Source organism: Hypanus sabinus, chromosome 8 (genome assembly GCF_030144855.1).
Source record: "Hypanus sabinus isolate sHypSab1 chromosome 8, sHypSab1.hap1, whole genome shotgun sequence".
Classification (NCBI taxonomy): domain Eukaryota; kingdom Metazoa; phylum Chordata; class Chondrichthyes; order Myliobatiformes; family Dasyatidae; genus Hypanus; species Hypanus sabinus.
Genome location: NC_082713.1, coordinates 134,766,873 through 135,055,230, shown reverse-complemented (window position 1 = coordinate 135,055,230; position 288,358 = coordinate 134,766,873). Strand labels below are relative to the sequence as shown.

The following is a 288,358-nucleotide window of genomic DNA, read 5'->3' as shown; positions in this document are numbered from 1 at the left end:
TTGAAAGTGAGTCTATAGGTTGTGAAATCAGTTCACAGTTGAGGTGAGTGAATTTATCAGTACGGTTTCAGAAGCTTGATGGTTTCGGGGTAATAAGTACAAATATTATAAATCATCAAGCTTGAAGTGTTATATAACATTCAGACTATGCTTTCAGACATGTAGAAACATTCATTTCTGAGGAGAATCTTCACATGAAAGTCAAGTTATAACTCAAAATTTTTGAACTGTTGCTTAGTAGTTCAAAGAAAAATGCAATTCCTATAATTAGTTTATCTTTTACGCAAGTTATTTTATTTCTATAATAATATCCAATAAATCACTCAGTTTAATAGGACTTCAATTGACATCCAGCTAAAAATTGGCTTTGGTTTCTGATCTAACTGGAAGTGGGTTGTTTCAAATATTAAATCATTCTATATTAGCCACAGAGTAAACAAAAATAATGGACCTGCAATCTTTATGTTTATAATGTCCAAAGTGGAGTCAAAAGTGAAGATAAAAGGGTTTGATTTAGCTCCATTCAATAAAGACATAATCAGCGGTTGTTTTTACTACTCTCAACAGAACCTGTGATGTTATGTTTAATTAAGGGAACTAATTCTAGAGATGCAGATGTCCAGTAATTGTTCATGTTTATTTAAATATTCAAGTTTCAATTATAGATGGTTTTAAAAAGTTATATAAAGCTATTCAGTGTAGCAGACAACTCTTGTCTATATTCAGGACAGTTTTCTACAAAAGTAAAATTCCTGAACAAACAGGTGGAAAAGCTATAGTAGATTTCAAAAAAAGATAATGGAATTCATTATAACTAACCATGTAAATTATATGAACACTTTTTAACAGTGATCTCAGTAGGATTAAATGCAAGATAACATTTGAAATGGAGAAGCATAATTAAGATTCTAGATTTGGATGAGCCCGTACTGCCAGTATCATTGCACAGAAGCAATCATTGATAACCACTGTAACACCCTTTAGCTGTGCTAGGATTTATGGGCAAATGACAGTCCATGCGATTTCCTGATAAGTGCAAAATTTTATCATGCTAACAATGTCTATCCTTACCATATACATTAATGATGTACTTTTAGATTTAGGTAACCTTGTACCTGTCTGTACAGATGCAATATAGACACAAACTCTAATTCTTGAAAGTGGCCAAAATTTTGAAACACGCTATTTTAGATTTTTTTTTTGATATTTTAGTATTCTTTATCAATTGTGTGTCTTTCTTCCCTTCATCAACATAAGCAAATTATTTCAGAAGATTAACGCCAATAACAAGACTGGACTTCTGTTGTTTAATATTGCATGTGAAATTTTGTGTATTTTTCTGTGTATTTTTAAAAGAATTAAAACTGTAGCTATGCTGCTAATAAACTTTATGATTTGTTAGAAAGGGGAGGTAAGTAATAACAGTTGTATAGTGACTTACTCTAAATTGTTGCAATTATTATTTTACAAGCAATATAAATTCATGGATTCTGCTATTTGCAAAAGAATCCCCTTTTAATTTCATAAACAAGGGAGATTCTGCAGATGTTGGAAATCCAGAGCAACACATACAAAATGCTGGAGGGAAGCAGCAGGTCAGGCAGCATCTATGGAAATTAATACAGTTGACGCTTTGGGCTGAGAACTTTCAACAGGACTGGAAAGGGAGGGGGAACAAGCCAGAATAAGAAGGTGGGGAGAGGTGAAGACGTGCAAGCCAGAAGGTGATTGGTGAAGCCAGGTGTGTGGTGGAGGAAGTGAGAAGCAGGAAGGTGATAGGTGGAAAAGGTAAAGGGCTGAAGATGAAGGGATTTGATAGGAGAGGTGAGTGGGCCACGGGAGATAGAGAAAGAGGAGGGGTACTAAGGAGATGATCAGCAGGTGAAGAGAAGAGGAGAGGGGAGTCAGAATGCAAATTGAAGATGAGGGAAGAGGATATAGGAAAATTATCAGAAATTATAGAAATTGATGTTCAGGCCATCAGGTTGGAGGCTACCTAGATGGAATGTGAGGTGTTTCTCCTCCAACCTGAGAGTGGCCTCATCGTGGCAGAAGAGGAGACCATAGATCAAATTGCTGGAAAGGGAATGGGGATTGGAATTAAAATGGCTAACCACTAGGAAATCTTGCTTTTTTATGGATGGAATGAAGGTGCTTGACAAATGGTCCCCCAATCTACATTAGATCCCAGGAGGGGGCCACAGCGGGAGCACCGGATACAATACACAACACCAACAGATTCACAGATGAAGTTTTGCCTCACCTGGATGGATGGTTTGAGACCGTGAATGGAGGTGTTGAAAGAGGTGAATGAGCAGGTGCAGCACTTCTTCCGCTTGCAGGGATAAGTGCCAGGAGGGATGAATAGACAAGGGATTCACTGAGGGAGTGACCCTTGCAAAAAGTGGAGAGTGGGGCAGGGAAGGTGAAGATGTGTTTGATGATAGGATACCACTGAAGATGGCAGAAGTTGCAGAAATGATGTGCTGAATCTGAGACTCATGGAATGGTAGGTGAGGACAAGAGAGACTCTGTCTCTGTTAAGATGGTGGGAAAACGTGCTGAGGGTGGATGTTTGGGAAATGGAGGAGATGTGAATGAGGCCTGCTTCAATGGTGGAGGAAGGGAAAATCTGTTCTAATATTCTGGAACGGAAAGCCTCATCCTGGGAACTGATGTGGCAGAGATGAAGGATCTGAGAAAAGGGAAAGGCATTTTCACAGGGATGGGAAGAGGTAAGATCAAGGTAACTGTGGGAGACGGTAGGTTTATAAAAGATATTGGTTTGTCCCAGAGGTGGAGACAGAGAGATTGAGAAAGGTGTCAGAAATGGACCAAGTGAATTTTACACTCTCCATCCAATCCTTTACATTCTGTCCTCCCTGAATTCCTTTAAATCTATCTCTTTGTCTAAGCTTTGATAATGTGCTAATAATTCTTCACATGATTCCATTTCAGTTTTTATTTGAAGTACATTGAAAATTCTTTTTTCTCTCTCTACACAATTCATAGACATAGCTAAACTGTTGATAATTGTTAGTTGCTACTGAACTTTCCAAAACACAATGGCATCAAGTCTACCAGTTTTCCTTTTTTTTCCATTCCTTGCTTCCAGGAGACAAAATTATAGACAATATGGTTAGAATTTCCTTTTATTGGCAAGGGGCCCATCAGCAGCACGCACATGGTATTTGGCAATCAAATTTAAAGTTAATGCCTGTCTTAAGGTTGGCAGGAAATTAACATGTGAGTCATGTTCTAGAAAATCTGCCCACACAGAGAAAAGATGAATTTTTGGAAAATCCACTGGATAATTTGACAGATGTTCAACAGGATGCATACTGTAAATCGTGCCTGTGATATTTATTTTGTCACATGTACCAAGATGCAGTAAAAAACTTGTCCTGCATACTGTTCATGTCAGATCATTATTGAGGTGCAACATGGAAAAACAATAGCAATGCAGAACAAAGTGTAACAGCTTCAGAGAAAGTGCAGTACAGGTAGACTATTAAATGCAAGATCATAATGAGGTATATTGTGAGGCCAAGAGTTCAAATGACAGAACATTCAATAGTCCTATAAGAGCAGAGTTGAAGCTATCCTTGAGCCTGCTGGAACATGCTTCAGGCTTTTGTATCTTCTGTCTTATGAGAGAAGGCTAAAGACAGAATGTCCAGAGTCAGTAGGGTCCACAATAATGCTGACTGTTTAACCAAGAAAGTGAGAAGTGTAGACAGAGTCCATTGAGGGGAGGCTGTTTTCTGTGATGTGCTGAATTCTGTCCACAACTTCATGCATTTTTTTCCAGGTCACATGCAGAGCAGTTGCCATACCAAGCCATTATGCAAATTGTATGCCTTCTATAATGCTTTGACTAAAATTGGTAAAGGTTAATGGGGACATGCCAAATTTCTTTAGTTTCCTGAGGAAGTAGTTGAACCAGGATGGACTATTGGACTCTTAGGAGCTTGAAACTCTCAACATGTTCAAGCTTAATATTGATGTAGATGGCAGCATTTGCACTGCCCCTCCTTCCCGGAGTCAATGACCAGCTCTTTAGTTTTGCTGACATTGAAGAAAAAGTTTTCTATTCTTTTGCCATGATTTTAAACAAAATCTAAAATAGAAAGACAACCCAAAACTTACAACCAGTTGGCTGGAGCACTCATTTTGTCGGCCAATGTTTGTAGAATCCCTTCCAGTAACTTTCCAATCACTGGTGTTAGGGATACTAGCCTGTTGTTTTCTGGCTTCTTCAGAATCAGAAGGCAAGAGCTTTAAAGTGTTGATGAGCAGAGGGAGATGGGGTCCAAGTCAGGAAGTAGTGTTGCTGTTTTATTAAACTCTAGTTAGACCTCATCTAGAGTACTGCAAACATTTCTGGTTGTCCTATTACAGGAAGGATGTCAAAACTTTGGAGAGTTTAACCAGGATACTAGATTAGAGGGGCTATAACGAAAGGTTGGACAAATTGGGGCTGTTTTCTCTGGAGTGGTGGAGGCTGAGAGAGATATGATTGAGATTTATAAGATTATGAGAGGTATAGATAGAGTAAGCAGACGGCATATTTTTGCCAGGGTTGAAGTATCTAATACCAGAGGAAATGCATTTAAGGTTGAGAGAGGATAATTTCAAAGGAGATAAGAGGGGCAAAATTTCTTACTCAGAGAGTGGTGGGCGCCTGGAATGCTTTGTAAGAGGTGGTGGTAAAGACAGATACATTAGAGACTTTTAAGGATGTTTAGACAGGCACATGGATGTAAGAAAAATGGAAGGATATAGGCATTGTGACATGGAGATTCATTTAGTTGACTGTCAGATTATTAATTTAATTGGCTCAGTGAAACATTGTTTGCTGTCTTGAGACAAATCAGGGTGGACAAATACCCGGGGGCTTGACAAGGTGTTCCCTCTGACCCTATGGGAGACAACTGCAAAAATTGCAGGGGCCCTAGCAGGGCAGTTAAATAATCCTTAGCAACAGGTGAAGTATTGGAGGATAGCTAATATATTTCCACAGTTTAAGGAAGACTCTAATAACGCACCAAGACATTACAGGTCACTGAGCCTGATGTCAGTCATGGGGTAGTTATTGGAAGGTATTCTAAGGGACCTGATATATGAATTTTTGATAGATGTAGACCTATTAAGGCTAGTCAGCATGGCTCTGTGCATGGTATGAGAGGCATTGATCATGTAGGTAGAGGCTTTTTCCCAGGGCTGAAACGGTTGCCACAAGAGGACACAGGTTTAAGGTGCTGGGGAGTAGGTACAGAGGAGATGTCAGGTTAGTTCTTTACTCAGAGAGTGGTGAGTGCATGAAATGGGCTGCCGGCAATGGTGGTGGAGGCGGATACGATAGGGTCTTTTAAGAGACTTTTGTATGGGTACATGGAGCTTAGAAACATAGAGGGCTATGCGTAAGCCTAGTAATTTCTGAGGTAGGGACATGTTCAGTACAACTTTGTGGGCTGAAGGGCCTGTATTGTGCTGTAGGTTTTCTCTGCTTCTATGGTAGCTCAGTTTTTTTTTGAGAAAATTAGCAGGAAATTGATTTCTTACAGAGGCTTTAGAGGAAATTAGCAGGAAGGTTGATGACAGCAAGGCAGTGGACTACATGGACTTTGACAAGGTCCTTCATAGGTGCTTGGTCAAGAAGGTTCAGTCACTTGGCATTCAAGATGAGATAATAAATTGAATTAACATTAGCTTTGCAGGAGAAGCCAGAGAGTGGTAGTAGATGGTTGCATCTCTGACTGGAGTCCTGTGACTGCAGTGCCACAGGGATTAGTGTTGGGTCCATTGTTGTTTGTCATCTCTATCAACAATCTGGGTGATAATATGGTTAACTGGATCAGCAAATTTGCAAATGACACCAAGGTTAGGGGTGCAGTGGGTAGCAAGGAAGGCTATCAGTGCTTGCAGTGGGTTCTTGACCAGCTGGATAAATGGGCTGAAAAATGGCATATGGAATTGGATGCTGACAAATGTAAGGTGGTGCACTTTGGGAGGATCATCCAGAGTAGGTCTTACACAGAGGGCATTAGGGCACTGAGGAGTGCAGTAGAACAAAGGGAACTCGGAGTACAGGACCATAATTCATTGAAAGTAGTGGTACAGTTAGGTAGCATCATAAACAAAGCTTTGGACACTTTGGACTTCATTGATCAAAATATTGAGTACGGGAGTGGGTATGTTATATTGAAGCATATTAAGAAATTTGTGGGGTCTAATTTGGAGTATTGTGTGCAGATTTTGTCACCTGCTTAAAGGAAATGTGTAAATAAAATTGAAAGAGTACAGAGAAAATTTACAAAAATGGTACAAGGAGCTGAGTTAGAAGGAAAGATTGAGTAGATTAGAAACTTATTCCCTAGAATGTAGAAAATTGAGAATTGAGGGGAGATTTGATAGAGTTATACAAAATTATGAGAAGTATACTTAGGGCAAACGTAAGCAGGCATTTAACATCGAGGCTGGGTGAGACTACAACTAGAGGTCATAGGTTAAGAGTGAACGGTGAAATGTTTAAGGGGAACATGAGGGGAAACTTCTTCACTCAGAGGATGATGAGAGTGGAGTGAGCTGGCAGAGCAAATAGAGGATGTGATTATGAATTCAACGTTTCTGACAAGTTTGGATAATACATGGATGGGAGTGCTATGGTCCAGGTGGAACTCGGCAGATTAAATGAAGGTCCTGTTTCTGTGCAGTAGCTTTCAATGACTCTTGTGGGACGAAGAGCCTTCTCCTGTTCTGTACTGTTCTATGTTCTATGAAAAAGGTTTAAAATCAGTAACATATGTCATGGAATTTGTTGTTTTTGTGGTGGCAGTACAGTGCAATACATAAAAAACTATAAATTACAAAGAGAAATATACAGAGTAGATTCTGAAAATAGCCAGAACTCCCTTCATTTATTTCAGACACTAAGCTACTTAATTGTGTTAGGAAACTGTTGCCTAACAGTTTCTAACTAGTATCAGTCATATGAACTTGTGTGGCCTTTAGACACCACACCATGCTTAAAGTGAACAGTTTTAACTAGCATCAGTTGCATTTGTTTGTGTTCAAAAAGCAGTGATTTTTGTCTCTGATAGTTGATGAGATACAAGCAGTAAGACAACTTAGAACTGCTTTGCTCACAGCAGATTCAAGCATTCGGGCTTGAAGATGCCAGAAACAGCTGGGAGCAAAAATGAAACGATTTCACTATTTCAACAAGTTAAGAAGTGGAACTGGAGCTGCAAAAGTGGAACTGGAACTGCAGAAGTGGAACTGGAGCTGCAGCTCGATGACCTTCGCCTGGTCAGGGAGAGTGAGGAGGTGATAGAGAGGAGTTACAGGCAGGTGGGTCACGGTCAGGAAGGGGAAGAGGCAGGTACTAGAGAGTACCCCAGTGGCTGTACCCCTTGACAATAAGTACTCATGTTTGAGTACTTTTGGCGGGGACAGCCTACCTGGAGGAAGTGACAGTGGCCGGGCCTCCGGCACAGAGGACGGCCCTGTAGCTCAGAAGGGTAGGGATAGAAGAAAGAGGACCATAGTAATAGGGGATTCGATAGTCAGGGGTTCAGACAGGCAGTTCTGTGGAGGTGATCAGGAGTCCCGGATGGTAGTTTGCCTCCCTGGTGCCAGGGTTTGGGACGTTTCTGATCACGTCCAAGATATCCTGAAGTGGGAGGGTGAGGAGCCAGAGGTTGTGGTACATGTAGGTACCAATGACATAGGTAGGAAAGGGGAAGAGGTCCTGAAACAAGAGTACAGGGAGTTAGGAAGGCAGTTAAGAAGAAGGACTGCAAAGGAAGTAATCTCGGGATTACTGCCTGTGCTACGCGACAGTGAGAGTAGGAATGGAATTAGGTGGAGGATGAATGTGTGGCTGAGGGATTGCAGCAGGGGGCAAGGATTCAAGTTTCAGGATCATTGGGACCTCTTCTGAAGCAGGCGTGACCTGTTCAAGAAGGACGGGTTACACTTGAATCCTGGGGGGACAAATATCCTAGCGGGGAGGTTTGCTAGGGCTACAGGGCAGACTTTAAACTAGTAAGATGGGGGGGGGGCGGGAATTAATTTGAGGAAACTATGGGAGAGGAGGTTAGTTCACCAGTAGAGCAAATAAGTAGACTGTGTGTGAGGGAGGAAAGGCAGGTGATGGAGAAGGGATGTGCTCAGCCCGAAGATGTAGGGGAGAAGAAAGAAAAGGATAATAAATTTGAATGCATTGTTAGGGATGAAAAGAGAGGAGGAGGTGGAGAGTATCTTAAATGTATCTATTTTAATGCTAGGAGCATTGCAAGAAAGCTGGATGAGCTTAAAGCGTGGATTGCTACCTGACGGAGATCTTTCAGATGTCATGAGAAATGGGGATCGTGCCGGAGGATTGGCGTATTGCTCATGTGGTTCCATTGTTTAAAAAGGGTTCTAGAAGTAAGCCTAGCAATTATAGACCTGTCAGTTTGACATCAGTGGTGGGTAAATTAATGGAAAGTATTCTTAGAGATAGTATTTATAATTATCTGGATAGACAGGATCTGATTAGGAGTAGCCAGCATGGATCTGTGTGTGGAAGGTCATGTTTGACAAACCTTATTGAATTTTTTGAAGAAGTGACGAGGAATGTTGACGAGGGTAAGGCAGTGGATGTAGTCTATATGGACTTCAGCAAGGCCTTTGACAAAGTTCTACATGGAAGGTTAGTTAAGGAGGTTCAGTCGTTAGGTATTAATGCTGGAGTAATAAAATGGATTCAACAGTGGCTAGATGGGAGATGCCGGAGAGTAGTGGTGGATAATTGTTTATCGGGATGGAGGCCAGTGACTAGTGGGGTGCCTCAGGGATCTGTTTTGGGCCCAATGTTGTTTGTAATATACATAAATGATCTGGACGATGGGGTGGTAAATTGGATTAGTAAGTATGCCGATGATACTAAGGTAGGAGGTGTTGTGGATAATGAGGTGGGTTTTCAAAGCTTGCAGGGAGATTTATGCCAGTTAGAAGAATGGGCTGAATGTTGGCAGATGGAGTTTAATGCTGAGAAGTGTGAGGTTCTACATTTTGGCAGGAATAATCCAAATAGAACATACAGGGTAAATGGTAGGGCATTGAGGAATGCAGTGGAACAGAGAGATCTAGGAATAACAGTGCATAGTTCCCTGAAGGTGGAGTCTCATGTAGATAGGGTGGTGAAGAAGGCTTTTGGAATGCTGGCCTTTATAAATCAGAGCATTGAGTACAGAAGTTGGGATGTAATGTTAAAATTGTACAAGGCATTGGTAAGGCCAAATTTGGAATATTGTGTACAGTTCTGGTCACCGAATTATAGGAAAGATATCAATAAATTAGGGAGAGTGCAGAGATGATTTACTAGGATGTTACCTGGGTTTCAGTTACAGAGAAAGGTTGAACAAGTTAGGTCTCTATTCATTGAAGCGTAGAAGGTTGAGGGGGGATTTGATCGAGGTATTTAAAATTTTGAGAGGGATAGATAGAGTTGACGTGAATAGGCTGTTTCCATTGAGAGGAGGGGAGATTCAAACGAGAGGACATGATTTGAGAGTTAGGGGGCAGAAGTTTAAGGGAAACACGAGGGGGTATTTCTTTACTCAGAGAGTGATAGCTGTGTGGAATGAGCTTCCTGTAGAAGTAGTAGAGGCCAGTTCAGTTGTGTCATTTAAGGTAAAATTGGATAGGTATATGGACAGGAAAGGAGTGGAGGGTTATGGGCTGAGTGCGGGTAGGTGGGACTAGGTGAGATTAAGAGTTCGGCACGGACTAGGAGGGCCGAGATGGCCTGTTTCCGTGCTGTGATTTTTATATGGTTATATGGTTAAGTATTTGAAGGTATCCACAGTCATCTTGATTGTTACAACAAAAATGAAGGTTTGGAGGATGCAATCATTGAAAGCATAACATGAAGGCAGTCTATTATCTGCACTGTGCTGGCTGTGTTCACTTACACAGAATCAAAAGAACACAGCAGCATACAGTGGATGAATTCCTCCATTGGTACCTGTAAGGAACTAATACACAGTTTTATAGTACTGTAGTAGTATTGGTAATGATTTAATTTGTTCTCTATTTTTCAAATACATAATTTGTTCGTTAAAAAGTAGTTTAACTAACAATCTCTTTTATACCTCAAAATATTTCCATGGAATTTCAGCTAATTGGGACAGACTCTTAATTGGGCCAAAATATACTGGTCCCAATGTGTTCCTAATGAAGTAGAATCCACTGTATATAAATATGAAAATTAAATTAAATAAGTAGTGCAAAAAGAGAGCAAAAAAAGTGAGATAGTGTTCATGGGTTGTTTCATTGTCCATTCAGAAATCTGATGGTGGAGGGGAAGAAGTTGTTTCTAAAATGTCGAGTGTTTCTCTTCAGGCTTCTTTACCTCCTCACTGATAGTAGCAATGAGAAGAGGGCCCGTGTTGCATGATGAGAATCCTTAATAATGGATGCCACCTTTTGAAGGCATTATCTCCATGCTAGAGAAGCCAGTGCCTACGATGGAGCTGGCTGAGTTTGCAACCCTCTGCAGCCTTTTCTGATTCTATGCAGTGGCCCCTTCATACCAGATGCTGATGCAACCAGTTAGAGTGCTCACCACAGTACATCTGAGGGAAGTTGCTAGAGTTTTTAGTGACATACCAAATCTCCTCAATCTTCTAATGCAGGGGTAGGCAACCTATGGCTCACAGGCCAGATCCGGCCCATGAGCAAATATTGGAATACTATGTTTATCCAGCCCACGAGTGATTTTTCCTTATTCTGAGTGTTTCATGCGACCACACTGACGGACATGCATGGTGTCTTGTGACACTGACCCAGGTTCCGTTTTGATTCAAACCTAACACTGGTATATACAAATGACAGGAAGACAGACTACTTGATTTATATGTATTAGATACTCTCCGTGCATAGGCAGGTTTTCAGATGGGATCGTTCAAATTTGTTAACAGAAACATCATCACTGTGTTTTAACAAGTAATCCACGCTAAATATCCAGATATTTATATGTGCTACGATACTTGTTGAATAACGCACGTTTTGCAATAAAATCGAAGAAAAAAATTCCAATGACAATGAATGCAAAACGCAGGAAGGTAGACACTGAGTGCCGAAATTTCCAAAACACTTGGACACTAGATTACTTCTTCATCGAGCAAGCTGGGAAATCAGTTTGTCTCATTTACCTAGATTTTGCTGAGTTTTGCTTGCATGCAAATGAGTTCAAGCTGTTTGCTATTCCATTTGATGTGGAAGTGGAAACTGCATCAGAAATTTTTCTAATGGAATTGATTGAGATGCAGTGTGACAACATATTAAGATTGAAATTTCATTCTGAAGATGCGTCAGTGCTTGACTTTTATAGAAAATATATTCATCCAAGTGGGAAGTATCCTAACTTAGTGGACCTTGCAAAAAAGATGGCATCATTGTTTGGCGGCACAAATCTGTGTGAGCAATTATCTTCAAAAATGAAGCACACCAAGAACCATTTGAGAACAAGATTGACTGATACCCATCTGGATAATGTCTTGCTCTTGGCATCAACAAGTCTGACACCCAATATTGAGAAGCTTTCAAGCAACAAACAGCATCAAGTTTCACATTGATTTATCGACTGCATTAAAAAATTTTTTATTATACTTAATTTACCACCATTCAATGCATCATGCTTATACGTTTTATGTTTAAAGATTCTTTGTGTCCTTTTAATAGATTCAAAAGAGGTTTGATTGAAATAAATTGCAACTAAACTGAGTTCTTTGATTACTAATTGGCATCCTTGGTTAAGCACAAATGATTTTCTAGCATGCGTTATTCATTAATTTGAGGCAAAACATAATGAGATGTATTTAAATGGATAATTTCCATATTTCAAGTTTTTTATGGCATTTATCTGGCCTGCCGTCGGCTCATTAATACACGATCCGGCCCACAGAGGCAAAAAGGTTGCCGACCCCGGGTCTAATGAAATGTGGTGCCCGCAACCCTTTTTAAATACAGCACAATGTTTGTCATCCTGCAGTCTTCTGGAACCTCACCCATGGCAAAAGAAGATATAAAAATATTTGCCAGGGTCCTATCAGTTTCTTTCCTCACCTCCCATACTGCCTTACAATATACTTGGAACCTCCTCAGTTCCTCCAAACATTTTCAAGATTCAGGACACTGTTTCTCTAGATTTCATGACCACCTTCACAGTAAATACTGATGAGAAGTCTTTGTTTAATATTTCACTTATCGCCATGGCTCCACACATAGATTAGTGGTGATAATTCTGAAGTCCCAAGTTCTCATCATTCTTAGTAACCTGATTTGTAATTACGTTGTAATAATAGATGTTGTTCTGCTATCACTGATTTTGATTTTGCAGAAGTCCATCAGACAATAACTATCCAAGAAATACATAACAAAGTCATTAACTGAAGTTTGAAGACATAAGCACATATGCAAACTATAAATCAATTTATACCATAAGAAATATTTTTGTGCCAAATACGATGGAGCATAGAAGTGAAACTGTGTCTAAAAAGCTAATGCACCTCCCCAGTGGAAAATACTCAGTTCCCAAGCATGATGCCAAAACAAAAAAAGTTCTGTTTTCCAACATGAGCAGATAATCTAATTTGAATCATAAGTCGATCAATAATGAAAAGCCTAATTTTATTTTTCGCTTTGGATATATTAGGGAGAGATGGATCATGTCTCTTCATACATCTTTCCTCTTGGGATTAAGGAGTAAAGATTAACTCAACTTCATTGATGTTGGTTTTTTGTACAAGGGTGTTAATGTCACCATGCATCCAAAAGTGAAAAATGCGTACCTCAATTTACCATCTGAGTCTTCAACAGGCTCTCTGATGAACAAACTGTAATAATTGTCCCGGCTCCATAGTTAATGAAAAACAAATAACATCTGCTTTAGTTTCAAAGGAGAGCCCACACTGTCCTTCTTAAGCAAAAATCCTAGTCAGAGATTTATTTCCCTGCTGAAAAATAGATCTAATCATCTATGCTTAATGACAACTAGAAAAATTTTGGTGTACACTGTTTGCAAGTAGATTTAAGGGAGCCACAGGGCTAAGTATTAACAACCCAGCTACAGAATCTGGGTTGTGAAGCTAAAGCCTGAGGGATCTTCATCTTTGGCATATTATTTTCTTTGTTCTTGTTTAGGTGCATTGGCTCTGTATCACTAGAAATTATACTGAAACTATTTTCCCACAGCAATTTTTATCGTTTCTTAGTGACATGCCTAGTCTTCAGTGAATCCTTTTGTTCTTATATGGTAATGTTTCATTTTCATGGATTCTTCAAAAAATCATTATTTGGACTGAAAGGCATGATTCCATACTGTGTTACTCTATATTGATGAAGAACAGCATGTAATTTTACACCCAATGAAATTAATGAAATAAAACTCTGTTCTGTGCATTTTTTATTGTGATAGTGTCATTGAATTATTTCTTCAAAGTTCAGTGCAGTGCCGATCTGCTCATCAGAGTAATGTCAAGGCCAAGTTTAGTTCTGAAGATGGAGACTTAATACAGCTATGACTGAAAATCAAAAAAAAATGCTAATGCTGGGACTCTGTGTTTGTTTAAAGAAAATGCTTGAAATGCTGCAGATCGGGCAGCACCTGTGGAGATAGAAATGGAGTTACCATTTCAGGTTAAGGTCATTTTGCCAGAGCACCAAAAAAGCATCTTTTAGATGAAACATTAACTTTACTCCTCTTTCTACAGATACTGCCTGACTTGTTGAGTATTTCCAGAATATTCTATTTTTCCAACTATTATTGATTTGCTCCATATACATATTGATCATCCTAACTCATTTGTTCATTGATTAGTTTGTAGTATCATGATCATGTGTAAAAGTGACAAATAAAATAGTGAATTTATAATTATAATGTTTCGCAGCTTCAAAACATTAAATTAATTAAAAGGAAGACACAGAGTCTGAAATGCAGGTGTAACAGACTTTATTTTCAGCAGTGAAGTGCGCATGTATCACGTGGTTGTATACAATTAAACTTATTTTTACATATAACCCAAAATTAATTATTTAAATAAGCAAGAATGCTTCATCAAAACACACACACACACGCGCGCGCTCACACACACACACACACACACACACACACACACACACACACACACACACACACACACACACACTCTTAGACACCAAAATGGAAGTGTAAAATTAAATAAAAGTAAAATGCAGGCTAAGTTCAACATTGAAAAATAGAAAACCTACAGCCCAATACAGGCCCTTTGGCCCACAAAGCTGTGCCAAACATGTCCTTATCTGAGAACTACTAGGCTTACCCCCAGCCCTCTATGTTTCTAACCTCCATGTACCTATTCAGGAATCTCTTATAAGACCCTATCGTATTCACCTCCACTGCCGCTGCTGGCAGCCCATTCCACAGACTCACCACCTTCTGTGTAAAAAAAAAAATTACCCCTGACATCTCCTCTGTACCTACTCCCCAGCACCTTAAAACTATGCCCTCTTGTGCTAGCATTTGAGCCCTGGGAAAAAGCCTCTGACTATCCACACAATCAATGCCTCTCATCATCTTATACACCTCTATAAGGTCACCTCTCATCCTCTGTCGCTCCAAGGAGAAAGGGCCGAGCTCACTCAACCTATTCTCATAAGCCATGCTCCCCAATCCAGGCAATATCCTTGTAAATCTCCTTTGCACCCTTTCTATGGCTTCCACATCCTTCTTGAAGTGAGACGACCAGAATTGAGCACAGTACTCCAAGTGGGAGCTGACCAGGGTCCTATATAGCTGCAACATTACTTCTCGGCTCTTAAACTCAATGCCACGATTGATAAAGGCCAATGCACCATATGCCTTCTTAACCACACAGTCAACATGCATAGCAGCTTCGAGTGTCCTATGGACTCGGACCCCAAGATCCCTCTGATCCTTCACACTGCCAAGAGTCTTACCATTAATACTATATTCTGCCATCGTATTTGACTTACCAAAATGAATCACCTCACCCTTATCTGTGTTGAACTCCATCTGCCACTTCTCAGTCCAGTTTTGCATCCTATCAATGTCCCACTGTAACCTCTGACAGCCCTCCACGCTATCCACAACACCCCCAACCTTTGTATCATCAGCAAATTTGCTAACCCATCCCTCCATTTCCCCATCCAGGTCATTTATAAAAATCACAAAGAATAGGGGCCCAGAACAGATCCCTGAGGAACCCCACTGGTCACCGACCCCCATACAGAATATGACCTATCTACAACCATTCTTTGCGTCTGTGGGCAAGCCAGTTCTGGATCCACAAAGCAATGGCCCCTTGGATCCCATGCCTCTTTGCTTTCTCAATAAGCCTTGCATGGGGTACCTTATCAAATGCCTTGCTGAAATCCATATACACTACATCTACTGCTCTACCTTCATCAATTTGTTTAGTCACATCCTCAAAAAATCCAGTCAGTCTCATAAGGCACGACCTGCTTTGACAAAGCCATGCTGACTATTCCTAATCATATTATGCCTCTCCAAATGTTCATAAATCCTGCCTCTCATAATCTTCTCCATCAACTTACCAACTCCTGAAGTAAGATTCACTGGTCTATAACTTCCTGGACTATCTCACTCCCTTCCTTGAATAAGGGAACAATATCCTCAACCCTCCAATCCTCCAGAACCTCTCCCGTCCCCATTGATGATGCAAAGATCATCACTAGAGGTTCAGCAATCTCCTCCCTTGCTTTCCACAGTAGCCTGGGGTACATCCTGTCTGGTCCCGGTGACTTATCCAAATTGATGCTTTTCAAAAGCTCTAGCATATCCTCTTCCTTAATATCTTTTTGCTCAAGCTTTTCAGTCCACTGCAAGTCATCCCTACAATTGCCAAGATCCTTTTCTGTAGTAAATACTGAAGCAAAGTATTCATTAAATACCTCAGCTATCTCCTCCGGTTCCATACACTCTTTTCCAATGTCGCACTTGATTGGTCCTATTCTCTCATGTCTTATCCTCTCGCTGTTCACATATTTGTAGCATGCCTTGGGGTTTTCCTTAATTCTGTCCACCAAGGGCTTCTCATGGCCCCTTCTGGCTCTCCTAATTTCATTCGTAAGCTCCTTCCTGCTAGCCTTATAATCATCTAGATCTCTATCATTACCTAGTTTTTTGAACCTCTCATAAGCTATTCTTTTCTTCTTGACTAGATTTACAACAGCCTAAATACACCACGGTTCCTGTACCCTTTTATCCTTTCCCTGTCTTATTGGAATGTACCTATGTAGAACCCCATGCAAATATCCCCTGAATGTTTGCCACATTTCTTCCGTACATTTCCCTGAGAACATCTGTTTCCAATTTATGCTTCCAAGTTCCTGACTGATAGCCTCATATTTCCCCTTATTCCAATTAAACATTCCCCTAATTTGTCTGTTCCTATCTCTCTCCAATGCTATGGTAAAGGAGATAGAATTGTGATCACTATCTCCCAAATGCTCTCCCACTGAGAGACCTGACACCTGACCAGGTTCATTTCCCATTTTTGCTTCCTTCCAAAAAGTATTGTCCATGAAATGTGCTTCCTTGGCTCCCTTTTTGCTAATGTCACTATTATTTTTTGCTTTCTAAAACTTCAGCAATGATGTACCTGCATATGTTGTGAAATGTTAATTTGAAACTTCTCCTACTAGTTTGTGGCACAGTAGCATAGTAGTTAATATCATCGCTTTACAGTACCGATTACTGACCAGGATTCAAATCCTTTTGCTGCCTGTACGGAGTTTGTATGTTCTCCTGTGACTGTTGGGTATCCTCTGGGTTCTTTAGCTTCCTTCCACTTTCCAAAGATCTATTGTTAGGTTTAGGGCATGCTATATTGGCACCAGACACATGGCAACACTTGCGGGCTGCCCCCAGAAAATCCTCAGTCTGTGTTGGTTATTGATACAAAAAGACACATTTCACTATATGTTTCAATGTTTTTATGTACATGTGACAAAATAAAACTAATCTTGTTTCAGGCTGAACAGCACAATTAACCTACCTAACTGTCCCAATACCTCATCTTTCTCCACATTCTAACACTACTTAAAGAACCACAAATAAGCTGCCAGGTGATTGTCTTCTGAGTTTTTCCAATGATTCTGCTGTTATGGTTGGTTTGACAACCTCAAGGAGCAACATATATGCCAAGTAGTGAAAGACATGTTGCTATCATCAAAGGACCAGCCAATTGTCTGCCTAAATGTGTGCATTTGAAGTTATTGCAATTGCAAAACAGCACCTCTTGGAGAATTAACGGAGGCACAGAAAAGCAAGATAAGTATGGAGAAATACCCAGAATGGAAAATGGTGGAAAAGCACTCAGTGAGAAGATTAGGATTGACTCCATTAGGCATGCCAACTTCAGGACATTGCTGCAGGAATTCTTTTGGACTATGTTCTAGACCCAAACATCTTTAACTGCCTCATTAATGACCTCCTTCCATCATTAGTTCAGAAAGTGGGGTTGCACACATCCAAACCTGCTTACAATTCCTTTCCTCTCCAAATTATGAAGTATATGAGTGCAAGCAAAGTAACCTTCATATGTGGAGGATGATTGGCAAGTAACATTCAGGCCAGAAACCACATCCAACTAGAACAGAGGTTCCCAAGCCTTTTTCTGCTATGGAGCCTTACCATTAACCAAAGGGTCAGTTGACCACAGGCTGGGAAACTCTGAACTAGAGAGATTAACCATCTATCCATGACATTCAATGGATTTATCATTTCCCATTCCCTTACCATCAACTTCCTAGGATTGCAATTCACCTGATGCCCGATTGGTAAAGTCACATAAAAGTTGTGACCACAAGAACAGCTCAGTGGATGGGTCTCTTCTGATAAGTTATGCTTCTTAGAAGTTGGAAAGGCTTTGTGGTGTTACCTTTTGGGCAAGTACAGTTCCAATATTCATCAGGAGCGTAATATCACAGAGGACAAAGCTGCTTCCTTGATTGCCACCCCATCAACCACCCTAAAGATTCAGCACATGGTGGTACGGGACTGTATCACCTTTACAATGCATTGCAGTTACTTACCTGGGCCATTCCAACAACACCTCCCAAAGCACCTACAACCAAGAAGATAACAATGGCAGTTGCATAAAAATACCACCACCATCTATTTTCCCTTCTGAGTTGCACACCTTCCAGAGTTGGAAATATATAATTGGCCCCTCATCATTGCTTAGTCTAAATTCTGGAACAGCTAATCCAATAACATCGTGGAAGTACTTTCACCAGGATGACTGCTAGAATTCAAGAAGGCATTCACTGATATTTCTGATAAAAGGTAGAAATAATCACTATCCTTAACTTGTTGAATTCAGTATTAGGTCATAAGAGCTGCAAGGTCATAAGAGTTTGAAGGTAACAGTGTAAGAGACCAGAGACTGAGTGGTACTGTGGATCATGACTCTACCTCCTATATTGAGCTATTACTGTCCAGTCTCTGAGTCTCATTTTCTCCCAGCATCTTTCCTCATTATGGAACAAGCAGTGGGTTAGCTGCATTCTAATACAAATGTCTCATTGAAATTCACTGTAATGCTAGTGCTGCATTTCCCATAGCTGCTGTTGTGATTAGGCTGGAACGGAAGGTATCTCTTATTTTCACAGTCATTAGTGTAAGGACCTTCAGATGGAGGTTCATGGTTGAAAGACCATAAGACCATATAATAAGACAATCAATTACATAATGCTTACCACTTACAAAGAGTACTGCACACTTTCTTGTGGAGGAGTGTGTCAATTGACATTCCAAGTATTAGTCTGAAGATTTCCAAATCGCCAAGTTCCATTTCCTCAGCACAAACCAATAGGCCATGAATCATCTAGAGGAAGGGCTGCTCTAATGAGTTTAATTATAAATGGTTTGATGTGCAAGCTGTACTTGAGGTTCAGATGTATATAACTGGGTGGGGTAGGATCACTCACTGTTGATGTGTCGGCTAATTGTGGTATGCTACCCAAAGACACAATTTGCACATAATAGAACATAATCTTCATCAAAACTATCTGGTAGAATAGCCCAATGGCATATCCAAAATGATCTTGCTCAGTTTCAGCCAGTCTGGGTGAGCCTCACACTACTCAACAGAAGAGGTGGCAAGATGCTGGTGGTCAGCTGAATGCTGAACATTGTCGCCACCAGCTGCAAATATGAGCAACCCGAAAACAAGAAGAGAGGTGACAAGCAAGGTAACTCCCTTCTGGTTAGGATGTCTGTGAAGATTCACCCTGGACATTGATTATCACAATTGAGATTGGGTTTAAGTGAAGTGAAGCATGTAAGATGTCAACCATCTACTGCATATACATCGGAAGAATTTCTGGGTTGAGAAATTGTGTTACAGGGGAATAAGGATGAGGCACAAAGGACACCATCATCATCCCCTGTTTTAACTTCACCACCGACCAAGGACCCCGTGAGTGTTTGCATTAACTATCTGCTTGCCTGCATTCTGTTCACACAGCATGTGAAAAGCAAGCCTCGAATGAGGGACTGGTTGGCAGAATTCAGAAATATTTGCAGGTTTGTGTATGTGTTTACTAAACACGATTATCCCCATCATGGGGTGCAGCGACGAGGTACACTTTCTCATTGCATTGCTTGTACGAGTGGGTCTTCCATTTGTAGTGCTGTTGGAGCATTTTTGCTGATGACAGCACCATGGAAGCCACGAGAAAAATAACCCAGTTTGGCTGGTGTATTACTTACCCATATCAACTGATATCCCAAAGGTATCTTAGCCGGAGCTCAGTTGTGGGAATGGATGAAATTCACCAGAACAGAATGTATGTTCTTGCTGCCAGCAGTGAGCTGCAATAGTTTGTGCACAGTGGGGGTTGAGGAATTCTGTTTATGCAAAACAAGCTGAACTGTATACAACTGTATCTACTGAGTTTATGCATTTGACTCTGATTATTTGTCGCTTCTCTACAAGTTAAAAGAAAAATGACAAAATGAAATCAAGTTTGAAGATTGCATAAAGGTTTGCATGTTATTATCTGCTAAGAATAATCAATATTTTGTAGCAATTACTCTGGAATTTGTTCTACCTGAAACTTGTGAATGCTCAACATCCTGCTTTGTGTAAGTAGTATTATACTTGAATTGTGCAAGCGTTTTGTTGTACGTTTATGGGATTACTTGAAAATTGCTTTAACTAGACGTCAGCAGGCAGTGCGGCATACAAACGCGTTGAAGGAGCTCAGTGGCTCAAGTAGGATCCATAGTGGGACTGCAGAATTTTTGTCAAGACCCTTTGTTACAAGGATCTCCCCTTGCACTAATAATCAGGGAGACACAGAACAGACACAAACTCTAACAGTCACAGACCAGCCTGTTATACCTATAACACTTACCCAAAAGGAAGGTATATGTCTAGGGGAAACGGAGATCCAGCCACTCACCAACCCACCTCCCGTTACGCGCAGGTGCTGTGAGAATCGAGTTTATGCCTCGCGCCTGCCAACAGTATCAAACCCACAACAAATACCGTTATGAAATACACTTTAAAGAGTTTACTAAAATTAAAAGAGTATTAGGCAATACTATATATATATAAGGAATAAAACAAAAGGCGCCAACTTATCAAAGTTCAGTCTGTTTAGTGCACTCGTTGGAGCTCAATCAACGAACCAACGACCCATCCGACCGCCATGCCGTCGCACCTGGGACCACCCCGGTGGTCTTACGAGCAGTCCAGCGCACGTCCACCTTCCTCGGCGTCTTCCTCCCGACTCCCCTCACTCCAAAAACCCGCGAAAACCCCTCTCCCAAGTTCCCAGCCTCACAAGACACAATAACATTCCCCATTGATTAACAAATGAATACAATTACCATATCATCCATTCTAAAGCGAAACAACGGCGAGAGAAACACTTATCTGACAAAGAAGCATTCCTACTCGTAACAAACCAAAGAAGCCATTTTGAGTAACATACACAGGACATTGTACATACCCAATCAAAGAACACCTCACAAATAGCTTCTAATCTGGACCTGATCCTTAGTTCAGCAGATTTTCAGAGACATCATTGTGTCTGCTTTAAAACCACTGATGAAACCAAGCGACTTTAACTCACAAAATGTTCCAATTTTCCCAAAATGTTAAAGTCAAATTCCAAATTTAACTGTTCACCAATGAGCAATTACCCTGAGTGCCCATTTCCCTCAAATATCTGGCTCATATGGGGTGACTGGCCAAGTGCTGATCACCTCGTTGGAGTGTTCACTGAGATCTTTAACCTCTCATTTCAGCAGTGTGTGGTTTCCACCTACTTCAAGCAGGATTGAATTATACAGGTGCCCAAAGAAAGATTACTGACCTGCCTCAGTTACTATGGCCCAGCTTGCATCTGCATTGGTGAAGTGCCGATTTATCAATTTCTACCTGAGGAAAGACTTAGATCCGCTCCAATTTATCTACCAGAGCAACAAGTCCACAGCATTCTCATTTGCTCTTCACTCAACCCTGGAACATGTGGGTGGCAAAGATGTATACATCATGATGCTCTTTATTGACTGCAACTCAGCATTCAATACCAGCATTCCCTCAAAACTAATTAGTAAGCTCCGAGACATTGGCCTCAATAACTTCTTGTGCAATTGGATCCTGGATTTCCTGACTTGCAGACCCTAGTTGGTTCAGATTGACAACAACACCTCCTCCTTCAGCACAGGTGCACCAAAAGGCTGTGTGTTTAGCCCCCTGTTCCACTCACTTTTCACTTACTGTACATTGGAATTATGACAGACAAATAACATGGACCTAAGTGAGCGATTGCTGAGGCTGCATATAGAATTCATGTATGCAATGTTAGTCAGTTTAGTTATCAGGAATGCTAATATACTACTAATATGTTGGCATGTTACGGTGAAAGAGCATTATTGATGGATAGCGTTCCAGAGTAGATACAATAGCAGCCAACTGACAACAGGTTTTAACAGCCAGAGAAAGCATCACACATCCCTAACATGCAAATCTTAAACCAAAGCAGTTAAGCAGTCACACACAGAAAATGCTGGAGGAACTCAGCAGGCTAGGCAGCATCTATGGAAAAGAGTATAGGTCCTGATGAAGTGTCTCGGCCCAAAACGTCGACTGTACTCTTTTCCATAGATGCTGCCTGGCCTGTTGAGTTCCTCCAGTATTTTGTGTGTGGAGATTGGATTTTTAGCATCCGCAGATTTTCTCTTGTTTGTGATTCAGTTAAGCAGTACTGTGACTTCCTCACAGAGGGAAGTTTTCATGGAAGTAGTAACAGTAATACAGGCAGTGAAAATAATGGAGAATTGGGCTTGAGTCGCATTTATATTTTTTTTACAAAAACGGTATGCCAAATGTTGTCTTCCATGGTTAGTGCATTATGCATCAACACTGATGCTAGTTACCCAATTCTGGACATCAGCTTAGTAGCACTAATGACATGAACTGGAAAATGTATGCAATTATCGAAGACTTTAGGCAAAATGAAGTATTTGATGTGTCACAATGGTCAGCAAATAGAATAATCAATATTGATTATAAGCAATAATTATATTGATCAACCAATATTTATGGGAAATTATTATTTTTGGATGAAGCTAAAATGCATAAACATGTTCTGTAAGAATGCCTCAACATGACTCCGTTGGAATATTTTAAGGAACCTTTACAGGAAGGCACGTCATAATGTCAATATTTGGATCAGGCTAGAATCCAAAACCACTCTAATGTAAGCTTTGATTTGTTTTGTTTTCAAACATATGTATAATGACTACAGCGTGATTTTTTTCTGAGCAGTTTTCTGTGAACAGCATCTAGTTCCTTCTGCTCAGGACTTATATGCAGAACTGACAGAGGCAGCATTTTCTCCAGTAAGGATATGTCACTGGCATATGTTTAGCTGCGTATGGATAAGTCAGTGGGGGAGGAGGGTGGTCAGCAATGTTTAATGATTAATATTGAAAAGTGTCTGTTTTGATCACAGAATTTTCCAGTGGTGTGAAATCATCACTGTAAATCTTATGCTATCATGAGCAAGACTATACAAGGTACAGAATATTGTTCTTATAGTCCAGTTGACATACTCAGACACAAAGAAGAAAGAAAGAAAATCTTTCAGTATCAGAATGAATGTTGAGGGGGCTACACCAATGAGAGGTAAAGCTCAAAACATGTACGTGTGTGTTCATATGGAAAGATGGTGTTTATTTTGGTCCAGGAGTAAGCATACACTTGGTTAGCTACACCTGTACACCTGCTCTTTAATGCAAATATCTAATCAGCCAATCATGTGGCAGCAACTCAGTGCATAAAAGCATGCAGGCCTGGTCAGGAGGTTCAGTTGTTGTTCAGACCAAACATCAAATGGAGAAGAAATGTGATCTAAGTGGCTTTGACTGTGGAATAATTGTTGGTGCCAAACAGGATGGCTTGAGTATCTCAGAAACTGCTGATCTCTTGGGATCTCCAATTACAACCGTAACTGGAGTTTACAGAGAACGGTGTGAAAAACAAGAAACATACAGTGAGTGGTAGCTCTCTGGGCAAAAACACCCTGTTAATGAGAGAGGTCAGAGGAGAATGGCCAGATTGGTTCAAGCTGACAGGAAGGTGATAGTAACTCAAGTAATAATGTGCTACAGAGTAATATGCAGAGGAGCATCTCTGAATGCACAACACATCAAATCTTGAAGCAGCTGCAGAAGACCTTGAACATACACTCGCTGGCCATTTTATTAAGTACAGGAGGTACCTAATAAAGAGGCCACTGAGTGTAAATAGCTTGCAGACAAAATGTGGAAGAAATCGTAAAGGCTGAGGAACACAAAGATCTTCGTTATTGCAGGGCCTGGCCAGTATTGACATCTTTTCAGAGTTGGATGTGGTCTATGGGATCTTTCTGAAGACTTAACATTTTCAGTGTTTTCAGAAAGGGATTGAGAACTTTTTGGTACCCATTGAGTGAATCCTAAAATGAATCAAAGTGAAACACATTGGATCATGTACTTCAACAGATTGCACTGTGATCCATTTACTTTGTTATGGCTTATCAGAGGAGTTTGTTGGAGATAATAGTTCTCATTTTCATTCTTTTTTGAATACTGTGTAGATTGTGATATTTAGCATATGATGATTTTATGTAACACTGGCTTCAAGTAGAACAGTCTAAAGAGATCATTTCTCCAAGAAGCAATAAAGATCAAGTATTACAGGATATGATTAGCAAATGCTTAGCTAAATTTCAGAATAACATATCTTTGGTTGGACTGTACTTAGGTGAAGAGATAAGCACAATTAGAAGTTTAAAAGACATTTGAACAGGTATAGGAATAAGAAGCTTTGGAGGGTATGGGTCAAATGCAGGTAAATAAGATTAGCATAGATAGACATACTGGTTGTCATGGATGAGTTGGACTGAAGAACTTGTTTCTATGAATCTATGACTGAAAATACATTCCAGAGTATGAGTTACCTTTGATGACTCAGAACATGATTGAGATTGGTTTAGTCAAATCATGAGGAAGGTGTGGAAATTAAGCAGTCGGAACAAAAGTACGTTTGATTTAGCCAAGGAGAACCACATTTAAAACAACACAATGGGAAGCAGGGTGAGCTTGGGGGTTAATGCCAACCAGTAAATACTACATTCAAAAGCGGAATATTGGAGTTATGTACTCTCTCTTTGTACTGCATACTGGAATCATACAGTACAGAGCATACAGCATAGAGTAAGAAACACACATTTGACATAATTAATTCCCGTGAGACATTGAAAAAGGATGCATTTCCAGATTGATCTACTGATACAGTAAAGATTGTGAAAGAAATATATTGTATTACATCGCAGGGTAGTTGAAAGTAGTTGAATATAAGCTGTGTTTTAGCAGTTTCTCATATCTCTGAGTGTTTTCTAACATTCCTAGTCAATACATAGGGTTAAAATTAAAATCCATGCATGCATGATAGGAACTGTAAAATCTGTTAAGGATATGTGCATGTGCAGGTATGCTTATGATATACATCTGCTTAATGATGTAACTCAAATGGAGTCAAATTTATGTTCCTATCCATCCTCCTGTGAAGATAAGCCTCACTTTTAAATCCAAACTTAAACTGTTTTCATTTCCTTACAGTTTTTCTCCAGAATCCATAACTATAAACCTTGGGTCTCTGAGATTTATGGTTGAGAAAATCCTTTAATAAGACCATTTTTCTGAATAATAGACTTCATTAACTTCTCTGCAGAGAAGTTTGTGTGATGAAGGGCATTGAGGATTATGCTGCATTAATAATAATGGTACACGTTCATTGGATTTTCTCATATTGACAGACAACCGGTAGTTTTACAAATTGCATCAGTTTTTATTCAGTATTCTGCCAAAGTTCTATTAATATTATTGCATTATGTTGTTTCTTTAGAATTTCTAGTTATATTCAAATAAAAGTTGTCTTCCAATTGCATGCTTATAGGAATCCTGTTTTTAAATACTTTTCTTATTTGTTTTGCAACTCTGTTTCTTTCAGCCTCACTCAATGAAACCTCATATTATTGTATTTGTTGCTGATCCTTTTTTATTTGTTCTTTTTATTTTATATAGCTAGAGGGGGGGGACAGAAAAGGTCTTTCCAGAATATTTTATTTTCCCCTTTGGCCTCGAATGTTGTTCTCGTTTTCCATTGCATTTCCCTGAGGAGTAATGTGTATCAATGCCATCTTGACTGGGGGCATGTCTTCTTTTTGCTTGCATGTTTCACATGTTCATATATTCAGTAAATAGAAGTGAATACCTTTTTAAAAAATTTTTTGAAGTGTCTGATAACCCTTTTCCTTCAAGTAGACAGTTTAGTTATTACATGATTACACATGCGGAAAAAATATATTTGCAATAGCCTTGATAATTTAACTTGAGCATTGAATATCTATCATTGTTCCTTGCATCAGAGTGGATTGCTCTTAAAATGTTAAACCTAAAATGATGAAAAGAAATAACTAACATTGTAATCCTCTATGGTTTATTTTAATGGTGTTTAACAGGAAATAATGCAGTGGGTGTAAATAGAGAAGGCTGGAAATTCCTTTTTTTAGCCATGCAATGATTTTTCTAGAACATCGCTAATCCTTAAGCTACAGAACTACTATATATTCATTTACACCTGTTCTCCTCACAAAATAAACATATTGTAAGCTTTATCTTTTGGTTTCAGAAATTGAACTGGAAGCTGAATATCATGAGTGTGGCAATCATTTCCAAGAACATATTTGGAAGATTGCTAGTTACTGCAATCATAATGCAGCTCTCAAGTGGCCAATACTTTAAGCAAGCAAAGTCACCAGTTCTTCCAGACAACCCATTTATTGTTGTTTGGAATGCACCAACTGAATCGTGCAAGCTTCGATATGATGTAGATCTGGACCTCAGTGTTTTTGATATATCTTCGAACGCTAATGATACGCTCAGTGGGTCTGTCATCACCATATTTTACCACAATTATCTGGGCAAATACCCTTATTACAAACAAGAAAATGTTCCAGTGAATGGAGGGATCCCCCAGAATAGTGACCTTCAAGAACACTTGAACAAAACCAAGTCGGACATTGAGAAATCTATTCCGTTTAATGACTTCAGTGGTCTTGGGGTGATTGATTGGGAAGAATGGAGACCTTTATGGATCCGAAACTGGGGAAACAAAAATGTCTATCGGCAAAAATCCATGGAACTTGTGAAAAAGCTTCATCCCAGCTGGACGGACAATGAAGTCAAATTAGAAGCTCAGAAAGAATATGAAACAGCTGCATTAGACATAATGAATGACACACTGGAATTGGTAGAGAAACTGAGACCTCATGGACTCTGGGGGTTTTACCTCTTCCCAGATTGCTATAACCATCACTATAAGGACAAGACAAAGAAGTATGATGGGAAATGCCCTCCAATTGAATACAAACGCAATGATAAATTACTCTGGTTATGGAAAGAAAGTGGAGCTCTCTACCCTTCTATTTATCTTGGACTTGATTTGAAATCAAGCCCAAAAGCACAGTTATTTGTCCATTACAGATTGAAAGAAGCAATCAGGTTAGCCTCCATAGCCCATAAAGACTATGCTCTCCCAGTCTTTGCATATGGACGACCATATTATACTTACGAATTTATACCTCTCACTGAGGTAAGTCAAAAAGAAAGATGATGAACTTTAAGAATTAGATGGTTACTTTGTGCTGCAAATGTAACTCAGTTGCACTCACACATAAGTTTCAATACTGATTTTGTTAGACTCGGGGTTTTTTTACTTTTAAATCCAGCCAAGAATATACTTCAAGCATAACCAAAAGCTTTCTCCAAACTTCTAAACAGAATTGTCTTTTGGATGTTCAAGGTGTGAGAAGAGAGGAAAGCACTGATTAAATATATGCCTCACTTTCTTCTTCCTGCCCTGGTCTCTCTTCCCTGCACATCATTCTCTCTGTGTCTCTTTTTTTCTTGCATGCCTGACAGACACAATTTTGATATAAAGAAAATGACTTGCACATTGCATTCTGTTTCCTGACACCGATGGATCCACCGCTTCTCCAATGCAGCATATGGCATAGGTTCAAAGGTTTAACAGACTGCACTCATGACTCCCATTGCTCTTGTATAGTGTGTTCATTACTATATGAGCAATATGAATATATTTCTTGAAGAAATAACAGAACGCAGAGATGAGGCCTCTGTAATTTGTCTACATGGCCTTGTAAGGCTTTTAACGGATTCCACATAGGAGACTGGTGCAAATGGTTAGAGCTTATGAAATTCAGGGTGAGGTGGGAAATTAGATCCAAAATTGGCTTGGTGAAAGGAGGCAAATAGTAATGGTCCAATGATTGTTTTTTGTAATTGGATGCCTGTAAACAAAGTTAAACTGAATTTATTTAAATCTTATATCCGTCCTGCAACATGAGGGAGTAGAAATCTTTATGCTCTGATTCCATTGCAATGTACAGACTTGTGAATTTATGAAGTTAATGGCTTGTAGAAAGAAGCTGTTCCATAGCCTTTTGATGCTGGCTTTAATGCTGCAGTACAGTTTGCCAGACTGAAGTGGCTGAAACAGTTTATGGTTGGGGTGACTGGTTCCCCAATGATCTTCCAGGCCTTCTTTATGCATCTGTCATTGTAAGTGTCCTCAATGGAGGGAAGTTCACATCCATAGATGTGCTGGGCTGTCCATACCACTTTTTGCAGTGCCCAGCATTCAAAGTTGGTGCAATTCCTGTATCAGGTGGTGATACAGCCAGTCAGTAGGCTCTCAATGGTGCCCCTCTCAAATGTGTAGAGGATTTGGGGGCTCATGCTGAGCTTCTTCAGTCACCTAAGGTGACAGAGACACTGTTATGCTTTTCTTGCCACACAGCTGGTGTGTACAGTCCAGGTGAGATCTTCAATGATGTGTATATCGAGGAACTTGAAACTACTCACCCTCTCAACTGCAGTCCCATTGAAGCTGACTTGGGGAGGATTTATAAAGGTAGAACTTACACAAAGGACTGGGAGCTAGGGAATATTAAGTGACAGATTGATTTTTGATGTACAAATCTGGTCCAGCTATCTTTGTGATGGCAGCACAGGTAGCTAAACTGGTAAAGAACAATTCTTGCCTTCATTTGCCAGAGCAGGGAGAATATGTTTCAAATTAATGAAACATTGGTTAGGCTATAGTGTATAGTTCTGGTCTTCACACTATTAGAAGTTGGTGATTGTACTGGAGGTGGTATAGAGGTGTTTCATTGGGATACTGCCTGGAATGGAGCATTTCAGTTAGGAAGAGTGAATGGGTAGGGTGTTTTTCTCCTTGAAGTGGAGGAGACAGAAGTTATAGAAAATTATGGTGGAGCTGGAGATGATAGGTAGCAGGAAACATTTTCCCATAGTTAAGGTGTCAGAAACTAAAAGATGTCGATTTAGGGTAAAAAGTAAGAGATCTGGAGGGGATCCAAGGAAGAACTTTTTTACATGCAGAAGGATTTGAATTTGGAAACATGGTCTAAGCGCACTAAGCGCTGTACAATGGGATCAGTTTAGGTAGGTACTTCATGGCTAGCATGAGTGTATTGGGCTGACAGGCCTGTTTCTGCAGAAACCAAAGACTAAAGCTACTGGAATCTGTTTCTGTGCTGTATCACTCCATGGCTCTTTGGAAATTTTATTGGGCATGGATTCGTTCATCTGTTTTCAATAAAACCAGTACCAAAGTACAGCCATATACTCTAGCTGGGTATTCCTTTCCTGAGTATAGGAAACACATTGAATAATGGAAGAAGATACAATTACAGCACATAAGGAGACTATTAATCCTATCCTGCTATAAACTGCTATATATTCTATAAAGATTGGATATGCTTCTAATCCAATATCCAATAAGTATCTTTATTCTATTCTTTTCTTAATTTATGTTGCAATTCTAATCAAATGCTTATTGGCTTTTGTCTTTACTACCTAGTGATAACTGAGCAGTTATCACATTTTTTACTTTTTCCCTATGTTAAGCACAAAAATAGACACTCTATCAAGAGCACATTGATTAAGACAAATTTTCCACCTAAAACCAGAGTCATTATTTCAAGATCATGCTGCTGATGGAAAAGCCACTGGAAATACATAATGAACAATGGTGGGTCTATCTGGTGGGTTTGCATCTAGTAGACAAAGAAAATTGTGATAGTTGTGCGTACAAGTTGTCAATAAGCATTTCCACTAATCAAGACGCTGTGCCTGTTGGGTATAGTCAGAAAACATCCTGTAATATTTTAGTTTTCTTAATGGTTTAATACTTACACCACACAACACGGTTTGGCATTGAGCCATGTAACAGGTGCAAACATAATTTCATACTCAAGCAGATGATCACAATTGCTTTAGGATACTGCACTGCAATTAACAATGATGCCCTTGTGTTAGACAAGGGTAAAATATTACTCTAAGTATAGATAGACTTTCTTGGTGGACCCATTGTGGAAAATGGATAACTGTTGAGTTTCAACATTGTGGACAAGTGGACATCATAGATCACTGAAGTTCCCGTGTGAAGAATGGTTTATTCTGAAGGAATGTGCAAAGTGCCATCTCCAAACATCATTAAGTTTTGCCAATTCTCTTCTTTGTAACATCTGGATTGGCACACTACATAGTAATAAGTTATTGAATTAGTATCTAGGTACCTAGATGATTAATTTTACAATACCGTAGGAATTTCAATATTTAAAGTCGAGTAATATCACAATCTGCTATAAAAGCCCAGTGTTAGTATTGGTGACCATGAAGCTACTGGATAGTAAAGGTCCATCCAATTTCTAATAGCCTTCTGTAAATAAATTTATTGACCACACCCAGTCAAGCCAATACATGATTCACTTCAATTTGTTTCACTCTTACCTATCCCGAGACATTCATATTCCATAAATGAATAAATAACAACAATATAAATATTCAATAGAAAATTATTGACAATCCTTGAGTATTTCCTAGAAGAACCATTCACATCTCAAGTACAATTTTTACCCTCAAACAAACTGAAGTTGTTTTTTATGTCTTGCCCTTCAGATAAACACAAAGTATGAACTTGGCTTGGTATTACTGCATTCATTGAATATATAACAATTTTTATGGTGTTTCTCACTTTACAGATTGACCTGGTCCATACAATTGGTGAAAGTGCTGCAATGGGGACCTCTGGGGTTATTCTTTGGGGAGGCATTGATTATGCAAGATCAAAGGTATAAAAACATTATATTCCTTCACCATTCAACAGCAACATTCTGGTTCCATGTAATGTCCTCTAGCTGAATTATATGATAGCCATGACTCCTGATTTGAATACACCTTCACTCTGTGCTAAAATGAAGAATGCTGGAAATACTTAGCATGTCAGGTAGCATTTGTACAGATAGAAACTGAGTTAATATTTCAGGTCATTGAACTTTGATCAGACTGGAAGTTAATTATTTTCCCTCTCTCTTTCAGATGTTTTCTGACCTGTGGAGTATATTAAGCATTTTGTTTCTATTTCCAATTTCCAGCATCTGCATGTTTTGCTTTTGTTTTTAATTTTATAATCCCAAGAAATTTTCTCATCATTTCTTTCTTCAATCCTTCCAGTTTACCACTAATCCTTTGATCATTGAACACTCAGTAAAGTTAGAAACAGAACCAGATTTAATATCACTGGCATATGTCATGAAATTTATTGTTATGCTGCAACAGTACATTGCATAATAAAAATTGAATTTACATGATAAAAACTGTCAATTACAGTAAAAAGTAGTAAAAAGAAGTTAAATAATTAGTGCAAAAAGAAGGGAAAAAAGTAGTGAGGTAGTGTTGATGGGATCAATATCCATTCAGAAATCTGATGGCAGAGGGGAAGAAGCTGTTCCTGAATTATTGGGTGTATGCATTCAGGCTCCTGTACCTCCTTCCTGATGGTAGCAATAAAAAGAGGGCATGTTCTGGGTGGTGGATAGATGCCATCTTTTTGAGGCATCGATCCTTGAACATGCCCTGAATGCTGGGGATGCTAGTGCCCATGATGGAGCAGACTGAGTTTACAACTTCCTGCAGCTTATTTTAAAAGAAGTCTGTCAGAATTTCAAACACTGGCTGACTCAATGAGAGCATGCATTTCCTGACCACAAGAAAGAATTTCCGTCTCCCTACCATAATCACAACATACTGTTCAGAAGTACATAACTTCTTTTCTGATAGCTGCAGGTGGGAAATATCTGGCTGTGCTAAATATGTAGGTAAAATTGTCCTAGGCATATGATGATAATAATAGTCATGCAAATAATTCTTAAGTTTTCACTGCCCTTCTAATTGTCAGGTAGATGATCTGCTTCTAACAGCTTCTACAAAGACAAAATCCTATTAGTTTATGCTCCCCAGCTTACGCCTTTTCTCAGTCATCTAAAACTTCAAAGGACTCACAAATAACAGCTGAAGTTATCTTGACATGGCATTTTGTAAAATCTGTTGGTACCTTAATTATAAATTATAACATAGGCTTGTATATATTCCCTCAAGTTTATAGCATCATATTTACTCCCCTCCTGCAGCTGGTTAAAAGCATAAGCAATAGAAGGACACTACTGTGGCTAACAAGTGAAGTCTGAGCCAAAGTAAAAGCAAAAGAGGGGCCATACAAGGAAGCCAAAGCTAGAGAAAAGATAGAGGATTGGAAAGCTCTTAAAAACTTGCAGAAGGAAACTAAGAACATCATTAGGAAGGAAAAGATCAATTATGAGAGGAAGCTGGCTACTAATATCAAAAAAGATACTAAAAGCTTTTTTAAGTATATGAAGGGTAAAAGAGAGTTGAGGGTAGATATAGGACCAATAGAAAATGACGTTGGACATTTTGTAATGAGAGACGCAGAGATGGCAGAAGAACCAAATGCGTGTTTTGCATCAGTCTTCACAGAGAAAGATATATTCAATATATTGGACGTTCAAGAATGTCAGGAAAATGAAATGTGCAGTGAAAATTACGACTGAGAAGGTGCTCAGGAAGCTTAATGGTCTGGGGGTGGATAAAGCTCCTGGACCTGATGTAATTCACCCTTGGGTTCTGAAGGAGAGATTGCAGAAGCATTAACAATGATCTTTCATGAATCAATAGATTCTGGCATTGTACTGGATGACTGGAAAACTGCAAATGTTACCCCGCTATTTAAGAAGCGTGGGAGGTGGCAGAAAGGAAACTCCAGACCTGTTAGCCTGACAGCAGTGGCTGGGAAGTTGTTGGAATCGATTGTTAGGGATGAGATTACGGGGTACCTGGAGGCACATGACAAGACAGGCAAAAGCCAGTATGGCTTCTTGAAAGGAAAATCCTGCCTGACTAATCTACTGCAATTTTTTGAGGAAATTACATGCAGGGTAGACAAAGGTGATGTAGTAGATGTGGTGTACTTGGATTTTCAGAAGGCCTTTGACAAGGTGCCACACTTGAGGCTGCTGAGCAAGATAAGAGCCCATGGAATTACAGGGGAGTTACTAGCATGGGTGGAGCAATGGCTGATTGGCATTGAGGTTGATACCTATTCAATATGTCATCTAACTGGTCAGACACATGAAAAAAAAACCTAAATCTGCTCCATCAAATTCCGCAAAATAATTTGGGTCTCTCACCCACTGGTGAGTCATTGTAAAACATCACACCATTTCCAAATGCATATGATTTTGGAATGCATCTTAATGGGTCTCTGACACATATTGACTACTTTATGTTTGATATCCTTAGAATTAAAGTGTCTTTACTTTTCCTTACAGAATCACTGTCTAGCAGTGAAGGAGTACATTAATGGCCTTTTGGGGCACTATATTGTTAATGTGACATCTGCCACAAAGTTGTGCAGCAAACATCTATGCAAGACACATGGAAGGTGCGTGAGAAAGAACATAGACTCCAAAACCTATCTACACCTGGACCCCCGGAGCTTCAGCATCAGAGCCAATTCAAAAGGAGTCCATCCACCATTTTCTGTGAAAGGAAAGATGAATCGAAGAGTCCTCAAGAACATGAATGAAATGTTCATGTGCCAATGTTATGAAGGTTGGGTTGGCATCGCCTGTGAAATACCAGTTGTTGACATTTCTCCAGTGAAAAAGAATGTCCCAGAGGCAAAGGCTGAAAGAGGTTCGGCTGCACAGTTACCATTTTCATTTGCCTGTGCTGTTGTTCTCCAACTGGTCATTAAACTCATTAATTTCCAAAGCTAGAAAATTTTCACTCTGGTAAATTAATAAGATGATATTGGTAAGGTTTTATAAGGTGCGTGGTAAAGAACCTGGACAATGATCTGACTGGTTTTCAAAAGAAGCTTTTTCCAGAACACACAGCAATAACTATATCTGCTGCATCACCCTTTGCATTCAGCCATTATAACAGCCCATAGGGAAGCTCTTTTTGATTAATGTTCATAGTGAAGTTCTTTCTGATAAATGTTGGAACTGAAACTGCCTTCAAGCTCTCCACAGAGAAAAAGAAAATAAAAAAATTAAAATTGAATATTAGATTTCTGCAGATACAAGAGATTGCAGATGCTGAAATCTGAAAACTGCCAGATGAACTCAGTGAGTCAGACAGAATCTGTGGGGGAAATGGACAGAGTGTGTTTTGGGTTGAGACCCTTCCTCTGCATTCCAGGTAAAATGCAAGATGAAGGGTTCTCAAGCTGAAAGTTCATTTTCCTTCTCAGAGGCTATCTGACCTGCTGAGTCCTGACATCAGTTTTCATGTTTGTTTATCAGCTGCACCAACCACGTTCTCCACCCCATCCTGTCACTACTTTACACCATGCTTAGAACATGTCTACTTTACAACATGTCTGACTGCCGTTTTCCTTAGAAAATGAGCTAACTCACAAAGTGAACCTCTTCATACAGTGAACTCACACAGTATGTGCTTTAGCCGTATGGCTGCAGAAGGGTTGAAAGTTCAATCCAGAATTCCTGGCAAGTGATAATTGGCTAGTGTCCTAATTGGGGTGCAGGACATAATAAAGCTTGTAGCATCTGATTGATCCCATAACTTAGGATACATAATGAAGTGATAAGTGACTGTGCTAAGCTTACTAATGATGCGAACATGCATTATTAGGTCTTCCAATGAATAATGTTTCAACAAGGAGCTGGAGAGCAATTAACGCATATTTGTAGATCTGTATCCAGCATGAAGTCAAAAGTTTTAGATGGAGGGATGAAAATGAGGGAAAAGTTTGAAAATAAAATGCACTTAGTTCACAGCTTACTTCTGGCGGTGCAAATGCCAGAATGATGAATAAGGCTGTAAATGTGTTTAGGCTATAGGTAGTGACTGAGTTATAGAGAATGAGCTGATAGAGTAATTCCTGTCAAATCAAGGCTACGCTGTATTAAGCTATTATGATTGATTTTATTTGTACACTTTATGTGTCATTACATTCCAGGCACAGTAATTTTCTAGAAAAATAACCTACTGTTTTAGGAAATTGCTGGAATTTCCTATTTCTTTTGCTTTATAAACTGAATTAGTTTTTAAAAAGTAAATTTACATATTTACTGTAGATCATGCTCTACTCTGTCTCTAGCTGATAGGGTGATGGGATACTGTCAGTAAGTACTCTGATATCTTTTACTTCAAACTACTTGGAATAATTTTTGGCGTGATTTAATAGCAATATGCTTTATAGTTTATTTCTACTTTTTGCAACTTGTAACTTAAACATTATTGGTGCATAAATCATTAATATTTAAATTCTTATTGTTCACAAATATAGACTTCCAAAATAAAAATGTACTAATTAAATAATAGTATTTTTGTCTTATTTATATTGTCTCACATAGGCTCTATCTATTACTTATGACACATTTGCAACTTAAGTATGTAACTGAGGCAAAAAGTGGATTCAAGTATGTTTTTATATTCATAGCTTAACAATCGGAAAATATTCAGTATCAAGATGTACCTTGAGGTGATCAAGGAGTATTTTTGTCTTTTCGGATTGTATTGTACCAATTCTTGCTCTGTGGGGGAAGGGCAGAACTAGTATTGAGCATGTGTTCAACCCATGTTCAAAACCAAGCCAAGCCTTACCCAGGCCATGAGATAAGAGCTGATGGAGCATCAGAAAGCAATAGTTCCATTTCCTTTAGAGGAGACCAAGACTCCAGCCTCCACCAACAACTGCATAACTAGACCTACATTGCAGAGGAGAATATAGGGCAACAAAATGAGATGGCACACCTCAGGGGTGTGTGCTTAGCCCACTGCTCTACTCTCTCTATACCCATGACTGTGAGGCTAGGCATAGCTCAAATACCATCTATAAATTTGCTTATGATACAACCATTGTTGGTAGAATCTCAGGTGCTGATGAGAGGGCGTACAGGAGTGAGATATGCCAACTAGTGGAGTGGTGCCGCAGTAACAAGCTGGCACTCAATATCAGTAAAATGAAAGAGATGATTGTGGACTTCAGGAAGGGTAAGATGAAGGAACACATACCAATCCTCATAGGGGGACCAGAAATGGAGAGAGTGAGCAGCTTCAAGTTCCTGGGTGTCAATATCTCTGAGGATCTAACCTGGTCCCAACATATCGACGTAGTGTAGTTATAAAGAAGGCAAGACAGTGGCTATACTTTATTAGGAGTTTGAAGTGATTTGGCATGTCAACAAATACACTCAAAAACTTCATTAGTTGTACCATGGCGAACATTCCGACAGGCTGCATCACTGTCTAGAATGAAGGGGCTACTGCACAGGACCAAAAGAAGCTGCAAAAGGTTGTAAATCTAGTCAGCTCCAACTTAGGCAGTAGCCTACAAAGTATGCAGGACACCTTCAGGGAGCGGTGTCTCAGAAAGGCAGCGTCCATTATTAAGGACCTCCAGCACCCAGGACATGCACTTTTCTCACTGTTACCATCAGGTACGAGGTACAGAAGCTTGAAGGCACACGTTGAAACAGCTGCTTCCCCTCTGCCGTCCGACTCCTGAATGGATATTAGGTCTTTAGAAACTACCTCACTTTTTTTTAGTATGCAGAATTTTGCACTTTTTAAATCCATTCAATATACATAATTGATTTACTTGTTTATTTTTTTAATTTTATCTTATTTTAAATTTTATTTATTATTTTTTCCTCTCTCTGCTAGATTTTGTATTGCATTGATCTGCTGCTGTTAAGTTAACAAATTTTATGTCACATCTCGATGACAATAAACCTGATTCTGATTCTGATCCTGATTCTGGAGAAGTGATTTAATTAACCCTAACAGCCATTAGAGACTCCAAGGGAGTTCAATAGGTTAATTTAACATCAGAGAAATGTATACAATATACACCCTGAAACTTTTTTCTGTTGGAAGGTGATCAATCACAGAGAAGAAGAAGTTGCATATCTGGAGTTACTGTTGTTCGAGGGGTTAGGGGTATTTAGAGACAACTGGATCCACTTCCATTGGTTCACATTGGTAAGCAGTGGCCTTTCCTCTGCTGAATGCCAATGAAATCACAACTGAAAGAGCGTAGCATGGGGAAATGAAATCCAAAATACACCAAACAGTGAAATGCAGAGGCAGGATCCAGAAGCCAGGTTCTGATGAAGCGTCTTGGTCCAAAATGTTGACTGTTTACTCTTTTCCATTGGTGCTGCCTGGTCTGCTGAGTTTCTCCAGCGTTTTGTGTGTGTTGCCAGGTACAGCATAGCATCCAGTGAACCCTTGCTCTGGGAATTCTGTTTCACTAGCACATAAAGGCATGCTCTAAGGGATATAATCTGAAATTCCAATCAGAAACAAAGCAATGCTGCTGGCTCCACCACAAACTGAACCCTATATAAAATCACAACCACTATCTCAGCCCTGGATAGGTATAGTAGTTCATGCTTGCTTTGGGTTTGTTGAGATGAGCTAACCAATTCAATTGATGACACTTTGAACCATGTATTTACAACATGACAGGTTGAGGACTGCATACATTAATAAGTGTAGTGCAAGAACATTATGCAAAGTGTTGTGACCTTGGGATACCTTGACAAGTTCAAGGTTGACTTGTTGCTTATCCAGACATGCACAGGTGACAACTGGAAATCTATACAATCAAATCTGCAGTTAAACAATGCTGCCTCCCTCTCCTTTGTCTTGCTCATGTATTGAAACAAACATTACTGAGTTCAAGGGATGTAGACCCCAAGCAGGAGAAGCACCCATGCTAAAAATCTCCCTGTAAATGAACGTTGTCATAACCTCCTGCTTGAATCCAGATCTGATTGATGACCATTGATGACCAACTTTGGCTTCCGAGGCCAAAGTTAATGGCTCCAAAGGTGAGGCCAGTGGCAACTGATACATGTCATCTTCTGTTCCCTTCATTGTCAGTTCAGATAGAACATGTAAGTAAAGTGAAGCAGAAACTGGGATCGCAGAAGCAGCATTTACTCTTGCCAGGGCTGTCTGGCGTTCATATATGATGTTTTGGTCTGACCTATCATTAGCAACTGACAGCAAAGCTATTTTTTGTTATATCTGGTGGGTGAAAATAAATTAGAAGCATTGGGGCATAATGCGCAGATCTCAAGAGGAGGGGTAAAAATCATACCCATTGTGGCCTCTTTTCATGCGTGTCATGTGGCCTCTTTTCATGTGGCTACAACGAGTTGTATAAGTATCATGGGGACATAAACACAAAATGCCACCATTTATTGTGAAGCCTACTGTTTCAGGTAGATGGAGCTCACCAGCCTGGGAAGGCAGTCCATCTAAGAGAGGGAAAACTCTGATTTCAAACCTCCGCTGCCTTGCGGCCATACCCACTCATGGGAAAGGCTGTGGGAATAAACACTGAGGACACATCCGGAGCTGGAGTCCCTAAGGCAGTCCGACGTTGCCTTCAACCTCATTCTGGCAACTCCTGCGACGACACTGGTGCCAAGCTGTGTTGGCCCTTGCCCTTCCCTTGGGCAACATCAGTGGCATAGAGAGGGGAGACTCGCTGCATGGGCAACAGCCAATCTTCCATACAACCCTGCCCAGGCCTGCGCCCTGAAGAAGACTTTCCAGGCACAGATCCATGGTCTCGCAAGACTAACGGATGCCATACGTACATACATACTGTTTTAAAGGGTGGCTCTGGTCATGTGCCATGGCAAGGAACATCCCTTTCAGCCGCTCTGTGCATTACCACCTGTCCCTCATTGAAATGTTTGTGCAGAAGAATACCTGTGATCAATCTTCCTGATCCTCAGCAAGATCCAGGACTAGGTGCTGAGGGAGGCTTAGTGCCAACATCACAAGGGACACTTGCGGAAAGGTGATAGTTTATGGTTCTGCCACCGTTGCTGACTGAGAAATTCAAAGTTTGAAGTTCAAAAGTAAATTTATTATCAAAGTACACACTGTATATGAATTGAATTGATTTTAATTGACTTTATTTCTAACATCCTTCACATACATGAGGAGTAAAACTCTTTACGTTATGTCTCTGCCTCAATGTGCAATGTGCAATCATAGTAATTTATAATAATTTGTAATAAATAGAACAGTCAAGGTACACTGCAATCAGCATGAGTTAATCGGTCTGATGGCCTGGTGGAAGAAGCTGTACCAGAGCCTGCTGGTCCTGGGTTTTATGCTGATGTACCGAATCCTGGATGGTAGCAACTGGAACAGTTTATGGTTGTGGTGACTTGGGTCGCCAATGATCTTTTGCGCTCTTTATTCACACCTGTCTTTATAAATGTCCTGAATCATGGGAAGTTCACAACTACAGATGTGCAGGGCTTGGGCTGTCTGCACCACTCTTTGCAGAATCCTGTGATTAAGGGAGGTACAGTTCCCATACCAGGCAGTGATGCAGCCAGTCAGGGTGCTCTCAATTGTGTTCCTGTAGAAAGTTCTTAGGATTTGGGGGTCCATACCAAACTTCTTCAACCATCTGAGCTGAAAGAGGTGCTGTTGTGCTTTTTTCACCACACAGCTGGTGTGTACAAACCACGTGAAGTCCTCGGTGATGTGGATGCCGAGGAACTTAAAGCTGTTTCCCTCTCAACCCCAGATCCATTGATGTCAATAGGGGTTAGCCCATCTCCATTTTTCTTGTAAGCCACAACCAGCTCCTTTGTTTTTATGACATTGAGGGAGAGGTTGTTTTCTTGACACCACTGTGTCAGAGAGATGACTTCTTCCCTGTAGACCACCTCGTTATTGTTTAAGATAAGGCAAATTGTCGGCAAATTTAATTAGCAGATGAGAACTGCGGTGGTGACACAGTCATGGGTACACAGGGAGTAAAGAAAGGGACTTAGTACACAGGCCTGAGGGGTTCCTGTGTTGAGAGTCACAGGGGTGGAAGTGAGGGAGCCCACTCTTACCACCTGCCGGCGATCTGACAGGAAGTTCAGGATCCAGCTGTACAAGACAGGGTGAAGGCCGAGGTCTCTGAGCATCCTGTTGAGCCTGGAAGGAATTATGGTGTTGAATGTTGAACTGTAGTCCAAGAACAGCATTCTCACATAAACATCCTTCTTCTCCAGATGTGTAAGGACGGTATGTAGAGCAGTGGCTATTGCATCAGCATATACAACCCTGAAATTCATTTTCTTGTGGGCATACTCAATAAATCCATAATAAAATAATAACCATAATAGAATTAATTAAATTTGGGCATTCAACCAATGTGCAAAAAACAACAAACTATACAAACACAGAAATAAATTAATTATTAATAATAATAAAGTAGGCAATAAATATCAAGAACATGTATGAAGAGTCCTTGAAAGTTATGGGAATATTTCAATGATGGGGCAAGTGAGGTTGAGTGAAGTTATCCCCTTTGATGATTCACTTTGATGATTGAGAGGTAGCAAGTGCTCCTGAACTTGGTGATGTATTCCTGTGGCTCCGGTACCTCCTTCCTGATGACAACAGTGAGAAAAGAGCATGTCCTGGTTGGTGGGGTCCCTGATGAAGGAAGCTGCTTTCCTCTGATAGCGTTTCATGTATGTGTGCTTAATGGTAGGGAGGGTTTTATCTGTGATGGACTTGGCCATACCCAGTGCTGTTTGAAGGATTTTCTGTTCAAGGCTATGGTGCTTTCATACTAGGCTGTGATCCAGCCGGTCAATACACTCTCCACCACTTATCTGTAGAAGTTTGCCAAAAGTTTTAGATGTCATGCTGAGTCTTTGAAACTCCTAAGGAAGTTGAGGCGCTGTCGTGCTTTCTTCATAATTGTACTTCTGTGCTGGATCCAAGACACGTCCTCCGAAATAATAACACCGAGGAATTTGAAGTTTCTGTCTCTCTCCAGCTCAGATGAGGACTGGCTCATGGGTCTCTGGTTTCCCTCTGCTGAAGTCAATCATCAGCTCCTTGTTCTTGCTGACATTGAGTAAGAGGTTGTTGCTATGGCACCACCAGATTTTCAATCTCCCTCCTATATGATGATTCATCACCGCCTTTGTTTCACCCTACAAAAGTGGAGACTTCAGCAAACTTGAACATGGCATTGGAGCTGTGCTTAGCCATACAGTCATAAGTGTAAAGCGAGTAGCACAGGGGACCAAGCTCACAGTCTTGTGGTGCACCTGTGCTGATAGAGATCATGAAGAAGATGTTGTTGACAATCTGAAATGACCAGGGTCTTCAAGTGAGCAAATCCAGGAATCAATTGCACAAGGAGATATTGAGGCCAAGGTCCAGGAGCTTATTGATTAGTTTTGAGGGGATGATGGTATTGAAAGTTGAGTTGTAGTCGATAAAGAGCATCAAGATGATTATGCATCTTTGCTGTCCAGATGTTCCAGGGTTGTATGAAGAGCCAATGGGATAGACCACTTGCTCTGGTAGGCCAATTGGAATAGATCTAAGTTGCTTCTCATGCAGGAGTTGATATGTTTCATCATCAACCTGTCAAAACATTTCATTACAGTGGCTGTAAGTGCTACAGGTCATTAGTCATTGTGCAGTTCACCACGTTCTTCTTGGGCACTGGTATAATTAAAGCCTGTTTGAATCAGGTGGCCACTTCAGACTGCCAAAGCAAGAGGTTGAAGATCTCTGTGAACTCTGCAACACAGGTCTTTAGTACTTGGCCAGGTACCCCGTCTGGGCTGGATGCATTTCGTGGGTTCACCCCCCCTGAAGGCTGCTTGCATGTCAGCCTCAGAGACTAAAATCATAGGATCACTGGGGGCACCTCTTCAATTGTTTGCACAAGAAATATATGTAAAGGAAAACTCCGTAGTAATGGAATGCAAATAAAATGACTGTTCTGTGAATGGTAAGATTGGAATGGATTGTTTTATACTTTTGTCACTGATACGTGAAATATACTCCTGAAAGCAAAAATTAACAGTGCCTGCTGTCAGTTATAATTTCCAATATTGGTTTTATTAATAGGAGATACTGATTGTTGTATTTTAATTTCTTAATTAGTAAAAGAAATTCCATCACAAACCTTTGAGGGTGAAATTGGTAGGCAATGGGAAATGGCTGTTGTGATCATGAAATACAATTAACATGCATCACTGTGATCCATGTATGTAATTTGAGGAGTAATCTCATTACCATGATTAACCCATGCTGTGTGCAGCTTTAAGAGAATAACAATAGGTCTAATTTTTTTAAGTGATTGCCACTGGTCCAAGCTATGACTGATTAAAGCCAGCCTGTTCTTACTAATGAGGAAGCGCTTTGTACCCAGATTTCTTGTTTGATGCCAATCGATAGACCTTTCTTTGATAGTTTTAATGCGTCATGGTTTATATCAGGTAAAAATGGTTAGCTTCTCTAATGTGTCAGATAGCTCTGTAGATAACACATCTGCCACTAGATGGCAGGAGGACCTCCTCCACACAAATGCTAAAACAGGTAAAAGAGATGACAATGCAGATAAAGAAAGGCAAGCAGACAACTCCCAAGGACATAGGTGCAATACAAGAGCAAAGTTTAATGACCTTACTCACCCAGTTGCGTTTAGGGAAGAAATCTTCAAATGTCATCACCCAGCAAACACCCTAAAAGCCAAATTTTCTCCATCACTCAGTTATCAATATATTGAATTGTTCCAGCATAGAAGATGGCCATTTGGCCCTGCTTGCTTGTTTTGGCTCTCTGCCAAATCATCTCAGCAATTCCATATTCTCTAATCCCTGCTCCTTAACCTTGTGAATTTGCTTACAATCTCCACCAACCAGAATTCAGACTGAACACTTATGCATCCTATTATACTGTCACTTTCACAGTATTAGTCCAAACTTCATGCCGAACCTCACTACATATTGTACCTGCCTACTGTTACGAACCCCGTAACTGGGTTACTTACCAGCAAAGAAAGAAACGTCCGTTGAAGTCTGATGATACTATTTTTAACAGTATTTATTAGTAAAAAAAATACACAAAAATAATATCAATGCAAATATACAGATAATATACATCATTACTACTAAATCTAAAAGTGCGGGTATAATAATAAGAAATAAGCTCTATCGTTGTCTAAGGGATAATGTATTGTCCGATGGAAATATATAGTTCGTTCAGTTCATGCAGGCTGCAGCCGTTGGGGACCGCTATGTTTCAATTGTTGGAGAGAGAGAGAGATTTGGAGAAAAACTTGCCGGCTTTCCTTTATGATTTCGATCCGTCAGGAGTCTCGTTGTCGTGGCCGTTCAAGTGTGACCTCTCCTTTAGCTAAACCGTTCTTCTGTGGTGAGCCCGCCACCCAGGCAAGGGAGGACGCACACGAGCCCCCACCGGCTTTCGCTATAAAACGCTGTCATGGGATTTCTAGCATTTCTCCTGGTGCGTCTAAAGGGGTTGTTCCCCAGACCCCTCTTTTATCCTTACTCACAGGGTCTCAGATGTCAATCAGGTTGGGATGATGCAATCCCTCAACCAGACCACTCTGGTCGTCCCCTGAGGGGTTTTAATGAATAGTATGGTACTCAATGCACAATTCCGTCACCAAGAGTCAATGGCCGTTATCAGTGGTTCCGTTCCGCTGAGGCCAGGACACATTCCAAACCTTGTGTATTCTGAGTGTCTCTCTCTCTCTCATTTCCTGGGTCCCAGACCCGAATTAATAGCAATCTTGCGATTCTCAAAAAGGAGGGGATGACTTTGTACCCTTCAGCCCCTCAGAGTTGCTTCACATTCGTAACACCCCCTTCCTTCTAGGATTTTGCCGCAGGTAAAAATTAATTAATACAGAGTCTTATAGGATTTCAGAACCTAACACAATACAAAAGAGTTTTTTTTCACTACAGAGTAATACAGTTATACATTCAATTCAGCATCTAACAGTTAGCGATTACATTGTCACTTCCTTTAATATCTTAATATCTTGTACCTTAATAAATTCCTGTAGCATCAGACTCCAATTTAATAACCACCTATTTTTTTATTCCTTTTCTTCAGCAAACAAAAACTAAAGAGTTGTGATCTTAGCTTACGTGTATATTACAAAAGTTCATGCAAATACTAATCTTTATTTTTCATTCAAACTTAACAGTCAATCTTCCATGAGGTTGTCTTTATTAGTTACATGCTTTGTCGAAATTCCTTAAAACTGGATCCTGTTATTTAAAGTGGCATCCCGTCAACCCTCGCCCCTTTTCCAGTTAACTCCCATGTGGTTAGCTTGCGCACCAGTGTGGAATAGGCTTTTGCATGCTCCTTTCATAGGAGTTATTTTATCAATAGTGTTTTCCAAACGTAGCCTATTTACTGAATTTACACACAATTCTTTATTTTTAAGCAAGTCCTTAGATTTATCTTCAGGACCCTTCATTCTATTGGTTTTCAGTTTAAAATCTGCAAACAATCCCTCTTTGTCCAAGCAGCATTTCAAATTCTGCCTCTTCACAGCACACTCTTGAAAAACAATAGCGGGTGGGGCACCTTTACATTCCAAATCAACCTGTAATTGATTCGCAGGCACTGTGTTAACAAGCCACTGTTTCTGTAGCCTGGTTGCTGCTTCTGACACCAATCCAGACTTTAAATTTTCTTCATTCAATTTAGGAATTACACTTTTCCCTTTTCCTTCAATAATAATATTCACCTCACCACCTTTAATCTCCTCACTAACTTTTAACACACCTTTAAACACAAACAACTGGGAATTCTCACTTCCCATTAGTACCAAGGTTAACCCTTTCTTCACTGAAACAAGTCCATCTGACCCAAAAGGACTGCATTCCTTTTCAACTGAATCAAATACCTCAGACTTTTTCTGAGTTCCATTACTAGATTCAGTACCACGTGCATCCACATCTTGATCACACTCAAATGGGACATCTGCCTCTTCCAGGCTTTCAATACCCGTACCCTTTTCAAATTCTAAGTTCCCCTGATCCTCCCAGCTACTCTCTGGGCAACTCCCTTCCGGAGTAAACTCAACCCCGTGGACTGAAACAACCTCATCTGCCAACCCAGCAGACTTCTTCAAGGTAAAGTCATCCTTTTCATCTAGGACTGCCCTCATTTCATTATCGGGAACACATTTAAAATGTTCAACTTCTTCAAACAGTTCTGTCAAGCCAGACAGATCATCCATGTCCGACCCTGGATCTTCTAACAGCCTTATCTGTTTCTCATTTTTACTCCGTGCCTCTATAAATTTCCTCCAGGCTAAGGGTAGGTCTGCCTCCTCTCCCTTACTCTCTTTCACCTCCCTATTCTCCGTTTTACCACCCTCTAACCCCTCTTGGTACAGGGTCGGTAAAAACGTCTCAGCCAAATCGATACTGGCCTGCATTAAACTGGTCTCATTCTCAGCTGCCTTTCTCGACTTGCTGCGAGTGGTTGCGCATGCGGGATAGATCTTGGAATCTAGGGGCGGGTTCTCAACACTTACAGGCTGGCTCGTCAGCTCCATGGCCGACCAAACTTCACCACCAGCTAAATCGTTACCCAGAACGATGTCTACGTCAGTTCTCGGAAATTCTGATCGCACCCTTATTTCAACTGGTCCAGATACCAGCTCACAATTTATAATGATCCTATGCAAAGGCACAGCTTCTGTCCCTTTTCCTATGCCTCTCAAAGCTACCTCTCCAGTCTCGGGACCAAAATCTAGTACCTTACTGCGAATCAATGACAGCTCAGTTCCAGTGTCCCTCCAGATCCGCACTGGAACTGGTGTGTCTCCCTCTTTCACAGACACGGTTCCTTCTGAAATAAATTTCTGCTGCTTTCCCTTTTCCTGTCTCCTTCCTCGGAGCAAAGCACTTAGATGCAATATGACCCACCTTTCCACAACTAAAACAGGTCAAGCCAGGACCCCTCCTGCTATCTTGCCTTTCCTCCTCCTTATTTTTACCACGAGCTCCCGGCTGGATCTCTGCCTCAGCCGGTGGGCTTTCTCTACCATTCCCACGGTCTTTCTGGTAACTCTTATTCAAGGAAAACTTTGTCTTGTGGGTTAGGGCATATTCATCTGCGAACCTAGCAAATTCGGATATGGACTTATTCGGCTTCTCGTTCAAATACATCCGGATATCATCCGAAACACAACCTTTAAATTCCTCAATCAGAATTAACTCCCTTAAACGCCGAAAATCTTCTTCCACCATTTCTGCCGCACACCAATGATCCAAGAGCACACCCTTCTCATAGGCAAAATCTGCAAATGTCTGATTCCACCCTTTCTTTAAATTTCTGAACTTTTGTCTATAGGCTTCAGGTACCAATTCGTAGGCCCGAAGAATGGCCTCTTTTACTTCCTCATAATTCTCAGACTCCTCCTCCTCCATGGACAACGCCGCATATGCCCATTGTGCCTTCCCTTTTAACACACTTTGTAACAACGCCACCCACTGATCTCTGGGCCACTTCTGACTCACTGCCACATTTTCAAAATGTAAGAAATAACTATCAACATCCATCTCCTCGAACGGAGGTACTAACCTAAACTCCCTACTAACATTAAATCTCTCCTCTCGGTCTGACCCTTGAGCTCTTCGTTCTTGCCTTAACTTCTCCATGTCCATCTCATGTTTCCTCTGTTTCTCCGTCTCCCTCTCCTTTTCAACTCTCTCCTTCTCCCTTTCAACTCTCTCCTTCTCCTTTTCAGGTGCTTCCAGCTGTTTTAACTTAATTTCATGTTCCAACCTTAATTTCTCCAACTCTAACTGAGCCGTCTCACTAGCTGGTACCTTTTCAGGGATATTTTCCAATACCTCAGCTGAAAATACATTCTTCACAATATAATACTGAGTTATGGCCCTCCGCACCTCCCGCTTTTTCATCAACAACCTCACCTCTGTGAGATTTAGTCCTTTCGCAATATTTATCAAGTCCGACTTTGTGGCAGCCTCAAGCGCCTCCAGAGTCGGTTTTTTTATAAATTCGTCTATGTCCATCTTTGCTGGTTTCCCGTCTGGTTACCCACACAACCAGATGCAACTTCTGACTTAAAAGCCCGATTTCCTGGCCCTCCAATTTGGTATCAAATCTTGAGACGAGGCCCAAAGTTGTTACGAACCCCGTAACTGGGTTACTTACCAGCAAAGATAGAGACGTCTGTTGAAGTCTGATAATACTATTTTAACAGTATTTATTAGTAAAAAAATACACAAAAATAATATCAATGCAAATATACAGATAATATATGTCGTTACTACTAAATCTAAAAGTGCAGATATAATAATAAGAAATAAGCTCTATCGTTGTCTAGGGGATAATGTAATGTCCGATGGAAATATATAGTTCACTCAGTTCATGCAGGCTGCAGCTTCTGGGGACCGCTGTGTTTCAATTGTTGGAGAGAGAGAGAGATTTGGAGAAAAACTTGCCGGCTTTCCTTTATGATTTCGATCCGTCAGGAGTCTCGTTGTCGTGGCCGTTCAAGTGTGTCCTCTCCTTTAGCTAAACCGTTCTTCCGTGATGAGCCCACCACCCAGGAAAGGGAGGACGCACACGAGCCCCCACCGACTTTGCTATAAAATGCTGTCACGTGATTTCTAGCGTTTCTCCTGGTGCGTCTGAAGGGGTTGTTCCCCAGACCCCTCTTTTATCCTTACTCACGGGGTCTCAGATGTCAATCAGGTTGGGATGATGCAATCCCTCAACCAGACCACTCTGGTCGTCCCCTGAGGGGTTTTAATGAATAGTATGGTACTCAATGCACAATTCTGTCACCAAGAGTCAATGGCCGTTATCAGTGGTTCCGTTCCGCTGAGGCCAGGACACATTCCAAACCTTGTGTATTCTGAGTGTCTCTCTCTCTCTCATTTCCTGGGTCCCAGACCCGAATTAATAGCAATCTTGCGATTCTCAAAAAGGAGGGGACGACTTTGTACCCTTCAGCCCCTCAGAGTTGCTTCACATTCGTAACACTACATAGCCAACAATGGCTGGAGCATCAGTCAAGCATTTGAATGAGTCTAAGACATACATTCCTCTTCTCTGCTGGAAGAGGTGGCACACAAACCACATTGGTAGCAGTAATCCTGCAGGGAACACACACATCCAATGGTCTGCTGGACGTTACTGGAGCAATCTGTGGGAAATGAAGGAGCAGAGGTGATTGCGAATGACGAAATCTCACAGCCTTCCACTTGCTCATTATCCCAGCCCCTTTTGATGATATGTTGCACATAGTGTAAGCAGACTCTCCCACCCACCTCTCCACATAATTACTTCACTTTGTGTTGCTTCCTTTCAAGTGTGCTCCAGTCAGTGGAAATAATGATTAAGGACTACTTCAGCGATCTATAGGATGCATTTGTGGTTGGCACGATTTCACTGGGTGCAGGTATGTTCCCTTGAAGAAGGCCTTTTTACTTGAGTTAAAAACAGAATAGAGAAAAGGAGAGAATTGATCTGGGAGTGACCACTCCTTGATCAGGCATACTTGTGATGACAAGATCAAGTCAAGTCACTTTTTATTGTCATTTCAACCATAGCTGCTGGTACAGTACACAGTAAAAACGAGACAACTTTTTTCAGGACCATGGTGCTACATGAAACAATACAAAAACTATACTGAACTACGTACAAACAACACAGAAAAAAAAAACTACATTAGGCTACAGACCTACCCAGGACCGCATAAAGTTCACAAAACAGTGCAGGCATTACAATAAATAATAAAAAAGACAGGTTAGATTCTCCACCAGGTGAACACCAAGCAATTTGGTGTTCTTAAAGATCTCTACTGAGGAGCCATCGATGTTCAGCGGGGAGTGGTCGCTCTGTGCCCTCCTGAAGTCAACAACCATCTCTTTTGTTTTGTTCCAATTCAGAGACAGGTTTTTGGCTCTGCACCAGTCCGTTAGCTGTTGCACCGCCTCTCTGTGAGCTGACTCGTCGTTCTTGCTGATGAGACCCACCACAGTCGTGTCATCGGCGAACTTGATGACGTGGTTCGAGCTGTGTGTTGCAACAAGTGGTGGGTCAGCAGAGTGAACAGCAGTGGACTGAGCACACAGCCCTGGGGGGCCCCCGTGCTCAGTGTGATGGTGTTGGAGATGCTGCTCCCAATCCGGTCTGACTGAGGTCTCCCAGTCAGGAAGTCTAGGATCTAGTTGCAGAGGGAGGTGTTCAGGCCCAGTAGGCTCAGCTTTCCAACCAGTTTCTATGAGATGACTATGTAGAATGCTGAACTGGTCTATGAACAGCATTTGAATGTATGTGAATAAGAGTTCTGTGGGTGATTCCTGTATATCAGGCAGTGGCCAACACTACCCCTTGGGGGTGGTCATAGACTAGCTGTACATTCAAAGAGTGAAATCCCTCCAGCAATATTTTGGAATTTGAATGATGCTCCATGATGGTGATATGGATGCATTTAATGGAACCCTGGACCACCGGAAATCATGCAGTCCTCAACGGTCCATGTACGTTTGTTCCTTGAAGCTTTGTTTTCAAGGAATGTTTTGAAGGAGCAGATGATGAATTTTTCTCTCCTAAAGTGATTATTTGTGACTTGTGCAACAGTTAATGTAAATCAAAAGTGCTATCTCTGTGGATCTTTCAGTAGATATCATTGCCGGCATCCCCTTTGAGAAGTAGATACTTTAGTCTGCCCCTTGCTAAACTGTGTAGGAGAACTATTTCCAAACAACTCATTAAAAATACGGTTTCTGGCTGAGAAACCTTTGCCTATTCTTCATTCCCTTTGGCTTGGCGGAAGCCAAGAAGGAAGAGCCAATCATCCTTCAGATTTCAGAAAAACTGTCAGAACTTCTCCACAGCACTGTACAGACAAATCAATCATCAGCAAACCAGCAAGAAATCGATGATCATTTTAAATATTGCACGGTTTTCTGGATAATTTGAAGACATGAAATTTGCTGCACTGGCAGTACTGGACTGAATAAAGCGGTGCAGGAGAATTTGTATTCCATTACCACATCTCCACGTACCGAATGGGGTATACAATTAATCATGTGGATCTATACCCTTCCCAGTGGAGCATACAACATATGTCCAGAACAAACTCATGCATTGCCCAGTAGACCTAAAACAAATTAGCATCCATTATGTTCAAAAGTTGACTACCACTAAGCTGGATTTCATCGCTGTAACATTTGACAGAGGGCATCACAGAATTCTAGGAAAGCTGTTATCATACATTGGTCTCATGTGGATTAGTATCAGTGTTATGTCCTATATAGTACAAATTCTATTTGTTTTTAGTCTTTACTGTATTCCTTACACAACAACTTACTGTTATTTATTTATTTATTCATTTATTTCTACACAATTTCTTTCTAACATGCTCTTTTTATTAAAGAGTTGATTTTGCAGTATATTAACTGGCAGCTTACTTACTAGCAACTTATAGACCAGCCACTAAATGTTTGACTTTCGTACTGGGTTCGATAGGCTGAATGGTCTACTAATGTTTTCATTTCCTGTAAGAGATAAAAATTAGTTTGTGATGGAACACTAAGTGAGTGAAAATCCAATCTTTTTTTAATAAATGCAAGAAAGTTCTGTTCTGGATTTATTTGATTGATAGCAGTCAATAGGGCTGGGTACATTACATTTAAAAATACGCCAGATTGGCGATATACAGGATAAGTTCTTTTTGAAATATTTATCTTGATCCTGAGCTAGGAAGAAAGTGTTTGTGTAAAAGTCACTGCTCTGAACTCAAGTTTGCAAGTGATTTATAATCTTTAGTCTATATTTTTTAATCCCTTCTTTACTATTGAGTTATTTCATTCAGTTACTGCTATGTTTAATTCAGATATTTAAGTTATGGGTGTTATTTTCAAAATAATTTTCATTAAGTATTGTGTGACATTCATGGGTTATAGCTTGTGTATCTCTGTATTTTGTAAATAAACTGCATAATCTTTGTTGGCTCCCTATCTGCATTTAGAAACCTTGCTTCAGGTAATCTATTGCTGACTCACTCACATGGTTTAAAAGAAAAGAAGTATTGTTTATGTAGGGAAGGAGAACATTGTGTTGACTGCTTGAGAGTTACTCTGCCATATGTATCATTATGGATGTTATAGGAATCTTTTGAGGACTCAGAACAATGTAACAGGGGTCCTTAATCTATGGAAACAAAAGAAACCTGCCACCTGCACACTGACCTCATAAGTCCCCATCAAAGAACGATCTCTTAACCTGGGCTCTTTTATTTTATTTAAAATACCAATTAGGTTAATTTTAAAACCCCAAAGTTAAAAGGGACCAGGGAAGAAATGTTGCAAAGTTACTTGTTTGTAATTCAATTCAAAGATTCAAAGATCAATGTACATTTATTATCAAAGTATGTATGCAGAATACAACGTTAAAATTTGTCTTCCCCACAGACAGCCATGAAACAAACAACCTCGGCACCAACACAGATTCAAAGAAAAAATATCAAACTTCAACCCCCCTCGTCCCCCCCACACATGAAAAAAATCGTGCAAATGGTAACAAAAAAAAGTAAAAACACAGTATATAAAACAAAAAAATCAGAAGGCATATTTCAGTTCAGTTCAGCTCACTATTTGGCACCTACAGGCTGCCCCGATTTAAAAATCACCCAAACATATTAACAAAGAGAGCTATCATAACTAGAAGAACTTGAACACATCATAAATCTGATTTCAAGTCCAGACCTACTATCCTTGCTCCAGCACCATCCATCAACAGCGCTGAGGAAGAGAGAGATCACTCAAACACGAGGGAGCAGCGAGTGAAATCGAGTGAGAAACTGCCACATGCGGATCTTCTCCAGCAGCCGCGTGCCTGAGGCCGTTAGATTCTCAGGGAGTGAAGGTTATAAAAGGAAAAAAGGCAACTTTTATACTCTGCTTACTTGAAGAGGGAAATTTACAAGACAAGGTTAATTACAGTCCAGTTGATAACAGAATTTACAGAATATAGAGTTTGACATCTTAAAGGGGAAGAAAGTGTTAAATAGGGCTTATGAAATCAATTTTTTAAAGATTACTGTATATTTGCAGTAATACTTCATGATGTAGATCTTGATATCTATATTATATTCTACTATATAGCATTTAACTTATAAGAAGAAAAGAAAAGCATATTGGACTGTTACCACCCTATTCAGGCACATTATGCAGTCCATTTACATATACTTAACTATGGCATCTCAGAATCAGGATCAAAATAAAACTTGCAATATTTCAAGTAAATATCTGGGAGAATTCTTTTATGACTGCCCATTGTGGTTGAGTAAATCTCAAAGAACATGCTGCTCCCAAAGCTGTACACAAGCATTATCAAATTATAAATAGCCCTGCAAAAAATTGGAAATGTCAGAACACACAAGCATTTGAAAACCATATATCACAGTGCTCTTTCAGGCAAAATGTTAGTTTTTTTTCTCATTGATACCAATTCAAAATAGATTATTGGCACGGTATCTAATTGAGCATCACTTTTGATTGAGTTAGCTTTCTGCAGGCAAGAAATACTCTCTTCCTCAACAATGAAGTTTTCATAAACTTGCAAAAGCAATTATAAAATGTGCTAAAAATCAGCCCGAGTTGCAGCAGAAATAGTTGGCCACAGGAGGGAGAAAAAGTTTGCCTGAAACTAGGAGAGTTGGTAGTAAACATATTATCAACTGTAAGACCAGCAAGTCATAAATGGCCAAAGCCTATGATTAAGGTAAGCTATTTACAAAGATGGCATTTCTTTATTTAAAGAGACTGTTTAAATTTTTTAAGATATCTTTGAAACACAAGAGATACAGATGCTGGAAATGGGAGCATAAAAGCTGCTGGAGGAACTGAATGGATCAGTCAGCATTGTTGGAGGCATAAAAAGTTGACATTTCAGTTTGAAATATTGCATCAGGACATGAAAGTATAGAGAGGTGATAGGCAATAAAAAGGGCTGGGGTGGGGAGGGGTGAGGGTGAGGCTTGCAAACGGTAGGTGGAATCAGGTGAGGAGGGTGATGATGGACAGATGGAGCCAAGCGGCTGGTGGAGAGCATGGAGACAGAGATAGTAGAAAGCGGAGACAGCTAAGGACTATGCATTCTAGAATCTAGAATGGACAGATGGAATGATGGGGGAGAGGAAAGCACCAGCCCCTACCACTAACACCACACCACCCCCCAACTCAGCCAGTTCCTTTCCCTTCCTCCTTCTCTGGAAGCCACTTCTGGAAACACTGCATTCTGTAGTGAAATGCTCACACGATGGTGTTAAGCAGTGAGTTAAGCCCAGCATTTATGTTTGTATTTATGCTGATATAATAGCCCTAGATGGCAGCAATCATAATTTTGGAAATGCTGTTAAGTAAACAGTGACAAGTTACTGCAATGTGCATTGTAGCTGGAACACAATTATATCATGGTACACTGACAAAAGGATAACTACAGCATGTAGTAACTTTGGGTTGCGGGTAGTCTGTGGTGAGTGACACTCTTTCTGACTCACAAAACACTTTGAGCATCTAACAGGCAACTCGTAAGTGTGTGGGAATTAGAGGTGAGTGCAACTCCAGCCATCCTTGCTGTGGTTCTGTAAAACTTCGGTTAGACTGCTCTTGGAGGATTGCATGCTCCACTTGCATATACTTGTGGTCGTCCCAGCCCAGGAAGGATGTATAGAAACACAAACATGAGAGAATCTGCAGATGCTGGAAGTACAAGCAACACACACACAAAATGCTGAAGGAACTCAGTGGGCCAAACAGCACCAATGGAAAAGACTCCGGAAACTTTGGAGAGGTTTACCCAGAATGCTGCCTGGATGAGAGAGGTTGGGCACATTTGGATTGGTTCCTCTGGAGTATCAGAGACTAAGGGAAGACTTGAGAGAAATTTATGAAATTATGACAGGCATAGATAGGGTAGAGAGACAGAATCATTTCCCTTTTTGCTGGCTAACTCTTCTCTACACACTCATGTCCTGATACAAGAACTCAATCTGAAATGTCAATGATCTTTCTGCCTCCAAAGATATTGACTTATCTGCTCAGCTCCACCAAGAGCTGTTCTTAGCTCCCAATTCCAGCATGTATGACTAATACAATGGGACATAGCTTTAAGGTAAGAGGGGATAGGTTTAAAGATGTGTAGGGCAGACATGACAGTGGTATTCAAGAAGTGTTTAGATAGACCCATGAGTATGCAGGGAACTGAGGGACATGAATCATGTGCAGGGAGAAGGGATTTGTTTAATTTGGCACTGTGCTCAGCATATACATTGCAGTCTGAAGGGCCTGTTCACGTGCTGTACTGTTCCATGTTCCATATTCTGCTTCTGAAGATCAATATGATCTGTGACACACCATCCAGCTTAATGGACATTCCAGATGTGAAGCAGAACTTTTACTGCTCTGTTGCAGCCGAATTGTGATGGCAATGTATATACTTTCCGTGATTGCACCAACCACGCTAATGACCCTTATCAACCGGTCAAAGGTTTGAGCATTTGGAACAAGGACAATTGCTGCGTTTCCCTTCAAGTCATCCCTCCTTGCAAATATACCATTCTTTTTTCATCATCACCAGTTAAAATCCTGAACTCCTGACTTGGTAGAACTCTTGGAGCATTTCAGACATGCAGCCTGAAATAAAACGGGAAATGCTGAAAACACTCAGCAGATCAGGTTGCAGCTGGGGAAAGAGAAAAACAGTTAAATATTCAATAATAGGTGGCACGATAGCATAGCAGTTAGCGGAATCACTTTACTGTGTCAGCAATCAATGATTGGAGTTTGAATCCCACCACTGTCTGTAAGGAGTTTGTATGTTCACCCCATGACCGTGTGTGTTTCTTCCAGGTGCTCCGGTTTCCTCCCACATTCCAAGGATGTCTGGGTTAGGACTAGTGAGTTTTGGCCTTCTATATATTGGTGATACCCAACGCAGACTGGGAGACTGTTTCGCTGAACACCTACGCTCTGTCCGCCAGAGAAAGCAGGATCTCCCAGTGGCCACACATTTTAATTCCACATCCCATTCCCATTCTGATATGTCTATCCATGGCCTCCTCTACTGTCAAGATGAAGCCACACTCAGTTTGGAGGAACAACACCTTATATACCAGCTGGGTAGCCTCCAACCTGATGTCATGAACATTGACTTTTCTAACTTCCGTTAATGCCCCTTCTTCCCTTCTTACCCCATCCCTGATATATTTAGTTTTCTCCCCCCCCTCCCTTTTTTTCTCTCTTTCTGCCCATCACTGCCTGTTCTCTATCTCCCTCTGGTGCTCCCCTCCCCCTTTCTTTCTCCCTAGGCCTCCCGTCCCATGATCCTTTCCATTCTCCAGCCCTGCATCCCCTTTGCCAATCACCTTTCTGGCTCTCAGCTTCAACCCACCCCCTCTGAACTTCTCCTATCATTTCACATTTTCCCCTCTCCCTCCTACTTTCAAATCTCTTACTATCTTTCCTGTCAGTTAGTCCTGACGAAGGGTCCAGGTCCAAAACATCGACAGTGCTTCTCCCTATAGATGCTGCCTGGCCTGCTGTGCTCCACCAGCATTTTGTGTGTGTTGTTTGAATTTCCAGCATCTGCGGATTTCCTCGTGTTTGAGTTTTGGGCATGCTATATTTTGGGGACACTTGTGGGCTGCCCCCAGTCCAATCCTCGGTTGTGTTATTTATTGACACAAAGCACGCATTTCATGGAATGTTCTGTGATTCAATGCACACGTGACAAATAAAGCTAATCTTAAATCTAAATCTTCCATATTAATTTGAGAACCTTTCATTGAACCTGTCTCTCCTGTATTACTTGTTTTTATTTTAGATTTAATCATCAGTTCTGGTTTGAGAAGGCTCAAATTCAACCATTTTGGATAAATTACTGGAGTACAACTCTCAGATAGTCCAGTATTATTTTTATTAGGAGACATTGAAGGGACAATACGGAAACTTAAATTGAATAAGTATCAGAAAAAATTTATAAAAATTGCATTGGCAGTAGCCAAAAAAGTTATCGCAGTTGCTTGGAAATCAGATTTATATTTAACTATGGATTGTTAGAATAATGAAATACATAGTTGTATTCCATTTGAAAAATTACATACAACTTAAGAAATGAATATGATACATTTTTGAAAATTTGGCTCCCATACTTACAAAAGATAGGATTAAATACATAGGTCCTTTGAAGATAAAATTATAAAGTAATTGGGGAAAGTAAAAACAAATATTAAAATTATTTTGAACTCCATGGAGCATGTGGGGATCCTCCGATATCCAGGCAATCTTTCTCTCTTTTTTTCTTTCTTTAGATAAGGGTTGGGGGGGAGGGTTAAGGGGAGGGGGGAGGGTTAATATTATTTTTCTCACTATTTTATCATCACATTTATTCTTAGTAATTTTCTAAAATTCAATAAATAAATAAATAAATAAATTTATATGTACATATATATAAGAGAAGATTGCTCACCTTCGCACTCTCAAGGATAATTATAAATGGGAGTTAAATATTGATCTAACCAGCCAGACTTACATCACCTGTTGTTCCTCTTCATCCCTCTGGTGCACTGCTGACAACCTTGCCGCTTCTTTAGTATTTGTCAGTTCTTTTTAAGTATGAGGCTGAGCTGCTAGCTCAATAGTTAACCCATCATGGGTGGAAAGCGTGCAAGGAGCCGGCTGGATTCGAACCCGGGGACCGCGTGCCTCAAAGGCCAGTGTGGACCAGCCAACTTTTACATCACTTGAGAGCAGTAAAAATACATTCACACACTGAGAAAGCACATAGTGATCAGACTAATTAATTCAGAAGTTGTACAGTCCAAGAGAAAACACTGTGCATTCACTCTATCTAGACCCCTCATCATATTATACACCTCATTCTCCTATACTCGAATGAATAAAGTCCTAGTCTGCTCAATCTCTCATTATCATAGTTCAAGTTTAATTGTCATTCAACCATATATGAATAAAGTCAAATGAAACAGTGTTATTCCAGGGTCAAGTTGCAACTGCCACACAGAACATAAGGCACATATAGAACACATAAGATAGCAAACACATATAACGTATCAGTAAAATGCATTCATATGAGAAAAGTTTAGTCCAAAAGCCTGAATCCATGAATGTGCAGCAGTCTGTTGTCGAACACAACACAGCTTGCCTTCTGCCAAGTGAACACGGTGTGGTGCGAGTTGGGCAGCACTGGCCTTATCTTGGGCACTGTGTCACACCGCTTCTGCCCCTCCAGTGGAGAACACCATCTCAAACGCTTTGCTTTTAGGCAGCGGTAAACAGGCCACACGCTGGCTTCAGACCTAGTCCTGGCTATAGCAGTGGCTACACAGATTCCCCACTGTCCACCCTTGCCGTCTGTCAAAAGAACAGTGACTTGGACTTGCAGCATTCCATATTAATAATATCCAACAGGTCCTGTCATCACAAGAAAGGCGACAAAGGTGGTTACTGGTGGTTAGACTGAGTCCAAATCTCTATAACTTAATCCTTTGAATCCTGGCAAAATCCTCATAAATCTTTCCTGCACTCTTTCCAGTTTAATTGCATCTTTCTATAGTAGGAAGACCAAAGTTGAACACAATATTCCACACGTGGCATCACTAATGTCTGGCACAACTTAATGTGGCCACATTGATATCTCGTATAACTGAGAGAGGAGATGGCTTAACACAGGCAAGTTCAGAGTACTCATTGCTCTTGCCCTGCAGAGTTTAGATAAGCTACAGAACTCACGCTTTCAAATTCACACAATGCATTGTGCAAACATTTCTCAGTCCGGAGATTGCAGAACATTAGAGCATCGAGTTAAGGGAATACATTGTGCTCCCACTGCTGAACTCAGAACATAGTAGTCTTTGTCAGTTTAAGCAATGTGCCTGTCAGGACCTAACTCACCAACAATTGAAATCATAAAACTGTCAAACTGCAAATATCTAGAAGGGATGAGTGGAAGTGGAGATCCATTTCAGATTGTTTACTCACATTTTTCTCTCTGATGTCTTTTCACAGCCTGAATTAGCCCAAGCTAGTAAATCTAATTCGTGACTCTGCATCATTCTCCCTTTGATTTAGTCAGTCCATAAAAAGGGACCATCATCCAGTGTCACATTCTGTTGACAGATCTTTACTAAAATATAATGCCATTTCTTTTTCTTATTAAACATTGGGAGATCTAATGTATGTTCTCATGATTCATTTTAAAAAACCTGTACTAATTTACAGAAATACATTGTAATTGAGAAATGGACAACATACTGTTTACTTTAAGGAAAATGAAAAGAAAGATTTTAAACAGATGGGAAGTTGAGAGGTGAGGTGATGTAGAGTTTGTTAAAGTATCAAGGAGATTTGAGTCAACAATGTGGGAAAAAGAACAATTTTACACTTTGTTAAAATGAATATAGACACAGCATATTTTTAAATGCTGGTCGCTAACTAATAAAACAGGTGTTTTAATGGGTCTAGTAGGAGATATTGGTTTGCGGGGGTAGCAAGCCTGAAGGAAAGGGAATGTTAGCCTTCACTGCAAAAAGGTTTGGAATGTAAACATAATACTGAGATTGTAAAGTGCTTTAGTGAGACCACACCTGGAATACTGGGTGGAGCTTTTGTCTCTGTATTTGGAAAAGGATATGCTTATCTTGGATTCAATATATTGCAGACTTGTAGTACTGCCTGTTGAATGATAGATTATCCAATGAGGAGAGGTCAAGACAGGTAAGTCTACATTCACAAGAGTTTTGTGGAGAGACAGATAACCTCACTGAAACCTACACATTTCTGTTTTATGGGTAAGATGCTGAATGGCAGGTTCCTCCTGTTGAACAGTTAGGATGTGATTTCAGGATACGGTAATGGCTGTTTAGGACCATGATGAGGACAAATTTCTATCCTCAGACTCATAAGTCCCTGAAATTCTCTACTTCAGAGGGTTATAATTTTGAATATATCTAAGGCTGATTTCAAAATATTTTTGTATTAGGAAATGGAGGCTGAGATGTGAATGGTCTCGATCCATATAATCAGCCATGATGTTAAAACTAGAACAGTCTTGGGAGGACGTACAGTATTAGTCCACTCCTGCTTCAATTTCTAATGCTCTGCTAACAAGTCTGATTCAAGGGCTGGAAGTGCTGGAAATCACAAAGGAGTCACCGAATATCTGAAAATTGGAGAATTTAACATGTCAATGCCACTTTGTTAACTCGCTCTTGGTCTTTTCACATGTTGTAGCATCTGTTTTGTTTCTTGTATTTTTTATTATTTCAGCATTGCAGTGACTGCAGTTCTTACCTCTTACTGTTTTCTGTTGCCTTTATGTTTATCATGATGTGGTAATCAATACTGCAGAGAAAGAACAGCTTTTACACAGACTCTTTTCTGGGCTTTACCTCTGTTAATACTGAGCCGAGGTCTCTCTAGATAGCTAACTTCAGTCATTTTGAAACATTAATTAGCCTCCAATGTACGAATGACATCACATGAATCATCTTAAGTGACAAAGCTTTCCACACTCCTTTGGCTGTTAGCACGAAGTGCTCTTTGGGATTCTTCTCCTTTTATATTCAAGCCATTAGAAGTTTTATCTTGCTGCTTGTTATGCCTGATGAAAGGTTTTGACCTGAAACATCGACTGCTTATTTCCCTCTATAGATGCTGCCTGACTAGCTGAGTTCCTCCAGCATTTTGTGTGTGTTTATGAATGGGAATGACAGTAGGCCACCTGGTCCCTTAGGAATATCCCTGAGATGCTTCACAATTTCTTCTCACAAAAGGTGTTGAATCACTGCAACTCTCTGCACAGAAAACTTATAATATTTTAATCATTGGAGGCATTTAAAGAGGAAGTAGATATATATTTTTAAATGAACAGAATATTGAGGTCTATGGGGAACTGGCATAGAAGAGGAGCTGAGCCAGATCCAGTCATAATTGTATTGAATGACTGAGCAAACTTAAGGGGCAAGATAGTCTACTGCTGTTCCTCGTGCATTTTCTTTGAGTTCTTGTGAATGCATTGCCCATGATCAAAAATTATGTCTGTTTTGTTTTGAGTTCTGAAGGGAATGAGGAGGTAATGGAATGGCATAGCAGATTTGGAGTCCATATGGCCTGATTCCACTCTTATGGTCTTATGGACAGGGAAGGAACCGAGGAAGATGCAAGTCTGGGACTAGGGTGGGAGAGTAGCAGACTGCTTGGTGACAATGGAGTCAATGCACTCCTCATGGATTGAGAGTTCAGTGAGATAGAAGATGATATTCCAATGACCCTGGAAAGGTCAACAACTTTGCCAAGGAGGATGTTTTGTTAATGCATCTTGGGGCCAGCTAGATTGTTGGGTGATTGCCTAAACTAATGGACTCTCCCATTTATTCCTGACTGTCCTTCTCTGACACATGGGAGGGAATATGACTGAGCCAGCGATGTGCAAAGAATGACATTGAACCTTCTTAGGAGGTTCCACAAGGTCATGGCTGACTTGCTTCCACTCCTATTCTGTGGGTTCTGAGGTGACTGATGAAAGCTGTGCTGGATCTGCTGTCTCCTCTGCAGGGCAGGCCAGAGATGATTGATGGGACCTAATGTAATCTGTGCCTTGCATCTAGTAATGCCAGTACAAATATCCATAAACATTCCTTACAATTGTATTACAGCATTTCCAAGCCTGATTTTGCAATATTTGCACTGTCACCAATCATATCACCCTAATTGATTGTTAGTTTCTGTAGCCAATCCTTGACTAGTAATATCAATGCTTCTGTGTAATTAACCAATGCAAATGACAATTCCAATTACTGATTGTTATGTCAATGCATTTCTTTTAACCTAGTGCATCCAGTACTTCAGCATTGTATTACTAATGGTTCTTTTCATCAAATGTGACTGCCACATTTCCTTCCATTATTTTCTCTACCTGTAACAGAACAATTTGCTTCTGTACACATTTCTCTTGAAGTGTCTTCATTATGAATGCTTGCTGCTTCTTGCCTTTTCCATGCCAGGTGTAATTGTGATACAAACCCTATTATATTTCATGTGAGTTATCTTCAGCGCACTCTCCCATGTTATGCCTCCTTGTAAGACAAATTTCCTCTCTGTGAAAGTACGGCATTGCTAGAATTATTATGAGACATAAGACCATAAGACATAGGAGCAGAATTAGGCTATTCGGCCTATCAAGTCTGCTCTGACTTCTCTTTTCTTTCTTTCTAAATCTTTTTATTAATATTAGTAATATGGACAGAATACAGATGATATATTGATAAAGAAATTACCAACATACACATTCCATTACATATGAAAAAAAACATACATAATAGTTACAATATAAAATAAAATGACTTCTCATCATGACTGATTTATTATCCCTCTCAAACCCATTCTCCTGCTTTCTCCCCATAATGTTTGACACCCTGATTAATTAATAATCTATCAACCTCCACTTTAAACATATCCAGTGACTTGGCCTGCACAGCTATCTGTGACGATGAATTCCACAGATTCAGGACCCTTTTGGCTAAAGAAGATTTTCCTCACCTCTGTTCAAAATGGACCTCTCTCTATTTTTGAGGATGTGCTCTCTGGTCCTAACCAATAATGTGCCCTCTGGTCTACCTGTGCCCTACTATAGGAAATGTCCTCTCCACGTTACCTCAATCGAGCAAACCTACTATTTATAACCTATTATATACACTGAAACCTACTATTCAGTAGGTTTCAATGGGATCCCTCCTCATTCTCAGCTCCAATGAGTACAGGCCCAGAGTCATCAAACGCTGCTTACATGTCAACCCTTTCATTCCTGGGATCATTCTCATAAACCTCCTTTGGACCGTCTCCAAAGCCAACACATCTTTTCTTGATGAGGAGACTAAAACTGCTCACAACACTCTAGTGCGGTCCGACCAATGCCTTATAAAGACTCCTCATGGCATCCTTGCTTTTGTATTTTAGTCCTCTTGAAAGGAATGCAAACATTGCATTTGCCTTCCTTACCACCAACACAATCTGCAAGGTAACCTTCAAAGAAACCTGCACGAGGACACCCAAGTCCCTTTGAATTTTTGAGTTCCTGATTTTTGAATTTTCTCCCTGTTTAGAAAGTAGTCTGTGCCTTTATTCCTTCTACCAAATTGCCTGACCATGCACTTCCCTACACTATTTTCCATCTACCACTGATTTGCCCATTCTCCCCACTGCAGACACCTTGCTTCCTTAACACTACCTGCCCCTCCTCTTTCTATCATCTGCAAAGATGGCCACAAAGTCAATTTCTTCATCCAAATCATTGAAATACATTATGTGAAAAAAAGCATTCCCAATACCAACCCCAGCAGCACACCACTAGTCACTGGCAGCCTACTAGAAAAGGCCGCGTTACTCCCTGTCTTTGATTCCTGCCATTCTACTATCCTTGCTGGTATCTTTCCTGTAATAGCCCTGGCTCTTATCTTGCTTAGCAGACTCAGGTGTGGCACCTTATCAAAGGCCTTCTGAAAACCCAAATAAACAATATCCACTGTGTATTCAGCCTGCCATTTCCTCAAAAAAATTCCACAAATTTGTCAGGCAGTATTTCCCCATAAGGAAACCGTGCTGACTTTGGCCTATTTTATCATGTACCTCCAAGTATTCTGAAACCTCATCCTCCAATATCTTTCCAACCACTAAAGTCAAGCTAACTGGCCTTTCCTCTGCCTGCCTACTTTCTTAAAGTGTGGAATGACATTTTTTTTCAGCTTTCCAGTCCTGCAGAGCCTAGTGATTCTTGAAAGACCTTTACTAATGCCTCCACAATCTCCTCAGATACCTCTTTCTGAACCCTGGGGTATTGTCCATCTGGTCCAGGTGACTTGTCTACTTCCAGATGTTTCATCTTCCCAAGCACCTTCTCCTTAGGCATAGCAACATCACTCACATACACCCCTGACACTCGCGTTTCTGGCATTCTGCTAGTGTCTTCCATAGTGAAGACTGATGCAAAATCCTTATTCAGTTCATCTGCCATTTCTTTGTCCCTCATTACTACCTCTCTAACATAGTTTTCCAATAGTCTGATATCCACTCTCACCTCTTGTTTGCTATTTATATATCTGAGAAAACTTTTTGCATCTTCTTTGATATTATTAGCTGGATTACCTTCATATTTCATCCTTTCTTTCTTTATGGCTTTTTAATTGCCTTCTGTGTGTTTTTCAAAGTTTCCCAATCCACTACCTCCTCTCTAATTTTTATAATGTTATTTGACCCCTCTTTTGCTTTCCTGTTGTCTTTGACCTCCCTGGTCAGCTACTGTTGCCTCATTCACCTTTAAGAATACCTCTTCATCTTTGGGATGTACTTTTCCTGTGCCTTCCGAATGATTCCCAGAAACACCAGCCATTGCTGTTCTACAGTCATCTGTACTAGTTTCCCCTTCCAATCAACTTTGGCCAGCTCCTCTCTCAAGCCCCTGTCACTCCCTTTACTCCACTGTAATACTGACACATTCAATTTTAACTATTTTAACTGCAGGGTGAATTCTATCATATTATGATCACTGACTCCTAAGGGCTCCTTTCCCTTAAGCTCCCTAGTCAAATCTGGCTCGTTACATAACATCCAACCCAGGATTGACATTTCTCTGGTGGGATCAACCACAAGCTGCTCTAAAACAGCCACCTTGTAGGCATTCCACAAACTCCTTTTCTCATGACCCAGCACAAACCTGATTTTCTCAATCAACCTGCATAGTGAAATCCCCCAGGACTACCTCAATACTGCCCTTTTCACATGCCTTTTCTGACTCCCATTGTAATTTGTAGTCCACATCCTGGCTACTGTCAGAGGCCTGTATCAGGGTATTTTATTGTTGCAATTCCTTAACTTTGCTACAAGGATTCTACATCTTCTGGTCCAAATGATTTTATTTCATTCTTTACCATCAGGGCCACTCCACCCCCTCTGTCTAACTGCATATCAAGAGACAGTAGGTGCAGGAGTAGGCCATTCGGCCCTTCTAGCCAGCACCGCCATTCACTGTGATCATGGCTGATCATACACAATCAGTACCCCGTTCCTGCCCTCAACCCATATTCCTTGATCCCGCTATCTATAAGAGCTCTATCCAACTCTCTCTTGAATGCATCCAGAGGCTTGGCCTCCACTGCCTTCTGGGGCAGAGCATTCCACATATTCACCACTCTCTCGGTGAAAAAGTTTTTCCGCATCTCTGTTCTAAATGGCCTACCCCTTACTCTTAAACTGTGGTCTCTAGTTCTGGACTCACCCAACAGCGGGAACACGCTTCCTGCCTCCAGTGTGTCCAATCCGTTAATAATCTTATATGTTTCAATCAGATCCCTTCTCAGCCTTCTAAATTCCAGTGTATACAAGCCCAGTCGCTCCAATCTTTCAACATATGACAGTCCCGCCATTCCGGGAATTAACCTTGTGAACCTACACTGCACTCCGTCAATAGCTGAATGTCCTTCCTCAAATTTGGAGACCAAAACTGAACACAATACTCAGATGGGATCTCACCAGGGCCCGTACAGCTTCAGAAGGACCTCTTTACTCCTATACTCAATTCGTCTTGTTATAAAAGCCAGCATGCCATTAGCTTTCTTCACTGCCTGCTGTACCTGCATGCTTGCTTTCATTGACTGATGTACAAGAACGCCTAGATCTCATTGTACTTCCCCTTTTCCTAACTTGACTCCATTTAGATAGTAATAACCTCACATTTATCCACATTAAACTGCATCCACCATACATTTGCCAACTCACCCAACCTGTCCAAGTCACCCTGCATTCTCATAACATCCTCCTGACATTTCACACTGCCACCCAGCTTTGTGTCATCAGCAAATTTGCTAATGTTATTTTTAATCCCTTCATCTAAATCATTAATGTATATTGTAAACAGCTGCGGTCCCAGCACCGAACCTTGTGGTACCCCATTGGTCACAGCCTGCCATTCTGAAAGGGACCCGTTAATCACTACTGTTTGTTTCCTGTCAGCCAGCCAATTTTCAATCCATATCAGTACTCTGCCCCCAATACCATGTGCCCTAATTTTGCCCACTAATCTCCTATGTGGGACTTTATCAAAAGCTTTCTGGAAGTCCAGGTACACTACATCCACTAGCTCTCCCTTGTCCATTTTCATAGTTACATTCTCAAAAAACTCCAGAAGATTAGTCAAGCATGATTTTCCCTTCATAAATCCATGCTGATTCTGACTGATCCTTCTACTGCTATCCAAATGTGTCGTAATTTCCTCTCTTATAATTGACTCCAGCATCTTTCCCACCACTGACATCAGGCCAACCAGTCTATAATTCCCTGTTTTCTCTCTCCCTCCTTTCTTGAAAAGTGGGACAACATTAGCCACCCTCCAATCAGCAAGAACTGTTCCTGAATCTATAGGACATTGGAAAATGATTACTAATGTGTCCACGATTTCTAGAGCCACCTCTTTAAGTACCCTGGGATGCAGACCATCAGGTCCCAGGGACTTATCAGCCTTCAGACTCAACAGTCTATCCAACACTGTTTCTTGCCTATAATAATTTCCTTCATTTCATCCTTTACCCTAGTTCCTTTGGCCACTATTACATCTGGGAGATTGTTTGTGTCTTCCCTAGTGAAGACAGATCCAAAGTACCTGTTCAACTCATCTGCCATTTCCTTGTTCCCCATAATAAATTCACCCATTTCTGTCTTCAACGGCCCAATTGTGGTCTTAACTATTTTTTTGCTATTCACATACCTAAAGAAGCTTTTACTATCCTCCTTTATATTCCTGGCTAATTTACCTTCGTACCTCATTTTTTCTTGGCATATTGCCTTTTTTGTTATCTTCTGTTGCTCTTTAAAAGCTTCCCAGTCCTCCGGTTTCCTGCTCATCTTTGCTATGTTATACTTCTTCTCTTTTATTTTTATATTGCCTTTTACTTCCCACGTCAGCCACGGCCGCCCCTTACTCCCCTCGATATCCTCTCGATACCATGTGTATTCTTGGATGTTAAGCTCCCAACTATGATCTTTTTTCAGCCATAATTCAACTATGCCCACAACATCATACCTACCAGTCTCTAACTGTGCTACATCATCTACTTTTTTCTGTATACAGTGTGCATTCAAATATAGCACTTTCAGTCCTGTGTTCATCATCCTTTTCAACTTCGGACCCTTGTTACACTTTAAGTCATCCCACTGACTGCAAATTTGCCCTACCTTCCTCACAATCTCATCACACACTGCCCCTAGTTATATATCAACTGCCTCTTCCTCAGCCCTATCATTCTGGTTCCATGCCCCTGCCAAATTATTTTAAAACCACCCCAGCAGCTCTAGCAAACTTCAACCATAATAATATTGCCCCCCCCCACCTTGAATTCAGGAGTAACCCACCCTTCTCCAGAAGAGATCCCAGTGATCTCTGAAACCCTGACCCCAGCACCAATTCTTCAGCCACACATTCATCTGCCAATTCATGATAGTCTTACCTTCACTGGTGCCAGGTACAGGCAGAAATCCAGAGATTACTAACCTGGAAGTCCTGCTTCTCAGCTTTCTGCCCAACTCACGTCTCAGAGAGTTATTGATGGTGCATCAATGGTCATGTACTTTTGTAGAAGGAAGTATAGACTATTTTCTAAATGGGTTGAAAATTCCAACATCGGAGGTGCAAAGGGACTTGGGAGTCCTAATGCAGATTTCCTGAAGGTTAATTTGCAGGTTGAGTTGGTGGTGAGGAAGGCAAATGAAATGTTAGCATTCATTTCAAGAGGACTAGAATATAAAAACAAAGATGCAAGGCTGAGGGCTCTATAAGGCAGAAGTAAGCCCTCACTGAGTATTTTGAACATTTTTGGGGCCCCTTATTTAAAAGATGTGCTAAATTTGCAGTGGTTTCAGAAGAGGCTAATGAGAATGATTCCAGGACTGAAGGAGTGATTGATGGCTCTGGGCCTTTACTTGGTGGAGTTTTGAAGATTGAGGGGGATCTTTCCAAGATAGAATGTATGTGGAGAGGATGTTTCCTATGCTGGAGGAGTCGAGGACCCGAAGACACAGCCTCAGTATTGAAAGGCATATATGGTGAATGGAGGTGAGGAGGAATTTCTTTAGCCAGAGGGTGGTGAATCTGTGGAATTCATTGCCATATGTGGCAGTGGAGGTCAGCTCATTGGGTGTATTTAAGGTGGAGATTTATATGTTCTTGAACAGTCAGGGCGTGAAAGGTTACGGGGAGAAGACAGGAGATTGGGGTTGAGAGGAAAATCGATCAACCGTGATGAAATGGTGTAGCAGAGTGGATGGGCCAAATGGCATAATTCTGCTCCTATGCCTTATGATCTAATAGCTAGTTGAAGATGTGTGGCTTTTAGTGAATACTGGTTATAATAATAGACTATTATCTTAAAATGCTTTAGTTCATTCTGGTCTGAAATGCTGATCAGCAATTTCGGAGAGCATGAGGTGGTAGATCTGATGAATGCCCGAAGTCAGAGAAGATAACATGAACCCATGAACATTACCTCATTACTTTACTCTGCTTATGTTCTTTTTTTAAAAATATATTTCTTATTGTAACTTGAAGTATTTTATGAATAACAACAAATTGCGTGACAAATGTCAATGATAATAAACCAGATTCTAATATTATGATTATGATGAATTAAAAGCTAAGACAGTGGAAACAACAATGGTTAATGTTTAAAATGGTATATGCAGTAGTATACAAGTAATATATACTCCCTTTTAAGGCAAAAACAAGCACATGAAGAGTGTTTCACCTATGGCTGCCAAGAGGAATTAAAATTGGATTAAAAGAAAAGGCTTAAAATGTTGACAAAAAGAGTAAGGCTGAGAAAAAGGAACACTTCAGAAATCAAGGAAGAAAACTAAAATGATAGCAGGTTAATGAGAAACCTAAGACACATTATAGGAGCTCCTATAGATTGTTAAAAATTACAGCTTAAATTAATGCAAGTCTCTAACCAATTAAAACAGCAGAAATTATATTAAGGCATGAGTAAGCAACAGAGGAAGTACACTCTGGTTTATCTTCAGCTTGTATAAATCTTTTGCCTCTTCCGAAAGAAATAAGCATTTTTTGTCTGTTTTAGGGAAGAAAGCACTGAAAACTTTGTGAATGGTAGAGCTGAATAGGTCCAGAGTAAATGAGGAATTAAAAGAATTAGCATTTGTAAGAAACTAGTTTTGGAAACTGATGGACTTTGAAAACAATTACTCCCCAGGATCAATTGATCTGCTCTAGTAAAGGTACCTGCTAGTGCATTCACTATCTCCACAGGAACCCCCTTTAAAAGTGACCTGTAGAGATAATGAAGGTTCTGGCATTCACGTTAAAATTCCATAGATACTTGAATAGTTTCCACAAACCAATGTGAGAGGGAGTGAGAGAAAAAGGACCAGTGTTCCTGATATCAAAAATAGGGAAATTGTCAGAATCTCTTCAGGATGTAGTAATAGAGCATCTAGAAAATAATGATGTGGGAGATAATGAAATTTGTCCAATATTGAGAGTTAACCATAATGACACCTGGGATAGCAAGCTTGTCCTATTAATTACACTGAAGTTGTACTAGTTCAGATTTCTTGCTTTGCAGTTTTTTTTGATATTCCATACAGAGTAGCACAGTGGCCCAGGTTCAATCCTGATCTCCTTGGGGGGGGTGGGGGGGAAAAGAGGGGTGTCTATGTGGACTTTGTGTTCTGTGAAAGCGTGCATTTCTTCCAGGTGCTCCATTTGCTCCCCTAAAGATGTGGGCTGGTAGAATAAAACACCCCCTGTGTGTAGGTATTAAATGGAATCTAGGGTGGGGTGGGGGGGGAGGGGAAGTGGATGGTCACGAGAAGATTGGGAAAACAAAAAGTGGAATTGCAGGATTTGTGCAAATGGGTGGCAGGTGCAGAGTTGATAGGCCGAAGGGCTTGTTTCATGCTGTAACTTTCTGTGACATTTACCTTATGATGAACAGAGTCTAGCACAGCAGACAATGTGCTCTGTCTTCTCTTTTCAAAGGTCACTTACTAATGTATGGAAACCTGTCTTCATGTCCATTTTCACCAGTGCTATAAGAGATTAGAATCTCATGGATTCTCAAGTTAGAATGCTGAAATGGAATTGTATCATGTTACAACACATACTCAAATGGTTAAATTTTATTTTAACTGTTGTAGAAACAAATTCTGTGGCCTATAATTCAAACATTAATTGACAGTTTTTGCCACAGACAGGCCATATTATTTTTGATTCGTCCACAATTACTTCTGTATACCACATGAACACGAGCAAACTCTACCTGACAGAAACAAACAAACATCAGTAACAGAGTCTATTCAAAATCAAGCATTCAGAGACAGAGTCAAGCACTGAAATATTTAAATAAGTGGCTGATCAATCATTGGAGGATTCAGTATACTGTTCAATCCAAGCACTGAAACATTCACAGTGGTAAGTTAACTGAAACGCAACAGGCAACGCTTCAAGTAAAATCCCTGTCGTGCTGCAGTTACTAAACAAATGAAAGATGTTTTAGAGAGTTATAGAGTACAGGTATTTTCATCAAAATAGCATTTGATGCACTACATAGGATGCAATAATAGCTGTACAAACTAGTGAGCCAACATTGCCATTGATAGAAAAAACAGAATTTGGGGAAGACATAGTCGACATTAGGTTTGTAATTTGTGACTTGGTGGGCATTTCTATGTAGGTATTCAGATTGATGCAATATTCTGGATTAACACAGGTGTCCAATTCAGTGATATAGTTCTCTATGTCACCAACAGATTCACAATTCTGCCCTGCATAGCACTGGCAAATAAAATTTTCAGTGAAGAAGATTATATCTTCAAAGGAAGCTTGTCCGATAACTATATATCCTTTGTTGGTTCTCCTTATTCTGAAGCTTGCCGGGTTCAAATGCAGGTAATGAGCAGAGTCCCACGCCTTCCGCACACACCGCCCTTTGTTGTGGCACAGTATTTTACTGCAGAGCTTGGCTGCAGATGTCACATTAACAATGTAAGGATTCAGGACTTCTTTAACGTAGTTATCAACGGTCAAACACACCAGCTGTAAGATACAATTACAAAAGATTTCTTCCATGTTTAATCATGACAGACTATTCGCATATGGGTAACAAAATAAGCAGAAGCATCTATTTATTCATCATTATTCAGAGAAAAGTTGTCTCCTTGTTATACAATAATTTAATCAGACTGAACAAACTATCTACTTGAGGCCTGCCAAAGGGTCTTGGCCTGAAACGTCAGCTGAACTTTTTTTCCATAGATGCTGCCTGGCCTGCTGAGTTCCTCCAGCATTGTGTGTGTGTGTGTGTGTTATTTAAGTTAGCTATTAATTTTGTTGTTATATTGGTTAAGTTTCCTCATGTGCTAAAATGCGTGACTTCATTTTTTTCCACAATAATATTCAAATCACGTTACTTCTGGGAACTTGTACTGATGGTATGAATGATACAGAGCACTCATATAGAAACAGCATATTGTAATGAACACAAGACATTTTACAATGGGACTGAGCAGACATCTGTTTGGCCTAGTTCAAGGCAATGGAGTCTGGAACATGGAGCTACCTACAAGCAGGTCTCCGTCAAGATCTCTACTCAGCTTTGCTACAAGTTTAGGCTTTCCACTACCAAACCTCAGCCTAATCACCTGTCCACTACCCTTTCACAATCCAGTCCCTTATCAGAAACTGGCAGTGATTCTTTTAACACAAACCAACCCTCAAGGCCTTGTTACTCCATGGTCAAGGTCTATGCCATCACAACTGAATATCTGGTCTGGTCCCTTCCATCAGGATCCCACTTGCATTTCTTCTTTTCCCTTCACAAGGGAAGAACGGGTTGAAAGGGGCAAGACCTTTGTGGGCAAGAGGCTGATTCTGTTCTATATGAAACCTATAACTCCTGAACAACTGAAGATTGCGTAGGATACCCAGCTCTTAAAACATATTGGCCTTGGTTTAGCACTTGGTTCTTGCTTTGGAGCATTTAAGCCAAATGCAATATATCTTCTGCTGGTCTAGCAGAGGTCAGCTTGATACAAGTCCTGTGTAAGCATATTACCACATTAACCCACTGCCGAAATTGGGAAGAGGCCTAATCTCAAATAACTGCAGTACAAATAACGCACCGTCATCTCAAAAATGATCAGACTTCAAATATATTTACCCTTGTTTCTGTCATATTCAAACTGCCCCATACAACAAACCCAGCTGTTCCCAGAGCAGCACTTTCCCCAATAGTGTGGAGAAGATCAATCTGTAAAGAGAAAGTTCAAAAAGAAAAAGTTATGCTTTAAATTCTATCAAAAAATAATTCCATATACATCACCCAGAACATTTCTTTGTTTTAATCTTTCTGCATTTTGTAACTCAGGGCAAATTCTTCCATTTACAAAGCAACTCAAGGCAATTTACAAGGTACATTAACAAATGTAACACCCTGGAAAAGGTTCCACTGCTAACATTGTAGGTATTTCAGGTAATGGTCTTTCTGTAGAAGCAGTGTGTGGGTTATGGTTAGAGATAACGAGTGCTTTGGAATGTGAGCCGTCCAATCAGGGCAGTGGGGTTTTTTTGTGCACCTGATAGTGGTGTGACTTTTGGTCTTTGTTCAGTGGGGAATGAAGAGTGAAAACGCTGGAGAGAACCGGCTCTGGGTTTGTTGGCTCCTCAGTAGACTCCCACACCTTGCCCTATCCGGAAGGATGGAAGATGGAGCAAGGTTCGGGAGTTTATTGAGGATTACTGTGCACATTTGACTGTTTAATTATAATGGGCCCCTTCTGTTTCTTCCCTTTCTTTACTTACTTTTTAGTTAATATTCATATTTCCTTTAATCGTATGCAGTGTGCTGTCTGTTATTTGCTGGCAACAACTTGTAACAGGGTAGCAAATCACATATCCCTCACACAAACCAGGGAGAGACATCCCGATCTCGTGGATTTGGCAGGACTGAGTGTGTATTCCCCAGATTTACGCAGCCCAAGAAAACAGGGGTTTCACAAAGAAAACAAGCAGACAGATGACCAAACATTTGATCAAATGGATTTCCAAAAGTTGTTCGAGAGGAAGGAAAGGTAGAGGTTAGGATTCCATAGTATTCCAGAGTTTAGGGATTCAGCAGCTAAAGGTACCAACACCAGTGACTAATTCTGGGGATGAATAAGAACAGGTGGCTGTTTTGAAAGGTTTGAAAGGATTTTATAGAAACATGTGAGTCATCTTTGAGAGGTGAAAACAAGGAAGGCAATTTTAAAATCAGGAGCTAGTGTAGGCGATGAGGGATGACTGAAATGCTGTGGGCAGGATAGCACAGAAAATACCAGATGATCTCATTTACAGAGAATCGAACAAATTGCAGTGGAATAACTTCTTCCACAGGTAACACGGGTGTGGCAGAATGTTTCAGCAGCAGGTGATCTGAGACAGGCTGGACTGTTAGGGAGGAGGAAGTAACCAGGAAGGAAAGGAAGTTAATTTGTTATTGGTATGGGTGCATCACCAACATCGATGTTTAACCTGTATGTACTGACTACATCAGCCACTTTCTTACTGACATGCCACACACGTTCAGCACAGACTAGATGGGCCAAAGGGCCCATTTCTGTGCTATACTTTTCTATGATTCTATGACTAACCCACATGATAGTCATACAATGGATGCAAAGTTTAAACTCAACCAGGGTCACATGTGACATCAAGTTGTGAGAGGTCTTTTTCCATTATTGGACAGTGGGCAGCAAGAGGGAAGGAATCACTCACTTACGACTGAAGGACTATATTTTTATCTTCCCAATGTCTGTTCACTCAGTACATAATGTATTTTAGCAGTTAATGCTTTCAAATTGGGAATCTTGGATTTACTTTGGTAGGTAACTAAAGATTTGTCTCTTCTCAAAAGCCTGTTTCATCTTACCTCAGATAGATATTCCATGGGTGAATCAGTGAACACAGGCCGGGTGTAAACATACACAGGAGGAGAGTAGTCCTGGGCAGAAAGTTCTGCCACACGCTTTGCTTCCTCGATACGGTGACGTACAAACTTAGCAGCAGCCACTGAATCTCGTAGAGTTGTCTGCAGATAGATGGATGGAAAAAGTGCTGTGCTTTCATTCCAAAGCCAGAGAAGTTCATTATTTCTTGCTATTTCAATATCAGGGCATCTCCCTGTGTAGTTAACAAATGAATCCTTGTAGTTGTAATTATAACACTCTGGGTACAAATAATATCCCCATAGGTGATTTGGTCTTAATGATTTACCCAACTTTAAAGTTGCTAACATTAATTTTCTTGCATGTTCTTCAAATTCATTCTTGGCAATCTCAGTTGCATCTTTCATGTTCATTAACTGATTTTGTTCCATAACCAGCTCGATAGATTTTATTCTGTAAATATCTTTCTGGTCCCAATTTCTTATCCACTGTGGTCTCCAGTTTTCCCAGTTTATCACTGCTAGTCCAGGATTTGCATCTGAAGGGATATAATGCTGAAAATCTTCCTTTGTCTTTAATAGGTGATGGTGTAAAGACACCAGCTGAGGTAAGCCACCATTAAATGCTTCGTTAGTCAACTCATCATAATATGGATAATAACCAAGTCTGTTGTGGTAGAATATTGAGATTGGTTGTCCTTTAGCAGATTCTAAGGGGCTGCCAACAACTTCAAACAGGCTCAAATCTATTGTTATACCAAATCTACTGTCACATAGTTCAGTGGGTGCATTCCACAAAGCAGTGAAGGGGGATCTCTTGTTCAAGGGATGCACAGTTTGAGGTAACGGTTGGCTGAGGTAGCTGGAAGCCAGTAGAGTAAACTGTATAATTGCTATAGAGAGACGATTGTTGTGGCTGCATTTAAAGTTATGGCACCTCATTATTGCACCAAGGTACTGTATCAAAGAAAACAAAAAAAAAGATTTTCATTGTTAAGTAATTCTAGCAGCAAACTGTTCTTCCTTAGATATCAACTCTAAAAGCACATTGAAATCCTGTTATTCTAAGGGGAGGACATATAAAATAAAATAGATAGCCTTTGATGGAACTCTAGATTCGTGATGACTTGAACCATTAACTACTTCTCCCCCCACAGATGCTGCCTGACCTGCTGAGCATTTCCAGAATGATCTATTTTCATTCTAGATTCACCATACCTTTTTGCAAGTCCATGCATCAGCTGATTGATTTATCTTACCTTTGCCATTTCAATCTACTTTGTAAAAGGTAAGATGTGAGTATCTTAATACCAGTGTACTGACCACTATTGAAAATGATGAAGCCAGTTAAAGAGACCATCGCTGTATGGCATAATGAGGTAAATTCTATATTTCAGGACTGTTTTGAATAGACTAACTGGCTAACTAACTTCAAAGAGGCTGCCACAAACAGAAGACAAAGAGCTGGAAGGTTCTGAGGAGTCTGTATAGAGTGAATATTGCCAGGAAACTTATTCTTACTGAAAAAGCTTGAACTAAAAAGCTAAGAGGTTGCTCATTTAAGACTGAAGTAATTTCTTCCTCTGTTAAGAAGTCCTGTATCTTTAGAGCTTCTGATTAATGGAAGCACATGTTTACGGGGAGGTAGAGTCTTTAAAAAACAACTGGGAGTGGAAATATTTCAGGAGTACCAAAATACAAAATTGAGATTATAATCAGGTCTATTGAAAGAAAGGTATCTTAGATGGGCCGAGAGGCATCCCCTCCTCCAAATTCATTTATTAGCATCTAGTGGAGATATTGTGGAGACAGATGTTGTTAAGACTTCAAGGTCAGCAGTCAAAAAGTTGAGTATGGTGCAACTTAAGTCCTGAGCAAGAAGTATTGCAGCAAAGGCAGATAAGCTCAGAACATGGATCAACACCCAGAATTATGATATTGTAGCTATTAGTGAGACATAGTTGAAGAAGGGGCTGGACTGACAGCTCAGTATTCCAGGGTTCTGTTGTTTTAGACACAACAGAGTGGGAAGGATTGAAAGAGGAGGGGTGGCATTACTGGTCAAGGAAAATGTCATGGCAGTGGTCAATCAGGACAGACTGGAGAACTTGTCTAGTGAGGCATTATGAGTGGCCCTGAATATAAGAAAGGTATGATGATGTTAATGGGGCTACAGTGTATTCAGACCACCTAACAGTCCGAAGGAATTAGAGAAACAGATTTGTAGAGATTGCACACTGTTGCAAGAAACACAACGTTGTTATAGTAGGTGATTTTAACTTTCCACATTTTGAACAGACTCCCATACTGTAAAATTACTAGATAGGATAAAATTTGTCAAATGTGTTCAGAAAAGTTTACTTAATCAGTGCATGGAAGTCCCAACAAGAGAGTGAGTGATAATTTAACTGCTATTAGGGAATGAGACAGGGCAAGTGTCAGAAGTTTGTGTAGGTGAACACTTCACCTCCAGCGATCTCAATGCCATTAGTTTCCAAGTAAATATGCAAAAAGGTAGGTCTGGTCCTCGGGTTAAAATTCTAAATTGAAGAAAGGCCAATGTTTGATAGTATCACAAAGGATCTGGCAAGTGTGGATTAGGACAGGCTGTTTTTCTGGCAAAGGTGTACTTGGTGAGTGAAAGGTCTTCTAAGTGAAATAATTGAGAGAACGAAGCCTGTATGTACCTGCCAGAATAAAAGGTAAATGTAACAGCTGTAGGGCAACTTGGTTTTCAAAAGATATTGAGGCCATGGTTAAAGAAAAAAAACAGGTGCATAGCAGGTACAGGCAGGTAAGAACAAATGAGATGCTTGTGGAGTATAAGAAATGCAAGAGAACACTTAAGAAAGAAATCAGGAGGCTAAAAGAAGGCACGAGGTTGCTCTAGCAGACAAGGCAAAGGAGAATCCCAAGGGATTCTACAGATACATTAAGAGCAAAATGATCGCATGGACAAAATTCATCCTCTGGCAGTTCAGAATGGTAACCATGCGTTGAGTGAAAAGAGATGGGAAAGATCTTAAATGCATTTTTTGCATCTGTATTTACTCAGGAAATAGACAGAGTCTATAGAAGGGAGGCAAAATGGCATCAACTCCATGGACTATACAGATTACAGAGGAGGGAGAGTTTGCTGTCTAGAAGCAAGTTAAGGTGGATGTACCCCCAGTGCCTGACCATGTATTCCCTCAGACCCTGTGAGAGGCAAGTGCAGAAATTGCTGGGGCCTTAGCAAAGATATTTAAAACATTCTTTGTGACAAGTGAGGTACCAGAAGATTGGAGGATAGCGAATGCTGTTCTGCTATTTAAGAAGGGCTGTAAAATAATGGCTGGTAAGTCTGACATCAGTAGTGGGACTGGATATACATGTGTTTAGATTGGCATCAAGGAAAGTCCACAAGGCTTCATGCATGGTAGATGGTGTCCAACCAATCTTAGAGAGTTTTTCGAGGACCAGGAAAGTGGATGAAGGCAAGGCAGTGGGTATTGTCAACATGGGCTCTAGTAAGGCACTTGACAAGGTCCCACAGGGGAGGTTGGTCAAGAAGTTTCATTCACTCAGCATTGAAGATAGCAAACTGTATTAGACATCGGCTTTGTGGGGAAAGCCAGAGAGTGGTAGTAGATGATTGCCTCTCTGAATGGAGTCCTGTAGGAATCAGTACTGGGTCTGGTGTTGTTTGTCATCTGTATCAATGATCTGGATGTTAATGTGGCAAATCTGTGGATGACATCTGTCGTGTCTGTGCAAAACAACATTATCGATTAAATAAAAGCATGCACGCAGGAGGTGGCTTTAACTAGTATGAGAGAGTGTGCGAGAGAGAAAAACAATGCAGGTGCAGACAACAGAAGAAAACACAGTGCTAAAGGGAGGAACATTACTTTAACAGAAATAGATCCATACATTACAACACCAAGTTTGGGGGTGTAGTCAACAGCAAGGAAGACTATCGTGGCATGCAGCAGGTTCTGGACCAACTGGAAAAAAAAGGGCTGACGGAATTTATTGCAGAGAAGTGCAAGGTGTTGCACTTTGGCAGGACCAGCCAGGGTATATATTACACAGTGATACCCTAAAGAGTGCAGTAGAACAAAGGGATTTAGGAACACAGGTCCATAATCCATTGAAAGCCATTTCACAGGTGGATAGGATCGTAAAGAAAGCTTTTGGCACATTGGCCTTTATAAATCAAAGTATTGAGTCCAGGAGATGGGATGTTATGTTGAAATTGTTAAGACATTGGTGAGGCCTAATCTGGAGCACTGTGTGCAGTTTTAGTCACCTACTTACAGGAAAGATGTAAATACATTGAAAGAGTACAGATAAAATTTACAAGGATGTTGACAGGTCTGGAAGATGCAAGTAATATGGAAAGATTGAAAAGGTTAGGGCTTTATTCCTTGGAACATGGAAGACTTAGGGGAGATTTGACAGAGGTATTCAAAATTACGATGGGTATAGATAGGGTAAATACCAGCAAGCTTTTTCCACTGGGGTTGAGTGGGACTACAGCTAGAGATCATGTGTTAAGGGTGAAAGGTTAAAGTTTAGGGAAACATGAGGGGAAACTTCTTCACTCAGAGTTGTGAGAGTATAGAACAAGCTGACAGTGCAAGTGGTGCATTGGAGTTCAATATCAAAGCTATGGTATGGAGCCCTATAGTCCCGGTGTAGGTCGATGGGAGTATGCAACTTAAATTGTTCGGCACAGACTAGATGGGCCGAAGGGCCTGTTTCCGTGCTGTGCTTCTCTATGATATATGCAAACATAATATTTAAAATATGCTCTTCTCTGCATTTTGTTGGATCTCCCATACTTGTGAAGTAAGTAGAAGCCCGAAACAAAACATTTGCAGCGGTTCTCAAACCAGCGTGATTTAAAACTGCAACCACCAAACAATATTGAAATTCCCTCACTGAATATGTTAAATTCATTCAGACTACTTACTGGATTTTAATCGATGCCAGTTTTAATACTTACAGGTTACTGACATGGTTGTATCATTTTTAACATATTGGAACCGTCAGGAAATATAAATGCTAGGCTGGTGAAACTGATACAAGCGATTTAAGCTGTGGTTCAAAAACCTTGCACACATGGGAACCCACACCTCATCCCTCCTCCGTGCTAAGCTGTTGTTTGCATCGGGGGTACACCAGCTACTGTCATTGCCTTGGCAAAAGAAGTGGGATCACAAGACCATAAACACATAGGAGCAAAATTAGGCCATTTGGCCCTTCGAGTCTGCTCCGCTATTCCATCATGGATGATTCATTTACCCCTTTCAAGTCCATTCTCCTGCCTTCTTCCCGTAACCTTGACACCCTGACCAATCAAGAACCTATCAACTGCTGCATTAAATGTGCCCAGTGACTTGCCTCCACAGCCAACCACAGCAATGAATTCCAGATTCACCACCCACTAGCCAAAGAAATTTCTTATCTCCGTTCTAGATGGACGCCCCTCTATTCTGAGGTTATGCCCCTCTACCACTAGACAAAAATCCTCTCCAACTCTACTGTATCCAGGGCCTTCACTATTCGAAAGGTTTCAATGAGATCCACCATCATTCTTCTAAACTCCAGCGAGTACAGACCCCGAGCCATCATCGCACCCCATACGTTAACCCTTTCTTCCCAGAATTATTCTCGTAAACCTCCTCTGGATCCTTTTCAATGGCAGCTCATCTTTTCTTAGATAATAGGCCTAACACTGCTCACGATACTGTAGCGCAGTCTGACCAGTGTCCTAGAAAGCCTCGGCATTACATCCTTGCTCTTGTATTCCAGTCCTCTGGAAACAAATGCTAACATTGTATTTACATTACCAACAACTGATCTTGCAAGATAACCGTTAGGGAATCGTGCATAAGGACTGCCAAATCCCTTTGCACCTCTGATCTTTGGATTTTCTCCCTATTTAGAGAATCGTCTGTGCCAGCATTCCTTTGACCATACACTTTCCAGCACTATATTCCACCTGCCACTTATTTACCCATTCTCCTAATCTGTCTAAGATCTTCTGCACTCCCTGCTTCCTCAGCACTACCTGCTCTTCCACCTATCTTTGTATCATCTGCACAAAACCATCAATTCCACCATCCGAAATGTTGACATATAATGTGAAGCAGTTCGAATATCAGCCCATGAGAGGCGAAGGCACAATAGGTCAAAACCATTCGACAACAAAATCAAGTAAGGACCACGAATGATAATCTCTACAAACACGTTTGGAAGTTAATCATTTAGCTCAGCGAGGTCTTTCAGAATCTCACCTACACAAAATTGAAGCTCACGTTAAATGTCGCTTCATTGCTGGATTTAGGTCAGAAAAGGAATCATCCGTCCATCAGAATTGTTACAGACTTTTAAAAGCTTTTATTTCTGATACAAATGCCGCGCCTTTCAATTTGTTTGCAAACTCGGCACTTACCTTCAGTCGGCAATAGCCACTTGGATGAAAATCTCTCAGAGTGCTTCCTGTTTTCTTTTACGATCTCGTGCTTTGAATTCACTCTGCTCACTTGGCGAGGTTTAATTGATCACCAGAAGTTAACTAGTAGGTAGACAGTGATTGCCGTTGTGGCACAGCCGTAGAAACGCTGTTGTAAAGTTAAAGAAAGGTGTGCGCTGCAAACGTAATTCGACGTACTTTACAAGCTTCGGTAAACCGGAACTATCCTGAAGATTATTTAAAGTATCAAATTGTGACCCTTTAATGGCGCTTCTCCCCGTAGCCGTAAAATCATTCCAAGTTAGGAAACATCTCCCAAATGAATCTAAAAATCAGTGTTTTTTTTAAAACTTCAAATGACCGATCTTAACTTGGAAAGGATTCCTTGTCCTGTGCCTTCATGTCGTTCTGGCCGGCAGGAGACGAATCGATAGCATTAAACAAGCCTTGTTACATCTTATACACAACGATGCGGAAGAGGGTGGCGAGGTGAGAGTGGGAAAGAGTCCTGAAGGGAAAAAACAGGTGATTATAGAGCCTGACTGTTTCCCCTCCATTCGGGAAAGGACCCTTTGTTTCCCTGCAATAAAAAGTGGTCTATTAACAAGCCAAAAGATTATGAATGAGGGTATTTAATTTCCACTCTTCTCAAGATAAGGGCAGTATTAAAGAATACAATATGTTCAAAACTAATTCACAATAGAAGCATTTAAAATAGGCGAAATTGGTTTTTAGAGTGCTTTCTTAATGTTTAATTAATGGAAACAGGGAATGCAGTCTGTTTAAAATATATTATTAATGTTTTTATTATTGCTTGAGTTTCCACAAGATTTAGGCAACCAACAGATCCAACATATTCTTGATAATTTTACGTCTAAAACAAGCAAAAGCATTCTGCATGTTTGGCAGAAAGGGTGAGATTTTATAATCTGAACAAATGCTCTGAGCTCTTCTGACTTTAAAAATGGGTTGGGTGCTATGGTAGTAGAAATCCTTACTCACAATTTGCACTGTCTATAGACACTCCAGAGGCAGATTATTTGGAGTCTGCAGCTGGTAACATGGTATTCTGAAGAGAATGCCACTAACATTTACCTGAGCATTTTTTTCAGTTTTCGTTCATATCTTCAATAAAATATAAGAAAATATATAAAAATATTTGCAGATATAAACAAAACCTGAAAAAAAATACCCAGTACAGGTTTTGATAGAGAGCCTGTCTGGGTTCATTTTTTGAGATTTCATTCATAATTGCAATTTATTTATCTTGCTCCCTTGCATCGTTCATGTAGTTAGCTCGCCAAATCTCTCCTGCCTGTCTCCCAGGATTCCTCTGGGTGCACTACTTTCCTGTCAAATACCAAAACTGCAGGTTGATGGGTTAATTGGCCTCTGTAGGAGTATTAGCCAGGACACTGTTTCGCGACTGTGGAAGTAGTTTAGCTAGCACTTAAGACTAACAGACTTTAATTTATTTCATAGCTTTTACAAAGTTTTTAGTATGTTCCAAAGGAATCTGCAGCACCATGAGGTACTTCATTGTAGCAAATATAGTGGTCAATTTATGCACAGCAATATTCCGCAATTTGTTCACAATATATCTGTTTTAGAAATCTTGTGTGAGAGATTCAAGTCAACCAGAACACATGGGATAATCCTTTTCCTTTCTTTCAATGTACTGCCAAAGGATGCTGTATATCCTCTGAAATGGAAGACAAATTTCCACCTCATTCTGGCTTCTTTCTAGACCTGTTGAAGGGTCTCGGCCTGAAATGTTGGCCCTTTATTCCTTTCCATAGATACTGCCTGACCTGCTGAGTTCCTCCAGCATTTTATGTATGTTACAAGTTTTTAGGCTAGGGTCTCACCTGGAAGACGGTAACTCTGACATTGCAGTACAGGAAGAGTACAAGACTATATGGCAATACCTATGTGGAGACTGGCAGCTGGATTATGTCATATAATGAGTGAGAGACTCCAGGATGGCTACATCATCAAGTCATAAGCACCATGACAGCTACTGACAGCTGTTGGACCAGCCACTTCCCACTTTTCTCTATAAAGATCAGCTTTATTTGTCACATGTACATCAAAACGTTAAAACATACAATGAAATGCATAGCATTAGCCTCAAATCGGCAAGGATTATGAATGTGTTACGCCTGTGGCCCCCCTCCTTTTTGAGAATCGCAAGATCACTATTAAGTCAGGGCAGGAGACCCAGGAAATGAGAGAGAGACGTTTGGAATGTCCTGGCCCTCAGCGATACAAAGCCATGGAAAAGGCCATTGTCTCTTGGAGACGGAATTGTGTATTGAGCACTGTACTTTATGGAAGCCCTCAGGCAACGTGGGCTGGTTGGGGGATGGCATCATTCCACCCTGAGTGACATCTGAGACCCTGTGAGTGGGGATAAAAGAGGGTCTGGGGGACAGCCCCTTTAGACGCACCAGAAGAAACGCTAGAAATCCTGTAACAGCGTAATAGCGAAAGCCAGTGGAAAGCCACATGCGTCCTTTTCCATTTGCCTCGGAATTGGTGGGCCTTGCCACAGAAGAACGGCTTTAGCTAACAACAAAGGGGAAATCAGCCCCAACGACTCTCGAAGGATCGACATCATAAAAGGAATGGGCAAGTTTTAATCTGTCTCTCTCTCCAACCAAAAGCTGCAGCTTGAATGAACTTGAGTGATTTTTATATTTCCATTGGACAATACATTATCCCCTAGACAACGATATTTCTTATTGATTATTATCATACCCGCGTTTTTAGATTTAGTATTGACGACGTATATTATCTATATGTTTGCATTGATATTATTTTTGTGTATTTTTATTAATAAATACTGTTAAAAATAGTACCATCAGACTTCAACGGACCTCTCTATCTTTGCTGGTAAGTGACCCAGTTACGGGGTACGTAACAAATGGTGGAGCAGACTTGATGGGCCAGATGGCCTAATGCTGCTCTTACATCTTATGGTCTTATGAATTGTGCTGGGGCAGCCACAACTGTTGCTAACCTTTTGGTGCCAACATAGCGTGCCCACAACTTACTAACCCTAACTTAACTATTTGTTTTTGGACTGTGGGAGGAAACTGGAGAACTGAGGGGAATGAATAGGGAGATTGTGCAAACTCCTTCTGGACAGCATTGGGGACCGAATCTCAGTCAGTGACCTCTGGTGCTGATCACAATGCCACCGCGACTGATGTTTATCATTCTGGTCCCAATGCAATGGCAAGACTGACATACAGCCATAATTGAATCATCACTCCAAGTTTCAGGATGTAACAAAGAAAACCTTTCTCAGCCCTTCCCTCACAGCTAGTGAGATGACTCCCAGGTAGCCGGAGTCACATTGTCCCTGGACTATCCTGAGCTTTGCATTATTACCACCTGTAGAGAATCTCTTGACTTCTCCAAAGACACCAGTGGGACTTGTTTAATGACAATGACCAGGAGATGCAGGAATAATTAACCACGAAAGCCCGTGTTCATGGATTGGAATCTCTATTGTACCTGAAGAGAACAGAAGCAGCTTTACAGGCACATCAAGCTAATCACGAACTAAAGTCTATGAGCAAAGTAGTGAGTGGAAAGACCATAGGTGACCCAGCAATTTATCTTATCTGCAATACTTCTCATCAGAATGATCTATGGCCCAAATGTTAAGTGATACATACCACTGACAGCTAAGAATGGAAGAGAGCTTTTCAAAAATAAACTTTGTTGGAAGGAACATTTTTTAAAAACTCCTCAAATGTAACTCTATCCTTGAAGTGAGTGTCCTTAATTTCACTATCCTACCAATAATCCCATATGTCAACAGAGAAACAACAAAGCCTCAAGAATGAATGATTGAAGTTCTAACATTTGGTGGAGGAACTTCACTAACAAACTTTTAACCTTGTCTCCCACATGTGGGAAGATGTGAACAAAAGTTTAGGGAGGAACTTCAGAAACATCAAAATTGTAAACATTTTCAAGAAAGTATACAAATCCTCTTCAGGAAACTATGAAGTGGTCTCATTACTCTAGGCCACAGACAAAGTTATCACCAGTTGCCTCCTCTTTGTGCTTGAAGCCTTGGTCCTGTCCATTTGGAGGCACAATGTATGTGATCTTCACTGTACGTGATTTGCTTGATCTCAAAATAGTCTTCAATGATTTAAGGAGATACTGGAGAATACTCCTGAATTTTGGATGGCAGAACTTCAGCTGCATGATCACCTGCTGGATGGAGAAAGGCAAAGCCAAGATTTTAACCAATTTCAGTGTAGACCAGTATCAAGACTAATGTTATTACTCTTTAACACTAAACACAATCTTTCTCACTACAATATGTTTGCTTTAAATATTGTGGATCCTATATTGTCCTCATCTGGCACCTCAGACTGATGAGAACAGAAGTTATCCTTGTCCCAGAAGGACCGCCTAGGAAGAAGGAACGTTTCCTCAATACTGGACTAGAATATCAGCTCATACGTTTTTACGAATAAGTTTTTGGAGTGGAATGGTAAGCCACAACATTTCTTCTCTGGTATCTTTGTTTCTGCAGATAATTCAACATGAACATTGTATGGACCAATCAAAAGCTAAATATTATTGAAAAGTCAAGCTGTGATGATGCTCCAATTATATTCCATGGAATTGTTAGAGAAGATCTCTCTCACCAAAAATAACTTACTTGCTCTCAAAATTACTATCCAGTGAATTCCGGTTAATTGATCCTTATCAGGGCAGCTGCTTATTTGGGACAACTCTTAATGAACAAAAACTAATTGAGAAAAATTTTGGGATTCTATTCATTTGTTTGGGTCACTGTCCAACTTAATTTGGGCAGGAGATTGTTGCCAAGCAGGTTCTAACTAGCATCAGTCGCACACATTTGTCTGGCTATTAAATTGTACACTGTGTTTCAAGTGAACAATTTCTAAATTGCATCATTTACATGTGTTTGTGTTCAAAAAGCAGTGATTTTTTTGTCACTAATAGCTGGCAAGGAATAAGCAGTAAGCCAATTCCGAATTGCTTTGCCCACTGTGGTTTCAAGCATTCAGGCTTGGAGATACCAGGAATGGCTGGGTTCCTGGTACCAGAAAATGAAACCATTTCACTACTTCAACAGGTTAGGAATTATGAAAAAATTGAAGGTAATAACAATTATCTTGAATGTTAGAATGAAAATGAAGATTTGGAGGATGCTATCATCGATAGCATTGTATGAAGGCAGTTCACTACACTAGATGGCTGCGCTGATTTTGTCCATTGCGTATACTTGACGAATTCCTACATTGATAACAATTAGAAACCAATACACAGTTTTATAGTACATTAGTAATGTTGATATACTCTAATTTGTTCCGTATTTCACTTAAATACATAATTTGTACTCAGTTGGACTTTTTTATACCTTTTTAGCTATTTTCATGAAACTTCAGTTAATTGGGACAGTTGCTTAATTGGATGAAAATGTACTGACCTCTGATGTGTCCTAATTAACTGGAAACCGCTGAATTTATTTTTTATTTCAATTAACTTAGTTGAAAGTAACACCAGGATTACTAATGGTCAGGGTTGCACTGAGTGGCTGATCCGTCTTATTCCCAAAAATGAAGTCAGAATGCCTGCTGAATCCTGAAAGAGTTTGTAGTTGTTCTTGAAGCTATTGAAGTGAGGAACTGCACAGAAGCATGCAGCTTATTGAAAGCTGGGCATTCTTTTCATAGCATTGTAAAAGACATTCCATACTCAAGAGATATTGTTGACTGGAACAGAACATTCACTAATATTTTACAAAGTATATCATTTAATTGAATTCCATAATAGAAAATATCTTCTACAATTTGCCAAGGTACACTACAGGTGTTTTTATTTTTTAATGTTTATTCAGTCAATGGCAGGGTCATAAAGAGGGTAATATTAGTGGCACCTTTTCATGACTTTTCACTGGAACTTGTCGCGTGCCTCCTGGTACGCCGTAATCTCATCCCTAACAATTGATTCCGACAACTTCCCAACCACTGATGTCAGGCTAACAGGTCTATAGTTTCCTTTCTGCTGCCTCCCACCCTTCTTAAATAGTGGAGTAACATTTGCAATTTTCCAGTCATCCGGTACAATGCCAGAATCTATCAATTCTTGAAAGATCATCATTCACAATCCTCCACAATCTCTCCCGCTACTTCCTTCAGAATGCAAGGATGCATTCCATCAGGTCCAGGAGATTTATCCACCCTCAGACCATTAAGCTTCCTGAGCACCTTCTCAGGCATAATTTTCACTGCACAAACCTCACTTCCCTGACACTCTTGAAAATCTGGTATTACAGACTTCATCCAATGTGACGACTGATGCAAAATATGCATTCAGTTCCCCTGCCATCTCTGCATCTCTCATTACAATATCTCCAGCATCATTTTGTATTGGTCTTATATCTACGCTCAACTCTCTTTTATCCTTTATATGCTTAAAAAAGTTTTTAGTATTTTCTTTTATATTAGTCGCCAGCTTCCTCTCATAATTCATCTTTTCCTTCCTAATGATATTCTTAGTTTCCTTTGACAAGTTTTTAAAAGCTCCCCAATCATCTATCTTCCCACTAGCCCTGGCTCCCTTGTATGTCCTCTCTTTTGTTTTTACTTTGGCTCTGACTTCACTTGTCAGCCACAGTAGTGTCCTTCTTCCCTTTGAAAATTACTGCTTATTTGGAATATATCTGTCTTGTACTTCCCTCATTTTTTCACAGAAACTCCAGCCATTGCTGCTCTTCTGTCCTTCCTACAAATATCCCTTTCCAGTCGACTTCAGCCAGTTCCCCTCTCATGCCATTGTAATTTCCTTTCTTCCACTGAAATACCATCACATTAGATTTTATTTTTTCCCTCTCAAAGTGAACTCGATCATATTGTGGTCACTGTACCCTAAGGGTTCCTTAACCTTAAGCTCTCTTATCACTAGATCATTGCACAACAACCAATCCAGCACAGCTGATTCCCTCTACACATTTTCTCGCCTGAGGTCCAGTACTGGTCTGGTTTTCTCAATCCACTTTCATGTTAAAATCCACAACGATTATCGTGACATTGCCTTTCAAACACGCCTTTTCTATCTGCTGCTGTAATTTGTAGTCCACATCCCAGCTGCTGTTTGGAGGCCTGTATACAACTGCCATTAGGGTCCTTTTACCCTTGCCATTTCTTAACTCAACCCGTAGAGACTCTACACCTTCTAATCCTATGTCACCTCTTTCTAATGGTTTAATATTATTTCTTATACACAGAGCCACATCACCCCCTCTGCCAACTAACATATCTTTCCGATACAATGTATATCCTTGGACATACAGCTCTCAATGACAGCCATCTTTTAGCCAAGCTTCAGAGATGGCCACAATGTCATACTTTCCAACTTGTAACTGAATTTCAAGATCATCCATTTTATTTCCTATGCTACGTGCATTCAAATACAACACTCTCGGCCCAGTATTTCTTGCTATCTGTTTTAACTGCACCATGTCTCTATTGCCCTGTAACACATGCCACTGGCTTTGATTAAGCCTCATCTCCTGCCTGTTCTTACTATAACCTCTGCTGCACGCTATCTTGGATTTAATTCTTTTTTCCCCCTTCCTTAATCCTACCCCCCTGCCAAATTAGTTTAAACCCTCCCTAACAGCTCTATTTAATGTGCCTGCTAGGATATTGGACCCCTTTGGGTTCAGGTGTAACCCATCCTTTTAGTACAGGTTGTACCTACCCCAGGAGAAGCCCCAAATGATCCGGGAAGAGACCCCAGTGATCCAGGATTATTAGTTAAATTGGTAGATTTCCTTTTCTGGAAGACTCCAAGGAAACAAGTACTGTATGTTTTTGTAACAGTCCATTTTAAACCCTCACAACCAATAATGCAATAAATGACCAGATGGTGCACCATTGGTATTGATTCTGGGTTAAATGCTGCCCAGAACATTAAGCAATATCCAGCCTTTTGAATGGTATAGGGGAACTTAATTGTCACCTCAGTGAAAATTCAAAATCTGAACCCACGACCAGCTGATTTAAAATACAGGCCAAGGAAGCCCCTTGTTGTAGTTGAAATCAAGGTGGCATTAGGTTGATCACAATAGAATGGTTGAAATTGTTGACGCCAATTCACTCATTAAAACCCTCATCTTGTGGGGCCCAGAAATAGGGACCCCTTTTTTCCCAGTCTTGATGAAGGATCTTGGCCCAATAGGTTGACTGTTCAATTTTCTCCATAGATGCTGCTGATTATCAATGAGCTAAATTGCAAAATTTTATCGGGCTCGTTCAGATTTCTGTTAGGTCTGGTGAACAATGGGATTATTAAATGTTGGTGAATCTGGCTTCTGTGGGGTCAGACTCAAATGAAAATGATGTCAGTCTTAGTCACTTATTGGACACCTATGATCCTATACACAATAAACCATATGGTAGAAAATAAAGAATATTTTGAAAAAATCATTCACTGCTCATTTTTATAGGTCTTTATTTTACAAAACAGTACTTCCTTTTTCTGGACAATTTAGTGACAATAATTCACTAAAAGTCTTCCACTCTGTTGCAAGGAGCTAGGAAATAAAAGGTTTGTGGTTAAATATGTCATCGGAAAAAAAATTATTCTGGTGTGATTCATACTATTTTCCATCCTTCTATCTTAATTGTTCCGTTTTTATAGTATTTCTCTTAAACCTAACACCTGCAAATAACCTCAATCCTCCCCTAAAGTCATGTGTTGGATCTACAGGTCTTATATAATTTGGCTTGTCAGTTTGGCACCACAGACCTGAATATAATTAACATTTGTTCAGACATGTAATTTCTGAAACAAGTTCAGTATGTCATCTGGGTCTACACTCTGAATGATGACTCTTTAAGAAGTATAAATAACATTGTACACCTAAAATAAAAGTAATAAAAAAAGTTCTGGTAATACTAAATAATGTACAAAAGCCACAAGGTAAACACGATCATTCCTCATCAGAGATGTAAAGTGTTGGAGCTTGTGAGGAAGTGCAGAAACTTGGATCCTGATGTATTTGATATTTCAATTTTGTAGATACAAAAGAATTTTATTGTCACTGTTTCATGTCCCTTGATGTACCTAATACGACATAAGAATGTAAGAAAAAGGAGTGGTCTGCCATTTAGTAAGTTTACAACAGTTTGTATACCTTGACTGCTCTTTGTTGTTTGACCCCTGAATGCTGAAATTTCCATCAGTCTCAGCCAGAATATCCCTTGTAAAGAAGCCAAGTATTTACAGCCCTCTAAGAAATCTCCTCTCACCTAAATCTTAAATGCCCCTTTATCTTGAGACAATTGCCTCCAGCCAAAGAAAACAACCTCTTGGGCATCTAACTGGGAGTTCCTTAGATTTTTAAATTCCCAGTGTGATTTTAATTCTGAATTCAGTAGATATTTGGCAATTTGACAGGACTAATCAATCAATTTTGAAGTTGATTTAATGGGTCAATGCCAACTCCAAGGTAAGTTTATCTTACCTTATATGCAGACATCAAAATTACAAAAAAAATTCCATATGAGCCATCATCAAAAACCTCATCAAGCATCGCATACTCCAATTTCTTACAGTGAAGGCCAACATGCCAATTGTTTTCCCTAATAGATCTATACATCTGTATATCTGCTTATTGCGTACTGTAAATGTGTAGTTTCAAGGATTACAATTAGCAAACCAATTCTGTCTTAAGGTCTGTCACAAGTGGGTGTGAGTCTGTAACAAAATTTTTAAAAGAATTCCTCAATTGTTCTTTTATGATTCAGCAGCAAGTAGTGTCTGAAAACAAAGGTGGCATTGTGCATGTATTCAAGGTTATTAAAAATACTTTGAGTATTATAAAAATACAGAAAGTGGTTAATAATGTAGTGAAAGAGACAAAATAATACTTGACAACCAATAGACAATAGACAGTATGTGCAGGAGTAGGCCATTCGGCCCTTCTAGCCAGCACCACTGTGATCATGGCTGTTCATACACAATCAGTACCCCGTTCCTGCCCTCTCCCCATATCCCTTGACCCCGCTATCTATAAGAGCTCTATCTAACTCTCTCTTGAATGCATCTAGAGACTTGGCCTCCACTGCCTTCTGGGACAGAGCATTCCACATATCCACCACTCTCTGGGTGAAAAAGTTTTTCTGCATCTCTGTTCTAAATGGCCTACCCCTTATTCTTAAACTGTGGCCTCTAGTTCTGGACTCACCCATCAGCAGGAACATGCTTCCTGCCTCCAGTGTGTCCAATCCCTTAATAATCTTATATGTTTTAATCAGATCCCCTCTCATCTTTCTACTGCTATCCAAATGTGTCATAATTTCCTCTTTTATAATTTTATATTTGACATCTTTCCCACCACTGATGTCAGGCTAACTGGTCTATAATTCCCTGTTTTCTCTCTCCCTCCTTTCTTGAAAAGTGGGACAACATTAGCCACCCTCCAATCAGCAGGAACTGTTCCTGAATCTATAGAACATTGGAAAATAATTACCAATGCATCCATGATTTCTAGAGCCACCTCCTTAAGTACCCTGGGATGCAGACCATCAGGTCCCGGGGACTTATCAGCCTTCAGACTCAACAGTCTATCCAACACTGTTTCTTGCCTAATATAAATTTCCTTCAGTTCATTCTTTACCCTAGATCCTTTGGCCACTATTACATCTGGGAGGTTGTTTGTGTCTTCCCTAGTGAAGACTGATCCAAAGTAGCTGTTCAACTCATCTGCCATTTCCTTGTTCCCCATAATAAATTCACCCGTTTCTGTCTTCAACGGCCCAATTTTGGTCTTAACTATTTTTTTGCTATTCACATACCGAAAGAAGCTTTTACTGTCCTCCTTTATATTCTTGGCTAGTTTACCTTCGTACCTCATTTTTTCTTGGCGTATTACCTTTTTTGTTATCTTCTGTTGCTCTTTAAAAGCTTCCCAGTCCTTTTGTTTCCCGCTCATTTTTGCTATGTTATACTTCTCTTTTATTTTTATACTGCCCTTTACTTCCCTCGTCAGCCACGGCCGCCCCTTACTCCCCTTAGGATCTTTCTTCCTCTTTGGAATGAACCGATCCTGCACCTTCTGCATTATTCCCAGAAATACCTGCCATTTTTGATCCACTGTCTTCCCTGCTGGGTTATTGTTCCATTGAACTTTGGCCAGCTCCTCCCTCATAGCTCCATAGTTCCCTTTGTTCAACTGTAATACTAACACATCCGATTTTCCCTTCTCCTTCTCAAATTATAGGTTAAAACATATCATATTATGGTCACTACCTCCTAATGGTTCCTTTACCTCGAGGTCCCTGATCAAATCCGGTTCATTGCACAACACTAAATCTAGAATTGCCTTCTTCCTGGTAGGCTCCAGTACGAGCTGTTCTAAGTATCCATCTCGGAGGCACTCCACAAACTCCCTTTCTTGGGGTCCAGTACCATTCTGATTCTCCCAGTCTACCTGCATGTTGAAATCCCCCATGACAACTGTATCATTACCTTTGCGACATGCCAATTTTAACTCTTCATTCAACTTACACCCTGCATCCAGACTGCTGTTTGGGGGCCTGTAGATAACTCCCATTAGGGTCTTTCTACCCTTAGAATTTCTCAGTTCTATCCATACTGTCTCTACATCCCCAGATTCTATGTCCCCTCTTGCAAGGGACTGAATATCATTCCTCACCAACAGAGCCACCCCACCCCCTCTGCCAGTCAGTCTGTCCTTTCGATAAGATGTATATCCTTGAATATTCATTTCCCAGGCCCTGTCTGCTTGAAGCCATGTCTCAGTTATTCCCAGAACACCATACTTGCCAATTTCCAACTGAGCCTCAAGTTCATTTACTTTATTCCTTATACTTGGTGCATTCATATGTAATACTTTTAATTTGGTACTCCCCTCTCCTTTCATATCAATTCCTATTTCACTTGATTCTGTTGTCCTTTTTAACTTTTCTTATTTTCACTTTCCCTTTAACTCCATCCTTATATTTCCAGTTCATCCCTCCCCCCACTACTTAGTTTAAACACATCCATGTTGCAGTGGCAAACCTGTCTGCCAGAATGCTGGTCCCCCGTCTATTAAGGTGCAACCCGTCCCTTTTGTACAATTCATTGCTACCCCAAAACAGATCCCAGTGGTCCAAGAATGTAAATCCTTGCTTCCTGCACCAGTTCCTCAGCCGCACATTCAGATCCATTATCTCCCTGTTCCTGTCCTCTCCAGCGCGAGGAACTGGAAGCAAACCAGAGATAACCACCCTGGAAGTCCTGCTTTTCAGCCTTCTTCCAAGTTCTCTGAAGTCCCGTTGCAGAATGTCCTTCCTCTTCTTCCCGATGTCATTTGTGCCGACATGCACTACCACTTCCAGCTGTTCACCTTCACCCTTGAGGATTCCCTGCAATCGGTCCGTGATGTCCTGGATCCTAGCACCAGGGAGGCAACACACCATCCTTAAATCTCACCTGTTGCAGCAGAAACCCCTTTCCGTACCTCTTACTATGGAGTCCCCTACTACCATGGCTCTTCCTGATGTCTGACTCCTCAGCTCTGTTTCTGCACCAATTTTCGGCTTGCAAACCTGTCTGCCTCTCAGACTGGCAACATCTTCTGTCCTGACAGCTTCCAAGAAGGTGAACCTGTTTACGAGAGGTACATCCCCTGGGGTCTCCTGTACTTCAAGCATCCTTTCCTTCCTCATCGTCACCCCCTTTCTCTCTTCCGGTATCCTCGGTGTAATGACCTCACTGTAGGTCCTGTCCAGAAAACACTAATTTTCGCAGATAAATCTGAGGTCATCCAGTTCTTTCTTCAGTGCTGCAACATGCTCCTTCAGAAGCTGAATCTGGACACACTTTCCACAGCTGTAGCAGCCGGGGGCACCATCAGTGTCCCTGACCTCCCACATCATGCACGTAGCACACTATCACTAGATGCAACCCATCATAAGATAAGACCCCGCCTTACACAAAAAATTGTCCCTTTTATACCCTTCAATAGTTTGCCATGAGACAGTATCAGGCAGTACCTGCACCTTGCAGAATGGTTTTCCACCGTTATCTGGTCTCAGAGCTATAGACTAGCACTCGCACTAAGTTAACAAAACATTGCTGTGAACTGGTTCCCTTATACCAAAGGCTGATAGTTCTGTGTTCCCTGTGGAACTGCTGGCTGCCAATCAGCAAGATCCAGCTTAAATAGTGCAACCAGTTCATGCGGTCATCTGGTCTGCTGCAGTTCTTAATATTTATTTTCATGCTCAACTCCCAACATATGGCAGTTTATGAAAGTCACACAAAAGAGGGGAACTCCATGTTGTCAAAGTGCATGTTATCTGATGGCATTTGTTTTGTCTCCGAAAGCAGAGGTATCCACCGGAGATGCATCTGTCTGCTCCTGGTGGCAGCCAGCAGAACATGATTGGGATGTTCTGTGGCTGAACATGACAACTCCCTCCCTCTGTGTTTCCATGGCAATAGAAGCTTCCTTCAGCTGTTGAACAAAGGGAGAGTCAACTCAAGGGAAGGCAGGTACTAAAGCGTCCATTCTTTCCTGATCAGAAATGACATTTTTCCAGCTCCACATAGTCCTGTGAGATGTTGGAGATGGACTCCACCTCCAACCCCCCCCCCCCCCCCGCCACACCACCACCCATTAACATTTCCCACAGCCAATCATGTAGTTGGATTAGTGTATCAAACATATTGATTGCAGACAGAGCAACTCTCCTTCTATAGTCCCCTGGAAAACTCTTTATCTGAGTCCACCAGAGCAGTAATGATGTACAACTTTGCCTTCAGGGGAACCTCCGTCTCCTGCTGGCGTAACATATTCTAACTTCTTCAACCCTTGCGGTACCAGTATTTGCAGTGATGCTTGGTGATGTTGGAAACAAATGCATTGCTTCAGTGTTGCTGGGATTGGACGGGGGTGGGGGGGGGGGTCTCTGCAATGACCTAATCCTCAGTCTGACAGGCCACTGAGTTGAGAGTCAGAATCAGCCTCATTATCACTGACATATGTCATGAACTTTGTTGTTTTACATTGGCAGTGCAGTGCAACACATAAAATTGCTATAAATTACAATAAAATGCAGTATTTTAAATTAAATAAGCAGGGCAAAAAGAGGGCAAGAATAGTGAGGTAATGTTCATGGATTCAGTGTCCATTCAGAAGTTGTTCCTAAAATATTGAGCATGTGTCTTTAGGCACATGTACCTCCTCTCTGATGGTAGAAATGAGAAGCGAGCAGGTTCTGTGTGGTACGGGCCCTTAACGATGGGGGCCCTCACCAGCCCTCTTATTCTCTTGGAAAAAGGGCCTGCTCTGGTGAGCCTCTGGGGCAGGAAAAGCCTCTCTTCTCTCTTCTAGGAGAAGAGGCCAGTTTCAACCTGCACCATACAGGTGAAAGAAAGTTCATGTGCAGGAGTTGTTATTGCATGATAAAAATTTATGAGCATATGTGTGTGGGCACTTTGGGAGTGTCCATGTGTGTGCACACTATAAACAGTAATCTGCATGATTTTTGCTTTTAAAGTCCAAGTTAAGTTTATTGTCATATCCATAGGTACACGTATGCACAGGTGCAATGAAAAGCTTACTTGGAACAGCATCGCTGGCACACAGAGCACATGGTTGCTTTCAGCCCTCAAGTTAGAAATGTCTCTCCCTCTGTAGATTCTTTGTAACTTAAAACTAACTTTTCTCTCTTTAACAATTAGATTAAACTTGAAACTTGATCTGTGCAGGAAGAAACCATAATTTTGCTGCTCTTTCCACACATGCTTCCTGACCCGTTGTGTGTTTCGGGTATTATCTGCGTCTAGTTCAGGTTTTGGCCATCTGCAGTATTTTTGCCAGGCCCAGCGATTTTATAATGTATAGTTTCGCGCACTCCTTCGAAGGTCTGCAGAGCTGTCCCCAGCTCTGATTTCCAGCTGGTGAACCTTTGTTCCTGGTGCTGCTTGGAGTGTCCCTGATGCAGAGCACATTCCACACCCCCCTTGCTATTTGCATCTTCAGATTGGTCTGTCTCAATGAGAAAAGGGCAAGGTGACCTCCATCGCCCCAGCAAATCATCCTGTACAACCATTTGCTCTCAGTGCTAGTACTCCAGAGCCACTTCCAGCAGCACTCCAGTTTAGCGGCCAGGAACTCCTTCAAGGATGTAGGCCGGACATCAAATTTTAAATGAATGAATTCATTCAGGCGCGTAGTATTGTAGTACCAATAGATGCTAAGTCCGCGGGAAGAAAATAAATGTAAATTTGTGCAATTGTACTTTTCATTATTTATGAAATATACTTTATTCATAAAAGTAGATTAAAAAAAACAAATACAATCTGTTCACATCTTTTTCTAGATTTATCGTGCTGTTAAAATAATATGTATAACCCAATGCCACTTGGGTTTTTCTTTCAGAAACACACTAGTGGAGTATTTGAGAAGCTATTACTCAGAATTCAACCCTTCAGTGTTGAGCAGCAGCAGAGCCCTAGTGATGCACCATCAATAACTCTCAGAGACGTGAGGTGAGATATAGGCTTTAATTGGCAGGAAGAAAGAACAAGCAGCAATTGACCACCACACTGCATCCTGGAGACTGAGACCGGGTCTGTGTCTCCAATCGCCTTTATAACGGGGTCTGTGGGAGGAGCCACAGTCAATGGGAGGAGCCACAGGAGCAGTCAGCAGGTGGTGGGGGGGGGCATGTCCAGACAGGTATGTGTAGTTCACCACACCTAGAAAGTGATTCTTCTACAAAATTCTCTGACTGAGCTTCAGCACAGATTTCTGCAGCTTGGAATATGTTAATCAGCTGTTTTGGCTTATGGATCTTGTACGCATTTATACTTGGATTATGAATATCAAAAAAATTGCAAGTGATGGAAATTTAAAATAAAAACATAAATTGCAGCTCAGGACACATCTGTGGGAAGGACAGTTACTGTTTCAGTTTAGGAAACCTGACAAAAGGTTTCAACCTGAACGTTAACTGTTTCTATTCCCACAGATGCAACCTAACGTACTGAGTATTTCCAACAATTTCTGTTTTTATGTACCATACTTGAATTCAGTACCTTACTTGTTCTAGATGAATAAGTGTCAATTCCCTTTGCAGAGCCAGTTTACAAGGACTATTTATGTGACGGTGAATTCCTATGAAATGCCCTCTCACCTGAACAAACACGTCTTTTGCGGAAGCTGGAGACTATGCACCAATGAACAAAACTCTGGTAGTTATATGAAGAAATGTGAGAGGAAGATGAGAGAAGAGCAAGCATAGATTTGTTGAGATGAGTGGCCTGCTTGTGTGTTAGAAATGCCACATAATACTACATTTTAATTTCCCAAAAGAGAGACAGAAAGGATCAAAATTTATTGATTCGTAGGTTAGCACTGAAGTAATGCTTGACTGAAAATCTAGCAGAGTTTAAGACTATGACGTTTCCTAAATTGTAATTTCAATCCTTTTGCGTTTAATTTGGGGTGTGGTGACAGGAAGACAGCAGGTGGCCTGCAGGAGTTCTGGCTCCTCTAGCTACAAAATTGCTTGGGGACATTGCAAAGAACATTGAGATCCTGTCAGATTAATGGTGCGCAGCAATGTTCAATAAGGCACCTCACAGTGATTTTGTTTAAAATTTAATAACTTTGTGTATGTAGGTTAAAAACAACAACAGGTTACACTTGGGTAGAACATTATTTGAAGTTGGTTGGCGATAAAAATCTTAATAATGTGTTTAATAGCACATTTGATAGTGATAGACTTCAGGAGAACTAGGGCTCATACAGGTCATGGGTAATTTAGGGTGCACCTGTGAGGAGGAATGTATTTTGGAAGAAATAAAAAGAGGATCCTAAATGTTTCTGTTTTTCAGGTGGGTGAATATAAGTGGACGTTGTTCTAAGTAAGGTCAGAGTCTTCCAATGCACATACTGCAATCATTGAATACAAAAGTGAAAGTTGAAAAACTTTGTAAAGGAAGTGTATGGGGTACAGTGCAAACAAATTTGTGCCAAACGTGTACAAGAATCTGATAAGACCGTGGCTGAGGCACTGAGCACAATTCTGCCCACTGCTCTTTAGGAAGAATATCAGGAAGGTACCAGAGATGAGGGAGCTCGGTAGGATGAGATTATGGAGAAATTGACACAGTTTTACTTAGAACATAAAAGATTAAGCAGAGGGCTAATGAAGTTTTAATAGGGCAAATAGTGAAAATTACATCTATCAGCACATCAAAGAAGTTCAATTTAAAATGATAGGCAGAAAGATTGTTGGTGAAATGAAGATTGTGCTTCATTCAGAGGATGACTGAGATCCAATGAAAAGATGGAATTGGAGAAAATTAGAATTTTTGAAACAAAATGGAACAGGCACTTGAAAAGTTATAATTTACAGTTATTTGCAAGCTCCCATTCCTCAGCTGGAGGTGAATGAAATGGAATAAACAGCCTTTGACTTTGGTTTTATATTTGATCTTTGTCTTGCAATGATGTGGCTGATGTCCTTTTCCATTCACTGCTCTTGGGATTGGGAAAATTATTTTCAAAGCTGATCTATGTATGTGTGTGTGTACATGCAATAGCTTTCTGGCTTTACATGTTCATTCTCCACGCAGCGGAAGACCAACGTTTTGTGTGTATGCTCTGAGTAATACTGTACTTTTGAAGCATGGCTCCTGCTGACACAGATGTGTGGTGATGGCCCAAGTGCAGAGGGAAAGACTCTGAATGAACAGCTCGCTGAATTTCAAATAGAATTGTGCAGAGCAAAAGGAAAATAATAAATGCTAGGGCAACAGGGGCACTAACTAAAACTCTCAAACTGAAAGATAATGCTGACACTGCAGCTCGGAAGCCATAACTTTACACTAAATAAATACCGCTCCCCTACAGTGTCAATCTGAACAGTAGACTTCTTTCCTAGAACAAGGTCAAAGGTGCATTGCCATCGCTGTGCTTTTGGTCAAGATCTGACAAGATTGAAACACGAGGAAGGGAGTTAAATACAATCATAATGAAATACTAATTGACCACAACATGCATTCTCACGAACCTGATTGTTGGTCTTATTTCGCAGCCCACCTGCGAGGGCACTCAGACTCCATGGCAGAGTGCGTTGATTACACAGAACACCTCTCCATGGACTCCTGAGGTGCCAGAGACCTGTACCTGCTGGATGTTCCAGATGAGAGATTTGTCAAGGGTGTTCCTCAGGTCCATACCCTTCCCAGTCCATGAGATACTGGACCCTGCCCCATCTCTGGCAATATGCCCAGAGACACCACACAGAACAGTCCAGGAACCCATTCACCAAGCAGGGAAGAGGAGGGGAGGATGAGGAGAATAGAGCAATGGGCGAGGAGATCAAGGGCTTGAGCTGGGAAAGACAGAACCCTGGGTAAATCTTCATCGATCATGGTCAGCACGGTCTATATGAGACCCTGTTGATAGCCTTCTCCACTACGAATGGTCCCACATAGCATGGGGCCAACTTGCAGCTCTCAACTTCCAAAGATCTCTAGACGAAACTTTCTCCCCTGGCTTGAGAGGCCTCAGCTGTCAGCAGTCTGCCAGGCATATTGTTTCCGGGTACGCAGCTCAGAAGGCCTGGCCGTGTTTGACCAACTGTTTGGCACAGGAACTGCCTTGTTAATCTCTTGGTCAGTGAAGAGTGGTGACCGGAATAGCCTTCTGGGAGACATGCCAGTGGAGGACAATTGGGGGTTATGTTGGCAATCTCTGCCCAAACCAGTTGGGAGCTCTAGGTCGTGGGGTTGGAAGAGATAAGGCAACAGAGGGTTGTCACACCTGAAAGCACACACTCAGCGATTCAGAAACAGCTTCTTCCCCTCTGCCATCCGATTCCTAAATGGACAATGAAACCTTGAACACTCTCACTTTTTTAATACATCTTATTTCTGTTTTTGCACAATTTTTAATCTATTCAATCTACATATACATTAATTATGGTTTTCTTTCTATATTATGTATTGCATGAACTGCTGCTGCTAAGTTCACAAAGTTCACCACACATGCTGGAGATAATAAACCTGATTCTGAATCTGATTCTTCAGCTCCTGAATCACTCTCTTGATTTGGCTGTTGGATTGGGGGTGAAAACTTGATGAGGTTCCCAAACAAGAACAGAAAGCCTTCCAAAAATAGGACATAAACTGTGGTCCTTGAACAGACACTATGTCCCGAGAGAAGCTGTGCAGCCTAAACTCATGCTGGACCCTGTGGTAGGCAGTTTGACGAGCTGACAGGAGCTTGGGGAGAGCAATGAAAAGCGAAGCATTACAGAATCAGTCCACAACTCCCAGAATGGCAGTGTTTCCCTCTGATAGGGGCAGTCTAGTGATGAAATCCACTGAGAGGTTGGAGCAGGGCAGTGGGCACAGGCAGCAGAGTAGACCTGCAAGACACTGATGTGATGTCTTGTTCTGAGCATAAGTGGGAAAGGCAGGTACAAAGTAGTGGACATTTTGGGACATAGATGGCTACCAAAGTCCATTGTCCAGAGTCTGTTGAATTCTCAGATGGCTCAAGAGATGGGAAGACGGACCATACTCCAACATTCTGGAGTACACAGTGGTAGCGACCAGTAGTCAGTTGGCAGGACCCCCCACCTCGTCCTGGATCCGACTGTGGTGCAGTCCTCATCTCTGCTTCTATTCCCCAAATCACTGGGGCAGCTCTGCACAAGTGAGGAATAATGGACCCTGGAGTGGCATTGCCTGAGCAATGTCAAATTGGCAGGAGAGAGCATTGGCCCTGGTCTTCTTACAGCCAGGATAGTAGGTGAAGATGAAATTGAACCGGGCTTGCCCAATGTAGGAGAGGATCTTATGACCTGTCCACACCAGAAAGGGGTGCTCTGTCCCCTCCAGCTGGTGTCACCATGCCAGATATTCTCGGTTCCCAAAATACTAGTTACACTCTACAGGAGTCAAGCGACTGGATCGAAAAGTACAAGGGTGCAGCCAATTATCTACAGAGGAGTTTTGGGAGAGTGCAGTTCCATTGCTGACATCTGATGAATCAACCCCGATAATGAATGGACAGGATAAGTCTGGATGTCGCAGCACTGGGGCAGTGGTGAAGCTTTGCTTTAGTTTCGAGAAAGTTTCATCTGTTTCTCTTGTCCAAAGGATTCCCACAGAGATCTTGGTGAGGGGGCCAGGATGGAACGGAAGCTTCTGATAAAGCAGCAATAAAAGTTTGCAAACCCCATGAGGCATCTCACCTGTTTTGACCGTAAATGACTCGAGACACTCTGTGACTACCTGAACTTTATATGGGCCTATTTGAACAGTGGAAGGGGCGAGGATACAGCTCAAGAACAACACTAGCTATTTGTGTGACTCACACTTCTCTGGCTTGGCATAAAGGTTGTTTTCAAAGAGCTGTGTGAGAACCCTCCAGAAATGATGGACATGCTCCTGGCAAGAGCAGGAATAAATAAGAATTACATCCAAATACACAAAGATGAACTGATTTAATGTCCTGGAGCAGATCATTGATCAGTACCTGGAAAACAGCAGGGGCATTGGCCAGACCAAATGGCATCATGAGGTACTCCATAGTGGCCAGTGAAGGTGTTGAATGCTGTCTTCCATTCGTCCCCTTCTCAGAAGTGAACCAGCTTGTAAGCATTGCACAGATCTACCTTGGAAAATACAGTTGCTCCCAAGAGCTGTTCAAACGTACAGGCAAGTGAAGATGGTTGCAGTCCTTCACTGTGATGTTGTTTGCAGGCCCAATAATCAACGCAGGAATGGAGCTTCCCATCCTTTTTGCTCACAAACATGAAGCCTGTCCCTGCTGGCGGGGTGGACAGGCAGGTAAATCCGAAGGCCAATGCTTCCTTGACGTATTCTTCCATGGCCAGTGTTTCAGGACAAGAGAGGGAAAAGAGTCAGCCTTTGGGAGGGCTGGCACCAGGTCAGAGGTCAATAGCACAGCGGTATGGCCACCGTGGAGCCATGGAGGTGACCTCCTCTTGCTGAGGACAGCACATTCAACTGGAGCCCCAGACAGGTCCACCCCAGGAGGGGATACGCTGATAGGGTCTTGAGTGAGACCCAGACAGGTACACAGGCATTCTGGTCTCCACTCTTGGAGCAATCAATCTGTGGGTTGTGTTGAGATCGCCAGGAAAGGCCAAGCTCAAGCGGCAGTTCGGGCGAATCAACAAGATAAGTAGAGAGCTTTTCCCTATAGTTACCTTCTAGCACAAGCTGGAGGTGTACTGTGGAGAGGTGGATCTTTCCAGTGCCCAGGCACCAACCATCCAGAGCCTTGATATCAATATTCTCTCACAATCGTTGAGTTGGAACTCCCTATCTTTGAGCCAGAGAGATATCCATGAGGTTCCTGGCTGCCTTCCATGACAAGGAAGATGGGAGCATTATGCAAGCATCTTCCCCTAATTGCAGGGAGAATTGACCAGTCAGAATTCCCCTTCTTGCTAACCAGTATCCTCTTTTTCTGAATGCTTGGGACATGATGCCTGGAAGTGTTCCGGAATGTCACAGTAGAGGTAGCAACTTGTTCTCCGGCACCTATCTCGTTCTTTCGGAGAGGGGTGCATGCCCCACCCTCCAGCTGCATGGGCTCCTCTGTGAACGGCGTACTAGCTGAGGAGAGAGGTTAAAGACAGATGGTTATCTGAGGTGTAGGAGGCTCAGGGCACTCTCTCTCTGCGCCACTCAGCTGCCCGACTGCTGATTCGAATGGCCAGATCTATTGGGTCATCCAGGCTGTCCTGTTTGTCACAAACTGCAAACTTATGCCAAATCCCTGCGCTCAGCCCAAGTTAGACAGCAGTGATGAGGGATATCTCATTCCACCCCATCTCAACTGCAAGCGTGGAACTTTCCTGCGGAGTCCCTCACTGTCCCTTTCTTTTGACACAGATTCCAGGAGTCAGTGCGCTTCCTCCTGACCCCATACTGGAAGATCAAACACCCTCTTGAACTCAGCCATGAATTATTGGAAGGACTGGGCTGCAGGGGAACCTTGTTCTCGCAGAGCGTTGAACAGGCTGGTGGTGGGGGTGTCCATCTAGTGGCTCAGCATGTAAAGCAGCTTACGTGCATCATCACTGAACTACCCTGGCTGGACTTGAAAACTGAGCTCACACTGGGTAATAAAATTCCTGGAACCATCCAGTTCACCAGAGTATCTGCCTGGTGGAGGAATACTCGTTTCTGATCTGGAAACTGCTGAGGGAATCAAGGCTGAGTCTGATGAGTCTGTCAAAGAGGAGGATGCAGCTGATCAACTCAGACAAAATGTCGGAGGAAGGACCTCAGCAGGCCAAGCAACATCTATGGTAGACAAAACAGTCGATGTTTCGGGCTGAGACACTTCAGTAGGTTCTGATGAAGGGTCTTGGCCAGAAACGTCAACTGTTTACTTGTTTCCGTAGATGCTGCCTGGTCTGCTGAGTTCCTCCAGCAACTTGTGTGGGTTGCTTGGAATTCCAGCAACGGGAGATTTTCTCTTGTTTGAGGATGTAGCTGATGCTGGGAGTGTGTCTCTCCTGGCTGAACTGTGGCAATGAAAGCAGTAATGGCTGCCACCTGATTCTGGCTGTCTGTGGAGAATTTCTGAACTGTTGCTGTGAGTGTTGACAGCTTTACTTCAAGCTTGGACCGGGCTTGCCGCTCTGAATGTAGTTGCTGCACCTCTCTACTGACTCTAATTTCCTCCATAAACTTCAGTTTGGACTGGACTTGATGTAGCTGTCACACTGTGTGAGCTACCTCCATCCTCTACCTGACCAACAAATGTCAGGGCCACAGTCAGCTGTGCACTGCACTGGGTCCATTTTGGAGGTCAAGCCTCCCTGACACGGATGTGCGATGGTGGCCCGAATGCAGAGGGAGAGACACTGAAGTGGATTGAGCAGTTCATTGGATTTTAATACAAACTTTGCAGAGCAAAAGGAAAAATAATAAATGCTAGGCGAATTGGGCTATTATCCAAAATGCTCAGACTAAAAGATAGTGCTGACACTGCTGCTTGGAAGCAGTAACTAACTTCTGAGCAAACCCTGCACCTTTACAGTGTCAATCTAAATTCTAATCTTCTTTCCTGGAACTAGGACTTTGCTGTCTTTTGGACAAGAATCAACATGACTAAAATGAAAGGAAGAGCGTTAAGGACAATCACAATGAAAGGCCAATTGGCTGAAACGTGCATACTCACAATCACGATTGTCGACCCCGTTCAGCTTCCCACCTGTGAAGGTGCCCAGACTACACGGCAGAGTTAAAGGTTGTGACACTTATTGTGTCAAGGCCACAGACAGCAGAAGATCTTGTACTTTGCTGGTCCTCTGGACTGACACCATACTGTGAGAGTTGGCCAGGCAGAATAATAAAGCAGCTGTTGAGTCTGCTGTATTCAGCAGAGAAAGATAGAGACTTGGAACTTCTCGAGCTTGACCGGAAATGACCCGGTCCCTTGTCCAGTTGGCATTTCCATCTCAGGTCCCTCATTGCAAACTGGCACCTGCCTTTAACAGTCTTGTGCAAGTTTGTTACAGATTTCACGGTTGATATCAGCTAAGACTATCTAGCTCTAATGCAGTTTAAGTATCTTAAACTACACTACAAAACAGAATTGATAGGGAAGGCAGGAATAAAAGTTGGCTAGACAATATTAAATATTAAAATCTGAGCTCACTGGCACCATCTTGTGTGTATTGTGCAAAGTGCAGCTGAATTTTTTCAGATTTATTTCCCAGACAAAAATGAAAATCTATTTCTCAATTTTTAACAGAGTACAGTTTTCACTCTACATGACTCATAACTGTATGTAAAGTATAAGTAATGGTTGGGGTACAGGTAGGGAGATAGATACTGTTTTGTGCAAGTGTGAGCAAAAGTAACAGGAGATATGAGTGGTTAAACTAAAAAGTAGAGCTGCAAGGATAATAACCCTAGATTATTTGTGACCATTGTGAAAATTGGTGGAAATTCCCTCATAATCAGAGTTAAATGTTTGGCTCAAATATTGTTGTGGGGGAAAAGGGTTCAATTCATAGGCACAAGAAATTCTGCAGATTCTGGAAATCCAGAGCAACACACATAAAATGATGGAGGAAATCAACTGGTCAGGCAGCATCTATGGAGGGGGATAAGGAGTCAACATTTTAGGCCAAGCCCCTTCAACAGCTCTGGAAAAGAAGGCAGAATAAGAAGGTGGGGGAAGGCGAAGGAGTACAAGCTGTAGAGATGGAGAGTGGCAGAGAACACGGAGGAAGAGCAGTGGGAGAGGGTCTCACTGAACCTCTGTTGAAGCGAAGATTTAATGTTCTACATTGAAGAGATTTCTCAGAGGAGCAGCAACTCATACAAACAGTCATTCAGAGATTCTGCAGATGCTGGAAACCCAGAGCAAACACACACACACACACACACACACACACACACACACACACACACACACACACACACACACACACACACACACAACCCTGATTCCCTCTACAGATCCTGCCTGAACTGCTGAGTTCCTCCAGCACTGTGTGTGTGTTGTTTTCAATTCACAGACAATTTTCATCAGTCTGGGGAAAGGAGGAACTATTCAAATGGAACAAGCTTTACTTGAATTGAGCAGGGACCTGTGCCTTATCAATCATTCAACAAAGGTTATAGATAAGCAATTAAAATATGCACTGTAGTTGGGTGGAATGTTCTGGTGAGCGGATACTTATAAAGTTAAATGACAATACAACAGTATTTGGTTTACTATTGTCACATGTACTGAGATACAGTTAAAAGCTTCGTTTTTGCATGCCGTCCAAATTGATCATTCCAAACATAAGATTCAGATTCAGATTGTTTATTGTCATTTATAAACCACAAATACAATGCAGTTAAAAATGAGACAACGTTCTCCGGAATGATATCACGAAAAAGCACAAAACAGACCACACAAGAAAAACCACATAACGTTTGGTAATCCCCAATCCAGAGTCCGGAGAGGCTGCTGCTTATCGATATCATGCTACCGTCTTGGAAAGGTACGTTCCTCGGAAAGGAACTACAAACCCATCAGACAAACCTAAAGCTAAAGCTACAAGACCTACACACAACCACGTAATTACATATAGTTATAGTTAACATATAGTTTCAACAGTGCAGACAATACCATAATTGATAAAAGACTAATTGACAAAGACCACATAATTATAACTCATAGTTTCAACAGTGCAAAGCAATACTGTAATCTGATAAAGAACAGTCCATGGCACAGTTTAAAAGAAAGTCTCAAAGTCCCGACAGCCCATCATCTCACGCAGACAGTAAAAGCAAGAAAAACTCTTCCTGCCATGAACCTCCAGCGCTGCAGCTTGCCGATATGGCACTTTGGGGGCTCCGACCACAGCCAACTCCGAGTCCATCCGAAAACTTCGAGCCTCCGACCAGCCCTCCGACACCAAGCACCGAGCACCATCTCTGCCGAGCGCTTCGACCCCGGCAGCAGCCGCCAAGCTGCTGAGGATTCAGGGCCTCACAGTACAAAAGGAAAATCAATGACAGAATGTGAATATTGTCTTACTTTTACAGGAAGACAATGGTGTGTAAGTTCAAATTCAAGTTCAAGTTCTGTCACAGCTGCGGACACTGCCACAGATTCTGGGCGCTCTTGCAGGTGGGAACCTGAAATTCAACTGCAATCATGCCGTGAGAACGCACGCATTCCAGCCAATTAGGGTTTCTTTGTAATTGTATTTAACTCTCTTCCTATTGTTTTAGTCCTGTAAATTCTTGATTGAAGCACAGTGACGACAAAAGCTTGGCAAACTTCTGAAGATGTATGGTGGAAAGTGTGCTGACTGGCTGCATTATGGCCTGGTATGGGAACAACAATGTCTTTGAATAGAAAATCCTACAAAAGGAAGTGGATTTGGCCTAGTACATCATGGGTAGAACCCTCCCCTCCCCCCACTCACACCTACATGAAACACTGCCGTAGAAAAGCAGCACCCATTATCAAAGGTCCTCACCACCCAGACCATGCTGCCATCAGGTAGAAGATGTAGGAGCCTCAGGACTTGCACCACCATGTTCAAGAACAGTTACTATCCCTCTTGAATTCACACAACTGATGGTCTCAGTTTAAGAACTCTTTATCTTGTTATTTCAGGCTTCTTATTTATTGCTGTTTTATATATTTGCATTTGCACAGTTTGCTGTTCATTGATCCTGTTTACAGTTACTGTTCTATAGATTTGCAAAGTATGCCCTCAAAAAAAAAGAATCTCAGGGTTGTATGTGGTGATATGTATGTACTCTGATAGTACATTTTACTTTGAACTTTGAACTTCAAACCTTTTCTCCCTGCTTGCCTTATCCACATTCCTGGAGAGATTAGTGATTTAGATAGCTGCTGATAAAGGAGTGGGTATTAATTTAGTTACAATTTACTGCTTTTGAATCACAGTGATGGCATTAGTTTTTAGTTAGTTTGAACATTTTAGTTTGTGGCCCTGTTGGCCTAGCGTTCACTACATGCCTTTGCTCTGTACAGTTCTTATTACAGCTCAGTGAACCGTTTATTCCTTGTCTGTGTCTCTCCCTCTGCATGTGGCTCATCGCTGAACTCCCATTATTTATTGTCATTCAAAATTCAAAGTAAATTTATTCCCAAAGTACATACAAACAACCATAGACAACCCTGAGATGAATTATCTTGCTGGCATCCGCACAGTAAATCCAAGAAACACAATAGAATCAATGCAAGACCACATCCAACAGGACGGACAAATAAACGCACAAAAGACAACAAACAATGCAAATACATAAAATTATAAATAAATAAGCAATATAGATATTGAGAACATAAGATGAACAGTCCTTGAGTCCATAATTTGTGGAAAAAGTTCAATGATGGGGCATGAAGTTGAGTTAAGTTATGCCATTTGGTTCGTGAGCCTGGTGGCTGAGGGGTAATAACTGTTCCTGAACTTGGTGGCAGCAGTGAGAAGAGAGCATGACCTGGAAGGTGTGGGTCCTTGATGATGGGTGCTGCTTTCCAGCGATAGTGCTCTGTTTAGATATGTGGGGAGTGTAGTGTGCTTAATATATCAATAATATGAATAATATATTGATTCCTTAAGCATTCTTTGTTGTTTACATAATTCATAATTTATATAAAAATGTGAGTAGCATATGTCATTATGCCACCATGTCATATGTGCTTACCTTGACAAAAGTAAAACGAAGAACAGATATGAGTTATCCCCAGCTCCCCATGTTTCTCTTTCAATTAAATTTATGTTTCAGAGTTAAGAAGCATAACAGTGGTGACAAGCAAGTTTTAAAACTAATCCGAGATGTTTACCTGCCTGTTGAAGTGCAGCGTGATGTTTAAAAAATTGCACATCAAGTGCTTCTTCGGGAAGGGACAGAGATGGCCAAGTTAAAAAAAAAATGGTAGAAGACAAAAAAAGTTCATGGGCTCATAAGCAATGAGTAAGGGGTGACATTACTAATATTTAAAAAAAGCAGAAATGGGTGGCTACATCGGAAAGATAGATGCATTTGATTGCAACTGAGTGATGTATACTTAACAAATTGAGCAGTTTTAGAAACATAGAAAACCATATAACAATTACAGCATGGAAACAGGCCATTTCGGCCCTTCTAGTCCGTGCCGAACACTTACTCTCACCTAGTCCCACCGACCTGCACTCAGCCCATAAACCTCCATTCCTTTCCTGTCCATATACCTATCCAAATTTTTTTAAATGACAAAATCGAACCTGCCTCTACCACTTCTACTGGAAGCTCGTTCCACACAGCCACCACTCTCCGAATAAAGAAGTTCCCTCTCGTGTTACCCCTAAACTTCTGCCCCTTAACTCTCAACTCATGTCCTCTTGTTTGAACCTCCCCTACTCTCAATGGAAAAAGCCTATCCATGTCAACTCTATCAATCCCCCTCATAATTTTAAATACCTCTATCAAGTCCCCCCTCAACCTTCTACGCTCCAAAGGATAAAGACGTAACTTGCTCAAACTTTCTCTGTAACTTAGGAGCTGAAACCCAGGTAACATTCTAGTAAATCTCCTCTGTGCTCTCTCTATTTTGTTGACACCTTTCCTATAATTCGTGACCACAACCGTACACAAAACCTACAGCACAATACAGGCCCTTCGGCCCACAAAGTTGTGCGGAACATGTCCCTACCTTAGAAATTACTAGGGCTACCCATAGCCCTCTATTTTTCTAAGCTCCATGTACTTATCCAAAAGTCTCTTAAAATACCCAATCGTATCTGCTTCCACCACCGTTGCCGTGAGCCCATTCCACGCGCTCACCACTCTCTGCATAAAAAGCTTACCCCTGACATTTCCTCTGTACCTACTCCCAAGCACCTTAAACCTGTGCCCTCTTGTGGCAGCCATTTCAGCCCTGGGAAAAAACCTCTGACTGCTTACACGATCAATGCCTCTCATCATCTTGTACACCTCTATCAGGTCACCTCTCATCCTCCATCGCTCCAAGGAGAAAACACTGAGTTCACTCAACCTGTTTTCATAAGGCATGCTCCTCAATCCAGGCAACATCCTTGTAAATCTCCTCTGCACCCTTTCTATGGTTTCCACATCCTTCCTGTAGTGAGGCGACCAGAACTGAGCACAGTACTCCAAGTGGGGTCTGACCAGGGTCCTATATAGCTGCAGCATTAACTCTTGGCTCCTAAATTCAATTTCATGATTGATGAAGGCCAATACACCGTATGCTTTCTTAACTACAGAGTCAACCTGCGCAGCTGCTTTGTGCGTCCTATGAACTCGGCCCCCAAGATCCCTCTGATCCTCCACACTGCCAAGAGTCTTACCATTAATATTATATGCTGCCATCATACTAGACCTACCAAAATGAACCACTTCACACTTATTTGGATTGAACTCCATCTGCCACTTCTCAGCCCAGTTTTGCATCCTATCAATGTCCTGCTGTAACCTCTGACAGCCCTCCACACTATCCACAACACTCCCAACTTTTGAGTCATCAGCAAACTTACTAACCCTTTCCTCCATTTGCTTATCCAGGTCATTCATAAATATCATGAAGAGTAAGGGTCCCAGAACAGATCCCTGAGGCACTCCACTGGTGACCAACCTCCATGCAGAATATGACCCATCTCAGCCACTCTTTGCCTCTGTGGGCAAGCCAGTTCTGGATCCACAAAGCAATGTCCCCTTGGATTCCATGCCTCCTTACTTTCTCAATAAGCCTTGCATGGGGCACAGTTTTAAAGCAAATGGAATAGCCAATGAGAAAGAGTGCTAATTTTGCTGCGTGCAGTTGGTGGAAGAGCGTACAGATTGCTTAGAAGCTTAACTGTTTCAACTAACCCAGCTAAAATGAGTTTTGATGATGTGAAAGTAATGCAGGAACATTTAGAACTGAAACTAATGTTGATTGCAGAATGCTTTAGGTGTCATAAATAGAATCAAAAGGAAGCAGAGTCAATTTCAGCTTATGTGGTTAAAGTGAAGAAATGGTCTGAGTAATGGTTCGGTAATGAGTTAAAAAGAAAGAGGAGTGATCTCATTGACATATACAAAGCGATGTGCGTGCTCAATGCAATCAAAATAGAAATTGATAGATTATTGGATATTAAACAAAACAAGCTATCTGAGAATAGAGCAGGAAAGTGATGCAAAGGACATGGAGCATAAGAGTACAGCTTAGGAACAGGTATCGCAATGTTGTACCAAACTAAGAGGTGACTTGATAGAGGTGTAGAAGATGATATGAAGGACAGCCATAGAAGGACAGCCATTGCCCTTTTACCAGGGTGGCATTGGCTATGAAGAGAGGGCATACTTTTAAGGATATTGAAGAAAAATTTAAGAATGATGTCAGATGTAGGTTTTAACAGTGGTATTTGAACACACTACTGAGGGTGGTGATAGAGAAGGTGCTTAAGGGACATTTAAGAGAATCTTAGATAGGCACACTGATGAAAGAAAAAGAATGGAGAGCTATGTGGGAGGGAAGGGTTTGATTGATCTTGGAGTAGGTTAATAGGCAGGCACTACATCATAGGCCTAAAGGCCTGTATTGCATTGTATTGTTCAATGTTCTAATTAAACTACCAATGAAATATGTAACAAAAGTATTACCTTTACCTAGACAATGTCTATATCGCTTTATTTTGGTCAGCTGGTGGCGCAGTGACATCAGCATCAGACTCAGGAATGGAGGTTCCCGGGTTCAAATCCAGTCGGGCCATTCCCGAGTACGCTTTCTATCTGTGCCGGTTGAGTGTCGAGCTTGCAACTCGCCCTCGCAACATAATGAAAAATACTACGAAATATCTGTGTGAAGAGTGGCGCGCCACACAGTCTTTAATTCCGCGCCTTGTAAGGCATGAAAATACCCGATGCTGGCCTCTCAGGCCTGAGTCAACGTCATCATCATCATCGATGCATAGCCCTTAAATGTCTTTAATTGTATTTGATTGAGGGAGAGCAGCTAGTCATGGAATCAGAGCCAGAGGACAAGCACCAGGTCAATAAATATTGTTGATTGTACAACTTAGATACTGAAATTGTGATTGCTTTGTGTTCATCCTGCATCAGGTCACGAACTACAGATCTATCATAAAAACACAAAATGCTGGCAGAACTCAGCAGACCAGACAGCATCTATGGAAGGAGGTAGTGACAAAGTTTCGGGCCGAAACCCTTCATCAGGAGTGAAGTAACATGGGATGGTCGAGGGGGAATAAGAAGTAGGGGGAGGGATAAAGTATAGAGCTGGGAAGTGATAGGCTGAAGGGAAATGGGCTAGGGGGAAGGTGGAGAATTATGGGAAATAAAGGTAGGGGGAGATTATAGTGAGGAGGGAAAAAGAGAGAGAAAGAGAACCAGACTAAAATTATAGATAGGGATTGGGTAAGGGGGGGCAGGGGTATCAACGGAGGTCTGTGAGCTGAACGTTCATGCCGGCAGGTAGGAGGCTACCTAGGCAGGAGATCAGGTATTGCTCCATCAACCTGCATGTGGCCTCATCTTGACAGTAGAGGAGGCCATGGACAGACATGTCAGAGTGGGAGTGGTCTGTGGAATTGAAGTGAGTGACCACAGGGAGATCCCACCACTGCTGGAGGACTGAGACAGGTACAAGATATGACCTGTACAAGAAACAAGGGATCCAATATACTTGAGGGGCAGGTTTGTTAGAGCTTTATGGGAGGGTTTAAACTAATTTGGCAAGGGGATGGAAACCAGAGTGAAGGGACTCAGGATAGGATGGAAGGTAAAAAAGTAAAGGTAGCGTGCAGTCAGACTGTCAGGAAGGGCAGGCAGGTGATGGGACATAGTTGCAGCCAACAGGGTGAGTATCAGTACATTAGGGATGCAAAATCAGAAAGGATAGCAAATACAGTACTCAAGGTGATGTATCTAAATGTGCATAATAGAAGAACTAAGGTGGATGATTTTGTTGCAATATTACAGTTTGCCAGGTATGACGTTGTGGCCGTCACTGAATCGTGGCTGAAGGATGGTTGTCGTTGGGAGCTGAATGTCCAAGGTTACACATTGTATCCGAGAGATGGGAAAGTAGACAGAGTGGGTGGTGTGGCGCTACTGGTAAAGAATGGCATTAAATCATTAGAAACATGTGACATTGGGTCGGAAGATGTTGAATCCTTGTGGGTAGAGTTAAGAAACTGCAAGGGTAAAAGGATGTTGATGGCAGTTATATACAGGCCTCCCAACAGTGGCTAGGAGGTGGAAATAGAAAAGGCATGTCAAAAAGGCAATGTTATGGCAGTCATGGGAGATCTTAACATGCAGGTCAATTGGGAAATCACATTGGTAATGGATCTCAAGAGAGTGAGTTTGTTGAATGCCTAAGAGATAGCTTTTTAGAGCAGTTTGTCATTGAACTAATAAGATTGTAGCAACACACACAAAATATTGATGGAATGCAGCAACTGAGTTAGTCCTGATGAAGGGTCTCGGCCTGAAACGTCGACTGTACTTCTTCCTATAGATGCTGCGTTCCACCAGCATTTAGTGTGTGTTGCTTGAACTTCCAGCACCTGGAGATTTCCTTGTGTTTGTATAATAAGATTGTGTTTAACTTGAAATTTGATGGAGAGAAAGTAAAGTCTGATGTAGCAGTGTTTCAGTGCAGTAAGGGTAAGTAGAGTGGTGTGAGAGAGGAGTTGGCCGAAGTAAGTTGGAAGGAGCTGCTGCCAGGCATGTCAGCAGAGTAGCAGTGGCGTGTGTTTCTGGGAAAAATGAGGAAGGTGCTGGACATGTGATTTCCAAAAATGAAGAGATACTCAAATGGTAAAATAGTACAACCATGGCTGACAAGGGAAGTCAAAGCTATTGTAAATGCAAAAGGAAGGGCATACGACAAAACAAAAAACAGTGGGAAGATAGAGGATTGGGAAGTTCTTAAAAACCTACAGAGAGCAATGAAAAAAACCATTAGAAGAGAAAAGATGGAATATGAAAGCAAGCTAGCATATAATATCGAAGTGGATAGTAAAAGTATTTTCAAGTATATTAAAAATAAAAGAAATGAGAGTGGATCTAAGACCGCTAGAAAATGAGGCAGGAGAAATAATAATGGAGGACAACGAGATGGCTGATGAACTAAATGAGTATTTTGTGTCAATCTTCACGGTGGAAGACACTAGCCTGATGTTGTAGTGTGTGAAGGAAGAGAAGTGGGTGCAGTGGGTGCAAGAGAGAAGGTGCTCAAAAAGCTGAAAGACCGAGAAGTACATAAGTCACCCAGTCCAGAGGAACTGCACCCTACGATTCTGAAAGAGGTAGCGTTAGAGATTGTAGCAGCATTGGAAATGATCTTTCAAAAAAAATCATTGGACTCTGGCATGGTGCCAGAGGACTGGAAAATTGAAAATGTTACTCCACTCTTAAGAAAGGAGAAAGGCAGCAGAAAGGAAATTATAGACCAGTTAGCCTGACCTCAGTAGTTGGGAAGATGTTGAGGTCAATTGTTAAGAATAAGATGATGGAGTACTTGGTGACACAGGACAAGATAGTACAAAGTCAGCATGGTTTCCTTCAGGGAAAATTCTGCCTGACAAACCTGTTGGAATTCTTTGAGGAGATTACGATAGGATAGATACAGGGGATGCAGTAGATGTTTCATATTTGGACTTTCAGAAGGCCTTTGACAAGGTGCCACACATGAGGCTGCTTAACAAGTTAAGAGCCCATGTATTAATTATAGGATAGTTACTAACATGGTTAGAGCATTGGCTGATTGATAGGAGGTGGTGAGTAGGAATTAAAGTATCGTTTTTTGGTTGGCTGCTAGTGACTAGTGGTGTTCCGCAGTGATTTGTGTTGGTATCCCTTCTTTTTATGCTGTGTATAAATGATTTAGATAATGGAATAGATGGCTTTGTTGCCATGTTTGCAGATGATATGAAGATTGTTGGAGGGGCAGATAACATTGAGGAAACAGGTAGGATGCAGAAGGAATTCATTGCCATAGACAGCTATGGAGGCCAAGTCATTGGATATTTTTAAAGCAGAGATTGCAAGGGTCTTGAATAGTCAGGGATTATAAGGTTACAGGGAGTGGGCAGGAGAGAGGGGCTGAGAGTGATAATAAATCAGCCAAGATCGAATATCAGAGCAAAGTTGATGGGCCGAAAGGTGCAATTCTCCACCTAGATTTTATGATCTTTTGGACTTATCGTCATCTCTTCTATCATTTCCAACAGCTTTCTTCTCTTTTGCTACTTCAGATCAAAGATAGAGGAGTCAGTTTACTATTTATTTTAGAAGCTGTAGTTCTGACAGATCAGAATTCCCTTATTATGCCTTTTACATGGTGGAATCTCAAGGGTAGGGCTTCAACTCATAATGTTGCGGTTTAGGTGAGAGTGTTATCTGCTAAATGAGAACCAGCACTGAAAGAGCAGTGGATTATAAGGGCAGTGAATTATAAAAATATAGTAGCAAAACTATAAATAAAAAATAGGATATTATGGAGTTAAAACTGTATTTTCAATTAATTATGATAGAGAAAGCATACTTGCAAGTCCCTTGTGTTAAGTTTATGATTAAAAATCACAAATAATGATTTAAAATGTGTTTCAAATACCTCTGTGCTAATGTTGTCAGCCAGACTGCCCATTAACTGTCAAGTGAGCCTTTTTGTTCTCATTTCAATCATTGCCTGTATCTTCAGGGTTTGCTTTCTGTCTTCCTTGAGGACTTAAGACCATAAGATCAGAAGTATGCCATTCAGCCCATTGAGTCTGCTCCATCATTCAATCACGGGCTGATCCGATTCTTCCAGTCATCTCCACTTCCCTGCCTTCACCCCATACCTACCAAGCTTGCCTTACTATGAGACTTACCCCGCCCCTTAGTGAGAAAATCAACAGTTTCAGTCTTGAGGCTAATGCATTATCTTTCAAGCCAGGATATTTTTTCTCTGCTAAAATGTTAATTTCATTCAGAACTGCTATCCTGATTAAAGCCATTGTTTAGAGCTCCTCCACTTGTTCATACCATTTCCCTAATGTACTATCATTAATATTTCTCCCCTTACATCCCAAAATGTTTGGGGCAGCTATGCCCTCTTTCTTAGAACCATTAGCTTAAGATAAAGACAAAATTCTTAATCTGACTTGGAACTTGATACCAGGAGATAGAGGGTAGGGTTAGTAGGTAAAATTGACTGGTGATGCCCCAAAGATCTGCATTGGAGTTGGAGTATTCACCATATTTGTAAGGAGCATTAAAAAAAAATTAAAATAGAAGACCAACACCTGATGCACAAGAGAAAGAAAAGAAACAGGAATCATACAAACAATTGAAGCAAACACTAACATTCCAAGCCAAAAAATGTTTCCCCAGACCCGAACACAAAGCAGCCAGGAGAAGGCCCAAAGCCTCACTTCTGAGTTCGTCATATTAGCGGGCATGGAGCACAGCAGCCAGGGCAGTCTTCATGCCTCAGCACCATGAAAACAACCATTGTGAAGACCAAGCGAATCCGTCTCTCGTCCTGACTGACACATTGTCTTTTTCAGTCTGTCTGGGCTGGAATTTAAATCAGGCCAATGACAAATCAGTGAAAGGCTATGGTGCCCTGGAGAGAGGAGTGAAGATTGCAAAGAGTGAGTGAAATTGGCTCTCGACTCTAATCTGGGCCAGCGTTTAAATTGTCTAAACAGCATATCGTACCTCACAATATGACCCAGGCACCACTGCTGAGAAAGGCTCCAGGCCTAGACCAAGCCAGCCAGTGAATCGCTCTGGGCCCAGATTCCATTGCCCAGCCTGAAGCCACTCTCAAGCTCTTCAGACCAGTTCAGCGCCCAGAGCAATCCAACCTCATATCCAGGCCAGTTGAATGAGCATTGGAACTTCTCTGCCCGGCTCCTCCACAGTTGTGTGGGGTAGGGTTGTTTCTTTTATATATCGTGGGTCAATATTATTGTTCCCTTTTTTGCGGATGGCTGACTTTTGGGGGTTGATGATTGGGAAGCTGTTCTTTTTTATGCGGGGGGGGGGTGGGGTGGGATTTGATATTTTTCTCTCTGAACGAAATTCATGCTCTTTGCTCTCTGCCCGGGTTCCAACTTCTTTCGGTGCCCAGAACGATTCAACTTCACTTCTGGGACAGCTTTATGGGCATTGGAACTCCATCTGCAGCGATTCTACAACACACAACTTCAAACAATTTACCTCAGAAAAGTCATTTTTAGTGATGTTGTTAGTCAGTTTTCTTAACTTTTTGAATGCCAGAAGCTGTTGCACACATTCAGTAGCACCACCCTAACTGGAAGTCAAGAACAGAGCTGACAGTATGTCTCAGTTAGATCACATTTGGATTTCTGTTAGAGATTTTGATTAACGCATCATTGGATTTTGATTAACACATCCTTAGAAAATGCACTGGCAACGGATGGGGTATAACATAGGTTTATCAGGTTGATCTCTGGACAAAGCATTAAATAACAAGGAGTGTATTTCATGGAATTGCAAATTAAAGGAACATTTGAATGTTTTCCGATATTATGATAAACTGTTGTGAATTATCATGCATGCTTTGTTAAATGAGTTGATGATGACTTGAATTGTGTACACTGTACATGCACTTAAACATGCACCTATTGCATATAACATCTTAGCTATGGAGGCTGGGGTGATCTTGATTTTAGACTGTACTTGCTGAAGAGTGAGTAGTTTCCCATTGCTTCCATTCCTCTAGGAAGATTGTTAGAGGTGAGGGACTGTGGCAATAAAGATTGAATAAATTATCAGGCAATAGTGCAGCATTATTTGACATCAGCCTTCACTGAGATTAGCGTTGTTGGTTAGGGTGATGCCAACATTAAGCCAGAACAAAATGGAGACAAATTTCTGTGGGCCATTGCATTTGTGGAAGTGCCCTACAGTCCCTACTAGCTGCTGGAGTCAATGGCTTTGGTGAGGTTGAGAAAGGTCCTGAATGTGCTACTCCCTTCACTTCCCATGAAGATCATATCAGAGATGGATGGAATCCAAACTGAAGTAGCCCTTCAGCCACTCCCCGGTGGCTGATAACTTAGACTGGATATACTTTTCCATTAGTCCATATACAAACTTATTTCTCAGCACTCAATCCAGAAAAATACTAAATGTGTAAAGCCAGGACAGATCTTTCAGAGCAGCAGTCATCTCTCTGGATCTCTGGCTGTAGATTCCAAACTTCAACTCTCCACAATCTCCGGTTCTGTTAAAATTACCTTGTAATTTCTCTGTCATTTGTTAAATAGGATATTGATCACTGTATGGGTATATTTGAAATTGTTGCGTAAGTATCTGGTCCAATTTCTGCTGTGAAAGTGACCTTCTTGTATTTGCGTACGTCCTAATTTCAAGCATCTTTCCCTTTGCTCCTTTTCATAGTAGTTATTTAACCGAAGAAACATTTCTATGTACAAATTAAAGGACTTAAGTTTCTGCTTAACTATCAAGGTTTTGGATGTAATAGACCAGTGATTGGCTTTAAAATTTCCATTGTCTACCACTTCAACAAAAACTACTTCCATTTTTTAAAAATTTCACTCTCATTTTGAATGTTATGCCCTTTTCTTTTGGGCTTGAATCTGTATCTCTGCAACTTATTATGAGCTTCACAGACTCACCTTGCCAGGTTAAGCTTTAATGGCAATGATGCTTCATTATCCTTATTGCCAGTGTCAACTACGTGAACTCAGTTGGTACTTAACTTCCAACAAAGTCTTTTGAATTCACCTGGAATATGAAGAGCTGTAAACAAAATCTGGAGCTGGAAACAATGTAGTTTATTCATGGGTTTTCCTCAGACTGTGTCTGGAAACTTTTGTAATACATTGCTATCACCCAACACAATCCTTACCATTTAAAGTAAAATTTATTATCAAAATACATATATGTCACCAGAAAAAAACCCTGAGATTCATTTTCCTGTGGACACACTCAGCAAATCTATAGAATAGTAACTATAACAGGATCATTGGAAGATCAGCCAGAGTGCAAAAGGCAAAAAACTGTGCAAATGCAAATCTAAAGAAAGAGCAATAAATAATGAAAACATGAGATAAAGAGTCTTTAAAGTTAGATCATTGATTAGGGGAACATCTCAATGATGGAGCAAATGAATGTAGTTATCCCCTTTATTCAAAATCTTTATGGTTGAAGGATAGTAACTGTTCTTGAAACCGGTGGTACAAGTCCTGAGGCTCAAGTACTTTCTATCATAACATTCTCATTGAGTGAGAGGCTGTTATTATGTTACCACTCAACCAAATTTTCAATCTCCCCCTTGTATGCTGATTCATCACTTCAGGCCACAATAATATTGTCGTCAACAAACTTGCATATGGTATTTGGAGTTGTGCTTAGCCACACAGTTATAGGTCTAAAATGAGTTGAGCAGGGAGCTAAACCCACAGCCCTGTGGTTCACCTGTGCTGATGAAGATCATTCTGGAGATGTTGTTACCAACCTGAACTGACTGGGATCTACAAGTGAGGAAATCCAGGATTCAATTGCACATGGAGGTAATGAGGCCAAGGTCTTGGAGCTTATTGATTAGTTTTGAGGGGGTGATGGTATTGAATGCTGAGCTGTAGTCGATAAGGAGCATCCTGATGTATACACCTTTGCTGTCTAGATGTTCCAGGATTGAGTGAAGAGCGAATGAAATGGTACCTGCTATGGACCCGCTACTCCAGTAGGCAAATTAGAGTGGATTCAATTCGCTTCTTAGGCAGGAGATGATATGTTTCAACACCAGTCTCTCAAAACACTTCATCACTATGGATGTAAGTGCAACTAGGCAATAGTCATTGAGGCAGATCACCACTTCCTTCTTTGGCATCAGTATAATTGAAGCCTCCTTGAAGCAGGTGGGTACCACACACTGCCGAAGCAACAGGTTAAAGATTTTATTAAGTGTGCCAGCCAGTTGATCAACAGAGGTCTTTACTATTTGGCCAGGTACTCTGGCTGGTCCGGATGCTTTCTGTGGATTCGCTCTCCTGGAGGGACATTAACTTTGGATACTGAGATCCAAGGATCATCGGGAGATGTGAGGGTTCGCAATGGTCCTCCATGTTCTTATGGTCACAGAGAGCATGGAAGTCATTGAGCTCATTTGGTAGCTAAGCTCTGTTCATTCCTATGTCACTTGATGTAAATTTGTAGGAGGTGATATCATTCAAGCCCTGCCACAACTGGTGAGCATCTCTCATTGATTCAAGTTTGGCCCAGAGTCTTCACTTAATCCGTAAGGTAGCTATCCTGAGATCATACCCGAAAAGGGGTCACATCCTGAAAGTATTAATCATTCATGGCTAATACAGTACTGCATATACAACATTGCAAATAGCATATGAAGCTCCAAAACCAATTTGATGAAGTGACATAAAGACACTTGAAGATAAAAATAAAATTTGTGGGAACTGAAGGCAAATAATCTAACTGGCTGAGATATTAGTTGAGCAATTGGTGTCAGAGAGTCGAGACTATTGGCAATATCTGAAAAGCAACATCTCACTGTGATCTGTGTTGAAACCTGATCTATTCACCACATTTATAAACCAGTTAGTTAATTAAGCAGAAAACTAAAAAACATGCTTGTGGAAAGTGTAAAGTAGGTAGCACTGTACAGCAGTCGAGATGGAAACATTCATTTACAAAAAGATGAATAATTGGGCAAATGGGAAAATCTGTGCCAAATGAATTTCAATGGACTCAAATGTACTCTGGACCTAAATAGGTCAGAAAAGAGTGAAGATCATGTCAAGCAAAATGGAAAACAGAGAATATCAATTCACCTTAACCATGAAGCTGACACAGCTAGATAATGAAAATATGTTAAAAGGTCAGATGGACTACTGATATACAGTAGAATTTAAAAGGGGAATGGAACATAGATTGTAAGTCCTGGCTAAATTACACTGTGATACCATGAGCAGTCCTAGGATACATTGGCATTGAAGTGTGTGGGACAAGGATTATTGGAATACTAACTAACAGAGAGGAATGATTTCTGGCTGATTCTGGGTCTAGCGCCTTGGAGAAGTATTTAAAAATTGGAGTCACTTTTCAAGAGAAAAATCTATAGGTACGTCTGGGTGCAAATGATAGCAGATGTTTACATACTTGTAGTTGATGTTAGGTCAATTGGTTGATAAATCTGTGTCCTAGAAAATGTTGTTAACTGGAGATATTAAGAGAAACAGAGAAAAGTTAATATATTCAGTTGGATCTCCTTGATTGTGGAAACTGTCTCGGGGGCTCACTGACCTACTTCTCATCCAATTTACTTAAGCCCCTTTTAATACTGGCATGATGTTAGCCAACTTTGTGTTGTTTTATTCACTCAGGAGTAGAAATGGACTTCAAGCACGTTGAGTATTCTCAATTGAAAATTAAGAATTAATATGTTGCTCTATGGAGCCTGAATTTTGTGTGGGAGTATATTTTTACTTTCTGATTACTTTTCAAGGTTTTATTACGCAAGAATAGGTGTCTCACTATATTTGTAGGTTTATGTGCCCTTATTCTTGCTAAATACTGTCTCAGGAGTTTTGCAGTTTAAAATTCATGCAGCAGTTCTATAAATAGTTGCTGTGCTTTGCACATAGTTTATTAACTTTGTGTCCTTTGGGGCTTTCTGAGAACATTGATAAAGTCATGATTCAGCTGTGGATACGTTAAGTATAGCTGCTAATTTTCCCAGTGCATGGCCCTACAAGCAAAAGAATTAGTTTTAATTGAGAAGTACTTTATAAATGACCCCCTTTCTTTCTCTGAATGCCCAGTTCCAAACTACATCCCAAATCTTTAACATTTTTCAGTTTTTATGATGAGTTAACCATTTATGGAATTTATAGATCCATGAAGCTTTAGTACCACTTCCCAACAAAAGAAGGGGATTCTTGAAACAGGCTACTTAAATTTAATGAGTTTTGTTCTGTTGTGACTTCAAGTTTCAAGGATTTGAATACAAGATAAATAGAACTTAGTTGAAAAGGATGTAAGGAAAATTTGCATTATCTGTCTTCCATTTTTTGCTTTAGATTGTGAAATGGTACATGAGATTACTGTCTGATTTTTCATTTTTTCCTTTCCAGATGGTTATGTTTGGGTCTACAGTAACCAGCTGTCTTTTGAAGCTGGTACATACTGAATGGATTTCATAACATGGGCTCAGATATTGAACATCAGTAAGTTTTATGTTCATGTGAACTTGTTGTACTCAGATTACTGGTATATAGAGGATTTTCTCCAACAACTTTAAAAGTATCATTTCGTGTCAGTTTAACTTCCATGGTGGGAAAAATACTGGAATGAGTTCTGTGGGACAGTATAACTTAATATTTGGGAAAATAGAGTTTGATGGAGAACAGACAATAAGGATTTGTTACTGAAAATTTCTGGATGGCCAACATGATTGCAATGCTGTGGAGGGTTAATGAGCAAAGCACATTCATAGATTTCTTTCCACAAAATCTGGATGGTAGGCTGGATAAGACTGTGAAGGGCCTGGAGTTCAAGGGAAGATGGCAAATTGGATTTGGATCTGACTCAAATTCAGGTTCAAGTTCAAGTTTAATGTTAATATCTTAGACATACATACACAAAGTATAGGCGCAATGAAAATTAGTTTTTTTTCCACAGTGGACAGTGCATTGCAAATGTGAGAAACGCAAGTCAACATAAACTTAAATGAACAGAAATAATACATAACTTACAACAGGTAACAGGTAACAATAATACAACAGGTGAATAAAATAAACATTACACATTTAATTCACGTTGAGAGAGAAAGGGAGGAAGATATGTAGTCTGAGGTAGTGTTGGTGTTTTTCAGGTTGGCAGAAAAACCTGATGGCAGTGGGAAAGAAGCTGTTATTGAATCCTGAGGTGTGGGTCTTCAGGCTCTTGTACTTCCTGCTGAATGGCAGCTTCGGGATGAGTACATGAGTTGCCTGTTGGGAGGAGTGGGATGTCCCAACTGGTGGATGATATTGCCTCTTGTAGATGTCCTTGTTGATGAGGAGAGCTATACCTGTGACGGAACAGGTTGAGCATACTACTCTCTGCAGACTCTTGAGTTTATATGCATTGGAGTTTCCATACCTGGTTTTGATGCAAACAGTTGGCATCCTTTCCACAGTACATCTATAGAAATTTGTTATAAATATTCATAAACATCTAATAAAGTAGAGACACTGAGCACTTTATGATTGTATCCATATCGTAGACACAAGATAAATTCTGTAAGGTGTTGACAGCCAAGAATTTGAAGTTGCTCACCCTTTCCAACGCCGACTACTCAACGAAGACTGGTTTATGTTCACCTGACTTCCCCTTTCTAAAGTCCACAATCAGTCCTTGGTCTTGCTGATGTTAAGTGCAAGGTTGTTGTTACTGCACCACTCAACTAGCTGAGCAATCTTGCACCTTTACACCTTTTAGGCACCATCTGTGACTTTGCTAGCAGCAGTGGGGTCATTACTGAATTAGAATTCAGTGGAGGTGTGGTTTGCCAGATAGTGTAAGTATAGAGAGGGTAAAGCAGGGGTCTAATCACATGGGTCCCATTGCAGATGTCTACAACTAATGCTATCACAATCAGAATCAGAATCAGGTTTATTATCACTGACATATATCATGAAGTCACTACCTCCTCCCATAGATGCTGTCTGGGGTGCTGAGTTCTGCCAGCATTTTGTGTTTTTATATATCATGAAATTTGTTGCTTTGCAGCAGCAGTACAGGCTATACTTAAAATATACTATAAATTACAATAAGAAATACATAAGCAAGATGTTGAAGCCATCTGTGAACACTCCAGCCAGTTGATCAGTGCCGGTTTTTAGCACTCGACCAGTGATACAATCAGTCCGATGCTTTGCAAGGTTTCACCCACTTGACGGATGTTATGGTGCCAGGCCCCAAAGCTGAGATCACAGTTCGTCATGTATTCAGTAATCTTCCTCTCAAAGTGAGTATAGAAGGCATTAAGCTCATCAGGGTGACGTATCAATGCCACTTATGCTAGAATACAAGAGCAAGGTGAAGCCTCACCTTGAGTATTGTGAATAGTTTTGAACCCCTCATCTTAGAAAAGATGCGCTGACATTGGAGAGGGTCCAGAGGAGGTTCGCAACGATGATTCCAGGGATGAAAGGGTTATCATACAGGGAACGTTTGATGGCTCTGGGTCTGTACTTACTGGAATTCAGAAGGATGAGGGGGGATCTCATTGAAACCTTTCGAATATTGAGAGGTCTAGACAGAGTAGATGTGGAAAGGATGTTTCCCCTGGTGGGAGAGTCTAGGACAAGAGGGCACAGCCTCAGAATAGAAGGACACCTTTCCAAAACAGAGATGCTGAGAAATTTATTTAGCCAAAGGGTGGTGAATTTGTGGCCACATGCAGCTGTGGAGGCCAGTTCATTGGGTGTATTTAAGGCAGAGATTGATAGGTTCTTGACTGGACATGGCATCAAAGGTTACGGGGAGAAGGCTGGGAACTGGGGTTAAGAAGATAAAAAAAAAGATCAGCAATGATTGAATGTTGGAGCAGACTCAATGGGCCAGATTGCCTAATACTGCTCCTATGTCTTATGGTCTTATGTTTTATGCTCTGCCACCAGGTTTTTGAATGGACATTGAACCCATGAACACTACTTCACTACTTTGTTAATTTTATTTTTGCACTACTTATTAAATATAACTATTATATATATACATTTAATGTAATTCATATTTTTCTCTATAATTATGTATTGCATTGTACTGCTGCCACAGAGACAAAAGACAAAAGACAAATTACAGGATATGTTCCAGTGATATTAAACATAATTCTGATTCATCTTCACACTGTAGAAGGTGAAGGCATGCAAACCCTGCCACAGGTGTCGAGCATCTGTTTGTGTCTCCAGCTTTGACCAGAACTGCCTCTTCATTTTCACGTTTGACTGGTGTATTTACAGTTGGACGGGTATTTACAGAATCCCATTTTTGCCAATGGGATTCTAAGAGGCTCAGTCTCTTTTAATAGTCTATTCCATTACTTTTTGTGTGTATGCATATTAATGATTAACTCATTAAATGAAGGGGGCATAATTAGGATTTTGCAGATTATATACAAATTAACCAAAGAGGAAAGCTTTCGGGGGAATGTGGATGGTACGGTTAGTAGGGCAGAAAAGTGACAAATGGATTTCGGTTCAGAGAAGAGCGAGCCAATACATCTGGGGAGGTGCAAGAGGTTAAGGTAATAGGTTGCATGATATTGAGTAGTGTGGACATCAGTCTCAGTCTTGCCCTGGCATAGGACATCCCATTGGTACACATCACACCTTCCCTACAGCTGTTCTCTGGGATCAAACTCTTTCTCTGCAACATCTCTTCAGCCATAAATTCATCTGGTCTATTCTCTCGCTTCCCTACTCACTGACAGGTGGCAATAAAATCAATTCTTCCATTACTACTTTTGAGAACCTGTTTTCCAATTTTTCTTCTCATCACTCAAATTCATCCTATAGAACCTTTTCTCTTTTTATAGCCTCACAGAGACCCAAGGCACTTAGAACTGGTGAGATAATTTTGAAGTCTAGTTGGGAATCTACGGTAGGGTGCAGAGCATTCATTCTGTATACAGATCCCATAAAGTACATTGTGATAACTGACTGAGATAGTCTGCTTTTGTGATTTTAGTTGAGAGATAAATACAGTATTAGCCAGGACACACTGGGAACTCCCTTGCAATTCCTCAGCTACTAGACAGCAAAGAGATAAAAGTATCTAAACTCTATTGTTGATTTTTCCTATCTTTTGATTTGATTGTATCAGTCGCTTTTTTATTGGTGCTTACCGTTATATTTTCATTTTTGTCTTTGCCATCTATCTGAAAGGCAGTTAAATGTCTTAGCCAAACCATGGTGCCTATGAAAATGCAGCACCCCCTTCAGCACCGCTCTGGCCCTGAATCAGATCGCCGGAGTAAAACTTGAGTCCACAATAATGTTAAGGCAGGGGTGAGATTGTGTAATTCTTTGTATGTTTGCCAAGGTGTATTTACTGTGCTTTGCATCTGCTTTCTTCCATTGTGGGGTTTAATGCTGCGTTAAATCATGCATTTATTAGTCATCTCCTTATTGCTGACTCTGGGAATTGACCAATGCAGCTGACACTTGGGCACAGTGTCCCCGCCCACGGCGTTGTTGGACAGCTGATGCGACGCTGCGCTCTCGCTTGACTGTCATATGATCGGTGGTTGCGGAGCTGAAGGGGAGTTAGAGCGCAGCCCGAGAGTCGGCATTGCACGGGGAACGGGAGCAGCAGCGCTAGCGGGATCGCAAGCCGGAGCGGGGCGCGCAGACACACACACGGCGATGAGCATGTTGGTGTTGATCAATAAGCTGCTGGACTGGTTCAAGTCTCTGTTCTGGAAGGAGGAGATGGAGCTGACGCTGGTTGGCCTGCAGTACTCGGGCAAGACGACGTTTGTCAACGTGATAGCGGTACAGTCAGTCAGCATCTTGTAATTAACCCGCGTCTTTATTTATTATTCATCGCCCCGACAGCCAGAAAGCGAGTAGCGCGACCTCCCCCCTCAACCCTTCCTCACCCACCCGGATTTCAGGGCACAGTCACTTCTCTTTGGCCTTTTGATATCCTCCCTCCACCCCGCTCCCTGTCGTTTAGACCCATTCACTTTGCCTTGTAGCGTTCTGCCTATTTCTGGTTGCCCCCTAATTTGTGTGGGAATCACTCGGGTCTGGCGCTCCCACCGTGGTCTGAAGGGCTGGGTACCTGCTGAGTGTTTGGGAGGAGCCCAGTTCTACTGAATCATGTCTCAGCCAGGCGAACCTCTCTCTCCTGCAAAGGCAGGGTTATCATCATCTCCTGTGCTGTTTCTAGCCTGGCTTTTTTATTCCCTTTAAAAAATAACGTGTTTTATTTTTACTAACTTCATCACTGCGAAAAACATTATAGACGATTGTGTGTGATTTTTTTTGTACACACACCTGCCATGTGCATTATGGCTGCACCAGGTCTCCTTGTGTTACCAAAGCCCATCCTCGGCAAATTACAACCCCGATTCAGTCGCATTATGTATAAATCACTAGTACTGTAACTGATTTTAGCCTCCAAATTCTGCAGTTAAAACCATGCAATGAGGATAGATATTTGTATCCATCCTTCCTTTCATCATTTTAAATTAGGTGCCCTTTGATTTGATTCTACATTCATTTACATTTAATTGTCATATGTTGGTTTGTCTTTTGATTTCCTTTAATGGTGATACTGCCTTCCTGTTTGATTCTTAAATTCTCATAATTAAGTTGGATGTGAGGAATAGGAGTCCCCCTTTCACTGATAAAAGTTTATCTTGCTGCAACATTGAACTTGTTCTACTGTAAGAAGACATTCATTACCATTCAACAAACATGCTATTCTGGGGAAAAAATTACCCCCTTCCCTTCGTCCACCCTCTAGTGCAGGGGCTCCTCTAATGCTAAGTTTACAGTATAATTGAATAAAGTAATATATAAAGTTTTGAAAATGTACTGAATCAATTTTTTAAAAGTTTATTTTGAGAGTGTTAGTATTGTTGACAGGGCTTGCGATTTTTGGCTGTCTCTAGGTGCTGCCACATTGCTTAGTGGCTTGTTACATTCCACTGTTCTTCCCATGAAGGCACCCCTGCATTGCTGCTGGGAGATCCAGCAATAACAGAACAGCAAGATACTTACTAAGTCAGGATGGTGTTTGATTTGGAGGGGAATTAGCAGGTGGTGAAGCTTGCATGCACCAGCTGCCCTTGACCTTCCTGCTAGGACAGGTCTAGGAGGAACTGTTATAGAAATCGAGATGGGGTAAGCATATTTTATGAATGCTGTCATTGTGACGGAGGGAATAATTGTTTAAGGTAGTGGATAGGGTACAAATCTAGTGACTAATTTCTTCAGGATCATGTCAAGCTTCAAGTGTTACTAGAGCTGAAGTCATCCAGGTAAGTGGAGAATATTCCATCGCATGTTTTGTGATGTCTTGTGACACAAGACATCACAAGATGTATCTTGTTGATGTCAGGAGATGAATCAGGTTAGCTAGCCTCTGACCTGATCTTGTTGTGATGGTATTTATTTTTCTGATCCAATTGAGTTTCTAGTTATTGGTGGCACCACGAGTTTGATTTCCTGAAGTGTGATGAGAGTGGCTCTCCTTAACAATACGGCAAGGACCAGTATTTAGACAGCCTTTAGCTGGTGATGTTAATTGGCTGGCATTTTATAGTGAAAACGTAGCTTGATAATTTTCAGCCTGTGCCTGAATGTTATCCAAGTCATAGAGTAACACAGCACAGAAACAGGCCCCTATATCCATGCTGACCATCATGTAACCAGCTATACTAACCCCAGCTACCAGCACTTGATCTGTAGCCCTCTATAGCTGGTTATTCAAATACTCAACTTTTGTGAGAAGACACCTCCATCGCCCTTTCAGGTCTTGGTGCATGCGGGCATGGGCTGCTTCATGTGCTGATGAGATATGAATTCCAGAATTATTGGTGATAATCCACATCTATGATGTTGTGGAGGGCTGCAGATGGTTGGGCCTTGGATACTGCCTTGAGGATCTGCTTGAACCATCTCCTCAGGATGGGAAGACAGACTACTGATATCCAGAAGTATCTTTGTGAGGTGTGACTCCAGCTGTTGGAGTGATTTTTCCATGATACTGATTCCCTCCAATTTTACCAAGATTTCTTGATGCAGTGGCTGGTCAGATGCTGGTTTATTGTCAGGGGCTCACACTGATATTACCTCTGGAATTCAACCATTTGATTCAAAGTTGGAACAATCCTGTGAAGTGTTCTAGAGAATCAGAATCAAGTTTATTATCACTGGCATGTGACGTGAAATTTGTTAACTTAGCAGCAATTTGTTAACTGCAATACATAATGTAGCAGAGAAAATTAATAATAATAATAATAAATAAACAAGTAAATCAATTACGTATATTGAATAGATTAAAAAAGAAAGTGCAAAACAGAAATACTGTATATTTAAAAAAAGAGAGGTAGTGTCTAAATGTCCATTTAGGAATTGGATGGTAGAGGGGAAGAAGAAGAAGAAGTAGAAAGCCCTTAACTCAGAGTGGAGTCATCGGGATGCCATCGTGACAGCGTTTCTTTAGCAGGCTTTCTTGTTTTTACGAAGCCGAGTTGCTAGTCCGACACTCAACCCAGCGCAGGTAGAAAATGTGCAAGGGAGTCAGCTGGATTCGAACAGGAGCCTTCACTCTGAAGTCTGGCACTGATGCCACTGTGCCACCAGCCAGCTAAGAGGGGAAGAAGCTGTTCCTGAATCGCTGAGTGTGTGCCTTCAGGCTTCTGTACCTCCTACCTGATGGTAACAGTGAGAAAAGGGCATGCCCTGTGTGCTGGAGGTCCGTAATAATGGACCTGGTAAAACCCATAGAAATACTTCTTGAGCATGTTATTGGTAAATGTGTGCTGCTTGGCCGCACTGTTCATCACATCTTCATTACTTTGGTGTTTGTCAGGGCAACGTTAAGATGCCACTTATCCAGCCTCGATTTGCTCTGACTTTTGTGACTTTTGTGATATGACTTGCGTAAACTACTACAACAGCCCCGCTAGAGGTGTAGTTAGTTCTAGAATGTATGACTGCAGTAACAGAGTCAGGTTTGCTGACAAAGATTTAATATCTTAGAATGCATTTTGTATTGCATTTCTGTATTAGAGCTTTGCCAACATAGTTTTACACAAACGAGATTAAATTTTAAATTGTTATTGCCAAATCTAAATGAGGTATAAATTCAATTAGACAATAGACAATAGGTGCAGAAGTAGACCATTCAGTCCTTTGAGCCTGCACAGCCATTTTGAGATCATGGCTGATCAACTACTATCAATACCCGGTCCCTGCCTTGTCCCCATATCCCTTGATTCCCCTATCCATAAGATACCTATCTAGCTCCTTCTTGAAAGCATCCAGAGAATTGGCCTCCACTACCTTCCGAGGCAGTGCATTCCAGACCCCCACAACTCTCTGGGAGAAGAAGTTTTTCCTTAACTCTGTCCTAAATGACCTACCCCTTATTCTCAAACCATGCCCTCTGGTACTGGACTCTCCCAGCATCTGGAATATATTTCCTGCCTCTATCTTGTCCAATCCCTTAATAATCTTATATGTTTCAATCAGATCCCCTCTCAATCTCCTTAATTCCAGCGTGTACAAGCCCAGTCTCTCTAACCTCTCTGCGTAAGACAGTCCAGACATCCCAGGAATTAACCTCGTGAATCTACGCTGCACTTCCTCTACAGCCAGGATGTCCTTCCTTAACCCTGGAGACCAAAACTGTACACAATACTCCAGGTGTGGTCTCACCAGGGCTCTGTACAAATGCAAGAGGATTTCTGACAAAGAAAAATAAAATCCTTGATGTTAATCATCCTGTGCTTTGTCCTTGTGACTTCTCCAATGTTTTCTGTTTTTTTTTGTGGGAATAATTATTATTTTGTATTAATCTAGCAATAACTTCAGTTTTGCATCTTCTTGAGAATTTTGCTCAACAGAGTGGAAGAAAAAGAAAAAATGAAATTGTCTATCTGGACCTTTTCATTCTGAATTGGCCGTGTCTGTAATGATCTGTAGATTCTGGTACATCTCAAATTGACTGCAAACTTTCACACTGTTAACTATACTATTGCCTTAGTTCTGGCGTCAGTTGACCAAGACTGTCCTCACCTGATTCCATTCCTCATTGTTTTCATGCAGCTGAAGTGAAATCCAGAATCTTCTGAGGGTGTTTAGTTCTGTTTCTGTGTGATGCCTCTACGCACTCACAACCAAGGAAGTTTGGAAAAGCTCTTCTGAAACTTAACTTTTCACATGTATTGTGAGAATGACTTGATGGGTTTCCAGCTTCACCAGTCACACAGTTCAAGTCATTCGATTGGTGAGGCCAGTTTGACTGACGTATTAGCCCTTCGCTCCCGGATACCTTCCCTGAGGTCAGCACTATGTAAGCTGCCGTCTTGTGACAATGAGAAAAAAATCAAAGGAAAGAAGGTAGGGAAGTAACAAAAAAACTGCTTTTGCACAGTTGATTGGCAAATGTAGTTTGGTCACCATCATAGCAAATGATGCTCTCCAACAATGCTGCTTTGTCGATACAGTACAATTGTTTTGTGTAGATCAGATTTTTCCCTTTCTCTGCTCCCATGTATATGGCAGTAATGCTAATAGAAGGTAACTATTTAGTGTCTCACTTTTTAAATTCCTTGTTTGAATTTGATAAGTGGTTCGATTTTTGTTTTTCTGAGTTATATCAGAATCTGAATCAGGTTTAATATCACTGGCATATGTCATGAAATTTGTTAACTTTACAGCAGCAGTACCATGAGATACCTGATAAATATGGATATATATATATATATAGCGAAAAAACAAATTAAGTAAAGTAGTGAGGGAGTGTTCATGGGTTCAATGTCCATTTAGGAATCGGATGGCAGAGGGGAAGAAGCTGTTCCTGAATCACTGAGTGCGTGCTTTTGTGCTTCTGTTCCTCCTACCCGATGGTAACAGTGAGAAAAGGGCATGTCCTGGGTAGTGGGGATCCTTAATGCTGGACACTACCTTCCTAAGGCACCATTCCTTGAAGATGTCTTTGACACTCCTTGCATGTGAGAGATTCTTACAAAAGATGCCATTGAAATATGAACTGCCTTCACAGTATAACATTTCTAGATTAACATAATGAGAAAATCATGATTCTAATTCTCTTGCAAACTAAACTACTTGTCCAAAACAACTTGTATTGATAATGGCAAGTGCTTGTTGGTTTTTCTTCTTTACTCATGTACTCATCATCATCAAATTTTCCCTTTTTAACAGGCAATATTGATTTTGAATTCTACCCCAAAAATATCATTGTGTTTACTCAAACCAAATTACAAGCAGACCCTGGGTTATCAATGTATTCCATTACCTAGAAATGTCCATTAGTGATTTCCTTGTAAATCAGAAACATCTGTTTTTATAGTAGCCTGTACAGTATCACTGCATGCACTTGCAAAACGTTTCATTTCATGATCATCCAACATTCCCCTTAATTAAACTACTACAATATATGCGGCATCCTGTCATTAATGAATACCATTAAACATTTTATTGTTATTATTACTAGCTTAAAAATGTGTGGAAGAATTTGCATTTGTAACCCAGGGAGCCTCAGAGTTCAGTTCTTAAATTGGACCAGACTTGTTTTATTTGTATCAAAATATCAATCCTTCAGTTTCTGTTAGTTTTCTATTTTGTTTGTTGATTTCCATTTTAATCATTACCAACACTGCAGTTTTTTTTTCAAAAATTGTTTGTTGGAATATAAGCAAAGCAGCATCTATTGTGCTCTTGCTGTCTGCCTTGTAAATTTCCAATATTGATAGTGTCACAAATAAGACAATGTATCTACAAAAGAAGGGGCTGGCCATTTAAAATCTAAGTACATAAACATTTCTGAGTGGAGAAATTCCTGAAATTCTCTGCCCCTGAAAGTCATGGAGACTAGATAATTTTAGTTTGAGATAGATAACTATTTGGAAGATGGAAAAGTTGAGGGTGTTGGGTAACTCACGCAGAAGGTGAGTTGAGCCCAGCATAGGTCAGCCATGATCTTATTAAATGTAGGCCAGGCTCAAGGAACCAGCGGCTTGTGCTTAGAGTTGATGCATCTTCATTGTAGTTCATGCTGGAGGATTATTTTAGTCTGTACTTGCTTGTGTGTTACCTTTTGTGGTTCAGGTTTGACTCGGGACTTTAATATGTAGCGTGTTGTGTGAGAGTTGTATTGATGGCAGTATTGTTCTCAGATGAGATTTCAAACAGATGCTCAGTCTATTTTCTTAGAATCCCATGACTCTGTTTTACATGAGTATCTTGGTGTTTGTTCCTGTCTGTGCTACCAAATATAAATTTGTTTGCATTTTGTAGTACTTTGGCATGTGTGATCTGGTTGCTTTTTAAGTGCAAAACTGCTTTCCTGCTTCCTGTGTGAACAATTAGTTGTGTATTTATTCACTTTGCCAAGATTAGCAGACCTGTATATAATTCCCTTGATGTATGATTTAAAACCTTCAAGTAAGTATATTATTAGAGTATGAATATGTCACCATATACCACCCTGAGATTAATTTTGTATTGGGTGTTTGCATTAGGTACAAAGTACAATAGAATCAAAAACTATATAGAAAGACAGACAACCACTGTGCAAAAGAAGACAAACTATGCAAATACTAACAAAAACTACTAATAAATAATACTGAGAACGCAAGTTGTAGAGCCAGTGATCAACTCCATTTCCCACTGCTCTTGCGATTAAAGTGTCGAGGAAGATTGAGGTCATCAAGGGCCAGACAGGAAGCCGAGTGAGTGTTCAGCACCATCAAGCTGAGGGTGTCCGGTCTCTTTCACTTTCTCCCTCTCACTCACTGCTGTCTGCATGTGATCCTCTTCCTCTGTCTTGTTTACTGCTCTTGCAGGAAGGTCCTGCGTTCGGATGGTCTCTACTTCTGCCTCTTCCTCAGCTCTTTCCCCCACCCACCCCCACCAGAGTACTTGGTCTTGGGCAAGGTTCAATCGATGTGGTTTGTGGGTTGCACTCTGTAGTTCACTTTGTGACCTGTTTCTGGCTCCTCGTTTGTTGCTATTTTGTGTGATTTTGATCTGGGCAGGCTGGCTCTGCAGCCTGAAGTTAGTGAACGACACAGCACTAGATTGAACTGAACTGCCTGGACTGGTTCAATGATTTGTGGTTTGGTGTTTTAATTTCTGTATTTTTCAGTTTTTTTTGCCATTTGCACTTTGGGGGAGTTGGTGTTTTTCTTTGAATGGGTTGTATGGCTTTCTGTCTTTGTTTTCAAGTCAAGTCACTTGTTATTGCCAATTTGACCATAAACTGCTGATACAGTACACAGTAAAAATGAAACAACGTTCCTCCAGAACCATGGTGAAACAACACAAAACTACATTAGACTCTGTGAGACAACTCAAGGCTACACTAGACTACATAAAACAACACAAAAACTACACTAGACTACATAAAACAACACAGAAACTACACTAGACTACAGACCTACACAGGACTACATAAAGTGCACAAAACAGTGCAGGCAGTACAATAATTAATAAATGAAATAATTAATAAACAAGACAATAGGCACAGTAGAGGGCAAATTTCAATATAATAATAAATGATGTAGATATCAGTCTAGACTCTGGGTACTGAGGAGTCTGATGGCATGGGGGAAGGAACTGTTGCACAGTCTGGTCATGAGAGCCCAAATGCTTTGGTACCTTTTGCCAGACGGCAGGAAGGAGAAGAGTTTGTATGAGGGGTGAGTGGGGTCCTTCACAATGCTGTTAGCTTTGCAGGTGCAGCGTGTGGTGTAAATGTAATAGCGGGAAGAGAAACCCCGGTGCAGGGTCTTGTGATCTGAGATGGTGCAATTCCCGAACCAGGCAGTGATGCAGCTGCTCAGGATGCTCTCAATACAACCCCTGTAGAATGTGGAATGTGGTGAGGATGGGGGGGGGGGGGGGGGGAGGTGCTGGAGATGGACTTTTCTCAGCCTTCATAGAAAGTAGAGACGCTGCTGGGCTTTCTTGGCTATGGAGCTGGTGTTGAGGGACCAGGTGAGATTTTCCACCAGGTGAACACCAAGAAATTTGGTGCTCTTAACAATCTCAACAGAGGAGCTGTCAATGTTTAGCGGGGAGTGGTCGCTCCGTGCCCTCCTGAAGTCAACAACCATCTCTTTTGTTTTGTTCACATTCAGAGACAGGTATTTGGCTATAACCTAGTCCGTTAGCCGTTGCACCTCCTCTCTGTATGCTGACTCATCGTTCTTGCTGATGAGACCCACCACAGGTGCTGCACAGTCGTGGGTCAGCAGAGTGAACATCAGTGGACTGATCACACAGCCCTGTGGGGACTTTCATGCTGAGTGTGATGGTATTGGAGATGCTGCTCCTGTTCCGGACTGACTGAGGTTTCCCAGTCAGGAAGTCTAGGATCCAGTTGCAGAGGGAGGTGTTCAGGCCCAGCAGTTTCAGCTTTCTAATCAGTTTCTGAGGGATGATTGTGTTAATTGCTGAATTGAAGTCTACTCCAGCATTTGAATGTACCTGTCTTTTTTGTCCAGGTGGGTGAGGGCCAGGTGGAGGGTGATGGCGATGGCGTTGTCTGTTGAGTGGTTGGGACGATAGTGGCTGGCTGTGGGAAGATGAATCTCAGGGTTGTATACTGCACACATACTTTGATAATAAATGTACATTGAATATTTGAGTCATTGAAAGAGAGTCCATTGGTTGTGAAATCAGCTCAGTGTTAAGGAGAGTGAAGTTATCCATGTTGGTTCCGGAACCTGGTGGTTGTAGGGTAATAACTGTTCCTGAACCTGGTGGAGTGGGACCTAAGGCTCTTGTACCACCACCTCCAATGGCAGCAGTGAGAAGAAAGCATGGCCTGGATGGTAGGGGTCTTTGATGACTGATGCTGCTTTCTTGTAGCACTCCTTGTAGATGAGCTTAATAGGGGAGGGGACGTTTCCTGAATGTACTGGGTGGTATCCACTACTTATTGTAGGCTTTTCCATTCATTGGCATTGCTGTTTCCACACCAGGCCTTGATGTATGTAACCAGTCAGGATACTCTCCACTACATATCTATAGAAGTTAGGAAAGTAGAGGCACTACCGAGCTGCCTTTATATTGGCAGTTGCGTGCTGACCCCAGGGCAGATCCTCTGAAATGATAACATCAAGGTATTTAAAGTTACTGATCTTCTCCACCTTTGATCTCCCATGAGGACTGGCTTATGGAACTCCCGACTCTTCCTCCTGTAGTCAATAGTCAGTTCTTTGGTTTGCCTAATGTTGAGTGAGAAGTTGTCATTGTAGTATCATTCAGCAGATTTTCAATCTCCATCCTATATGCTGATTCATCACCACCTTTGATTCAGCCAGTAACAGTGGTGTCATCATGAAAATGATATTGGGGTTGTGCTTGGCCTCACATTCATAAGTAAAAAGCAAGTAGATCAGGGGACGAAGCACACGGCCTTGTGCTGCACTTGTGCTAATGGTGATTGTGGAGAAGATGTTGTTACCGGTCTGGTCTAACTGAGAGAGAAAATCAAAGATTCAGTCGCACAAGGAATTGTTGAGGCCGAGGTCTGGGAGCTTATCGATTAGTTTTAAAAGGATGTTAGTGTTGAATGCAGAGCTGTATGAATGCAACTTCACTGTTCATGGCATGAGTGAAGAGCCAATGAAATCGCACCTACTGTTGACCTGTTGTCACAGTAGTGAAATTGGAGTGGATCTGAGTCCACTCATCTTAAAACATACTGAAATATAGTTGGTCTGGGTTATTACATGGCCTTCTCCTGATTACAACCATTTAAAAGGTGTCATAAGTTGGATGGCTCCTGTTTTTTAGTCAATATTTTATAACAGTAAGATCTGTGTCATCCACGGCTGTGGTATTGGAAATGGAGTTAAATTCCAGTCAATATACCGAGATTGTTAGGAAAAAGTGGCAAATTGTAGATTTATTTTTATTAATGCACTCAAAGTAAAACGTGCCTTGTATGTTATTAGTAAGAGCTCCAATTATCAACCAGTTTTCTTTTAATTGTGTTTTTCTATTAATGGCTTTCCTTTCATGTTTTTTGATGTTGTAATCAACTTTCCAATCCTGAATGTCAAGCTCTTGAAATATAATTTGACTCATCACAGATTCTGACAGCTTATTTATTTTTTTCTGCATTATCAAAGCCTAACCTTGTGAAGTATTAATGTGAATCTCTCAAATGCCTCTCGCATGTCAAACAGGATTTGCTTCACTTTTGTAGGTTTTCTTCTGCTTTATTACTTTGTCATTTCAGTTTTTTTATACCCACATTTCTTACTGAACTTTGCAGTATGATTTCAGGTTTTTTTTCTCTCTACCATCTGATATAAATAAACTTTGGCACAATTTTAATTTTGGCTTGTTTCCGTTTTATTTCAATCCATGTTTAATTAATGGAATTACAATTGTGTAAATAATATGGTATAAGTTATTTGTTGCAAATCTGAGAATAAGGGAGTAAGAGAACTGGATGATCTCTTGCTAGAATGCTGTTCTAAACTAATTTAGCAGACAGTTGGAATTTCATCATCTGCATTTCTAGATCCTCCAGGATTCTTGTGCTTTTTTCCCATTTGAGTAAAGTGCAGACTCAAATCAAAATCTGTCGTCCCCTGTGGGAAATACCTTGCTGCATAAATGCACCCCGGATTCCGGTGGGATAGGGATAACATTTAGACAGATTGGAAAAAGCAATTAGATTAATTCCTGCAAATCCAACAGATAGAAGATAGATGGATTACGTTGATCATATTCCATCCATGTAGGATGTTTTGTGAATGGCTTCCTGAGTTCTGGTTATTAAACCTGATTCTGATTCAATATCACTGGCATATGTCATGAAATTTGTTAACTTTGAGGCAGAAGGTACAATGCTATACATGATAAATATAGAAAAAAATGAATTATAGTAAGTATATATGTATGTGTGTGTGTGTGTGTATATATATATATACATTATTACATGAATAATAGAGTATGTTTCTCATATGCCTAACTAGTTTTATATGTGAAGGGAGAAACTAAAACCGCTGCTCACAACTCTAATTCACTATTTCTGATTTTTGTTGGGCAATCCCACTGAACCATTACAATTGTATTGGAAACAAAAAGCTGTCAGTGATTGCCTGAATACAAAAGGGATAAGTAGCCTCCCTCGGTCGTGGTCGACCATGTGTACTATGCCTCTGGTAGTCACCGGGAGTGGCTTCTCCAGGGTGCAAGCCAGGGCAGAGTTGATGTGGAGATCCTTCTGTTGCCCATACAGTGGGACCCCCCTCTCCATGCTGACGACAGATCCAAAGGAACGACGAAAGTTGGTACAGTTTGGTGCCAGCAACATCTCAGGAGTTGCCGTGCCGGCGCTGGGTACAGCAGTCAGCCACCTTCGGGACTCCGACTCCAGATTTTTCCTTGGGGTTTACTCCCAAAGCCTTTCATGTGAGCGGGTATAGCCGCAAGGCAGCAGAGTTTTCCCTCTCCTAAATGAGCTACCATCCGCAGTTAACGAGCCCCATCTGCCCGAAGCAACTGGTTTTAAGGCGTCAGTGGTCTGCCTTTGCCCCTTCTCTTGTCAGTGAGAACAGCTCCTCCGGGCATAAGGACTATGCCACACATGAAGGCCAGAAGTTGGACTTGGTTGTCAGAGGCTGTTTAAGACATACGCAATGAAGAGCATTTGTTTAGCAGTGGGAGCTACCACCCTTCGGCTATGACTACCGGAAAAGGGATTATTATTTAAGGAATTCAGCCTTGGTGAATTTTAGCATGGGTGAGATGGAGGAAAAGCATGATTTTTTTTAAAACAGTGAAATTGATTCTTGTATTTGAGTTTTGGGGTGGATCTGGAACATTGACTTTACCTGTAATTGCAGGTCTCTCATCCTTAGATTAAGATATTGAGTGATATAATGTCTACATGTAAAGATTGTTCAACAATTCTGGATGATATTGACAATGGATAGTATTGAAAAGTAGAGAGAGAGCCAATGATGGGGCGTGGGTCATGGTGGAAGTGAGTTTCTCAAGAAATGTTTTTCCGCTAACCTCAACTGACAAGTAATACACCTGTGTGGGTTAAAAACAAACTGCTGGAGGAGTCTAGTGAGTCAGGTAACATCCATGTTGGAGGCAGAGGGATGGTTGATGTTTTGAGTGCTGTTTCTTGGGCATCACTGGAATAGTGTGGGAGTGGGATGGAAAATTAATGTATCAGCCGACTAGAAATTCAGCCTTGCAGACTGAATAGAGGTCACCTAATCTGTTAGGTTCTTACACTATAGGGGAGACTGTATTGTGAGCATTGAATGTCATACACTACATTAAATAATGTGTAGGTGAATTGCTTAGCTCCCCGGATAGTGGGATGGAAAAACGTGAAGTGGGAGGAGCGGAATCCTTTGCAACAGTCTGGCACTTGATTGAATATTGTGAATTCTTTGTACCTTATTTCAAAGAAGAGAATGTTGCTATTAGGATAGTTCTCAAGGAAGGTGAAGGAAGACAAACAAGGATGTTTATGAAATGCATTTGACTTGTCTTCTGTGATGTTTGTGTGTCCATTCTCTGAAGCTATGGACAAGCGTGGCTTACTGATAACTCACTGGAGTTCACCGATTCAACCTTTCCTGCTTGCGTCAGGTGTTCAGGCTTCATACTATCCAGATAAACACTAGATTCTTCTAGGTTCTTTCTGTCATTTGATTGATGATGTGAAAAAATATAGAACACATTTTGCTGCAGGCAGCAGTCCAGATGGCAGAAGTTATCCATTTTGCGGCAGATAGCCTGCTCGTACTTCACTAAATTTGAAGAGTTGGTGAAACTAGTTGAACAGCATACACGATGGTTCACCTGCGTTCCTATTTTTAAAAAATAAGAGCTAGACTTAGCTTCCATTTGCAAGTAAAATTCAGCTTTTGCTGCTGATTTGTGAAAATTGTTGAATGCTGGTATATATCTGGAGTGGATATAGTATGATCTCATAGTTTATGCATAAATAGAAGAGGCAGCTTATTGAGAAGAAAAATGAACTCCAAGCAGGCACTTGATCTTGGTCAGGCAATGTATATACAGTGCTCAATAAAGTACAGGGTTTGTATCATCACCGAGTAAAGGTTCAGAGGAATTGACACCTTGGGGCTGGACTATTCAGCATCTTCAGGAAGAGGAAAGAACTGCAGGACATACGAGGGGTGATTGATATGTTTGTGGCCTAAGGTAGAAGCAGTCAATTTTAGAAAACCTAGCACATTTATTTTTCAACATAGTCCCCTCCTACATTTACACACTTAGTCCAGTGGTTGTGGAGCATATGGATTTTGGACCTCCAGAAAGTGTCCATGTATGGGTGATTGATAAGTTCATGGCCTAATGTAGAAGGAGATGAGTTATACAGCTCTCGTTACAGGCACGTGCAGTTCAACTCTTTGACTGATTATGCAGAAAGTTTGAAGCTAATAGCTCATCTCCTTCTACCTTGGGCCACTAACCTATCAATCACCCCTGATGAGTTATTAACTTCAAAATTTCTGCCCTAATCACTCATAGAATCACTCAATGAGAGCTGTATAACCCATCTCCTTCTACCTGAGGCCACAAACTTATCAATCACCCCTGCTGTGGACACTTTCTGGAGGTCCAAGATTCAGATGCTCCACGACCGCTGGACTAAGTGTGCAAAAGTAGGAGGGGACTATGTTGAAAAATGAATGTGCTAGGTTTTCTAAAATTGACTCCTTCTACCTTAGGCCATGAACTTATCAATCACCCCTCGTAACATTGGGTTGACGGATATTGACACAGTGTCTGCCATAATTGTAAGTTCAATGGACATCTGCTAACAGTTCACTCGAAAGGAAAACAAGACCATGGTAAACTCAAGCAATCAAGCAGTTTACTTTGAGAAGTAGAGCTTGTACATTTGAGCTGGGTGGAGATGCTGATTGGGATGGTTGGAATGAGAGTTCGTACCTTTCTAATATTACTGTACTTCTCTGATATTGGTATATATTGAAGTAAAGGTAGTGTTGGTAGAAGCTATGTGTTTTGAGATAGAGGCAAGCTGTGGTGGGTTGGTGGACAATGAGATGGGAGGCGGTGGATGGCAGATCAAAATTAGATCGTTGTTGTAAGTTGACACAGCTGCTGTAGTTTTGGTGATGTGTGAGCAGGATTTTAAACACCATTGATGCAAAGATCTAATGATGCTCTGGTTGTGACTTGCTTTCCTTTGTATCTGGACTGAAGAATGAATCAAGTGTGAGGACAGAATGATAAGAGAGTTATGAAGCAAAGCTCTCTAGTTGATTCAAGTGAGGGATGCAATTTGCCAGGCCAAAACCAACTGTCATAGATAAGAGGAGATTAGGAGTGTTTTAAAACAGGTATAAATTTTGTTTAAATGAGCTGTACTTGTACTCCAAAGTAGTTCTTGTTGAATAAAGAAGCAAAGTATGGAAGTTAAAATTCATCTGAAGGCGTTTAGTGTAGCCTGCTTCTTCCGCATATGACCTGCAAATTATAGTTTGGCTGGGTAGAAGCTGAAGTGACAACACAAAGCAGGTATCATTGAACCAGGACAAGAGAATGTGCAGATGCTGGAAATGAAAGCAACACACACAAAATGCTGGAGGAACTCAACCGGTCAGGCAGCATTCATGAAAAAGTATATGGAACCAGTATAGATTTCTGATGAGGCTACTCCGATTTTCCTGCAGTGTAGACAGGTGGCACCATTAAGATCTGAGGTGATAGAAGGAAATAGAGACAAAAATAAGCAGATGCCCTGAGCATTTGATTAATTTGTCTGCTTTGTTAGGAGGAGGAAAGTTGCATCAAGGCATATTCACAATGAAGCTGGAGGGAACGGAGAAAAGCAGGAAGGGCAGATTAGGTCCACCGATACCGAGAGCGAGGTTTGATCAATCCAAGTGCTAGGCCGATTTGGAAAGGTCAAGAATGGGCTGAAACATGGCATTAGGATCCAGACCCAGGTTTTAGAGCAAGGAATGACCCAATGTATCGACGATTTAAATGCCGGGCGAGACAGATTGAAAAGGCAGAGTGTCAGGACCAGTTGCGAGGTTCGGTCCATTTCAGCACTCTGTTCCGTGACGTTTACTCCTCTCTTCACTGCACTGAGGCTGAGCTTGTGAGGCTGTTCCAGGGCTTTTGTCTGCAGGCTTGGCGACATTTACTCCACTCTTTGCTGCACTGAGCCTGTGGGCGTGTTCCAGCTGCTTCAGGCTTCGTGTCTGAGGAGACAACTTTTGTTCTAAGCACTATTTGCTTACTCTTATTGTTCACACAATTTGTGTTTTTTTCTTTCTCTCTACTTATTGGGTGTTTATTTTAATGGGTTCTTTTGGGTGTCTTGCAAGGAGATGATTCCTGAGGTTGTATAATGTGTACATACTTTGATAGTAAATGTACTTTTGAAGTTCGAACTTTTTGAAACTTTGCATTTCACAGACTTAACCACATCTAAAATTAAACAACAATTCTAATGATTTCTTGGTGATAAGTACACAACATAGACTCTTGTAATGCGGCAGATATTTGTGATGTTACAATATGTACAACGTTGGGGATAGAAATATAAGAGATTCTGGATACTGGGATTAGGCACGAACAAAGATCTAAATCCAGATGAAGAGTTGCAAATGTGAAACATTGATTGTCTATTTCCCCCTGCAGATCCTGCCTGACCTGCTGAGTTTCTCAACTCAAGACACTTTTCTCAGGAAAAATAAACTCTCTTTTTGTTTAATTTGGGATGGGTCAGCTTTGAGCATTTTTTTTTAGACGTGGGTGGTTTGATCCAAGGATTACCTTGCACCTCGCGTTAGCACGACCAAAAAGCTGATTGTGGACTTCAGGAAGGGTAAGACCAGGGAACACAAACCAATCCTCATGGAAGGATCAGAAGTAGAGAGTGTGAGCAATTTCAAGTTCCTGGATGCCAATATCTCTGAAGTCCTAACCTGGATGCAACATATTGATGCACCTATAAAGAAGGCAAGACAGCAGTTATAATTCATTAGGAATTTGAGATTTGGTTTGTCAACTAAAACACTCAGACCTCTACACACTGAGGAGAGTGTTCTGACAAGCTGGATCACCGTCTGGTGTTGTGGGGGAGCGGTGGGCATACTGCACAAGATCAAAGTAAGTTGTGGAAACTTGTAAAATTAGTTGGCTCCATCATGGTACTAACCTCTGTAGTATCCAAGATATCTTCGAGGAGTGTGCCTTAGAAAGGATGTGCCCATCACTAAGGATCTGTCACCACTAGGGCATGCCCTTTTCTCGCTGTTACCATCAGGAGCAGGTACATACAGAAGCCGGAAGGCACACACTCAGCGATTCAGGAACAGCTTATTCCCCTCTGTCATCCAATTTCTAAAAGGACATTGAACCCATGAACACTCCTCACTACTTTTTTAATTTCTCTGTTTTTGCACTACATATTTTAACTTAACTATTTAATAGACTTATATGTGCACTTCCTATAATTCAGTGTTTTTCCTCTGTATTTATCAAGTATTGTATTGTACTATTCCCATAAATTTAGCAAATTTCGAGGCATATCGGTGATAGTAAAACTGATACTGATATCATAGGCCATCTTAATGAAATGTTGCTGTCTGGAAGAACATCAGGAATACAAGGAGAATCTAGAAGCAATACTTTGATTACAAGATCCAAGAAAATGTTTGAAGAATAAAAAAGCACATATTTGCTGCCTATTGAAGGACTGATTTATCAGAAGATTTTATTATTGCAGTTTTATATACACCCTGTCCTGCAAACTTTGTCGGAGACCAATTAGGACTTCTGGACTTTAAAGGACGCTTCTTCCCACAAGTTCCACAATAAGAAAACAAAGCAAAAGTGGGCAGAGACATATAAAGGTCCATTGTGAAAATCAAAGCAGTTAACTGCTAACTCAAAAGTTCTTCAGTGGATCGTTACCTTATGGCTTTGTAAGGTTCTACCATTGCCATATCGAAAGTAAGGATGCATGTTTATGTGCTTACTTTCGAAAGGGATTTTAATGCAGAACTGAATAAATGTTATTCACAACTGTCATCAATAGAGTTTGACAAAACTTCATAAATTTTATGGTCCACAATATTTATAGACTTATCGAAGACACTTTAAATGTGTGCAAGGGGAGAGCTGGAGTGCAGAGATGACTGTTAACATTGCCTGCATGTGATTCTATTCTGCAGTCCAAGAGCAGATGGTACAACCAAAATGTGGGGGTGCAGGAGTGCATTTCATGTGAAACAAAAATACTGCAAACTGCACCACTGGATTTCTTTTATTGCATTGTTTTTTTTTCCCCCTGATATTTGTCAATTTGCAGCAAGACTTTCTTCAGGCATGCAGCACATGCCTGTACAGCTCAGTATAGCGGAGTACCATCTCAACGTGTGAAGAAACCCCAACAAATTGGATCTTTCTTTCCATCCACTTTGACAGTAGACCAGTCAGACTAATCATTCTGCTCTTGTTATAAGATGTGACCTCGGCCTCTCCTGAGAACGGAACCAGCTTGCAATGGAAGGAGAATGTGAAAATTGCAACCTGTTAACTTTTCACAGTTTTAAATGAATCAAGCATTCAGAATGGTGTGACTTAAACCAGGGATCTAGAGTTGTTTCTATTCTTCCGAAGCAAGAATACTCAGGAATATCTTGTTGCCAGAGATTTTGACTGGTGTGCTGGATATATAAGCATTTGGCAGATGCTATGGAGGAATTTAAATATGTAACCATTTTACCCCGAATTATATCTGCGGACCAAACTGGTTTTATTAAAAACTGTTACTCTTCTTTCAACATTAGGAGATTAATGAATTTTGTTTCACTCCTTCACGTAGTATTCCAGAATGTGTCATTTCATTAGATGATGAGAAAGCATTTGCAGAGTTGAATGGCCATATTTATGTACTGTACTTGAGAAATTTAATTTTAGTTCGACATTTATAACTTGGATTAAATTGATATATAATACCCCAGTAGATTCGGTTAACACTGATTATCAAAGATCTCCCTTTATTCGCTTATTTCGGGGTACCAGGCAAGGTTGTCCGCTTAGTCCATTACTATTTGATATTGTTCTGGAACCTTTAGCAATTGCTATTTGAGAATCACCTAATATTTTTGGTATTACCTGTGGGAATGAGATACATAAACTATCATTATATGCAGATGATTTATTATTGTATATTTCTAATCCTGAGGAATCCATTCCCGCAGTTTTATCTTTGTTGGCTCAGTTTAGTAATTTTTCAGGTTACAAAATGAACCTTAATAAGAGCAAACTGTTTTCTCTAAATATGCAGATTCCAATTTATGGATGTTTACCCTTTAAATTGGTTATCGACTATTTTATATATTTAGGGGTTAAAATTACAAAAAAATAAGGATTTATTTAAGGCTAACTTTTTACCCTTAATTGATCAGATTAAACATTTATTTACCAATTGGTCATCAATGTCTTTGTCATTTATAGGTCGGATCAATGCTATCAAGATGATTATATTACCTAAATTTTTATATTTATTCCAAGCGGTACCAATTTTTATTCCAAAATCTTTTTTTGATAGTGTTGATTCTAAAATTTCTTCTTATATTTGGTAGAATAAAAATCTGAGACTAGGCAAAAGATATTTACAGAAGTCTAAAAAGGAGGGTGGTCTGGGCAATTAAAATCCGCTATTTGAAATTTTGGCTATGGGACTTCAAGCCCTTATAGGGTAAATCTCGAATGTAAATCGGTACAAGGGTTTTCACTGGGTTCTATTATAGGGACTTCACTTCCCTTTGCTCTTAACAAAATTGTATAAACAATTAGATAATCCAATAGTTAAATACACTTTATGAATATGGTTTCAATTTCAGAAATTTTTTGGGTTGAATCAATTTATTTTAGCAAGTCCTATTATATCTAACTTTTTTTTCTATCCCTCCATTATGGACCAAGCCTATTTGACTTGGAAAACTAAAGGTATATTTCGATTTTGTGATTTATTTTTGGATAATTGTTTCATGTCATTTGAACAATTATCTAACAAATATAATTTACCTAGATCCCATTTCTATAGATATTTACGGGTTAGAAACTTCTTAAATACCGTCCTTCCTACTTTCTTGAATCTATACTCTATGGATAGTTTGGAAAAATTTTTAGATTTAAATCCTTTTCAGAAAGGTGCAATAGGAACTATCTACAATATAATTATGAAATTTCGTTTAGATGCATCTAATAAAATTAAAAATGATTGGGAAAGGGAACTTAAGCTTACTTACCGATCAAAAAATGGGGAAAAAATTCTTCAATTAGTTAACTCATCCTCTATATGTGCTAAACATTCATTGATACAGTTCAAGGTAGTGCACAGGGCCCATATGTCTAAGGATAAATTAGCTCGTTATTATTCTCGTGTAAGTCCAGTGTGTGATAGATGTCACTCTGAGACAGCCTCTTTAACCCATATGTTTTGGTCATGTTCCTCTTTGAAAAAATATTGGGAAGTTATCTTTGACATTATTTCAACAGTTTTAAATATTGATTTACAACCTCATCCTATTACTGCAATTTTTGGTTTAACAATGATAGCACCACACCATTTAATCTCTTCAGCGCGTCGGATGATTGCATTTCTTACAGTAACGGTTAAAAGATCTATTTCGCTGAATTAGGAAGAGATTAATCCTCCCACCACATTTCATTGGTTCTCTCAAACCATGTTATGTTTAAACTTAGAAAAAATCTTAGGAAGTGTTATGTATGATCCATCCATTACATTCGAAAAGACTTGGAGGTCTTTTATTCAACACTTTCATATGATGTGATTTGAACTCTTTCCAAACCTATTCTCTTGTGTTAATGCAGGGAGGTTCGGAGTTGATGACACTAATGGTCCTTCCTTTTTTTTGATGTTATAAATAGCCCATGTTCTTTTCTTTCTTAGTTTTTTGGTTAGTATTGTTTAGATTTTTTTTTGGGGGGTATATTTTCTTTTTTTTCTTTTTGGATATGTTAATCCTATTTTATGTATTCTACATTTGTACTTGAACATTTTTGGGAGGTTTATTACCTTTGTGTTAACTGAATATATAATTATATATGTTATCCATTAACAATGTAATTGTTTGGAATTCCTCCCAATAATTGTGTAGCAATATTATGTTATATCTACTATCTTGATATCAATAAAAAGATTGGAGAAAAAATTGTAACCAGTATCAGAAGTGTTGCAAGAGTCCTCTGGTAGCTCCTCCAAAATTTTCTTCTGGCCAAACCAATCTTGCTCAAGGATACATTTGGATATTGCATGATAGTTTATGAAAGTAGGATTGTGGCCATTGTAGCTGAGTATTGTATGTGATTACTTCAGGTACTTTACTGCTTAAGTAATTCTTGCTGAGTTGGAAGACCATGCATAGCAAAGTTCTTTCTCCGAGTTGCTTGTGATGGATCCAACCTTCTGGCCGTGAATTTGCAAAATCAAACGTGTGCAGATCCAAATCTTAAAGCCTCACTCAGCTGGTAGCAAAGACACCTCAGTCAGAGAAATATGGAATGAAAAAAAGTGATGAGAGGTGAAATTAAGACCAAAGTTACATTTTCGTACTTCACCTTTTGGAGTACAGCACATACCTGCAGAACAAACATAGGTAGAGCTGCTGATGGGCAGGCTTGTCTGGAGACACTTGAACTTGTTGAAACTAGACCTTAGCACTGGCATCCTAAACCAGTGAAATAGAAAGGACAACATGATGCTAAAGCTGATGATCAGTTTTTCATAGGTTAGTTAATGCTCTGTTATCCAAGTTGCAGAAGGGAGTGTCTCCAAGGAAAATGTGAAAAAAGCATAGATAAAGCAATACATGGTAATTTATTGTTAATTAAAATCAGGTTTCTTTCATTGGACTGCCTTTTTTTCTGATATTTGCCAATTTGCAGAAGGACTTTCTGCAGGTATGCAGCACCTTGTTCCTCAGTATAACAGAGTATCGTCTCAACACATTAAGAAACTCTAAGAAATTGGATTTTCCTTCCTATCTGCTTTCACCAAACAATGTCTGTTCCAGTCCATGTGATTAAAAAAAAAGTTACTCTCAAAACCAACAACCTTGCTAAGTATTATTGTGAATCTCTTAAATTCCTCTTGTGTTCAGACAAGATTATCCAGATTTAATGTCTAATTTTTTTTGGCAACATTTTCACCTCCATCTGTTTGCTGCATGGTCTGATCTACATGATGGGATTTACACTGGGCTCTATTCTTTGGTCACTTTATGAATCACACCAAAGATGTTCAAATACTTCCAAAAGGAGTTTGCACAGTTTTCCTCACTAACAGCTCAGATCAATAATTTTGTTTAATGCATGCAGCCAATTCCTGGTTCTTGGGTTGGATTATACAAATACATTCGGTAGTAATATTTTGATGATGTTAATGTTTTTATAACAGCAAAGTTTGATAAGCACATTGTTCACTGGTGTGCTTGGATGTGCAGATCAAAACATTTGTCAAACTAGTCTTCAGAAATGTCGAACCATGCTGTTTCCGGTGGAAATGACCCATTCAGATATGAGGACTTTCAATTCTACGAGGAATGTTTGATTGTTCTGGTCTGTATCACTGGTATTTAGTAGGATGAAGTGGGGTGGGATCTTATTAAAATCTTTCAAATGTTGAAAGGCCTAGACATGGTAGATATGGAAAGGATGTTTCCCAAGGTGCGGGAGTCTAGGCCTCAGCCTCAGGATAGAGGGTGTCCATTTAAAGCAGAGGTGTGGAGTAATTTCTTTAGGCAGAGGGTGTTGAACTTGTGAAAGTTATTACCACAGGCAGCTGTGGAGGCCCAGTTGTTGGGTGTATTTAAGGCAGAGCTTGATGTGATAGGTTCTCGATTGGATAGGCATCAAAGGTTATGGGGAAAATGCTGGGGAGTAGGGCTGAGGAGGGGAGGGGAAAAAAGAGGATCAGCCATGATTTAATGGCAGAGCACACTTGATGGGCCAAATGGTCTAATTAAAAATAAAGAAGAATAATCCTTTATGTGAATGTGTAACTTCCAACTTGCCAATTACATGCAGGATGAGTTAATGTGAGCCAGTTGCACTTACACAGCACCTGGGAATTAACTTATTTTTATTACTCTTAAGACACATAGTTCCATCTTGAATTGGAGGTGTTTTTGTCGGTAAACACTTTAAGTTTTATCTGCATTATAAGTCTGGTTGGCACCCTTTTTCAATGAGATCTAAGAGTTTTTCGTGGAAGGTTTCAAAGGTACATTTAATGTCAGAGAAATGTATACAATATATATCCTGAAAAGCTTTTTCTTTGCATCCATCTATGAAATCAGATGAGTGCCCCAAAGAATGAATGACAGTTAATTGTTAGAACCCAAGTCCCCCCCCAGCTCTCCTCCCTCCCGCACGTAAACAGCAGCAAGCAACAATCTGCTCTCCCCCCACCAGAAAAGAAAGCATCAGCACCCGCCACTGAGCACTCAAGCGTGAGCAAGGCAACAGCAAAGACACAGACTTGCAGTTACCCCAAAGACTACATGTTCACCCAGTATTCGACATACCACAGGCTTTCTCTCTCCCAAATAAGGGAGAAAGAGGTGTCTCCATTTCACAGTGAGAGGGGAGACATAACAAACAACTCACTGGTTTACGATGTTAAAAGTCCATTGCATCACTTTTTCTGAGCTCTGCCCAAAGATCTCGGGTCTCTGGGCACTCAGCCGTAGAACTTCCATGTCCCACGAGCTGTTTATTGAGCTATTTCAGAGCCACTTTTTCTAAATCCTCGAATGTTACTTCCTTTTATTATTTTATTTGACACACCATCTCAAAAAGGGCTTAATTGAGTAAGAAATTGATCATGGGCACACAGACAGAAATGAATCCTTCAGCCCAGCTGGTCCGTAATTGCCAAAATGCTTATCCAAGCTATCCCCATTTGCCAGAGTTTGGCCAACAACTTCCCAATCCACGTGCCTCTCCAGCTATCCTTTAAAAGTTATTATTGTACCTGCATCAACCACTTCCTCTGGCAGTTCATTGCCCACACATACTGCCCTCTGTGTAAAAGAAAATTTGTCCTTCTGGTTCCTATTACATTTTTCTCCTTTTAATTTAAACCCATGTCTTCCAGTTCTTGATTTCACCAGCCTTGTGGGGAAAAGACTGAGAGGTTTCACCCAATCTGTGCCCCACATGATTTTGTACATATTTATTAGATCACCTCTCAAAATCCTATGCTCCAAGGATTAAAGTCCTAGCCTGCCTAACCTCACCCTATAACTCAGCTGCTCAAAACCTGCTAACATTCTTATAATTTTTTCTGCACTCCTTCCAGTTAAATACCACTTTTCCTAGAGTGTGGTGACCGACAATAAACACAATACTCCAATGGAGCCTCACCAGTATGCTGACATCCCAAACTTCATACTGCGTGCGCTGACTGATGAAGGCCAGTTTGCCAGAAACCTTTTACACCACCCAGCCTAACTGTCACTCAACTTTCAGGGAACTAGTACTTAAACTCCAAGGTCCCTCTGTTCTAAAACATTCCGCAGAGCACTGTTGTTTACTGTGAAATTCTTAACTGTGATTTGTACTCTAATACAGCACTTTTTAGCAGTACCTGCATTACCCTTAATGTAATTGTTATGTTTGTTTATTTGTTGAGATGCAGGATGTACCCTTGGAGCCACCAGTCCCCCAATTTAATCCCAGGACAATTTACAATGACCAATTAACCTACCAACTGGTATGTCTTTGGACTGTGGGAGGAAACCAGAGCACCCAAAGGAAACCCCCACAGTTACAGGGTGAATGTACAAAGTCCTGGCAGTTAGAAGCAGGAATTGAACCCAGGATGCCTGTATTTTAAAGTGTTGTGCTAACCACTGTGCACTAACCACTAACCAGTAACCACTAACCACTAACGTGCTGCCTCTTCTCTTATTACATCCTGCAGGGTACATCTTAAGCCTTTGAAGTGTGTATATTTTTTTAGCAAGAGAATATAGATTCTCATTCACAGCATAACTCTTCCAGTGGATTTACAGAACAGAACTGCACAAGGATGAGATTAATATATTGGAATGGAGAGAGGGTGATCCTGTTAGGAAAAATAACTCAGGATTAATAAACTTTTTCAGATTGGCAGTCAGTTACTAGGGTGCCACACAGAATTAATTACAAGTGAGATCAGTGTTGCGACCTGAACCACTTCTAATTGAAACTAATGATTTGAATGAATGGACCTTGGGTACTGCAGCCACACTTGTCAGAGACATAAAGATAGATGGATTAGCAAGTGCTGATGAGCATGATAAAAATAGGTTCAGTGAGTGTGCAAGAAATTGGCAGATGGAGTATAATTTGGGAAAATGTGAGTTTATCCTTTTTGAAAGAGAGAATGAAAAGCTAATTATTATTTAAATAGAGTGAGATTACTGCATGTGGTACAACAAGAGAATAAATTGAGATGTCATTGGCAAAATGTAAAGAAAGCATCAGAGAGATTGAACTTGTATGAATGGGAAGGTTAGTTTGTATGGTTTTGGTGGGGCTTTTACTGATGGTAAATGTATGTTTTCCTCCACATCAGTGGTTCCCAACCTTTTCTATGCCCTACACCCCTAGGAAATGTTTGGTCAAAGTTCGCACCCCATACAAATATCACATTTGAAGATGAACAAGTCTAATTTCTAATTTTTGAACCACAAATTGAACCACATACAATGACACGGGTGAACAAGTTGAACTTAAAAAATAATAAGCTTTTAACAGTGCATAAAATGCAAATATAAGTTGAGCAATTAGGTTCTAATTTATTCAGAAAAAATTGTAAACAGTAATATCAATCCCAATTGTGAACATAAAATTCAATGACTTCTTTGCTCCTGCTTCTCATTCATGATTTGGTCAAAATGTGGAACTTTCTTGCTGACTGCGATCCACGGGCCTGCCTGTGGATTCAGGCGATTCCTAGATTTTGTCTTGATTGACAAAGGAGAACTGAATCCAGATTCACACAAGTATGTTGTTGTAAATGGAATGAGGACTTGGAGTGCTTTTCCACCACATCTTGGGAATATATCCAGTGCTGCACACCAAAACTCCTCCAAAGTCTTGCTTTCAAATTGCATTTCAAGAACTCGATTTGTCTGCAAATCAGTAAGATCTTCCTTCAGCTCTTCATCATCTGACATCTTCTCTAAATTGTAGGAATATGGATTCATGATCCATTCTTCTGAAATCTTCAGGTCTCCAGCAGCAAAATATCCATCAAACAATTCTGACAGCATTTCCAAATGAGCCACAATTTCTTCACGCACAGTAGGAGATATGGATCCAGCATCATCAACCATCTCTTCTAGTGAAGGAAAATTTGAGAGACTGCCTCTTTCCATCCTTCGACGCCAAAGACGTAATCTTTCTTTGAAGGCAGTCAACTTTTTACAAGCCTTCAATATGTTTATCCCTTTTCCTTGAAGAGAAACACTCAGGTCATTTATACGAGTGAAAATATCAGCTAAGTAAGCCAGCATTTGGGCGAATTCCTGTGATTCCGTTGCCCCAACCAGATCACATTCATGTTCCTCCAGAAAAACTTGATTTCTTCCCGCAGCTCAAAGAAGCGGGTTAAAGCTTGTCCTTGTGACAACCAATGGACTTCTGTGTGGAAAGGCAAAACTGAATGCTCACTTCCCAGATCCTCACAAAATGATCTGAAGATGCGATGGTTCAAACCACGCCCCCTGATCCAGTTGATGATCTTCACACAAGTATCAAGGACTTTCTTCAAATTTGGAGGCAATGTTTTTGATGGCAAAGCATGCCGATGAAGAAAACAATGGGTAACTTGCAAGTCTGGAATCTCCTTGTTCATCAGTGCAGAAAAGCCGGATTTATTTCCGAATATAACAGGTGCCTAGTCAGTACACACAGAACCAATGACTTTGAAATCTAAATCATGTTTAGCAAAGAAGTCTTTCACCAGCTGCATCACATCCTTTGCAGTTGTGTTTGTTTTCAGATCTTTACAAAACAGGAAATCTTCCTTCACAGCACCATCATTGACATACCTCACTAATGTGATGAGTTGACTACAACTGGAGACAATAGTTGACTCATCCAACTGAATAGAGATTTTAAGAGGACTAGCTCTGACATCTGAGATGACTTGGTCCAAGATATCTTCACTCAAATCACTGATTCGGTTATGAATGACATTATTTGATAGGGGCAACTGTTCAAATTTTTTTTCTTGCTTCTTTGCCCAGGATAATTGTTACCATTTCCAGTGCATATGGCTTGATTAGATCTTCCGCAATTGTATGGGGCTTCTTGGATTTGGCCACTTCATATGCCACTTGGTATGAAGCAAGAAGTAGTGGTTTTTCAACAGAAACTAAACCTAATTTTGAAAGAGTTCCTTTTGAATCAAAACAAGCTCTTTTGACTTTCAATGACCCAACATAATGTCCTTCAACATCAGCTCCGCCATGCTTGTTCTTGAAGTGCTCTTGAAGCTTGGATGGCTTCAGATTTGAGTTGGAAAACACAATGCTACAAAGAATGCACTGGGGTTTTTGCAAACCATCATTTCTTGTTGTGCAAGTGAAACCAAAGCACACATAGTCATCATTCCATTTCCTTCTTTTTGACATGATGAAGGGTTAACGAAAGATTAAGGGTAAAGAGAAAAATATGAGCTAATATGAGAAAAATTTTCTGACTGTCAGGGATGACCGCTTTACTCAACCAGACACGCCTTTAGCAAATTATCGCGAGAAATACGCTTTTGAATATTATATTACGATATTATCTGTGGTTACGCCAAGATAAATCATCAGGTGGAAATGCTACAGGGATGCGACTCGATTTATTAGGCTACTCTCTACTGAATTTACACACTTATTTCTGATGATTATCGGAGATATGAACTCCCATCACATGATTCAAAGTCCTCGGTACTAACCATGATACCTCCTCAACTAACATAATTCAAAATTATCAACGATTCAAGAAAAAAACCTTTCAAGAGAAAAAAGACACCTTTGAAATTCAAAAACTTCTTTAATGCATTGAGATAAATATAAATGAATGACTTCAGCTGGTTTTTAAAATTTTATAATTGAATAGTTTACCTACCCTCTGCGGGTTAGGTTTTAATGCGGTCATTACCTGGTGGTTGATTCGGAATGTATAAAGATTTTGACATTATGAGATGATTTTTAACTCTGAAATGTAACCTTCTAGCTAACATTGATGAGACTCCTCAACTCTGAGGTGTAACTCCCAGGTAACACTGATGAGAATCCTCAACGCTGACTCAGGCAGTGGGAGACTGGAGTGTGCTTGGGGCAAACGTTATTACCACTTCTCAAGGCATACTGGCAGCTGGCTGAGTGATGACTCATGACTCGTCACTCAAGGACACAAGCCACTCTTTGTCGCACCCCCTGAAATTCCATCTCGCACCCCAGGTTGGGAACCCCTGCTCTGCATCAAGGGAAAATCCTTTTGGAGATGAGGCTTCTTCAAACACTCTTGTAATTTGTATTAACTCCTTTAGGTGGATGACACATTGTTAATAAATTGGTTGTGGACACAGCAGCACATGTTAAGTCCACTTAACTTTTGAGTCTTGATAGCACCATTCTGGTTATATCACGTTGGCTACACCGTCACATTAGGTGAAACCTAAAGCTCCATCTGCTCTTCAGATTATAAAATCCCTTCAACACTTAATAAAATTAATGGGGAACTTTGCCTAGTGTGCTGAATGAAGATCAGCTGTATATGTTCTTGTGGGGGTGGGGGGTGGACAGGCAATGGATGGAAGGAAAGGAGGTTGGAGAGAAGTCCAAAGAATTACTCCAGATAGAGACCTGTCATGCTGAGGTTGAGGCAAAATGAAGTAAGAGCCTGTCCCGAACTCATGACTGAGGAAAGCGGCTTTCTGAGAGAGTTGTGGAATGGAGAAAATGGGGATCGGGCATTTAAACCTAGACGATTTTGAATGGCTGAGGCAATTGGTTAGGAATGGAATTCAAGCTTAAACAAAAGTAAAACAAGAACAATTTGAGAGAAGATGGTTAGTATGTAGATCTCATTATGAAATATATTTATTTAAATAAATTCTATATTCATGATTTTCAAATCTCCCATGATAACCATTTAACTGTCTCCATGCCATATGAACTACTTGCATTTTTAAGTTGAAATGGAAAAAGTTGTGTCAACATCGAGAACAGTCTTTCTGACCCTCCTAATTACAAAGAGCTTATCTAATATACTTATTAGATTTTAAATCATTAGAGTATTGTTGCTGACCATGCACAGTGGTTTCTGTTTTGTAAATCTGACTGCTTCTCATCATTTGTTCATTGCTCACTTTATCGCTCTAGTGATACTCTCTTCTCCCCGAGGGTAGTTCGAGGTCTTCTTTCTATCTGTGGGCCGAGTGGAATTTTCCGTGCTGGAGTCTGCTCTTTGATTTTGTTGTGCTTTACAATATTGTGTTACATTTCACTTCTGGAGCCCTCTTCTTGTTATTTGTCTGTTTAAACAAATATCTCTGCCTCCTTGAAACTGTAGGCTTGGCTTCAGAAGGTTCATCCATCTTAATTTCATTTTATGGATTATATAATTGATTTTTGTATCTCTCGTTTCTGTATCTCATGTCTGTGAAAATTAATGGCTGTGGTGCAGCAGCTGTTAGTGGGTGTACAACACTTGGCGCCATGTATTTGCAGAATAGAGTGAACTGCTCCCGTATGCAGTGGGCTGGAACAGACAAAGCTGCTTCCAAAGCCTAGCTGGCTGTGCTTCATGTAGTCTGTACAGTCATGTAGTCTTCTACGTGCACTTTCATGGTTGTTGGGCTGGATTCCATGCAAGTGAAGGCTGTGATGCTGAATTTCGTTGATCAGCACTTCCATGGCCGAAAGATATTGTGATCCTGACCTTCTGCTTAATTTCCATTGGGATATCAGTTTCATCATGACAAAAGCAAATCAAAAAACACCAGGGACTGCTGGCTACATCCACCAAGTGAATTTGACATTACTCTCTTTCCTCACACTAAACTTGGCCTTTACCACCCAGTAGGCTGTTAGCATCTCAAGCTCCAATATAGACAGATAGATAGATTCAACTTTATTGTCATTGTGCCGAGTACAGATACAATGAAATGCAGATAGCATCTAACCAGAAATGCAAAGAATAGTGTTATTTACAAAATAACTGCGAATAAGAAGTAAGAGCTGCAGCACACAAATATAAAAGTACTGAGACAGTACAATATGGGTGCAATACTGATTTGCGCTGTGATGTGAGGTTCAGCAGGGTCACAGCCTCAAGGAAGAAGCTCTTCCTGTGCCTGCTGGTGTGGGAGCGGAGGCTCTTGTAGCGCCTACTGGATGGGCGGAGAGTAAAAAGTCCAAGGTTAGGGTGAGATGCATCCTTGATAATGCTTTTCCCCCTGCCCAGGCAGCGTCTATGGTAGATGTTCTCAACGGTGGGCAATTGGGTGCCGATAATCCATTGGACAGTTTTCACCACATGCTGGAGTGCTTTGGTCTGATATGGGACAATTACCGTACCACACTGAGTTTCAGTTGGTGAGTATGCTCTCAATGGTACCGCAGTAAAAGTCCGTCAATATCCTGGGACAAAGGTGAGCATTTTTGATGCCTTGCAGGAAATAAAGGCACTGTTGCACCTTTTTGATCAGGATGGAGGAGTTCAGGGACCAGGTGAGATCCTCGGAAATGTGGACACCAAGGAATTTGAAGCTTGATACACGCTCCACTACAGCTCTGTTGATGTAGGTGGGGACGTGAGTGTGACTCCTAGCATGCCTGAAGTCCACAATGATCTCCTTGGTCTTCTGGGTGTTAAGGGCCAGGTTGTTGTTGGCACAACAATATCTTTGTTGAGCCAAGTTGGAATGGCTGCTTTGGGGGTCACAATGGCATATGGGTAAGCGTTAGAGCCAGTAACTTGAGGGCATGCTATTTTGCTGCGGGAAACATAGAAACAGTGCAGGCTATCCCCAGCACATCCTCTGACGATTTTGGCTGTTGACACAAATAACGTATTTCACTGTATGCTTTGATGTCTTGATATACATGTGACACATAAAGCTAATCTTTATACAATCTAAATAGTGCGGCTCTTCGGCTAGAAATTCTCCAGGGTGTGCAATGGCATGATAAATGTGCCACAAGAAATATACACTGCTTGTATATTGTGAGGGCACACTGCCACTCACGAGGGTGAAGGAGCTGTGTGCAATAGTACAGGCAGTGTATATTTAACACCCTCAAAGTCCTCTTCTCTGTATGCTGTGGGGGGGGGGCAAGTTCGGACAGGGTGTTATTGATGGGCAGAATCAGAGTACTGGAGCAATGGATCAGTGACTGAGGGGTTTGCATTTGGCCAGTGAACTGACATTGTGGTGGTCACAATCGGATGGGTGAGTTGGTAAGTGTCAAGGTGTGGCTGGGGCTGGATTATTGAGATCAAAATCAAGTGGGGTACTTCAAAACGAGCAGCATCTAAAGGTGAATTTTTATCTTGAAGGACATGTTCCTGGAGCTGGTTCCAAGCAATGAACTCCATGGGCTGGGACCAGCTTGGGTGAAACCCCTCTGTTACACTAAAACAGTGTTGTCATTCATGTGAATTATGTGGGCTCCACATGCAGGAATTGTACTTCTGGAAGTGATGTCCACAAACAGCAATTCTCAGTCATGAATGTATCTTGTAGGAAGTCACGAGGCTTCTTGTTGTTTTATATCACAAAATAAAAGGGTAATTTTGCACTTAGTATACAGTACTAATACATCTTGTCAAATGGACAAGCACAAACCTGACAGGGTGGAGTGAGTGATGGTTTGTGCCAAGATCTGTTCTCCAAATCCATTTACTTATGACCATTTTAATGGTTGTGCAGAAACTCAATTTGAACGGGTTAGGGTAAATTAATGTTTCATTTACTCTGTGGTTCATCAACCACAGCTTTACTACTTAATAGTTTTCTCACAGTCAAAGATAAATTTATCTTTTATGCTTGCGTTAAGGTGAAAAGAGGGAACTTGAGCTTTTTACATTATATTTAATTTATCTAAGTGATTTGGTCTCACCTATCAATAGTCATTGTGTGTCACATCTAATTGTGTTAGTCCCCATCAACAGATGTCCAGGGTTAAGACGCAGCAGAATATGAACCAGTCACCATATCCTGGGAGCAATAACTCAGCAAGGATAATATTCCCCCTTGTTCCTAGGGCACTGACAGAACCTTTGCTGCCTGAAGAGTCCTTTAAGGTCAAGACTTCAGAGCTTTGTTGTACAATAATGATACCCACACTCTCTTTTATGCTTCATAGACATATCTACCTACGGCAGGTGCTCAGAGTACTGTGGGCTTCCAGTCCATGTTGCTTATCCATTGCCAGGATAAGTGAACATTAACATTGTCTCCAGGAAAACATTGTCAGCGTCAAGATGCTGACTGGACCCAGTGGACAGGCCATATTATTTACCTGCCCAACACCATGCTCTGGTAGTAGGAATTGTGTTCTAAGCTCCATCCAGGCAGGAGATTACTAGGACAGAAAATCAGTCAAGAACATTGTCAAAGTCTCCCTGGAGAAAAGTACAACAACCCTATTGACATTTGGGAGCATTTCAAGTTCAAGTTTAACTGTCATTCAACCATACCTGATTGCCAGTGAATACAGCCAAGCAGAACAGTGTTCCTCCAGGGCTAAGGTACAAAAAAAAGTACCAACAGTCATACACAGCACAATTCACATAAAGAACATGGATGGTAGCAGCTTAGCAGTAAACATACATTGACACACAAAAAAAAATTTCCAAGTTCCTGCGTGTCATATCTTGTAGATTGATGGTGCGTGGATGCTATCAACAAGAAGCCCGCAGAAATCCATTTATCAGCTCGTGCAGCTGCAGACAAATGCAATCCAGCTTGTCTTCTACTGAATGAACACTGGAGGGGCCAGACCCCCACCCAGCATGGACTTCAGTGCCCCAGCCATGCCTTCGCTATCTCCCACACCACCTGCAACATTTCTCCCTTGAGTGAAACAGGCGACCCTGCAGCCTGAGGCCTTGTCCAGACTACAAGAAGAGGCCATGCAGCTCCCATGCAGTCGGTCTTGCCAATGAACTAGTGAACGGGGCTTGCAGTACCAATGTCATCAGGGTCTTGCAATCACAAAAAAAATGCCCATTTATTACACTGCACACCACCTCTGTGCACAGACTCCGACCCTTCACAAATGAGCAGCTAGTTAGTGGGGTTTTTGATAACTAGCAGTGGCTTGTGATTGTAGGAAAGACCTAAAGGACATAAGGTTACACTAGTTGGACCCGGAGTGGCAGCAGTGACCACATATGCTGCCATGTTACCTGCTTGGATTCAACAGTGGCTAGATGGGAGATGCCAGAGGGTAGTGGTGGATAACTGTTTGTCAGGTTGGAGTCTGGTGTTTAGTGGTGTGCCTCAGGGATCTGTATTGGGTCCAGTGTTGTTTGTCATATACATTAATGATCTGGATGATGGGGTGGTAAATTGGATTAGTAAGTATGCAGATGATACTAAGGTAGGTGGCATTGTGGATAATGAAGTAGGTTTTCAAAGTTTGCAGAGAGATTTAGGCCAGTTAGAAGAGTGGGCTGAACGATGGCGGTTGGAGTTTAATGTTGATAAATGTGCTGTGCTACATTTTGGTAAGAATAATCCAAATAGGACATACATTGTAAATGGTAGGCCGTTGAAGAATGCAATAGAACAGATGGATCTAGGAATTATGGTGCATAGTTCCCTGAAGGTGGAATCTCATGAGGATAGGGTGGTGAAGAAAGCTTTTGGTATGCTGGCCTTCATAAATCAGAGCATTGAATATAGGAGTTGGGATGTAATGTTAAAAATGTACAAGGCATTGGTAAGGCCAAATTTGGAGTATTCTGTACAGTTCTGGTCTCCGAATTATAGGAAAGATGTCAACAAAATAGAGAGAGTACAGAGAAGATTTACCAGAATGTTGCCTGGGTTTCAGCACCTAAGTAACAGGGAAAGGCTGAACAAGTTAGGTCTTTATTCTTTGGAGCGTAGAAGGTTGAGGAGGGACTTGAAAGAGGTATTTAAAATAACGAGGGGGATAGATCGAGTTGATGTGGATAGGCTTTTTCCATTGAGAATAGGGGAGATTCAAACAAGAGGACATGATTTGAGAGTTAGGGGGCAAAAGTTTAAGGGTAACATAAGGGGGAATTTCTTTACTCAGAGAGTGGTAGCTGTGTGGAATGAGCTTCCAGTAGAAGTGGTAGAGGCAGGTTTGGTATTGTCATTTAAAGTAAAATTGGATAGGTATATGGACAGGAAAGGAATGGAGGGTTATGGGCTGAGTGCGGGCCAGTGGGACTAGGTGAGTGTAAGCGTCGGCACGGACTAGAAGGGCCGAGATGGCCTGTTTCCGTGATGTAATTGTTATATGGTTATATAACCATTTTGATAAAATGAACAATGGAAAATGGAACTAGAGTATCCTAGAAGATGTTTTGAGCTCTCTTTCCTTGGGAGCACATGGAAACCCAGTGAAAACTATGGAAGGAGAGCACTGCCACCCGTATAGGGAGAAGCACTGTCGACGTTTCGGGCTGAGACCCTACGTCAGCTCTATAGTCCCTATAGATGCTGCCTGGCCTGCTGCATTCCACCAGCATTTTGTGTGTGTTGCAAGGATAAAGCTCTGTCGGTTTTCTTGCCTCATTCTCTCGAGGGATGCATGTTTTCCGATGGAGGAAGCGACTGGGATTCTGGGATGGTGCTGGATGCAAAACAGTGAAGCTATCCTGTGTCCGATTGGTGTCTCAGCAATGCATTTTTCAAGTGTGTATAGTTGACTCGGTGAAGTAGAGTGCAGAAAGTCATTTGGCTTCTAGGTGAGTTTTCTTAGACATTGGTGCTCACTTGTGGAGCATTTCAAGGAACTTCACAAGAACATTACCAAACAAATAATTGTGCATCACAAAAGGAGATAGAGGGGCGGTAACCAATTGTTTTAAGGTAATCTCCCCAAAAAATGTTCTAGTTTGGGAATGGTCAAGAGGTCGGCTATTTTGGAGAGATCCCTTTTATAAAATCCACCCATCGTAGTCAAGACACCAATCATTTGCATAGCACAATCCCACTAAGGTTAACTAAATTAAAGCAGTTTTAGATTGATACACTTTGGGTCTGTGTATTGGGAAAACCAAATATTTGCGGCTACAGTTTGTGTTTATTTATGACAGATTCTTCATTGGATCTAAGATCAACCTGAACGTCATGATTTATTTTGCTAGAGTCCATGGAATTTTGGCAAAGGAACGGACAACAGGGTGTGTGCTCGTCTGTTGTGGTGGATCTATTGATGTACAACCATTTCCCCTGCCCTCTCCTCGTATTCTTTGATCCCCTTGTCTTTACACGATTTTGATTTATTCTTGAACTTGGAAAGCAGCTCAACTTCCTGCCTTCTGTATTTTAATAATCCTCTTGTGAAAGGAATTCTGCTGGACACTTACATGGTGCTGATTTTAATATACATGGCTACATTTATTTCACTGATTGCCTACCTGGGATTAGTTTTATTTAGTGATCAGTGAAACAGCCCTTCTCACTTGTCTGTGCTCAGCTGATACAGTTCCTCATCATGCTGGAACTAGATGTCTGAATTGTGATATCTTTTATTTAGTATCACTGAGATAAAATTGTAAGAACACAAGGAATAATTAGCCAGTCAGCCTACCAGCATGCGATGCCATTCAGTCAGGTAATGGGTAATTTAATCTTTGGTTTCAGCTCAGTTTTCCTCCAATTTTGTCCTATAACTGATTTCTCTGCAGTTGAAGAATGCTTTAAATATAGTTAGTGACTCAGCATCCACAATCGTCTGGGATAAACTGTTCTAAAGATCAATAACCCTATAAAATGAAAGATTTCAATAAGAAAATTATACATTTTCTTTACAAAAATGAAAGTTTGTGTAAAAAATTATTTTAAAGAGCAAAAGATGTTTAAACATTGTTGATAGTTTTCTTTTTTTAAAATATGAATTATTTTCTTTCTCTGAACAGTCTGGCCAGTTCACTGAAGATATGATTCCGACAGTGGGTTTCAACATGAGGAAGTTGACTAAGGGAAATGTCACCATAAAGGTAGGTTTATGGAGTACTTTGCCACATGCTCTTTATTTTGCTCTGCAGCAAAACAAAATTTTAGTAAGCTCTTGGGTGTATGCTGTTCCTGTGTCGCTGAACAATACACCTTTTTAATCTTGGTTCAGTAACAGATCACCCTTTGTGTGGAACATGCTTGCTTTTGTCAGGCAAACTTGGGTTAGAATATTTTTTGCTTAAAAGAATGTATTTCTGTGCTACTTGCTTATCTGAAATGTGCAAGAGTCTTAACAGAAATGTGAATGGAACATTGAGCAATACAGCGCAGGAGCAGGCCATTCGGCCCATAATGTCTGAGTGAGTACTATCCCAAATTATACTAAACCATTTTCATTTCCATACAATCCCTCCATTCTCTGTATAGTCATGAGTCTACCTAAGAGCCTCTTTTAGTCAGATTCTGGTGTTAGTTAAAAAGGTCTGTAGCAGGCAAGACCAGGCAGCGCCTCTTCTTGCAAGTAGGTGTGCCTTGAGTTACACGATGTTCACTGCCACCCATTCATCTGCCTTTTTACTATATCCCAGGCCCCATCCATATATCTGAATCACAACCATTTCTCTTTCAAGCCATCACTCTAGCTTGATAAGGTGTCCTCTCCATCTCATCACCACGCAATAATGTGTCTAGCACACTGATGCCTCTTTACTTTCTGGGGTCATTTCTTCTATGGCCGCCACTTCTCTTTTACCTCTGACCCTCCATGCTCACCACTGACTCCTGCCTCACCTTCTCCAGTAATTGTGAAATTGTAGAAGAAAAGGAGGCAGGCTGCATTCCTGACTTTTATGAGTTAAAGACAATTACTCTCGTTAGTCACTTTATAGGTATCTCCTGTACCTAATAAAGAGGCCGCTGTATGTTCATGGTATCTGCTGCTATAACCAATGTACCTCAAGATTTGATACATTGTGCATTCAGAGATACTGTTCTGCACACAAAAAAGATTGTACATTTATAGTAAAACTATATTTTTAAATCTCCTTTTGTGGTTGTGATCAATATGTGTTGCTGGATGACATTGTTCCAATGTCCTCCGTGCCATCACTTGGCATTTCTATTGCTCTCCAAGAGCAATGCTGGTTAGTAGTACTTCACTTATATCAATTTAGTACTACACATTCCACTTCAGTTGTTAACCTTACAGCAAAAGGTACTCTTGTCCAGGGTTCAACCCCACCCCCACCTCGCTCTCCCTTCTCTTATTTCCTGAAGGCATAACTAGAATGTGATGCCACAGAAATAATTTATCTGATGGGACCTTGTCTAAGTGTCTGCATGTCTTGTGTACGTCCCAGAATACTAAACGAGCAGATGAGGAAATAGTGATGAATTAGTTGTCATAAAAATTATGAGACTGTTGCTGCAATCTGGAGGGCGACAGCTATAACCCATTACTTTTTTTAAAAAAACGGAGAACGAGAATGGGTCAGTTGTGATTTATTTGGCTTAATGTCAAAAGAAGAGAAAGTTGGAAAGTCAATTATAAAGGATGTGCTGACAGGATACTTTAGAAATAGCCATGGGATTAGTGAAAGTCAACATGGATTTATGAAAAAGAAATTTGTTCCACAGATCTATTGGAGTTTTTTTTTGGGAGGATGTAATGAGAAAGAACTAGTGTATATGGTGACTTAGCATTTTTCCGAGTTTTTTTGGTAAAGTATCACATAAGAAAATGCACAAAATGAAAGATTATGGAAATTGAGTTACTGAACAAGAATGAATTGAAAGTCGGCTGAAAAATAGAAAACAGTAGGAAAAAATGCTGACTGACCTGGCGTGCAGAGCTCCTCCAGAAGTTTGTGTGTGTTGTTAGGAATAAATGGGTCTTTTTAGGGATGGCATGCAATGCCAAGTGTGTTGGTCTTTAGGCCCAGTGCTTGGGCCCCAACTTATGCATAGTATATATCAATGATTTGCATCATTAGATTTTGTTAATTATTTTCATATGAAATTAAATAAGTGAAAAGCTAGTCTTGCACACTGTTCCTACAGATAAATCCATTACATGGTGCATTGAGGTAAAACAATAATAATGTAGAATTAAGTGTAATGGCTATGGAGAAAGTGCCGCGCAGGTACACCACAACGTGCAAGATCAGAATGTGATAGATTGAAGTCAAGAGTCCATCTTATTATAATAAGGAATGATTTAGTATTCTTATAACAGTAGGTTAGAAGTTGTCCTTGCTTGGTGGCACGTACTTTCAGGCTTTTGTATCTTCTGCCCAGTGGAAAAGGTCCAGCTGTATTGTTTCTAAATTAGGTGGGATTGTGAATCTTGATGAGGACACTAAAAAGGCTGCAAAGGGGTACAGACAAATTGAGTTAGTGGGTAAATGTGGTAGGTGTGGCTTAGAGTAGGAATATACAGGAGATCAGAATATTAACTAAATGGCATGTTATTGGGTAATGTTGATGTACAAAGTGATTTGTATACCTTTGTACACCATTCACTGAAAATCACATATATGCTATGAGGAAGGCACCTGGTATGATGGCTTTCTTTGCAAAAGGTTTTGAGTACAGGAGCAATTACTATAATTATACAAGATGTCCTTACTTAAGGAAGGATATGCTTGCCATAGAAGTTTCACTGTACTGATTTCCTGGAATGGTGATAATCTGTGTGAGGAAAGATTGGGTTGACTGGGACTGTATTCACGAGGGCTTAGAAGAATGAGAGGGGATCTCATTGAAACAGTTAAAATTCTGATGGGAGTTCGGCAGATTGGATTCACAGTGTTTTCTCTTGGCTAGAAGAGGGTGCCTAAAAAAACAAAGATAACAATCTCTGGATGCAGGGTACAAGGCTTAATGTTGGAGATGAGGTGTTGAGGAACCTGAGGCACCCCTGTCAAATGATTGGGTGGCTTTCTGACAATCCTAAAAGATTTCAATAATCAAAATACTTTAAATGAAGATCAGATGACAAATAAAAACATAACGATAAAGGTATTTTTTAAAGCAAGCCACTTATTAATGAAGTCATCTGTCTTCAATACCAGAGCATGAGTGGGGCTATTTACATACACCAGCCATCCCTGGCACAAAGCTGAAGGGCATGGTCTTTGCACTCATCACCCTATCAACATGGCGATGAGTCCTTTGATGGACTGGTGTTTGGCATCTATGGAACCACTGCCCAAAGATTCAAAGTTCAAAGTAAATTTTACTATCAAAATATACATGGGTCACCATATAAAACCCTGAGATTCAACTTCTTGTAGACATACTCAAGAAATAGATAATAACCGTAACAAGATCAATGAAAGACTGTTGAACTACGGTGTTCAGCCAGAGTGCAGAAGATAACAAACTGTACAAGTAGAAAGAAGGAGAAATAAATAAGCAATAAGTATCAAGAACCTGAGAAGAAGAGTCCTTGAAAGTGAGTCTGTTGGTTGTGGAAACATTTTAATGAAAGGGCAAGTGAAGTTATCCCCTTTGGTTCAAGAGCCTGATGATTGAGGGGTTGCATCTGCTCCTAAGGCTCTTATATCTTCTTTCTGATGACAGCAGTGGGAAGAGAGCATGTACTGGGTGGTGATGATGGATGCTGCCTTTCAGCGACAGCACTTCATGTAGATATACTCAATGGTTGGGAGGGCTTTACCTGTGATAGACTGGGCAGTATCCACTACTTTTTGTAGGATGTGCTGTTCAAGGGCATTGGTGTTTCCATGCCAAGCTATATACTCTCCACTGCACATCTATAGAAGTTACACAAAGTTTTAGATGCAATGCCCAATCTCCACAAACTCCTAAGGAAGTAGAGGTGCTGCTGTGCTTTTTTTTTCATAATTTGGGTCCTTTGAAATAATAACACCTATGAATTCAAAGATACTCGCCCTCTCCAGCTCTAATCCTCCTATGAGAAGTGGCTCATGGATATCCTGCTTTCCTTTTCCTGAAGTCGATAATCAGCTCCTTGATCTTGCTGATATTGAGTAAGAAGTTGTTGTTATGACACCGCTCAGTCAAATTCTGTCTCCCTCCTGTATGCTGATTCATCACCACCTTCGATTTGGCCTATGACAGGGGTGTTATCATCAAACTTAAATATAGCATTGGAGCTGTGCTTAGCCACACAGTTATAAGTGTAAAGCAAGTAGTGCAGGGGACTAAGTATATAGCCTTTGTGGTTAACCTCTGCTGTTGGAGATCATGGAGGAGATGTTGTTGCCAATCCAAACTGACTGGGGTCTGCAACGGAGGGAATCCAGGATCCATTTGCACAAGGAGGTATTGAGGTCATGGTGTTGGAACTTGCTGATTTGTTTTGAGGGGCTAATGGTATTGAATGCTGAGCTGTAGTCAGTAGAGAGCATCTTTGCTGTCCAGATGTTCCAGCGTTGGGTGAAGAGCCAATGAGATAGCACCTGCTGTGGACCAGTGGCTTCTATAGGTAAATCGGAACAGATAGATCTAAGACGTTTCTCAGGAGGGAGTTGATATGTTTTATCACTAACCTCTCAAAACAATTCATCACTGTGGATGTAAGTGCAACTGAGTGATAGTCATTGAGGCAGATCATCACCTTCTTCTTAGGCACCGGTGTAACTGAAGCCTGCTTGAAGCAGGAGGGTGCCACACACTGCCGAAGCGAGAGGTCAAAGATCTCAGTCAACCCACTAACCAGTTGACCAGCACAGGTCTTTAGTACTTGGCAAGGTACCCCATCTGGGTCAAGTGTTTCTTGTGGGTTCACCCCCTCTGAAGGCTGCTCGCACATCTGCTTCAGTGACTGAAATCATAGGATCATTGGGGGATGTTGGAGTTCACGATGGTTCCTCCATGTCAGGCATTCCCAGTCTTTTTTTTATGTCGTGGAAGCCCTGTTCCATGTTTTGATGGTCAAAATGAGCATAGAAGGCACATCCATGCTCTGCCATTGCCATGCAACTAACCTGTGTGATTGATATGCCATTGGTGGGAGAGGGAAATGTCACCTGAGAGGGCTGGTGCCAGAGAACTGCATGTCATTAATATAACTTGAGTTCCCTGCTTTGTATCTTATTTTGTGTGTTTTGCATAACAGCTTTGGAAACTTGATTGTGAGAATTTACCTAAATTTCTAATTTCTTTGCTGTGCAAATCCTTTTCTGAAGTCACATCCTTTAACAACCCCCTGATGTATGAATTTATAGCTTTATCCTTCCTCAATATGTCCTCTTGGCTTCTCCTCTTTCATGCTGTGTTCGTTGTAATCCTCTGAGTTTTGAAGCTGTATGCGGCTTTCTTCTTTGCTTTGTTTTTTTTTAGAATATATTTTTATTATGTACTTTAATTTGTATCCCCTTGAAGAGCTGGCAATTGATTGTGTAATGACACAGAATATTTTGTTTACATAAAACTCAGGTGCACTGAACCGGGAAGAAGCCTGTGTCTGTGTGAATGCTGCTGGTGCAATTGCCTGTGGTATCAGTGATGTGTATTTAATAAGACAATGAGGTTTAACGAGTTATGATGTGATTTTAACTGTTTGTGGACACATATGTTTTACAAAGCCAAGTGTAATTGTTGGATGACTGCACAGTTGAAGGACACTTCTGTTTCAGAGAGATTAGTTCACCTGTAATTTGAGAAAAATCTGAAAACAGAACAGCTTTGTAAGAATGCACATCAACAGAATGGTTGATATGACATAATGAAAAAATAAATTTAAATGAATTGAGGAGGGTGCTCATCTTTCAACGCTAAGTTCTAAAAATTGCTGTAAAAGCAAATTGAATTGCTTTATTTAGCCATTATATTTTGCAGCATTTCTTAAATTAACTCAATGGCTTCAGATTCTCAAGGCCAATCTTGAGTTTTTCTTCCTATCCCCAGTTACATGCTTCTAAAATGATGCAAAGGGTTTTAATTGTCCCTTAATAGCATCATGCTCTTCCCTATCCTGAGTATTAGTGATGTCCTGCTCCGTCATCTGCAACCTCTCTTTAAAAATGTCTCAGTAATAGTTTACAATGGGTTTAAAGCCAAACTATTGTACAACTTTGCCATTATCTCAGAATGGTGGAGCCCTTCTTGGTACTTGATATGTATTTAAGCTATCATAATATTTGAGTAATCTTGTTGATTACTCAAATGTTGTTGATCATGCATTCTTTGTTTAAGTAATTCACTACAGGTTATATGTAAAAATATATGAATTGCATATGTCATGACGCTACCATGTGATACATACGCGCGTCACTTGAAGTAAACATGAACTAAGTTTGACTCATATTTCAGACCCCTGTCTTGTCCTATTAGTTAGTTTAATGTTTTGGAAGTACAAACATAATAGTGGAGAGGAGTATTTTTACAACTAACCCGAGACAACTACCTATCTGTGGAAGTGCAACTACTTATTTGAGTTTTAAAAAAAACAATGCAGCACATGTTCTTCAGAAGTGAAGGCATAATTAAGTTCTTTTTTTTTAAAAGAAAAAGGCAGAAAGTACAGGAATTCCCGGGTTTCATAAATAGTGAGTACTGTGTGATAAAAATCATAAAAATGGAGCAGAAATGGCTGGCTATATTGGAAAGATTGGCATGGTTGATTCTACAACAGGTAACTGGATTTTGCATACTGAATCAATTGAACACTATTTTAAAGCAAGTGGAATAGCCAATGAGAAACAAGTACTAATGTTGCTGGCAACACGAGTGAATCTGCAGATGCTGGAAATAAATAAAAACACGAAGTGCTGGCAGAACTCAGCAGGCCAGACAGCATCTATGAGAAGAGGTAGTGACGACGTTTCGGGCCGCAACCCTTCATCAGGACTCAAGTAACATGGGATGGTCGAGGGGGGATAACAAGTCGGGGGAGGGATGAAGTAGAGAGCTGGGAAGTGATAGGCTGAAGGGAAATGGGCTAGGGGGAAGGTGGAAAATTATGGGAAATAAAAGAGAAAGAAAGGTAGGGCTGAGGGGAGATTATAGTGAGGGGGGGGGGGAAGAGAGAGAAAGAGAACCAGACTAAAATTATAGATAGTGATGAGGTAAGGGGGGGAGCAGGGGTATCAACGGAGATCAACTTACAGACCTCCGTTGATACTCCTGCCCCCCTTACCCCATCCCTATCTATGATTTTAATCTGGTTCTCTTTGTCTCTCTTTTCCCCCCCTCACTATAATCTCCCCCACCTTTCTTTCTCTTTTATTCCCATAATTCTCCACCTTCCCACTAGCCCATTTCCCTTCAGCCTATCTGATGCACCATCAATAACTCACACTGAGACGTAGGCGAGATATCGGCTTTTATTGACTGGAAGAAGGAACCAGGAGTGAGTGTCTATCATACAAGGTCCTGGAGACTGAGGCCGATCTTCAGGCCGCAGGTCTCCTTTATACAGGGGCCTGTGGGAGGAGCCACAGGAGCAGTCAGCAGGGGCGTGTCCCGACAGGCACATAGTTCACCACATTCACCCCCCCTTCGTTTGAAAAAGTCCTCATGTAGCGAAGGTTCTTACAAGTCAAGCCGATCAGGCGGTCGAATCTGTCGCTGCGATCTACGTAGCACCGGCTGTGACCGCATAGGTGCCGGCAACATTGGCGATTGCACAGGGGACGGGGGTTGCGCGTGTTCTTGCCCACTAGGCGCCGGTGATCCCTCATGCATGTGCGAGGCGCCTGGTATAAATGCGTACGAAACGCCCGGTATACAAGTGTCGTGAGGAGTCTGTGTAGGGCCTGGTGAGTACGGTGTCACCTCTGGTGCAGGGTTCACAGTTACCGGAGAGCCTTCAGGGTAGTGGTCTGCTGCACCTGCGGGTGCCAGGTCGCGGATGGAGACCGTGTCCTCCCGCCCATCAGGTAAGACCACGTAAGCATACTGGGGGTTCGCATGGAGAAGGTGAACCCTCTCCACCAGCGGGGAGTATTTATTGCTCCTCACATGTTTCCGGAGCAGCACTGGCCCCGGGGACGTCAGCCAAACTGGTAGGGTGGTCCCAGTGACAGACTTCCTGGGAAAAGAGAATAGGCGTTCGTGAGGGGTGGCATTGGTGGACGTACATAACAGAGCGGATAGAGTGCAGTGCCTCAGGGAGGACCTCCTGCCATCGAGAGACCGGCAACCCTTTGGACTTGAGGGCTAAAAGTGTGGCCTTCCACACTGTGGCATTCTCCCGCTCTACCTGGCCATTACCCCGGGGATTATAACTCGTGGTCCGACTGGTAGCAATGCCCCTAGCTAGCAAGTACTGGCGCAGCTCTTCACTCATAAAGGAGGACCCTCTATCACTGTGGATATAGCAGGGATACCCGAACAGAGTGAAGAGCTGGCGCAGGGCTTTTATGACGGACGTGGCAGTGGTGTCGGGGCAGGGGATGGCAAAGGGGAACCGTGAGAACTCGTCAATAACACTGAGAAAATAGAGGGAAGGGGGCCCTTAAAGTCAACACTCAGGCGTTCAAAAGGGCGGGTGGCCTTGACAAGTTGTGCCGTGTCAGGACAGTAGAAGTGCGGTTTGCACTCGGCACAAATTTGGCAGTCCCTGGTCATCGTCCTGATGTCCTCCAGGGAGTACGGCAGGTTCCGAGCTTTCACAAAATGGTAAAATCGGGTGACCCCCGGATGGCAAAGTTGTGCATGAAGGGCGTACAGCTGGTCGAGCTGTGTGCTAGCACATGTTCCCCGGGATAGGGCATCAGGGGGCTCATTGAGTCTGCCAGGCCGGTACAGGATATCATAGGTGTAGGTGGAGAGTTCTATCCTCCACCGCAAAATCTTATCATTTTTGATCTTGCCCCGCTGTTGGTTGCTGAACAGGAACGCAACCGAGTGCTGGTCGGTCAGCACAGTGAATCTTTTGCCAGCAAGATAGTGCCTCCAGTGCCTAACAGCCTCCACTATGGCCTGGGCTTCTTTCTCCACCGCGGAGTGCCGAATTTCAGAGCCTTGGAGGGTGCGAGAAAAGAATGCTACTGGTCTGCCTTCCTGATTAAGGGTAGCAGCCAGAGCGAAATCGGAGGCATCACACTCCACTTGGAAGGGAGCGGTCTCGTCCACTGCATGCATCGTAGCTTTGGCAATGTCCGCTTTAATGCAGTTGAAGGCCGCGCAGGCCTCAGCAGAGAGGGGAAACGAGGTAGACTTGACCAGGGGGCGAGCCTTGTCTGCGTAATGGGGGACCCATTGGGCGTAATAGGAAAAAAACCCCAGGCACCGTCTGAGGGCCTTGAGAGTGGTGGGAAGAGGGAGCTCTAACAGGGGGCGCATACGTTCGGGATCAGGCCCAATAACCCCGTTTTCCACGACATACCCAAGTATAGCAAGGCGGGTGGTACCAAAAACACACTTGTCCCTGTTATAAGTAAGGTTCAGAGCTGCGGCCACTTGGAGAAACCGTTGGAGGTTGGCGTCGTGATCTGGCCTGTCATGACCACAGATGGTGATGTTATCCAGATAGGGAAATGTGGCCTGCAGTTGGTACTGGTCCACCATCCGGTCCATTTCCCTCTGGAAGACAGAGACACCATTCGTGACACCGAAAGGGACGCGCAGGAAGTGATAGAGCCGGCCGCCCGCCTCGAAGGCGGTGTAGGGGCGGTCCTCTGGGCAGATGGGGAGCTGGTGATAAGCGGATTTCAGATCTATTGTCGAGTACACCTTATACTGAGCAATCTGGTTGACCATATCCGCGATGCGGGGTAGGGGGTATGCGTCAAGCTGCGTAAACCTATTGATGGTTTGACTATAGTCCACCACCATCCTATTTTTCTGCCCAGTCCGAACAACAACCACCTGGGCCCTCCAAGGGCTTGTGCTCGGCTCAATGATCCCCTCCCTGAGCAGCCGCTGCACCTCCGACTGAATGAAGGCCCGGTCCCCCGCGCTGTACCTCCTGCTTTTGGTTGCCACAGGTTTACAGTCGGGGGTCAGGTTGGCGAACAGCGGTGGGGGAGGGATCTTGAGAGTGGAGAGGCTGCAAGTGTCGGTAGCGCAGCTGTTGGCCTGGTTCTGGATGGGATGTGTGTGTCCGTGTGTGTGTGTGTGTGGTCAGTAGCGGGGTATGTGAAGAAGTCCCACAAAACTGAGGATTCTTGACAGTGAGTGGTGGGAGGGGCCCGTCGTATACCATAGTCACACTTTCGAGATGGCTCTGGAAGTCCAGCCCCAATAGCACAGGTGCACACAGATTAGGCATGACCAGCAGTTCAAAGTCCCGATATACTGTGCCTTGCACCACCAAAGTCGCTACACAACCCGCCCGGATGTCTGCGGACTGCGACCCAGAGGCCAAATGGAACCTCCGACTGACCGGCCGCGTTGCAAGTCCGCAGCGTTGCACTGTGTCCGGGTGAATAAAACTCCCAGTGCTGCCCGTGTCAAACAGGCATCCAGTCCAATGCCCCTCCACCTGGATGTCCATCATGGACCTTGCAAGCTGGTGTGGGGCGCTTTGGTCGAGAGTCACAGTGGCCAGAGTTGGATCGCCGTCGGGGTACCCGGTCAGCATCAGAGGGTCGGGGGCGGGGCGTGCTGACAAAGATGTCAGCAAAGATGGCCGCTCACATCCGGGGTACCCGGTCAGCATCCGAGGATCGGGGGCGGGGCGTGCTGACGTCGACAAAGATGGCCGCCCACATCCCGGCATGCAAGATGGCGGCCCCCACGTTTCACCCGCAGCGCTGCACTCCGCTCGAGGTTGAGACTTACAGACCTTGGCGAAGTGGTCCCGCTTTCCGCAGCTGGAGCAGGTCGCTTCTCGCGCTGGACAGCGTCGTCGAGGATGTTTCTTTTGGCCACAGAAATAACAAAGCACGAGTTGCTTACGGGCCACAGCCGTGGTCTGGGTCGGGGAGCTCGTGGAATGGCGACTGGCGGCGGCGTTGGCGAATTCGCTTCCGGGAGCCGGCGGTGGCGGGGTCTGAGGCGTCCACGAAACCGGCGGGGAATCGCGCGACTGGACAGCGTCGGCGTTATGCCGCGCAGCTTCTAGAGCGTTGGCCTTCTCTATCGCCGAGCTTAAGGTAAGATCCGAGTTCTCCAGCAGCCGCTGGCGCATGTACACTGACCTCAGTCCCGTCACAAAGGCGTCTCGCACCAGCAGCTCCGCATGCTGTTCTGCCGTGAGCGTCTTGCAGTCACAAGCTCGGACGAGTGTCTGTAGTGCTTGGAGAAACTCAGTGCACGATTCGCCAGGCCGCTGTCGCCGGGTAGCTAAACGATGTCTTGCGTAGACGGTGTTCACCGGCCGCAGGTACTGTCGTTTGAGGGCGTCCAGTGCCCTTTCGTAGGTCGGCAGGTCCCGGATAAAGGAGTAAACTTTGGGGGTGACCCTCGAGAGTAGGATTCTGTGCATAACGGCGGGTTCAGTCGCACGAAGCTCCGCCAAGTACGATTGGAAGCATGCAAGCCAGTGTTCAAAAGCGAGAGCTGCGTCAGGGTCTTGAGGGTCCAAATCCAACCGGTCCGGACGCAAAACGGGTTCCATGTTTTAAAACTTCCAGTCAATAAAATTGATGCACCATCAATAACTCACACTGAGACATAGGCGAGATATCGGCTTTTATTGACTGGAAGAAGGAACCAGGAGTGAGTGTCCATCATACTATGTCCTGGAGACTGAGGCCGATCTTCAGGCCGCAGGTCTCCTTTATACAGGGGCCTGTGGGAGGAGCCACAGGAGCAGTCAGCAGGGGCGTGTCCCGACAGGCACATAGTTCACCACACTATCACTTCCCAGCTCTCTACTTCATCCCCCCACCCCCCCACCCCCAACCACCCCATGTTACTTCACTCCCGAAGAAGAGTTTCGGTCCGAAACGTCGTAACTACCTCCTCCCATAGATGCTGTCTGGCCTGCTGAGTTCTGCCAGCATCTTGTGTTTTTACTAATTTCGCTGAGTGCATTGGATTTGAAGGCACACAGTTTGGTTTGGCATTTCACTGTTCCAACCAAACCGGCAGAAATTGCAGAATGTTTTAGGTTTCATAAGCAGTATCAAAGGAAGGAGAGTCCATTTCAGCCTTTGTGTCGGAATTGAAGAGCATGTCTGAACATTGTCAGTTCAATAATGGGCTTAATGATGCTCTGAGAGATTGCTTGGTGTGTAATCTTAGAAGACAACATTCAAAGCCTGATACTAACTGAAGCACAACTTGCATTTAAACAGCAGTTGAAATTGTATCAATGGAGACAGCAGACAGAGACGCAGTTGAGTTGCAATCAGGAATGAAAATGAGTGTTTACAAAATTGCAATGCCTAAACATAAATCAGCCTGGCTGAACAAATTGTGATACTGTTGTGACTGGGTCTCGCATATACCAGACCAATGCTCGTTTAAAGGCGAAACTTGCAGAAATTGTAACCAAGTAGGAGACATACAAAGAGAATGTTGGGCAAACAAAAATAAATGGACTGCACAGGGAAGGGAAAAAGAGAATATGTCAAGTTGCAGTTTCAAAAAGAGCACTAATCTGCATACTGTAGATGAAAAATCTGATAATGATGAGAGTGATGCAGGACTGGGTAGCCTTGAGGGTTATAATGTGAAAACTAACAACAGACAAGCAATATGGCTTACACCAGAGTGGGTGGAGAATTAATTAAAATAGAATTGGAAACTGGCTTGTCTGTTTCAATCATTCCACAACATGAGTTTTAACAACCTTTCAAAGGTTCTAGATTGAAGTTTGCAGAAATCCAGCTAAGGGCTTGGACTGGAGAAAGGAAAACTCCTGTGGTAATGACATTAGTAACAGTGAAAAACAGCAACTGACACGCCACATTGGGCTTGTGTATGGTAAAACCAGGAAGGACCATCATTGTGGTGCAGAGAGTGGCTGAGTCATTTACAGCTTGATTGGAGATCCATCTACCATTTGCATGCCACATCCACTGTAATAAAGTCAACTTAGTGAATTAAGAAAGATACTGGATGATGCTACAACTGTCTCCATGCTGTATACCATGAATTGTTGCCCACCTCTGTGCCTCTGGTTGGAAAGCATATTGGACCAAGGAAGGACCATACTGCTTAGAGGAATTGTGAAAGTGATGAAAGTGGCTCGACTACAGCAGCTTTTGTCAGAGGCAATATATCTGAGAAAGCTTCTGATAATGTTAATCACGCAGTTACTTGTGAAATGTGGTTTGGTTTTAAGCTAAAAAGAGTTCAAGGAGCTTCAGGAAAGTTGCAAGCATTCAGCTTTTGTGAGTATATATTAAGAAAAACACAATGTGTGCGTTAAGGTTTTTGCATGGAGATCAAGTAGGAGACACAAGATGCTTGGAAAAGTAGATGAAAAGACCAAAGTGCAGCTGAATGAATGGAAGGCCAAAAAGAAAGGAGACAATGGAGATACAAAAATGAAAATTTGTTGGGTGATGCACACAAAGAATTCTGGAAGAACTCAGTAGGCCAGGCAGCATCTATGGCAAAATGGATATCAGTGTTTTGGGCTGAAACGTCAGCTGTACTTTTTTCCATAGATGCTGCCTGATCTGCTGAGTTCCTCCAGCATCTTGTGTTTGTTGCTTGGATTTCCAGCATCTGCAGATTATCTCTAGTTTGTGATTTGTTGGGTGTTGTTATGGATGCGGAAACCACGAGGAGAGATCAGATTGCAAAGGGAGCAATAGAAGGATTAATAAAGGAACACTCCAGTGAACTAAAAGCACCTTCCCAAGATCAAGATATTCAAACTAGAAGAAGAAAAAGGAAGGAGAAAGATGTCTAGAACTATCACAACTACTTCCTGCAGTTCGAGAGTCAACTCCTACAGCCACCACAGAATTGGCTGCAGAACCTGAGATTATTTCACAGCCCAAGTCTCATCTGGTAAGCAGAGTGATTCCCCCTCGTCAGGAAAGACGTTATCCGACAACAGTACAAAATCCTCAAGAGTAATTACTTATTTAGGCCTGAATAGGACAATTTAAAATTTACTATGCTGTGGATGACGTATATAGTAGTTGTATTATATAGTATACTGTTTATATAGTTGAGATGTTTTCTCTATAGAGTTGAGTTTATAGCTAAGCAGGGAGAAAGGTTGCATATTTAAGAAAATTTAAAGCATTTCAAGTGAATTATAGATTGGCTGCTTTATTTGTAGAAAATGCCCTTATCTTGTGATTGTATTCTCCTACCTAAGAGTCTCTGACTAGTGGAAATACCTTACCCTCTCATGCCCTCCTTAAGATTCACACATTTAAATGAGATTGTCTCATTTTCCTAAACTCTACAGAATGTAGATGGATATAGGCTAGAAAGATCAGTGCAAGTGGAATTGAGACAGAGATGAAAGGGGAACCTATGAATATGGGAGGTAGTGGTACTAAAAGTGGATAGAGAGTGGCAGTCCAAATCATGGGAGGGTAGAAGAGCTGCATGATAAATGGGGCAGAAGGAAGAGGTTTGAAGTCTTTGACCACTGAACCTCAGTGGAGGTTTAATTTTTCATTGAAGCTATTATTCCACATTTTTAAAATTTCCTATTTGATGAGATGGAATCCTGAAATCAGAAACAAGTCATCTTAATATTGTTAAGAGGCAAAATGTTATCGCAATTCCAGTAACTGATCAGTATCCTGTAAGGCAGTGTCCTTTTTCAAGTCAAAAGTTGCATTAACAAAGTTGATTAAGGAAGAAGCACCATTCTGAGCCTAAATGCTTAAGCCTATCACCCCTACTGGGTGCCATATCTTAGGCCAATCTTTCAAATTGTCCCCAGGTGTAACCCATTTTTTTAGATCCTTCCTCTCCCAGGGTTGAGGTCTTTGGAGCTTCTGTTGTCATTGCTGCAGCTCTTTTTTTTCAGGATGGAATTTGCTAGCCCCATGCCCAACCTCTTTTCCTTTTATAGCTGGGCTTGGCACAGTCCATGGTGGAGTTGAGTCTATGTTACCAATGTGCAAATTCTGCTGTGTTTTAAGGGCTTACTTTATATCTTTTGTGAGTAAGTTCTGCAAATTGCTTTTCACCCTCAAAGGGTCGTCAAATGAACTTCTGCTTTCTCGTTCAAGCTGCAGACCACCACAATGTTTCATGATATATTGCAGGTAACATTGCCTATGATTTCCAGTTATGCCCATAACAAGGTATTTATACATTTACTCTGGTAGGGACATGCAATGTCATAGACATTATATGTAGGAAGACTTCTAAAATCCCATTATTTAGAGTGGAGATCATCATGGAAAGTTACCTTTGAACCTGTCGGTATATATTGAACGATGTAACTCAATGAGCCACTGAATTCGTCATTAAAATGTACACTTCTAGCAGAATGATTTTTCCCAGCACCAAAATGAGTAGGTGGAAGTTGGTGATGAATATCTTGATGTTTAACTTGTGTTGTGAACAGGATGCAGTAATGTAAACTCATCCACAGTGCTCAAAAAGATTAAAATTTATCCATCATTGTTAGGAGAGAACTGAATTCTCATTCCCAGAGCTGGGCCCTGTGACATGAATAGGGAGCTGGAAATGTGTAATCTCGTGAGTGTGAAATTTAATTGAGGAGCATTAAAGAACCAAGAGATCATTTATAATGAAACAAGTACTGTACTATTTTACAAAATCTTATCAGTGTTAATCTAATCAAGCATGGTAGCCATGTGGACAGTCAGCTTAGTTTGAAAATTCAGATTTTTCTCTATGAATCCACTGAATTCTATGAAAAGCTAGCAGATGAAGTCTAAACAACAACACACACACAATGCTGGTAGAACAGAGCAGGCCAGGCAGCATCCATAGGGAGAAGCACTGTCGACGTTTTGGGCCGAGACCCTTCGTCAGGACGAACCAAAAGGAAAGATAGTAAGAGATTTGAAAGTGAAGGAATTATAGATGGGGAGCAGCGAGAGAGGGTTTCACTGAACTCCTGTCGAAGAGAAGATTTAAACTTCTTCAGTGTAGGCATCACTGGCAGAAGCTTCGCAGCAGTGAATTTAAAGAGCAGACACGAGGAAATCTGCAGATGCTGGAAATTCAAACAACACACCCACAAAATGCTGATAGAACACAGCAGGCCAGGCAGCATCTATAGGGAGAAGCACTGTCGATGTTTCGGGCCGAGACCCTTCGTCAGGACTAACCGAAAGGAAAGATAGTAAGAGATGAAGTCTCTGAAGGTGCTCAGCCATGCAGGTCATTCTATATCAGTCAATATTGAATCAAGTCAACTGGACTTGCTATGTTGTTTAGAAGATGTTTCATCACTCGTCTGAGGTTTTTCTTCAGTTCTGATCCATGGTGGGTAGTTTTCAAGTTTATAAACTATGTGAGTTGTTTAACGATACAGTATACCAATCACATGAGGGTTGTTAAAAGTCCTAGGGGTAATGAGAGGGTCATTAGTCTTATCTTTGCATGAATGGAGGTGTGAACTTTTGTGGAGACATGGGGACAGAGATGTTGGTACTGCACTGTATGTAGCTGATAGGTAGTGACATACCCCACCCCCTCTGTTCAGGGATGGGTTTTTCAATTTGACAAAAATGGCTCTTTTTAACCCCTCTTTCAAACCATCTGTCCCCCCCCCCATTCAAAATGTGCACATTGTTATCAAAGGAGTGTCCCTTGTCCTTTAGGTTTAGATATAAAGCCAAGTTTTAAACTGAGGTGTGAGCCCCCCTGTGTTGGGCCATCTGTATGTGAAGTAGTTGTTTTGCTATGCCGATATACAGGTCTGTGCAGTTCTCATTGCATTGGATAGCATAAATAATATTGCTCTGTTTATGTTTGGGCGTAGGATCCTTGGGGTGAATGAATTTATGTGTTTATAGGTTTGGAAAAGCACAGCAATTTTGTGTTGGTTGAAAATCCTTCTGAGTTTTTCTGAACCTACAGCTGCATATGGGCTGACTCTGTTTTTCCATCTGCTTTGCTCCTTACCTCTGTCTGTTGGGCTGATGTCCTAGCTGGTTTTTGTTGCTACCTTGATGAAGGCTCAGTCAGGGTAGCTGCAAGCTATCAAGGCTTCTCCCAAATACTTGTGCTCCTTGTCTTTAGCTGTAATGTTGGTGGGCACATTCTTAGTGCAGTGGTGTAGTGTTCCAATAACCCCCAACTTGGTTCTAATGGGTGATGAGAGTCAGACTGCGGATACTGATCTGTGTGGGTTGGTTTCCCGTAAACTTTAATATCTAGATGTCCATTTTCTTTGATGAGTACTACACAGCCTAAAAAGACCAGTCTTTTGTTCTCAACGTCTTTTTGTGTAAATTTGATCCACCAAGTTGATGTGTAGTATGAAGGCTTCTACCTCATGGATTTTGATCTTGACCCAGGTGTCATCCACATACCTGAACCAATGACTGGGTGATGTTCCGTGTAAGGTGTTCAAGGCTGTCCTTTCTACTTATTCCATATACAAGTTGGCTACAAAACGGGACACCGGTGAACCCATGGAACATCTGTGTTTCTGCCTGGAGAAGACATCTTTGCATTTGAAATAGGTAGTGTTGAGACAAAGGTTGAGTAGAATACATACCTGATCCGAGTTGAGTGTGGTTCTACTCTCCAGGGTACTACATTGATGTAGCCATTTTCTTACTGTCTTGATAGCTTCTGAAGTGGGCACCTATCAGCTACTTACGATACATCTCTACCCTGGCGTCTCCATGCAGTTCGCACCTCTATTTATGCAAAGATGAGATGAATGACCCTCTCATTAGCTCTGTGACTATGAATAACGCTCATATAATTGCTATACTTTTAAACAACTGAGAGTTTATAAATCGGAAATCTACCCACCATGGATTAGAATTGAAGAAGCCTCTTGGATGAGTGGCGAAAGCATCTTCTGGACGACACAGGAAGAAGTCCAGTTGCTTAGATTTACTGTTGCAAACAGATAAGGGTTATTCATAACAAGAGACATTCTAATTTACAAATACTATTAGCTTTTTTTAAAAAAACATTAAGGGCTGTCATGATTTAAAATTTAATTTGGCAACAATAAAAAAAGTCATAAAAGAAGGATCTCTGGAGGTATTGCAGGGAAATGAATGACATTTCTTTGTTAAGCTCTCTGTTCATTATCACTGCAAAATGTATAAGAGGTTACTAATATTAAGAACAACAGATGGCGCTTTTTATGATTTAAGGGATGAAAATGAAGGTGAAATGAAAAGCAATTTGAAAATGCAACACACACAAAATGGTGGAGGAATTCAGATCAAGCAGTATCTATGGAAAAGAATAAACAGTGAATGTGAGACAGGGCTGAAACCCTTTATCAGGACTGGAGAGAAAAGATGGTATGTTTGTTCCTAGTCCTGCTGAATGGTCTTGGCCCGAAATGTTGATTATTTACAATTTTCCATAGACGCTACCTGACCTGTTGAGTTCCTCCAGCATTGTGTGTGTGTGTGTGTGTGTGTGTGTGTGTGTGTGTGTGTGTGTGTGTCTTGGATTTCCGGCATCTGCAGATTTTCTCTTGTTTTTGTAATCAAAGCATGAGATAAAATGCTGAAATGTTAAAAACAGAATGATAATTCAGATTTGCAAATCTTTCCAGATCTTTCTTAGATAAAATAATTACCAGATGCTAGCTTTTAAAAGTTAAATATACAGTACAAAGGAAGTGAAACCATTATAGGCTAGGTAACATTCTATGGTTGGAATGCTACTTTTTAATAAATTGAATTAATCTAATTTTATCTCAAATACAAAAAAAAGTTCCTACAGTGAGAAAAATATACTTATTTGGCACTTTATGCATACAGAAATATTTTGTACAGTACTATACAAAAGTCTTCGGAATATATATTTTAAATATATACATTTACTGATATTGTTTTTCTAAGCACAGTATCTAGATTGATCAAACATCCCCAAATCCTGATCTCTTGGAATATGACATATTTTCTAAATATCCAAACACTTTTTGTTAAAAAAATCTCATGTTAATAAATCTTGTTTGTAAACATAAATCGCAGAATGATGACTAGTGCCCTTTTGTACACCTGTATGTTATAGGTTGCTTTCCTCAGTTACATGCTAAACTTGATAATAATTCCCAGATGAATGGAGCAAAAAAAAAGATATGTCTATACTTAAATCATAAATGGAATGTGGGATACATCAGCACATCAGAGGAGATGTATTGGGGAGCGTAGTTGTTCAGCGAAACGGTCTCCCAGTCTGCATCGGGTCTCACCAATATATAAAAGGCCGATGCAGACTGGGAGACTGCTTCACTGAACACCTACGCTCTGTCTGCCAGAGAAAGCAGGATCTCCCAGTGGCCACACATTTTAATTCCACGTCCCATTCCCATTCTGATATGTCCATCCATGGCCTCCTCTACTGTCAAGATGAAGCCACACTCAGGTTGGAGGAACAACACCTTATATACCAGCTGGGTAGCCTCCAACCTGATGGCATGAACAGTGACTTCTCTAACTTCCGTTAATGCCTCTCCTTCCCTTCTTACCCCATCCCTGATATATTTAGCTATTATCCCCCCTCCTTTTTTTTCCTCCCTTTCTGCCCATCACTCTGCCTGTTCTCCATCTCCCTCTGGTGCACCCCTCCCCCTTTCTTTCTCCCTAGGCCTCCTGTCCCATGATCCTTTCCCTTCTCTAGCTCTGTATCCCTTTTGCCAATCACCTTTCCAGCTCTCAGCTTCACCCCACCGCCTCCAGTCTTCTTCTATCATTTCACATTTCCCCCTCCCACTCATACTTTCAAATCTCTTACTATCTTTCCTTTCAGTTAGTCCTGACGAAGGGTCTCAGCTGGAAACGTCGACAGCGCTTCTCCCTATAGATGCTGCCTGGCCTGCTGTGTTCCACCAGCATTTTGTGTGTGTTGAATGTTAGTGATATTGTGCAGACCAACATTCTGAAAGTAAAAATTACTGTAAAGATCACAGTTGGAACAAAATTGATGGAGAAACATTAAAATTAAAAACAAAGGTATATCCAGATCTGTGAGGGCGAGTCAGGTGGTGGGGGGGGGGGTGTTACTTTGTATTAGGTGCTAAACACTGTAACCTTAGGATTTACATTTCTTGCCTTATTACCCTTTCTCCTTCCACCTTCCAGAGAACCAAACATTCAATTTCTTATCTTTAAAATAAACATTCTCTAATTTTGTTCCTTCCAGTGATGATCTAATATCAATTCTTAAATTGATTTCCTGCTAGTGGGTCCCTTTAATCATTTTCTATAAAAGGATTTATTTCTTATTGCATAATATTGTTGTTCTACTGTGAAACTTTTAAGGATCCGGTAAGCAGTTAGGGAACTGAGCACATCTCCTTAAGTTTTAAGATGGCTATAGATGAGGCTAAATGTGGACCTTGTAGGAGACTATTAAACTCTCCTGTAGGAGCAGGGCAAATTACAAGTGTATTAGGCAGGGAATAGGGAGAGATAATTGGGGACAGCTGTTTTTGGGTAAGTTCACATCTCACATGTGGAGGGTGTTTAAAGACCAACAGCACAGAATACAGTACAGTTATGTTCCAATGAGAAGCAAGGGAGGACAAGGATAGCAAGATAAGAGAACCATGGTGACCAAGGGAGGTGATGAATTTAGTCAAGAAGGAAAAGGGAAAAGAAAAACCTCCTAAAACTTAGGAAGCTAGAATCAGACAGATCTCTTGAGCATGATAAGAAGCCAGAAAAGAACTTAAGAAGGGAATTAGGAATTCCATGAAGAGCCGCGCAAAGTCCATGTCAAGTAGGATTAAAGAGAATCCCAGGACATTCCATATCTACATCAGGAGCAAGACGATAACTAGGGAGAGGGTGGGATAACTGAAGGATAAAGGGGAAACCATTTGCTTGGATGCAGTTTTACATCAGTATTTACCGAGGAGAAGGATGTGGAGGATAGGGAGATCAGTGCCAAGAGTAGAAATGCTAGGGCATTTCAAAGTAAAGGAGGAGGTAGCGCTGGGTCTCTTCAAGTACATTAAAGTGGACAAGTCCCCAGAGTCTGATGGGATATACCCCACATTATAGAGGGAGGCAAGTGAAAAGATTGCTGGGGCCTTGACCAATATCTTTGTGTCCTCCCTAGCCATGGGCGAGGTTCCAGAGGTCTGGCAAGTAGCTAACTTTGTTCCATTATTCAAGGAGTGATCCAGGGATAATCCTGGAAACTATAGACTGGTAAGTCTCACATTAGTGGTAGGGAAGTTTATGTAGAGAATTCTTAGGGATAGGATTTATGAGCATTTGGAAAACTATGGCTTAATTAGTGAGATCCAGCATGGATTTGTGTGGGGTGGGCCGTGTCTTACTAACTTGATTGAGTTTTTTTTGATGAAGTGATGAGGGTGACCGATGGAAGTGAGGTTGTAGATGTTGTCTACATGGACTTTATTAAAGCAATTGACAAGGTCTCTCATGGGGAGGCTCATTCAGCAGATTAAGATGCATGGGATCCATAGTGGACTGTTGGATTCAGAACTGGCTTGCCATTGAATACAGGGAGATGGTCAAAGGGGCTTATTCTTGTTGGAGATCTGTGATTAGTGGTGTTCTGCAGATGTCTTTGCCATTTATGATGTATATAAATGACCAATGCAAAGGACTTTTCACTAACCACTCTAAACTTTCTCATTGTTTTGTATTACTTCCATCAAATCTCCCTTTCAGCCTCCCTTTGCCAAATAAAGCAGTCTCAGTATCTAAAATCTATCCTTTTAACTGTAATCTCTAATCTCAGGAATCATTCTGATAAATCTTTTCTGGTTCCCTATTAATGCTTTAAAACTCTTCTGCAATGTGACAATCAGAATTCAACACAATACTGCAGATGAAGCTGGACAAGAGTTTGTAATGCCTCAGCATAACTTTCTGAATTTTACTTTGTGTCTTAATTTATCAGAAAAACTGTATTTTCAGATTTCAGATTCAGATTTATTTATTACATGTGCATCGAAACATACAGTGAAATGTAATGTTTATGTGAACAACACATCCAATGATGTGCTGGGGGCATTGTCACCACACATTCTGGTGCCAATATAATATGCCCACCATTCTGTGCAGAGCAACACAAAACAGATCATTGCATGATTCAAAGTACATTTATTACCAAAATACTTATGTGCAGTTTACAACCCTGGGAGTTGTCTTCCCCACAGACAGCCATGAAACAAAGTAAACCATGGAACCCATTCAGAGAAAAACATCAATCCCTCCCACGCAAATGGCAACAAAATAAAAGTGATAAACACAGAAGGTAAAACACAAAATCAAAAGGCTTCAGGCATATTCAGTTCAGTTCAGTGTTCGTTATCTGCAGGATGCCCTGATTCAAATCACCCAAAATAGCAACAACAGAAGGAGCAACCAGAAACCAGAATCCCATCATTATGTGAACTACAGAGTCCAATATGCAAATCACTTTGATTAAACTTTGTGCGAACTCTGGCACCATTCTCCAGCAGCATCGAGTGAGAGAGACACCATCTGAATGCAGAGACCTTCCTCTGGGAGCAGCGAACAAGAGGAAGAGAGAGACTATCACAAATACCTTCTTCCGGCAGCAGTGAGTGGGAGGGTGGTAGACAGTGATGGATACCTGCTCGCCTTCTGCACTTTTCCTCAATGATTTCAATCTTCCTCAGTGCTTTAGACAGAAAGAAATGGAGTCGATCATGGGCTGATCATTGCAGTTGACTGTGTGAGAAAGCAACAGCAGCAAAACAAGCAACTTCCCTCCCTCCCACCCACCCACCTATGCACATACACAGCCCTTAAACCACAGGTCAGGCCATCTTCTCCTGCCTCCAGTGGATTCAGACTCCTAGACACTGGGCCTCCAACTTCCACGGTGAACTCGCAAAGATTCGCACATTGGGGTTTTGGCCATCAGGTGTTGACTTCTGATCGATCTGGGCTTTGATGCTCTGTATCAATCCAGGACTCGCTGATGATGATGAATGAGAACCTGTAATCCAGGCCTCGAGCTCCGGACTTGGCCCTTCATTGTGTGTCCTGCGACTTTGAATGTTTTGTGCACAGTACCCTAATGTTCCTTAGTTTCTTCAGCACTTTTAGAACAGGACCCTTTATTCAACATTGCATCTCCTCATTCATACTAATTAAAATGCACATTCCTCCACATTAAATTACATCTGTCATGTGCCTGCCTATTCCTTCAGCCTTTTTGTATCTGTTAACAGCCTCTAACAGTACTCTTTACAAGCTCATGGCACTATCAAGCTTTGTATCATCTGAATATTTGGAGATTGTGGCTTATCCTTCAAGTCTGCACCACCAGTTTGAATCCTTCCAATTCTGCCAAAGATTAATTAAATCAAAATACATACATCATAATTGGAAACAATGAGATTAGTGGTAGTGAAGTGATTACAGCTCCTTGAAAATGGGGAACCAATAAGGAAGTGTATGCCTTTCATTATGCAGGTGGTTATTTAAGGTTAAATTCCATCAGAGCTGTAGGATTCAGTCTCAATTTAAAAATTACCATCCTCATGCTTTTAATTTAGGATATTGCAATTTAAGATCCATAGTTCCCCATTTAGCAAAGTTTCAAAGTTAACTTTATTAATCTATAAATGCAGTTCAACAATGCCACTAAGTTAGTCAAGATCTCAGATGACTGCTTAACCCTTTTCTTCCTATTGAATATTTTGAGCACCCTGAAGGAAGACCATGGAAGGGTAAAAAAGCTTATTTACCAACATAGGCCATTACTGGTCTTCAGTAATGAGATTTATCAGAGAGGAAAAAGGCTCATTCTCTAAAATATGGAAGGATGAGAGATTCGAGGATCTCAGAACGTAAGTTGAGAAACTGCACATTGGTCAGAGTTGGCAAAATGGTGGGAGGGGTGCAGGTTACAAACTTAATGTTATTTCTGAATGAATGAAAGAAGAAATCAGTTTTTTTGTTGTTAAGCTGATGGTGGTTAAATATTCTAGCAGAAATATGAGTGGTAGGGGAATCCATACTATATACCATTTTTTTTAACAGTAAGGAAAAGTGTGAGGGAAAATGAGATTATGTATTTATCTTCAATCAAAGAGCTGATCTAGAGGAAGAACGACTACCAAGAAAACAGTTCTTGTATTAGTGCAAGTGGACAAACTGGACACTATAGTGCCTGATAAGAGTACCATTGAATTCCAAGCGTACGTGCCATTAAGTGCCAAGCATCATCATAGAATCGGCTTAATGTCAGCCGTTGTAAGATAGGAGTTCGATACCCGGTGCTGTCTGTAAGAGTTGGTAGGCTTTCTACGTGACTGTGTATGGGCGCTCCTGTTTCTTCCAACGTTCCAAAGATGATTGGTTAAGGTTATTGAGTTGTGGGCATTCTCTGTTAGCACAAGAAGCGTGGTGACACTTGCCCAGCACAATCCTCACTGACTTGATTCGATGCAAATGACGCATCACTCAATCATTGATGTACATGTGACAAATAAAGCTCGTCCCTTTACTGTGCTGCCTTTTTTTAGAACTCCAGACTGTGTTTAACTTGGCATATGGATTCAACAGCAGGGAACACCTTTCCACCTACATCCCTCATGTCACTTCCATACCCATTACTACTTTTGTAAAGGGATCGTCAGGTTATTTTTGTGTGAGGGTAACTTGTTTGTGCAGGAGTCCTGAGATCAGCACTTTAGCACTGTGACCAGTTCCCCAAGGATTCTTGACCCTGGCAAGAATAGGATGCTATGTAAATTTATAGTAACCACCTTTGAAATTTTTCTATAAAGCTACATAGTTTTTGTGCATTCCATTGTTCTCACTAGTTTCTGATGTCTGTAGGGAGTTGTGTGGAAACTAGTAAAACACGTTTGTGCTGATTCCTGTATTTCTGCTCAAGCCCCTTAGAATTGAGGATGAGAGGAGAGGACAAAAATGTCATTGTGATATTTGTGGAGCGGATCTCCTACCTGCAGGACACCTGCTTTTCAGAAGGGAGGAGTCCCGACACCTACTAATTACTACAATCACAACTCTGCCTCCGAGTCTATGGACAATAATGCCCATAACTGTGCTGTGTTGACTTACTATCAAGTCCATACATAATACTTTGATGATACACATGTCATCTCTTATAATACAACTGAATCAAAACAAATTCCACATCTTCAGCACGAGGGACCATAGGCAGGTAGAAGTCCTGAAGAAGGGTCTTGGCCGATACTTCAGCTGTTTACTCTTTCCTGTAGACGCTGCCTGACCTGTTGAGTTCCTCCAACATTTTGTGTGTGTTGCTTGGATTTCCAGCAACTGCAGATTTTCCAGTGATGATGGTTAGTATACTTGCAGTGGTCCTGATGTCTTTATGTTGTTTGCTGGCAGTGTTTCAGTTACTGTAGCTTGCCAAAAGATGGCTGGGGCCTGAAGAGGGTTGCCTGTGGACTCATTATACCAGCTTGCTGCTCATAGATACATTACGAGAGATATAATGCCAGTCCAAACTATTGGGGCGCTGAATCACCAATTTCATGGTGGCTACAGAAGAGGGTATTAGGCCTTGAGATGGCGCTACAGCCCTTATGATACAACCTCACCATCTTGTAGCGACAGTTCTTGCCATCACCTCTTAGAAGACACCGAGGAAATGAGACAAGGCTGAAGAGGATGGACAGTCTCAATATAGACTGCTCCTGTCTGTCTGGGCCATACAAAGGGTTAATTGTTAAAACACTATCTCAATTGCAACCCCCCCTCCCCCTATCCTGGTCCCATTGCTGCCTTGTCTATGACACATACCATCATATTTTCTTCATTTTGCACAGAATGCAGTCTTAACCTAATTAAAAATGGAAGAATGAATGACTAGCTATATACATGACCCAAACTGCTCTTCAGAGAGATACTTGTTTTCAGGTGGAGTTGCTCCTTTGAGAAGCATGTAAGTCAGTTTACTCACAGTAAATGTTCACAAGTTGATAACGAGATCAAAAGTGTAATGCTACTGAGTGAGGGGTAACTACGCTGGGGCTCTGAATTACTGCTGTTGGATCCGTATTATCCACCTGAGGGTGCCCCTTGTTTACAGTATAGGCATCCGTTAGTCTCGTGAGACCATGGATTTGCGCCTTGGAAGGTCCCAGGGCGCAGGCCTGGGCAGGGTTGTATGGGAGACTGGCAGTTGCCCAGACTGTAAGCTTTCCCCTCTCCACACGCATCGATGTTGTTGAAGGGAAGGGCGCTAGGACCCAAGCAGCTTGGCACATACCAGTGCCATGTGGTGTTAAGTGCCTTGCTCAGGTTGCCTCAGCTGAGGCTCGAACCAGTGACCTTCAGGTCACTAGACCGATGCCTTATCCACTAGGCCACGTGCCAACACAATGTGCCCCTTGTTTAATGCTTCATATAAAGGCTACATTTGTGTGATCCCTTGGTTCCTGACTTCTGCACGCCCCTTGCTCTGTACTCTGCTGTTTAGGGTGTGGTTAGTGGAGGGCTGCTGACCCAGTGTGGAGCTGACCGCAGATGATCTTAGAGGTGAACCTTAAGCAGCTCTAATTGAAGTAACATCTTCAGATTGCACCGTTGTAGCAAGCTTAACAGTGGCCTGTCTGACCTGTTCAATGGACAACAACAGAGTGCATGTGGGATCACAAATATTGTCATCCTAAGAGAGTTAATGGATTTGTGCTCAGTGGAATTGCTGTTGCTCCCTAGTTACAGATCCTCACAATCCTCGTAATCTGGCGAGCAGATTTTCCATGTCTGAAGGCGAGATAGCACCAGGGTGACCTTCTATTGCTGCACTCGTACTTCCAGTGGAAGCTGAGACTTCAGCCTTGAACACTACATCGTAATTAACAAACTGCAAACATTGAGCTTGCCAATAATACCGAGCTTTGCACTGGGCCTTTGGCTAAACTGATTCCCAAAGCCTCCGTGTTCCTTGAGCCTCGCGGAGATACAACAAATGTTCTGTTATGCCTTTTATCAGCTTTCATCTGTTGCCTGTACATCAATTAGCTCAGCGAAAGGACTGGTGTACAGTCTTGCCCTCTGGTGAGCTGATAACTGCTTTATTCTTAACTGCACAGTTGTGTCCTCAGTGAGTGCAGATCTTGATTGTATGCTATCATCTGATGTACATGCTGTGTCACTGCTTCAGCTAGTGGCTGCAAATAAACATGATTTTGTGCTTTCACCAATTCTGTACTTTCCATCCCTCCATTGCCTGATGTTAAAAGAAAAACATCTGTGGTGAGGTGAAGGGAAGGAGAAAAGTTGGAAATGCACGCTTAGTATCATTTGCCTCTGTGATATTACACGATGAGGGGAGTGGCCAGAGCTGTGGTAATAGTACTTCCCAAGTTGCTAGTGCCTTATCCTCTGTAGCATGCCACTCTTTATCACAGAGCACTGTTCAGAGTGATCTTGGCATCTTCAGTAGTCCCAGTGTACAATTTCACCAGACAGTAAAGACATCATGTAGTTCCACCGAGCTTGTAACATCATTAGGGCCACTGTCAGTCATTACAATTGAGCTGCATAGTTATTGATAGTTGTATGCCAGTTGTTTTAAATTTAAGAACATAAGAAATGGCCTTACTGACATTGAGTGAAAAGTCATTGCTGTGACACCACTCAGCCAGATTTTCAACTCCATCCTATATACTGATTTATCATAAGGACATAAGAAGTAGGAGCAGGAGTAGGCCATCTGGCCCATTGAGCCTGCTCTTCCATTCAATAAGATCATGACTAATCTGCCATGGACTTATCTTCACCTACCTGCCTTTTCCCCATAAGACTGAATTCCCCTACTATGCAAAAATCTTGTCTTAAATATATTTACTGAGGTAGCCTCCACTGTTTCATTGGGCAGAGAATTCCACAGATTCACCACTCTCTGAGAAAAGTAGCACCTCCTCATCTTCATCCTAAATCTACTCCCTCGAACCTTCAGGCTATGTCCCCTTTTTAAAGTTTTTAAACTTTAATTTGGTTTTTCAGTTAGTGTGTAACTTGAGCTTTCCACCATGCGGAAGTCACTATGATGAGTCCATAGATGGTGTGTTTCCTACATGACTTGGGGAAATCGTGTATTATTATTTCTGACGCAACAGGTTTCCAATGTCATCCAACTGCATTGCTGCCACCTATTTTTATTGATGCACCAATCTGAATACATCACAGCTTGGCCTGTGACCACACAAAACTGCAGAGAGTTGCCAACACATCTTAGCATATCCTGGAAATCAGCCTCCGCTCCACAGATTCTGTCTGCACTCCTCGCTGTCTTGGTAAAGCAGTCAGCATAATCAAAGCCCCAGCCCATCACAGATACTCTCTGTTCTCCCTTTCCCATCAGGCAACAGAAATGAGCAGTTGAGAGGATTGACAGCTTTAAGTTCATCAGAGTGTATGTCACCAATAGCCCGCTGGACATTTTCTCTTCTCCCTTCTCCCAGTGAGCAGAAGATACGGAATCGTGAAAGCACATACAATCAGGATGTACACCACTGTTACAAGGCTATTCTCTAGTACAATAAGGTGGACTCTTGATCTCGCTTGTTATTTTTATACCACCTTATTGTTTAACTGCACTGCACTTTCTCTGTAGCTGTTACACTTTATTCTGCATTGTTACTGTTTTGCCTTGTTCTACCTCCATGCATTGTGTAGTAATTTGATCTCCTAGTATGCAAGACAAGCTTTTCACTGTGTCTTGTTACATGTGACAATAATAAATCAATTCCAATTCCAAAAGCTCGGAAGGACACCCCACTAGGTTCAAGGGAAACTTCTATCCTGCTGTTGTAAGACTATTGAAATGTTCCATTGTACAGTATGATGACTCTTGACTTCAGTCCACCTCACGATGATCTTGCATGTTAATGACCACATGCAGACCTGCAGTGCACTTTCTCCATAACTGTAACACTTTATTCTGCACTCTGTTGTTGTTTTACCTTGTACTACTTCAATACACTAATCGAATGAATTGATCTGTATGGACGGTATACCAGAAGAGAGACCACGATAGCATAACAGTTAGTGCAAAGTTACATGGTCAACTTCGGACACCTCCCTCCCCTTTCTTGATCTCCCTATCATTGGAGATAGTTTATCTACTGCTATATTTTATAAACCTTTGCATTCTCACAGCTTCCTGGACTATACCTCTTCCCACCCTGTCACTTGTAAAAATGCCATCCCCTTCTCTCAGTTCCTCTGCGTCCACTGCTTCAGCTCTCAGGAAGAGGCTTTTCACTCTGAAACTAATGAGATGTCCTCCTTCTCCAAAGAAAGGAGTTTTCCGTCCTCACCAACAATGATGCCCTCAGCCGCATCTCTTCCATTTCACGCAAGTCTGTCCTCACCCCATCATCGCACCACACCACCAGGGATGTCGTTCCTCTTGTCCACATCTATCACCCCACTAGCTTCCATGTCCAGCACCTAATTCTCCATGACTTTAGCCATCTTCAACAAGATCCCACCACCAAGCATATCTTTCCCTTGCTTTCCACAGGGATCACTCCCTACGTGACTCCCGTGTCCATTCATCCTTCAGTACTTTTCTCCCTCTGGTACTTATCCTTGCAAGCAGAACAAATGTCATACCTGCCCCTACCTATTTTCCTCATTCAGGGGCCCCAAACTGTTCTTCTTGGCGAGATAACTGTGAGTTTTTTGGGGTTATCTACTGAATCCAGTGCTCCCAGTGTGGCCTCTTGTATGTTGGTGAGATACAAAGTAGATTGGGAGACCGCTTTGCCAAGCACCCATGTTCCGCCAGAAAAAGCGGGATCTCCCAGTGGCCACCCATTTTAATTCTACTTACTATTCCAACATGTCTGTCCATGGCTACCTCCACTGTCGCGATGAATTCTCACTCAGGCAGGGGGAGCAAAACTTTCTATTCTGCCTATGCAGCTTCCAACCTGACGGTATGGACATCGATTTCTCAAACTTCTGGTAACTTCCCCCACCATTCCCGTTTTCCCGTATTCCCCCTCTCACCTTGTATCCTTACTTGTCCATCACCTCCCTCTTGTGCTCCTCCCACTTCCCTTTCTTCCATGGTCTTCCCTCTCCTATCAGATTCACTCTTCCCCAGCCCTTTACTTCTTTCACCAATCAACTTCCCTGCTCTGTACTTCACCCCTCTCCTCTCTCAGTTCACCATCTACCACCTTGTATTTCTCCCCCCACCTTATTACTCTGACTTCTCTTCTGTTTCTCCAGCCCTGATAAAGATTCTCAGCCTGAAACATCAGCTGTTTTTGTGGACAGTCAGAGGCTTTTTCCTAGGGTTCAAATGGTTGCCACAAGAGGGCACAAGTTTAAGGTGCTGGGGAGTAGGTACAGAGGAGATTGTCAGGGATAAGTTTTTTTACTCAGAGAGTGGTGAGTGTGTGGAATGGGCTGCCGGCAACGGTGGTGGAGGCGGATACGATAGGGGCTTTTAAGAGGCTTTTGGATAGGGACATGGAGCTTAGTAAATTAGAGGGCTATGGGTAAGCCTAGTAATTTCTAAGGTAGGGACATGTTCAGCACAACTTTGTGGGCCAAAGGGCCTGTATTGTGCTGTAGGTTTTCTATGTTTCTCCAGAGATGCTGCTTGGCGTGCTGGGTTCCTCCATTATTTTTTGTGTGTTGGTTTGGATTTCCAGCATCTGCAGATGATCCCTTGTTAGAGGTCATAGATTAATTGGTCATTGTAACTTGACCTGGGTCACTGGGTGGCGTGGCTCGGTGGGCCAAAGGGGCCTGTTCTGTGCTGTAGCTCCAAAAAAGTTTTAAAAACAAACTTATCACTATACCTTAGTACATATGACAATAGAAAACCAATTTAAATTAGGCCTCCTTTTCTATTGGCCTGTCATATATAAAGCTGTCAGATGTTGTTTTCAGTGATCAGACATGTGCTGTCAAGAAATTTTATCCAAAATCTGAATAATAAATGCAAACATATATTAACACCACACATTTGTGAAAGTGGTGAGTAGAAATGGTCATATGCATTTGATGATTCATGAAAAGATGCAGTGACAGAGGACTGTCAGATAATATGTGTAACATCTATATTTAGAAAGGAGATAGAATGTTAAGTAAATTATGCACCACTCAGTTCATATCAGTAGTAGAAAAATGTAGAACATTTCCAGCATCTAGAAACAAAATGTAATAATAAATAGCAAGCCTTTTGGAAAGGAAGACCTTGCTTAACAAACATTATTATCCTTTTTATTTTAAACCATCAAAATGCAATGTATGTAATTTACCTAGATTTTTTTAAAGGCCTTGGATAGATATTCCATAACTGTCTAGAGAACATGACAAAATGCAGAATCTAGAAGTCTGGATTGGTAGCTATTTTCAAGGTGACGACAGTAAGCTGGATAGCAAAGGTCAGCTATTTGGAATGGAAAATGAATAATGGTGTTCCTCGGAATCAGTGCTATGGCCACAACTGTTCTCAATTTAAATTAATAACCTAGACTTTGGAAACAGAACAATTTCTTAATTGGCATGTGATGCAGAAACAAGAGGAATGCAACACTGTCTGAGAGACAGACTGAGCAAAAAAATTGACAGGGGATTCAACAGATATAAATGCCTGGCATTAGGTTTTGCTGGGAAAAACAGGAGTAGTCCCTTCAATGTGGGACTGCTCCTCACACTCAAAGTGGGACTGCAACTTTTCACATGAATATGTGAAGTCAGTGCCCCTTATTGAGAAGCAAAATCTCAGTGCTTGCTATCCAAAAGGATCTCCCAGTCCAGTCCCTTCTGCTTACGTCCATGACACCTCACACGGACTTGAGCTTTTCAAGGCTTTTGGGTTCTCTGACCCACATCATCTTATTTTTACCATGGATGCCCAGTCCCTATGCTTCTCTATCCCTCACCAGGAAGGCATCAAAGCTCTCCAATTTTGTTCTGGACACACAGACCTAACCAGTTCCACTCCACCACCGTTCCCTCCCACCACCACTCTCCTCCGCCTGGCAGAACTTGTCCTCATTCTAAGTAATTTCTTCTTTTGCTCCTCCCACTTCCTTCAAACAAAAGGGGTAGCCATGGACAATCTTTTAGGTCTCATCTATGCCTGCCTGTTTGTCGGCTACGTGGAACAGTCTATGTTTCAAGCCTACACTGGTGACTGTTCCACCCTTTTCCTACACTACATCGACGACTGCATCGGTGCTGCTTCCAACAACTGTACAGAACTCATTGATTTCATCCACTTTGCCTCCAACTCCCACCCTGCCCTCAAATTTACATGGTCCATTTCTGACACCTCCCTTCACTTTCTCAATCTCAATCTCTGTCTCTGGAGACAGTTTATCCACCAATGTCTATTTCAAATCCACGGACTCTCACAGTCAACTGGACTATACCTCATCCCATCCTGCTACTTGTAAAAACACCGTCCCCTTCTCTCAATTCCTCTGTCTCCACCACATCTGCTCTCAGGATTAGGCTTTTCACTCTATAATGAAAGAGATGTCCTCCAGCTTTAAAGAGAGGGGCTTCCCTTCCTCCACCATCAACACTGCCCTCATCCGCATCTCTTTCATTTCACACACATCTGCCCTTACTCCATCCTTCCGCCACCCAAACAGGGATAGGGTTCCTCTTGTCCTCCCCTACCACCCCACCAGATTCTCCGAAACTTCCGCCACCTCCAATGGGATCCCACTACCAAACACATCTTTCCCTCCCTCCTCAATTTCTGCTTTCTGTAGGGATAACTCCTTACTGACTCACTTGTCCATTCATCTCCCCACTGATCTCCCTCCGGGCAGTTATCCTTGCAAGCAGAACAAGTGCTACGCCAACCCCTACACCTCCTCCCTCACTACCATTCAGGGCCCTAAACGGTCATTCCAGGTAAGGTGTCACTTCGCCTGTGAGTCTGTTGGTATCATATACTGAGTCCAGTTCCGCCTCACGTATATTGGTGAGAGCCAATGTAGATTGGGAGACCACTTCACTGAGCATCTACGCTCCATCCGCCAGAACAAGCGGGATCTCCCAGTGGCCACCCATTTTAATTCCACTTCCCATTCCCATTCCGATTTGTCTATCCACTGTCTCCTCCTCTGTCGTGATGAGGTCATACTTAGGCTGGAGGAACAACACCTTGTATTCCTTTTGGGTAGCCTCCAAACTGATAACATTAACATCAATTTCTTAAACCTGCTAGTGCCTCCCACCACCCCCCCCAACAGTTCCCATCCCCTTTTCCCTCCCTCACCTTATCTCCTTGCCCACCCATTGTCTTCGGCTGGTGATCTCCCCCCTTTATCTTTCTTCCATGGCCTTCTGTCTCCTTCATCAATCAACTTCCCAGCTCTTTACTTCATCCCTTCCCCTATCACCTGGTGTGTTTCTCTCTTCCCTCCCCCCACCTTTTAAATCTACTCCTCAGCTTTTTTTCTCCTGTCCTGCCAAAGGGTTTTGACCTGAAACATCAACTACTCTCTTCCACAGATGCTGCCTGGCCTGCTGAGTTCCACCAGCATTTTGTGTATGTTGCTCAGATATCCAGCATCTACAGATTTTCTCTTGTTAGTGATTTGGTTTTCAACATATGCTGTAGTCTGACTACAGAGATTTGCCACCTGGGTTCAGATGCACACCCGCAGATGATCAGCCTGCCTAACCTGGGATATTGAGTCTTGTTCGTTTATATACACAAAACTGATTAATTGTATGGAAAATTGTGGGTTTCATGCAATAGAGTAAGATTCTGGAGGCCAAACGTTCAAAAGGTATGCTGTAACTCTCTGCCTTTACTGTATCTTTTAAGACAAGGTACATTTCCCAAGCCAATATCTTTAAAGTTGTTTTTCACTTCCTGTTTTAAATATTTCCAAAAGGTTTATTAATCTGAATTCCATCTTGTCCAGGATGTGCTCGTGGAAATGTTTTGGATGATAGTTGAAGAACACCATGAGTAATCACCAGACTGCAGTGGGGTAATTTGTCATGGGTACTGGTAGCTATAAAAATGATTAACCTTACTGCAGTGCAGAATGTTTTTTACTCACAGAAAATTTGATTCATCTCTGTAGCATCTTATTTTCTAATTGGAAGCAGTGTTCTTATTTTACCTGTTTAATAAGGTTGTGCTGAATGCATCTGTGTACTCTTTCCCCCACAGATTTGGGACATTGGTGGTCAGCCAAGATTCCGAAGTATGTGGGAACGTTACTGCCGAGGAGTCAATGCTATTGTGTGAGTTTAAAAACTGAAAATTTTATGATTTCAAAATATAGAGCCTCTCCTCCACTTCTACCCTTTCCCAGTCCTCTTCCACCCCATCTTCATCTCCTCTTTGCCTGTTGTACCATCTCTTCAACTTCCTCTCTCCCTCACCTACCTTCTCTCCTTTCCTCCTCTTGTCCTTTCTTCTTGTCCTTTAGCCCCTTCTTGGTGTACTTCCTTTTATCCCTTGCTCTCCCTCTCGTGCTTGTTAAGGCTTCCTTTCGCAGTGTACTTGACCAGTGCTCCTGATGCTTGTTTTTAGCTACATGGTGGATGCTGCAGACTTTGAAAAGATTGAAGCTTCAAAGAACGAACTCCACAACTTATTAGATAAACCACAATTGCAAGGAATTCCTGTAAGTCAACCTTCCTTTCATACTGTATGTTTAGATTGCTTTCCATATTACCTGAAAAGTAACACAGAAGGGCCCACTTGTAAGGTTTCAGAAACCTTGCTGTTGATTTTGGAATACTCGTATACTTAATATAATTTTGTTCTAACTTTTGTGCAGGTATAGACTCTCAGTATATCTTCCTGGAGGGCAACCTCTTAGACTCAATGTAATTCTGAGCACCTGCAAATGACGACATGGTGTCCTACATCTGATGTTAGTTCCCTGTGCCATCAACTCTGTCTTGAAACCCTGCCATTGTTAGCACTATGTCCCTTTCTTTAGAGAAATCACGGGGTTAAACAATTGAATAGTAAACAATTCAAGAGGGATCTTTCAGTTTCTGTAAATTGAATGGGAAAACAGCCTTGAATGGAATTTGTCTGTCTCCTTTGGAGAGCAAAAGAAAGGAGAGACAGCAATGGTAAGAAGCTACCAACTGAAGTGTAAGCATCCAGGAGCCATATTAAAGACAGATGGGCCTTGACCGTGGCACTGACATACACCAGGACTGTTAAAGAGAAAGCCTGTGTTTGTATAATAACTTTTAAGACCTTGGACAGAGATAGGGAAGAAATGATCATGTCACCAGATATTGGTATCATATGCATAAAAACTGGGCTACACCTGTTTCTCAGCAGAAATCCTTAGTCCAAAATGAGTCCAGCACAATTAGTTCTGATGCTGAGCCCTGCTGAAGGGTCCCAGCCTGAAATGTGGACTGTACTCTTTTTCTCGATGATGTCTGCCCTGCTGAGTTCCTCCAGTATTTTGTGTGTTGCTTTGATTTCCAGCATCTACAGATGTTCTTTTGCTTGTGCAGCACAATTAGTGTGTTTTCCCAGAAGAAGTTGTGAGAGAGGCAACTTCATCTTAAACACAAAGAACACTGCAGATGCTGTGGTCAAAGCAACAAGTACAAACACGCTGGAGGAACTCGGCAGGTCAGGCAACATCCATGGAAACGAGCAGTCAACGTTTTGGGCCAAGACCCTTTGTCAGGACTGAAGAGGGAGGAGGCAGGGGCCCTATAAAGAAGGTGGGGGGAGGGTGGAAGGTGCCAGGTGAAAAACCAATAAGAGCAAAGATCAAGGGGTGGAGGAGGGGATAGGCAGGAAAGGTGAAGAAGGAATGTAAGGGGAAAGCAGTGTGGGTAGTAGAAGAAGGCAGAATCATGAGAGAGGTGATAGGCAGCTAGAAGAGGAGGCAGAGTGAAACTGGGATGGGAGAAGGGAGGGGGAGGGAATTACCGGAAGTTGGAGAATTTGAAGTTCATACCAAGGGGCTGGAGACTACCCAGATGGTATATGAGATGTTGCTCCTCCAACCTGAGTTTGGCCTCATCATGGCAGTAGAGGAGGCCATGTATGGGCGTATCCGAATGGGAATGTGAAGCAGAGTTGAAGTAGGTGGCAACCGGGAGGTCCTGTCTGTTGTGGCATCAATGAGGCCCTCACCCCATCCTCCTGTCACCACACCAGGAACTGAATTCCCCTCATCCTCACCTACCACCCCACCAGCCTCTGGATCCAGCATATTATCCTCTGCAACTTCCGCCACTTTGAACAGGACCCCGCCACTAAGCGCATCTTTCTCTCTCTACCCCTCTCTGCTTTCCGCAGGGATTGTTCCCTCTGTGACTGCCTGGTCCACACACGTCTCCCCTCAGATCTCCCACCTGGCACCTATCCCTGCAAGCGTAAGTGCTATACCAGTCCCTACACCTCCTCTCTTACCACCATTCAGGGCCCCAAACAGTCCTTCCAGGTGAGGCAACACTTCACGTGAGTCTGTTAGGGTCATCTATTGCATCCGGTGGTCTTGGTGTGGCCTCCTCTACATCGGCGAGACCCAACACAGATTTGGGGACCACTTCATCGAGCTCTGTCCGCCACAACAGACAGGATCTCCCGGTTCCACCCACTTTAACTCTGCTTCACATTCCCATTCGAATATGTCCCTACATGGTCTCATCTACTGCCCTGATGAGGTCAAACTCAGGTTGGAGGAGCAACACCTCATATACCATCTGGGTAGTCTCCAGCCCCTTGGCTTGAACATTGAATTCTCCAACTTCTGGTAATTCCCTCCCTCTCCCTTCCCCCATCCCACTTTCACTCTGCCTCCTCCTCCAGTTGCCTATCACCTCTCTCATGATTCTGCCTCCTTCTACTACCAATAGTGCTTTCCCCTTACATTCCTTCTTCACTTTTGCTGCCTATCCCCTCCCTGCTTCCCCTCCCCACCCCTTGATCTTTCCCCTTACTGGTTTTTTCACCTGGCACCTACCAGCCTTCTCCTTCCCACCCTCCCCCCACCTTCTTTATAGGGCCCCTGCCCCCTCCCTCTTCAGTCCTGACGAAGGGTCTCGGCCCTCCGCAGAGCTGCTGACACTTGGCTGCACCATGGTCAGGGAACAGTGTTGGTCCTCTGGCATCTGGACGACAGCAGCAACATACAGTGGCTATCAAAGAGGAGACGGGAGCTTTGGAAAGGGAGAAAGCTCCCAGGAAGTCTGAAGGGGATATTGAAGCACTGATCCATGAGGAAGGATTCATTTGTCAAGGGAACTGGGGGCAGGTCTGCAGTTGGTAGGAGGTGGGCTATGGATGACCATGTGTACTGCTCTCTCATGCATTTGCATTTCCACACACACACTACCCAGTCCTAACCATCCAGCACTTTCACCATCTTCATTGACATTCTCCCAATACTTACAACCAATCCTCTCAATACAGGGTTATGGAGAAGTAATTTTGTGAGCTGCGTCTTCTCCACTTTGGGCTAAAGCAGTGAGGAACAGATCACCGGAATGGCAGTGGGGTTGGGCCTTGAGAGCAATGCCTCACTCAGCCGACCGAGATGAACGAACTACCGCAACACAGGAGGAGTCCACACCAGTTATCAATCATCCACTTCCACCACTCCGACACTCATCCCGTTTTATTCTCTGACGTTCCCACCAGATCCACCCATGAGTGGCACTTTACAACATCTAATTAACCCGGCAGCTTGCAGGTCTTTGAAAGCGGGAGGAGACAGCGCCAGCTGGAGGAAATCCCTGCGTGGATGAAGGGAAGAATACCACACACGGTAGTTGAAGTTGGGAGTGACCAAGGTTACTAGAGCTGAGAGGAAGGAGCAGTGTTGCTGCACCACTCTGCCACATCCCCAGTGGTTTACCACTCTTTCTGAGGAGCTTTAAACTATCCCCAGCAGCAAAGACCAGACCTTTGTATTGAGATCACAATAGTTCTCTTCAAGGACAGGAGCAGTGACCCAATCCAGAATGTGCCAGATATGCTTATTAGCAGTGCTTCATTATGATCACTACACCTAGTTTGTTCCGAGCGATACCATGCGCACTTCTGCCAACACTATAAGACTATAAACGTGTTCTGAGTGCAGCCACTGGACTCCTCCTGTTTGCCCTTCTGCTGGGAGTGGGAGAGCACAGGGAGATGGGAGGAGCTGAAAGGAAGACTGGAAAAGGCAGGAGGAGGGTGGACACAGTGTTTTGGCAGATTTCCCTTCCACAGGGCATTAACAAATCACCATGCACCTTGTCAGGTCAAATACTTGAGGTGGCTAAGACTGCCGAGGAATAGAGGGGTATTGACCATGTGCAAGCAGGTATACATTTTAAATTGGCAACGTGGTTATCAGAAACATAGTCGACTGAAGGTTCTGATGCTGTGCAGGACTATTCTGTGTTATTGTACCGCTCCCCTAGGATTCTACTACTCGCCGACACACCTAGGGCAACTGACGCTGGCTCATTAGCTTGCCCACCTGCACATTTTTGGGATGTGGCAAGAAGCAGCGTCACTAGAAGGAAACCTGTGTGATCGCAGGGAGAATGTAGAAAGTCTGCACAGACTGGACTGGAGGTCAGCATTGATCCAGGGTCTTTGGCAGTGGTTGGTCCATCTGTGGCACTTGGAGCCCCTTGGCCATTAGGCTGTGAATGTCTACATCTGAAGGGTATTAATATCCCAGGATTCATCCCTGCTCGTCTGTTCTACCATCCCTTTTATAGAGAATCTACAGGGGTTAAGGGGAACAGGCGGAGGAGTGAGTCCAGCTGATTTGTTCAAAGAGAAGGTACAGGAATGATGGACCAAATAGCCTCCTTCCTTACCATAATTTTATTAAAAACATAATATCAATCTCTACTGAAGTGTCTTCTCTGAGAAGCTTCTGGATATGAACTCTTGCGGAGTGAGAAGCAAATATTTGGTGCTGCTCTATCCGTTATGCATGCCACAGGAGAGGGTGCAGAATGGATTCATCTGGACATTCCTGGGATTTGTTATTCAGTTGTGAGGAAAGTCTGAATGGCCTGGGTTTATTTGCCTTGCAGCAGTAGACAGCAAGACTCAGTTTTTCCTGCTTAAAACATCAAGGTATTGGCTGGAGTTGAGAAGTAGGAGTGTTGAGGAGTAGGGGATCAGAAGATTGTTTTTTCACTGAGAGTGCAGCTAAAGTCTGGAACACGCTGTCAAAGGAGTGGTTGAAGCAACAGCTCACACAGAATTTAACAAGTGTCCAAGGCATGGAACACCATGGACCAAGTGCTGATAAAGTGGGATTAGTACATAGTTGGCATGGACATGATGAGGATGTATGACATTCTGATTCCAGGAGAGATGCGGGTTAGAGACAGCTGTGGACGATAGTTTGACAATATAGTGCTTACATCTAGTTCCTGTGAAAAAGTGAAATGTGTTGCTTCTACTTCCCAAGAAATTAGTTCTTTCGATTGTCTATCATGAACATCTGCTACTTTCCTAGTCCTCTTGTTCCTTCTGCCTGAGGTTAGTGGTTCTTGAGAGCCTTTCATTGATGACCATAACAAAAAGAGGAGGAGCAGTGCTCTTCCAGCGTCACTTCTGTCTTTGTTTGAATACAATGCAGTGAAGCCTCCACATGTTGAGTATCTGGACTGGTGAAGACAGTGCAGTATCATCATGGGGAAACTGATGGAGGTCTCCATCACAACCTTAAAATCAAATGGAAAATTTTAAAAACTGCAGATGCTGGAAATTTGAAATTAAAACAGACAATTCTGAAAACACTTAGCATGCCAGTTACCACATGTGGAAAGAGAAATAGACTTAACATTTCAAGTCTGAAACCCTTCACTCTTCTGTGAGTGCCTTCTGTATTTCTACATTGGGTATGGTAGAACTGTGGACAAGAGTGAGAAGCCAAAGAAGGAGAGCCTAGCCCTTCTTTCTTAAATCAAAGTCAATGAAATTGTACGTCCATGAAAACAAAGCTAGGCCAACCTTGATGATGACCAGCAAACGTGACAGAAATTTGAGGTCATGAACATGTGGGTAAAGGTTCTGAAAGCAGTGGAAAACCTGTACTGCAGAGCTGTTGCTGGTAAGAGGGACCTGGGATGCTCCTGTTTGTAAGGACTGGCTGTGTATTTGGTTCTTTAATATGGCCACTTCTGTTCGAACATCTCTGACCTTGCTGAGCCTGCTATGACAACCTGGGAGCCTTCAGTTATGCAGTGGAATCACTGTTAGTTTAAACTGCCCTGTGGACTTTGGAAGGTGATTGCACTGTTAGTCCTGAAATTACCCATTGAGGTGGCCATTTAAGTATTGAATTAAGCAGGACTGTAGCACGCTGTTCTGTCAAGCACCTTCACTCTGTCCACCGCAAAAGGCAGGATCTCCCAGTGGCTACCCATTTCAGTTTGATTTCCCTTTCCTATCCTGACTTGCCTGTCCTTGGCCATTTCAAATGCCGTGATGAGGCCAAACCTGGGTTGGAAGAGCAACACCTCCTATCGCCTACCAGCTTGTACTCCTTCCCCTTTCCCCACCTTCTTTTTCTGACTTCTGCCCCCTTTCTTTTCCAATCCTAACTAGTTATTCCCTCTCATAGATGCTATCCAACGCTGCGATCCTCCAGAATTTTGTGTGTGTTGCTCAAAGGTTTCCAGCGTCTGCAGAGTCTCTTGTGTTTGCTTTCTTCTGCTGCTGTTATGACTAATAATTGACATCATTCTCTTTTTAAGTGACACTGGAAAAATGTTAAGTGTGCTCAGTTAAATTTTGACAGAATGTGTCCAGTTTAGTTTTGCAAAGATCTCATGAGGGAATAATCACTAATACAGTTTCCTCCAGATAAAGTTGACCTTGGTTCATGTAGTGTTGAAAATTAAAAGCAGAATTTTCCAAGTTCATATGGTAGAGAAACATTCCAGTAACCGGAAGTAATAATCTTGAAATATTGTTAAGTATTAAACTTGGTTTCCTAGAAAGCAAACTGATAGATGATCCTCATTGATTTTTATTGATGAATATCAGGAATAGCCATTGGTCCCTAGTTAATGAAGCAGGTCACATAATTGAATTGACTTTATTTCTTGTACCCTTCACATAGGTGAGGAGTAAAAATCTTTATGTTACATCAGCTGAATGTGCAATGTACAAATTGTAGTAGTTTGTAATAAATAGTATGTACAGTAAGATGTACATCAGAACAGTCAACATAACAGAAATACAACTGTGTCAGCATGAATCCATCAGTCTGATGGCCTGGTGGAAGAAGCTGTCCGGAGCCTGTTAATCTTGGCTTTAATGTTGCAGTATCATTTCCCAGATGGTAGCGGCTGGAACACCTTGTGGTTGGGGTGACTAATACCATATTTTATATAATATAGAGTAGAAGGCCATCGAGCCCCTTTGTGCCTGTCCCACCATTCAGCAGGGCATGGCTGACTTCTACACCTCAGCACCAGTATCCCGTAATATCACAGAATTTGGTTTCTATCATGAATTCTAAAGATTTACTATCCTCTGCATTAAAAAATATATACATTCCTCTCTGCCCTTTAGTGCAGCGTCTTTGCATCTACCCTGCTCAGCCCCGTAACAGTTATGTCTCTGTTGGATGCTGTGGAGTTTGTCCGAAGTCATAATCAAGTCAGGTTCATGAGTACCTTCAGACTGTGAAATAATGATGAATGAGCTCTTTGCAGCAAACTCAGTTTGCATCATTATAATAACTCAGTCTGTGAAAACTGTCTTCCCCCTCGCACTTTGTAGAGCAGTCATCCCAAGTCGCTGATTCTACGTTTATTGAAATGAATTTGTGCATCTGAAAGTAGATCACTTGCCACAGCGTCTGAAATATACTTAGCAGACTGATTCTGAAAAGCTTTAAGCATCTTATTGAAAGTCTGCATTGAAGCAGTGATGAAAATTAGACCTGTACATCATCAGCATCTTGCATTTCACTTCTGTTTTTGTCTGCCTATTGTGGCATCCTTGAGCGCAGCAGGAGTGGGGTGGGGGTTAAAAAAGGGTCTTCCCTTTTTCCATGCCAGTCTCCTTTTGACAGAAGTTTGCTGAATAAATTTACCACGGCTCAGAGGAAAATTGACACAATTATAGAAAGCGACCAGTCAGAAATATTAAAACACTGAAATCATTTACTGGTGTCATTCTCCACTGTGGCAGTCGGTACACTGATTCGAGTGCCACCCCTCCCCCCACTTCATACAATAGCGTTATGTTGTTGAAGGGAACAACAAAAGCGATTGAGCATTAGTTTGCTGAGGTAAGTTTTCTAATGACATTTTATATAATATGTATTTATTCATTCTTGCTATGCGGGTATTGTTGGTTCTGTATTCATTTCAATTCCTACCATTAGTTAGACTTGCATCATGGAAAAGTGCTGAATCAGATATCCAGTTGAAGCTCTGCTTAATTCAACAGATTGAAGGCTTGTGGTGCAATGAGTGAGAGGTCATTGAAATTGGAGTGGAAAAATTAATTGATGGATAAAAGCAAAATGTTGGAAGTATCCAGCAAGTCAGTCACCAGCAGGAAATAGAGGTCTGTCTTTCTCTCTTGGATGCTGGCTGAAATATCATTTCTGTTTCTCTTACCACAGATGCTGCTCGGCCTGCTGAGCTTTTCTGGCATGTTCTATTTTTATTTCAGATTTCTGGCATCTTTATTTTTTTTTTATTTTCATGTGCTTCTGAAAGTTCACTTAATTATTTCATCATGTAGCATCAACTGAAAGTCTTGTCACCTTTTTCTCAGCATCTTGCTTTTTATTTTATTTATCTTCCTTTTACTTGTGTGTGGCTTTAGCGCCAGCAAAGCTTACCCCAGCCAAAAAGCATTTTGGATAGAGATTGTGGAGCTGTGATCCATTTCTAATTTCAGAGTCCAGAGTAAATTTATTACCAAAGCAGATAACACGTCACTCTATGATTCATTTTCTTGCAGACGTTCACAGTCGAACAAAGAAACACAATGGAATCAATGTAAAACGACACACAGACTGACAATCAAAATCCAAAAGATGACAAACTGTGTGAATACAAGAAAACCCTAATAGTAATTAATTAATTAATAAATAAATAAATAAATAGATAGATAGATAGATAAATAGATAAATAAATAAATAGATATTGAAAACATTAATTGCAGAGTCCCTGAAAGTAGTCCATAAGCTGTGGAATCAGTTCAGTGTTGAGGTGGAGTGAAGTTATCCATGCTAGTTCAGAAGCCTGATGATTGAAGGATATTAACTGTTTTTGAAGCTGGTGGCATGGTGCCTAAGGCTCCTGTATCTCCTCTGTGATGGGAGCAGCGAGAAGAGAGCATAGTATGGATGGCGGAGGTCTTTGATGATGGATGCTAGATACTTGTGGTACTGCTCCTTGTAGATGTACTCAATTTTGTTGTTGTTTAATACTTACAGTTGAACGTTCAATATTGGTAGGTGGAATCAACAAGATCAAAGTCATTATGCCAAAGGGTGACTCCTTGATTTTCTTATTTAAGAAGGAAACGTTTGCATTTTACAGAGACTCATTATCTCAGGACAACTACTTTCATAGTCAACATTCCTTTGAAGTCTGGAGTCATTGTTGCAATGCATTTCTGTATTTCTTGTAAATTTTCCCCACCTTTGGGGGAAAAAATGCTCAATCTATTTGAACACAGCAAGGAGTTTCAAGTAACAATGAGTTTAATGATTGCCTTGGCAACGTCTGGTTTCTGAATAATAACTTCACAAGCAGAACAACACCCAGGGAGATATTAGCATGAAATATTTTTTTAAAGTCAGATGAAAGAGCACAGAAGTACTTTTTCCCAATGAAACAAGACTCATGCTGCACATTTTCAATTTTTATCCTGTTTGTTGAAAGCTGCTTGACATTTTTAATCTGTAACCATAATTTTAAAAAAATTGAGTTTTCAAATAGCTTACAGAAAATGAAAAAATTATCACCCCTTCCCCCCTAACATATCCCTCTAGAAAAAAAAGAGAAGAAGAAAGAAAGAAAGAAAAAAGAAAGAAAGAAAGAGTGCCTGGATATCGGAAGATCCCCACATGCTCCACGGAGTTCATAATAGCTTTAATATGTATATTTATTTCTTTCCCCAGATAATCAATAATTTTATCTTCAGAGCACCTATATATTTAATCCTATTTTTTGTAAATAGGGCACCAAATTTTCAGAAATATTTCATATTTATGTCTTAAATTATAAGTATTTTTTTCAAGTGGAATGCAGCAAAAAATTTCATTCTTCCAACAATCTATACTTAAGTATGAATCTGATTTTCAAGTAATTGCAATAGCCTTTTTGGCTACTGCCAAAGCAATTTTTATGAATTCTTTCTGATATTTATTCAATTTGGATTTCAATTTAATCCCTTCAATATCGCCTAGTAAGAATAATGTTGGATTATGTGGAAGTTGTGTTCCAATAATTTGTTCCAGGAAAACTCTTAAATTTGTCCAAAAAGGTTGAATTTTAAAACAAGACCAAGTACAGTGTAAAAAAAGTACCAATTTCTTGATTACATCGAAAACATTGATCAGATAAATATGTAACCATTTTTAGGGGAAAAAAGTGCACAGTGTGTCTAAAACTTGTGAAAAGTTTATTCTTGTGCAATTCATGCATCATTTGGTGCAGTTCCATGTTTACACAGTAATTCTGTTTTAAGAAGGCTTTTTTTTGTTGGTTTTCAATGGTCTCCAGTTGTGTCAGATCCACTAACATTCTTCAGCACGTCACTCAACTGGAGTTTCTCCATAAGTGAGTGAAGTGAAATGTGTTGGATAGCAACAGGCTTCCCAACTGCGTGAAGGTCACATTCCATAACCTTGTGTTTCTCATGTACGATTTTCCCGCGGTAGTGTAAAACATTGCTCTCCTTTCAATGATATGAATGGTGTTTTGTTCCCTCAGTCTACTCATTTTAAAACTATATTAAACTATCAAAGTTCAGAGTTCAAAGTAAATATATTATCCACGTAGATATTGTTACCGTATACTACCTTGACATTTATTTTCTTGTAGGCATTTACAGGGAAAGAAATATAATAGAATTTATTTTAAAAAAACATAAGCAAGGACTGACAAGCAACCAAGTGTTGTTTTTTCAAGTTGTTTGAATTGCGCCCAATCAGTGAATGGATGCACAAGAAGAAGGCTTCACAGGTCTATGATTGAAGATTAGAAAAGCAGCACATTTTGGGGCCATTTATAGAGTTTGAACTGCACTCCTTGTCTGTTAGGGCACAGTGCAGTGAAAGTAGCTCAGGGGCAGTGTTGTGTTTTGTGTGATATGTGCAAAGTCTGGAAGACCTCTATCTTCTCGGATAACCATATCTGCTCCAGGTACACCCAGATGCAGCTCCTCAGGAACTGGAGCTGCAGTTCGATGACCTTAGGCTCGTATGGGAGACTGAGGAATTAGCAGGAAGTTAAAACTTGAAAGCTTTTAAAAACCACCCGAAGGCAACTTTAAAAAAAAAAGTTATGAGGGAAAGGATGGAATATGAGGTATGCTAGCTAGTAATATTAAAGAGGATAACAAAAGTTTCTTCAGATATATAAAGAATAAAAGACAGACGAGAGTTGATATTGGACCACTAGAAAATTATGCTGGAGAGGTGGTAATGGGGGACAAGGAAATGGCAGATGAACTTGAATATTTTGACTTACTCTTCACTGTGGAAGATGCTAGGAGTATACTGGAAGTTCGAAAGTATCAGTGGGCAGAAATAAATGAAGTTGCCATTATTAGGGATAAGGTGCTTGAGAAACTGAAAGGCCTGAAAGATATAAGCCACCCTGACCAGATGATTTACACCCCAGGGTTCTGAAAGAGGGGGCTGAAGAGATTGTGGAGGCATTAATAATGATCTTCCAGGAATCAGTAGATTCTGGCATGGTTCCAGAGTAGTGGAAAATTGAAGATATTATTCCACTCTTCAAGAAGAAAGGGAAGCCAAAAAACAGAAATTATTGACTGGTTAGTCTGACCTCAGTGGTTGGGAAGGCGTTGGAGTTGATTGCTAATGATGTGGTTCCATGGTATTGGAGGCACATGATAAAATAGGGCGAAGTGAGCATAGTTTCCTTAAGGGAAGATCTTACCTGACATATCTGGTGGAATTCTTTAAAGAAATAACAAACAGGAGAGACAAAGGAAAATCAGTGGATGTTATGTACTTGGATTTTCAGGAGGCCTTAGACAAAGTGCCACACCTGAGTTTGCTTAACAAGTTAAGAGCCTATAACATTACAGGAAAGGTAGCAGCATGGATAGAGCATTGGCTGATTGGCAGGAGGCAAAGAGTGGGAATAAAGGGAGCCTTTTCTGGTTTTCTGCCGGTGACAAGTGGTGTTCCACAGGGGTCTGCATTTGAACCGCTTCTTCTTACGTTACATGTCATCGATTTGGATGATGAAATTGATTACTTTGTGGCAAGTCTGTGGATGAGATGAAGATAGGTGGAGAGGAGAGTAGTGTTGAGGAAGCAGAGATACTGCAGATGGGCTTAGACAGATTAGGAGAATGGTCAAAGTAGTGGCAGATGAAATGTAGTGAATACAGTATCATGAAGTGTATGGTCATGTGCTTTAGTAGAAGAAATAAAGGCAGAGACTGGTTTCTAAATGGAGAGAAAATGCAAGAATATGAGCTGCAAAGGGACTTGGGAATCCTCGTGCAAGTTTCCCTAGTTTGCTGGTTGAGTCACTGGTGAGGAAGGCAAATGTGATGTTAGCCTTCATTTCAAGAGGGCTGGAATATAAAAGCAATAATGTAATGTTGAGGCTTTATGCGGCACTGGGGAGGCCTCACAGAGTATTGTGAGCAGTTTTGGGCTCCTTATCGAAGACAGGTTCTGCTGATTCTGGAGAGGGTTCAAAGGAGGTTGATGAAAATGATTCTGGAATTCAGAGGCTCATATGAGGAGCGTTTAATGACTATGGGCCTATGTTCCCTGGAATTCAGAAGGGTGACCTCATTGAAACATTAAATGTTCAAAGGCCTTGATAGTGAGGATATGGAGAGGATGTTTCCTATGGTGAGGGAATCTTAAGACAAGAGTGAACAATCTTCAGAATAATGTCCATTTAGAACTGAGATGAAGTATTTCTTTAGCCAGAGAGTGATGAATCTATGGAATTCATTGCCACAGGCAGCAGTGGAGGCCAAGTCATTGGGTATATTTAAGATGGAGGTTGATAGATTTTTGATTAGTCAGGGAATGATGGGTTATGGGCAGAAGGCAGGAGACTGAGGCTGAGAGAGGAATGGATCAGCCATGGTACAGCAGAGTCAATTGGCCAAATGGCCTAATTCTGCTCCTATATCCTATGGTCTTAATGGTCTTAATGTGCAAAATAAAAATATTACTGAGAGCATGAATTGTAAAGTGTCCATGAAAGTGGGTCTGTAGGTCATAGACCTTGATGGCTGTAGGGTAATAATTGTGGCCGAACTTAGTGGTGTGGGAACCAAGACTTCCCTGCATGCTGCCCAATGGTAGTAGTGAGAGGAAGATTTGGCCTAGTTGCTCATGGAGGTACCAAGGTCCAAGTCTTGGAGCTTACTGTTGAGACTTGAGGGTATAATGGTTCTGAATGCTGAGCTGTAGTCAATGAAGAGCATCCTGATATATGCATCTTCATTGTTCGTGCATTCGTGAGTGAAGAGCCAATGAAATGGCATCTACTCTTGACCTTTTGCGACCATAAGCAAATTGGAACAGATCCAGGTCAGTGGTTAGGCATGAGTTGTTATCATTCATGACCAACCTCTGGAAGAATTTCATCACAGTGGATGCTAGTGCTACTGGACGAGAGTCATTGAAGGAAGTTACCACATTCTTCTGAGTTGGTTGATGACCATTTGAAGCAGATGTGTACCTCAGACTGCCGAGAGAGAGGTTGTTGATATCCTCCAGCTAGCTGATTAGCACAGGGCTTCAATACTTTGCTCCTGGGTCTTCTGGAGACCAAACCTGAACCTCTTGTATTTCTTCTGGATTGTCAGTCCTAAATGCCCCGATCTAGTCCTCAGTAGATTGTGAATCTCTTAATTCATCCACGGATTCTGGTTGGGGAAACTTTAAATGACTTTATAGGGACACAGTCATCTCTATGTGCCTTTGTAAAGTTGATGGTACTTTTGGCCTATTAATTAAGGTCCTCTGATGAGCCTTTAAAAATGGCCCAGTCTACAAAGTAGTCCAGTAGCCACTCCTCTGCCTTCTGTGACAATCTTTGTTGGCCTTGCCTTTAGTGCCTTACCATCAGTGGTAAAGCTGCTGTTTGTCGAAGTTATTCTGGTCTCTCTTCCAATTCATACGGATATGTTAAAAATAAAAATAATATTATCTACAACGATTCCTTGTTCATACAAATCAAACTTAATTTTCCTTAGTATTTCCTGGATAGTTTTGAAACTGCATTATATGAGTAGCAGATATTGACTGTGGAAAGAGGATAGTGGGTGATTTGAGAATACTGTGTATATCCAAATTTGTTCAGCCTGAATTGAGAAGATCTAAACATGCAGTACAATGATGAGCAAACAGTTACACTTAACACATTTTTTTAATTATTGTTTCCTGTGCTGAGAACTTCAACAGATGGCTTTAGAACAAGGGTCACCAACCTTTTTTGCACCACAGACCGGCCGAAGGTTGGGTGGGTGTTAATCACCTCACTCTGCAACTGGATTCTAGACTTCCTGACTGGGAGACCTCAGTCAGTCTGAATCAGGAGCAGCATCTCCAACACCATCACACTGAGCACGGGGGCCCCCCAGGGCTGTGTGCTCAGTCCACCGCTGTTCACTCTGCTGACCCACGACTGTGCTGCAACACACAGCTCGAACCACATCATCAAGTTCACCGATGACACAACCGTGGTGGGCCTCATCAGCAAGAACGACACAGAGAGGAGGTGCAGTGGCTAAGGGACTGGTGCAGAGTCAACAACCTGTCTCTGAATGTGAACAAAACAAAAGAGATGGTTGTTGACTTCAGGAGGGAATGAAGCGACTACTCTCCGGTGATCATCGACGGCTCCTCGGTAGAGATCGTTAAGAGCACCAAATTTCTTGTTGTTCACCTGGTGGAGAATCTCACCTGGTCCCTCAATACCAGCTCCATAGCAAAGAAAGCCCAGCTGCATCTTTACTTTCTGTGAAGGCTGAGGAATGTCCATCTCCCACCACCCCCCCCCCATCCTCATCACATTCTACGGAGGTTGTATTGAGAGCAGCTGCATCACTGCCTGGTTCAGAAATTACACCATCTCAGATCACAAGACCCTGCATCGGATAGTGAGGTCAGCTGAGAAGATCATCAGGGTGTCAACCTTTCTCTGTAACTTAGGTGCTGAAACCCAAGTAACATTCTAGTAAATCTCCTCTGTACTCTCTCTATTTTGTTGACATCTTTCCTGTAATTCGGTGACCAGAACTGTACACAATACTCCAAATTTGGCCTTACCAATGCCTTGTACAATGTTAACATTACATCCCAACTCCTAAACTCAAAGATCTGATTTATAATGGCCAACATACCAAAAGCTTTCTTCCACACCCTATCCACATGAGATTCTACCTTCAGGGAACTATGCACCATTATTCCTAGATCCCTCCATTCTACTGCATTCCTCAATGCCCTACCATTTACCATGTATGTCCTATTTTGATTAGTCCTACCAAAATATAGCACCTCACACTTATCAGCATTAAACTGCATCTGCCATCTTTCAGCCCACTCTTCTAACTGGCCTAAATCTCTCTGCAAGCTTTGAAAACCTACTTCATTGTCTACAATGCCACCTATCTTATTATCATCTGCATACTTACTAATCCAATTTACCACCCCAAAAGCTGTATTTTCTATTGAAGAAAGCTTTCTTTTCTTTTGCAGTCACAGCCTCAGCTGTCTCATCATCATTAGGCCTTTTATGTCCCCTACCGCCTCTTCCAAAGAAACTCTCTAGCAACGTTTGTTTTTGGCTCATCGAGTAGTTGTAGGTTAATGACTGACTGATGATCTCGTGTGCATTCAAGTTCAACAGTGGGCGTGATAGGGAATGAGGAAAGGTGTAGCTGACTCATATCGTTTCATCCGCGGCCTGGTGACTAGGGACCACTACTTTTAGAAGATACATGTTTAGGGAATTTTCAGATGGGGAGCTATCCAATGTCTTTCTTTATCTCTGCAATTTGTGTGCTTTATCCTTATTTTCTAATTTATTCCCTTTTACCCATCCCACTTTCCTTCTAAACATGATAAACTCAGCAAAAACTGGAAATCCAAACCAACAGACAGAAAATGTTGGAGGAACTTAGCAGGTCAGTGCAGCATTCATGGAAATTAATAAACAGTCAATGTTTCAAGCTGAGACCTTTCTTCAGGTCTCTGTCTCAGCTTGAATCATCGACTGCTTGTTCATTTCCATGGATGCGGTCTGATCTGCTGAGTCCCTCCAGCAGTTTGTGTGTCTTGCTTCTAACTTGTTTCTGTTTTATTCCCATTCTTCTTCTTCTCCTCCTCCTGTTTATTTCACGGACTTCGTTGATGCAACTTTTTTGTTTTTTTTTGCTTCCTCGGGTTCCTTTGGAGACAGGCTGCTAGCTGGCCTGCCTCAGGGAACATGAAGCAGCCTGATTTATACATTCTGCATTTATATGTTTAGTTTTGCCGACAGCCCTTTGTTAGCTGGAGTTGTTTTGCGCTCTGAACTTAGGTATGTGAAGTGAAGTGTTTCAGTCATGTGTGAAGGCAGATATTGGATGTGTCTGAAGAAAGAAAGGAAGTAGACAACCGTGGCTGAAATAATGATTCAAATGCATTGGAATTCATCCAGTAGGTCATCAAAAATATTGAAAGATCATAATGTGATATGACCAGTCGGATAGCTGTCTGAAGAATCTCAAGTGTGTATATTTGCAGTCACCAGAAATTGGTTGTGATATCTCTGTCTTGTGTAACATACCAGTGTGTATGTAATTAGAGGCTCTCTGCAGATTCATTTTCTAGGGTCAATTCATAAAACAAATATCATGGGGCCTGCAAAACCAATTTTGAGTTAGTGTTGATCTAAGGCTATTCTTAGAACTCTTTTAATGTCTTAGTCACCTCAACAAATAAGATCTTGTGGAGAGGATATGTAGAGGGGATTCTGTTTGCTGGGAAATCTAGAATTAAGGATTATGGTTTCAAAATAAGGGTCACTTATTTAAGAGGAGGATTTTTTAATGCTGCTGAGTGTAACTCGTCTTTGGAACTCCCTTAATTGAGATTGGGCACAGAATCACTGTATGTTTTTAAGGCAGAGGCACAGATGCTTAAGAAGCAAAGAAACAGAAGGTTATCGCAAGTGGACACAGAGCAAGATGTGGTTTCAGTATCAAGAGCCACAATCTTACTGAAGAGTGATGCAGGTTTGAGAAGCTGAGTAGTCCACTCCTGGTTCTAGTTTTTTTTTTAGATTGTTTCTTTAAAATACCCATGATCTCAATTTCAATTTGAATATTGATTATTTTGGGGGCTGGTAAAAAATAATATTAAATTCTAAAATGTAAAATCTTAGCACCATTAAAAAATAAGCCAAGCAACTGATTGGCAGCAACAGATGAGAACTGAGGTGCCAGACTGGCCCTAAGGACAGTGGGAACTGGCAGGTGAGAGTTTGGACAGGCGCAAAGAGCTTTCTCACAGTTGCTCTATGCATGTTAAAGTTTAGTCAAAGTTGGTAGTATTCTCTTAAAAATAAGAACAGTTGAAATGAAGCTTAGAACGTGGACACCTGGGAAGTAAGTAACTTTAGTTTGAAGCATGCTTCAAGAAGGTGCTGTCCATCATTAAGGACTCTTATCATCCCGGATGTTCCCTCTTCTCATTACTATCGTTGGGCAGGAGATACTGGAGCCTGAACATCCACAATCATTGACTTAGACATATCTTTTAAAGGAGTTAGCTGTGACTACTTAACTTGTTTTACTCAAACTAAGCAAGTAATATGACAGGGAAATTCAAATGTTTGACATTTCTGTTGTTTATATCCATGTATGACTTCCATAGAACTAATATCTCTTGTGTGAGTCATAAAACAGCAGCACACTCCTTTGGAAATCTAATTTATCCACTATCACTGTCTATCATCACACTAACTTCTCAAAAGATGTCCTTTTTATCACAATCTGGCTCAGTCACTGACATGTAGGATGACCACAGCCTACATGCTTGCTGTTTAATCTCATAGTATTTCACTTTCTCTATTAGCTTGCCAAATTAAATTAACAGGAAATAACAAAGTTGCTAATCTAATTGTACTGAAACCATGTGGGAAGATTATATTGGATATGCAAGATTAAAAAAAACCAGAACCTGGAACCTTGCTAGGGTTTACACTGTGTAACCATTATGTCCACTGAGTCCTTTGTATTATTGCTGTCAGACAAATATTTGTTAAAAAGAAGCATCACTTCAACTGTTCTTCCTTTCAGAAGCATAGCACCAACTTTCACTAATCATTAAAAGTTAAGTGTGTGCAGACCCACCGCGAGAGCAGCTCCTCACACCTGTCCAAACTCTCACCTGCCAGATCTTACTGTCCTTGGGTTCAGTCTGGCACCTCAGCTCACGTCTGTTGGCTCCACTCTGTTGTTTGTCTGATTGTTTACTTGGCGCTAAATCCTTAGATTTTAGAACTTAAGCTTGATAGGTTCTTGATTGAAAAGAGCGCATCAAAGGTAATGGGGGGAGGTGAGGAATTGGAATAAGGTTGAGGGGTTTTATGTCATATGCCAAATTAAATCCTTTCTCCCTGCACATGTATCTGTTTGCACTACTACATTTGACAGCACATTTGTTTTTAACTAGTCCTACAAAAACATTAAACAGTATGTAGTAAAGTGTATGTCTGTATAAAATGTTTTAGGGTCAGAAATAGTCACATGGTTGTACAGAATGGAAGCCGTCCCCTTGGCCTAACCCATCCATGTTGAGTCGTGTACCTCACTGATCTAGCGTTATTTTGCCTGCATTTGGTCCATACCCTTCTAAACCATTGCTATCTGTGAACCTGCTCAAATGTCTTTTGAATGTTGTAATTGTACCTACCTCTGTTACTTCCTTTGGCAGCTTGTTCCATATACCCAGCAAACTCTGTATGAAATATTTTCTCTTCAAATCCCCTTTAAATCTTTCCTCTTTCACCTTCAAGCTTTGCACTGTAGTTTTAGACTCCTTTACTCTGTGAAGAATACTGTGGCCATCCATCGTGTTCTTCATGATTTTATAAACCTATAAGGGAAAACTGCCTCAGCCTGTCTAGTCTTTCTTTATAACGCAAGCCCTTCAAAGCTAGCAACATCCTTATCAATCTTTTCTGCATCCTCCATAATTTAATTTTATCTTTCCTGTGGTGTGGTGACCAGAAATGTACAGAATACTCCAGATGCAGTCTCACCTGCACCTTGTACATCTGCAGTATGATGCCCTAGCTCCTGTATTCAGTGCTTCAATGAAAGCAAGCATCCCAGGCACCACCTTCACTACGCTGTCTGCCAGTGTTGCCACTTTCAGTAAACTATGTACTTGTACCCCTCGGTCTCTACTTAAACACTCTCCAGGACCCTGCCTTTCATTCTTTGCCCTGATTTATCTTTCCAAAATGCATCATTTTCACTGGTCTGTCTGCAATTTCTTTGTACACTTTCCCAGTTGATCCAGATCCTACCATAAACTGGGACAATATTCTTTGCTGTCCACTACACACTAATTCTGATGTCAACTGCAAACTTCTTTATTCTTTCTCCAAGGTTGTCAGGTTGGTAGGTACAACTGCTCATTAGGCACATTTTTGTGTCTTCGTCATCATGTTGTAAGCAAAAGGTGCAGAGGAGATTTACAAGGATGTTGCCTGGATTGGGGAACATGCCTTATGAGTTGAGTGAACTCAGCCTTTTCTCCTTGGAGTGATGGAGGATTAGAGGTGACCTGATAGAGGTGTAAAAGATGATGAGAGGCATTGATCATGTGGATAGTCAGGGCTGAAATGGCGAGAGGGCACAGTTTTAAGGTGCCTGGAAGTAGGTACAGGGGAGGAGCCAGAGGTAAGTTTTGTTTTAAAAATGCAGAGAGTGGTGAGTGCCTGGAATGGGCTACAGGCAGAAATGATAGGGTCTTTTAGGAGACTCCTGGATAGGTACATGGAGCTTAGAAAAATAGATGGTCATGGATAACCCTAGGTAATTTCTAAGGTAAGGACATGTTTGGCACAGCTTTGTGGGCCGAAGGGCCTGTATTGTGCTGTAGATTTTCTATGTTTTATGTTTTATTTCCATGCTTCAATACTGAATTACTTTTCTCCCTCAATAGCCACTCTTGAGGTGGTCATAAAGCCACAAGAGTCTGAGGTAGTGTCAATGATCCTCTCTCACTAGGAAACTCCAGAACATTTGTTTGACTTCTTCCTTCACTGCATTTTGAGTTCTGAAGTGCACGATGACCCTGAACAGATTGTTGTTGAGGTCTGTACCGTGAAAAAGCACATCGTTCAGTGAAACACCTTTGAAATGAGTACTTACATCAAACACTATTCGTATTTGTGCAGCTTTCTTGGGGGTAATAAACACGAAAGGTAGGCAAATAGCAGTTCTCTTAGTTGGGATCTGGTGGAGGAGCTGACTCGGCTTGATTGTTCCTAAAGAGACTCTCCATGAATTCCATGTATTGATCTTTAATTTCTAGTTTCCTTCTCAATGTGTGACTGGGTGACACGAGTTGACTGAGGACCCACTTTCTGTTATTTGGTAGGAAATGCAGTGGAGAGCAGAAAGGAAGGGGAACTACCCAACTGTTTGTTCATGATTTGAAGGAAGACCCCATTTTTGATGGAAGGTGCTAGTTTATAATCATCGTTCAAGTGCTTGCCTAAACCTGGTTGAGCAGAAGCAAGTATACCGGGGTTCTTGCTTTGCCTTCCTACAATCTTCTCTTTCATACACAATCTACTCTCACAGTGTCTGGAACGACTTGGGCTTTTGACATAGTGACTTCACCCACCATGACCCAACCCAGGTCCAGTTGTCGAGCGTAAGGTGCCTTGCCCCAGCCATTGTGCTGTTTTTTTAGACCTTACGTGCACGGATGGTGTCTCCACCAAACAAAAGAACGTGTGCAGGAGAGAGAAGTGGGGGAATCTTGCCAGTTACGACCTTAAGATGTGAATGACTGCATCTACCTTCAGGAGTTGAGATTTTGTCCCTATCATTGGGAATATGATCATACTCAATGAGGCTTGGCAAGGGTAAAACGCCCTCCCCTCCTATTGACTCCATGACAAATTCATTGACTCTTCTTCCAGCAACCTCTGAGGTTTCAGAACATTCCTTTAGTGTGTTTGGGGAAAGAGAACTTTGAATTCTGAATGTGTCAAAGAATGTTGACTTTGCTAATGACATCCAATATCACATATACCTTTATTTTTTGCTCAGTATGTCCTTTAAGGTAGATGTTGGCTAGACATATCTTAGAGCAGAATTTGCCTTGGAACCCTACCTCTGTACCTGAGGAAGTGGCTACATCTGATGGATGTTCAGCTGGCTCCCTGCCGTGCTCTGCTGTGCATGTGCTAGAACCAGTCCTAGCCTAATGTGCTGGCCCAGGATGAAGTACTGATATGTGCTAGTCACTAAATATGGTCATTTCATAGTTTTTTTGTTGTGTTTTTGAAGCACAGCACTTGAAACATATTGAGTATTCCTTCAGAAAGTACTTCCGGTCTGCAAGCAATTTGTTTCTGAATCCTCTGTATTACCTTCAGGGGTGAGGTTTCTTATGGACCGGGCATTCTTCATCAGGATTCATGGTAGAGTTTTCTGTTTCGATTTTGTTGACCATGATAGGGGTTTTGGTCTTTCCATGCTTTTGCTGGAGATCTCTCTTTGAATTAGGTGCTGCTGGAAGTTAAAAGCATAAAACTAGGATCATTTCAGATTTCAGCATGGTGGCAGACGAACTCCACAAAGAATGAAAATGGCAGATGGTGGGCATGATGCTTCATTTTATACTTGAACTCTTCAGTTAGCCTCTGTTCTGACACGTTATTCAAAAGTTTCTCCACCATAGGGTTTGTTCCTCTTGCTTTATCCAAACTCAGTTCTAATAGGTAACACTTAATATTTGCAGCTTGCAGTTCCAAACACAGATCTGCCAGCCCCAGTTCTGTGTGAGAGCTTTGGAAAGTTACAGAATCTGCTACAGAGAAACTCTTCAATGGCCTCTGGAGACAGCATTTGTAACCCTTCTTACACATTGCAGCGATTCTCCATCAAGCCACTTAAAGAGAGGTTTAACTCTTCACTAGGTTTCAGACTTAGCCTTTCCACAGCATTGTGAAAGCTCAAATTCCAGGACAGATAACTGGCAGACTGGTTGTCAAACACTTTTACTCCTACTGTGACTAAGTCTCGGCGAGTCAGATACAAAGCCAAATGTAGTGCACCTGCGGCTCCTAAATGAGAGCATTATGTGGAGACTGGTTTGCCAAATGTGTGTCCTGGGATGGATGAAGGTTCAGCCCATAATTGCAGTCAAATACCTTAACTTTTGCTGACATCTCCGAAAGTGAGGTTTCACCTTTGGAAGCACATAAAATTGTCACTTCTTGTATGAAATCCTCTTGTAAATGCTGCCAAAAATACATCCACTTTTCTAGTGAAAGCTCACCTGTTGTGTTATTCAGACCCAAATCATTCCAATGAATGATCCAACTCTGAAATCAAACCCCTATGAGCAAAATTTGTAAGATCCAAATTTCTGCAGCTGGCACTATCCAACCTGTTCCCCACTATCATATTCAGTTGTTCCTTCCCTATTTGCCTGGTGCTGCTTTCCTAAGCCCTTTCTGAACTTCCCACACACTTCTCCTCTGCACTTTTTCTGTGATTTCCACATCCTTCCTGTAGTGAGAACTGAGCACAGTACTCCTAGTGTGGTCTGACAAGGGTCCTATATAGCTGCAATGTTACCTCTCAATCCCATGATTGATGAAGGCCAACGCACTGTCTGCCTTCTTAACCACAGAGTCAGCCTGAGCAGTAGCTTTGTGTGTCCTATGGACTTGGACCCCAAGATCCCTCTGATCCTCTACACTGCCAAGAGTCTTACCATTAGTACTATAATCTGCCATCATATTTGACCTGCCAAATGAACCACCTCACACTTAACTGGGCTGAACTCCATCTGCCACTTCTCAGCCCAGTTTTGCATCCTATCAATGTCCCACTGTAACGTCTGACAGCTCTGCACGCTATCCACAACACCCCCAACCTTTGTGTCATCAGCAAATTTACTAACCCATACAGAGACTTTAAATACATAGGGAGCTTTTTCTGAGTTGATGGTCTTGCATCATTTTCTAGCACATTACAAGCAGTCAGCATGCTGAAAATGGCATAAGATGCATTGGTACAATTTAATCTCAGACTGCATGAGATTGCATTCAATAGTGCTGAGGTCATATGTTTCCCATCTGAAGCTCTGGCCAAATGTCTACAGAATTTTGATCATGTAGTGCAGTCGGGGCCTTGGAAGGGATCTTGTTTACTGACACCTTTACTTTCCAGGTTGCTGATACTGAAAGACCCTTTGCATATTATGTTGTGCTATCGACTATCAGCAGCCTATTTGATCCTCTTGGATTTGATGCTCCAGTTGATACCCAGGGATACTTCATGTTAAGAGAGTTAACCTCAGACAGTTGTGGATGGGATGTCCCTCACCCTAAAGAGAAATGTGAGCAATGCAGCTCTGTTGGTCATCTTTTCAGGATCTTAAAGGTTTGAAGATTCCACAAACCAAGCCAATTTTTCCACTATCTGCAACACTGAAGAGCCCGTGGAACTATGTTGCTATTAATCTTATCTGATCATGCCACAAGAGGGCTCCAGCTCACCTTCTGCTCACAGTTAAATGGCCCAGCATTTCTTCCTGATCTCCACCAGGAACATCATTAAGGCTGGAATTTTTGACATGAGAGCAATTAAAGTCCATATGGTAAAACTGTTTTCAAGACTAGTCTCTGAGACTGCCCTTCTTTTATCAAACAATTTGTGAAATGGTGTGTGAAATAATCACTTGACTTTTAGCTTCAGTAGTCAAATATAACCATATAACAATTACAGCACAGAAACAGGCCATCTCAGCCCTTCTGGTCCATGCCGAACGCTTACTCTCACCTAGTCCCACTGACCTGCACTCAGCCCATAACCCTCCATTCCCTTCCTGTCCATATACCTATCCAATTTTACTTTAAATGACAATACTGAACCTGCCTCTACCACTTCTACTGGAAGCTCGTTCCACATAGCTACCACTCTGTAGAGGAAAGAAATTCCCCCTTGTATTACCCCTAAGAAATTACCCCTAAACTCTTGCCCCCTAACTCTCAACTCATGTCCTCTTGTTTGAATCTCCCCTACTCTCAATGGAAAAAGCCTATCCACGTCAACTCTATCTATCTCCCTCATAATTTTAAATACCTCTATCAAGTCCCCCCTCAATGATTAAATTTGATAATTCCTTGGATTATCAATTTAGGTTTGACATTCTATGGTGTTCTGGCTTCTAGAGGTACAGTTCATTTTGTATGGACATCACTTCCTGTGTGTAAGAAAATTTTTTAAATATTATTTTTTGAAGTGGTTAATTTGAATTTTGTTGGAAGCACATGGAAAGCCGTCTATCTTCAGCCACTCTTTAACTGCCTTTAAATCAACAATGTCTTTTCACAGATAAGATCCCATTTAAAAACTCTGAAGAAAGACTTTTTTTGAGAAGTTAGCACTATACATCCACACTACAAAGGCAGTAGATGTACTTTTTATGTAAATTACAGAGAAAAATCATTAGTCAGGTTGAATGGAAATAGGCTGTTGGCCGGTTCTGTGGAGAAATGGGAAAGGTTTTCACTGCTGGTCACCAGTAAAACTCAAAAGCAAATTGATTAATGATTTTAGTCTACAGGCATGCTGTTAGTGCACCAACGAATGCTCATCTGTTTTAAGCTACTGATTTAAAAAAATCTCTCTCCGCGTCGTTTCTATTTGTTTTCTGATCTAGTATTTTCACCGCTGGAGTAAAATAAATTAATGCATGTGTCTGAAATAAAATATTTAGTTACTTGCTGAAGGATAGAGTTATAGGAATGACATCATGTATAAGTAGTGGGCTAACACACAATAGTAGTGTTAATGGAACTTCACCTCACACGGGCTGTGCTAAGAAAATGTAATTACCACACAGTTTTTCAGGATGTCTTTATTATGAGTTAATGCAGGGAAGAAGATTGGCAAAATACACTTTTCTACCTCTAGCTCCAAGTCATATTCCAGAAATTGAGTTGGGACAAGGAGCTGGATATGTTGCAATATCAATAGATCTTGACTCTTTGCATCTGTTGACACTGATTTGTGAGATGTAGATTGAGTGCAGCAGAGTTTTAATATCAGTTTTGATATTTTAAATTTTGATATTCTGCCACTAAAAATTGAAGCTGGAATGTTTTGCAGGCCTCAATGTTGATTTTCCATGCTGTCTCCTATAAAAAATGCTATTCCTTTTTCTTAGTTTCTGAGACTCGGCTGCATCTGTTCCCAGGATACAGCTTTCCTTCCCAGGACATCAGAGTTGTCCTCCTTCAAAGAACAGGGTTCTCCTTCCTCCATCATTGATGCTATCCTCATCTACATCTCCTCCATTTTCTGAACATCTGCATCTTCCTGCCACCTGAACAGTCTTAACTTTCCTCTTGTCCTTACCTACCACCCCATCATCTTCCACATCCAACACATCCACAACTTCTGCCATCTCCAAAGGGATGCTACCATTAAACATATTTTGCTCTCCTCCCCCACCTGACTTTTTGCAGGGAATCACTCGCTCTGCCATTCCCTTGTATATTTGTCCCTCCCCTTTAATCTCCCTCCAGGCATTTATCATTGCAAGTGCCCCAAGTTCTATACCTACCTATTCTCCTCCTTCCTCACCTCACCTCCATTCAGGGCCCCAAGCAGTCCCTCTAGGTGAGGCAACACTTCACCTGTGAATCTGTTGGGGTTGTCTATATTGTGTCTGGCATTCCCAATTTGGCCTCCTCTATATTGGTGAGGCCCATTGTAAATTCAGGGACCACTTTGTTGAGCACCTCTGCTCCGCTCCATCTGCCAACAGTGTAATTTCCCAGAGGCCAACCATTTTAATTGTCATTCCAATTCCTGTTCTGACATGTCAGTCAATAGCCTCCTCTTGTGCTAAGATGAGGCCACCCTTGGAGTGGAGGAGCAGCAGCAGTATTCCATCTGGGCAGCCTCCAACCTGATGGCATGAATATCATCCGCCCACTCCCCTCTTCTTGGATGCCCCACTCTGGCCTTTTACACCTTCTCACCTGTCTATCACTTCCTTCTGGGTCCCCTCCTCCTTTCCTTTCTCCTATGGTCCACTCTCCTCTCCTGTCGGATTACTTCTTCCCCAGCCCTTTACCTTTCCCACCCACTTGGCTTCGCCAATCATCTTCTAACTAGCCTCCTTCCCCTCCCCCACCTTTTGATTCTGTCATCTTCCAGCTTCTTCTTCACTCCTGAAAAAGGGTCTCAGACTGACAACTTGTTTCATTTCCCTGGATTCTTCAGTCCTATGTCTGGAGCAGATATTTTGGAGTCTCGCTGAATAACCTCTGCTAGTGGTTCGATCACTAGTGTGAAAAGTAGTAGTGATAAAGGGCAGCCCTGCCGGCCGCCCCTCAGAATACTAAAATTATCTGACCTAATACCATTAGTAAGAATCGCAGCCAGAGCGTCATTGTAAAGAACCTTCACCCACTTAATACAATTATTGCCCAAACCAAATCATTCTAAATTGGAAAAAAAGGTACGGCCATTTGACACGATCAAAGGCCTTTTCCACATCTAAGGAAACCACCAAGCTGTCCACTGCCTGTTGCTGACATGCCTGAATCACATTAAGTAATCTTCTGATATTGTTAGATGATCTACGGCCTTTTACAAAACCCGTTTGATCCTCTTTTATAATAAAAGGTAACACAGTTTCTAATTGCAACACCAATCTTAGATAGGATTTTAAAGTCAACATTTAACAGTGAAATAGACCTGTAGGAGGCACGATCTTCAGGGCTCTTTCCTTTCTTAAGAATTAGGGAGATACTCGCTTCTCTCAATGATGGTGGGAGGAGACCACAGATTAATACATGATTGAACATTTTTAGCATAAGCTCTGATAATAACCCCGTAAACTCTTTATAGAATTCACTAGTGAGTCCATCAGTACCAGGGGCCTTCACACTGCTAAGTTCCTTCAGCAATTTGTGTTGCTTTGGATTTCCAGCATCTGCAAACTTTCTTGTGTCAATGTTGAGTTCGGTTCATTTGGGAGATTCCAGTTACTACCCTGAAAATACAGAGGTTTAGAGAGAAACATGATTGTTGGAGACTATTGACAGTCAAACTGGGTCACTATTGTCATATTGATCAGAATCAAGTTTAATATTTCTGACATGATGAAATTTGTTGTTTTGCAGCAGCAGTGCATTGTAATAAACATAAAATCTGTAATTTATAAGAAATGTATTTTAAAAATTAAATAAGTAGCACAAAAGAAGAGCAAAAATAATGAGGAAGTGTTCGTGCGTTGGTTCATTGTCCATTCAGATAGCTGATAGCGGAGGGAAAGAAGCTATTTGTAAAATGTTGAGTGAGTGTCTTCAGGCTCCTATACCTCCTCTTTGGTAGTAATAAAAAGAGAGCATGCCCTTGGTGATGGGGATCCTTAGTGATGGATGCCACCTTTTTGTGGTATCGTCTTTTAAAAATGTCATCAGTGCCAGGGAGACTAGTGCCTATGATGGAACTGGCTGCATTTGCAACCCTCTGCAGATTTTTCCAATTCAGTGTAGTGGCCCTTCGTACCAGACGGTGATGTAACCAGGTCGAATGCTGTCTGCAGTACATCTGTAGAAATTTGTTTGTCTTTGGAGACATATCAAATCTCTTCAATCTCCTAGTGAAATCTATTCACCCTTTCCACCGCTGATCCCTCGGTAAGGACAGGTGTGCTAAGTCTGAGTCAGAACTAGATATTGCCCACATAACTGTTGGAGCAAACCGTAAAGAGGATGTTGCATGGCAGCACACTGATGAGAAATATGGCAAAGATTTTTTTTAAACAGCTGAAAAGTACCAATTGTTAAACTTACGCAGAGAATTATGGTACAGTACTGTATGTTTGATTTAAAGCTGCTGATCTAACAAAAGGTACTTTATGGTCATTGGCAAAACAAAATGTTCCTCTCCCATTGTTCTTGCTGAGTTCAGAGTTGAAAGGCAGTATTCTACATTACTAACTATAGGCTTACGCTGGTGTACGTGCTGTTTGTTAGATGTAGAAATGACCGTCAGAATAGAACAATGTAATGTTGCTAACTTTTCATTACTGTTAATTAACACTTGAATGAATTACTGAATGGATTAGCCATAGATACAATAAAAGAAGTGTAAGGCCTTATTGTAGGGATGATGTACTCCTTCCAGTTTTTCTACCAAAGAGAAAGAACTGCTGCGTTAGAATTGCAAATTAATTCATTAATGAATGCAGGTTTCGCTATCAATCCCTGCATAGTCTGGAAAACTGAACCAGTGATGTCTTCAGTCAAACAATCAGTTTGAGTTTTTTTAAATTTTTTTTAATAGGTATTAGTCTTGGGCAACAAGAGAGACCTTTCCAATGCTTTGGATGAGAAACAGCTGATTGAGAAAATGTAAGTCTTTGTGTTTCACTATATGAATGAAATAACAGCAATATTGTGAACTTTAGTGATGAATAACTCTATTTCAGCATTTGGACTAATGTTTCATGTTACTAGAATGGCAGGATGAGGAGTTCTACCTCAGTTTCCTTTTGATTTTTGTAAGAGTCACATAATATTGGGTAGGGACCTTAACCGCTTCTAGGGCAAAATATCTGTTGTCACCGCACTGTCAGTGAAAGAGTTGTAGGGGATTTGGCATACACCGGAGTCTGTTTATTTTTACCTGACAAAGCTGACTTACTCAGCAAAGCATATATGCTTAAATTGCACTAAAGCAGTTCTTAAGTTAATAGAAGAAAATTATCTTAGTGAGCTAAATAAAATAAAACCAAAATAAGGTGATTTAGACAATAGACGATAGGTACAGAAGTAGACTATTCGGCCCTTCGAGCCTGCACCGCCATTCTGAGATCATGGCTGATCATCTACTATCAATACCGGGTTCCTGCCTTGTCCCCATATCCCTTGATTCCTCTATCCATAAGATACCTATCTAGCTCCTTCTTGAAAGCATCCAGAGAATTGGCCTCCACTGCCTTCCGAGGCATGCATTCCACACCCCCACAACTCTCTGGTAGCAGCAGTTTTTCCTTAACTCTGTCCTAAATGACCTACCCCTTATTCTCAAACCATGCCCTCTGGTACTGGACTCTCCCAGCATCTGGAACATATTTCCTGCCTCTATCTTGTTCAATCCCTTAATAATCTTATATGTTGCAAACAGATCCCTTCTCAATCTCCTTAATTCCAGCATGTACAAGCCCAGTCTCTCTAACCTCTGTGAGTAAGACAGTCCGGACATCCCAGGAATTTATCAAGCATGAAGTAATAATGAGAGGATAGATAGTTAATATGTGTAATATCAATTCTGTTCACGACTGTGGAGAATTCATTAGTCATCCCCATTCTGGCTACAAGAGTGATAACTTTCTCTATTGGGTAGCAGAGTGGAAAGTATACCAGGATGATTCCCAAAAATTTCTTGGACATTAGCCACAGGTTAGATGAGCAGCAGTTTCCAGAGCTGCACGAGAAGATATTTAGAAATAAAATAACAATAGACTTCTGTATGCACTCATTCAAGCTTAATGGTTCTTAGAAATGTCAGGTCGAATTCCCGATATTATGTAAATGCAAACGAATAAGTCTGGTGTTGCATTTTGTTTAATTAAATTCATTTACATTTTGCCTGTCCATATTGTATTGGTTGTATTGGATGCCAGACAAAGTTAGTGAGCATGGGGTAGGTCTTGTGAAGTAAGCACTTAGAGGGTAGGGCTCTTGTACAAAAACTAAACCATGTAATTAGTAGCGGCCTGTCTGGGTCCTTCTCAATACTTAATAGATTCAGGTGGAGAAGTTTAAAGTAGTTGCTAATGTGACTGTCATTGGAATACATTTCCCTGCATCTTTGAGTTGTAAACCAATGTTTGTGATGTGTATTTATTTATTCTGCAGGAACCTATCTGCCATCCAGGATCGAGAAATCTGTTGTTACTCAGTGTCCTGCAAAGAGAAGGATAACATAGGTGAGAACATCCAGATCCTTATCTACAAAATGCTGAACATATTGGAATTCTGAAGTGTAAACAGAAATTTCTGGACTGACGAAGGAGCCCAGTGTAAGGAAGGGAGGGGAGAGAAAGTTAACATTTCAGGCCAATGACCATTCTTCAGAGCTCCATTGTGTATTTATAGTCCAAGTCTATATTTAACTTCTGACATAGAGTAGACTCTTCAGTACCACAGACAGTTCTTTTTGGATGATGCTAATTACAGTAAGACAAAGCCATTCCAGAGAATTTTGAGACATGCTGTTCTGCCAAGCCTCCCCGTTATTCCTAGATCATTTTTAAAAGCAAAATTGACCAGATATGAGGAGGAATTTCTTTAGACGGAGGGTGGTACATCTGTGGAATTCATTGCCACAGATAGTAGTTGTTAGGTTGTTCATAAGGTCATAAATGATTATAGGGAGAAGCCAAGAGAATGGGGTTGAGCGGGATAAACCGTGATAGAATGGTGGTGCTGATTCAATGGACCAAATGGCCTAATTCTGCTCCTATGTCGGATGGTCTTTGTCTTTTTTTTTCTCCATCCGATTTTTAAACACCTGAATCCTTTTTCTTTCATGTTTGTCAGACTGACTTCTTTGTAACCAGAACTATGGTGATTCATTCAGTGGCTGCTGCTGCTTCATCATACAACTCCACTTCTACCTTCCCCTCATCCACTAAGATACTTCTTTCTTTCAATTCTATCTCTATATGCATGCTCCCTTGACACTAATTTTCACTAGATTTTTGCATATCAATTTGCTTCGTAGCAGCTTAGTGAACTGATATGTGAATGCTTCCGTCAGCCAGGGTCTCTATCTTTCAAAACTGCAATCATCAGCTCCTGTTTAAAGTGCCCCCTCCTTCCAAACTGCTGCTCCACTTGTCACTCACAAATTTATGCAGCTTTGTGTTTGGATCTCTCTGGTCAAATTTCTGCCTCCAACAAAGTGCCAGAAGGGTCCAGAATTAGAGTCTTGAAGCACAATCTTCTTGATCGAGTTTCTGGTGCATTATTTATTCTCTTTACTGCTCTGCAGTTTCCATCTTTCAGTTCATTGAAGTTTTATTCAAGTAGTTAACTAACTGGAGCCAGAGCTTCAGGTTTCATCTCAGCATCATCACAGTTCACTGTCACTAAGGAGCCATCATAGTTTGCTCTGTTAGATTTAAGACCTAAATCTTTAAGGTTAGCTTTTCCTGTTACATGTACATTGAAACATAGAGTGAAATGTGTTGTTTGCGTCAATGACCAACACATTCTGGGAATGTGCTGGGGGCAGCCCGCAAATATCGGCATGCTTCTGGCACGAACATAGCATGCCCACAACTTACTAAACATACCCCGTACATCTTTTTGGAATGCGGGGGGGAGTGCAGGTGGTCACGGGGTGAATGTACAGTTTTCTTACAGGCAGCTTGTTCATTGCAGACAGATTAGTGATCTATCTCTACTCCTTGCTTTCATCCTTTACAGAAAAGGAAGATAGTTTCACATGCAATCCTTACAGCATCCTAACTCCACCATTTCTCTCAAACCTCCACTACTTCTGTGCTGCCAAATATTTAACCTATGTCAATTCAGCTGTAATTTCTGCAGGTTAAGTATCAGGCAATCTGAAGTTCTGTGCCACTGATCTGTGTCTCAAATTCCAACCCTCCATCCTGTATCCTGGGGTTTGTCATGGGACAACTGTACTCTTGGCCCTTCAATCCCAAATGGTGGTTTTAAGCCCTTGTGCTCTCCCACAACAACTAGTTTCGCCTTCTGTGACATTGCCAAGAGCTGCTGAAACTATTATGTGTGCCTTCCTCTAGGCCCCAATATCCTAATCCTCCTTTGACCATTTTCCCAGTATCATTGCTTTGTAAAATGTTGATCATTTAAACATTCCTGGGTTTCATTTGATCTTGCTTGTTTATCACCAAAGTAGTTAGTGGTCTTCATTGGGCCTTGGGAAGCTCAATATCTCAACTCCAAGATTCTCATCCTTGTATCTCAAACAGCTGTCCCTTTTTACCTCTGTAATTCTTTTTCCTTCTTCCCTCAAGCAATCACACCATCATTTCCCACACTACTTCCTCTTCCCCACATCACTAACATCAATCCACAAATCTGTGTTGCACTTAGCATTCCAAGTATCCACCTTATACCAACTAATCAGCTATCTCTGCTATGCATTCTCTTCCTCTCTCTTCATGACTGTGCATTTGACCACCATTATCTTCCACTTTGCTGCACCATCTAATTCCTTTTTCTGTCATTAACATTTCAAGATGGTACATAAATGCAAGCTGTTGTTTCTCCATAACATTTCCAAATTAAATGCTAACAGATGAAAATATTTAGCCATAAATCTTACTATATTTTTGTGATTTTTGTAAACATATGTTATTACAATGCCTATTTACTTATAAAAGGGCATAGTTACATTCGGGACAATGTATTGTTAACTGCTTCCTTTCACCAAATATTATTTAGACAAATGTGAATATTTTCCTGGAGCATGATTAGCTTAATTTTATCTCGTTAATGAGCATGTGTGTACACATAAGTGTGTGGGTGTTTGTGTACTGCACACTATACTTCAAAAAGCCCCCTTGGTGAGATGTGAAATTGCCAACCCTGCAATATTTGATCGTACTTTTTAAAAAATGATTTTAACATGTGGTAGGTTCTATAATTTGTGCACATTGGTTCACGCGTTTTCTGACCTCACTAGTGAAGAGGTGTAAAACAAAGGGGTATGGAGTTATCAGCAGTCTCATAGCTGCCTCCTTAACTTCCCCGGTGAAAGAATTTTTCACAGAAATTTTGGCAAGCATGACTTTGGAGAGAAGTTTCCATCATTTTCCAAGTTTGGAGTTTACTTCCTTCAGTCTACACTGTTACAATCCCTCTTTTTCTCGCAGATCCTACATGATGAGATAATTAATTAATCCTGCTTCCTTGCACAATACTGATTCTGAACTCACAAGCTCGCTAGTTGGTGTTAAGTTTTGTAACTCCAGAAATTAGTCGAAAGAAAGTTAAAGGAGACAGGATACTTGCTTGCTTACTTTTTATTTTCCTTTTTATTAGTGAGCCACTCACATATGACGTGGTGGTGAAATGATATATGCCATTTCACAGATTATACTTCCCTATAGCCCATTTTTAATTATGTAAAAAATCAAAAATGCTTAATCAAACAATATATTTACAATACTACTCAAATATTGTACACTTCCCTCTGCTTAGCTATGAACTCCAACTCAATATGGAATGCATTTTATATATATAATAATGTATTTTCTGATGTGATGGGTTGCTCTGCTTGGCAAGTGAAACTTATGGCTGTGTTCTGCAGCCCTTTCTGTGATAGATGTAGGAGTTGACTTGAACTGCAGGAAGTGGTCTTGACAGATTTGGACACCTTTCTTCTCTAACAATTGACTCTGTGCTCTTCAACTGATCTGAGTTTCATCTCCAGATGACATCAGACACAATCTGCATAGGAGAATGGTCCATTTCTATCCTTAATCTTTCTAAGTGCACTCTTTTGATCACCTCGGCAGGACTATTAGTCCAGAAGTGAAACATCAAACCTTGTTTGACAGGCCCTCAATTTGTCTCAGCTATTTGTTATGTATATTCCTTCAGAGACTGGGTTTGAGGAGATTCAAGCATGAGCGTCAGGGATGACCCAGGAACAGCTGATGAGTTAATGGTTGTGGAGTGTGCTGCGTTGGGACATGAATGGAGGAAATTGGCAAGCATCTAATTCAGTATTAGTGTAATGTGTTCTGTAGACATTGTTTGCAATGTATTCTTTAGACTCTGGACAAACCACTTCATGAAGCTATTTGTAGCTGGGTGGTATGGCGCAGATGCAAGATGTCTTATTCCATTCATTTTCAGGAATGACTGAAACTGTTCTGCAACAAACTATGGTCTGTTGTCACTAACTAAGTGTTCTGGAACACCAGCCCTCGAAAAGAGGCTTCTGAACACATCAGCAGTGTGTGGGGCTGTAGTGGAAGTTATTGGGAACACTTCTGGCCACTTTGAAGCTGTATCCACCACTACCAAGAAATTTGTGTCCATGAATTGCCCAACAAAATTCGCATGAATCTTCTGTCAAGGCAATGCAGGCCATTCCCAGGGATGAAGAGATGCTGCTTTTATCATCTGGATGTGTTGGCATGGCAAGCTGCTCAATCTGCTAATCTATCCCAGACCACTAAATAACGCTTCAAGCCAAAGCTTTCATTTTGACCATTCCTAGATGACCAGCATGTAGTTCCTCCAACATTTTAGCTCTCAGCTTGGATGGTACAACTCTCAGTCCCCATATAGGCAACCCAAGTTCATCCTAGTGCTGGTAAAAATGTGAGACATGCAGTTTCTTCTGCACATAACAGTCTTTTTGGGATGCCGTATAGACCTGAGACAGTGTGGGTAGTTTTATGGTTTCCCTTTGGATCATCTCTGCTGTAATATGGAGGCTCTTTTGATTTGTTTTAGGGAGAATACACTGAGAGGAGTGTCCTTCTTTGTAAGTTTTTCAGATATTTCCTTTTACAAGGGTAAATGGGACAATGCTTCTGCATTTCCATTGTTAGTTATCCTCTTGAATTCAATCTTGTAATTGTGTCCTCCAAGAAATGGAGCCCATATTTGCATTCATGCTACTCCTGTTAGTGAAACACTGTTCTGTAGGTTAAAAATGGGCACTAGTGTTTGATGATCGGTAATGAGAGTAAACTCTCTCTCATACAGGTACTGGTTGAAATGCTGTTCACCCCAAAATAAACTCAGGGCCTTTGCGAAACTGTGCATAACTTTTCTCTGTACTGGAAAGAGAACGTGATGCAAAGACTGTGGAGTGTTCACTTTACCTTTTAGAAAGTTACCTCATACCGCTTTCTCCATTTCCATTTTTACCTGATCTGCAGTAATGAGTTCAAGGGGTGGAGCACAGTAGCCAGATTAACAGGAACCTGTTAGAGTAATTGACAAATTCTAAAAATGACAGCACCTGTGGTATATTCTTTAGCCAGGGGGCATCCACCACTGCTTAAATTTTCTCAGCACACGTGTGTAGTCCTTGTCTGTCAGTGGTATGACCATAGTACATGATGCTTGGTTTAAAGAATTCACGCTTGTTGCTTGCATCTTGGTCTGAGCCCATAATCTTCTAATCTTTTTAAACCTATTGTCATAAATTGGGTGTTGAATCAGGACCCAACTGCAGGACACAGACACTGGAGTCCCGGAAACAGGACGAGACGGAACCCAAGGACGGGACGGGATGCAGTCTAGGCAGGGGAAGCAGACCCAGGATGAGGGACTGGGAACAAGGAGCCTGGGGTGGACTCCGAGCCCGAGACTGGACAAGGACCCAGAGCCTGGGTCTTGCCTCGGGCTCGGACCCCCAAACCCAGGCGAGGACGTGACAAGGCTTGGCTAGGGACTTGGGGTCTTGAGGCTTGGCTAGAGGCTGCAGACAGGTCGGGTCAAGGCTGGAGGCTGCAGGCTTGGAGTTTGGGGAACACGGAGGCTGGAGCTCGGGGCCGACTAGGAACTGTACATCAACATGGAGCCGGGACTTATTCTCTGACAAGCCAGGACTCATCTTTAACAGGACACTGACATGAAACGGGATTGTACACAAACATAGAGCCAGGGCAAATCCACCGACAAGCCAGGACTCATCTTTAACAGGACACTGACATGAGACAGGACAGTACACAGACATAGAGCCAGGGCTTATCCACTGACAATCCGGGACTCATCTTTAACAGGACACTGACATGAAACGGGACTGTACACAGACATAGAGCCAGGGCTAATCCACCGACAAGCCGGGACTCATCTATAACTCCACACCAAGGTGGGGCAGGACCATCCAGCGGGTAACGGCAGAACAGCCTGACCTACCTGATGGAGGCAAAGACAAGACAAGACAGATCCCCCTGCAGGGCAATGGCAGAACGGCCAGACTTACCCCACGGGGGCAAAGACAGGAAGAGACAAACACCAAGGAACGACAGACAGTTGCACCTCTGCATTGGGGTGGCTCCAAGTAGCCACTACAGCCAGCAGCCTTGGCTGACTACAGAAGCAACCGGATCCCTACCTAGCTCAGAGTGGCTGACAGCCACCCAGCTGGCCCAGGAAACAGCTGAATCCATACCACAATGACCACTCCAACTACTACCAGCAAGACTCCCAGAAGCCATGGTTCTCCAACACAGCCCCAAGGATGGCAAGAGCCCATTCTAGCCTTCCACCAGCCATCTGTGCCATGAGTATCTTGACAAAATGACCCCCCTCCCCCCCAATACCAGGGCCACTTATATTCCCAGTTCCAATATGAGCCTCAGGTGTTTCTAGTTAAGTCCAACTGCAGCAAGGGACTGCCAGAAAGCCCGGAGTCCGGAGTCTGCGGACCAGACCATGGACCTCGGACTGAACCACCACACCTATCTTGGGACTTTGGAGATGTTCCTAGTCATCTCACCAGTAGCAATGATGTCATCAAGGTTACACTGGTCGCCTGGGCAACTTCGCAGCACCTGGTCCATCACTTTCTACCAGAGTGCCGGTACAGATCCTATTCTAGAGTTGAAGCCCTTTGTGAGTGCTTATGGCGTTAAACAATTTGGACTCTTCTTCCATCTCTACCTGTAGGTAAGCCTCAGCTAAGTTCACTTTGAGTAATTATTTCCCTCCAGAAAAATGTGCAAAGATATCTTCTATCCTGGGCAGACTGCAATTCAATTGCGTTTCTGCCTTCTGTTTCCATTGATAGTGATTTCAGAGGTTCTTTTAAGTGTGTGTTGTGCTTCAGTTAGGAGTCATTTTTGGATGTTTTCTTGTAAGATTTCGCAAAGTAATTGACCTCTCAGTGCATCTTTAATCCCACCACTGAGCTGACAAGCTCGGACAATTTCTTCAATTCAGCCACATAAGCTGAAATCGACTCCCCTTTCTTTTGATTCTGCTTATAAGTCTAAAGCATTCTACAATTAACGATTGTTTCAGTTCTAAATGATGCTGCATTACGTTCTCGATATCAGCAAATTCCATTTCAGCAGGTTTGGTTGGAGCAGTGACTCAACTTCTAAGCAAACTGTGTGCTTTTCCCACCCATTAGCACTTAGCAACACTGGCAGTCATTTCTCAATAGCTATCTTATTTGTTTCAAAATACTGCTCAATTCATTCAGTATACATAATCCAGTTATCTGTTGTGTGATTGAACTTTTGACTTAACCAGCCATTTCTGCATTTTGTTTATTTGTTTGCTATTACTATCACCTAATCTTCACTGTTTATTAACCCATGAATGTACTCATTGATTGTTAACTTAATCCATTTTCTCCATTTTTTTTTAACTCTAGCATCGCTCTCCTCTTCTGAAGAAAAACATACATAAATTGCTGGAGGAACTCAGATGGTCAAAACATACATAAATTGCTGGAGGAACTCAGATGGTCAAACAGTACAGTCAACGTTTTGGGCCAAGCCCGTGATAAAGGGTCAGTTTACTCCTTTCCATAGACACTGCCTGGCCTGTCTGAATTCCTCCAGCATCTTGTGGTGTTGCTTTGGATTTCCAACATCTCCAGATTCTCTTGTGCTGTGCTTCAACAGGTCATCTCGGGTTCACTTTCTCATCACCACTTTCATGTTTTGTATGTCCAGAAAACAATCAAAAGAAAAGTACAGGAACTGGGATATTTGCCAACTTAGTTTTATCCTCTATTTTATTCAGTGAGGTGCTTGCTTATGATGTGGCATAATTACATATGTCACTTGTGTACTACTTACATATAATGCATAATAAATTATAAAAGGGAACTAAGAATGCTTAATCAAACAATATATTTACAATATTACACTGCATTTGGTTCCTCTACATATTGCCTTGATGAAGCTTCCAGAGCATACTCTATGAACTCATCCACATGGGGAACCTTGTCAATTTGAATTGAATTGACTTTATTACTTACATCCTTCCAATACGAGTAAAAGTCTTTATGCTGCATCTCCGTTCAAATGTGCAATTATAGTAATTTACAATAAATATTGTGTACAACAGGATAGTCAATGTAAAAGAAATACAGTAGCGCCAGCAAGAATTAATCCATCTGATGGCCTGGTGGTAGAAGCTGTCCCGGAGCCTGTTGGTCCTGGCTTTTATGCTGCGGTACCACTTCCCGGATGGTAGCAGCTGGAACAGTTTGTGATTGGGGTGACTCAGGTCTCCAATGATCCTTCGGGCCCTTTTAACACTCCTGTCTTTGTAAATGTCCTGAATAGTGGGAAGTTCACATCTACAGATGCGCTGGGCTGTCCGCACCACTCTCTGCAGAGTCCTGCGATTGAGGGAAGTGCAGTTCCCATACCAGGCATTGAAGCAGCCAGTGAGGATGCTCTCCATTGTGCCCCTGTAGAAAGTTCTTAGAAGTTGGGGGTGCGGGGTGGGGGGGGGGGGGGGGAGGGCATAACAAACATCTTCAACTGCGTGCGGTGAAAGAGTCACTGTTGTGCCTTTTTCACCACACAGCCAGTATGTACAGACCACGTGAGATCTTCGGTGATGTTTGTGCTGAGGAACTTTTTATATGAGAATTAAAATCACACATGATTACTGCAGCACCTTCCACGCAGGTTCCCATTACTTATTGATTTATGCAGTAGCCTACACTACCCTGTTACGCAGCTCACTTACTGTTCCCACCAGAGCCTTCTTACATACTGTTTGAGATACTGAGCCCTTGCCTCCACTCCCCACTGTACCGACCTCAGCCCCAACTCAGCCACACACTTTCTGTTCCTTTCTGCCCTCTTGAATAGCAAAGATCATTTGAACATCTCTTTTCCAGATTTTGTCACTTCACTCATTCCCAGTTGTTTCAACTATAAGAGTGATTTGCAGGATGAGGGTTATTTTGCTCCCACTTCAATTCCAAGCAGTAGTACGCGTGCCTAATAGGGAATTCTCTAGCATGGATGGCTATCACATGTCACCTATCCTTCACACTTGACAGACCGAGGCCTTCATTGAAAGTAAAAAAAAAATCCAAAATGTTTAGAGACAGCATCTATTCGACGGACTTGGCACATGCACACACACGTATGTTTGCATATATGCATCTTAAAGTCTGAAGATATGTAACTAAATGAAAGATAACCCCATTAGGTCAGGATCCCAGTGTTGACTGCTGAGAACTGTTGAATCTGGTGAACCTCACAACACTGTGACTCAGTTTCCGTACAATGTTCCAGGGATAGCAAATAATACCTTTAGGTCTGATTCTCATGGGGAAAATCAGTCACTGATGAAAGCACAAGTTGCATCCATTGGGTTTCTAGTGTAGAGTAATTTCATGTGTGGCTTTCTGTTCTGGTGAATATATTTATAAGCAAGTAATGCTTTTAAGAAAATCAAGCAAATTCTGTATGTCAATACAGGGTTTCGAATTACAGAAACATTAGGCAAAGTGGGAATCACAGCTTTCAGCAGTGTGCTACCTGAGGCATACCTGCTACTAGATCCTCAAATATTTGTCACAAATGGGTTCCCTAGGGTGAGTGGCCAGCTTATTTAGCCCTCCATATTGACCCCAGGCAGGTGTGCATGTGAGCAAAGTGCATGAACAGCCATTCTGGCCAGAAGGCAGATTTGAGATGTGCTCAGAAAGTCCTGGCTTTCTATGTGACACTGGACACCAACTATCAAGAAGTTCATTGGAGCTGTAAACTTTTTTACTAACTTTCAACAAACTGTGGTCACTTCATGATTCAGAACAATTAAAAGCTGACATATGAGCATAAATTAATATTTCAGTTCAGAGGTTGATTTATTATCAAAGAAAACTCTCTGAGTAGCCCTGAAACCAAGAAAGAAAAGAAAGGCAGTATGAGCATCAACCCCCAAAATGTCCCCTCCCCACACAAAACAAAGCAGAACAGGCACATATCCCTCCTCCCGCTCAGAAAACCAAACAAAATGAAACAGAATGCTTAATGGCCATTTTAGTATTTTGTGTGTGTGGCTTGTTCTGTATCTCTCTACAATTGTGATGTCTCAGGAGGGACAAACTGTGATCTACAGGGAGAAAATGGAAACTAATGGAAGGCTTTTATTCCACCCCAGTGCCTTTCTTTCCAAATATTTTTGAGTAAAAAATTCATTTGCTTCATTTATGTGCCATTAAAACAATAATGTCTCTTCTAAATATCTCCTAAAAAGATGGTGATAATTTACAGTGCCACGTGGTTGGGCTTATTTAATGAAATGCCATTCTGCATTGGAAACAGCTGGTCTTACTGAGAAGCTCTGCCCACTGCCAATGGTTAGCTACTCAGCGGAGACTCAATTAGCAAACCTTATGAGTATCCATGCACAAGATCACCAGTATGCTTATGGTTGCTGTTTATTTGCTAGTGATCCCTAAGGCAGGGAATGTGTGCCCAGGTTTGGTGAGAGGTCCCCGAAGAGGTAGGTAGAGCACAGCGTCTATTTGAGGGCTATTTTCATTTCAAGGGGTCAGGACCATCTGCAGATGACACTGCTTATTATATATCTGTCTTGTTTCAACTTTATTCACATCTGATTAAAAACATCCCGGAACGCTCATAAATTTAAGACCATGCCGCATGATACAGGATGAATGAATGCTGAGGTATTTCAATAGAAATGTAATATTTTACTGCTGTATGCAGACTCACTATGTCATTGAAGACTACAACCAACCTTGTTATAGAAACATAAAATACAGTGGAGTATATATACAGGAAACCTAAGTGTGAGAAGGACTCTGCAGCTTGCCAGATATCTTGCTGAATGCAAGCCATGTGGTGCTATTGAGCTCCTTGAACCAGAGTAGGCAGTTTCAGTTCTAAGTTTGTCTTGTGTGAGGAAGTTTTAGCTGTGGTACCGATTAGATGCCATGAAGTGCTTTTGTGCAGAGCGTATTAGTGTACTTTTGAATAGCCATAGCTGTGCTCATTTGTCAAGGGTGTTTATGAAGAAAGGCTATTTTGGTGAAGTATCAGGAAGTTACTGGTGACATCTGAAAAGTGCTTCAGCGATGGTTACCAGTTACGGGGAAAACTGGAAATGGAAGAAGGTTGGAAATGTACTCGCTATCTTCGTGTAGTAAAAAAGATCTGATAAACATTTTTATTCCCCTAAGAGCTTGTAGATAATCCAAGTAAGAGCTATGTATTCAGAATAATAATTTACTCACAAAGTTAACTGCATTTTGAGAGTATGTTACATAAAAACATAAGAGATAGGAGCAGGAGTAGGCCAATCAGCCCCTCAAGCCTGCTCCGCCATTCAACAAGTTCATGGCTGATCCAATCTTTACTCTAGTTTTCACTGAATCCCACAAGGCAACAGTGCCAACCAACAGGGCACCATGCCGCCCATTTTATTTTATTATTCATCCTGCCCAAACCCATGTGATCACCCAGGGTAAAAAAAGACGATTTGCCAATTGAGGAGAAAAAATCTGGAAAATTTCTCTCCGACCCATCCAGGCTATCAAAAACTGGTCCAGGAGATCACATGGCTGATCTAAACCTAGCCTCATGTCCACTTACCTGCTCGCTCACCGTATCCCCTAATGCCATTTTTATCCAGGAAAATGTCTATCTCCGTTTTGAAATTATTGAGTGTAGTAGCTTCCACAGCTCTCTGGGGCAGTAAATTCCACAGTCCCACTACCCTCTGAGTGAAGAAATTTCTCCTCATCTCAGTCCTGGAACGGCATCCCCTTATTTTAAGATTATGCCCACTAGTCCTAGTTTCACCCATCATTGGGAACATTCTCCCTGCATCCACCCGATCAAACCCCTTCACAATCTTATATGTTTCAATAAGATCGCCTCTCATTCTTTGGAACTCCAATGAGTGGAGTCCCAATCTACTCAACCTCTCATCATACATCAACCCACCCATCCCCGGAATTAACCTAGTGAACCTTATTCAAAGGCTAGAGAGATTCCTGATTTAGTTGTACTGTGATTAACAAAAGTTCCAAATTCCTCTTTTGCTTTTTCTGTCTTTTGCTGGGTTTTCGGCACTCCCTAAGCATTGAGTGGTGGAAATTAGCCTTGTGTGGTAGTACAGAACAGTTGGTAAATGGTCAGTTAAATCTTGCATTCAATTTCACTTGCCTCAGTGGCAAGCAGGGCACATCATAAACGACCAGTGTGATATTAGCCATTATATACACCTGTTCAAAATTGTTTTTTTAAACCCATAATATTTTTTTAAATATTAGATTTGTGTCTGAATTCAATGAACAAATTTAAAAGACATCCCTACTACCAATTTTCTCAATACTCTGGCAGCCCAAATTTTGCAAGTTTCATAGACAAAAAAAAACACCAGTTTCAGCTCATTTGGAAGTGTTCTTGCTCCAGGACTTGGAAGCTCTAGGGACACATATTTCTGGAAGTGACTCCATAATCTGGAATAATTGACTTTGCATTGTCAATGTGCTGGTCTTTGACAGAGATGGTGCACTGTAATACTGCTTTCTCCCAATTTACTTGGGTAGGTGGCAGATTTTCTGTGGCACCATTTGAAAAACACTGTGAAGTCGCCCCATTATCCTGGACAGCATTCCTCCATCACCAAACATTGTCAAACAAGTTTAAACACCTTCTCCACCCGCACCCCTGGATTCATTTGGAATTTATGGATTATAGGATGACAAAAGCAATCTACTCTGGAGTGATGGGTGAAGGAGAAACAGCAAATGTATGAATGTACACCAACAACTGAATCACAGGGGAAAAATTCAGTTTGTGTGGTTTTAAGTTAGCCTTTAAATCTTTTTTAAAAACATTTTTCTTTGGGGATTTAATTTGAAACATTAATTTAAAACACACACTAGTTCATGTGCCATAGGAAACTAGCTTTCTTCGCTTGCCAGGGTCCAGTACCAGCACTGGAGGGTTGACAAAGCTCCAGATTTCACCAGGTGATCACCCTGAGCCCATGGTTGAGGAAAACTAAATATGCGATAGATAGTCTGGCAGGATGAAGCAGGGGTGCAAAAATCACCTTGGAGCATATGACTTTAAAACTGTTTTTCTACATTGCATACCCATAAGGGTAATGGTGGGTTCAGGTGAATGCAAAAGCAAGTGAGTTAGTGGAAGGGATTAGTGCAAGATGAAGTATTTTACACCTTTCTGTACTAATATTATGAGGAAAGGTTTAAACTAACATGAAGAGAAGAATAGCCCTTAACTCGGCAGTGGAGTTATCGGGGCACTGTCGTGACGGTGTTTCCGTAGCAAGCTATTCTTGTGTTTACCAGGCCAAGTTGCAATCAGAAAGAGTGTAGGATCCTTATACATGACTTGGTAAATCTGAAATCAAATGGGGAAGAAATGTGTTTATTTTATTCATTGAGATTCGACACGGAATTGGCCCTTGCAGCTCTTCAAGCCATGCTGCTTTGCAATCCCCCAATTTTATGCTCACCTAATCACAGGACAATTTACTATCAACAATTCGCCTACCAACCAGTACATCTTTGGACGGTGGGAAGAAACCAGAGCACTCGGAGGAAACCCACGTGCTCATGGGGAGAATGTACAAACTCCTTACAGGCAGGAATTGAAACAGGTTGCCTGTACTGTAAAGCGTTGTGCTAATCACTACGCTACTGTGCCACCCCAAATGTAAGATGGGTTTGGAGTTTTTTTATTTAAACACAGAATCAAGCATACAATGTTTGTTTGCAAGTGGAAGTAAAATTAAGAGAGCACTAGAGGTAGCTACATAGTTGGCCTAAACGAGAGAGGGATGGACACTTGATGTTTTTGACTGCAATGTATAGGGAAGGAGTTAAAGGAGGTTGATTTAAGTATTGACTACAGGTACTGCTACAGCGTTTGAAAAGATGATGTTCCCATAAGCTTCAGGTTGGTAGAGTTATCAGATAACTGGCTTTGTAGAACAGATTGCCAGATAGTAGGAAAGTAAATTGCAGTCAGATGCAAGAACAGAGAGTGTTAGGGAGACTTTAATAATGCTAAATTAGGTTGGGAAAATATCTGTGTAAAGGTCAAAGTTTGGTGGGTGGGTGGAATTCCAAATAAAAAGAAGTTACTTATTCAGCACTTCCCAGTCCAGCGAGGAAGAAAGACATTTTAGTTCTATTCTGGAAAATGAGAGAATGACCTGGAACTTGGATTGTGAAGCTTTGTTTATTTCACTGCTGTTTGTTTATTTATTTATTGGGGTGCAGCATGGAATAGTCCCTTCCTGCCCTTTGAACCATGCTGCCCAGCAGTCCCCCAATTTAATCCTAGCCTTATAATGGGACAGGTTACAATGACCAATTAACTTACCAACCAGTACAACTTTGGACTGTGGGAGGAAACCCACATGGTCATGGGGATAACATACAAACTCCTTACCAGTAATATGCTTGAAATATACTTGCTGTTAATTAGAAAATTAACAGTAACTATTTCAATGTTGATTGACATCCAGAAATCAACAGCACTTACAAGAACCTTAACAAGGTGTTTGATTATAGAGAGAAGGCAGGAGAATGGGATTGAGAGGGATAAATGATCAGATGTGATGGAATAGCAGAGCAGACTCGATGGGCCATTTGGCTTAATTCTGCAATGACTTAGAAGCAAAGTACTTCACTGAGCTCAGTTAAATCAATGGATGATAATGACGTAATACCTTGGTTAATTGCTGCTCTTTCTCTGTTTGATCTAACCTGGGGCACTTCCGTGGGTGGGTTCCCTGGTAAGAGAACTGGATATTTGCCACAACTTCTCATTCCAATTCTTGTTCCTATGAGGAGTCTGGCATTGATGCACATTCAAGGAAAAGGCTGGGAATCATGTATGGAAAATCAGTGTCAGTATGCGCATATGCGAGAATTCTGAATGGGTGGCTTTGTCTAATAAAACAAAGTATTTGTGTTGATGTGAATTTGTTCTTGTAAAAGTGATCCAGACATTTAATTGGAATGCTAGAGAAACCTATTTACTTTGTATGGTTTATTTCTCAGTGGGAAATAACAATCAACAATTTTGTGAAAATGATGAATACCTCTTCTAGCAGACAATGTATTTGGTATTGGGGACAATGGGCCTGTTATTATTCTGTATTGTTGATGTCTGTATCTAGCACATCTAAACAACGAAGGACTGCAGAGTAACAGTACAAGCTGAAAGGGTGAAGAAATTAACCTGCTTTCAGTTTGACTGCTGTCCTATGTATCAGAGTCCAGTGTCATCGAGAACACAGTAACAAGTGAAGGGACAGACTCTACATCCAACACAGTAATTTTGTATGATGGTGCTCCACTGTACTATACCATCGCTTGTTTACTAGCAAGTTTTAAATTTGCTGGATTGTTCCTGTTCGTGGTGCAATCCAAAATAAGTAGCTCATAAATTAAACAAAACATTTTAAGTCTTTGCACTGACTAATGTGTGGAAATGCACTAAGAGATATTCCAGCTAATTCTCCAGGTATTCTTCCATCTATTGCACTAATGCACTTGTTGCTGAAGTTGGAAAATGAAGGTTAGTTTTAAATCAGCAAAAAATGGAAAATGTGTTTGCAATCCTTCCGGAATTCTATTTCACTACTTGTTAGAAAAAGAATTTAAAATGTATATCTACATTGACTTTATGCTTTTCATTTAATGTTTAATTGTTTTATTCCAATGAATAGGTTTGTGATACATTATTTTGGAGTGAAAGAGAAGTCAAAGAGCAGCCATTGCTCATTTTTTCCACTCAAGTTACAAATGATACTTGTTTGACGTTGTCTTCACAACCAAGTTAATGAATGGAAATGTGCAACTGAGAAGCCATTCACCTTTCTTGCTGCACACTCAAGTTCATGGTCATTAGTGCTTGTTTGTGTGTCATTGTGGAGGTAGAACAGATGTTCTTTGTGTATAGTATCTAAGTTTGGGATCGCATATAGCTTTCTGAATTTCATTGCACAGTTGTAGGCTCCTTTCTACTACAGTAAACTCACCCCAGGTTTGCTTAGGTATTAAAATAGTTTTCATGCCTGTAAAAAGAAAATAAGTTACTGCAATTGTTGTCAGCAATTTTCTCAATATTTTTATTGTGTTGGGATGCTGTTTTATTTGACCTGAGAGTGAAACAGTCCAATAGTTTTCCATGTGCTTTTTCATATTAAGGAATTTCAAGGACAAAATCCTCCTGTGGATTATTGTACTTTTTGTTTGTGAATGTAAGTAGTGACATGATGCTGTAATCTACATCTTAAATTGTGTCATTGCAGACATTACACTACAGTGGCTTATTCAGCACTCCAAGTCGAGGCGTTGCTGAGAATGGTCTTGCTTAGCAGAAGATCATAAACAGCTTGTCCATCCTACATACCTTGGAAGAAAGTTTGGAAGAGCAAAACCTAACTCAGCTGGGACTGAGTCTTTCAACCCCCCCAGTTCCTGTTATTATGGACCTCAAAGATTTCTTCTTTTGGTTCCCTCTGACTTCAGGCCATTTTCTACATTTAAAAGGAAAATTGATTTGTGCCATTCAACAGTAATGCAGAGTAATCACAAACCACCTATGTAAGCCCCAGACACGTGACTTCGTTATTTGAATGATGTCTCTGTTTATAAAAAATGCAAATTGCCTATACCCTATTTAACAGGGTGCTTATTCTAGTTGTGTATTTTTCATTTTGCATGTGATGTTTTCGTACAATGCATTATTTCTGTGAAGGATTACTGATCAAAAATGCTCAGCTCTATTTAAAATAACTTTGGATTATTTGAATACCAGTGAAGATAATACTGCTGCTATAGTAAGAATAATCATATTGTGAGAGTGGATTTTGGAGCAGACTGGTAAGTTTTTGTTGATAGGGAGAAATGGCTTCACTTCCCCATTTTGATGGAGGTATGGATTGCACTCTTAATATGGAGACTGGAAATAGCTCTAAAATGCTTTTATTCTTCTCAAGCACTGTTTGAATATTCAGCTCTGCAGGATATCATCAGTTTTTTTTTCATATTTAAATTTCATTCAACTATTTGCTTTTGTAAACATGTAAAAAGAAATCAGTTGATACTGATTTGAAGGAAATTGGAGATTGATTTAAATTCATGTAATGCAACACTCCCAGTTCCATCTTGTATTCTGCTGACGCCTTTGTGAGTGCAGCACATGATAGAGCTACTATTAATGTTTTAATAGATACAGGACACTACTCAACGAAGTATAGGATGGGTCACATCAGCTCTATCAGAAAAAGAACAAATTTGAACAGCCTTCAATCACAGTCAGTCAGCACCAGAGTGGAGTAGTATTTACTGAGCAGGATTTTTTGATACATTTTGAATGAGGAAACACTACATTATTTAAACAAGATTGTTCTTCTGTGGTAACAAATTTCTGCCACTTTCACATTTCTCTCCTTTTTTTTCATTCCCTGATAAGTTTTGAAAGCACATTTAATTAATGTAACATTGTCAAGTACATATGAGTTGCCTAGCACTTGAACTTGGTGCCTGTGCAGTTAAGCATTTCCTAACAGATGCTGATGATCAAAACAAGGAACACATCAGGTTAAGAAGCATCTTTGGAGGGAAAGGAATTGTTGACATTTTGGGTCAAAACTCTACTTCAGAACTACTACACAGGTTCACCCAGAACCATAACTTTAACTCCAGATCTCAGTTTCTGCTGTCTCTTATGTCACCAAAACTTAAGAACGTTTTTGCCAATGTAAAAATTGTTTATTGTAGTATTAGTATGACAAAAATCTGTTGACCTACAATGAAATATGTCAGTTCAATACTTCCAAAATCTTGAATTGTTTCATTCCTGTCTGTCTTACTGATTCCTTTCAAGAAAGACATTTAATTTGAGTTTACTTATGTTAGTTGAGGGAAAATTATTGGTTTGGGCTCAGAAGAATGCCCTCATTCATTAAACAGCTGTGATCTTGATTCTTGATGGAGTGCCTTGGTTAGTCTCATCCAAAATCCATGACCTGTTACAATCTAGGACTTACTTAGCATTCCACTGATATGAAACTGGGTTGTGTTTGGTTGGAGTGTCTTTTGAATTTGCAGCATACAAGCTGATGTTTGATGATTTACTGAACACAATATCTCAACTAAGTGAAAGGTACTTACCACTTTAAAAAGAACGGAGGGAAAGTTTATTGAAAATGGATAGCATTTCTAGTGCCAGAATTTCCTGTTCTGAAAGCTGAATGGTTTTCTGTTCAATAAGATTTCTTCATTCCTTTTCAATAGTAAAACAAGTAACTGCCAACACTTTTAAAACAAATTACTTTATGCTTAAATCACCATGACAATTTAAGGCACTGTTTTACATTTTATACATTTTTATTTAATGCATCCTTAGAAGTTTTAAAATGAACATTCTGATTTATTAAAGAGGATAAAATCTCAATAAATGTGCAAAATCTGAGGTGTTGAAATATAGAAATAACTGCAGTTAATGTTGAGAATGAATTTCCTTTTTTTTAAGGGTTAGAAGCTTATTTTCAGGACCCAAGCAGCAAGTTACAGTTCATATCGCTTACAGGGGTTCCCAACCTGGAGTCCACAGACCCCTCGGTTAATGGTAGCGGTCCATGGCATGAAAATAGTTGGGAACCCCTGTTATAAGGTGCAGAAGCAACGTATTTAACTTGCTTTATACAATCTGTTAATTACATTTTTCAGTTTAGTAATTAAATAATCAAATTAAATAAATTTGATGGTTTGATTGCACCATTACAATAATTCAATGAAGCCTGGAACATCTCCAATTCTTCAGTGAAAATTACCTGTTGTAATTGAAATTTAACTTTATTACTAAGTGCTGTGGCATGTAAAGTTTAAACTGAATAAGTCAGTAAAATGCTGGGTTTATTACTCATGTTCTTCTTTCATGTCTGCACGTTGCTTCTGCAGGAACACCACCTATTCAACCTCTCATACCTATATAGAACATATTTTAGATCATATTCACAATAATTAAATAAAGATGAACCTCTAAGCTCTTCTTGTTCAGTATATTTATATTGAAAAATCAGTAAATTTGCATTGTAACTACTGTGATAATATGCTTATACTCAATTTTAAATGGTGAACTTTGATGTATTTCTCTACTACCAGAATCACGCTTTCAATCTGATCTATGATATTTGTGTGACACTTTCAGTCCAATGCATTGTTACAGTCGTTCTGCAAAATACAATTTCAATTTCCAATCACTTTTTGAGTATTTTTCTGAAATAGTTTTAATGTACAATTAATTTTGCTGGTGTATGCACTATGTATTCTCTTAAATTATGCTGCAGTATGTGTCATATAATCTTGTATTAACTAAGATGTCAAAGTATTTCAAAACAAAAGCAGCATTTAATGAGAGAGAGAGAGAGAAAAATAGAATGCTAATTCAAGGAGCCTTCAGCGTAGTAGGGTGTGAGGTGGCCCATGGGGAGTACAAGCTCCAAACGTGGACCAGTTGGACCAAGTAGTCTCATTTGTTCTCTATCATTTGTCCAGCACCGGGAACTTGAACCAATTGGTAGCTCTTTCAAGAGTCCACAAGATCAGAATCAATCAAAGTGTTCCCTTCCATGGTGTATAATTCTAACCAAGAATCTAACATACTAGCAATCAGTAGGCCCTATTCTTGATCAGCTTTTATATTGGAAGGATGAACTTGTAATGCTCAATATTCCAACTAATGTTTATGTGCATCTGCCACTGCATTATGTCTGGGTATTTCACACTGTTGCTGACTGGAACAACTTGTTTTTTAAAGTTTAGTAATTTTTATTTTCTTGATAGTCGTGGTAGAAAAGTTTGTGTATATTTACAGACTAAACTTATAAATTCTATGATAACAATGAAATGTAATGCTATTAAAAAACTGAGATGAATCTTAAGTACTGTTATTTCAAGTAGAGACTGGATTATTGTGATTGATTGCTTCAGTTCTAAAAATCTGTATATTTTTTCAGGATTAATCAAATACAGAAGACAATTTTTTAGTTAATGGGAACTAACACATTCAAAATGAGGTGATGAATTTGGAACAGTGGGTTAGATGCAAATTTGTTCTGTTATTTTCAGGGCTTGCTATGTGTTGCAGAATTAGTTTTATCCAATACTGATGTTTAACATCATCCACTCACTAACCTGATTTTGTAAGGGTAGGCTGACTGCTCATTTACAGTTTGGTAATGCAGCCTTTTTATACAGATGACATCGTTCTGTTTTTTTTGTTAAGGAGACTGAGAACCCTGCAAAGAGGTCAGCAGTCATCAGCAAATTCCAATTTCTAATCAGCATGGTGAATATATATATTTTGGCCACAGGTTAAATTTATATTCTGCCTATTTTAAAATTGAAATAGTTATTATAGAATGTTATATGAACCAAATAGCTTGCATGTTGAATATTTACAATCTAGGATTTAGAAGCCAACCAAAATTTTCAGATTCCTAAAAATAAGAAATAGGAGCAGGAGAACATGATATGATTCTCTAAACCTGCTCCTCCATTCAAGGATACATATCTGATTTGATCTCAGCTCCACTCTCTCATCTGTGACTCCACTATAAATCAGAAATCAAAGTGGACCTTGAATATAATTGAGTGAATCAGACTCCATAGATCTCTCAGGTAAAGAATTCCAAAGATTTGCAAACTCTTGACAGAATAAATTTGTCCTATTCTTTGTGTGAAGTGGATAGCTCCTTATTCTGATGTTTAATCTCTCTTTCCCCCTGCTCCCACAATTTCAGATTTCCCCTTGAAGGAGTACATCATGCCAAATCCCATCAGAGTATTATATACATCAGTGATAATATCTCTTTTTACACCATAGGGTATAGACTCTAGCTATTCAGATTTCACTCAGAAACCAATGCCCTCATCTCAGAAATTAACCAAGTGAACCATTGCAAGTGTGTCTCTCCGATAATAAGGTGACCTGAGGTAAGCGGTGTCAATTACTAGTAAACAGTACAGCTACATTCAAGACATTTATAAACTGGCCTTAATTATACAGAGGTTAGCATTGTACTTCCTTTTGCAGCTTGTATCTGTATGCTTAAATTGTTTTTCATGAATAAAGACACCCAGATATCTCCCTATTGCAGTTTTGAGTAGGACTATTTAAAGAACACATTTTCCCATTCTCCCAACAAAATGGATATTCCTTCTGCAAATTTTGCCCATTCTCTGGCTTATTTACATATTTCTGACTGTCACATTTCACCACTTCACATCATCATAAAGCCTGACTACACTCTGTTCCTTCAGCCAAGTCATTAAAGTTGATTACAAGACTTTCTTCTTAAGTAAACCTTTAGACTGAAGAATGATTAGCCATCATTCCAATGTTGTTTTAACACAAGATTACTGTAACATCAGCTAACACATGTTCTCAACAGTAAAGTCTCAGTTTGTGACAAGGAAGCCCAAGATAATTGTAGAAAAGGCTGTATATGTACCATCAAAGGATGTATCTATGTACTTTTGCCAGTCTAAGTAGTTATGATCTATCATTGATCCTTACAATATCCCAACGGTTGAAGCTCATCAACCCAAAAATAACAAGCCAATACTCTCTTATCCTAGTATCTCAGCAGGCTCCATCATTACTGAACAGCAACCCATCCTACCTCACCCCCCCCCCCCCCCCCCCGCCCCCACAAACTTTGAGTTTTTGCCTTCTCCAGTCCTTTTGGTGTGGCACTTACCATGAACTTTGCAGAAGGCATTTGATATCTACTGAATTTGACTTGAAAGAAAACCATCCCTGATGCCTGTGAATTGTAGATTTATCAGCCTTGCATATTTCCTTGTATTAAAAAAAAAACTGGATATAATCAGAGGCATGAAGAGGGGAAATCTGAGGTCTGGGGCTTCCGTTGGTCAAAGTTGACCATGGATAGTGTCTTAGCTGTCTGGATATGCAAGCTGTTGCTCATGTAGCAAGTTTCCCTCTCCAGACATCTGATGAACTCAAAAGCAATGGCAAAGACAGACAAAGTATGATACCAGCAGCATCACGGGAGTTCCCAGTAGGACTGCCTTAAGGACTCCAGCTCTGGATATTTCTCTTTGGGTTTACTCCCGAAGGCTTCCCCATGAGTGTTTCTCACCGGAAGGCAGCAGAGGTTTGCGATCAGCGTTTTCTTTCTCCTAAATCACAGCTCACAATCCCCATCTGCTGAAGCAACTGGTTTTAAGGTACCAGTAACCTGCCTTTGCCCCTTCTCCTGTCAGTAGAAACACTTCTACTGGACTTAGTAGCTCAGCCACATGTGAAGGCCAGAAGCTGGACTTGGTTGTGAGAGGCTGTTTGAGGCACAAGCCATTGGGAGCATTTAACAGGTAGAGGGAGCTTGTCCCCACTATCACCCTGGTTATAACAACCTTAAGGAACCAAAAGAGGAAAAAGGGCATTCTATTGGGCAGAGTGAAATCATGCTGGAATATGTAATGCACGGATCTCTAATTAATCCATTGGAATTCCCAAACTGACTGAATATGGAGGTCCTGGATTCTCTGCAATGATGAGTATGGCTGAAACTGTAGATTACTGACTACATTAGATTACATTACTTCAGCTATGAATAACAATGTTTTAATAAGAAATAAATATATGGATTAATTCCTGTTTATGCTTCCTGACACAAAATGTACAGATTTAAACTGTGGCCTTAGCTTAGCATGTTTACAGTCTCTTATGTAAGTATTTGTTTATTCTCTGTACTGAAGCCAAAATTGTAGAGATTTTTTAACTTAAGTATTGTAATAACACAGTGACACATGGTTGTTATCAAACAATATTGCAAAAAAAAAATATATGTATCCTTAAAATAAATCCACAAAAGTACAGTATTGAAGTATAGTTCATGTGGTTAACATCTGTTAGAGAAACAATGTTGATGTCTACAGACCAATACAAAAACAGTGATTTGAGGAAGTTATCAGCCAAGGTGGAGATTTCACTATCTACATTCAATTATGTTTAATAAAATTAGCCTAAGAATAATCACACATTTTAAAATTAATATACATACAATTTATTTTTGGAATTACAAATTGTAGCACTTAGAGTATTAGAATGAAGGTGTGGCTCACAAAGGGACTGAGTTCCATTGACTTAAAAAACCTCTCACCTGTTGCCCACTAAATGTGGCTGATTACAAATACTGTCAAGTGTATAAAACACGTGGTACAATCGTAGGAACTAGTGCTTCCTTTATCCACTCGGAGAACGTACCAAATTCACCTAAATGTGCTAATGTTGGGTTTGATTGGTCGTTTTGGATCCAATTGGGATTCACTTCGCCTCATGGATGAGGTGTTAAGGAAGTCTCTCGTAGCACCATTCTGATTGACTGACTACTTTTTTTTAAATACCTTTAGCATTTTTTTTGTGCTGTTAATCAATATGGCAGGGAATAACTGATTTTCAAATTGGGTTTCAATGCCCCAGGCAGCTTAGCTGGCAAAGATCTTCCCGCGTTGCTATTTTTTTAAACTGAACCTACTCAACGTGAGATTTACAACACTACTGCAAGCAATGTCTGATGTCGCACACGTTAATGTGATGGTTATACTTCAAATACAGAACTCAGCAGATTCGAGAATTATAGCCACAACACGCACATCTTGAACACCGTGGGCCGTGAGAGTAGAGTATGGACAGACAACTACAATTGGAGAGTTGCTAGCAATGAAAGGCAATATGCGCCCACTGGAAGCCGACTTGCAATCCTTTTGATGATCGTTAATATTTACCAATCTTATGCAAAGCTAAATATTTAATCGTAGCTCTCCGCCGTTTATTAAAATATATCCCAATCGTTATCAAAACTCCCGTTAATTTCAGATGTACTAAAAAATAAACTTCTTGCTCCAGTCAGGGTTCTTTGCTTTTGCCATTGCTGCAGACTGTCTTGGAGCTTTTGCTCTTGGCACACTGCACACGTAGTAACACGTTAGACAACACGTCCTGATAGTAACTGAGCACGATCCAACCAGGCAGGTACATTAGGGTGATGAGGCCCATGAAGTTGAGCGGATAGTGAGAGTAATCCCAGGAGCAGGCGTCGTAGTGGCGGAGCCCCAGTCCCCAGGTGAATTCCCAGGTGTAGATGAAGAGGATGTACACGGGCAACCTCTGCCAAGTGGTCCAGCCGAGGCGGTAGTACAGATAGAAGTAGAGCTTCTCCACCACGAAGCTGCAGCTGCCGTACATGAGGAAGGACCAGAGCGACGTGTGACCCAGTAGCCTGCGGTCCGAGTTCTCCACCAGGTTGAACATGGATGTGAAGAAGATCTCGTCCAAAAATCCGTGCATCCCGTAAAAGACGAAGCGCAGGGAGCCGGGGAGACCCCGGGGCGAGGGCAAGCGTTCGGGCAGCCGAGCTCGGCGGCAGCAACACTGTAAGCGGAGGAAGCCCTTGAGGAAGAGCTGCGAGTCGTAGAGGGCGAGGAGGTAGTGTAGCAGGAGGGTGAGCAGCGAGGAACCCGAGCCCTCCGCCAGCGTGGACAACAGGCTCTGCAAGCCCACGTAGACCGAGGGGTAGAGCAGCAGGTGGAAGACCACGGGCCGGCCTTGGAAATTCCTCCCCTGCAGGTAGAGTTTCTCCAGGGCCAGGTGGGAGAGCGAGTGGAGCACAGCGAGGTAGGGCGACGAGTAGCCCAGCATCTTCGGGTCGCTGGTCCGCGCGAAGCGCCGCACCGAGGACAGCAGGACGTCCAGCGTGATCCCGTGCATCCCGTAGAAATACAGGCGCATCCAAGTAGGAAGCGAGTTGCTGGCGCGGCCGCCGCTTTCAGCACCGGACAGGTCCCTGAGCCGCGGGGAGGACGAAGCGCCCGGCCGGCTCCGTTTGCCGCTCTGCTGGGCGCGTTCCGCTGACAGCAGCCGCTGACCCTCGCGGCGTTTGCTGCTCATTATCCCCGAGCTGCTTCTTTTTTTTTTCGGAGCTCCCTCCCGTCCGCACCGCTCAAATGAAGGCCTGCAGCCCGCAGAGTTCCACTTCAGAACAAAAACCTGCAAAAGCAAGCGGGCAAGGTTAAGGACGAACTCATCTCCCTCCTTTCCCCACCACCCCGCCTCTCCCTCCCTCTCTCTCTGCCCTCGCCAGAAAGGTTAGCCGTTCTGATTGTGTATCCAATCCCGGTTACCTGGTAGCAGACGTAGCAAGCTCACCCTACGCAGCCGGGCCGGCAGATAGAGACGTAAAAATAAACGTCTCCACACAGCAACCCCATACTTGCCACCTCAAACGCAGCCATCCTTAAAGCTGCATGCATACAATGTCCCGCCCCCGAAAATCCAAATGATGCTCTCCCCAATAAGGCCGAATTTATTTAAAACTGCTAGTGCCATCACATTTCCTTTAGACATTAATAAAGTATTCTTCCACAGTTTGCAAGGTTCATGTATTCCATCCAGCAGTCTTCCACCTTCTCTACCCCATTCACTAGCTATGATAGCAGAAGCATAATTCAGAATTACGTGGTTGAGGAATAAATCCCTAGGAGCGCGGAAAGATATAATTCAACCCTTCTTCCCCCCCAGATTCCTAAAGGTATATGTATTTAAATTCACCTTTTCGGTCTTCAGAGGGTTCACGATTTTCGGGAGTACGCTGGAAAACGAAACAATGCCACAAGTATTACATTGCACGGACGTTTAATTATATAAATATGCAAGGCAGGAATTATGGTGGGTGATGTTAGCTATTGCATGCTGGACGTTTATCTGTTAATTGAACTCAGTTGTCCACTGTTCCAGAAGCTTTTTGTTTAAATTGCCCAATGTTATAAAACAAGTTTGTGAATATGCTTTTTTCTTCAGCTGTTTTTCTTCCCCCACAGTTTGGAGCGCACAAAAATCCTTTTAAAAGCCGGCTTGGTAACTCAGCCAAGTGCTTTCAGAAAACTGATTTGGTTGTGAGTCACGAAACACATGGTACGGCAATAAACCATCAGTAGGGGCATTTTATCAACTTCCCGTACCTGCTGACTTCATCTTAATTCAACTATTAATAAAATATCAATTTGCACTGTAAAATGACTAAAACATTAAATTGTTATTGGTTCTGTAAAGTAAGTGATTCTGTGGAAAGAACCTGGAATACCAAGGTGAGTAGAGGATAAAAAGTACAAACAGAAACAGGCCCTTTGGCCCATCTAGTCCATGCAGAACCATTTAAACTGCTTAGGTCCATTGAACTTCACTCAGACCACAGCCCTCCATACCCCTCCCATTCATGTACCTATTCAAACTTCTCCTAAAGGTTGAAATTGAAAATGCACCCACCTCATGTGCTGGATGCTCATTCCACACTCTCTCCACCCTCTGAGTGAAGAAACTTCCCCTTAAACATTTCACCTTTCATCCGTAACCAACGACCTCCAGTTCTAGTCTCACCCAACCTCGGTGGTAAAAGCCTGCTTGCATTTACACCCCTCATAACTTTGTATACCTCTATCAAATCTCCCCTCAATCTTCTATGTCTAGTGAATAAAGTTCTAACCTACTCAAACTCTCCTTATAACTCAGGTCCTCCAGTCCCAGAAACATCCTTAAAAATACTTTCTGTACTCTTTCAACCTTGTTTACACCTTTCCTGTAGGTAGGTGACCGCACTACCAATGTCTTACAACTTCAGCATAACTTCCCAATTCCTGTACTCAGTACTTTGATCTACGATGGCCAATATGCCAAAAGTTTTCTTTATGACCCTATCTACCTGTAATATGTTGAATTATGGACCTATATTCCCTGATCTCTTTGTTCCATTCCACCCCTCAGTGCCCTACCATTCACTGTGTCGGAACTACACTGGCTGGTTCTACCAAAGTGCAAAGCTTCACACTTGTCTGCATTAAATTCCATCTGCCATTTTTCAGCCCATTTTTCCAGCTGATGCAGGTCCCTCTGCAAGCTTTGATAATTTTCCTCACTGTCCACTACACCCCTAATCTTAGTGTCATCTACAAATTTGCTGATCTAGTTCACCACACTATCATTCAGATCATTGAGATAAATGACAAACATCAACGGACTACTGATGTCAAGCTCATTGGCCTATAATTTCCTAGTTTATTCTTAAACAGCGGAGCAATATCAGCTATCCTCCAATCCTCCAGTACCTCGCCTGTCACTAAAGAAGATTAAAGTATCTCTGCATTCTGGGCCGAAGGGTCTGTATTGTGCTGCAGACGTTCTATGTTTCTATGGACCTTGCAGTTCCTACACTTATCTCCCACAAGGTTCGAGGGAACACCCTGGGGATTTGTCCACCCCAATTTGCCTCTAGCCAGCAAACTCCAACTCCTTTGTAATTTGTATCCATGATCATGGATTATCGTTGTGACAGGCATAGGACTGTCACTGTATACACAGGGATGCAGTACTGGTGGACACAGAAACATTACTGCATCATAATGGGTTACACTACTTCTGAGCACCAAGCTTTCACTGAATAATACTGGGATATAATAAGTAGTGTATGCATTACTAGTACTGTAGAACACCAGGATACAGTTCTGATCTCTTTCTGGCAGAAAAGGCAGTTTTGGAGAGTTCTTTTGACAAGTGTATAAAGGACACAGTAAGTCATAAGATTCTTTGAATTACATTCGCTGCCTTGGCTTCCATCCAAGGATTTACATTTGTAAGTCCAAGCATATGACCAGCAACCTGAATTGCAATATTATTGAAACTGGACAGTGAGGAAATTAGATGAATCAGGCATATTTGTCCTCTGAGAGGAAGGTGCAAGCAGCTAGATTTAATATGTACACTTAAGAAAGGTGGAAAAGGTAAAGGGCTGGAGAAGAAAGAATCAGATAGGAGAGGAGAGTAGACCATGGGAGAAAGGAGAAAAGGAGGGACGCCCAGCAGGAGATGATGGAGAGGTGAGAAGAAGAGGAGAGGTAAGACAGGTGAGGCCTGATGTAAATCGGGGGCCCACTTTGTCGAGCACCTCTGCTCCATCTGCATGAGGTAGAATTTACCAGTGACAAGCCACTTTAATTACTATCCCCCTTCCCGTTCTGACATGTTGGTCCATGACCTCCGCTTCTGCCATGATGAGGGCACTCTCAAGGTGGAGGAGCAATGCCTCATATTCCATCTAGGTAGCCTCCAACCTGACAGCATGAACATGAATTTCAACCTCCAGTAATATTTTTCCATCCCCCATCCCTCTTCTTCTATTCCCCATTTTGGCCTCTTATCTGTTTTCACTTGCCTATTACCTCCCCTTGGTGGCCCTCCTCCTTTCCTTTCTTCCGTGGTTTACTCTCCTCCCCTATCAGATTCTTTCTTCTCCAGCCCTTTGCCTTTTCCAGTTATCACCTCACAGCCACCTACTTCATTCCCGCTCAACACACCTAGCTTCACCTATCACCTTCTAGCTTCTTCTCTTTCCCCTCCACCACCTTTTTATTCTGGCATCTTCCCCCCTTCCCTCTCAGTCCTGATGAGGTGTCTCGGCCTAAAACATGAACTGTTTATTCATTTCCGTAGATGCTGCCTGACTTGCTGAGTTCCTTCCAACATTTTGTGTTACTTAAGATATTATGAGTTCCTTACAAAATAAAATATGTTTCTCATCAGTTGCCTTTGGAAATGGTTTAGATTGCTAGTCTGCCTCTACCAACAAATAAAAAAACTGTTCATCCCTGTTTTGCTGGAGAAGTAGCAGTGAAGAATGTTGGAGTTAAACAGGATTTTACTATCAATGTTACTCCCATAAAAGCATGAAAATCTTTAAATCATGTATGTATTTTCTGACAGAAGGCCATCAACCAAAAACATGAACTCTTTCTCACACATAGTTCTTCACAAGCTGAGTCTTTTCAGAACTTGGAGGTTTTGTTTCAGAAATCTATGGCACTTTGCATTCATCCAGCAAGAAAAAAACATTGTCACTGTCCCACTGTGCATGAGTTCCAGTTGACCCATGTCTGCTCTTTCCCATGGCTTTGGTTGATGGACTCAAGTTCTACCAGTTGTCATAATTAATATTTAACTCAAACAATATCATCAAAACTGTTTGGAGGGTGTTTATCACCACACTCTCTGTGGCCTCTTACAGTGTGCAAATTGAATGCAGTGTAATTTGCATTGCAAAATAGTGACTACAAATCAAAACATAATTGGACAGAAAGTACCTTGGACATATGGTGAGAATGCAAGAGACACTTCATAAATTCAGGTCCTTTTATATGTATCCAGTTATGAATAAAAGAAAACAAGTCAGTAACAGAAGCATCTCACACCGAACAGAGTACATCACTTCATAAGGATACTTTATCTCACTTGGATTACCTAGTTGTCAATTATGTCAGGAGAAACAAATTTAGTCCACCTTTCTCAGGCAGCAATACTTGGGAGCAAGCAATTTAATCAAAAAAGGCCTTTTTATACTAGGAAAACTTTTTGCCAAATTCGAGATTTCAGAAATGCAAAAACAAAAGCTGATGCCTGAATGTCAGTGCAATGAGGCTTGTCTACTCTTTTCAATGACAAAATCCTGAAAAGCTTTTCCACTGGAATTCTTCCAGATTCTTAAAGTAAATCCTTCAAAGACACTTTCTATGGAAGTGAGATGCATTGGGGTTCTGCTTCCACTGACTAGAGACATTTAAGTGTTGAGCTTTAGGAAGAACTTCAAATGATTGAATGTTTGCAGAAAACCTTTTTTAAAAAGTTGTAACATTGGCTTCAAATGTCTGTTTGTAGAACATATAAATAGCTTTAATCTTTTCAAAGTTCAAAATAAATTTATTATCAAAGAACATATATGTCACCATGTACTACCCTGAGATTCCTTCTCTTGTGGGCATACTCAATAAATACAATAATCATAATAGAATCAGTGAAAGACTGCACCAACAGGGTGGGCAAGCAGTGTGCAAAAGAACAGCTGTGCAAATTCATAAAGAATGAAATAAATAATGAGACCATGAAATGAAGAATCCTTGAAAGTGAGTCCTTAGGTTGAGGGAACATTTCTTTGATGGAGCAAATGAAGATGACTGAAGCTGTACCCTTGGTTCAGGAGCCGAATGGTTGAGGGGTAATAACTTTTCCTGAACCAGGTGGTGTGAGTCCTGAAACTCCTGTACCTTCTTCCTGATGGCAGCAGCGAGAAGAGAACATGACCTGGTTGGGGGTGGAGGGGGGGGGGGTTCCCTAATGATGGATGCTGCCTTCCTGTGACAGTGCTTTGTGCAGATATGCACAATAGTGGTGAGGGCTTTACCTGTGATGGACTGATCCATATCCCCTACTTTTTATCAGATATTCCATTAAAGCACATTGGTCTTTCCATACTAGGCTGTGATGCAACCAGTCAATATACTCTTCACCACACATTTATAGAAGTTTGTCAAAGTTTTCTGTAACATTTAAGAGCATGTCTTTAAATCTCCCAAGAATTTTTTAAAAAATTTACAACAATCTTCTTTCCTGTGTTTAATCTTACTTCATACAATAAGTTCACTGCTTGTGGCCATATCTGACTTATCTGTTGCTATGGCAATAACTTAGATTGCTAACTTGCCAAAATCATACTGACAGCTGTCACCTCTTCTCCTGTCCTTGAGGGGCATTAGACAAGTCTGTTGATTGCTGTGGGTAACTGGAATATTATCATTGGCAGCATTTTGGAAAGGGGAATGAGAGGAATGGAGCCACAGGGTTAATCATAATTGGCTGTCTGGACAGTTGGCTTCAGGCCTTTCATCATCCTTATTGGGAAAGGAGTTCAGTAAAAACAACAAAGCCCGAATTTCATTCATACCCTGTAACAATGGCTTATTTAATTTACCATCTGAAGGATGGTCTCTTTGGACATGCAATCACTAACTGTTCTGCATGTTTGACTTCATTCATAACTTTGAATATTGGCTATATTATTATCATCATGTTCACAAAATTGTCTTTTTTAAAAACAATTGTAAACTGATTATTTACAAAATGATAGAAGCTGTTGGCTTATATCAATGATGTTAAACAATTCTTCTAAGCATTCCTTCGTTAGGAGGTCTATATACTGACAAACTCAGCAGACAATTTTAGGTTTGTGATATTTTAATTATGCAAATAAAACTCCCATTGGTTTTCCTCAAACTAACTGACACATTAAATTGTTCTGTAAGGACAGGAGAATTGTAATACATACAGAACAGCTTGTAATTCTGTTGCTAAAGTACAGCTGTGCAAAAATTAATGTGTCTCTTTAACAGACAATATGTAATTATATTGCCTTCCCACATCAGTTAGAGCCTAATTGTTTCTAAATACTGCTCGGGTCAATAGACGTTGAACTGGCTTACTTTCTGTATAAATTGTATGACTTCTGAAGTAAATTAGAACTTCTGTCATAGGTAAAACTTCTCCATGTCCCGAAAATGAACAGTTTGCTTTTACTTCTTTGTGTATGTTTTTTGAAAGTTTGACTCAAGTTTATGGATATGAGAGTTAATTGGTGATCTTTGCATCTAATTATTACAGGTAGAAGAAATCACACATGACATTCATCCTATTAAGCCCATATGTTGAGGTGCAGTGAATTATGAGGTAAATCTTGATCAAATTATGCAAGGACATTTGATAAGGTCAATGGTCAAGAAGGTTCTGTCACTCAGCATTCAGGATGAGGTAGTAAATTGGATTAGACATTGGCTTTGTAGGAAAAGCCAGAGAGTGGTAGTAGGGCGTTGCTTCTGCAACAGGAGGCCTGTGAATAGTGGTGTGCCACAGGGATCGGTGCTGGGTCCGTCGTTATTTGTCATCTATATCAGTGATCTGGATGATAATGTGGTTAACTGGATCAGAAGATTTGTGGATGACACCAAGACTGGGGGTGCAGTGGACAGTGAGGAAGGTTATCATGGCTTGAAGAGAGATTGCTTCAGCTGGAAAAATTAGCTAAAAGAATGGCAGATGGAATTTGAGGCAGACAAGTGTGAGGTTTTGCACATTGGTTGGACCAGCCAGGGAAGGTCTTAGTAGAGACTGTGGAGTGTGGTAGAAAAAAGGTATCTGGGAATACAGGTCCATAATTCATTGAAAGTGGCATCACAGGTTGATAGGGTTGTAACAAAAACTTTGTCTCTGAATGGAAATGGTATGTGGAAAATATTTTAGGTTTACTAGCTGGTGTGCAAGTCTAGAATCATAGTAGTGGAGTTTGGAAGGGAAGTTGATGCTGGACTTTGAGAATAATTGGGAAGGAGTTCCCACTCAAATTAATAGGACACAGTTCCTGGTTCCGAGAAGATATGAATGAAGACTGATAATTCTGTAATTGTAGTGTTTCTTTCATAGCACTGAAATGGCCTCCATTCTCTCAGCTGTTGGGCTGGCAGTTTGGGAACAATGAGAGATGGAAGGCTTGGTTTGAGAATGCTATCAAAGTTTAGTTCCAGGAGCACTGAGGAAGAGATAATTAGGATTGAGGTTACTGGAGGAGGTTTCATAGGATGCAAGCCATTTATCAATGTATGGTATATATAGAGGGTGAAGAATTTAAACTGATTGGGGAACATGGATGCCTGGACAGTTGAGGAACTATTGAGGAGTGGAATATAATGTGGTTCAGGTATTTAATATGAGTAAAACATTTAGAACATAGAACATAATTGAGTAGATTCAAATGAAAAGTAATGGATTCTGTCAATTTTCATGAACCCCCCTGCATGTGGAAGCCATCATTTGAGAAGGGTGTCCTAAAATGACAGTTGTGAATCTCAATCTCATTTAATTGGCACAATCATTTTATATTGCCAGATATTAACAAGACACTTTCCTCCCCTTTGTCATCCAGCAATACTTACAGATCTTCAGCCCACTATTGCAGCAAAAAAAAACACTCATTGGCTTTCATCCTCCAGAATGAACTTGTGCTAGTAAGCAGGACCTCATCCCCATTAGTCTAATTTCCAGAACCAGCAGGCATGCTTCAGAACATTTTTTCCTGGGATGCTCAAACACTGTAGACGCCTTCTCTCAGTACTTTCAGAGAACAGGAAGAACTGGTGCTGGTGGAGTCCCAAGCCAATGCTATATTTATAGAGCTGATATATGACTCCTTTCTCAGAGCTGTTTGAGCTCCCCGCCCTATGTCAATATGTTGCTTATGTGATGTAATACCATTTGATCAATAGTAAATCTGTGAGGAATCATTTAGCATTCAATTAGGAAGGTAAAACCTTTGTCAACATTTGGTGTCAGCTTGCTGTCACACTTTGCTTTATGACAATGAAACCCCCTTTTACTGGGTGCCTTAGGAAGTGCAGCTCGTTAGCCCTTTGTTAACAGCCACTGGATTCTGCAGCAAGAACACATCTTTCTCTGGCTTCATATGTCTTGGGAGTATGTATCTTTGGTCCCTCTAAATCCTTGGGGTTGGGCTGTCTCGCCCACCCTGACCCTGGTTTGTGTGGATGCTGTGAGATTTACTGTCTACAATAGCCAGTCAGCATGAAATAACAGAATGCCCACTGCATAAAATTATAAAGATGTATATTTGTGAACATTAACTTAACCAAAGAGTTAATAAAGAAAGAAAAAAAGCAAAGGGCCCGTTTTAATTTAACAGTCAAATGTGCACAGATTGGAGCTCAAATCTTCCAACAGCCATTTTAACGACCCTGAGCAGAATTCCGCACCTGGGTTCCACTGAATCATGCTTCTGTACCGCTTCGAATCCTATGACTGGTTCTCCGCAGCATTTTCTCTCTTTACCTCCTGCCGAAAAGAAACAAAGACCCACCACTGCTGGTGTCAGTCACAAAACCGTTCCCCCAGCCTTTCCTAGGAACTTCTCCCCATTCCACTCTCCTGTTTGGATGGCCCACATTCCTAGACATCCCTTATCCCCAACAGTAATCCAAACACTGCTTTTACGGAAAGACCATTACATGAAATATCCTACATTAGCAGTAAAGCCTTTACCAAGGTGTTACACTCTCTCTCCCATCAAAATAGTCATTTCTTCATGACCTGAAATAATTCATCATCTCCTCATTAATAACATAATTTTCAACAGAATTTCCTGATGTCAGAACCTCCAATCTATTTGTAAATGGTAGAGGCATATCTCACTAGTGAAATCGGCAATATAGGCCAGTCTACCTGGGAGTTTCCTGACTCTCTAAGGCCTCCTTATCCCATTATCTACTTCTTCAGTTTCAGACACTTTCTAGGATCTTTCCTGTTTACATGGAGAGACCTCTCTCTGTCCATTACTTGTGCCTTCCAGTAACTCAGGTCCCCTGTCACTTGGTTGAGCTCAGCCTCATTTCCAGTTACTTTAGAGTCTCCCTTCAGTCTCCCTTCATTGTCCAGCTGCAAGCCTGCCTGTCCACTGCTAGTGCCCCCCCCCCCCACTCCATTTCATCTACATCACAGTGGCAGAGTGGGGAGGCTGGGAAATCTCTTCGTCCATAATTGGAGAGTTGGCATAGGGTAGCATATACCATACTTCCATTTCCTCGTCGTCTGAGTTCGTACCATATTCAGTGGCTAAGTCCCTTCCAGGCCTTTCCAGTGTTTGTCCTTCTGTTCTGCCACATCACCACAAAGTCCTCTTATTAGGTGTAGGGTCCAGGTCAGGCTCTGGGTCACATGTAGCTTTTGTCCCAGAGGTAGAGGTGGTTCCAATGGAGAACCTTGACAAGGCCATTCCCCTCCTCTGGTTTCATTCAGAAAACAAGTAGGTTTGGCATCTGACTCTCCACTACGTAAGACATAGCCACCCAGCAATCAGCCAACTTATGCTTCCTTAGTAGCCCACAATTTTTTTTTGAAAACTCTGTCTCCAGGCATCATTTGGGAGAACCTAATCTCTTGGTCATTTCTCCTCTTATCTCCTTGATCCTGCTTGGTAGCAGAGACCTCTGCGAGTTCATAAACGTTTTGCAATTCCCTCATTCCCTCCTCATGTTAGACACATACTTCAGATAGGTCTTCTGTGGCAAATCTTCCCCATCAGTCCCAAAACAGAGGTCTACAGGCAATCTTGCTGTGCGTCCAAACATCAAATAATATGGTGAGTATCCAGTGGCATCGTTCTGTGTACAGTTGTAGCAATGGACCAGATGCCCAATGCATTTGTTCTTCTTGCTGATCTCTAGGGTTCCAAGCATGTCTATCAATATCCAGTTGAACCTCTCAGGCTGGGGATCACCCTCAGCGCAATAAGGCAATAACCCTCAACTTCTCAACTCCAAGCATGCTCAGTAACTCATGTATGAGCCTATTCACAAAATCCCTTCCCTAATCGCTATGTATCCATTTGGGAAGGCCCATAATGAACAAAATACTTCTCCCATAACACTTTGGCCATGGTGGCCTCCCTCATATCCTTTGTGGCATATCTAGGGTAGTGATCAGTAATTACCAAGACATTCAGCATGTTGCTGGAATCAGGCTCTATGGAGAGGAAATCCATACATACTAAATCTAGTGGCACTGCACTCTGTAAGTAGGATAAAGGAGCAGTCTTCACAGGCATCATCTTCCTCCGAAAACCTCAAATGCATGACTTGTGGTATTCTTTGAAATCAGGCTTCATTCGGGGCCGGAACAACTGATCTCAGACCAATCCACAGGTCTTGTCAAACCCCAAATGACCTCAACAAAATCCTCTGATACTTCTCAGGCAGAACAGACTGGGATCGCCAAGGCCTGTCTGGAGGAGACGTGACCCAATATAGAACTTGGTTCTTCAACTCCAGTTCGTTCCATTCTCTCAGTGGTAGAGAAATGGCAGGGTGTTTCATCTTTTCAGCTTAGGGCATATCTGCTTCCACAACAGCTGACCAAACTGTGCCTATACAAGGGTCATCTCACTGAGCGGTAGCCACTTCCCCTGGACCCAACTCAGGCAAATGCCTTGCATTCAGAGCTGTCAGGTTGCAGTAAGCTTGTGGAATGGCACCATCAGAAGCTCCCAAATGATCCACTGCTCGATTCCTGCCCTTTCCTTGCCTTTGGCTTTAACTCCAGGTGCAGCAATACTCTCCCACTCTCTGTCCATTTCCAGCCTTTTATGTGCACACAGGACAATGCATCTGCATCAATGTTCCGGCTCCCCGGCCGGTACTTCAGGCTGAAATCACGGGCAGACAACGCCGCCAACCAACGATGGCTTGTGGCATTCAACTTCACTGAGGTCAGGATATAAGTCAATGGATTGCTGTCTGTCTTCACCTCAGACTTGGCACCATACAGATAGTCACTTACCCACCACGGCCCATTTCCATGTCAGGAACTCCAGTCTGTGTGTGGGGTAGTTTCACTTGCAGGGTGACAGACTCTGGCTGGTGAAAGCGACTGGTCTCACTCTTGGCTGGCATCTGTGTGCAATACTGGGGGTCTGCAAATTGAAAGAACCTAAGTGGACAGATGAATGCATCTTCTCCTTGTCAGCCTTACTCTCTGCTTAGGTCCAGTACACTGAACCACTTCACTCAGGCAGGCCAGTGCGTTCTCGATCCTCGGAACGGTATATTGGTTGGGGGCTGTGCGTCGGTTCAGAGTCCAATGGTCAACACACATTCGGACCTTCCCATTTTCTTCCTCACCACCGCAATGGGGGGTGCATATGGACTCCTGCCCTCAGTGATAATCCCAGCTTTCTTCAGCTTCCACAGGTGCTGCTGAATGTCCTCCACCTTGGCGGGTGCCAGTCACCAAGACCTTTCTCTGAAAGGGATGTCCTCTGTCTCTCAGATGGTATGGCGAGTACTCTTGGAACAACCCACATCAAATTTATCAGCAGAAAAGACACCTTCAAATTTCAACATCTTCCCGGTCAAAAATCTTCTCTTCCAACTTCCGGGTACCAGGGAGTCACCAAAGTTGAATGACTTGGCTGTCAACTATCCCTTTCCTTGAGCTGGTTTCTCTCCTGCTTGTCTCACCAGAAAACTAGGCATTACTGTCACCGGAAAAAGGTGTAACTTTGGCATTCCTTGGCTGGGAGTGTCTTCCCTTTCTGAGGTGTTCCTGACAATCACTGTCATCCTGTTTACCTGTACAACCAATGGCTTCAGCAGTTTGGGCCTCACTAGTACCCCGCAGGTAGGCGTGATAACTCTTCGTGGTCTTCCAGAACATCCACCAAGGTCATGCATTCCAGGAAGTTTCCCATCACTCTGGCTATTTTCCCAGCCGTAACATGATGGGTTTCGACTGGGTGTACCGCACAGTTCCTTGTTTGTGCTCATCATCCGGCCTGGGAAAGATGCACACCTCCTCAAAAGCAGCACTGGACACAGGGTGAATGGACAAGGTTTTCAGAAAGCTCTGTCTAACTTTCTCCTTGCAGGCTCCCACTAGCCTCCTCACAATTTGTTTCCATGAGAATTGAAGCTTCACCCTTCTTGACCAGGTCCGGACAAACCAACACTAACATATCAAGGACCTCAGCTACACCCGCATTTGTCTCTGAAAACTCCAGCTTCAAAGACAAGTCATATGGGTAGTCATCAGTACTAAGCCTTAGGAGAGTGAGCTGCATCAATGGTAAGCACGTCAAATACCAGCTTTAGGACAAATGGTACAGCGGACTAACCTGAGAGTCAGTGTTAAGTATGGCTGTAGTATAAATACCGTCAATCTGTAGTGAGACACTGGAGCTTGCCCCACTAAGCCAGGAATAGGGTTTTTACTTTAGTTTCTTCCTTGAAACATTGGTTGGAACATGACTTCCCCCTGCCCTCCCCACCACCGAGACTCCAGGCCATTCTCTCACTGGGTTTCTCCAAAGTTTTCCGACTTCCCTTTCTGCTGAAGGAACTGTAGGCTCACTTTCCGATGGTTTCCCCATCCTTCACACTCTTGCCTGAAGTGACCCTCTTTATCACAGTTGTCACAGACAATACTGGTTGCTCCCCTTTTTCAAGGGACCCCATTCAAGAGCAGCTCTCTGCTTAGTATGTCCCCTCAGTGGGTCTGGCTCCCTATCGGCTTTGTTATGCTTGGTGGCAGCACCTGCTGATAATAACCAGGACACCTCGGCTGTAAGGTCTGCCATGAACTCCTGTAACACCCCTGTTTGTGGGACTTCAGAAACAGAGGTACTACCAAGGACTGTACCCCGCTGATGGAGGCCTCCCACTACTCCATCACATTTATCTCCTCTCTTACTTCTCTAATCAGTTCAACAAACAAGGGAGGGGGAGCATATCTTCAGATTCAGAGACTGAAAGCATGTCCTGTGATTGCATACCCTTTGCAACTTGGTCCATCTTTAACTGATTCACCTCAGCCACGTGGGTGGCACCTCTAAGCCACAAGCAAAGCAGCTGTCTCTCCAGCTGAAAAAATGTAGGCAGTCAGTTTCTCCACTTTCTCCTGGAACATGCTCCTAAGTCTCATCATAAGCTCCACTGGGCTTCCTGTCATGCCAAAAATGTTTTCTAGCACTTACACTTAGCCTGCGGAAGTAGCTTAAGGGTTCTCTGCCTTTAAGGGCCTCACGACTTCAGCAGACAGACCTTTTGGACTCTCTACCAGTTGCTGTCTTTTCAGCGAACATTATCAGTGAACAGTCACTCATCCAGCATCTGAGAGGTCTGCTCTGCCCAAGTCTCTTATTCCTTCTCCCCGCCGAAGGTGGGCTTCACTCCCAAGAATATCCTCAGCCTGCGATATCTTTGACTCTCTGCCGGTGCACGTTACCATTTCTCTGCCAGGAATGTAAGGGCCAATACCAACTCAGAATTTTCAACTCTCACTGGAGGATTCATTAAACCTTCCACATCAGACCATTCCTTCCCCTCACTCCACAGAACGAGAGCGACTTGTCTTTAAGGTCTCTACCGGAGACTCAGCTACAGGAAACTCGGCTTCCAATTTGGCACTCTCGTCTACGCTCCACTTTCCTTGGAAAATATGGAAGGCCTATGGCCCTGCCTCTCCCGGGACCTCAATGGTACCAGGCAGATTCACTCCTGTTACGTCAGTGCTAGTCTGAACTAACAGTACATCGTTCCCCACGGTTTGGTCAAGTTGCCGCTCCGTGATCGTAACTTTTCCTGATGATGTAACAGTGCTTAAAAGCCTAATTTTCTGGGCTGCAGATACCCACCCTGATTAGAACACAAGCATTCGCTAAAGCTAATCTCTTTGAATTGCACCAATGATTAACCCCTGAAGTATCCATAATCAAGTATCTTAATCACTTTCACAGACAATAGTTTAACAAATGCTTAACCACAAACCCACTTAATCAATTCTTAGGGCAATCTCACAGTGTTCAATGAATTCACTCCCAGACAAGCCCCCACAATGAAGCCCCCCTTTTACCAGGTGTCTCTGGAAATGCAGCTCTTTAGCCCCTCGCTAACAGCCACTGGATTCTGTGGTGAGAACCCATCTTTCTCCGGCTTTGTACGTCTAGGGAGTATATGGCCAAATCCATGGGGTTGGGATATCTCGCCCACCCCGATCCCAGTTTGTGTGATTACTGCCTAGCAATAGCCAGACGGCATGAAATAACAGATTGTACACTACATACAACTATAAAGAAGTATATTTGTGAACGTCAACTTAACCAAAGAGTTAAGTCAGTGTTGGCATGTGGCCTAGTGGATAAGGCATCGGTCTACTGATCTGAAGGTCACTAGTTTGAGCCTCAGCTGAGGCAACGAGTTGTGTCCTTGAGCAAGGCACTTAACAACACATTGCTCTGCGATGACACCGGTGCCAAGCTGCTTGGGTCCTAAAGCCCTTCCCTTTGACAACATCGGTGGCGTGGAGAGGGGAAGGCTTGCAGTTTGGGCAACTGCCGGTCTCCCATACGACCCTGGAAACCTTCCAAGGCGCAAATCCATGGTCTCATGAGACTAACGGATGCCTATACCTATAACCAAAGAGTTAATAAAGAAAAGAAACAAAAGGGCCCATTATAATTAAACAGTCAAATGTGCACAAGTTTGAGCTCAAATCTTCTGAAAGTCATATTCACCGATCCTCGGCATATCTCCTTGCCTGGGCTCAATTGAATCACATTTGGATTGAATCCTATGACTGATTCTCTCCAGCGTCTTCTCTTTTCATCTCCTGCTGAAAAAGACAAACGCTGCTTCTACAGAAAGACTATTACATGGAATACCCTACAGCATTAGCAGTAAAACACTTACTAGGGCGTTACACTTAAATTAGAACAGCAACAAATCAAGCTGAATGGAATGGAATGCAGCCAAAAGAACGGCTATAATATGGCAAGAAAAAAATCTGTGAAACCAACAAATGAATTAGGAGAAATGACCATTAAAAGTGACCTTAAAAAGATTAGGCCAATCAATCTCTTAAAATGTATCTAGTTAAAGTAGGCTGCACAGCACCCATGACAGGACCACTGGACTCAAAAGTAATTACATTCGCCAAGCTGTAAAGCTGGTCAGAATCTCCACCCACTAACCAAACCCCCAACTCCAGTACTTCTATCATTTCTTGTTGGAGTCACCCGATGTACAGACACTCCTGTGCCTAATGGCACTATATAGACACACAGAACAATCAATCCATTTAAAATATTTATATTGTTATATTTGTTGTGGTTTCATATTACTGTGCTCTTTAACTGTGTTTTATTATGCTGCACTGGGTCTGGAGTAACATCTATTCCATTCTCCATTACATTCAAGCACTGGAAATGGCATTAAACAACCTTGAACTTGAAATGTAATTAATATTAACATACTAAATTAATTATAATATACCAAATTTATATTGTAAAATAAAATAATCAATTATTATAATTTCATAATAATATAACTGAAGATGATAAAATAACTATTAGTTATCACAACAACCCAGCTGATTGACATACATCCTTCCAGAAATGAAATCTGATAATCTGATCTAGACTGGCCCCTTTGTGCTTATAGTGAAATGCTCATAACTTCCCTCTGGAATAGCTCAGTCATATTGAAACTGCTGCATAATGTGGGTGTACCTCAATTATAAGGTCTGATATGATTCAAGAAGATGGTTTATCAAAACCATCTTAAAGAGTGTGAAATGCTGTCCTTACCATCAGCACCTACATATTGCCAATAACAAAATAGCAAAATGTGTATCCACGTGTCATTTCATACCCTCATTTAAACATTAAATAAAGGCCTTGTCCTGCCAAAATCCTATTCTGTAATTGTTAACTGGAACTTGAACTTCCAGGTAAACTTCTTAACTACCTCCTGTATGTAATGACGTGTTCATTGAGTACATGATCTTGGTCTTCTACTACTGTAGTCCATCCACTTCAAGGTTCAACATGTTGTACATTTAGAGATGCTCTTCTGCAAACCCAGGATGCATGTCCTACTGTCTCTACACCCATAGTTGTGTGGCTAGGCAGTTCTAACACCATCTATAAATTTGCCGATGACACGACTCTTGTTGGCTGAATTTCAGATGGTGATGAGGAAGTGTACAGGAGTGAAATCAATCAGCTGGTTCAGTGGTGCCTGAGCAACAACCTTGCACTCATTGTCAGTAAGACCATGGAATTGATTGCAGACTTCTGGAAGGAGAAGTCGAGGGACCTTACACCAGTCCTCATCAGGAATCAGAAGTGGCTATATTTCATTAGGAGTCTGAGGAGAATTGGCATGTCACCCAAGACACTCACAAATTTCTACAGATGTACCATGGAGAATATTCTAACCGGCTGCATCACCATCTGGTATCGCAAGGCCACTGGACTGGATCAGAAAAGGCTGCAGAAAGTTGTAAACTCTGCCAGCTCCATTATGGGCACTAGCCTCCACAGCATCAAGGACACCTTCAAAAGGCAATGCCTCGAAAAGTCAGCATCCATCATCAAGGACTTCCATCATGCAGAACATGCCCTCTTCTCATTGCTATCTTTGAGAAAGAGGTAGAGGAGCCTCAAAACACACAGAGAGTTTCAGGAACAGCTTCTTCCCCTCAACCATCAGGTTTCTGAATGGACAATGAACTCATGAACACTACCTCAGTATTTTTATTCCCTCTCTTTTTGTACTATTTACTTAATATGTTTTTCTTTGTTTATATATCCTTTTTGTAATTTATAGTTTTTGTTTTCATGTATTGCAATGTACTGCTACAACAAAACAACAAATTTCATAACATACGCTGGTGACAGTAAACCTGATTCTAAAACCATTGAACCATTGCTTTAACAAGTGGTCATTTGAGTTACTGTTGCCTTCTGGTTAGCTTGAACCAGTCTTGCCATTTTCCTCTGACCTCCATCATTAACAAGGCATTTTCACCTACAGAACTGCCACTCATGGACAGTATTTTTGTTTTTTTCAGTTCCCTATAAACTCTAGAAACTGTTGTGGATGAAAATCCCAGGAGATTAACATTTTCGAAGTTACTCAAACTACCCCATCTGGGACCAGCAAGTATTCTACGGTGAAAGTAATTTACATCATAGTTCTTCCACATTGCTCTGCATAATAACTGACCCTCTTGACCACTTTTATGCATTGAGCTTTTATGCTTTTATGCATTGAGATGCTGCCATATGATTGGCTGGTTAGATATTTGCATCAACAAGCAATTGTACAAATGTACCTAATAAAAAAAATATAGTTCTAGGCAAATTCATCACAGATAAAGACATCCTGGGAGTCAATGTCTCCCTCTGCAACTGGATCCACCTCTTCCTGACCAATAGAATGCAATCAGTAAGGATAGGCCACAACATCTCAGCCACAATTATTCTGAACAGTGGTGCTCCACAAGGTTGTGTTCTCAGCTCCCTGCACTACTTTCTGAACACTCATGGCTGCGTGGAAAGATTCTGTTCCAACCCTATCTATGTTTGCACTGTAATCGGCCATATCTCAAATAATGATGCGTTGAAGGGCAGATAGGAGGTAAAGACCTTAGTGACATGCTGTCATGCCACCAACCTTCCCTCAATGCCAACTAAACAAAATAGCTAGTCGTTGACTTCAGAAAGGGGAGAAGTGCACATGCTTCTATCTACATCAACAGTGCTGAAGTTGAGAGGGTTGAGGGCTTTAAAGTTCCGAGGAGTGAATATCATCAAAAACCTGTCCTGGTCCAACCACTTTGATGTTACAATCAAGAGAGCTCATCAAGGCCTTTACTTCCTCAGGAAGCTAATCAAATTTCGCATGTTCCTGTTAACTCTCAGCAATTTTTATCAATGCACCGTAGAAAGAATTCTGTCGAGATGCATAACATAGCAACTGCTCTTCATGTGACCATAAGAAACTCCCGAGAGTTATGGCTACAGCTCAGCACATCAAGAGAAACAGCATCTCCCTCTATGAAAACTGTGACTCTGTCTATGCTTGCTGCCTCAATAAAGTAGGGTCAGGTTTGATATTATTGGCATATGTCATGAAATCTGTTGTTTTGCGATGGCAGTACATTGCTATAAATAATAATAAAAACTATAAATTACTATAGATATATATATATAAAACTAATTGAAATAAGTAGTACAAAAAAAGTGGAAATAATATTGATGGAAATTTGAAACTGATTACCCTTTCCAGCTCTGATCCCTCAATAAGGACTGGTTTGTTTTCCCTCAATTTCCACTTCCTGAATTCCATAATTAATTCTTTAGTCTTACTGACATCGATTGAAAGATTGTTTCTGTGACATCACTCATTCAGCTGATCTATCTTGCTTCTGTATGACTCATTGTGTAAATTGTGTAAATAATAATCGTGTCTTTGGCAAAATTATAGATGGAGCTAGAGCTGTGCATATATACACAGTCATAGGTGCAGAGAGAATCCAGCAGTGGGCTAAGCACGCATCCTGGAGGTGCACCGGTGTTGATTGTCTGCAAGCAGATGTTATCTCTGATCTGCACAGACTGTGGTGTCCCAGTGGGGAAGTCAAGGGTCCAGTTGCAGAATGATGTACAGTGGTCCAGGTTTTGGAGCTTGTTGATTAGAACTAAGGATATGATTATATTGAAGGCTGATCTATAGTAAATGAATTGCAGCCTGACGTGGGTATTACTATTGTCCTGATGATCCAAGGCTGAGTGGGGAGCCAGTGAGATTGCATCTGCTATATCTATTGTGGCAATAGGCAAATTGCAGCAGATCCAGGTCCTTGTTTAGGTGGGAGATGAGTTTAGCTAACATAATCAAAGATACCACTCACCCTAGATATTCTTTCTTCTCCTCTCTCTTATTAGACAGAAGAAAGTAAAGCCCAAAAGTAAATAACACCTAACTGAAAGACAATTTCTACCCCTTGTATGATAAGGTGGAATCTTGATCTCACAATCTCCTTCATTATTATCTTGTACTTTGTTGTTTCCCTGCACTGCAGTTTCCCTGTATGTTTTACACTTTATTCTGCGTTGTTACTGTTTTACTTTGTTCTATCTCAATGCACTATTCAATAATTTTGATCTGTAGGAACATTATACAAGACAAGCTTTTCAAATAATCTTGGTACATGCACTAATACCAACTTACGTAAATAACTTCAAAATTAGAGAAATACAAATGAGTGATAGATACTGGTGAAGTATCAGTTATAAACTGTGGAAACAACTGTTAAAAGTTTGGATGCCTTCTGCTCTCCTCAAGTAGTAATTTCAGTTCCGTGGTCTGAACATCACCTTCTTGACCAACACCAGAAAAACTGAAAGCGAAGGCGATCACAGAATATTTTGTATTCTGAGTGATTCCATCTTCCCAGTATTCAGAAGAGAATCCATTAGTATCTTGATATTTACAAACAGAGATAACCTAAGTGAAATCATTGAAGTGTTGCAGTTTGGAATGACAAGACTGGAAGACTTTCACAGTGAATGGAAAGGCCCAACAAAGGTTCTCGGGGGTATGAATACATGGTTTCCTGAAGTGACATTGCAGGTAGACTGTGGTGAGAAGTCTTTTGACATGTTGTACTTCTTCATTCAGGGCTCTGACATAGATATTGTGATGTTATGTTGCAGTTGTGCAAGGCATTGGTGAGACTGCATTTGGAATGTAATATGCAGTTTTTGTCACTCTGATATAGGAAAGATACCACTAAGCTGGAAAGAGGGCAGAGGAGATTTGCAAGGATGTTGCTGGATTTAAGAGACTGAGTTATGGAGAGAGGTTGAGCAGATTAGGACTACTTTTATTGCATAGAAGAATGACAGCTATAGATAGGATCAATGCACAGTCTTTTTCCTGATGTTACAGAATCCAGAATTATAGATCCATGTTGGCTTAAAGTAAGAGGGGAGAGATTTAGTAGGGTTCTGAAGGGCAAGTTTTCACCCAGAGATGATTAGTATGTGGAAAGACTTGCCAGAAGAAGTGTTTGAGGCAGGTACGTTAACAGAATTTAAAAATAACTTGGACAGGTACATGGATAGGGAAGGTTTGGAGTGAAATGAGACAAACACAGCTAACTGGGTCTAGCTCAGATGGGAATCTTGGTTGTCATGGACCTGTTGAACTGTAAGGCCTACATTGTATGACTCTATGACTCTAAGTCAAAGACCATCTAAAAGTTTTCAAAACAGATAAATCACCATGGATATATTTTGCATTTATGTGATCAAGAATTCAAAGTAAACAGATTTACTGGTGAAGGTGTACTGGGAGCGATTGAAAGCGTGGATAAAATTGGATAAAATATGTAAGGTCCTAAACACAATAGATTAGATTTAGTGCACACAACTACTCATTAGAAGAAATTAAGAACTTATATAAAGATGCTGAAATATCTATGAGCAAGTTCTACCTTAGATCCCCAGATCTTACAGAACCAGTCTGGATTACTTTTATAATGGAGGATGAGGACATGAACTGCACCTGCACCGTACAATAAAACTGAGAACACTTCACACCTGATGACCAGATGTTACTTATTTATTTATTGAGGTATTGCACTTCTGGCCCTTTGAGACACACAGCCCAGCAATCCCCGGATTCAATCCGAGACTGGGTGGCATCCGCTAATATCGCAAGACCATGGATCTGCACCTGGAAAGTCTTGCAAGTGTCCCCTCCAGGGTGCAGGCTTGGGCAAGGTTTTATGAAAGACCAGCTGTTGCCCAAGCAGTAGGTCTCCCCTCTCCATGCCACTGATGTTGTCCAAGGGAAGGGCAAGGGCCGATACAGTTTGGCACCAGTGACGTCGCAGGAGTTGCCAGAGCGGGGTTGAAGGCAGCGTCAGACTGCCTTAGGCTCTCCAGCTCCGGATGTGTCCTTGGGTTTACTCCCGAAGTCTTTCCCCTAAGGAGGTATGACCGCAAAGCAGCAGAGGTTTAAAATCAGAGTTTTCCCTCTCTTAGATGGACTGCCTTCCCAGGCTGACGAGTTCCATCTACCCGAATCCTAGACTACTAACAGAACAATTCACAATGACCTATTAACCTACCATCCCGTACTTCTTTAGACTTTGGGAGGAAACCGGAGCACACAGAGGAAGCCCACACGGTAATGGGGAGAAAGTACAGACTTACAGTCAGCAGCAGAATTGAGCCCAGGTTGCTATACTGTAAAGCTTTGTGCTAACATTACACTACCATGTCGCCCTGCTGGTCCTCAAGAGGGTGTTTCATTCTCACTGCTCCAGATTTCCTTTAACCTTGCTTCTCCTCTCCAGTCAACTACCGTTACACACCTTAGATTGTGGCTCAGTGCGGTGGGGGTGGGTCCAGTGCCACTCTGCTTCTCCGGTTGACACCAGGGGGTAGTTGATGTAAGAATGAAGACACCACTCAGTTGTGGAAGCAGGTAAGTGCACATATGTGTCTATTTAATTGTTTGTTAGAATTTTATCATTTAGTTTTTAAACAATATCAATTTTTCTTAAATTAGTCAGAGTACCTTTCAGCAGACATCTACAGTTTAAAGGCCTTTACCTGTAACAGAAGCCTACAGCCACCAGGACCTCTCTCCCGCTTGAGGATACAGAAATTCTGCTCACGTGGCCTATTAAAATCAGAATGTAAGTCGACGTTGTATCTAGCACAAATGCAGCCCATCATTTATTTAAGTACAATCACCTCTCATTCCTCTAAATCAGACGATATAGACCCAGTCTGCTCAATCTTTCCTCATTTGACTGCACTCCCATTTCAGAAATCAATCAAGTAAACTTACAGTACACTGATTTCAAAACAAATCCATTCTTACCAAGATAAGCAGACCAAAATTGTGTAGAGGTGGCCTTCTCAAAGCTCAAATCAAATTTGGCAAGGATATCTTAACCTTGTGCTTCCATGTCTATGTTGTACAGGGCAAAGTGTTGTTTGCTTTCTTCATTACTTGTTGCATTATCTTTTTATAATTTGCCTGAGTTTTTTGAGGAGATAATGGAGGTAATTGATTCAAGATTCTGAATGTTCTATTGTCATTTTTCAGTACATAGGTGTAAAGGATAATGAAATGAGTGTACCTCTGGATCTGATGCAGCTTAAAAAGCACAGTAAACATAAAGAACATAATAAATATTAACACATAACATTAGTATATATACCTAGATTGTACATGCATAAAGAAACACTAGGTACAGGAGCATCTGTACATACGGTGACTGACAATAAATCATAAAATAGTGGTGGGTGGGTTAATGGGTGGATGTGTTAATCAGCCTTAGGGCTTGGGAATAGTAACTTGATGAAGGTAGAGCCGTGAATTTTGTTTCCATGGCTTTTAGTACAGTTTTTGCCAAGGTTCCACATGGTAAGCTCATCCAGAAGATTGAGATGCATGGGATCCACAGTGATTTGGCCATTTAGATTCAGAATTGGCTTGACCATGGAAGACAGAGTAGTGGTTGATGGGACACATTCTGGCTGGAGTTGTGACAAGTATTGTTCTACAGGGACCTATACTTGGACCTCTGCTGTTAGTGATATATACTGTGTAAATGTCATAGATCAGAATCAGAATCAGAAACAGGTTTATTATCACTGGCATGTGATGTGAAATTTTTTAACTTAGCAGCATCAGTTCAATGCAATATAAAATACAGAGGAGAAAAAAAAAACAAAATAAAACAACAAATAAATAAATAAATTGCAGTAGACATATATTGAATAGATTTAAAAAACATGCAAAAAAACAGAAATACTGTATGTTTAAAAAAAGTGAGGTGGTGTCCAAGGGTTCAATGTCCATTTAGGAATTGGATGGCAGAGGGGAAGAAGCTGTTCCTGAATCGCTGAGTGTGTGCCTTCAGGTTTCTGTACCTCCTACCTGATGGTAACAGTAAGAAAAGGGCATGCCCTGAGTGCTGGGGGTCCTTAATAATGGATGCTGCCTTTCTGGGACACTGCTCCCTGAAGGTGTCCTGGGTACTTTGTAGGCTAATACCCAAGATGGAGCCGACTAGATTTATGACCTCTTGCAACTTCTTTCGGTCCTGTGCAATAGCTCCTCACTTTCCCCACCCCCCCATCCCCGGACCATGATGCAATCAATCAGAATCAATCAGTCCACGGTACTTCTATAGAAGTCTTTGAGTGTATTTGTTGACCTGCCAAATCTCTTCGGACTCCTAATGAAGTATAGACGCTGTCTTGCCTTCTTTGTAACTGTATTGATATATTGGGACCAGGTTAGATCCTCAGAGATCTTGGCACCCAGGAACTTGATAATAATGTGGATGATTGGCACAGTACATTGCAGAAGGCACAAAGATTGGTGGTATTGTGGGATACTGTGGGATACAGATCAGCAGCAGATATGAGCAGAGAAGTAGCAGATGAAGTTTAATCTGGGCAAGTGTGAGGGGTTCCTTAGTACTGATGTACAGAGGGATCTTAGAGTTCAAGCCCATAGTTCACTGAAAGTGGCTGCGCTAGTTGATAGTTATGTTGTAGACTTATAAAACTCTAATTAGGCTACATTTGGAGCATTTCATTCAATTTCGGTGACCCCATTATAGATAGGATGTGGATGTAAAATAAGTTTACCAGGATGTTTCCTGGATTAGAGGGCATATGCTATGAAGAAAGGTTGGACAGACTTAAATTGCTTTCTCTGGAGCAGCAGAAGCTGAAGAGAGATCTACTACAAAGTTTATAAAATTATTAGAAGCATTGAAGGAGTTAGACAGCCAGTACCTTTTCCCCCAGGGTTTAAATGTCTAATTCCATGTATTTAAGGGCCAGGGAGATACATTCAAAGGAGAACTGCAGAACAAGTATTTTTAAAACAGGGAGTAGTGGGATGCTGGGCCCTCCAGGGATGGTAGTAGAGTCATTTAAGAAACTTTCAGATAAGGGCATGAATACACTGAGAATGGAGGGATATGGACGTTGTGTTAGTAAAAGGGCCTAGTTCAGTTCAGCATTTAATTACTAGATTAATTATATTGGCACAACTTTGTAGGTCAAAGGGCATCTACCTGTGCCACCCTGACCTTTGTCCTGTGTTCTAATTCATGTGTGCTTGAAGACACCCAAATTACTCCAAGCAATAATATTTAATGGCAACTGTCCAGTAAAAAAAACTGTTTTCTACCTAACAAAGTGAATAATTTCCCATTCTCCCACTTCTTTTTGTTCCTCTCAATTAACCTCTCTATATCCCTTTTCAATTTCCTTCCCATAGCTCACTTTCCCACATCACTTAACATCATCAGCAAACTTGATTACAATCAACCCCTTTTTTCCAAGTCATTTATATACCATTAGCTGCTGGCGTTCATCCACTCATCCATTTAGACTTTCACTGATTACAATCCACCGACTTCAAAGCCATCTATTTATCTCCATGTCTGTTAATCAATATGACATCCATGCCAGTGTTTTAACTCGCAAATATAAGGCCTTGCTTTAAATCTTTTACATGACTTCTTATCTATTGCCTTTTGAAAATCTAATTGTTAAGTTGTGTGTATCACAAAGCAAGATTATGGCAGATGGAATTGGAGTAAAATACTGGCATAGTGAATCAGTTAATGGACAGTAAAAGTGTAGGAATGAACAGGTCATATTCCAGTTGTTTAGCTGTGACTAATGGTTCCCATAGGACCCCAGATGTCCACAGTTTATATCAATGATTTTAATGATCAAACCAAGTTTGCGGGTGATAGTAAACTGGGGTGGGAGGTGGGGTGGACAGTTTGGGTTGTGAGGTGGATGTGCAGAGGTTTCAAGGAAATATGAGGAAACTAAGAAGATCAATTGCTTCACAACAGATGAAATATAACTTGGAAATAAAAGGAGGTCATCTGTCTTGTTAGCTAAAGGCTAAATGGTGATAGACTGAAAGAAGTGAGCATTCAGAGGAACCTGGGTGTGTATTTACATAAATCTTGAAAGTTAGTCTGCAAGTACAACAAGTAATTAGGAAGACAATTAAGATGTTTTCCTTTTGCAAGGGGATTTGAGAGCAAATTAATAGTATTTTAATCCAGTTATATGGATATCATGGTCCGGTCTGTGAAATCCGCATTCTAGTTCACGGTGCGGTCCATGTTCCTTATTCCAGGTTTTCCAGTTTTCCCCAGTTTCTGTTGTGGCAGCTGATTCTTGTTTGGGCTGGCTTGATAAATAGCTTCAGGATTCAGCCTCTGGCTGCTGGATTGTTCCTGTCCGTATCCCTTCGCTTTGCCTTGCCTGGAGCCTCACGTCCACTGTTGTCAAGTTCAATCACTGGAGCAAGATAAGGAACTGTCTTTCATTGTTTTGAACTGTCTCTGTGTCCATGCATTTGCTAGGTAGGTCCGGCTGTTTGCTGCTACCTAGTGTTGGGAATTGTCTTGTTGTATTCTACATTCGGTGTATGAGTCCTGGCCCTATGTCCTGTTTCCAAGGGGTCCTGGCTCTTTGTTCCATGTTCCTGTCTCTCCCTTGACCAAGGCTCTGTGTTCCTGTCTCTTCCTCGACCAAATCAAGGCTTCGGGTCCTTGTCCAGTCTCTGGCTCAGAGTCCAAGCCCAGGCTCCTAGTTCCCAGTTCCAGGTCCTGCTTCCACTATCCTTGTCAAGTCCTAGCCCAGACCTGGAATCCTTGTCTCGTCCAGGGCCTGTTTCACGTCCAGCATCCTTTCTTTCTCACTTCCCTTGCTCCCTTCTCACACCTAGACCTGTTCCTGATAGTTCAGTGTCTGTGTCTTGCTTTTGGGTCCACTCCCAATGCCCTCCTTATGACAATGGGCCCCTGGGTGAGATTACATCCAGGGGTATAGGAATTTAAAGATCTACACTTGGTGAATTAGGAACAGCTTCTTCCCCTCTGTAATAAGATTTCTGGATGGCCAAGAACACTTAATTCTTTTTATTTGCATTATTTATTTATTTTGTAATTTAGAGTACTTTTATGTTTTTGCATTGTGCCGATGCCACAAAGCATCACATTTCTCAACACAAGTCAGTGATAATAAACCTGAATCAGATTCTGAATATAAAACTAGTTTCCCTGGCTTAAGGAAACATATACTTGCAAGAGAGGGAGTGTTATGAAGATGAATGGTATGTTTCCTAGGAGAGGTGAATTTGTACTATATCAAGTGATTGAAGGGACAAAATGGATTTCCCTAAAAAGAGGTATTTAGAGACAGGGTCAAGGAAGAATAATAAGATCCAGGGATGGGAGTGGGTCTGTGAAGAAACTACTTTATCTAGATTCTAGAGCAGGGGTGGGCAAACTTTTTGACTTGTGGGCCACAAAGGGTTCTAAAATTTGACAGGGGGGTCGGACCAGGAGCAGATGGACGGAGTGTTTTGGTAATACACCTCATAAGAGAAAATAAAATATCATGGGACATGTAGAAAATATGTGCTTTAATTTCAATTGAAAATGAACAAATGCATTACAACAAAATATCTGTCTTTGAAGTCCCATGGTATTTAGCTATTTATTGAAATGACTTTTAAAACACTGAAAATTAAATGAATAAAATACAGCTTTTTTTAATAGTAACAGTTATTATTTTAAAGCACTGAAAATTCTGTTATCCTTCAAGATATTATCATCATCACTCTCCTCCTGCCTGTCTTTATTTCAAAAACGGTAGGAGATGCAGGTCTACTTGTCCTGCTCCTTCTTATTCAATTGTCCCCTGTGCCAAAACTCAACAACGACCAGCACAAGGACAGAACAGTGACAGCGCGCCAGTATGCGGAGCGCGTTATTTGATCTGGGGCGCATTTTTTTATTTTAAGAACGTACGTGCACCTGCGCACTACTCATGTCCATCACTTAACAGAAATGACATGTAACATGTAAGGCTTATTGAAAAAAATATTTTCAAATGCATTTTTTACATAACACAACAAAGAAACTTATTTTTAATTTCAGTGGGAACAGTGTTGTTGGTCTCCCTTTTTAGCCAGCGCATCAAAGTCTGGATTTCGCTTTGTTGTGGCGATTCTCAGGAAGGATCTGAGGTGTTGGTCAGTTAACTTGGATCTGTGGCTGTCTTTGTTGATGTTCATGACGCTGAACGCCTGTTCACACAAATAGGTCGAGCCGAACAAAGCCGCAAATGTGGAGTAATACGCTGCACCTCAACAAAGGTCAATGTGTAGCGGTGTGCTACATGCAGCGCTAAAATTATGACACGGAGTCGGTAAGTGCAGTCGAAGAAAAAACTTTATTCGAAATCCCCAGCCTCACTTTTAAGCCTCCCTCATCCTGCCCCCTGTGGTGCAGAGGCTCCAAAGCTCTGTGCTTGCAAATCCCCGCAGGCTATCTCCCTTAGTCGGAACGCTGGCTAATTGTGAGCCGGTTCGGATGTGCCAGGAAATGGGTCGCAACAAATGTATATAGAGTGCGTCATCTATTGGGAAAACACCAGAATTGCGGGGAAAAAACGTTAACAAGATTTATTAATATAATTTCATCGTTCTGCAGGCCGGATTAAAAAGCTTAACGGGCCGCATATGACCCGTGGGCCGTAGTTTGCCCATGCCTGTTCTAGAGGGTAGTGAACCTTTTGAGTTATTTACCTATAAGGTTCAGCTGCTGAGTATCTTTGAAACAGAGATTAATTCAATAGATGTTTGGATATCAAATTAATCAATGAATGTTGGTTTAGTGCAGAAAAGTGATGCTGAGGAAAAAGATATACTGATTGAATGATCCATGTGGGTGGCATGTAAACAACGGGACATGTGACAATAGTAAGCCATTTTACCATTTAACCTATTGAATGCTGGAGCAGGTGCAAGGGACCAGACAGCCTACTTAGGCTTTTATTTCTCACATTTTTCTGTACTTACTTCACACAGCTACTCTCAGTCTTTAACAGTTCTTATGGGTCTCTGCCCATGTTTGGGTTGAGGAAAATATGGTGGCAGACACACTAGCCAAGCAATCACTTAAATTAGCGATGTAAATGTAGTGGTGCCTTTGCATAAAAGGGAGGTGAGAACCATATTTAACAAGTCTATTTGATCACTGTGGCAACAAAGTCGTGATAAGGAAAAAGAAAAGATGGCATTTATATAAAATGCAGGGGGTGGTGGGAACTCAACTGGGAGACGGGTATAAAAGTAGGGAAGAAGTTATTCTTGCATGTCTATGTAATGGACATAAACAAAAAAAAATCTGCAGATGCTGGAAATCCGAGCAACACACAGAAAATGCTGGAGGAACTCGGCAAGCCAGGCAGCATCTATGGAAAAAAAAGTACAGTCAATGTTTAAGCCCGAAACTTTGACACTACTTTTTACAGAGATGCTGCCTGGCCTGCTGAGTTCCTCCAGCATTTTGTGTGTGTGTGTGTGTGTGTGTGTGTGTGTGTGTGTGTGTGTGTGTTGCTATGTAATGGACATACTAGGCTGAATAAATCCTAATTCATAATTAATATATGTGATACAGGTATTTGTAGGGAGTGCATTTGTCAAGAAAAAGTGCAGCACATATTGTTTGAATACCAGTTCCTATGAAGTGCAAGGAAAATATCTAATTGCTAAATTGAGATCTTTGGGACAGACACAGCTTAACATGAAAAGTTTGTTAGGATATCACTGTCATTATATAAGGTGTGCATTTGAATCTCTGTAAAGCATTAGACTTTTTGATATTATTTGAGTTTATTTTTGGGTGGGTGATGGAATTTAGTGGGTATACTTCCTGCCACTTTGCTCCACACTCTGATGCGCCTTATGTTGGTCTCCCAATTGTCATGAAACTGTGCAAGAAGAAGAGGAGGAACATTTTGCCAAACACTGTTCCCATTCTGTATGTTGGTACTGCCTAATATTGTGCTTCTCTAAGTGCCCTGTTATCTCCCAGCATTTCCCTGGCGATTTATAACGGACTATTTAGTAAATAGTTCCTATTTCTCTGTCCTTTCTTCTATGAAATTAAATTTGTTTCCAAAAACACAAAGCACAGCAAAGAGGATTGACCTTGAAGTGCTCCAAATGAATTAACTATCAATTCAATGTTATACTGCAGGAACTTCCCTCTGCATTGAACTGAAATGTCAACCTAGATTTTCAGCTTAACTGTTTGGAATGGACCCAAAGAATGTGATGTCATAAATCTGCACAACTAAGTTTGACAAATCTGAAGTATTTGAAAAGATCTGAACATTTCATTCAGTAATTGTGTGTGAAATTGGACTATGTTTGAGTGTGCATATCTATTATTAGTTGTTATTTTACTTTGGTGATTAACTTCACATTTTTAACATATTGCAAGATACAAGAGCCTATTCTCTACAGTGTGAAGAACAATGTAGGAAACGCCTGTTCTCCATTCATCACTGCAGCATTGTGGGATTCAACTCCTTTTAGAAACAAACAAGAAGATTGTATTACTGTTATTTATAAGAACAGTTAATCCATCAAATAGACCAGCATAAGGAGCTCATGGTTCCCACACGAAGTTTACAAGTTGAAAGAAAGGATATTGCCAACTGCACCATTCATTTGAAATGATATTCAGTGTTGCTTATGCATTTGTGCAGTCCTTGACATGCATCACTTTGCTGATTGGTGCTGCTGTCCAAATTGTGATTGGGAAAAGGCATAGAAATTAATTCTCTGTGATATTTTAAAATATTCTGAAGACACTTGCCAGCATCTAATTTTCTGTTCATTGTACTGATTCCACTTTTGCCTTTTACCAGAGATGAAAATGTCAACTAACCTTGGCCTCAATACCTCCTTGTGCAATTGGATCCTCGATTTCCTCCCCTGCAGATGCCAGTCAGTTCGGCTCCTCTGCAATTTCCATGAACACAGGTGCATCACAAGCCTGTGTGCTTAGCCCCCTGCTCTATTCACTTTATATTTATGACTGAGTGGCTAAGCACAGCTCCAATACCATATTCAAGTTTGCTGGTGATACAACTGTGGCAGGCAGAATCATATAGGAGGAAGGTTGAATGGTACCACAATAACAAACTCTTACTCAAGGTCAGCAGTTCCAAATAACTAATTATTGACTTTAGGAGGAGGAAGTTGGAGGTCCATGAGCCAGATCTCATGGAGGGATCAGAGGCGGAGAACATCAGCAACTTTAAGCTCCTCAGTGTTATTATTTCAAGGACCTGTCCTGGGCCCAGCACATAAATGCAATTACAAAGGAAGTATAGCAGCGCCTCTTCTTCCTTAGGGTTTGTGAAGATTCAGCATGACATCTAAAACATTGACAAACCTCCATAGATGAGCAGTGGAGAGTATATTGACTGGTTGCATCATAGCCTGGTATGGAGACACCAACGCCCTCGAACAGAAAACCCTACGAAAGGTAATGGATATGGCCCTCCCCACCATCGAGCAGCATCTATCATCAGGGACCCCCAACCCCCACACCACCCAGGTCATGCTCTCTTCTCATTGCTCCCATCAGGAAGAAGGTACAGGAGCTTCAGGCACCAGGTTCAGGAAAAGTTATTACCCCTCAACCATCAGGCTCTTGAACCAAAGGGAAAAATTTCACTTCCCCCATCACTGAACTTTTCCCACAACCTATGGACTCGCAAGGATTCTTCATCTCATGTTCTTGATATTTATTGATTATTATTATTTATTATTATCATTATTTCATTTGTTTTGTATTTGCAGTGTTTGCTGATCTTGCACACAGCTTGTCCACCCTACTGGTATGGTTTCTCTTTATTGAGTATATTCACAAAAAAATTAATCTCAGGACTATATATGGTGACATATATGTACTTTGATAATGAAATTACTTTGAACTTTGCTGGAGAATTGGTGCTTCCTTTTAAAATAATTACATACTTTTTATTTAAATATACATTATTCCAAAAATGAATCGATCTCTACACAAACTATAAACAAAAAATGAAAGGATTCTCTAAGTTCCTGTCACAATTATATCCATCCATCCTCATGCTAAAGCACACCACAATTTGTGGAATGCTGGGCAGGCATTTTGTTGCTGAGTTCTGAAGGTGTCCAGTAGAAATTAGCAAATGGCATGGAAATAATTCCCAACGATGTTTTAAAATGTTTTGAAGACTGTTGCCAAGATCCAGTTTCCTCTACGTTGTGCATATGCAACCTCTTATCCAGTGATGTAAATATCATTGATTTGTGAGTCTATTTTTTGCTATATTTCTGCTCTTTGCCCACAGAAATATACAATGCATTGTCCCACCTTTGTGATGTATGAAAGTACACTTGCAATATATTTTCCAGGAACGGATCCTCTTTGCTCCCAGACAGCTAGCTGCATAGAACAGTTTAATGTGGCACTAATGAGATTTTCAGCCTAACATATTTTTCCCCTTGTGTAGTGCAAACATATTTCCAGGCCAGTGTTTTGTGTTTGTGGTAAGCAAGGCAATGTTGAAGACCCTGTAGGGGGCAAGAGAATTTTTATGGTCCTACTATTGTCAATGCAATATTATTGTCATTGTCGTGTTTCATAATGTGCTTGGAGGTATTCAAGGTAAGAAAGTCAAGGACTACCTTAAGTAAAATATTGCACCTTTGTTCCTCAGAGCCTCTGCTTAAAGTCTGAAGGTAAAGGTAGAGAAGGATCTGAGGTGACCACAGGAAACAGGGATCAATGATTCTAATTGAACTGTTTCATTCAGTGTAGTAAAGACTGATTTGTGGAGATTTCACTACAATAATCAACACCAAAGTAAAGGTGAACAAATAATCCTTACCTTTAATTGATACTTCTTTGCTCTACAGGGATTGAGTATAAATCTTCCAGGAAGTACTCCACAATAATGCTCACCCTGTTCTGTCCCAATCCAATGGACTTGCATTTGGAATAGTATTGGCTTGGATTATTTTTCCAGAGGAGAGTGATAATTTGGTCCGAGGACTGCCGGATGTCATTGGTTACGTAGAAGACACTTTGGTGTCTGGAAAGACAAGCCATTGTCAGACTTCAAAGTTATGCTTCAACAATTCCAAGAAACAGGAGCATCACAGAGGAAAGAAGTATGCTGATTATAATCTAAATGCTGATGGACTCTATACAGTTGAAGATTATGTTAACGGAGTATTGGATACACATAGTCCAAGTAACTTAAAGGCTGGCTAAGACCTTTCAACTAGGATGGGTATTTCTTGCCACCTTAAGTAGAGTGTTAGGAACTGTATGCTAATTATGGACAACTGACAGAATCGGATTCAGAATCAGGTTTATTACCACAGACACATGCTCTGAAATGCAAAACATAAAAGCTACTATAAAAATAAATAAATAGTTTAAAAAAGGAATAGTGAGGTGGTATTCAAGGACTGTTCAGAAATCTAATTGCAAAGTAGATGAATTTGTTCCCAAGGTGCCTTTACTGCCCTGTATCAGACAATTCATAGTACCACTGAACCTCAGCATGTATTTATGATAGATAAATCTGTCACCAAGTAATTGGACCAGATTTTTGCATTGAGAAGAAAGATAAAGCCATTAACACACGATAAAGCAGAGTGAATTGGATAGCAGCTTCTGGAAAATTCACATGAAGAGATAAAGGTAAATCCAGAAATGGTATTTAAAGTAATCTGATCATCCACAGGCATCTTGGTGATAGACTCAGCTTTGATACCAAGTAAGAGAACAAATTTCTTGACTAGCTCCTCTTTAAATCAAAATTATGGATTTTACGTTTGTGCGTTTGAATTTTTAACAATGTGGTACATTATTACCTAATAAACAAATCCTCTGACACTTAATTTTCCATTTAGGGAATTTTGTTCCTTCAGAGTTTAATTAGGGTTGTATATTTTAGCTTTCTATTTTTCCTTCTTTCTTAATTTCAAGTTCAAATTTATCATCGTGGACATCCATACATGGTGTATAAATGCCCCAAAATTTAACCATTTAAGGCAGCAGTGGAATACATTGAAAACAGAAATTACAGAAACTTGATTTAGGATATTTCTTAATTCAATTTTTCTGTAGAAATTTCTTATTTAGATTCCTGCAAAGTAATAATCTCTAATTACTACTTTTTTGTGTATAAGTATATTGCAATGAAGCTTCTTCAGTCAATTTAGTTAAGCAGAGTATTGGCTTTCCTATTCACTTATGTGGAGTGGATATTACGTTGGATCAAATTTTTAATGAATACAAATCTCTCCTAAGCTGGCAAGAATTTTACGGGCTGTTGGTTCTTTGCTTCTGATTGCAAAATCCAAACATTATCATTTCCATCTGAATGTTGGCAGATAGATAACAGACCCTTCCATGCTGAAAAAACCATGAGGCTTCATTGATACAATAGCATATTTCAGCCCAGAGTAAGGATTGAACCTGGGATCTTCAGGATCTGGATGTTCAGTTGTGCACTATCTGGGCATCATGGGAGTCCAAAGGATTTATTCATTTTCTGTTAAATAAAACAGCTGTTAATATGATTGAGATTCCTGCTGAGCACAAACAGATCATCAGATTCTAACGCCTGTGTGCCATCTGCATCATGGTTATTTCCATAAGCCAGACTTTGACTTTACCCTCTGTTGATTTATTGTCATTGATACATTGTATGAGGATTACTTTAACCAGGCACTACTGAAATCCAGTTTTGTTGTGGATTACCACCCATAAGGCAGTGTTGAAAGATGCACTGCATTACACTGGCTCATTGCAGCCTGTTTGCTAAATATTGAAATCAAAACACACAAAATGCTGGAGGGATTCAGCAAGTCAGGCAGCAAATAAAGAGTTGACCTTTCAGTCCAAGACTCCTCACCAGTCCTGAGTTCCTGCAGCATTTCAAAGTTCAAAGTAAGTCTTTTATCGAAGTATGTATATTTTACCATATATTGCCACTACCTTGAGATTCATTTCCTTATAGGTCTTTACGTGAAAAAAATACAATAGAACTTTATGAAAAAATTATACTTAAGCAAAGACTGACAAATGCCAATGTGCAAAGGAAGACCAGCTGTGCAAATAGAAATAATACTGAGAACATGAATTGTAGAATCCTTGAAAGCATGAGTGAGTGTTAGTTCAAAGTTCAAAATAAATTTTCTTATCAGAGTACATTTGTGTCACCACATACAGCCCCGAGATTCTTTTTCCTGCAGATATACTCAGCAAATCTATAAAATAGTAAGCAGGATTAATGAAAGAGCAAATAACACACTAGGCAAATGGAAATATAAATAAATAGCAATAAGTAATGAGAGCATGGAATGACAAGATAAAGAGTCCTTCAAGTGAAATTACTGGTTGTGGGAACATCTCAATAGATGAGTGTAGTTATTTTCTTTTGTTCAACAGCCTGATGGAGTGTTGCAGAATTTGTTCAGAGTTGTGTGAATGAGTTTATCTACACCATTGATCCAGATTTCCAGCATCTGCAGAATCTCTTGTGTCTCCCTTGTGCTGAATATTCATGTTTGCTGGATTACTATACAATAAAATACCAACTGTTTTCTCCATACTTATCATTACTTAGTATTGACAATGATTATTTAATCTCCCCATTTCCTAAATTACATCGGTAATAATGGCTATATAAAAGTACTAGATGTAGAATGCACATGTCTACCCTAAGGCTGTGAAAGGGGTTAAGTAAATGTTATTTTTTTATCAAAAGAAACTTCACAATAAAATTACTTACAAGAATAAACCCACTCTTTTTCTTTCCCACGTTTTCTCCCTCTGAGGCTTAGGCAAACAATGTCATTTATTTTAGCAATGTTGAAAGTTCTCACCTTGTCTTTAGTCTGTCACTACAATGCTATACTTAAATATTGTAGCAACACACACTGAGGCGCTTCCCAGGAATGTAATGAAACAATGAAGACAGAGGATGATTTTAGGACATTATCAAAGGTTGTGAAAAAGGCTGTTAGTGATAACATCAAGGAAAACAAAGCAATATTTCACTAAACAAAACTGTCTTTGACACCTTCACCAGTGTCATCAACTCCGAAGAACTCCCATTCACTACCACCAAACTCATAGTTCTCTTACCTCACACTGCTCACGTCTATCTCCCACACAAGATCCACAAACCTGATTGTCTGGGCAGGCCCATTGTCTCTACCATCTCCTGCTCCACTGAACTTGTGTCTTCAAACCTTGTCTCCGTTCTATCCCCCTTGGTTCAGACCCTTCTCATCTATATCTGTCACACTTCTCATACTCTCAATCTGCTCACTAGCTATCAGTTCCCTGGCCCTGACTGACTCATTTACACCATGGATGAACACTCCCTAGACACTTCTATCCACCATCAAGAAGGCCTTAAAGCTCTCCACTTCTTTCTCAATAAAAGAACCAATTAATTCCTCTCCACCACCACCCTACTCCATCTGGCAGAACTGGTCCTTATCCTCAACAATTTTTCCTTTGACTCATTAAAGCATAAGACCTTAAGACATAGGAGCAGAATTAAACCATTCAGCCCATCATGTGAGCTCTACCATTCCATCATGGCTGATCCCGGATCCTATTCAACCCCATATACCTGCTTTCTTGCCATATCCTCTGATGCCCTGACTGATTAGGAAACTATCAATTTCCACCTCAAATATATCTACGGCCTCCACCACAGTTTCTGGCAGAATATTCCACAGATTTACTACTCTCTGCCTAAAAGGATTCCTCCTTACCTCTGTGAACTTCCTCTGGACTCTCTCCAATGACAACACACCCTTTCTGATATATGGGGCCAAAAATTGTTGACAATACTCCAAATGCAGCCTAACTAGTGTCTTATAAAGCCTCAGCAATATCTCCTTGCTTTTGTATTCTATTCCCCTTGAAATAAATGCCAACATTGCATTTGCCTTCTTTACCACCAACTCAACCTTAAATTAACCTTATGGGACTCCTAAGTCCCTCTGCACCTCTGATGTTTGAACCGTCTCTCCATTTAGATAATGGTCTCCAGACTCAAGGGGTAGCCTTTGGCACCCACAGGCCCCCAGCTATGCCTGCCTTTTCATTGGCCATGGAGAAAAGTACAAGTTGGTTGGTAAGGACAAGAGGAGTGGAAGTAATCAAGCTTTCACCAGTAATGGTTCCCAACTTTTCCCCCACTACAATAACGACTGCATTGGTACTGCTTCATGCACCCATGCTGAGCTCATCAATTACATCAACTTTGCCTCTAACTTCCACTCAGCCTGTAAATTCACTTGGTCCTTTTCTGACACCACCCTCTCATTTCTCACTCTCTCTGTCTCCATCTCTGGAGACAAGCTGTGGACCGACATCTTTTACAAACCTGCAGATTCCCACTATTATCTTGACTGTACCTCTTCCCATCCTGTCGCCTGTAAAAATGTTGTTTCCTTTTCTCAGTTCCTCCATCTCTGCCACATCTGTTCCCAGGATGCAGCTTTACTTTCCAGGTCATCGGAGATGTTCTCCTTCAAAGAACGGGCCTTCCCTTTCTCACCCGCACCCGCATATCCTCCATTTCCTAAGTGTCTGTGTTCACCCCCCCTTCCCTCCTACTTAACAGTGATAGCTCCTCTTGTCCTTACCAACCATCACCCATGAGCCTCCACATCCAACACAACATTCTTCGCAACCTCTGCCATCTCCATAGGGATCCTACCACCAAAATATCTCTACCTCCCCCCTCTGCACTCTGCAGGGATTGCTCTCCTCTTCATTGCCTTGTACATTTGTCTCTCCCCACTAATCTCTTTCCTGGCACTTATTCCTGGAACTGGCCGAAGCGCTACACCTACCCATTCACCTCCTCTGTCACCTCCATTCAGGGCCCCAAATAGTCCTTCCAGGTGAGGCAATAATTCACCAATGGATCTGTTAGGTTTGCCTGTTGTGTCCGGTGGTCCCTTTGTGGCCTTCTCTACATTAGTGAGACGCATCATAAATTGAGGGACCACTTCATTGAGCACTTCTGCCAAAAACGGAGCCTCCCAGTGGCCAAACATGACAATTCTGATTCCCATTCGGGCATGGTGAGGCCACCCTCAGGGTGGAGGAGCAACATGTTATAATACATCTTTGTAGCTTCCAATCTGATGGCATGAATATTGATTTCTCCTTCTGATAAAAAATATTCCCCCCCCCCTTCTATTCAGTACTCCGACCTCTTACATCTTCAAACCTATCACCTCCCCCTGCCCCCCTTTCTCTTTCTCCTATGATCCACCCTCTTATCACATTCCTTCCTCTCCTGCTCTTTACCTTTCTCACCCACCTGGCTTCACCTATCACCTTCTAGCTCTCCTCCTTCCCTTCCCTGAACCTTTTTATTCTGTCGTCTTCCTCTTTCCTTTCCAGTCCTGAAGAAGGCTCTTGCCCCGAAACATCAACTCTTTACTCATTTCCATAGACCTGCTGAGTTCTCCAGCATTTTGTGTGTGTCCTTTTAAAGGAGAGCTTCAAACATGGAGCAGGCTTGTGTGCAAATATAATTGTTGAAACACCCATCAGGATCATTTGCAGCTACAATCTAACTGATGAACCTTTTGTAAAGCTCGCCAGTTTTGGAGTAACTCAGCAGGTCAGGCAGCATCTATGGAGAGGAATTAATGGTTGACTGAAATGTCAAACTGAAATGGTCAAGATCCCTCGTCTGGTCTTGGCCTAAAACGTCAACTATTTATTCCTACTCTAAGTATTTGCCTGAGCCATTGAATTTTACCAGCAGTTTTGGCACCTTACTCTAGATTTCCAGCATGTGCAGAATCTCTTGTGTTTATGCTGAATCTTTTATTTTATGACATCATGAGCATTCGCTCAGATATTCAGTGAAATTATACATTTCTTTAGATGGACATCATTTTATAAGAGTAAGTATTTTCATTGTTGCAAGAGTTTTGTGAGACTGATAAATCTTTCTTTCAATAGGCAATAGTGGATCATGGTTTAACATGAGAAAATGAAACAGTTAAGCTTGACAAGTAATTGACTAGTCTGGTTAGTCAGTTTCTATTTCCATCATGAGTAAAAAGGGATAAAAGGATGGAGTCAAACAAGTCAAGCTAGTTTATTTTGGTGTGTCCTGAATGATAGGAATGTCTTGAATTCTTAGATCTCATCAATTTAATTACAAATGTATATTACAGATCTTTGGGAATTTTCAAGTATTCAAGTAGTTCACCACACGCAAGTAGGACAAGTATTTTCCTAGAGACATAAGTTAAAATCCATCCTGGCAGCTGGAGGACATAAATTTAAGTTAATAAAAATTATAAGGATCTTCTATCACATATGATGCAATTAATATTAATGGGTTACTGTAAAATCACCACCTGCTTTTCTTTTGTGTTTCCAAGGGAAGGAGCGTTTCTACAGCCAGGATGAAACCCAATGCAAACAGTAGAAACAACACATCAAATTCCTCCTGGGTAGTCTGCTACACAATGGCATGAACACTGAGTTCTCCAATTTCACGTAAGCACTATTTTCTCCTCCCTTTTCCTGCCAAATTCTTTTCCAGTCCTCCCTTTTTGCCCTATTTTCCTTTTACCTCTCTGCTGCACTGCATCCATATACATACCCCCCATCCCCCCAGCTGCATCCACCCACTACACCCATGGTTCACCCACAGGTTTCAACACCCCTCCCATCCCTATGGTTCTGGTTATAAACGTAGTATCATTCACTCTT

The 288,358-nt window shown here is 41.3% G+C and overlaps 5 protein-coding genes across 5 annotated transcripts; 2 read left to right on the top strand and 3 right to left on the bottom strand.

Annotated features, from left to right (window-relative positions):
* Positions 1-24,410: 24,410 nt before the first annotated feature.
* hyal6 (hyaluronoglucosaminidase 6) lies at positions 24,411-33,819 on the top strand. Its single transcript, XM_059976444.1, has 4 exons — positions 24,411-24,425; positions 26,268-27,230; positions 30,727-30,816; positions 33,370-33,819. The coding sequence occupies exons 1-4, from the start codon at positions 24,411-24,413 to the stop codon at positions 33,817-33,819; spliced, it is 1,518 nt and encodes a 505-aa protein (XP_059832427.1).
* Positions 33,820-69,163: 35,344 nt separating this feature from the next.
* Positions 69,164-79,705, bottom strand: LOC132397808 (hyaluronidase-5-like). Its single transcript, XM_059976561.1, has 4 exons — positions 79,390-79,705; positions 72,933-73,904; positions 71,184-71,273; positions 69,164-70,060 (listed from the first exon to the last, which is right to left on the bottom strand). The coding sequence occupies exons 2-4, from the start codon at positions 73,887-73,889 to the stop codon at positions 69,548-69,550; spliced, it is 1,560 nt and encodes a 519-aa protein (XP_059832544.1). The 5' UTR covers positions 73,890-73,904; positions 79,390-79,705; the 3' UTR covers positions 69,164-69,547.
* Positions 79,706-124,268: 44,563 nt separating this feature from the next.
* On the top strand, positions 124,269-247,057 carry LOC132398446 (ADP-ribosylation factor-like protein 8B-A). Its single transcript, XM_059977897.1, has 7 exons — positions 124,269-124,517; positions 159,930-160,010; positions 194,077-194,150; positions 194,443-194,536; positions 222,667-222,734; positions 224,244-224,314; positions 240,654-247,057. The coding sequence occupies exons 1-7, from the start codon at positions 124,389-124,391 to the stop codon at positions 240,701-240,703; spliced, it is 567 nt and encodes a 188-aa protein (XP_059833880.1). The 5' UTR covers positions 124,269-124,388; the 3' UTR covers positions 240,704-247,057.
* LOC132397807 (uncharacterized) lies at positions 167,286-170,302 on the bottom strand. The gene is made up of 2 exons (XM_059976560.1): positions 169,289-170,302; positions 167,286-167,989 (listed from the first exon to the last, which is right to left on the bottom strand). The coding sequence occupies exons 1-2, from the start codon at positions 169,735-169,737 to the stop codon at positions 167,491-167,493; spliced, it is 948 nt and encodes a 315-aa protein (XP_059832543.1). The 5' UTR covers positions 169,738-170,302; the 3' UTR covers positions 167,286-167,490.
* A 943-nt stretch (positions 247,058-248,000) lies between the features above and the next one.
* tmem229a (transmembrane protein 229A) lies at positions 248,001-249,419 on the bottom strand. Its single transcript, XM_059976559.1, has one exon. It carries the CDS (start codon positions 249,326-249,328, stop codon positions 248,288-248,290), a length of 1,041 nt encoding a protein of 346 aa, XP_059832542.1. The 5' UTR covers positions 249,329-249,419; the 3' UTR covers positions 248,001-248,287.
* Positions 249,420-288,358: the final 38,939 nt, after the last annotated feature.

Excerpts from the sequence above, each read along its gene's own strand:
- LOC132397807 (XM_059976560.1), bottom strand. The coding sequence starts at position 169,737 with ATGGTGGTGGACTATAGTCAAACCATCAATAGGTTTACGCAGCTTGAC. Across the intron at positions 167,990-169,288 it reads ACCCGCCTTGCTATACTTGG|GAAGTCTGTCACTGGGACCA; the intron begins GTATGTCGTGGA and ends CTCTTTTCCCAG.
- tmem229a (XM_059976559.1), bottom strand. The coding sequence starts at position 249,328 with ATGAGCAGCAAACGCCGCGAGGGTCAGCGGCTGCTGTCAGCGGAACGC.
- hyal6 (XM_059976444.1), top strand. Across the intron at positions 27,231-30,726 it reads AATTTATACCTCTCACTGAG|ATTGACCTGGTCCATACAAT; the intron begins GTAAGTCAAAAA and ends CTCACTTTACAG. Across the intron at positions 30,817-33,369 it reads TTGATTATGCAAGATCAAAG|AATCACTGTCTAGCAGTGAA; the intron begins GTATAAAAACAT and ends TTTTCCTTACAG.
- LOC132397808 (XM_059976561.1), bottom strand. The coding sequence starts at position 73,889 with ATGAGGTGCCATAACTTTAAATGCAGCCACAACAATCGTCTCTCTATA. Across the intron at positions 71,274-72,932 it reads CCATGGAATATCTATCTGAG|ATTGATCTTCTCCACACTAT; the intron begins GTAAGATGAAAC and ends TTCTCTTTACAG. Across the intron at positions 70,061-71,183 it reads TGAATATGACAGAAACAAGG|CTGGTGTGTTTGACCGTTGA; the intron begins GTAAATATATTT and ends TGTATCTTACAG.
- LOC132398446 (XM_059977897.1), top strand. The coding sequence starts at position 124,389 with ATGAGCATGTTGGTGTTGATCAATAAGCTGCTGGACTGGTTCAAGTCT. Across the intron at positions 124,518-159,929 it reads CGTTTGTCAACGTGATAGCG|TCTGGCCAGTTCACTGAAGA; the intron begins GTACAGTCAGTC and ends TTCTCTGAACAG. Across the intron at positions 160,011-194,076 it reads AGGGAAATGTCACCATAAAG|ATTTGGGACATTGGTGGTCA; the intron begins GTAGGTTTATGG and ends TTTCCCCCACAG.